The 254,773-nt window shown below is 40.1% G+C and overlaps 13 protein-coding genes across 32 annotated transcripts; 9 read left to right on the forward strand and 4 right to left on the reverse strand.

Moving 5' to 3' along the window:
* Positions 1-983: 983 nt before the first annotated feature.
* LOC109626275 (MOB kinase activator 1B) lies at positions 984-8,981 on the forward strand. Its single transcript, XM_020082052.2, has 6 exons — positions 984-1,272; positions 2,388-2,554; positions 4,024-4,117; positions 5,688-5,821; positions 6,625-6,788; positions 6,920-8,981. Exons 1-6 carry the CDS (start codon positions 1,259-1,261, stop codon positions 6,995-6,997), a joined length of 651 nt encoding a protein of 216 aa, XP_019937611.1. The 5' UTR covers positions 984-1,258; the 3' UTR covers positions 6,998-8,981.
* Positions 8,982-11,247: 2,266 nt separating this feature from the next.
* Positions 11,248-16,879, forward strand: dck (deoxycytidine kinase). Its single transcript, XM_069513763.1, has 7 exons — positions 11,248-11,447; positions 12,079-12,194; positions 14,188-14,381; positions 14,847-14,994; positions 15,152-15,267; positions 15,575-15,674; positions 16,603-16,879. Exons 1-7 carry the CDS (start codon positions 11,333-11,335, stop codon positions 16,627-16,629), a joined length of 816 nt encoding a protein of 271 aa, XP_069369864.1. The 5' UTR covers positions 11,248-11,332; the 3' UTR covers positions 16,630-16,879.
* Positions 16,880-18,292: 1,413 nt separating this feature from the next.
* LOC109626377 (electrogenic sodium bicarbonate cotransporter 1-like) lies at positions 18,293-50,990 on the forward strand. Of its 7 annotated transcripts, none has more exons than XM_069513760.1 (27): positions 18,335-18,671; positions 23,902-23,975; positions 25,369-25,545; positions 30,204-30,336; positions 32,129-32,289; positions 32,379-32,558; positions 32,769-32,864; positions 33,762-33,838; positions 34,610-34,767; positions 34,874-34,961; positions 36,413-36,567; positions 37,389-37,505; positions 37,726-37,900; positions 40,207-40,340; positions 41,576-41,838; positions 42,207-42,259; positions 42,372-42,557; positions 44,227-44,340; positions 44,901-45,062; positions 45,471-45,649; positions 46,529-46,601; positions 47,224-47,292; positions 47,507-47,680; positions 47,784-47,948; positions 48,111-48,204; positions 48,489-48,566; positions 48,689-50,990. In XM_069513760.1, exons 1-26 carry the CDS (start codon positions 18,652-18,654, stop codon positions 48,530-48,532), a joined length of 3,321 nt encoding a protein of 1,106 aa, XP_069369861.1. In that variant the 5' UTR covers positions 18,335-18,651; the 3' UTR covers positions 48,533-48,566; positions 48,689-50,990. The 7 variants fall into 7 exon arrangements, with proteins under 7 accessions (XP_019937824.1, XP_069369861.1, XP_069369859.1 ...); XM_069513758.1 differs by having other exon boundaries at positions 48,489-48,562; XM_020082265.2 differs by lacking the exon at positions 32,769-32,864 and having other exon boundaries at positions 18,293-18,671; positions 48,489-48,562.
* Positions 50,991-58,510: 7,520 nt separating this feature from the next.
* LOC109626047 (neuropeptide FF receptor 2-like) lies at positions 58,511-61,352 on the forward strand. The gene is made up of 3 exons (XM_020081706.2): positions 58,511-58,838; positions 58,937-59,036; positions 59,123-61,352. Exons 1-3 carry the CDS (start codon positions 58,511-58,513, stop codon positions 60,015-60,017), a joined length of 1,323 nt encoding a protein of 440 aa, XP_019937265.2. The 3' UTR covers positions 60,018-61,352.
* A 7,137-nt stretch (positions 61,353-68,489) lies between these two features.
* Positions 68,490-77,732, reverse strand: LOC109626164 (probable global transcription activator SNF2L2). Of its 3 annotated transcripts, none has more exons than XM_069514089.1 (6): positions 77,249-77,732; positions 75,324-75,604; positions 74,178-74,283; positions 70,862-70,963; positions 70,549-70,693; positions 68,490-69,571 (listed from the first exon to the last, which is right to left on the reverse strand). In XM_069514089.1, exons 2-6 carry the CDS (start codon positions 75,584-75,586, stop codon positions 69,438-69,440), a joined length of 750 nt encoding a protein of 249 aa, XP_069370190.1. In that variant the 5' UTR covers positions 75,587-75,604; positions 77,249-77,732; the 3' UTR covers positions 68,490-69,437. The 3 variants fall into 3 exon arrangements, with proteins under 3 accessions (XP_069370190.1, XP_019937429.1, XP_019937431.1); XM_020081870.2 differs by having other exon boundaries at positions 75,324-75,553; positions 77,249-77,717; XM_020081872.2 differs by lacking the exon at positions 77,249-77,732 and adding an exon at positions 76,636-77,197 and having other exon boundaries at positions 75,324-75,553.
* A 3,899-nt stretch (positions 77,733-81,631) lies between these two features.
* LOC109626048 (KN motif and ankyrin repeat domain-containing protein 1-like) lies at positions 81,632-89,972 on the reverse strand. The gene is made up of 10 exons (XM_069514145.1): positions 87,738-89,972; positions 87,168-87,320; positions 86,510-86,618; positions 86,241-86,417; positions 86,039-86,126; positions 84,988-85,207; positions 83,076-83,218; positions 82,632-82,832; positions 82,365-82,463; positions 81,632-82,273 (listed from the first exon to the last, which is right to left on the reverse strand). The coding sequence occupies exons 1-10, from the start codon at positions 89,839-89,841 to the stop codon at positions 82,211-82,213; spliced, it is 3,357 nt and encodes a 1,118-aa protein (XP_069370246.1). The 5' UTR covers positions 89,842-89,972; the 3' UTR covers positions 81,632-82,210.
* Positions 89,973-92,890: 2,918 nt separating this feature from the next.
* fbp1b (fructose-1,6-bisphosphatase 1b) lies at positions 92,891-100,743 on the forward strand. Of its 2 annotated transcripts, none has more exons than XM_020081985.2 (11): positions 92,891-92,998; positions 94,491-94,559; positions 95,260-95,344; positions 96,535-96,856; positions 97,594-97,756; positions 97,866-97,958; positions 99,509-99,649; positions 99,751-99,888; positions 100,030-100,149; positions 100,269-100,458; positions 100,555-100,743. In XM_020081985.2, the coding sequence occupies exons 4-10, from the start codon at positions 96,687-96,689 to the stop codon at positions 100,455-100,457; spliced, it is 1,014 nt and encodes a 337-aa protein (XP_019937544.1). In that variant the 5' UTR covers positions 92,891-92,998; positions 94,491-94,559; positions 95,260-95,344; positions 96,535-96,686; the 3' UTR covers position 100,458; positions 100,555-100,743. The 2 variants fall into 2 exon arrangements, with proteins under 2 accessions (XP_019937544.1, XP_019937543.1); XM_020081984.2 differs by having other exon boundaries at positions 92,894-92,998; positions 100,552-100,743.
* A 12,617-nt stretch (positions 100,744-113,360) lies between these two features.
* On the forward strand, positions 113,361-115,393 carry gas1b (growth arrest-specific 1b). The gene has a single exon (XM_020081986.2). It carries the CDS (start codon positions 113,779-113,781, stop codon positions 114,553-114,555), a length of 777 nt encoding a protein of 258 aa, XP_019937545.1. The 5' UTR covers positions 113,361-113,778; the 3' UTR covers positions 114,556-115,393.
* Positions 115,394-122,095: 6,702 nt separating this feature from the next.
* c9 (complement component 9) lies at positions 122,096-127,856 on the reverse strand. The gene is made up of 11 exons (XM_020081991.2): positions 127,722-127,856; positions 127,520-127,610; positions 126,437-126,587; positions 126,212-126,353; positions 125,468-125,606; positions 125,133-125,354; positions 124,762-125,002; positions 124,548-124,667; positions 123,875-124,050; positions 123,021-123,255; positions 122,096-122,915 (listed from the first exon to the last, which is right to left on the reverse strand). The coding sequence occupies exons 1-11, from the start codon at positions 127,793-127,795 to the stop codon at positions 122,758-122,760; spliced, it is 1,749 nt and encodes a 582-aa protein (XP_019937550.2). The 5' UTR covers positions 127,796-127,856; the 3' UTR covers positions 122,096-122,757.
* A 5,735-nt stretch (positions 127,857-133,591) lies between these two features.
* dab2 (DAB adaptor protein 2) lies at positions 133,592-142,998 on the forward strand. 8 transcript variants are annotated; one of them, XM_069513456.1, is made up of 15 exons: positions 133,592-133,621; positions 133,717-134,041; positions 136,470-136,747; positions 136,848-136,987; positions 137,341-137,439; positions 137,539-137,670; positions 138,343-138,426; positions 138,699-138,725; positions 138,811-138,861; positions 138,973-139,035; positions 141,251-141,380; positions 141,475-142,113; positions 142,219-142,406; positions 142,504-142,596; positions 142,680-142,998. In XM_069513456.1, the coding sequence occupies exons 3-14, from the start codon at positions 136,603-136,605 to the stop codon at positions 142,576-142,578; spliced, it is 1,773 nt and encodes a 590-aa protein (XP_069369557.1). In that variant the 5' UTR covers positions 133,592-133,621; positions 133,717-134,041; positions 136,470-136,602; the 3' UTR covers positions 142,579-142,596; positions 142,680-142,998. The 8 variants fall into 8 exon arrangements, with proteins under 8 accessions (XP_069369557.1, XP_019937546.2, XP_019937547.2 ...); XM_020081987.2 differs by lacking the exon at positions 133,592-133,621 and adding an exon at positions 140,112-140,717 and having other exon boundaries at positions 133,737-134,041; XM_020081988.2 differs by lacking the exon at positions 133,592-133,621 and adding an exon at positions 140,112-140,717 and having other exon boundaries at positions 133,737-134,041; positions 142,507-142,596.
* Positions 142,999-144,513: 1,515 nt separating this feature from the next.
* Positions 144,514-161,744, forward strand: LOC109626313 (transcription factor TFIIIB component B'' homolog). 3 transcript variants are annotated; one of them, XM_020082123.2, is made up of 29 exons: positions 144,514-144,666; positions 146,699-146,901; positions 146,974-147,613; positions 147,689-147,792; positions 147,933-147,998; positions 148,481-148,636; positions 148,829-148,962; positions 149,071-149,165; positions 149,296-149,350; positions 149,451-149,585; positions 149,698-149,937; positions 150,628-150,691; positions 150,781-150,982; positions 151,074-151,183; positions 151,341-151,731; positions 151,914-152,042; positions 152,443-152,479; positions 152,576-152,680; positions 152,769-156,681; positions 156,823-156,983; positions 157,093-157,280; positions 157,743-157,806; positions 157,912-158,065; positions 158,150-158,285; positions 158,365-158,398; positions 158,489-158,587; positions 158,670-158,943; positions 159,665-159,908; positions 160,010-161,744. In XM_020082123.2, exons 1-29 carry the CDS (start codon positions 144,583-144,585, stop codon positions 160,109-160,111), a joined length of 8,319 nt encoding a protein of 2,772 aa, XP_019937682.2. In that variant the 5' UTR covers positions 144,514-144,582; the 3' UTR covers positions 160,112-161,744. The 3 variants fall into 3 exon arrangements, with proteins under 3 accessions (XP_019937682.2, XP_019937683.2, XP_069369658.1); XM_020082124.2 differs by having other exon boundaries at positions 157,096-157,280; XM_069513557.1 differs by lacking the exon at positions 151,914-152,042.
* A 138-nt stretch (positions 161,745-161,882) lies between these two features.
* On the forward strand, positions 161,883-180,806 carry LOC109626049 (rhotekin-like). 2 transcript variants are annotated; one of them, XM_069513558.1, is made up of 13 exons: positions 161,883-162,486; positions 163,502-163,701; positions 164,015-164,061; positions 164,149-164,202; positions 165,464-165,581; positions 165,669-165,914; positions 166,021-166,115; positions 166,661-166,767; positions 166,846-166,974; positions 168,843-169,005; positions 173,329-173,427; positions 174,711-174,798; positions 180,144-180,806. In XM_069513558.1, exons 1-13 carry the CDS (start codon positions 162,469-162,471, stop codon positions 180,148-180,150), a joined length of 1,371 nt encoding a protein of 456 aa, XP_069369659.1. In that variant the 5' UTR covers positions 161,883-162,468; the 3' UTR covers positions 180,151-180,806. The 2 variants fall into 2 exon arrangements, with proteins under 2 accessions (XP_069369659.1, XP_069369660.1); XM_069513559.1 differs by lacking the exon at positions 180,144-180,806 and adding an exon at positions 175,989-179,679.
* Positions 180,807-182,633: 1,827 nt separating this feature from the next.
* Positions 182,634-186,742, reverse strand: arid6 (AT-rich interaction domain 6). Its single transcript, XM_069514148.1, has 6 exons — positions 186,561-186,742; positions 185,806-185,950; positions 185,148-185,200; positions 184,654-184,751; positions 184,404-184,560; positions 182,634-184,213 (listed from the first exon to the last, which is right to left on the reverse strand). The coding sequence occupies exons 1-6, from the start codon at positions 186,570-186,572 to the stop codon at positions 182,876-182,878; spliced, it is 1,803 nt and encodes a 600-aa protein (XP_069370249.1). The 5' UTR covers positions 186,573-186,742; the 3' UTR covers positions 182,634-182,875.
* Positions 186,743-254,773: the final 68,031 nt, after the last annotated feature.

Consider the following 254,773-nt stretch of genomic DNA (forward strand, 5'->3'; position numbering starts at 1 on the left):
AGATATTGTATCCACAAGAATGGGGCAGATGGACAACCCTGAAACATAATGCAGTGTTGAGTGTTTTCCTTGTTAAACCAGGTCACATCACATTTACCCAACTATGTCTCTGGAATCTGTAGTGTAAATCCACATATCTTGAAACTTTGGTGTTGATGTGTTATTATTTTTGTTCTATTTGTTTAGAGGAAATAGATGGATTTCATTCTTTCGTTTTTATTTATTTCGAACATGTAGTAAATTAGTATTTACAAATGGTAATGAGGGAAAAAAATGCTTGATGATTTACAGTAATCTACATATTTGATGAAGATAGATAGATAGATTCATAAATGGATAGATAGGTAGATAGTTAGATAGATAGACAGACAGACAGACAGACAGATAGATAGATAGATAGATAGATAGATAGATTCATAAATGGATAGATAGGTAGATAGGTAGATAGTTAGATAGTTAGATAGATAGACAGACAGACAGACAGACAGACAGACAGATAGACAGATAGATAGATAGATAGATAGATAGATAGATAGATAGATAGATAGATAGATAGATAGATAGATAGATAGACAGACGGATGGATGGACGGACAGATAGATAGATAAATAGATGGGTGGGTGGGTGGATGGATAGATAGATAGATAGATAGATAGATAGATAGATAGATAGATAGATAGATAGATGGATGGATGGATAGATAGATGGATAAATAGATAAATAAATAGATAGATAGATTTCATTCTTGTAGTAAATTATTATTTATGTTCAAACAGTGATGAGGAAATAAATAAAACGCTTAATGATTTAATCTACATATTCAGATATCCATTACAATTCATCAAATTGGTAGAATATTGAAATATAATCAATAGTTTAATCAATAACAAAATTAGTCGTTGGTTGCAACCATTGACTGTATTTGGAAAAATTACAGTTTCCATGTTATTCCACTAGATGGCAGCAAACGTCCGAGCAAGCGTTGTGTCGTGCCCGGGGCGTCACATGAAGAAGTGAGCACCAGCCTCAGTACGCTGCTGCCTCTCAGCGTACATACCAGCAGCCTGTCTGTCAAAGTCCCCAGCTTCTCATCAGCTGTCTGCAACACTCACGGTCATTTTGGATTTATTTCCACACGGACCGGTGAAGGAAGCCCGAGAAGAGCCGGGGACGTGAGAGACCGGAGAGTTTGCATCTGCCTCCTCTCTGCGCGTTAGCTGTTCGCCAGGAGAGTTTGTCTTCTGGGCTCCGAGCAAACATGAGCTTTCTATTGTGAGTAAAACAGAACGTGTGCTGAATGTCTGTGTTGTCCGCCCACCCGCCCGACTGTTTACAAAGTGCCACTGTTGCAACACACCTACCCAGCTAGCTAGCTACCGAGCGAGTTAGCTAGCCACAGCATAGTACGGGCTGCGACTACATCCTGGAGTCGCCTCGGGTGTCTGATGTGTTTCTCTTCAGCTTTCTGTCGATTGTTGAAGAACATCAACATCGGCTGACCTCTCAATGGAACTGGATACTTGATTCAGCCGAACCCATCCAGCGCCCCCGATCTTAAACACGTTCAGCACGTATGCGACAGCAAATTAAACAGAGTGAGGTTCACTGTGGGGCCTGGCTATCTGCTGGTGTCAACACTTTGTTATCACGGGCTAATCCAGCACCGATATGACACAAACCAGCGATCTGTGTGTGATCCAGTAATTAATCAAAGTTACTCCGCTGTGTTTTGAGGCAAATTGAGGTTGAAGAGCTGAGTTAAAAGCCCATAACCATAGAAACGCATTTGCCAATTTGATTACCTCGTTTTGCTTTATGCTACTTTTGTTATGGAACAGTCATTATTAATGAAATGATTCAAAGTTCCGTCACTTCCTTTACGTTGTGGCGTAAAAAACCAACATCAGATCCTCCTTGAAATATTTCTCATCGTTTCCATCAGACATATTTGATTTGCTGCTAAATGGTTTGAGGGGATCAGTGGCAGAATCCATATCATTTTCTATTTTACATCTTCTGTGTAGATTGGCATTAGCAGATTCATATCTCTTATCAAAGCAGCAGTGTTGGTATGTACCCTACCATGTTGTGATGACTCACGCGAATGCTTGTTTAATGGCCCAGTGAGAGAGATTGAATACAGTACCTCTTCAAATGACCTCATTAAGCGTCATACACAGAGAGCCACACTGTTCTGTTCTCCCCCCACTCTTTAATTCTGCCAAACCAACCAATTCAAATGGATCCCAACTCTTTTTTTCTTTGTCATCTTATTTAGAACATCTGAGTGTTTTTGTTGCAGGAGGCCCACACCTTGGCCCTCGCAAGCTCGCCCTCCATATTAATCGACCATTTGTGTTTTTCCTTTGAAATGTGACTCATCACAGTGGAAACCGTTCATCCAAGACGTTCAAGCCCAAGAAGAATATCCCGGAGGGTTCTCATCAGTACGAGCTGTTGAAACATGCTGAGGCTACACTGGGAAGTGGAAACCTGCGCATGGCAGTCATGTTGCCCGAGGGCGAAGACTTAAATGAATGGGTCGCAGTCAACAGTAAGTGCCAAGTTTACCTCACCCCTCCTCTGCCTTGATACACCCTTTTTTGGTTGAGATTCCAGGAAGATTGACACAACCCTCACACAATCTTTTTCTTCTTTTTTCTTTTTCATTTGTCAGTCTCCTCTTAGTCTTTATATTTGCTGTTAAAGTTCTCAGTCGTCCTGTTCCTGAAAGTTCAAATAGTCCACATCAAGAATCAGTGAAGTGAAGCACCAGGGTGTGAGATTTTGGCATTCCCTCTAAAGACCATGAGCGTTCATGCTGGAAAAACCACTGTGAATGTTAAATAGACTTTATTGTCTGTGCTGGGCCTTGTTTACTTTCCTCTGAATTGAGATAAATGGCCGGTCAGTGGAAGCTTCATTTCCTCTCACGGCATATTGCCTAACTCGCTGAAGTTTTTGTCTAAGCCGTTTACACTGTACTACTCTGCAACGCAAGTAATATCATTCAGATTTTAAGAAACAGCTGATTTTTTTTTTATCTTGCTAAAGGCTACATCCATACTACTAAGTTCTCATTTGAAAACACATTCATCTGGCTCCTACTTTCTTACGGAAGCAAACAACAACATTAGTCTCAGCTACCAGTGTAGAACACCACATGGATGAGCAATTACAAGCGGTGATGACCCTGTTGTTTTTGGTAACAGCTGTTATGCAGTTAAGTTCTGCAGTTTTCAATGATTCAATTTTTTACATGTGTAGGAAACAAGCTGTTATTTGAGCAATCTGCGAAACAATTCCAGTGTCCTTCGGGATGCACGTGGCTTCCTGTTTACATCTGCCCACTTACCCAGTGTACGTGATATGCTTTCAGCTGTCTTGATATGGACGGGGATTAAAACGGATTGTTTTCATATGAAAACACCATTTTAGTTTTAGTGGTTTGGCTGTAGCATGATATTACTTCTTGTTGGCTGTAATAAGTTCCACAACTTCAGAGATGTATACATTAGTGTTGGCTTTCAGCCCTTGAGCCATAACATGCCGATTAAGCTCAAATCTGCACGTGTCTAATACATTTTTTATGTCTTTTTAATCACCGTTAAACCTTCAACTAGCTATGAATACAAAAGTTAGGGACTAAAGTTTGTCCAGAGGGGACGGGGGAAACCCTAATAAACTACTGGAGTGAGCTGGCCAAACATATGCCACATCAGCTGCACAGTATTAATGTCTAAGATTAGCAAACAGAGCACCAGCACTAACACTGCCAACCCTTCAAATGGATCTCTCGAAGTGATGGAAAGCCAAAGTTGGCCATATGCCCCTGGGAATGGACAATAACAGAATTTGTGCCAGATAAGTGGAGTGTTCTCTGGTCTGCAGTCTGGTGCTGGGCAGTGAAGTGGGAAGGGTCAGCGGCTCCAGAGAAACGTGATGCCACTTGTTTTGCCAGTTTCCATGGTATTCACTCTCATGTGCGCTTGATTCAAATATGTTCTTTTTGTTCCTTTTCAGCTGTGGACTTCTTCAACCAGATCAACATGCTGTATGGCACCATCACAGACTTTTGCACAGAGGAAAGCTGCCCAGTCATGTCTGCTGGTCCTAAGTAAGTTTATCGTTTTAGGTCATGCATGTTAACTAAGGGTAATCCGATCAGGCTTTTTAGGTCCCATCATTGAAATAGTATCAGCCGTCACCGATCACGGGATCTAAGTAAGAGCTCTGGATAATATACGAATGAGCTGATATGAGAACACAGCAGGAGATCCTCCGCAGAATTCTCCACAAGCAAGTAGGTGTTGATGACGTTGAAGAAGTTTCAACAGTCTCAAAACCGGAAACAAAGAGAATAAACATATCTCTGGATGAAAAAGAGGTGCCATACAAGTAGAAGACACCAACAAAGATGTCAGCAGCCTTAGTGGATGTTACGTTACGTCCTGCCTCTGCTTACTGCACCACCCCCCATCTCAGTGTTCCGGACATTTCTGCGTTGATGGAGTTTTTTCTCTCCACAGTCGTCAGAGTGTTGCTCATTGTGGGAACTGTTGGGTTTCTCTATACATTTTAAGGTCTTGACCTTATTATGTTATGATTTGGCCCTTAACATTGAACTGAATTGACTGCCTTTTATTTTAGTTAATTCATTTATTGCCATGGATATTTGTGGAGCACTTTGTAACCTTGTTTGTGCTATACAAATAAAGCTGTTATTATTATTATTATATTGTTGTGAACGCATCTGAGCAGAGAATCTCCTGCAGCATTGTTCATGTGTGAAAAGCAAACTCCAGAAAACGTTTGGACCCAATTGTGCAGACTTTCTCCAGAGTTCGTGTCTTAAAACGGCTTATGTTTTATCTGCTAGTGTCCTGTACTAGCTCATTATATTTAGTTAGACTTCTGCAGGGTTGAAAGTGTTCATTTGCGAAGGTGCTGAAGATCAAAAATAATATTTTGTTGGTTTGGTTGTGACACAGCCCTTTGCTTGGTATCTCACCCGTTCTCTCTTATTATTTCAACTGTCCTGTCAATAAAGCTGAGATGCCCCCAGAAATAATAATAATATTTGAACATACAATAGGTAACTTCAACCGCTAACGGTCTTTCAGTCAAAATAATAAAGACCTAGTTAAATAATGTTGTGAAGCAGTGTGGAATCATGGGAGTTGTTATCTTCTCCACTGTTTTTGCCCCACAATCTTTTTGGATCGCTTGGTTCCCCTGTGCATTCACGCTTGACTGGGAGAACTTTGGCATCAGAATGTGGAGCAAATGGCAACGAGTAATCATCATCCATTATGAGTGACCTATACAAACAGTGGAAGGAAGGAAGAAACAGCTGACTGGCTAGCAGTGTGTTTTTCCGTCATCGTACGTTGTCTGCTCCTGAAGTTACAGCAGAGACAGACAAAGGTAGAAGTAAAGTGCATGTGACACAATTAGAATGCCACCAAAATGAAATGTTCTGTTCCCTTGAATCGAATTGGGGATTTCTCCGTGTTTGAATATTGTTGGAAACATTTAGGATGATTTAAATTCACAAGTCAACAAAACATATATAGTTTTTTGACATGTTAATGAAGAATTGTTATATGTTATATATTTTAATTCTATTCTCGTGTGAACCTAGATGGAATTATATTCAGAGTGTTTGTCATCTGTGTTTCCTGTAGGTACGAGTACCACTGGGCCGACGGAACCAACATCAAGAAGCCCATCAAATGCTCCGCTCCCAAGTATATTGATTACCTCATGACCTGGGTGCAAGACCAGCTTGATGATGAGACACTTTTCCCCTCAAAGATCGGTAGGTTTAGTTTCTGTTGTCTGTAGGTTTGATGTTTTACTGGTTTCTTCAAAGCCTCGTCGATCCACGATCAATAGATCTATTGCTGCTTTTCTGTATTATCATCGTAAAAATGTCCGAACTGCATATGAGCACTCAACACATTGTTACAACAAAGGTGGTTCCGTGTTGAAATCGTGAATGTTTGCACTTACCTCAAATCATGCTCTGGCCTGCCTGTAAAAATATTTCAATCCAGGAGAACATACTTCAGTGAGGCTGAGTCTGCCTCCATCAGTCAGAGCTTAGTGAGCAACAGAGAGAAAAAAAGATGTGATTGAACTTTGTTATATGCGTACTCTTTTTTTAATTTAAGCTACGCCTGAAGAAACCAAGCTCAGTCTGTAAAATATTCACAATATTCGGGCATTTAGAAAATCCAAATCCTAGGAATCCGTCAACCTTATCACTGATATGATCTTTATCTTTGGTTGTCATTTTATTGAAGTCATTTAATGGGAAGTCGTTCCTGCCCGCAGTCATCAGACAATTCCTCCCTGGGAGGGAGGAAGACAGTCTGAGTCAATACACCAGCCCTGTATATCACCCTTCCAGCACATTACACCTTAAATCATGAATAAGTTATCTTCTGGCGTATATACTGTAATTTAACATATTTTATATATTGTGTCATAATTCACATATTTTATTTATAAACTCGATTCTTGGCTGGAGTGACTGCAACAAAACCCAATTCCGTTCCGGGTTCAATCAACTATCGGAATAATCTGAACAGCTTCTCTTTCCTGCCCTCTCTTCCCAAGGTGTCCCCTTCAAGCGAAACTTCATGTCCGTGGCGAAGACCATTCTCAAGCGTCTGTTCAGAGTCTACGCCCACATCTACCACCAGCACTTTGATTCTGTCATGCAGCTGCAGGAGGAGGCCCACCTCAACACGTCGTTCAAACACTTCATCTTTTTTGTTCAGGTGAAGAGACTCTCACTTTTGAATTTAGGCTTTTTATTTATTTTAAGCTAGCTCAGTATATCAGCAATAAACTGTGTTTGTTGTTTTGTATCATGCGATAATGTTTGTTCCCTCTCCTTTGTCTTTTTCAGGAGTTCAACCTCATTGACAGGAAAGAGCTGGTCCCACTACAGGAGCTGATTGAAAAACTGACAACCAAGGACAGATAAACAGCGTTGTCATCCCTATTTTATTGGTCTTCTAGTTTTTGCACAGATACCCACCCCACCCTGGCTGTACGTATGCAGTATATACTATATTTCCATTTGGGGAAATGTTTTTAAAAAGGGCCAGGAAGAAGGAAGGGTCTTGATAGGTTTAAGGCACCAGGACTAATGCTATCAGGGATAATTGAACAAACCACAGATTAACATATTAGAGAAGAGGGTTTTAGCTGTATGAAAAAAAAAAAACAGTGTTCAGTCACGGCTTACATTTAGGATATTAAAGACATTAGTTTTCTATTATACTGCACAGTTTTTTATCACTTCGATTTCTGGCAACATGAGGCATTTCCATGCTCTTAGATTTCCAGCTCACCTGCAGGAGAGAACGCAGGGGAAGTAAAGTTGCTGTATTAAATAGGAGGTATTGTTGGTGTTATGGTATCTAAGCCAACCTTTTAGCTGGTTATTTTATTCATTAAGCTACGTCGAGGGAGCTCAGTCGTGATTCGCGACTGTTCACATCAGTCAATACAAAAGAATCCTAAGTGCCTAGCATGGCTCATAATTGCCCTATATCAACAGTGAGAACTGTAAGAAGATAAAGGCCATATATCACTGACACACTGGACACAGCGTTAAATCTCTCCCCTCCTTCCTTTTTCAGTTTCTGTGTCTCTAAACTCCTTAGACCCTTTTTCTATTTGTACTGTAACTGGGTTGAAAAAATATTTTTTTTCTGTAAAACCACCTCCTCACGAAACATCCTTATTTAGTTACGTCTTTTTGCCAACTGTGCTGTGCAGGTTATGATAAATGAATGTTTTCGAGGACGTATAGATGAGGCTAGAATATCGTCGCGTCGTAGCGGGGACTGAAAATGAACTAAACTTTTAGCGTTTCCTAGTAACATGTTCCTGTGAACTAGTTTCTCCCCCAAAACCTTTAAGTAGACACACGTTTTAGAAAAGGTCCGCAAGGAATCTAAAACCTTGAAGTGTGAATTAGGTCAGTAGAATAGTTACTTGTGTCGCAGCCTCCACTGTTGAGCAGAAACAGCATTTTGAATTGGAGTTTGAGGCACCCGTTGTTATCTCACTAGCCATAAAAGCACTTTGAACAATTTCCCTGACCTCTCTTGCCTGAATGTTTATTTTGCATAGACCGTGCTTTGTGAGAAGCTGTATCATGTGACTGATCATAGTTTGTCTCCTCTCATATTTTCCCCCAAATGAATGTTGAACTGCGTGAACCTCCCCGGAAAGTATCTATAAGGCACAAGTGAGATTTCTTCTGCTTTTATACGGTTTGACTCGTTTCGTTGCTGTGCTTCAAACAGCAGATGCATGACCCCCTCCTCAAATCTCAAAGTGTAGTTTACTATGCAATAATTGACACTAAAACACTAAAAAAGGATTATAGCGGTCGGCTCGTTTGTACTTTATATCTGATGTTCATTTTCCTTTAGAGCTTAAATTCTGGTGTACGCTAATAGATCCGTGCTTCTCATTGGGGTTTGGTTTGAGAAAAGGTGACTTGAACATTTTATATCGTGTAACACTTTATTGCACTCATGTTGAACACTGAGGGTGCGACCTGTCTTAAAAGTCATTTTCAAAGAGCATGGGGTGCTAGCTTTTGGTTCAAAGAACGCATAGATTCTTTTTAGACGCTGCTTCCCCGTCCCCCCATTTGGATATAAACTTTTAGTTTGTTTTAATTGTTCTGAACCTGTTACCACTTCCTTAGCTAAGTACTATGAATGTTACTGCTCATGATCAGATACATGAAAATGTAATAGAACCTGGGTCATCCAGAAAGCATCTCATCCTTATGAAATGCCCGTCACATAGCCTGTTGCCTACAGTTTTTCCTCCTCGACTGTAATAATTGATGAAATGTTTGTATATAATGGCTTGGTAGGGGTTTTCAATGCTACTGAATTGATTGATGCTGTTTACAAGGCAAATAAAGGTGGTCTTTGAATGAATTCTCTGTTGATTTATTTACCTGTGAGCTCACTGCGGCCCTTTTTCTAGAGTACTGTACTTTAATACAAATCCAAGAGTTTTCAATTCTGTGCTCCTTAATACTCACATTCATTTCAGAGGGTGTGGTTGTCTGTTTTTATGCATATGTACAACTGTTGCCTCACACAAAGGTTTGTTGGTTCAGATCCCGGTGAGGGTAAATGGATGTTTGTCTAAATGTTGGCCCTGATGCGGTGGCGACCCGTTCAGGGTGAACCTCTCCTCTCCCCCAATGTCAGCTGGGATTGACTCCAGCTGCCAACTGTAGCTTTACAGATAGTAACTGTTCACATGAAGATAATTAATGCAAATCAAAATTATTTTATAAGATAAAAATGCATTAATTTAGATGATACTAGCCTAAAGTACAAAATAATGCAGTTTCTACAATATTTGAATGATGCTCATATGTTTTTTTATATAATATATAAAGATTGTATGAAATTGACAGGAAGCAAGGAAGTACTTTTATTTTTGAGACTTGTTGCCAATTCTTAAGTATTTTTACCTAAATAACACTCAATAACTGGCTTTTACTTGCAATAGAGTAAAAGTGATACCTTTACTTTTTTTAGTTACCTTGATTTGGGAATTTATATTTTAAGTTACTTGCTACTTCTACTCCATAACAAGTAAGAGTGGGATTATTCACTTTTTATCTCAATTAACAGCAAATAAAAAGATTTTTAATAAACCTAACTTGATAAGTGTATAAACTTCAACTGCCCCAAAGACTGCAAAGATCCACTTCAACAAAACTTAACTGCTATTATCCATAAAAGGCACATTGAGGGCTTTTACTTTTATTAATTGATGTATATTTGTTTTCCAACACTTTATTAGTCTAAAATGAACATTTAAAGTGAAGGACCGTGCTGAAATGTAAAGCACGACAAATTAAGCTGTGACACTTTGCAAATGTTCAGACTTCATGACACTTATGTTGCAGCTGTATGTGTGTGTGTGATGATGACAGACAGGAAGACCCTCCACACGTGTTTGTGCTGCTGCAGCTGCAGATGAGGTCACATCTGGAGCGGCTCATCGTCGTTGGAAACCGATCAAGACAACACGAGAATAATGTTTAAAAAAACTCAACAATCTGATGAACAGATGAAATATTGATGAGTTCAGAATTTTGTATGTGTCATTTTTAAATGAGAGGAAGATGCTGCACGCTGCCCCTTCTTTGTTGGAGACAAATGGCAGAGACGAGGAAAATAAGAACTTTCAGAATCAAATGAAAAGATGACAACCGTCTTATTTTTCAGCTTCTCTGGCTCAAAAGGACAAATAACAGATAGGTGGACATAACAGTGACTAATGTCAGCTGTTAGTGACACAGAAGAAATGTTGACTAACAGCCTCCGCACCCAGAGGAACTGATCTCTGAATACGTTCTTATATCACACACATAGAACAAATGCAGACATCTGGAGCTGATCGTCCTCACAGGAAATGAGTAAAGACAACAGTTAGTAACCTCAACAAGCAGGTGAACAGATAAATATTCATATCAACCAAAACATAAAATATACAAAATTAAGGTTCTAAGTGAATGATTTCTAATTTCCCCGTGTTTCGGGAAATAAAAACATCAGGAGGGGATGAAATTATATTACTATATGCTATAACAGCATAAAAGTTGTAAAAACGTTTTAATATTACTACTATCTGTAACCGAAGTGAAGATGAAAAGATTACTCCCATACAAAATATATAACTATGAATGTGTAGCACTTTTTAAGGAAATAAAATTCTCAGAAGTGACTTAAAGACTCACTTAAGATAAAAACCTAAATTATACATTTTATTCGAATAACACAAGGATATCAAATACACTTTATAAAACATAAAAAATAGATGACTGAAAGACACACTAAAGACATGAATACTTACATAGATTTTATTTGCATCGCTAATAAACCTTTCACAGAATTAAGAGAAATGAAAATGAATGACTAAAAGACAATAAATATAAAACAGGTGTAAAAACAATATAGTATTTTTTTTTTATCTCGGGACTACAGCCTGGTTTATTTTTTATTTAAAAAGTATGTAACAGGTACTTTTACTTTCACCACAGTGTAACTACAACACAGCTGTGTGTGTGTGTGTGTGTGTGTGTGTGTGTGTGTGTGTGTGTGTGTGTGTGTGTGTGTGTGTGTGTGTGTGTGTGTGTGTGTGTGTGTGTGTCCTGCAGCTGCTTCCTGGGCGGGGACTCGCGCCGTTTCCTGACGTCTTTTGCCGCCAAACTTGAAACAACAAGGCGCCTTCTCCTCCAGCAGCTGGACGCGTTCATCCGCTCGAAATGTCTTTGACCCCGAAGAGACGCTGCCCGGACTCTCTGGACGATTCAATGAACGACTCGCTGAACGACTCGATGGAGAAAAGGATCAGGCGCATTTCAGTGGAGGGAAATATCGGTGAGAAGATAAAATACAACTTTAAACATGGAACATTTGGAGGAACATCGGACTGTGTCACTGTGCGTAACAGTCACTGATCACAGGCTGTCACTGCTCGTGTATCCATGTATTTCCTGGGTGGAAAGATTTGCCGCCAAGTGCTAAACTGCTTCCCTAAACCACCAGCTGCTAATCATCCATGATGTGTGTCTCTGACTGTGTGTCCTGTGTGTCTCTGTGTGTCTCTGACTGTGCGTCCTGTGTGTCTCTGACTGTTCGTCCTGTGTGTCTCTGACTGTGCGTCCTGTGTGTCTCTGACTGTGCGTCCTGTGTGTCTCTGACTGTGCGTCCTGTGTGTCTCTGACTGTTCGTCCTGTGTGTCTCTGTGTGTGTCTGACTGTGCGTCCTGTGTGTCTCTGACTGTGTGTGTCTGACTGTGTGTCTCTTACTGTGTGTCCTGTGTGTATCTGACTGTGCGTCCTGTGTGTGTCTGACTGTGTGTCCTGTGTGTATCTGACTGTGTGTCCTGTGTTTATCTGACTGTGTGTATCCAACTGTGCGTCCTGTGTGTATCCAACTGTGCGTCTTGGGTGTATCGAGCTGTGTTCTGTGTAATGTGGCTGAACGCTGCGCTTCGTGTGTGTTTCAGCGGCGGGTAAATCCACCTTTGTGCGCCTTTTGGAGCAGGAGAGCGCGGACTGGGAGGTAGTACCAGAGCCCATCGCCAGGTGGTGCAACGTCCAAACAGACAGCAGTGACTTCGAGGTATTTACAGCATCGTCGTTGTCATCATCACAACCAGTGCAGTTTCTATTCCTCGTCATTAGTGAGTCCTCCTCAAACACTTCTATATGCTCTCACTTCGTCATTGTTTGTGTGCAGAGCTTCATGTAAACAGTCTTTTACATGAAGTTGGACAATTTTGTCCTCATCTGTCAATGTTTTTCATAAAGTGAAGTCGGTTGGTTGTTTATTCAGATTGTTTATTGAACATGTCCTGTGTCCAAATTGCACCAAACTTGGCACTGCAATCCAACGGGCAGTTAACAATACGGATGCAAATGGATAACATGAACGGTTTCACAGAAAGACAGACGTTTGTGTAATTAGTAGATATCACATACAATTCATGTTACGTAACAATGCTCCTCCAGTTTTCAAAATCATTAAATAAATAAATGATGATCCACATCATAAAGGTCCAGTGTGTAAGATTTAGGTGAAAGGGAACTATTGGCAGAAATGTAATCCTCATGATGTTTTCACTAGTTCATTTCATCTACATTGTATGAATTGTAGTTTTCTTTACCCCAGAAAAGACTCTTTATATTTAAATACTTAATATTTACATCGAGGGGACCCTCTCTACAGAGGCTGCAATGTTTTTTACATTAGTCCAGACTGGACAAACTAAACACCTTTTGAGTTTTTATGACAACTGAAGCTACCACAGTTTCTTTTTCATGTTTGGAATGAGAGAGTGAGGTGAGGGGTGTTCAGCTGCAACATGCAATTTGAACTCTAGATATCACAAAATTCTACACACTGTACCTTTAAGTACTGCTGAATGAACACCCATTCACACTCCACAGATAAAGTTTTAGAGTATTTATAAGCTTGTTAAGTTTTAAACACTGCTTAACTGATGAGATCCTCCTCGGCACACACTCACACTGCACAGGTGAAGATAACAGGGAGAGTGTTCATCTGTATTTAGAGTGCAGCTGCCATCTGTACTGTATGTCTGCACCGTTATCACACACACACACACACACACACACACACACACACACACACACACACACACACACACACACACACACACACACACACACACACACACAGGGGAACAAATGGTCCCACTGTGGACAGATGTACATGCCATCATCATGGCAAACATCTCTAACTCCCACACAGCTGCAGCCTCACCCTCACTGACTTATTGCCACTGGTTCAACACACCCATATTTTCAGTATCACTAGTTGTAACAACCAGCAGGTCATCCGGGTTCTTGCTTTATATATTTGAGCTGATATGTTGAATCATGTCGTGTTATCTACTGTAAAATAATCCTTGATGCTTGATAACACTTGAATTTGTTACATGTTTGAAAAGTAATTAAAAGATATATACAGCATTATGTTGCAGTCTGTAAGAGATGACTGTTTTATGGACGTTTAGGAGTTTTCTTTCCTATAATTTTCATCAACTCGCAAAAAGTCAAGTTTATCAATGACTTTCAAAACGTACATGTATTATTATAGATTATTTTTTTAGTTCATCCAGTAGTCCATTTTTGCTGCGACTTAGCTGTGAAGTACTGACAGAAACACTTGTATACTTAATATTGGCGTCCCATCTGGCTTGCTGTCATTCTGACTTTTATGACCAGGATGTATTACATTATCTGTGGTATAAATATATTGCTCAGTTGAACTCTGTTGAACTCTGTGAACATGGTAATGTCAGGGAGAAATAATGGCGAGTACTTATTTAAAATGTCAGCTGAGATTGTGTTTGTTGTTCATACAGCTTAGTCTGTAGATATCAAGCAGCCACTGTAAATAACTGTAAAATGTCAAATTTCACAGATGCATTTATAATATAGTGAACTTATGACATGGAACATGAAGGTTGAAATGCATTGTTTAGCCTGCGTTTTAATGGTGATTTAAGCTGTGATTCATTTCTTCACCCTCCTCAGTCCACTTGGAGAAATGGAATTCAACTCGTGTTTTTTTTAATTTGATATACTAGGAGCTGAGCACATCGCAGAAGAGCGGCGGGAACGTACTGCAGTTGATGTATCAGAAACCAGAGAGGTGGGCCTACACGTTCCAGAGCTACGCCTGCATCAGCAGGGTGCGTGCCCAGATAAAGTCGGCCAATGGGAAGCTGCGGGAAGCTGAGAATCCCGTGCAATTCTTCGAACGCTCCATCTACAGTGACAGGTACCACTGATGGAAATGAGGAATATCAGAAGCTAATGATGTTAAAGGAAGCATTACATACGTCTTTCTGTTTCTCTTCTCCCCACCTGCCTATTTATATAGTCATAATGTATATGTGAATATTTATATATGTTCATTTATTAATTAATCAATTCATAATTAAACTGGTAATATTTGAATTTGTAGTTGCAGCACTGTTGTTGATACATTCATTGACTCAGAGATTGAATTGTAACCCTGTAATTCGACTGAAATTAAAATATGTACTTTCTGAATCTACTGTTTGTCACCTGAGACACTCAATGCACTCGCTATTTGTGTTTATTACATTTGTTGATGATCATCAGTCATGCAAAGTGTTAACAATTTCCACTTTGTGTCCTTAAAACTGCTCAGTCTCTGCTGTGTTTTAAAAAAAATCTGCATTCTTTCCTTTTCCTGTCTTGCTGATGTCTGTGATCTCAGGTACATATTTGCTGCCAACCTCTATGAGAGCGAGTGTCTGAATGAGACGGAGTGGTCTGTGTACCAGGACTGGCACGGCTGGCTGCACAACCAGTTTGGCAAGCACATCGAGCTGGATGGTATCATCTACCTGAGAGCTTCGGCTGAGGTACTCCCCTCTGCCAGCAGCTTTGTTATTTGAGCACCTCCAGTTATAAGGCTGTTGTGGACAATGGCTGTTTTTCTCTCCTGAGCTCACGAGGCCAGGAGAGAGGATTTAGGGAACTAATGTTAGATGCACTCAATTTCCTTTTCTGTGTGTGTAGAAATGTTTGGAGCGACTGCACCTGAGAGGCCGAGAAGAGGAGCAAGAAATCCCTCTGGAGTATCTGGAGAAGCTCCACTTCAAGCACGAGAGCTGGCTGCAGCACAAGACCATGAGGTGAGCAAACACATGGACTTTAAAGAGCACCAGAAAGTGAATGCACATCTGAAAACAACAGATGTGTTTGTGTTATGGAAGGTGTGAAGAATATTCCGTTACGCCACATTGGTTATCTGAAACTGTTTTGGTCCATGTGATCTGCGGCTGCTACATGAATTTGTTTAAGAAAAAGATGAGGCCATAAATAAGAAGTTTATTTGGTTCAGCGTGCACAAATGTTTGAAAGATGTTCAATAGAAAGTGTGGATGCTGTTCCCTGGATATGAATGAACACGATGTCCGTCTTCCTCTCTGGCCTCCACAGTATGGAGTTTGACTATCTCAGCGAAGTTCCGGTCTTAACCATAGATGTGAATGAAGACTTTAAGGGAAATAAAAACAAGAGCGCTGACATGATGGAGAAGGTGAGTGACGTTGAAATGTCATGTAATGCTTCAGTATTGCTCTCGGCAATACCACCCGTTTCCTCCAGAGGGAGAACAGGTCTTTTTACTGGACTTTAGGGATCTTTACAAAATGAACCTTTTGTTAGATTAAACTTCCAACTATGAATATTTGACTTTTTATTGATTACATCGCATTAGATGCTATTTTGAATATAACAAATAATACATGTATTGCTTTACATAAAACCAGCCATCTGTAAAGTGGTTAAAAAAAATTTAAACTGCTGAGACATCAACAGCATTTGCATATTTTTAAGTAATATTTGTTATTTAGATGATATTTTTGCCTGTTTTGAAATACACATTTTTCAAAAACTACAAACAGTGGCCTGTTCCTTTATGAAATACAAAGTTCTTGTTAAGATTTTTGCAGTGTCTTCTACCTCAATAATGAGTATGTTAACTTTTCATACTTTTTCACATTCTACTTAAATGTAGACTTAAGCTTGTAGCCAAATATTATTATAGTGTGGATCCTCTGGAAACATGTGTATATTCTGTTATGTTCTGTTTTAGGGATAAGTTCACATTAAAGTATTTATCATGTATTCCTGTGGAGATGCACTTCTGAGGGATCGTTCCGATTCCAAGACACAGACAAACACAGACACGCCCGCATGCACCAGGTTTCACTCGTGGTAATGAGGCCTGAAGAGCTGCTTATGTAGCAGTTTCATGTTAATGGTAAACACAGGTGCTTTTTAAGATTTCACTCTCATTCAAATGTCATTAGCAACAAAAGGAACCAGGCACATACACACAATGCTCTTCACAAGTGATATAAACAGACTTGTTCTGAGTGTCACCCAGGATGAACTGCGAAACTTCCCAAAGGAAAACTCGCTGATGTTTGTTAAACAGTTTTCCTGTTGTCCTTCTTTTTCAGGTGAAAGAGTTCCTGAGCACGTTGTAAATATGGAAATCACAGATTGTGGCTGTAGGAAGAAACTGCAATTATTTTTAAAGCAATGAAAAGCATCAACTCTTTTCTTTTGTTTCTATAGAATCATTAAAAATGATCTTGGCCATTTTAAAAAAATCATTAATGGCTTTTATTTTTTGTATATGTTGTGTATTTATCAATTTTAGGGAGTGTAAATGAGAATGTATGTGCGTTTCTGTTGTTCTTTGGTGTCATGACAATAAACCTGACTTATAACTCATTCTGAATGTTTTGGTTTGTTCTGGTGACGTGTAGCCCCTGTGAAAGGGAGAGTTCTCTCCGGCAGGTGGCGCTAGTCCCCACACCAGCTCCTCACAGTCAGCTATTCTTGTCTGCTGAGCTTTACCAGGTAGTTCAAATGGGATTCGCAGAAAGCTCCCTGAAATAGGTGCTTTAATTTTCACTTTTAATACCTTATAATTACTGAGATGAGACAGCACAACAGGCTCTTCGAGGCTCTTTGGTGCCCGGTGTGTGTTTGACAAATAACCACAGTGCATGTTCAAGCTCTGAGTGCACTCTCCATACACAAACCCAGGTGTCAGGTAAATATGATGCACAAACACAACTTGCTGTTGAAACTAGCTTTTAAGCATTAATGTTTTGTTTAATTGGCCTTTTTCAGATACAAAAACAGATTGGACTAATTGATGATTTGCACCCTCACTCTCTGAAACATTATTTACAAATGTGTATATAATCAAACAGGACAGATATGTGCTCATCACAAAAATAACCATCTTAAGTCACAGTACAGTTAAACAGTAATGTAGCTAAATGAATATTGATGAGAAAAAACTAAAAAAAGTACACACATGCACAATTTGTTAAAAGTATTAACATACATATGAAAGAAGAGAAAAGAAAAAGAGAGGGGGGCACTTTCTTATACCTAACTGAAAAGTTTATTATAAGTTGGAGGCTTCATCTACCCACTTATTCCACACACGTCTGTCTGTATGTGGAACTCATACCTCACGAACCGTTTATCTCATTGACCTCACACTTGGCATGTGTTTTGTAAATTACCCGAGAAAGTGCAGTGCCGAGTTTCGTGTTAAGTGGACACATGAAAAGTTCAATATTAATATAAAAGATTGAATGAAGTAAATGCAACCAGTGCTGTGTAGCGGAATCAACTGCAAATAAACCAGGTGGGATGGTGGAGCACAGTTTTCTAACTACACATTGCGCCATAGACTGTTTATAAAAACCTCTGCACACTGTCCAGCACACAAACGATAAAAATGTCCTCTTCGCTGCAGATAAACCAGGTAGGATGCACACAAAGTTCTCTAACTTCACTCTGCACACAAACAATAAAAAGTGACAGTATATTGTACAAGTGTTTTTGAGGAGGACTCAGGAACGAGGAGGAACAAATCTGAAGTAGCTCCAGAGCTTTAACACAAGACGAGAGAACAGCCCATTCCAAACAGGCAGGTTTAGAATTTAGACACTGCACAGATATTATTTCACATCCTGTGAAATTGTGGATATTGTCAGCCTGTCTGGATGTGTGGATGTGGAATGTACCATTCAAGAGTTCATAAAGACAATTCTCAACTATAAAGTTGTTGACATTCACCCTCAGACACCCTCCTCCTCCTCCCGGTGTCGTCACGCAGGAGGAGGGATGGCACTTTAAATATGGAGAGGGACACGCCGCGCTCTCAGAGTCTCCGCGCACGCTTCCACCGAGACACGAAACCTGGCGTTTCCTCCCCGAGATGTGACCGTAGCACAACCTGAGCGAGTCCAGCCCGACATGAGGAGTGCGCCTCACGCCTTTCACTCGATCCGTAGAGTCCCAGAAGTCGGTCCGACGAGAGGAAGATAAGAAAACTGCCACGACTCCTCTTTGTTAACTTTGACTCAGTTGCTTAGCGCCACAGCTCGAGTAGGTGAAGATCTCCAGACGCACGACTACAAGAGTTGACCCGAAGTGAGCAGGAGGACCGCTGGGGTCCAGCTGATCGTCGGTGCGTCACAATGAGCTCCGAGAAGAACAAGTAAGTTCACGACCTCTCCAACTCACCATGTTTAACGCAACAGGCAGGTCCACGAGGAAACTTTTCCTTGCGGGTTACAGTCCGAACCTGCCGCTTCCTGTCCAGGTGGAAGTGTGACGGCTCCAGGTGACTTTCATTCACCAATTAATTTGGAGTCTGACGCGATCACAAAGTTGCCATTTAGAGGAGATTGTGTGCGTAAATCTGTGGCGAATCTTTGTTTAGTGCTTCACTCGCACTTTATCTAAAACATCTACAGCCTATTTATTTAGCTCCTTATGACGTTAGAATATGTTTCATTCATGTGAGTTACACTCTTGGCTGGACGAGCCGCTGCTGGCTCCTCAGCTCGGTAATCTTTTTTCCACGAACTTGTCAGTATCGATTAGAGAGACGCAGGGCGCGCAGGCCAGGTGCTGGGGATCCAGTCTCTTACGTGTCTGGTGCTTTTATTGGTTAAGTTGTGTGTGTGTGTGGAAGCCTCACAGACCATGTGGTCATTGTGTTGACACCCCAAAATGCCACATCCAACTTGGGCCAGCGTGTGCGTCCACGCTGCGCAATAACTTCACGTGTACAACACGGAAATGTGTGTCTGGATCCATTTTCCTCTGATGAGCAGCAGAAACAAGCCAGTTTCTCTGTGAGTCTCGTCTACAGCCAGTGAATGAGTCAGTTTACAGTCTGCATCAAATGAAGAACATGCACTGGGAGGGGCGCAGTCACACTTCACTCCCTCCAACTCATTTATGAGGTCTAACCCACAGAAACCCACTGAGTGCTCTCTACTCAACGGCAACAGGCAGTGTAAAGACACAGGTTGATTCCTCATTGGTCTGCAGATTGTGCAATGAGAGTTGCAATGGGGAAATGCCGGTCTCTTCTTTTTGTGCAGGATATTTTGGCTTGGGTGACTCTTCCTCTCTGTGTTGACTGGAAACATTCAGTGCTCTTTGTGCACAGTGCTGAGTGATGCACCCTGCGATTACACATCTGTCATTTCCCTGTCACCTTTCAAAAGTAGTCAGATGGAGGAAATTCCAAAAGTCAAGGTGTACCTGACGTGTTGCATAAGCGAGGAATAATGCCAGGCATAGGCACGTGTCATTATTATTATTGATGTGTAAACCTATAAACTATGTAGTGTCATTGCTTTCTACTTAAAGCAAATAATACCAAATGTGTGTTGGCCGCAGCCTTTTCAGTGTGATGATTAGGTTCTTCATGCTCCTTCTTGGACCAGACAAGTCTTTGACAGATGTTACTTTTCATTCTCGGAATCTTTATCACCTTTTTCTTTAGTGTTGTAGAACAATGACTAACAATTTGACGATTAAAATAAAATAGAAGATTATTTATTCCTTTTAACTGAAACTATATAACTATATGTATGTAAAAAAATAACCAGTGCATTATACAAACAATCAATGGCAATAAGCACTTACAGGACTTACAGATAACATCAGTTACAAGGAAGCATCAATTAAAAATAATTCAACAAACAAGGATGCACACAACCAAAAGAAGAAATGATTAAGTTGGGACAGCAGCCGAAAACAAGTCTAATGATCTTTTAGAGTCTGACTCGATTGATTTGTTTTGGACATGTTTCAGACCAAAGCTGTGCCTCAGACTCCCCTTCTCCTCTAAAGAACGTAGAACTCAACAATTTACTCAGAGTCCTCCTTAATTAGCCAGTATTAGCCAAACCTTTTGGAATTCTCTTCTTTACCCTATATGTTATCTTTTATTATTTTATAAGTTACTGTTGGTTATAGCTCTAAAATGACAAATTACTCATCCATAAAAATATTTGTAATCCTTTCAGTCACTCATCTCCTGTGGACTTTAAAATATTGCACTGTTTCCATTAACATGAGAATTATTCAATAAGCATAGTTTGAGAGGTTTCAATACTTTGATTTTATCATCTCCACTGTTATTTTTCTTTATCGGTATTATTTTTCTCTGCTTGGTTTGTTTTTTCTCATCTCCTAGCTCTGTAAAGCAGCCTTGGGTAGCTTGACATGTGCTGAAACAAAGATGATATTATTCACATTTTGGTCCATTGTAGCTTTATGACTCCAAACTGCCCCCTGTCATCCGGGGTGGCTAAGAATGCTTTTGACTACTTTTCAAGCCCTCAGTATTTTTCATATTTGATACCTTGATGTGGGGTCTCGCTTTAATGTTCAGAAATCACACACAGTTCTGCTTGTGCCTCTGCCTGCGCTGGGGGCACCTACCCTCACTGTGAACCTGGCCTGGTGGGATTGGGTGCGTCAGTCTGTAAAGAGATGGTGATGATCCCTGATCCCCGGGCAGCTGATCCTGCAGGCTCCTCACGCACCGACAGGTTTATCCACTCTCATGAGGTCACCAAGAAGCAGTGAAGTTGTTCAAGATGGACGCAGCTGGTTGCTCTGATCCTCACCCAGCTTTTGATTTTCTTTTTTTTAATTAATCACACAGTTAGAAGTTGTAGCAGGAAATGAAGAAGATTTCCGGCATTTACAATGACGTGAACGCGGAGACATAAGATCTTATCTGCCTTATGCCTTCATACACAAGATATAGATGTATCCTCCGTTTTGCCTTCAGCTACCTGATTTTAAATGAAGTGTAAGGTCACTTGGACTTTGCAGGCGAATGCTGAAGATTAGATTAATGTTTCTTATCCTCTTTTCACCAAACTGCTTCTGTTGATCCACCCCGCCAACAGTTTCATGTATGGAGTGATTAAAGTGGTGCTATAGCTGTGGTAAACCTGCAACATGAGCTTCCTGTGCTCTTCAGTGTGGCTGGCAGTTTGCTGTAGACAACTATGTTACATGACACACACACACACACACACACACACACACACACACACACACACACTCACACACTTCACCTGTTGCAGAGGTTAACGCTACAAGACTGGGCTGCCTTCCTGGAAAGCTTCCCACATATCTAAGATCCTCCCAAAATACTAAATGCTAAATGTTTGTGTGAGAACGGATTAAAATAACTCCTATTTGTTTTCATACTTTTGGATGTTTCTCTTCTCCGTTCCCTGACCGCCGTCCCTGTGATACAAGCAGCTCCCTGAAATCGGTGGTTATTTTTCTGTACGCTCTGTCCTGGAGGAAAAGAAAGATAGTGTACAAGCAGAACACGCAGAAATCTGGAGTCGAGCGATAGCGCCGGCCCTCTCCGCACGGCGCCGTGTGGGAACTTGACCTCTCTTTTTCGTAAGCAACAATGGGCAACAAAAGGAGGCTACAGAGGCTAATCACAGTATTACTATTGCATGTAAATGTTGGCGCGAGGCCCAGCCACCAGTCATCACTCATTTGATCTCGGGGCCGGTGGCATCAACATTACATCTGCTATCAGCATGATAGGATAGGCTACCTCTATCTCTCTCAAGGCCAGATACCGTATCCACTGGGGATTTTCAGATGAGCTCTTACTGCAAGCAGAGGAACAAGTTGTATCCTTCCTGACTTTGTTTATTTAGTGGTTTGTGTACACTGCTCCCATCCCCTAATTTTTTGGGACTGTGTCGACCTCACTTGGGGATTGTTCAGTAGCAAATTGAAACTGTTCAGATGTTTATTAACAATTTAACATTCTTGATTCGCATCTGAAATCAAACATTTTTGTTTTGCCATTTAAAAACTATTCCCATAAAGTGGTCAGTCAAATTAGCTGCGACAGATGAGTTTCTAATTTGTTACTGAGAACTGTCTGAAGGAATGAACTCACTTATAGGTGCAGAATATCTTTAACTGGTTTCACAGTGATTCACTGACGGAACAACCCGCCGATTATTATTATCTAGCGCGGCAGGACTTCACCTCATTGGCCAAATATATTGACATGCAGAGCGTGTTCATGGAACACGGAACGCCATTTTTCGCATTTCAAGCTGTCAATTGTGATTCATATATCACAAATGTTGATGTTGCGATGACGACGGTTTTCTGATATTGTGCATCCCTTAGTATACATATACAAAAACATGTTTCCATATGTACAGTACATGCACATGCAAATTGTGTGTTCTACATTCGTACACATGACTGCAGGATTAACGTTTGAGAATTCACTGATATCATCGAGAACAAGACGTTTTTTCCTGGAACAGTAGTTTGCTAGCCTCAGGTTTCCAAGAACTAGGTGTGTTGTTTCCTTTGTATCTAATTTACGTGTGTGTGTGAGTTCAGATTGGAGTTTCCAGTATGTTGAGGCTTAAAAAAAACATTTCATTGCCTGGTTTAGTTCACCCTTTGCTGGACTAGAGGAGCCACTTTACCCTCCCTTCCGGGAAGATTTGGCCCCAATGATCAGAGGAAAATCCGGGTCATGTAGCCTGTGGCCTTGGGACATCGAAGTAAACAATGAGGTCTTGTGTGCGTGAACTAGAAGAACCAGTGTGACTGTCATTTAGTTATAGTTGATATTGAAGGATCATTTTACAGTTATTAAGTTCCTGTGTAATTTATGTGCTCACTGAAGGAATACTATCTTTTTCACATGCAGTCACATGTTCAGCAGTGTAGATGGGTGAGCGGGTGACACTTTGGTCGTATGTAGGCGGGGCCCCACTGTCAGAACTCCTAATGCACTTAAAAGCTTGTCGGGAAAACTGGTTTTGAAGCCTTGCTATGCAATATAACATGTTTTAAACCATTCTGCTTCAAATGTATTTGTACAAAATATTGGATTCAAACATGAAAACTAGAGTTTGATATTTGAATTCCAGAAAATGACTTGTATTGATATTGCTCTCACTGTAACATGTGTTTTGTCCTTGTTTTTAAACCTCAAGTAAATGTTGACTTGTCCAGAATAACAGAAATAGCTTGTTAGAATAAGTTTATGAATAGGGGTCATTTTCAGGAGTGTGTTTAATAATAATATAATGCTAATAACTATTATTGAATGTCATATCTAAATGATTAAAAAATGGACTCTTAAAGATTAATTTATCCTCGAGAAATGTCTTCAGTTTGATTTAAAAGTTTATTTATGTGTAGTAGAGGACAAGCTTTTTCATTGTAACAATCCTGCTTCCCACTATCTGATCCCATTTCACAGACTGTACACATGCTCAGAGAGAAGCCAAAATAATACTAATAAATAATAATATAATTAGTGGAAACAAATAGATTTCTTGGACTATTTGTAAACTTATTCCATGCTTCTCTTATTTAAATGTTTTTTCTCCTTTTTTTTCTTGCAGAATGGAGGATGAAGCAGTGTTGGACACAGGGGCTTCCTTTGTCAAACATGTCTGCGATGAAGAGGAAGTAGAAGGTAACATTATCCTTTAACTCATCCCTGTGCGTTAATATATTTTGCCCTTTGTCTGCCCCTTTGATGCTTATTCATCAACACTATATGTAATTATTTGAGATGCATAATGTCCAGTTTAGCTTAACAATTCTGTGCAGGAAGATGTGTTTTCAAGTGTTCTAATCCTGTCCAGTGCTAAAGCCGAAAAACAATTGATCTGGAGACGCCCACATGGATTTAGTGAGACGGCCACATATTTCACAAATGAACACTTAAGGTTGCACACAAAGAAAACCACGTCAGAGGTTTTTTGGCAGCGTGTGTGTGTGTGTGTGCGCGCGCGTTTGTGTTCTCAGTAGCAGTTGCAAAGAGCTTTGCTCTGCTGCATGGGAATGTGCATCGTCATTTGCACGCCGGCTGAATCTTAGTTTAGTAGAGGAAGCGAGGCTCACCACAGGGACGTGTGAGAGATGTCATAAATACCCACAAAGCAGTGTTGGAATACATGCAACAACAAAATGTGAGAAAATTAAATTATTAGATTAAATCTGAGTTTGTTTATTTATTTATTATTGGGACAGGGCTCATTAATCAACAGAGGAAGCACTGTAAATGGACTGAAATTAACTGTACAGGCTAATTTCCACTGTTTTCCCTATAGACAGTTTTAAAAGGCAACCTGATAAAAATGACTTATCTCATAGAATTACATCTTAATATAATTCATGTGCATTATTCATACCATCCAAACTAACTGTGCAGTAAACCTACTATTAAAACACTGCATCCAATTTTATAAACAGGCAAACAACCCATTTCTTAAATTTGTATTTAAATTAACATAGTTACAGTCTCAAAGTCAATATATTACATAAAGGGATTACTTTTTAAAGTCATCAGAATTCACCTTTTTAGTCACTTCACCCCTGACTAAGTGGTGCAGTGATCTGTCTCTGAGAGTCAGTGCCTTGAAGGGGTTTAACAATAGCAAATTAAATAAAACTTTATGGAATACCACCCCAAATAACATGTAATCTGTAGTGGAATGGATTTTAGAACGAAAGCCCCCCAAAACTGCCCAGAAGACGTGTGTGTGGAATGCATGGATAAATGGAAAAATCCAAGGTTGCCTCAACACCAGCGTGGTCGGTCAATCCCAGCAGGGAGAGGTTTCTGTGTCTCTAATTACTTCCTGGAAAATTTAAGTCATCATTTCCTGTATGAGCTGCACTGTAGGAAGTCGTTGGCATTTTGCAGTTTGACTGACAACAAACTATCTAAACATTTAATACTGAATCACAGCGGCTCAACCAGTCCCTCATTGTTTTTCTAGCGGCGATGCAGTTCAGGTTTGATTGAGATTTCCTTTTCACTATGAGTGTAATCTGACGTGTAATTCCCCGTGTTGTGGCAGGTCACCACACTGTGTACATCGGCGTGCATGTTCCCAAGAGCTACCACCGGAGAAGGCGACACAGACGCAAGTCGAGCCACAAGGAGAAGCGGGAACGAGTGGAGCAGAGCACGGAGGGCTACAAGTCGGATGGAGAGAACGCAGACGACCCCACCACCAACATCCTCAAACCTCTCAGTGAGTTAAATAAGCAAGCTCTTCCGTCGTGCAGAGTGCGATTTATGGAAGCCACATTATGAATAGATAAATCTCCTGAGATGCCGGTTGAGATCAAGTAGCACTCTACAAATCACAGCCTACAAGACGTCAGTGCTTGGGAGGTGGTGATTCAGAGCAGGGAGGCCAGGGAGGGGCGACAGCCAAGAAAGCTAGGGAAAAAGGAAATCGTCTGGCACAAACCTACACTCAATAGAATTAATGGAGCGATGTAATGGGAACATGTTGAGCACTAATCTGAAAATGACACTGGATTGGGTTTATAGTGTGTAAAGTAAATAGAAGAGGGGTATTATCCGGCACCTTGATGATTAACACTTCTTTGTGGGATTTGTGGGAAAGGCGCTAAAAACCAGGTAGATGGGAAGAGGGAGCAAAACAGCCATTCAAGATGTCGCACACAAATACATGAGGATGTTGCCGAACTGCAAGGAAACCTAATATAACAACCTCACTGCTGATGAAGCGTAATTCATTTTGTGGAATAATCCACTGAATTGGGTTCATTTGAGTGACAACGCAGGATCTGAATAAATGTCAGAGATGCAAAATGCACATTAAGATTGTTGTCAGTCCCTGTGGGTCTTCATCCTGCTGTTAGAGAAAACACACCAGATGTCTCTCCTTATACTGAAGCTTAGAAAAGAGGCGTGGAAGAACCTTTAATCCTGTGGTCATTTTCTAGAGAAGGAGAAAATATAATTCCGAGAGAGTCTTCAGATATAGGTCAGTTTAGCCCATATGTCTCCTGGATGTACACGAAAAGATGTTTTTAAAGTGTAAACAGGTGGGAAAGTGTTAAGAAACCAATCTGTGTATTTAATTGTGTGGGGCTCTCAATTCTGTAACCTTGATGATGGTCTTTAGCATCACACAATCCTCTTGGGTATTTTTTTTTTTTTTTAACATTTCAGTCTGGTTAAAAGCTATTTAGAAGACATACAATTAACAGAATAGTGGAATTCACCTTGAAAATGGCAGAGCCTGAAAATTGGCACAATGGGGGGTTATTTACACCCGAGCTCATCCTCGGTGGAGGTAACCATTATGGTATCAAAATGGAGTTGAAGATGGGAATGAGCGGAAGGCAGGATGGGGATTTACCTCCGGCTCCATCAGGGCGTGTGTGGACAATGACTGCCACAGCACGTACTTTACCAGGAGGCTGCTGTAGGATCACACTGAACTCATGCAAATGAATTGTAAGGTGTCACTGAACTCGTATTTCCAGTGATATTTGAAATGGTCCAATATGTAGAGATGCTGACATATTTGCATCCTAGCTTTCCCAGTAACATGACGCACATTAGAATATGGTGATGCACAACCTCATTAATTACACACTCAATAAATTGATTTATTTTTAAAAACAGAAAATTAAAGTCTGTGACCAAAACAAAATATATGATGATTTAGAGTTCTTCTTGTAGCAGGGGTGGATCCAGGGGGGCACTGGCCCCAGCTAATTGGCCCCTAAAGTACCCCTGTCCTGTCAGTCTTCCTTTAAAAAAAACACATTTGTTTGAATTTTCTGAGCTGCTTGAAGTACAAAATGTGCTTAAACGAGGAACTTTTTTCCTAATGAAACTAACAGTAAACAATGAATTACTTAAATCTGAACCTTACTGAATCAGGAGTTGTGTATGGATGTTGGCCCCCCGCTGTGTAAGTTGTGGCCCCTTTTATGGCCTCTGATTTAGAAAAAGATTTACTACTTCCCCTAAAGGCTGTGTCAGGGAGGCCTCCCCAGTAATTCGGACCATGTGGCTCAACATTATCAGTTTACGTTTTGGCTCTGTAATGCTCAAGAAATTATGACTCGGGTATTGAAAACGGAAATCAAATATGAAAATAATGTAAAATTGTCCCCAGTTTCAACTGCATTACCTTGTTTCTTTACCCATGTACGACTGCACCTGTCTTCATCACGTCGGCGTCACATCAAGCTGACGTGCACTTGACTAATCCCTTCACGCTGTACCTCTGACGCTGTAATCCCCCTTGTTACGTCTCATGCTCGGGTGTGGACCAGCCTGCGAGCTTAGTCATACAAAGGTACCATGATCTGATAAGAGTCTCGATCACATTAATCTCTATCTAGATGTCACAGGGCCAATCTGATGAGTCATGTAGAGTTTGGTTACAGTTTCCTTTTTTATTGAATATTCCTTGTGTAGTAGTTTCATATCTCTAATTTAGTAACCGATTGGTGGATATATCAGTCGTGATTAATTATGTATTTGATATTGTCTTCAGAACCATTTCCTGCATCAGCTGAGCATTAATAGCGATATAACTACTCAACACAGTGGTGGATTGCTTCATGAATTCAAAAGCCTTACTGGCTGTAGATTCCTGGCCTTACCTTAACCTGTAGCATTTTGTGTATGTATGGTCCAAACATGGTGACATTTGTGTGAATGTAAACAGAGATGATGGTTGTTCATCCATAGTTTTCATATCAGACTGTACATCAACAGCCGGTGGGACAGACGTGGAACCAAACTAAACAGAGGAGCAGGTTTTAAACTGACCTCTGGTACACACACACACACACACACACACACACACACACACACACACACACACACACACACACACACACACACACACACACACACACACGGCCTCCTCCTGCTGTATCTCCATAGAAGATCTGAACTGTAAACAGTGGTGTGAGGTTGAAAGAGAGGACAAACCCTGTTGTATTTTGAGGCCCGAGTTGCAACTGGTTATTTCCTCCTGTTGAGCACTAAAGTTTTCCACATTACCGTTTTGCCCTTTTATTTAATAAGAGGACACGTTGCATCTTGTGAACTCGTCTACTATCCACAGTGGAACCCCTTGCTTCCACGAAGGGAATAATCGAAGTGCATTATGGGATTCTGGAGCTGCATCTGTCCTTAGCTCTGAAGTTATGTTTAGTTCCCTACATGTATGGGCACGTTCAGAGGAGGTGGGGTTGTGTGGTGTAGCATTGCATACTGTAAAGATGCAGCACAAGGCGACGGCCAGAGAATCTGATGTGTGGGTTAGGCTGACATGTTCCAGACGTCAGAAACCCAGATTCTAAACACAGACACTGGCAGGCGGAGCGCACGGAGCACTCCACTCCGCTGTTTAGCACTCCATCTAAATGTTCATAATCCTGTTGATTCTGTCAAACCCCATGGAGCTGCCCACTTTAAAGTTTATGTGTAACTGCAACAAAGGCCAGGTTTTCATTGATGACACTAGTCATGGGGCTTAAGTGGCGAGGGGTGTTGTGTACACTGTGTGGCGTCAAGGAACGTTGCTTGAAAAGTCAGGTTCTGCTAGTCGGCCGGACAAAGGGCGCAAAAATGGGGCGGGGGGGGGGGGCGATCGAGGTTGACTGTTTCTGATGTTTGTGTGTAGCCACATCTCCCTCATCCTAAAGCTGTTTCCAGTGTTTTAAAGACATTGACCTTTGTGTAGCTTAGTTGTTAGATTTTCTCGCTACGTAGAACTGTTCCAACGGGACTATTTTAAAAACGAGCATTCTAAGTTAAGCTCTGTCGGGATTAAAAGGTTACAGACGCTGTTTAGGTATTGGCCTGTAGAATCCTGACTGGTAAAGTATATGAAGAGAACGCTGCATAAATAGCCTCTTGTCTCTTAGTGTTCCACTTTGTCATCACTGCACTGTTGCACAACTTTCCTAGACCTGTAAGTAGTTCTTCTCACAATGGAAACCCATTTCCATAGAAAACAAAACATCAGGGTTTTCCCTTTTGTTTTGTAACTGAAACTCATGGTGACCACTGGCACACCTCTATACGTCTATAGATTCTGAAAAGGAAGATGAATATTTATCAGTGATAAATACTCATGTCAGTCCACTGGCAAAGATCTTTGCAAGTCCTCACATGAGGAAGTGAAAAGGGAATATTCCGAGAAAAGCTTTTTCCTGCTGTTGTAAAATTCCTCCCCTCTCGGTTAAATACCAGCAGTCCTGCTGGGGTTCAAACTGGTTGACAAACGTCTGACATACTGAGTATAGAGGCTGTTATTACCTCCTTTGTAGATCACTATGGCCAAAACAAACATGTAAAGATGCCTGCATTGCCTTTATACATTTACATCACTGTTTGTCCAAAACACAGCGACACCTTTTTAATTTGCAGACGAATGTGACGGTTCGTGCAACATGTCCGCAGTTGGAAAGGCTGACGTGGACCTCTGTTTTGCTAGATGGTTAAATTACTGTTGCTGTCATCATCTCTTCAAAACCAACTGCCGAAATATTCACTGACTTCCAGGTAATGTCCTGCAGGGGAGTCGTCTGCTATATACAACAATACGCTTTAACCAGAAACACGTCATTCCAATGTTCAATCTATTTTGTGTATAATTTTGATAACAGAATAAATAATAGTGCATAAATAGTGAAGTTGTAAAGTTGAGACCTCCACCACTGTCCCAGGCTAATACCACCAACTGGATGTTTTCAACCAAACCTGTTATAAAGTTCTTAGGGGGGGGTTCAGACTGTGGTGTCAATGCAGTCTCCTGTGTGCCCCTGGTAACAAGAGCTGAGCTTATATGAAGTTCAACAGGATTGATTTGTTCCATCCTAACATGCCTCTTCCTCCTTGCAGTTTCTCCAGCTGAGAGGATAAGGTTTATCCTGGGGGAGGAGGACGATGGCCCCCCACCACCTCAGCTCTTCACTGAGCTGGACGAGCTGCTGTCCGTGGACGGGCAGGAGATGGAGTGGAAAGAGACGGCCAGGTGAGTCCCGTGTCCTTCAAACCAGACATGCAAGCCTATACCACCCCCTCTTTATTTTTAAAATGAACAGCCTTGGGCTGTGTAGTCGAAAAAAGGTCCCGCCTCACAATCCCTGTGCAGTCAACGGAACACAATCCCTTTATGAATAATCACGTTTTGTATGTGTAGGGAAATAGGCCGTGCTCCAGTGAACACTCAGTCTGTTCTTATCTGACTGAGATCTGTAGTACCTGCTCCGTGGGTCCAGGAAACTGCGGAAACTCCCACATGGCCAGAACAAGCCTCAATGTTACAGTTGGCTCTAGAGCACATTACATTTGGGCAGCAAATTATGGCTTCTGATTATGTGACACAACGTCAGAAGCTGTAAACAAATCGAGATATATTTAGGATTGCAACTGAGGAAGTTGAGCATTTTAATGATATCACATTGGTTTCTATTCCCTGTTAAATAAGTGCACTGTTTCTTTTGTTCAGATAATCTTATCTTAAAGGGCAATAACCAGTTTCATGCATCAAAGTCAGGTTACAGTTTTTTGGCTGCACTACTTTGTTTTGTATGTGAAGGGGGAAAAAATGTACAAAGCTCCAGACAGAGCAAATTCTGATGAATAGCCTTAAGTCATAGTACTTGAGTCAGTGTGGTTTATGTCTGAAGACTACCTGTCTGAAAATGACAAACCTGAGAGGGTGGAGGTAGTCTGCAGGCTTCTACTCCTCTCTGCTTGAGACCAGCGGAAGCCTTGAGGCTACGTCAGATGCTACCAGCATAAAACATCTGAATCTTCGACTGTGGGCGGTTGAGGTGCTTTGTGTAGGTGCCAGGTTCTGAAGAGAGATGTATGTAGTAAAAATGATGACGCCTCTGGTTCAGAGTCATACATTTTCAGTTTTTTAGGTGGTTTTCCATGGCAATGTTATGCTTTTAAATTGGTAGAGTCCTGTTGCTTGTGAAAGTCCAATACATATTCATAATAATGTAGTTGAAGAAGAAAGAGCTCTATATTTTCACACAGATGAAAGTAAACGTAATTTTTTCCAGATGTCAGCATTGTTATTCTTCATTTGGATAGTGAAAGAGTGAGTTACATAAAAAAAGGGAAGTAAATGAACTCCTTGAGGTCGACAGTTCCTCCATGACCAGGCTCCTCTCCCACTAAGATCGCTGATCACAGGCATGTCGACCATCGCCAATGGGATATTCTATCCTCAGAGGAAACCCCATCCCCAGGCCTCAGGAGAATGCCTCTTTGTACTGGTGGGATGTGAGGCATCATTATTAATAAAACGAGTCCTTGTCCTGAATCTTAACTTGGATATTAAGCTTTCCGTGTCCGTAAAAAGTGTCGTTGTTTCTCGATTGAACCTTGTGTGTGATCCACGGGCCATGTAATGCTATTTACGTTCCAGCATGATATGCATTTCCCGAAGTCTAGAGATTTATTTTTTATTTCTACTCTGTCCTGCATCCCCTATGCCCCATGAACTCCCATGAACTGTGTCCAATTCAAAACACAGTGGGGTTGTTTTGGTAAAGAAAAGTGAACCCGTCTAGTCTCCTTTTGTTCACAGCCCGTATTTGTTCATAAACTTATAAAAGCCACTATTATGTACACGTATTTATATTTTGCTGTGGCCTTTCAGGAACTTGCCCGAGAGAGGAGAGAACAAAAAAGATTTTAAAAACTCTCGTATATGGGCTTTTTGCTGAAATGCCACATTTATTGGCAAGGTCCAACAGTGGTTAAAAAAAAATGTCCAGCTCTCTAAATATCTTTCCTCCTCTGTCCAGATGGATCAAGTTTGAGGAGAAGGTGGAGAAGGGAGGCGAGCGCTGGAGTAAGCCTCACGTGGCCACGCTGTCCTTACACAGCTTGATGGAACTCAAAACGTGCATCGAGAAGGGCACGATCATGCTGGACCTGGAAGCCTCCACACTGCCACAGGTTGTCGGTAAGCGGCGTTGCATGTGCCCAAGAACACCCGAAACACCAGCAGACATTCCAAAGTTTTCATCTGGTTCCAATCTGTCGCCCTAACAGAGATGATCACCGACAGCCAGATTGAGAACGGTCAACTGAGGTCGGACCTGAGGGAGAAGGTCATGTACACACTGCTTCGGAAGCACCGCCACCAGACCAAGAAGTCCAACTTGCGCTCTCTTGCAGACATTGGAAAGAGTGTTTCCAGTGCAAGCAGACTGTTCTCCAACCAGGAGAATGGTAATAAAACTCAATCCTTTTCACTTGTTTTGTTTCTGTCTTCTCACTTGTTTGTACAAACTCTTATACTAACTTCTGTTTTTCTAATACAACCTCTTTTCCTTTTTTTCCACCCTCTCAACCTGGTGTTCCTTCTCCTTTTCTCTCCTTTCCTTCCTTCTCTCTGGGTCTGTACGCTGCCTCTCACTTCCTGCATCTGGGGCGTAATAGCACGCAACCCCCCTGAGCAACCTGTGCCTTGTTTAAACCCACAAGACTCAGAGGAACCATGTGAGGTCATGAGGAGCTCCAGCATGGGATACCTCTGTAAGTGAGGTGGCGCTGTATGAAAAGCAGTCTATTTGGAACACCCTCCAGGGCTGTATGCTAACTTCTTTTTTACATATAGCGCTGGTGCTACAGAGGTTGATAGTTTAGTCGCACAGGCCACAAAGATGTCGTATAAGTAAACATCTGTGAGCATCTCTGAAAACAATCAAGGGTGTAGTGCACATAAACTGGTATTAGACAAGCAAATTACTTGTTGCTCTCGAGGCACAAAAGTATCAAACCTTAACAAGTTGTTCTCAGATAATCTCTTGCTTTAACATTACAACTGTATAAAAATGTCGATATATTTGAATTAGCTGTTAGATTCATATCATAAATAGACATATATAGTTATATTGAATTAAGAATGTGTGTAAATGACTAGGAACAAACAGTTCTGTGTGTGCATCGCCAACCAGCCCTGTCAGTTGGTGGGGGGATTGATTTGTGATGTGAAAATACCTCTTAAAGTTAATTCATCAAGTTGTAATGTCATTTAATTAAACTCTCCTACAGGCTGTCATGTGTAAAAAGCTTGATGTGTGTTTCTCGGTGTAAACACATAGATGATGTATAGCCTCACTCAGAGTAAGGTTAAATATGCCAATAGTTGCCTAAGCATGTTTCTGCTGACTCGTACCTAAGAACACCATGTATCCCAGCTCTCCTCTCCCTGCAGTGCTTGAATGAATGACCATCTGGCATTAGTCCTAAAGCTTAAGCTCTGCCACATTTAGCTTGGTCCTGATGTTTCTGGCTCTCTTCGTGTACTTTCCCCGACGCCTTTCTTTTCTTGGCCTCATCTTCTCCCTTGGCCGCCGTGCGTCTCAGTTGAAGCTCTGCAGTCTTGCCTGCGGCCTCTTTGATCCCAACAGTGTCTTTATCTCTCTGCAGGTAGCCCAACGACCGCCCATCGCAACCTCACCTCCAACAGCCTGAGCGACTTCTCTGACAAACCAGAGAAGGATCAGGTAATGCGTTTGAGTGTGTCTCTCTAGAAATGATGTGCGACCTAGTGCCAGTTCCATTCACAAAGCAGCACTATGCAAGGTCATGTGTTGGGCTGTGTGTGTGTGTGGCCGAGCTTGTGAGCCTCACATACTGGCAGATAAGACCCCTGGCTCTCTCCCTGCACTGTGCAACAAAAGCTCACTGTCTCCTGTCTTTGTCATGCGAGTTTCTATCATCAGCACATACAGTTTCTCTCTGTGACTCATGGTTTGGTTAACTGGCTGTGTGGTCGAGAGACACACGGCACGCAGATGAAACATCGCTGAAGCAGTTAAATTGTAACAAGTGGCATTAACACTGCAGCAACTATGAAAGCACGAATTTGTCATCTTGCAAGTGAGGTATTTTTCTGTCATCTAGAGCTTATGTGTCTTTTATAGAATCTAAAATAAGCACAGTGTGGATTATACACGTGACTATAGATGCAGTTTCATACCCGACCAGTAAAAAATGTTTATCCGGTGGCATAAAGTCAAGCTGCTGTTCAGCAAATAATTGTAGGAAAGGGAGTGGACTCCCTGCCTGGGTACAGCAACATTTTAATTACTGCACTTATTTGATATGTCATCCATTAATCATACAGCATGTGACAGAGAGAGACATTTCAGTCTGTATGTCCTTCTCCTTTTTAAATCTGTATCTCATAACACATCACTGGCCCCGTCCTTTTTAGTAATTTGTCTGACCTTTTCATTCACCCCCTCTCTGTCCTCCTCTCCCTGTCGTGACAGTTGAAGAACAAATTCATGAAAAAGCTGCCCCGCGATGCAGAGGCATCAAACGTGCTCGTTGGAGAAGTTGATTTCCTGGAAACCCCCTTCGTGGCATTTGTTCGTCTGCAGCAGGCCGTCATGCTGGGGGCTCTTACCGAGGTCCCTGTACCTACAAGGTATGAATGTAACACTGTTACCATCACTGAGGTTGAAGTTACACATAAACGGTCACCGGCTTATTTTGATGTAATGTTCCCCAACATCTTATTTCCTCCTTGTTAGATTTCTCTTTGTGCTGCTGGGCCCCAAAGGTAAAGCAAAGTCTTATCATGAGATTGGAAGAGCCATCGCGACCCTGATGTCAGATGAGGTACGTCATGGTTATTGTAATTTTTCTCTTCACTTTCTCTCTTGTTTAAATTCACTCTTGAGCAGAGGGATTGGTCTGGTTTTAGTGGTATCTGTACTTGCATTAAGAAATTGTGAAATGTGGATATATAGAGGACCAAAGGAACACTTCTCTTTATCTCACTGTTGATGCGTCTTTAGGCTCTGATTGACTAATTAAGCCTGGATTAATGGGACACGGGATTAATGGGCATCCTGACATAGCTAATCTTTCAGACAATAAACCACTTCATTAACATTTCGAAGTTGCATGTATAGAAAGGACACTGATACTTTTCTTTCTACCCAGTGTAAATGATGCAAATTAACTCTGTTAGCGTGTACGCAACAATGTTTACGGTGGCCAGCTAGCCATTGTTGGCAATTAAAACCATCTCATATAAACGCATTACGCAGCACTTCACACATTCTAACACCGTAGTAACACGTCCACAATTTCAAAAGTTAACCTCATCAGTGGTACAGGTTCTGGAAAAACAGTCGAGGTAGTTAGATTGAATGATAGATTAAATCTCTAGGGAAACCAAATCACTGGGAATCCATCTAATAGTTGTTGAATTATGTCTGTGTGGATCAAAGTGTTGTTGACTGATGGCCATTATCAGCTGATAATCAATATATATTTTTTGCCATCGCCTCCACCTCATCAGAGCTGCTCTGGGCTGACCCGCCACACTTCCTACTTGTCCTCTTGCCAAATCTCAGCTCTGTGGATATTGCTGTGTTAATCATCACAGCAGTTAGCCTGGCCCAAAGCTTAACTGTTAAAGCTGCGGGTTGAACTTCAGGTTCACAAATGTGTTTTGGTGGTAGCAGCATAAAGACATTATGCCTAACAATGTTGGTGTTTATCATCTTTCTGTTATAGGCCTGTTATAGCTGCCAATGTTCTTCACTTCTTTGTAGTGACTAAATCTTGCTGTGTTGTCATGAGTGTCAACAGGCTGCTCATAATGTTCTTAATCCCTGTAGCACCTGGCTTGCCAACTTCCACAGGCTTCAGCTCCTTCCGAGTGTATCTCATATGTCAACACAGCAGGATAGGAAGTGGTTTCCAGGATTTCCTCAAGTTAAACTTTAGCCCCTCGGCTCTCTTGTGACAGTTGCGTCATGAGTGTATGAAATGTTTGTGTTTTTGAGCAATGCTGTCGGGGGTAGTACTGCACCCCTCTGTTCTTGTGGTCCCAGGACACACATGGAGGATGACACATAATTTAGGTTGATTGTGAAAGAGTGTAGAAAATGATGGACTGTGCTGCACTCTGTGTCCAGCCCTTGTGGGCACTAGTCTCCAGTGTAATTGTGCATTTTGTTTTTGTTTTTCTCTCCAAAGCCCTGGATGAATAATTAAGCACATGTTACATTATTGATTAGGCGATTGCTAATAGGGTGGTCATGTTTGTTTGTCGGCAGGTGTTCCATGACATCGCCTACAAAGCGAAGGACAGGCAGGACTTGCTGGCTGGTATCGAGGAGTTCCTGGATGAGGTCATCGTCCTGCCCCCCGGCGAGTGGGACCCTGACATCAGGATAGAGCCGCCCAAGTCTCTTCCCTCCTCAGACAAGAGGTCTGCCCTAATCCAAATGAATGAAGTCACTGCATACAAATCTATTCAGTGTGTTGCATGAAACATGCAGCATGAAAATCACATTGCATGGAAAGTCGCTCCACACCAGTGATGGTATCTTCTGTTGATGAGCAGCCACACATGACACTTACATTTAAATGCAAAAACAGTTTTCCTTCTAGTTAAGCAAACTCTAGAGTTTTAGTAAGAGCAGCAGGAGTTGAAATGAGACACAAATTAAACAGACTGGCTCACTTACAAACATTAAACATGAAATATTTACCTAAAAGTTGTCATCATAAGCAAACATGAGCTGCCATGGTGGTAAAACCAGACCAAAGTCCTTGAGTGCACACAAATTAGTGCCCTCTTTCATGTTTATGAATTCAAATTCATTTATGAGATGTTTCCTAAACACCTCACACATAAAATGAAGTTATAGTACATGTAAGACATTCTTAAGATTAGAGAGAAATTATATCAGGGGGACATAAACATGTAGATTGAGCATAGTTACACCATATATAACAGAAGGTGTAGTATGTGTCACTAAGAACAGGACAGTGCTCACATCACACTAAAATGTATCAGTTATGTAAAATAAGCATAATTGTAAATGGGCTTAGGTTTTCTTCTAAAACATAAAAACCATAGATGTGATGTCCTGTGTGACATGTCTCTGTAAAATCATAATGTTTATCAGTTGTATGATGGGGAAAAGTGATTTGACGACACATTTTTTTTAAAGGTGCCTGATAGACAAAACAATACTGGATGTATTTTCTCGACCTTATTGACAGTTTGTCTTTTTCTGTTCTAAGGAAGAACATGTACGCCGGATTAGAGCCACCTCAGATGAACGGTGACGCTCCCCATGATGCGGGACATGGAGGGGGAGGAGGTCACCAGGTCGGAGAGGAGCTTCAGCGAACTAGAAAGTAATTCAGTTTAAGATTGAAATCGTGATTATGACCTTACAGGGTGTGATTACTGGCAATGTCAAGTGTAAAGTAAAAATCATTGTCCGGGAGAATATTTTCGTCTCAGACTCTTTGACCTTTCAGTAAGTTTCTGATGAGGAAATGTTCGACACATGAACAAAGAAAGCTTTTTTCTTTCTTTGGAAACTCTCCAAGCTCTAATGATCCCGTCTTTCAGGTTCTGCGGAGGTCTTGTCCTGGACATCAAGCGGAAGCTGCCATTTTTTGCCAGTGACTTCTGTGATGCACTACACATCCAGTCTCTGTCTGCCATCCTGTTCATCTATCTGGGCACTGTTACCAATGCGATCACATTTGGAGGCTTACTTGGAGATGCTACAGACAGCATGCAGGTAACCCATCCTTTCACTCCTTATGGTAGCGTTTTATTATATCTACATCGAGTGAGGCTTTCCTGTTTGCAGTGAACGAGGGCTGCATTCAGCCTGGATAAAACATAGCAAAACATTTATTTAAACTGAGGTGTGTCGAACTCCCTGCTGCTATATATCGTGCAGCTGTGGCCATTCTTGGCATTCTTTTTGGAAAAAAAGTCAACTGCTGACAGAAAGAGGAGCATAATTATTAATATGAAGCTAATTATATAAACAACAAGGCTGACATTATAATGCTTGAAAAGATGAGTTTGTGGAAATTAAACCATAAAATAAGCAAATATTAAAAAACCTTTATCTTTTTGTATTAAATAACATAAAATACTTGAGACAAACATGTCGCTGCTGAACAGGCAACACCTTTGACGTGCCCACTAAAGGAGAGAAAATGTACCTCGAAGCACATTGCACCCATTTTGTTCAACCGGAATCTGAAAGAAAACGGTGCATAATGTGTTTGTACGTGCACCAGATTATCTTCCAGGTTGTGTTATACCACATGATAAAACTTGAACCCTTAAAGATGAACTCTCACCTAAATTTTGACCTGAATCCAGATGAAACCAGATGAATTCAGTTTGTGCTCAGGTGGCTCTGACTCTTTCGTGATAATTGTGCCTGGATAGATCTACTGATACTTCTAGATCTACTGGTTCTCTTGTGGCTCAAATTGGTCTCCAGAGTGTCCATATCAAGTCTCTATTGCACATAAGGTAACCTGAAATAGCTTGTACTAAAATAAACAGTGGTACTCAGCATTTTTTTAAGTAAAGTACAAATAAATAGACACAAATGTACTCAAGTAAAAGTGCCACCTTAACTTTTTTACTTGGGTAAAAATAAGTACTTTTTTCATTATTAAGTATTAAAAGTACTTGTTTAGTGCAGCCTGTTCTCTAATGCATTGGTCTATGACATCATTAGAGTCGGGCAGCAGTGGCTCTGCTGCTGCAGGAGTGATTTTCTCTCATTATAGGAGGCGGGGTCTAATGTTACGAACTCGCTCTGATTGGATCAGATTCATATTCATTGGATTCACACAAACATGAAACAGCACTGGAGTAGAAAACATATATTTACAGTTATATGTCATGTAGGAAAGGTGAAAAGTACAGTAATGAAGTAAATGTACTTTGTAACATCCCATCCCTGTGGTTTCTTTCTTTCCTTGCTGTGTCTAGATAAAGTAAATCACTTTCAGATGTGTGATTTATTTTCTCCTCCATCATAGCTCTGTGTTTTCGAGTCACTTCAGCTGATAAGCTGCTAATTTGCAGCTCAAAGGCTCATACTGCATCCATCTGCTGTACCTGCTGTTGACAGCACAGCATATGGAAGAGTCGTACAGTTGTGGTATGACGATGGCGTGCACTGCTTGCCTGTGCCCCTGATAGCTGTCACTTGTCCAGTGACTAAGGTGTGCTCCCGTCGGCCTCTCTGCCCCTGCCAAAGAGCTGCGTCCTGTCAGACCTGCGGAGCGCCAGCCCTCGGGGGATTTGCCCGGGCTGTAAATAACCACAGATCCAGATTACTTAGCCACTGCAGCCTCGTCATAGCTCTGCGTTTCCAGTGACTCCCCCTCCTCCCCCACCCGGAGTGGAAGAGGGGAGTGATGCAGGAGAACAACCGAGGGAATCCCTGCCCCAACCCCTCTCTCAACACGGGTCCTAGAAGCAGAGCCTGTAGTACTTCAATGACTCATTTATGGACTGTATCTATGCAACTTGTAAAATACACACATACACGTATGCAGAAAAGATAATGACTGGAAATCAAACAGACCTTTCCTGATGAGCCAGAAGAGCAGCTGCATGATGTGTGTGGACAAAACAAAAGGTTCCAGCTGAGCCAGCAAGAGTAATCATGTTTAAGTTTAAAAGGCTCAAGAAGGTGTGTTGGAAGACATATGCTCAAAACTGATGCAGGTTTTCTGTTTGCATCTCTGGTAGTTAATATTCAGCCTTTACTTTGGAGGTTGAGACCTCAGGTACACAGCAGGGAACAGGAAATCAACAAAACATCCAAAGATGCCAAGAAAACATAAATAAAAAAAGTAAAAGCCTTGAGAATAAATACAGTCAATTCATTTTAATTTAAAGCAAATTAGTAAACTGCAGGAGGTCAAATTAGGTGCGATCAAAAACTTATATTGCCTTAAGGGTAAACATGAGTTGAGCTTCAGCGTCGTGCTCACCCTATGAATGTGCTCTATCAAAGTCTAAGCATGTGTGTAAACTCTCCACTTTGTTTTGTGTGTGTTGCAGGGAGTGCTGGAAAGTTTCCTGGGCACGGCGCTGACGGGAGCGGTGTTCTGTCTTCTGGCCGGTCAGCCCCTGACCATCCTTAGCAGCACGGGCCCGGTGCTCGTCTTCGAGAGGCTTCTCTTCAACTTCAGCAAGTGAGTAGTTACTGATCAGACCCGGTCACTTTAAAAAGAAAAGTAGCCTGGGAGATATTTATAGGTGACAGAAATCCTGTCCTCCTGAATATGAAGCAGAAACACAATGACTATAAATGGATAATTCACAGTCACAACTGACAGCTTGAGCTTTAAGGGTTGTTTAAATAAAGAATATCCCTTCATAACTTTTTTAGCTTTGTATAAATCCCAGGCAGGAACATATTGTTCCAGGTAAAGTTGCTGATTGTGAATTTCTGTCTCCTGTCCACACAGATCCTATTTTATAACTAGATTTAAGTACATTCAATAAAATCATTACCGCCTGTAATAAAAGTAACAATGAAAAACTCTATCACTGCATATATTTGCACATATTTTGCTTTAGTTGTGCAGGTTAAACACATACAAGTTCTAAGTATCCGATTAGTATTAAAGGCTTTTAAACACTGACGTCTCCCTCCACTTTGTCTCCCAAAGAGAGTCTTAGGTTCCCTCATTCATAATTCACCCTCATTTCATTTTACACCGTGAGTGAAGAATGTCACGGTGTCCATGTCTCTGCAAATGTTTCCATGCTTCACGTCGGTGGCGGCTGCTGCTGAGTCAGTGGCAGCTGTGAGTCCGACTACAGCTGGCGGACATGTATACTCCACAGGTGGATGTGTTCCATGTGTGCCAAAAGCCTTTTTGTGACAGAGCGGCTCTGCTTTTGACTGCGAGTTGTGCACCCACACACACACGGAGCCAGTGCTTTTCCTCACCACTTCCTGTTCTCATTAAGCAGGCAATAAACATCGTCATTATCCACCCTCATGTTTGAGTAGCTCCGGTGTAATTCACACGCACATAAAACTTTACTTACCATTTTTTTTGTCTCCATTCTCTGTGCCCCGTCCTCACATCAAAGTGGCATTTGGCAAAAGCAGGGTGTAAAATCGTTTTCCTCTAATACAGGTTAATCTCATGCACCTTTGCAGACATGTGAACTACATACAACAACTCTGGCTGCAAGTCATAGCCTCAAAGGCAATACTGTTGTATTTTAAAGGCCCCAGGAGCCGTATGTAAGATTTACAAACCTTTTCAAAAAATGCACAAAGTGCCTAAACTTGACAGAATTCAGGTTGGTTATGAGGGACAGTGAATTCTTTGAGGGATTAGACATTTCTTGGAAATTATGCAAATTGGTGTAGGAATGCAATTGTTCTCAAATAGGAAATCTTTTTCCACAGAGATAACAGCTTTGACTACCTTGAGTTCCGGTTGTGGATTGGCCTTTGGTCGGCCCTATTCTGTCTGGTGCTGGTCGCCACGGACGCCAGCTTCCTGGTGCAGTACTTCACGCGTTTCACCGAGGAGGGCTTCTCCGCGCTCATCAGCTTCATCTTCATCTACGACGCGTTCAAAAAGATGATAAAGCTGGCCCACCACAACCCCATCAACTCTGAGTTCAACTCCAACTCCATCACGCTCTACGACTGCCGATGCGTGCCTGGTACGTAGCCTTCCACCGCTCTGCCACCTACACTCATGTTGACAACTACACCAGACATAAAGCTGAACAGTCGTATTTGGTTTTGTCCCGTTGGGCAGTGATATTACCAGTGCATGTCAAACAAAGCTTTCCACTTATTTTTTTCTGTGTTTACAGTGGAGATAACAAATGATACTCAAGTGTATCAGCCAGTAGATACCACTGTTTACTTTCTCAACAGCCCTATCAGTTTCTGTGTCGCAAATGACTCGGCAGAACTGTTTCAAGCTTGATGTCGACACGGATTAAAAAATGTCAAATGTGATATTGCAAGTAACGGAGGTTGTTGCGTTCATTTCGGTGATTAGATATTGTATCTCTTTAACCAGGCAACTCATCAGAAATCCTTGATGTCAGTGCCTGGACAAACAGTTCGGATCTGGTATGTAGTGTCCTTGTTTTTGTCACATTTCGTGGCAAGAATTCAAACAAAACTGTGGCGTTTTCTCCAGATATTGTTTCTTGTTGGTGAAAAGAACATTTTGTGTTTGCAGTCAGTGAATGCCACCTGGGCGTCTCTGACCAGGGAGCAGTGTGTGAAGTACAACGGGCAGTTGGTCGGAGAGGCCTGTGGCTACGTGCCTGACATCACCCTCATGTCCTTCATCTTGTTCTTCGGGACCTACACCTGCTCCATGGGCCTGAAGAAGTTCAAGACGAGCCGCTTCTTCCCCACCACAGTGAGCCACTTACTAATCACTGGATATGTTTTTTTCTAACTCTGGCCGCACAGTGAACCTCGCGGCCGATGACACAGTTACAGATGTTTGCGGTGTTCACCGTGCACATTTAACAAGCTGTTCTCAGTTTAGTCGCCAAGCTCAGGTGTCAATGTGGGAAGGTCAGATTTCACACTGTTAACTGTGTTTAAGGCAGGAAGCTCCACAGAGGCACATAAACTACAGTTGAACTCAAATGAGTAAACACACCTTTGGGTAAATCACCAAACAATAATAATAATGTTTACAGTGTTTATCATCTTAGTACAGCTGAGGCTGATGGGAATGTTTTAAACCAACCAAATTAGTTTGATATAAACTTGATATGGGGAAAGGTAAGAAAGTAAGATGAGATTACATTTTTGTAGGTTGCATTATTTTTTTTAGTTAGTTTTATGTTATCACAAAAGGCCCAACCTCTGTAACTCAATTTGTGCACCCATTGTTTGTCCGGGTTCCTTCAGCTTTGTCTGTGGTTCACGAGTATCCTGATACTTGGAACAAGACAGTTGTGGCGACAGTCCAGCCTCGTCCACTCGTTGTGACTCTCTCCCAAGTTATTGAATTGGCTTTGCTTGACAATCTTGTCAAGGCTGCAGCTTGAAATAAATAAATACATCAAATAATAAATATATTGAAATACATAAATAACTTTTTCATTACCAAAATGTATTTATCTTTCATTTATTTATGTATTTAAATATTTATTCCTGCATTTGTTTATTTATCTATTTCTACTTCTGTAAATTTTTGTCCCTCATATTCTTCAGTCTTGTTTAAAACCTGTTACAATTGGTTATTCACCAACTGCTGAACAACTGCTTCTCCTTTACCAGCTATATTTGCACTGACTGCACGTGCAGTGATAATGTGCACAGTCAGCGAGGTGAATCAGTGTTTACCTAAAAATACTGCAGTTTAGCTGTGTGTAGGACTTTTGTCAAACGCATGAAGAGCTACAGTGGAACTCAGCAGGGTTCATACCTCTGCCAAGGCCCAGCAGTCCCCTTAAATTCAATCAAGCTGCAACAAATGTCACCCACTCATAGATATCAGTTCCCGAAATATGAATTATTCACAAAGAAATCAGCTTCAGTGTTAAAGGTACAGTGTGTAGAATTTTGTGATATCTATTGTTGAAGTTTTATGTTGCAGCTGAACACCCCTCACCTCACCCTCCCCTTCTAAACAGTGGGAAACCTTCAGTTTTCATAAAAACTCAAAAGGTGTTTAGTTTGTCCAGTCTGGACTAATGTAAAAAACATGGCGGCCTCCGTAGAGAGGACCCCCTCGATATAAAGTATTTAAATATAAAGGGTCTTTTCTGGGGTAAAGAAAACTGCAATTCATACAATTTAGATGAAACGAACTTGGCCTTTAAAGAAAGTGATTTCAAAATTAAATCCTAGATCCACACACAAATTTGATGGGTTCTTTCCCGACCCAAACTACATTCTTCCACCGTGTTTCGTTGAAATCCATGAAGTAGTTTGTGCAGAATTTTGCTTACAAACCACCAGGGGTGAAAACATACCCTCCTTGGCAGAGGTGAACATTTCAATGCAGCCAGTTGTTCCTTCTACGACAATGTAAAAAATAAAACCTGCTGTAAATGTTTCTCTCCTTCCAGGTGAGGAAGCTCATCAGTGACTTTGCGATCATCTTGACCATTCTCCTCTTCTGCGGCGTGGACGCGTTTGTCGGTGTGGACACTCCGAAGCTCATAGTGCCAAGTGAATTCAAGGTACGTACCTCACATTGCATAAATGTGCGCTTGCAATAACCGTCATTATTGCGCTGTGTACTTGAAATCATTGCACTGTATGAGTTGAGATGTGAGTTTCCTATAATTCTGCACGTTCCTGCAAGAAAGCCCCCTTTAATTCTCTGAAACCTCAGGATAAAGCTTTCCCAGTGCATCGCCCAGTAAGTGATACATATTACCTGAAACTAAGACAAAGTCGTTCTCAGAGGTTGCTGAGCTCAAATGTTCCTCAGCTGGCGTTAAACCCACGCCCCCCCCACCCTGACAAAGAGAAAGGGAATGATGGGGTAGAGGAGCGGGCACCTGCATCAAATGGCAACCTGATTATTGTTGATGTGAGAACACAGACGGTGTTGTAGTACAAGCACAGAGCCAGCTTTGTTTGACCAGAGTCTTAGTTCACAGCTTTCTGTCGTGTAATGATGCACCAGTCGTCCCAGACTCTGTCCACATATCCAGTTTTCCACGTCTAAAAGTTCCGGACTGCGTTTGTGCAGAAATATTAAAGTGCACTCCTGTTTTTATTATTTGTCTTTCAGCCCACAAATCCACAGAGGGGCTGGTTTATTCCTCCTTTTGGAGGGAACCCCTGGTGGGTGTACCTGGCAGCCGCGCTCCCCGCTCTGCTGGTCACCATTCTGATATTCATGGATCAGCAGATCACTGCGGTGATCGTCAACAGGAAAGAGCACAAACTCAAGGTTGGTGCACCACCTCAAAGTTTCATTCTTGGATTAACCCGGCGACCCGGTGCAAGTCCATCTCCTTCTTCTTTTAAATGGCTGATTTGTAAAATAAAAGTTTGAATATAAAGTTTAAATCCACTCTTTGTGTCCTCCTGCACTCTAAAAATGCTTTCCCACGACACCTGGAATATTTTGCAGAGAATTCTTATTGGAAAAAAATCTAAATCTCTGCATTCCATGTGCCGTTTTGGCCTAAAATAGTCAAATCTTTCCTCTTAACAATATCCTACAGCATATTGTGTAAATAAATGTCCTGAAATACTGAGGACTCCTCAGACACCTCAGGGATTATGGTGTCTGTGGTTTAATTCTGATGAAGCACATTCTTCTTCTCTGCCGTCTTAACCTTGTGTCTCCTCTCAGAAAGGGGCAGGCTATCACTTGGACCTGTTCTGGGTGGCCATCCTGATGATCATCTGCTCTTTCATGGGTCTGCCGTGGTACGTGGCGGCCACGGTCATCTCCATCGCCCATATCGACTCTCTGAAAATGGAGACCCAGACGTCGGCCCCCGGGGAGCAGCCGAAATTCCTGGGTGTCAGGTGAGTTCACGCAGCTGCCAGGAAAATGGCTTCTTATTGAATATAATGGATCTTTACACTCCTTTTCTTTTCCCAGAGTTAACTGTGCCAGGTAGTTTATTGCATTCATTTTGGATTCCCAGGTTTAGATTGATAACTGATCCCTTGAGCAAGTGGCTGGGGGACAGACTGTGTGTGACTGCTGTATAAAATCTGCACAGAATGTTGATCTTTATGCAAAAGTAAAAAAAACAAAAAGGATTTATGATGATAATGAGAAGTATAATCATGACCTTATTATTATATTACTAATATTACTAATTAAACAAAATAAAAAAGAAAGTTAACACGAAATTAAATATAATAATTAATATTTATAAAACTGCACTGGAGAAGAAAGGAAGATATGAGCGGTCTTTATCGATCAGAAAAGAAACGGAGGAATGCCCAAAAATAGAGGAAAATGTTAGAAAAGAAGTCAAACTACAGATCTATGTAATGTCTCATGCAAATATACATGTATTTGTACATCGATTGTTTTAAGAATAGATTTACTGAATAGTAAAAACATTGAAATGTAAAATTTGACGTGTTGGTCAGGGAAAAATGTGTGGTTACATGACAATTGTCTGATAGATGAACTGAGATATGAATAATTATTGTCAATTACAAGTTAATATAAATATATAGTGTATATACATTTTTAAAGAAGGCCGTCACTCAGTGCACCAGGTTAGTGTACTGTGTGTTTTAGCTGTTGGTTCTATAGACTAAGCTGCCACTTTAGAAACATGCTCCATGTTATTCGACTGTTTTTCAGTCCAGATTCAGATCTATTGTCTGAAGTTTGTGAGTTATTGACTAATCTTGTTCTTTTCCTCTTTCCCTCCTTCAATCCAGGGAGCAAAGAGTCACGGGGATCTTCGTGTTCCTCCTCACAGGACTCTCCGTCTTCATGGCCCCCATCCTCAAGGTAACGCTCCGGCTTCTTAATTCTTCTCTGGAAATGCGGATTACTGTCCTCCTCTCTTAGGACAAACTGCTGTCCCCTCTCTTAAATTTACAATAATTTCAAATCTTCTATTCATCCGATTAGCGAGTCCCACAGTAGAAGTAATGCGATGTGAAATAAGCACGTTCATCAGCGACCTAAACTGTGATTGCAGCTGAGTGTGGTCTTCTTGAGTTTTCATTCCGTCACTGAGGCCAAATCAAAAATGTGAAGTCACAGTGGAGGTTGGTGGAGCTGGGGCTCCCCCTTGTGGGCATTTACAATATTGTGCTTTCAGTGCGAGTTTATTGCCAGTTTATCACATTGTCTTTGACAAAGATGCAACGTGACTATTGATTATGCATCAGTTTCTTTTCAAATTCAGAACTACCTCATATTCAGTTGCAGCCATTATCTAGATGAACGTTTCTACACTTTCTTCCCACCTGCTGTAACGTGGGACTGTGAAAGATCATTCTGCTGCTCGTGCTGGACTGTTTCTAATTCTGAAAGAGACAAACAATTGCCATGTTTTCCACTTCATTGTTGAGGTTATCCACATGACATTAACACACCTTTTTTAAAACTGTGCTCTGTCTTTCAGTTCATTCCCATGCCTGTGCTCTACGGTGTGTTCCTCTACATGGGTGTGGCGTCACTCAATGGTGTCCAGGTGAGTCTGACCTTCCAGTATCTGCTAACCAGTGTTGAGCAAGTTATTTAACAAATTATATTCAATTACAAACTTTACTAGTTGTAAAGTAATAACTGTACTTTCATCATTTCCACAACCAGGAACAAAAATGTTTTTTTATATAAACTACACAAATATTATTGGCCGTCCGTCTGCACTGTGTCCAAGCTCTGAACCCGTCTGTCTGTATCAGTTCATGGACCGTCTGCTGCTGGTCCTGATGCCAGCCAAGCACCAGCCGGACCTGATCTACCTGCGACACGTCCCCCAGAGACGCATCCACCTCTTCACCTTCATCCAGGGCCTGTGTCTGGCCCTCCTCTGGATACTCAAGTCTACCGTGGCCGCCATCATCTTCCCGGTCATGGTGAGTCACTGGTGGACGGACAAAAATACTTGTGGTGCTCAAAATCAGGACACGAAGGCTAATTGGAATATTCCCTGTTTTATCCATTAATTCATTTTTTTAGATCTTGGCGTTGGTTGCCGTGCGCAAGGCCATGGACTACGTGTTCTCCCAGCATGACCTCAGCTACCTTGACGACGTCATTCCAGAGAAGGACAAGAAAAAGAAGGAGGATGAGAAGAAGAAGAAAAACAAGAAGAAGGGAAGCATTGACAGTGAAGCTGACTTTGTAAGTAAACCTTGATATTTTAAATGTGTAGATTAAAATTAATACCAGTACATATGACCTTTTCATATGTCCAGTGCTGTCATGTGATCGTCTACATCCTCTGTAGATCCTCACCTTTTAAAATAAATCCAAATGTGTTCATGTTCCTCCCTCCTCCCACAGTCTGACTACCCCTACCATGAAAATGTCCCCAGTATAAAAATCTCTATGGATTTGATGGAAAAGGAGCCCATGTTGGGGGATAAATCTTTGGATAGTGAGTATTAGCCAGTTTTTGCGTTTCTTTAGCATCAAGCGCTGCTCGACCTCTAACAGTCTTTCCTGCATGCACTAAATGACTTTAACATCTTTTTAAATGAACTCAATGCTGCTCTAACCACCAAGCTTGAAATGCCAATAGGTTTATCAAAATTAAAAGCTTATAAGCAGCTTTGTTGGTGCTTGCCTTTTTTTTTTTCCTTTAAAATTTCAGTGTTTGTGATGTATGTTTCTGAAAATGTCATTTTTATTTTTCTCTCTCTCTCTCTTCCCCCCCCTCAGGAGATGAATCCCAGACTTTCCTTAACACGCAATCGCCATGCTGAGCATTACTTCGAGTCTCCCACAGTGGCTGAGTAAGTGAGTACCAGGCCACATCCTCGTATTTTCCCCCAACAGGGAAATAAAAAAATGAGTAATTCACACTTTGTGATTCCATGCATCACGTTTAATGCTCATCTCTCACTTTCTTTCCTTTCCAGTCTTGAAAGAGGGTCGTACACGAAAGGTTTGCCGCAGATTCAAATAGGCCGCGACTCTGAGGATAACGGCTTCTTCTGGAAGAGGGGCTCTGAAACTGATCTGTGAATGAATTTTGTCCAAAGAACCCAGCAGAACTGAACGTCCCCTTTAGAACCAAATACAAACGGAATGAAAGCGTGCTTCTTAAAACTGGTCCTGAATTTTAATGAGGGCCATTTGACTGTTCCTTGTACGCGTGAGTCCCCGAAAAACAAAAGGGCTAATCAAAGTCATGTGTATGCAGTTTTTATAGGACATGAATATCTTATTAATGTGTACGCTAATAATTTATTAAGCGTCTGGCTAAACATGTATAATCATCAAAGAGGTGCAGGATATTGTAGGTTAGATAGATTCATATCATACTCATGAATTTTTATATGATTGTGTACATTTCCAGAGGCACTGCAGTGCTCTTTTTCTTTAATCCATTTATTTCCAAAGAACGTGGAACATGACTGGCCTCCCTCCTAATAGTTCAGTTTTCTTTCCTCCAGGAGTTATTTCTAATACTTCTTGAAGGTTCTGACTCGTAACCGATGGAGTTTTGAGATTTAAACATATCGAAGTTGTCGACATGCACGTGAAATCCTCCCTTTTTATATTTGCAGTGAACAAGAGGGCTACGAGGGGTCATCTATGCACAGTCAGGCGCAGCCATTAATTTTGTATTTAAGGGCATATTATATACATATATTATTTATCCAGCTGCCATCTAAGGCTGCAGATTCGTAACAACAGCATACAATGTTTGTTTTAACCCCACAAAGACTGGAACTTCTACTTGTTTCCAAATCTTTCTTTTCTTTCCTTTCTCCTTGTTTTTTTTTACATATATTTATTTTATTTAAACTCTCTGATGTTTGAATCTTACTCATGGCTTCTACTTTTTACTTCCCCCCTTTGTGCTAAATGTTTTCTGTGGTCTATATCCACTCGGCGGTCATTTTCCTGTTGTAGGGAGATAATACTGTAGATGTATTATACCTGTATGTAGCTCTACCTCTTATTTTCTGTAGGTGCCAGGCATGATATATTGATATTAACATCTGTTGTGCAATCATTTGTGATCAAACACTGCTTATGTTTTTTTCCAACTGGCACTGCATAGGATCTTATTCTGACACTTAAGATATTATATTTTCTTCAGTTATTTTTTTGTCCAAATGACATATGTACGATTTTAGTGTCTTTAAAGGGTAATTCCTGCAAAACTCAGTTTTACGTTTTTCAACCTAAAAGACACAATTTAAAAATCTTCCACCTATAATCACATGGAAAAGAAAACAAACTGGCATTATCTGTTAATAAAATGTCATTCAATATTTTCATGTACTAACGGGGCAGAGGTGATGTCCTGTCCCTTTCTAACCTGCCTGAATGAATCAGTTTAATCTTCTCACACACTTGACCAAGAATTCAACCCTCAAAGTCTACTTAAGTTGAATTTTCCTTTGAAATGTGATTATATTTAAAATGTGATAAAATGGAAATCTTTCAGTAAATTTTTATTATATTTTTAATGTTTTTTCTGTGTTTTTTTTTTTATTTTTTAAACTGATAATCAACAATCACTGTGAGATAATGCAATGTTTTGCTCCTGGAAGAACGCTTGCTTTATAGTGTGCGGAGCAAAAAGTGATTCAGTATAAAACAGATTATTTTTCTGCGAAAATCGTAAATGCATCATCATCATCTAACTTCTCTGTAGTGACGGTCCGATGAGCAGAGTGACACACCAGTCTTTAATATTGCAATATCGTGTGAATGTCTTTGTCGTGCTCTTCTTTGCTGATTGAATTAAAACACTGTATTCGAATCAGTAAATTTAAGATACCATTATTGCACATTTGAATGTAATGCATCTCCATCATATTGAAATGTTTCTGTATTTCCTTGAAGACAATCACGTGCACAATCGGTGCGGCTGTAGTGCAAATATAAGGGCTTCTGATTCCTGCTTTTCCCAAATCACATCAGTAGATGTCGCTGTGACGTGCGAGACTGTTAAAGTTGCTTTGAACCCAAAGGTCAAAAAAACCACTTTGTCTTCCACTTTGTTCTGTGAACTGTATCATCTCGTTTTTAGACCTGCTGATTATATGAAATATATGTTTGCTCTTAATCTGAAAACCAATTTTATACAAGCATCTAATGTGCTAGGTTATTCAGAAGGAAGCAGAGGTCAGTGGGATTTTTTTTAATGAAGTGATGTTTTTGAATGAGATCAATAAAACAGTCCAGATGATTCTTAAAAGATCAGTTATGTGTGTTCTTATTTTTATTTATTTTTTACTATACAGTTTGAAAGTGAAATGAGTAAGCGCTTTTAAAATGTGTCCACTGTTGAATTTGGATCAAATACATTTATAAATGCTCTTTAACAGAAACCATCTGGTGTGCGGGATTCAGACACGTGGAGTGCATGTGTGTGTCTATAAGTGGATGTATCAGGTTGAGTCTAAGCTGCAGACACCGTCCTCACATCCTGCTGCAAGTGCTCAGTGTCACAGCTGAGAGAAAAAAGAAAAGCTGCATAGTTTCCACGATCAAAGGACTCCGTGTTGGCTGTAATGAAACTAATTGGCTCATGACAGGGAATCACTGTGTACTTGCCAACATGAAAATATCTGAAATAATTAGCTCCCCCGTGTTTTTTTTCAGGACGTCCACTGAGCTTAATGATGAATATTACAGTGGTTGTCTAAGTGACTGGAAATAAGTGTTGTGACCATGAGAGCACACGAAGGAAGGCGTAACATCATGTTCTGTTAAATACTGCCAATGAAAGGTATAAACTTTGCTTTTCAATTTTAAAATTAAATATAGTAGATACGATAAGGGCATATAGTGGCTGATCCTCCTGTTCAGTCCCAAACTACATCAAATGCAGTAGTGACTCTAAAAAAAAATAACTGATTCCAAACAAAAACCTATAGATAAAGACAATTTTTGCATATAACACAAGATTTGTGACGTTGCCTGACAGCAGAAAAACACTTGTGTGGTGTGATGCAATCCACTACAACAGCTCTGCCTCTTTGAAACCTAGTTAGTGTCAGAGAGATGTTGATTCAACTTTATTAAATGTTTTGAAGCCAGGTCTTTGAGGTGCTCTTGTCCTGACTTGCGTTTTACTGAAAGTTGTTTTTGATATTTTTGATTGTCCTTGATATTAGACAATCTAGAGATGCGGGGTTGCATTTATAATTCAGTTATCCATGGTGAACCACTCTTACAGAGCTAAAATGAGATGGTTAAACTTCTCCGTGGCCCAAAAAATGTAACTGAATTGAATACCTTTCATATATATATTTGTTTTTAATTTATAATGTATTCTTCTTCTAGCCATGGATTTTATTATTTTTCTTGCGAAACACTTTGTAACTTTGTTTAGATAAGTGCTTTACAAATACAGTTATTATTATTATTATTATGCACAGTTGCCTTCACTGAACTGACATTCTAAGTGCAGGAAAACCAAAGGGCAGCTGTATTTGAAAATAAAAGAATCTATTTGTCTTTTTACATCTGTATGTGGATTTGGAGGTTATGGTGCCATTTAACCTCACTAATGAGTCAGACTTTATTGTCTTAACTAATTCCATCGTGTGTTATTGCTCTATAGATCAGATATTAACTTTAAGAGCAACCGTTGGGTTGTGCAGTTTTGAAAGGTCCGACAACTGTTTGCAAATAAAGACAATATAAAAGTTGGTCACATAGCCATGTGGTCTGAAGCTGCAAATATACCTCTTACTACATTTATTAATGGATTACAAATATCAATATCTCTAAAACCTAAGTAAGTGACTTATTTACCATAAGTAAAGCCATTAGGTACAACTGATCAACCATTATAGCTGTGGTTTGAATGTTTTGTCCTTGCATGTATAACCACAGAAAAGAAAAGGTTCTAGCAATTCCGTCTGTCCTTGTCTGTTTCTATTTACTGTCATTTATACCATTTTTTAATTTTAAAATACAAAACATGAATTATCTGTCCGAGGGGAACGACTGCAGCAACACCAGCACTTTTTGTTATGTTGATAATTAGCTTTTAAGTCAAAGTAAAACATAGAACAGTCATTGTCTTATTTGTGAACCACGCTAGAAAACGACTAAACTAAAATTCATATACAGTGATACAGTGAAGAGCAGAATGATGTTGTGGCTGAGGATGCATTTAGAAACTGTTTGACCTAATTAACAGCACTGACACTGTCACTGTTGCTTCACAGCAGGAGAGTGATTAGTTAGAACCAGAGTCTCAGCTTGTTCTGTCTGTGTCTGCGGGGATCCAGACCTTATGTTCTCTTTGTCTATATCAATGTTTTCAGTCAAATACATTAACACTCTATTGTCATTTTGCTCCATTGTGCATGAGAGGGAGCTGTTTCACTGCTGCAATGACATAAGTTATGAAAGTTTTACTTTTTTAAAATGTGATTATATTTAAAAACCGTTAATGTAATAAGATTTCAATCATATTTTACTTTTTATTTCAGTTTTTGTTTTTTCAAAAATGAAAATAACTGAGCACCGTTGGGAAAATATAAAGTTGTGACTTTCAGTCGTGGAAGAATTCCTGCTTTATAGTGTGCAGGGTAAAAAAAACAGATTCAGCGTGGCCTGATTTAGTTTGATTATGATAAACATCACTGTGACTGACCATGATCCAGTGGGGAAAATCTGACAATCTTGTATTTCTCTTAATAAAAAAGGTTTTACGTTTCAGATTTTCACTTTAAGTTCTACGTAAAACCAGAAACAAATATAAGTATCAAAGATGGCCCTTGTCCAGAATATGTAATTTTGGAGTGCTTTCTTCACACATTATGAAATCCTAAATAATAAGATAATCATTCGTTTTTTCATGAAAACATTTATCTGTAACTGTAAGAAAAGTGGGCTATAATATAATTTTTTAAATGATAGCGTGGCCTGTAATGTTAGTGTTAGTTACAATCACTGTCAGGTTTATGCACCAAAATAACGACCTGACATTGTGGGAAAGAGGCTCAACGATGGAGGCAAAACACTACAACTAATAATCAAAATGTGGGTGAACAATATCACTTGCTGTTCTCGGAGTTTAAATAGAACTATAATAACAGGCTTCGGGAGTTGTAAGGAAAATTTGTTGCAGTGCGATTTTCTGCTCCGTTCAACTCATTATTAAATTGTCCAGAAAAAGTCTGAAGCTAATAAGACTCCTCGTCTTATTAGCTTCCACTGTGAGCGAACTGTGACACAATATTCTTACTGTATTCTCTCCTTTATTTAGACAGCAGATGCGTATGTAGATTTGGCAAAGCTAGTTTCTTCTTTTACGTATTTCAAGCATCATATAATTACACGGTAGTTAGGTTGTCATCATGAAGACAAGTCTCCGAGCTGAACCTGAGCTGTGGACCCACCTCCTGACACCTGCAAACATCTATCCTCCAACACTTTCCTTTTAGAGGTGTGTTGCATACACAAGAGTTAGTAGACCATCAGAGAGCAGACGCACGCCAATCAACTGAAATCATAACTATAAATCCAAGTTACTAACTGCAACACTGCTAAGAATCACATTGATAATGGCCTGAGGGACAATTTATGTGAGGGGGAAGAAAATAACAGACAGAGACCCAGAGGGAAAGCAGATTAGTGGCTCCTCTGTACTAAGAAATGACACAGTGAGTGTGGACAGATGAGCACAGGACATTGTTATATACCTCTGTGACCATGTCATGGGAGGGATTCACAGTGTGTGTCAGGAACCAGCGGGTTCACTGTTACTTTATTAACCGTTAAAGCTCTGGAAGGAAGAAGCTACAGAGCAGAACACATGCAGACTTCCAACCCTGGAATAAGAACATTGTATTTCCAGGCGTTAATTTCTCATATCTATATATATATATATGGTATCTATGTATACTGTCCGATACTGCATCTTGAATATTGACTGCAAGATTTTATATCTGTCCTGACAGAAAACCTTGATACCACTTCATAATTAGGCATTACAAATAATTCATATTTATAGATCAGCCACAACATAAAAACCAGTAAGTGGCTTTTCTCTTGTTGCTCTATGTGTGTGTGTGTGGGAATGCAACAATCTGTTGATGATAATAGCATTGAGCATTGGTCACGACTCCTGCAGATGTCAGGTGAATTCAATGATCATTTTCAAACAACACACGTCAGGAGCCTGAAATGTAGCCTGGAGGAAAGAGCTGTGGAAAAGTGAGCACTGAGAAATCAGATAAACCAGTATCCTTGGACAACAAGAGGAGGACAGGGATTATTTAATCCCATACTGATTAGTTTCAGTCAGTGAGTTATTACATTTTTTATTTGACTTGCTTCTGAATCATTTTACATCTGCCACTAAAAGAAATACCAATTAACAGTGAAAGAGAATGAAGATCTATTCCTGTCCTTAGATGTAATACAGGAATTAAGTGTAATCAACACATTCTCATTAACTAAATGTTAAATGTTTAGCTAATTTAAAATATATACTTTTCAGACCAATTTATAATCACAATCATGTGATGTTTTAACTTTATTAGACTTGAAATAATGAGTTAAATGAGCAATGTGCAGAGATTTCCTTCAATAAATGAAGTTTGGACAAAACGACTACCGAGCAGGCATTAAATTACTATTTAAAACAAAATAGACGTTACACAGATGATGTGATTTTGAGTCTGTGCAGTAGTGATGGTAACAGAAGTCATTCAGTTCATGTCCTGTCCTCTTGCACGCAGGAGGCAGGGTTTATGACATGTACTGCAGCCAGCCACCAAGGAGGAATTAAGACTATATTACTCTACTTTTGTGGAGATGTCATATCAGTCATCTTCATTTACAATCTACTCAGAGATGCTTACTCTGGTGATGTTTCTTATTTTACTTTATTTTTTTCGTTGCCACAGAGACTGTGCACCATTTAAACTTCACATTTTCACAGGTGAGAGAGGAGTGAGAAGAAAAAGGTGACACGTGATTTACACAGGACCTGATGAGAACATGGGTGAGCCCAGGGGAGGAGGACGGATGCTTGGCAACTGATTGGTTGGTCCAAGACGGGCGGCGATAACCCTTTAGTTACTGTTTTTAGAAGATGTGAGAGAGATGTCTTAACCTAATAATATCATTTGGAGACAGAGTCTGCAACAGCAGTCATTTGCTTGTTTTCTCATATTTTGCTTTATTGTATCTGTTACCACATCTTATATTGTTTTACAATGCCATACATTGCCATCGTGGTCGCGTCTCAGTGCAATAGAGCTTTCTGACAATGTTGAGCTAAGGTTGATGTAAACATGCTGACTGAGTGTGTATTAATTAATAGATCAATCTGTCCCATCTGTCCTGCAGTTTCCAGCTGTGTCCCTGTTATAATGTTGGTGGATAACGGTTGTTATTACAGTGACAAACAATATCAACTCAACTATTCTATATAGAAAAACCAAAAACTGTGTGAGAAAGAACATTTCTCAGGAGTCTAATCACTGATAATGAGCTGAAAATTTCAAAAGATGAGGCGACACTGAGTGAACGTTGTGATGAAACCTCCTGTGATTTGTGTCCCCTGTATCTTCATGTCCTTGACATAAAGAAAACATCTGAACCCGTTGCACTGCAATGCATTGAAAATATGATTAAAACTTCATGTGGCTGCCTTTACAAGGTTCAGTGCGAACTGGAAATTTTTAAAATTATAAACTTTATATAAACTCTAGCCGACACCCAGTTCCCTCCCTCTCACTTCCCTCTAAGGTAACTGTTTTGACAGCTTTAATGCTAAAGGCATTTTAATGTGCTAATTAAGCTTTTTGCATTTTACAGCGACCCGGCTTCGTCCCTTTTTACATTTCCCTTCAAGTAAAATGTCAACTATCCACGTAAGCATCAACCCTGCTCCTTAACCTGCTGCTGCCTACAGACGTCACCCTACACCATCAGTCCTCTTCCTCACCCCACACATTAAATCCTCACCCCTCAACCTCCATCTTCTGTTTGAACAATCTGAGACAATGATTATGTGAAAAATCCTGTGTAAAAAAAACCTCATTTAAACTTCATATTGTCTCCACTTTGGGGAGATGTGAGAGCGGGGTGAGAAGAGGAAGGCGAGAGGTTATTTACGCAGGACCTGATGAGAACAGGTGTGAGCACATGGGAGGAGGATGGATGCTTGGTAACTGATTGGATGATCCATGATGAGCTGAGACATCCCCTCAACACCTCAACAAGATTTTCCTGACTGCCAAAGAAAGCAGCTCAACCTTTGTCCCTCAGTGAGACAGAGTAATTAGACAGCAATATATATATATGTTCATTCATACAACACCTTAAGACACAACTTGCCCAGCACATCTCTGATGGGTGACTCTCCTCTCCTCTCTGTCATCTGTACCAGCTCCAGCAGTCTCTGCCTGACAGGCACTTTGCACAGATGCGCAGGGCGGATGCGAGCGTGCAGCTTTTTCCTCTGAGCAAGAAGAATTTCCATGTAAGAGATCAGTGAGAGAGGAAGAAGAGAAGAATCCAACCCAATCCATCTAATTCCAGTAAGGTAAGAAAACAATGGTGTCTGGTTTAACATTTTTAGGGAGATGTAAGAATATATATACCTCCTTCCCAACACCCGGACTAATAAATTATGCTCTGTGTAATTTACTCTTCTTAGTATAAGTATCATTGTTACAGTGTAAAGGCGGACACAGCTGGATATATAGTTTAAAAAAAAGAAAAATCTGAATTTCATCCAAAAGCATGCTGATTGAAAGACAAACTAAATCTGATCTAACTTAATGTCAGGTTTATTCTTTGATTTTTGTTGTTTGGTCATTGCTTGCTTGCTGAAGTATGATTATTTTATCTATTACCATAGAGAAAATATTATTTCCTCTTGAAGAATATCAAACTATCGTGGGTTATTGTTGTGTTATTATTGTTGTTATGTTATCATAGTATTATTACCACTATTTATGTATTTGTTTGTTTAAACCATTTTCAAATATGTCGAAACAATAAATGCAAATGTTAATTTGATTGATGATTACATTGGCAGTGATAGAATATTCATCACAGAGCAAACCTGGTATAGTTTGCTTTGTTTATTCCTTTGGAAACAAGATGATCTGACAGCTCATTGTTAATTATAGTGGTGTTAAGCTGCAAACAGTGGATGCCTGAAATAATCAAAAACTTGATAGAAATCATTCTGCAGAAAGCATAAGCCAAAAAATGTGTTTCCAACGATCCATCTAGATGAGTATTGTTGTGTTCCAATCACATAATTGCCAAAACGAGTTTGAAGTCAGCCCTTTATCCTTCCCAGAATGCCGGTGTCACTGTTTTGCCATAACCAATTGACAAACCATTTAGCACGCTCGCCCACTGCTCTCACAGCAAATAGCTCATTTTGGTCAGTGTGGTGTTTTTTATAGGGTATGAGGGAGCGTGCACTTCACTGAATCAACCGACTTACAATAATCAAGAGACACAAGAACTGAACTATTGATTCCTGAAGAGGTTCTATTGTTTTATGTAATTACCAATCGATTCTTCTTCTGGTCTGCAGGATAGCACTCCACTGAGGTGTGTGTGTGTGTGTGTGTGTGTGTAATGGTGCTCTGGTTAATAATTGGTTGATTTTGTTAAGGGAAGATTTGTATTCAGGAACACATGCAGACTACTGATGTGCTGAACAGATAACAGGTTATTTAAGTGATGTATTAATGCCTCTATCTCTCTGCCTCCCACCAGATATCATCATGACCCACAATCTGCCTCTCAATACGACCTGGGAGAGCGTGAACACATCCGATTCCTCAAGATTGCAGGAAAATGCTCTGACCCACCATAACGTCACCTACGTGGACTTCTACCTCCACAAGCCCTCTGTGGCTGCCGTCTTCACCATCTCCTACCTGCTGATCTTTGTGGCATGCATGGTCGGCAACGGGGTGGTGTGCTTCATTGTGTTGCGCAGTAAAAACATGCGCACGGTCACCAACCTGTTCATCCTCAACCTCGCCATCAGTGACCTGCTGGTTGGCATCTTCTGCATGCCAACCACTCTGGTGGACAACATCATAACAGGTCTGTGCATATGTTTTTTTTTTATGAAGGATTTATTTAAATCATCTCTGCAGGTTTTTTGTCGTTATGTTCTTACACTCTTTTTCTCTTTTCTGCAGGATGGCCATTTGGCAGGGTAGTGTGTAAACTGAGTGGTATGGTTCAAGGGATTTCTGTGTCAGCATCTGTGTTCACTCTCGTGGCGATAGCTGTTGACAGGTGAGGGCTGTAATTGCATTGTGCTGTTTGTTATCCCACAAGACTTCTTTTCCTTTATTTATTTCCTTCACTCTCCTTTGTGTCAGGTTCCGCTGCATTGTCTACCCTTTCAAGCAGAAGCTGACCATCACCACCTCCAAGCTAATTATTGTCATCATATGGGTCCTGGCTGTGTCCATCATGTGTCCCTCCGGGGTCATGCTCCAGGTCACAAAGGAGCAGAGGGTGCGGATAGTCCTCGGTCGCAACAATGATACTCGCCCCTTCTACTGGTGCCGGGAAAATTGGCCCAATCAGGAGATGCGGAAAATCTACACCACCGTCCTCTTCGCCAACATCTTCCTCGCCCCTCTCAGCCTTATTGTCATCATGTACGCCCGCATCGGCTTCACCCTCTTTAAGACCACAATACCTCAGATGAGGGTCGGCGGAATTGTGCCTGGTGAAGGGAGCGGCAACAACAAACTAAACATGGAAAGTCGTCACATAATTTCAAGGAAAAAGAAGAGGGCGATCATGATGCTGCTGGTTGTGGCTCTGCTCTTCGTAATTTCCTGGCTGCCCTTGTGGACGCTCATGATGCTGAGCGACTACGCCAGCCTCACAGAGCACCAGTATCGCGTCATCAACATCTACGTGTATCCCTTGGCTCACTGGCTGGCCTTCTTCAACAGCAGCATCAACCCCATCATCTACGGGTTCTTCAACGAGAACTTCCGCAGGGGCTTTCAGGCGGCTTTCAAGTTCCAGCTGTGCTCTGCTGAAATACAGCACCAGAGAACGTACTCCCATCGGATAAGAGGGAACGCTGTGCTCCCCGTCCAGGCTGCCATACTCAGCAGATCAGGCTCGAAAGTGGGATCGGTGTTGGTGGGGAATGGGAAGTGCTCATGTCAGGAAGAGGGGCGTTTGTCTGGTAGACATGATGTTAATGAACAGGACCTGATCATTGAAGATCTGGAAAAGGTGTCCCATATTTAGATGAAAAGAGAGTGCACAACACAGCACTTTCCGGTTATGAAAGTTTTTGGACGATAACTTCCTGCATTTCAAGGACAATGGAAACAGACTTCAGAAATATGTATATTTATTGGAAGTGAATGTTCTTTCAACCTGTGGTATCATTTTGTGAATGTTTATCATTGTATATATAAACAGAAAGAGCTCATACACTTGATTGGTTTGATTTGTCCATGAACAAGTTTGAGTCTGATTCAAATGTTGCTAAATCCTGATGGTGGCTGGGAAATATGACGTCATCTTTTATGGTAAATCCCATCCCAAACCAGACAAAAAGAGCACATACTCTACGTAGCACAAATCACTGATGACTCTTTCATGTGAAAGAACCGAATCATTTCTAACTGCAGCAGAAATCTGGATGTAGCGCCGCATCTCTCCTGCAGAAACACAAGCTGAGTGAGAAGTGAGTGAAGATATAATCTGAATGTTTACATTCTGTGAACCAAACCAAAGCCCCTTCCCCTCTGAGTAATACCCATCAACATCTGGCATGTGTATTCAGTAGGAAACAGTTATTTAATAGCTATGTCTCAAATCCTTCAGAGGCTGCATTCTATAAGACCAATTGCGTCACAGCAGCAGGACTAGGCTGTCCCATTTCGAAGGCTCCTTCAAATGTGGCCGACAAATGCCTCCTTCCATCCCCAAGAAATCAAAAGATCCAATGGGTGGATCCTTCCCGGCCCAAATATATATTCCAGGATTAATTTTGCTTCAGCAACAAAGCAATTTTCAGAACGGTAATGTTGTTGCAAGCAACTTGTTGTGCTTCAAATCATTCAAACGGTATACTTGTTAAAAACCCAAGGGGTATTAAAACTTTCTCGGCATCTCCAACTTCAGCTCTGTTGCTTGGAAACAGCAATAAGGTGCGGGGAGAGCTGTCAACGCTAATCACAGATATCCTCTGTAGACCAGACCATTTCATTTCGGTTTATGCGGCCCTAACACCGCCTCTATGGTGGACTACATAGACTATGTCTTCTGAAGGATGCAGCCCATGAATGGAGACACAGCTGTTGTCCTTAGCTCCCGGCAGTGATGGAAACATGACACCCGGTGGTTTTGCTTCTTTTAAGAGCATTTAATGAGGGCAACAAACATGCCTTTGCAATTCCAACCACAAATTCAATCCGTCTCCAGAGCTCAGACATTTTTCAGTATAAGTTTAGTTTGAAGAGGACAAAGCAAATTATACAAAATGTCATAGTTAGTGGCCTCTGGGACCGGAAAAAAAGACTGAGGCAAACTGATATTGGGAGAAAAGTTTATTGCCTTTTTGAGGGGTTTACCCATGTTTAGAAAAACTTGCACAACTTAAAATACCTGCTCCTTTTGGGGTTAAGAGGGGACAACTGTGTTGACTCTATTCCATATTCCCTTTGCAGGTGATGCAAAACCGCGAGTGGCGCAGTTAGATCTGACTTAAATTCAGAGGGGAACTGAACATTACTCTTACTGCTGCAAATTTTGAAGCTTTCGAGAGGGGGGGGGTGACACTTGAAGAATGGGACTTCTTTCATGAGTGAAGTGCGAGGCAGTGTGAAGAGAGTTGTGTCAGCTTCCTCCAGTCAAAGTGCATGTTGTAGTGCCTGAGGGCGATTGGTGCGGGGCTGATGGCTGCGACATGCAGTGGCAATTGGAAGAAGATCACAGGCTCATTTGGAAAGCATCTATGTGCCCTCTAGTTATCTGCTCTTTGTGCGGCGCTTGGAGATTTGAGCGCTGTCAAAGTGACGAAAGTTGTGTTATTAGACGTGGGTTGTGAGAATGATCTTGAGCTGAAAGCAGAGCAGATAAGAGGCTAGAGAGGCTTACCATGACAAGAGAATGAGGGCATGTGCATAAAGCGGTAATAGCCTGTATAGGGTATATATACTTATACATATATTTATATATACATATAGGGTATTGCCAGTATTAAACCATGGGAGAAAAATGACCATCAGTGGAAGACAAAGCTTATAAATATAAAACTCACAACTAACTACAAAAGGCACAGCATTTCTTTCAGAACCATTCGAACATGATTAGTCCTCAACTGTGTTTAAATCACTGTTGGACAACCTTCTGGTCTCAAGAATACACCTACACAACAAATGCCGAATGGTGTTTTCTGGAAACCATAGGTTCTGTGCCCTATTTCCACATGCACATAGAAACAGTTACCTCAATTGTGAAGTGTTATTTTAGCTTCTTTTGTATGAGTACTGTTTTGTTTCAGCGTTATTTTTGTATTATTTATTGTAACTTTGTTTAATTTTACAAATTAGTCATGCCAATTTCTGTATCACTATTTGACAAGTAAAAGAAAACAATGTGTTTTGTCAATGTCTTAAACCCATTTGCAGTTTTTGACCACGAGTAGCGCTATGGAGCATATTTTCTATCTAAAATTTGGTCCCAGTTTTATTTGGATCATGTAATAGGACACAGTTACACTCATGCTTTTGTTTTCATGCAATTTTGCTGGTTGATTATTGGTGAAATAGAATGAATGAACACAACAACTTCATATAAATGGATGTAAACAATTCATAGAATAAAATATTCTAAAAATACATTTTTTGTGCGTGTAGTGAAAGGAAGGAGTTGCATTCAACAAGTAGGCTGCTGGTTGTTTAGTATCATGTTCTGAAGTGTGTAATAATAATAATCGGTAGTCTCTATTTTGTGCTCTGCAGTGGTATTTGTGCATGCTTCCCTTGATTATGTTGGTGCTCCAGTGAAGATTGATGAGAGTATGAAATTATGAAGGTGTGGATGTGATTAAATAGTATCTTGTTTGTAGACAGATGTTTGTGATATGTAATATATTGTATATTACAGCTAATATGTTTTGCTTATTACATATTACTTATATTTGGAAAAAGAACATACTGCCAGTGTGGTTTTGCTGCTTGTTTGTGAATTGGGAGTACAGATTTTGAGTGTGCAAATGAAAAATAAAAATGAGCAGTTTCAAGAGAGAATTTTGAAGATGACTTAATAATATTTGTTCTTACATCGCAGTTAGACTACAGAGCAGTGAGAATCAAGTGGTTAAGGAGTTTATCTTATGGGCATATATGTCCAAAGCAGTTCGGTCCACGGTATAACTCCCGGCTAGTTGGACCATTTGCTGGATGTCACGCCCCTTCTCTCTACCGATGGTTCATTTGTCTCTCCACTATCACTGTCAAAAATAAAAGCAAAAGACCAAACAAAAAAGGCTGAGTAATGTTTCTCAAAGAAAAGGAATCAGATCAGGAGTTTCTACAGCAGCATGTTCTCTGGGACTGACTAAAAATACTGTTCCCACATTCATTGTGTTCAACTTGGTCATTGATGCATTTGTGGATCTCTACAAGCTGTAATCGGCTTTTGGTTTCATTGGCAATACCTGTTACTATAATCAGCTTAGGTTATAAGTCCAAAAAAGTAGCAGTTACCCAGCAGTACTATGTTAAATGCTTATAAATACTCAAGTGCCTGTAATGTTACTACTGTAATTTAAAAACTGAAAATAATAAAATCGTCCATCCTGAATTGTCCCTAGATTTAGGCACAAAAAACTGTGAAAAGTTCAAATATGTTGCAAATGCTTACAACACAACCAAATGCAGTAATGTACTGCAAGTAGAACATTATAGCCTATTAAGAGTATTTTAATTAAAACAAACCAATGAATACCATTTATATCTAGGTGGCAGTTAATAGCACAGTTGGTGTATGTATTTATACAACCTTTCATGTAATTAAGAAAATGAACTACTTTTTATTCAGTCCACCAGGGAAGAACTTGCAAAAGGGAAAAATAAAGGAAAATGTGACGAATGATGACAAATTCAAAACGACCCAACTTGTGAAATATAAAATAAAGTTTGATGTTGACATTAGCTATTGTTGATATCAGAGCAATCAGATAAAATGGGACCACCTGGATTAGTGGAGGCCACAATAAACATGGACGACACTATCTGTGTCCTGTGGGTAAAAAGAAAATGGATTGTCATCTCAACAGATTAAAGTAGGCTTCTGGAAACACTAATCTCCAAAAGCCATTAGAGTGTCTACTTCAGCAATATCTCTATCTGTGGTCTTCCATTAAGTTTACGTGACATTTAATGTGGGATTTTCATCAAGACCACACACGTGCCCCTGGGAGAGCCCTTGCCTTTTAGCTACCCCGCACTAAGGACTTTGTTAATCTTTACACATCTGTGAGTAGCTTTAACTTCTGAGACTCAGCACTTCATTAAACCTTAAGGACCATATCTCAATACTGTAAATTGATTAGGTTTGGTTTTCATGATCCTATTATACCTAGGGAACTGCAGAAAATTGACTTTGACTGAACAAAATGATGATGACAATTTATATTGAATTTGGATCACTTAGACATGTTGATGAGTGGTATTCTCATGAGCGTCCTGGTGATTGATATGGGATTTGAATTTAGATATACAGGGAACTAATGGGTTGCAATTCAGATACAAATGTTGCCACTGAAGAAAACAAAGACTGTTTGTGTTATCGTTGTTACTATAGCAACCACCACTCTTTCTGAGGTCTAAGGTAAAACTGAATTTAAAGACTGATTGTGTCATGGCAGCACGGCTTGGCTGTCCTATTTTCGAAGGCTCCTTCAAATGCTTCTTCCTGAGCAATGAATGCTCCAATTGATGAATCCTACTAAGGTCAACTTATGCCACGATTCATTGAGCTCCAGTGACGAAGCTAATGAGCTAGCTATAGGTTGCTGGGCTGCAGTATGTACAGTAGTTCAAAGCTGTTAATGATGCTGGGACAAGATCGTAAAGCAAATCTTCTGAAGACTGTCTATTTTCGGTTTCGGTAGACTTCCAAAGGAAACAACCCTGAAATGAGCCAATTATCATACATATCAAACATATTTGATGTTTACAATTTGACATTGGGGTGGCTCTATAACAAAAGATTATTTTGTAACCCCATTCTGAATTATTCATGTTTATAATCGGCACCGAGTGACCTTCATTCAGGAACACCCTGCAATTGTCGGAAGGAGCAAATCTGGTCTAAACTCGTGCCCACTTATGCAGCAGCCTTAAGGGGAGCATGACATTTTGTACTAAATTTCAGGGAAACTTATCCAACAGCTGAATGGTTGGTCTCGGAACAATAAACTTCAGAGAAAGTCAGGTTATCATCATCTATTTTACATGATTACTGATAATGTTCACTTCCTAGGGAGTTACTGAATTTCTTGGCAAGCTATCTGTTACCCATCTGATCCTGTGAGGACATTGCAAAGACTTTTTGAACTCCTTTGGTTTGACCCTGTAATTCATTTTTTGGGGTTTTCATATGTCTTTTGATATACTTCAGTTGGTTTTGTTGTATATGGGGTTTTTAGCTTGGTCCTCGTGTTTGTTTTCTTTCTTTACTTCCTGTCATTGTCTAGTTTCCCGCTTTTGGGATTATCTGCGCCACCCTAATGTGATTCACCTGAGCCCAATTACCTCCCTTGTGTATTTAGTCTCTGAGCTCCTCAGTCTTCGATGTCATTTCGTCTCAAGTTCTGTTTATTGCTGCCTATGTTTTGCTGGTCTACATTTTTAAATTCTGGAATATTTTCCCCATGCCTTTCAACCCACAAACAGATTCTAATAAAAAACAAAAATGCTAACGTCATGGTTAGGAAGAGTTAGCACATAACCAAAGTTATTTTGGCAGTCCACCCATTACTTGGTGAACAAAGTTGTTGTGAGCAGGCAAAACCTGACTAGTGGTAAACTCAAGGATTCTCTGACCTCCAGACTCCAGAGAGAGCTGTCCACACTGCAGCAATGATCAAAATGTCACCAGTGAATCTCAGCTGTCATTTCCTCCATGTTTATCAAATCTCTAGGCAGCAGACTAACACCTTTTGTGTTTATGTGGTGTTTATGTGGTGTCAGCTTTCCTGCGTCAGTGAACGTTAGAGTGACAGGATCATACTGTATATGGTGAATCTTCCACAACAGAAGGTACTTTTTTTATCTATAACAAAAAAATAAGGACACATATCAATTTTAAGTTTATAAATAATAGAAAAACATTAGGTTTTTATCTGTTTTTGGTGACATCACAGTGTTCACTTATAATATGTAGTCCCAACACTGCCCAAATCATTTTTGACGTATGCGCTGTTTAAATAAGTGTAAGGTCCTGATTTTTGTACTGCCATTGCCCTTTACTGTTATCATGACATTCAGATAAGCATATTGTTTATAGTTTAAGCTGTAAGCCTGGAAGTGAATCAAATAATGCTTAGATACTGTATGTATAGTTTCAATGAATTTCAATCATAAGAATTCACAAGAGATTGACTTTGAACTGTAATTCAAGCACACAACACTCACCCCTGCCCACAGATGCCCTCAGATTTGTGGGTCTCTGAGCAGTCTGAAGCTCCTGCATAAACATCATTGACGCAAATAACTCCTTGAAATGTGAAACATTGCACAATCTGCAAATTGAAAAGATAATTAACTTTTTTCTTTTCCAGCTCATATGGTTGAATCTAGACGGGCGATTCGCCAACATAAAACTGAGGGAAGTTACTCTCTTACATGCTCTGAAAACCTTGAGAAACAAATACATCTAAAACAGAAGGCAATAATGTTGTGAGAAGAAAGTCATGATACTGTTAGAGTCGTCCGAATAAGTAAAATCTTGAAGTCGACCATGACAAAACATTTCCTAATCCACAAAAGACACAATTTCTCCACGTGTGTGTGGTTCTCTCTTCAGAAAAGACTCAGTTTCTATCTCAATCTTGTCAAAGTTAACACACTTATATTAATCTGAGGCTGAAAAGTATTTTGTTATGTGGGAAACTTAACGTTAAGAAGATGCTCCACTTTCCTCATTTTAACGCCGGCGTCAGGGTCATAAAAGGATGACCTTATTCTTATGCTGCCCTTACCCAGGTTTTGAATACCCTAAATTGATTAGATCCAAGAGGATGGATATGTGTTTTTGTAGGTTTAAGGAGCAGCCTGAGGACAATGATGTCTGTTTTGAAACATTTTGTCCCCTAGTGGTCAATAATACTTACAGCTTTAAAGGAATAGTTCAACATTTTGGAAATATACACACTGGCTTTTTTCGGTGAGAATGAATAAATGAATGAATAACGAACGAATGAATGAATAACGGATACAATCCAATGGGACTGAGATCTTTGCATTTCTCAGTACAAACTCTTAACCTTGCCTGTTCTAATTCATCATTAATTACTTGCAGAAAATAAGCTCGCATGCTGATAAAACAGGGGAGGAGCCCTGGGATTTCATTTTGAACTCTTACCCAGTACCCCGCCAACGTGACTCTGGTTTCATTTTTCCTTGAAAGCTTTTGCACGTGAATCTGCAAAGGCATCTGTGTTTTCCATATGTCACACATTCAATCCGTCCTGATTGGATTGTTGCCATGCAGACTCTGACGCAAATTATAGCCGTCAGTATATAGCCAGGTGGGCACAAATTGGCTGTGACATTGCCACAGATGGGCCCTCGTGTCACATGATGTAAAAAGCAAATATATGGTGGAGGCTATGATTGACACTTATGGGAGAGATGATCATCAAAATGTATGCATATACGCATTGCGTGTATGAGGACACATTGTGAGGTATTCCTGTGTATAAATCCTTTCTGTATAAAACTGTTCTGCAAAAAGAACATGGTACACAATGGTCACATAAAGGTGGTGATATGAATTATAAATGAGGAATCCATGTATTGCCATTGTCAAAACACTCAATCATTTGTGGAAACAGTGCTTTGTGTCACAGCTCCCAATTACTATTCATCAAACTTTGGACTTTGGATGAAATAAAAATCTGCATAATACATATGCTTATTAGGTTAATAATCATAATCTACTGTTCCATTCAAGCCTCTTCTTTTTTCAAATAAAAACACATTGATCGCAGCAGTGTGAGTAGCCTTTTCATTTTGTTGATATTCATCAGAGGTGTGAAGAAACCTACAATCACTTTCTATTTATCTTCATTGTCTGCTGTCATTACCTATTATTTAATCTCTGTTTATCAATTAATATTATAAAGTGAGATTGATGAATTAGTTAAGTTCCATAATTACGTCATCATCACTTGAGAGTTGCTGTTAAAAGTTACTTTTGCACTTAGTTGTAAGTCACTTGATAAAAGTTTCTTATCCTTCACCTGCAGATAATTAAGATCAGTCGGTACTTTAACGCTTTTTTAAGTGCACTTCTTATTTGATTAATAATTATGGGCCAATGTTTTGGGTGTTATCTTTTATATATTCCTGTAAAATACTGCCACATTAAATAATTATAGACTCAAATGTACACAGCTCTCTTGCACCACCTATTGGCTCATTACGTTTACATGATATACAGGATCAACAAATGATATATTCAAACTGAACCTGCGAGAACAGAACACAAGATTTTATTTATCATCTGATAAACACATCCCCCCTTTTCTGGTTTATAAAATTGCTGCATCAACAGTGATTACAAACCAGAGGGACTTTTTGGTAAAATTTATTTCCCAAGTGTTTAAGTGATACATGTTTGCAGGGATTGTCTTAACAACAACGTCTTCTGTCCTCCCCAACTAGGAGAGTAAATGAAAAGCAATAGAGTTTCGACGTACTTTTCACAGACTGTACAATATGTGAATATACTGTAGCACAAGGGATACAAATGTTCAACTTGAGTTCCCTTGATTAGACCCAAACAGATTCCATCAAGCATCAGAAGCAGACAAAAGGCGTACCATCAAGTCTCTTTGTCTTCATACGTCCACTGTGTGTTTATTATTATTAATCAAAGATGTATCATCTCGAATCACATTCAGAGATTTTTAAACACACTCGCAGTGTTCGTTTGTTCTCATTGTCTTTAAAAAGACCTTCCCGGGCTTCGGTTCTCCCGCCCATCAACATCGTCTTCAGCGGGTGCTGCTCTGGAGGATCTCGGTTTCAGGAGAGATATACAAATCATGCTCCAAGACATATGAAGGCTTTTCATACAATCAAATATACCGATTAAAAACAGTCAGTGAAACTGGTGTTTTACATAATATCTGCAGAAGCAATCACAGGGACTAAGGCAGATAAAATGGAAATCATAATTACTGTAAAAATACTAGCTAAATTAAAGGAACAGCACCAAGTGCAGCAAGACTTGATTGAGTGGCGTGAGTCATCTGAATGAAAAAAGCAGTATTCCACAAGTGGCTCTCTTTGAGTGGCCCCTTCTGTTTTATTCTCAAAGACCTTTATTTTGCTTAAAAATGAGGAAACCAATGAAAGGGGATGTGGCAGTGAATAGACATGAAGAAGAATACAAAAAATTGACCATTTGAGGCCTTTCAGTTCACCCTTCATCCTTTGTGGTGTTATCCTCTAGATCCTCATCGCTGTCTAAATCACTGTGAAGCCTCTTGGCCAATGTATTTCTGCTTCTCTCCTCCTTAGTCCCCTTCTTTAGCTGGACTGGTAGTGGTTTCACTGGTGAGCAAAAGAGAAAATACAATTACTTTCAGGTAAAACCACTGTGTTTGTTGGTTTTGTAGAAAGATTTTACAAAAACGGCTGGACTGATAATCACAAAGTGGTCCGAGTTTGGGGAGGTGCCCAGGAGGATCAGGAGGGCGAGATAGTATTTTTTCATATTTTCACTGACTAGTGCAGTGGCTGATCCTGTTTGGAATGGTCTCTTTGTCTTGTGGTAATGCTGGTTACAGCTTTCTGTCTAAAACTCCTAAAGTGACCTGCAGTAATTAAACCATGTCAGATGAGGACCAGTGGCGAGACTCACAGAACCGTGCCGGCAAAGAGCTGTTCACCTGTTTATTCAAAGTTCGGTGAAGCTCGACTCTACTTCAGAATCCCTAAGTTGTCATCACAAATGCTATGTTGTCTTGATAAGCAAATTCATTTATGTCGACGAGTCCCAGCCACCACTGATCGTCTGTTTATTCAAACATTTAGTCAACGTTTTTTTGTCCCAATTGCACCAAATTTGACACGGCACTTCCCTGGGCCCTTAACAATACATGCATGAAGCCGATAAGATGAGATACAAGTTCCTCATGCAGGCAGAGGACGTTTTCAGATATGAAATGCCTTTCACACATGCACAACACAGCGGAAGGTTCACTGCAGTGACGCCTTCACAACAGCAACACATCCTCCACATTATTCAGGCCAGAGGTGGAGCAGCCGTGTGCAGCAGGCAGAGGCAGGAAGTGACGTATTAACTCCGCTGCAGAGATCACGTGATTTTCCTGACAAGACCCTGACGTCAGCAAATATCTTCGCCTGTGTGTATGACGCTGCTTTTCACGGAAAGATGTTTGTTTTATTTAGTTTTTTTATTTTTGAGTCTGTCATGCATCATCAAACCCCCCCAACTGGCTGTCTTTATACTAGTTTTTCCTCGTTGTCTTTTCACCCCCTCCTCATGTATGTGTTTCACGTCTCACCTGCTGATGGAACAAACTGGTCTTCAGCTCTGCCGCCATTATCACTGTGACTAGTGCTAACCGTCTCTTTCTGCTCCTCGTCTGTGACAATTCTCTGTCTCGCGCTCTCAAAAACGGACTTAATGACAATTGAATCTTCATAGATCTGCAGTGGCAAACACACACACACACACACACACACACACACACACACAGGTAATCAGAGTTGTATCGAGATTCAAACCATTACAAGATTACAACAATTGAGAAGAAACAAATAAATAAAAGAAAAGAAAACTGTTTCTTTCAAATGAAAGAATCCCTCTGCGTTCACCTGAGATCCTTCCAGGTTATAAGTCTGAGCATTGTGACACAGGAGGAAAATATCCTTCTCCAAATCCCCCACACTTCTGTACTTGTGATTGCGCACACGTTCCTGTGAAGCAGAGGGTCAGTATCAAATCTTAATGCGGTCATTGCAACAAAGCTGTGTTGACATGTCGTTTATTACAGTAAGGTATTAGAAGGTAAAATCAAATATAATTTACATCCCACAATACAAGCCTGAAAAGGTTGCACACAGGTTACTCGTATTAACTGAGCATCCCATCATCAAGTATATTTTAGGAATTTTTTTTTTCTTCCTTTCATTGTGAGTGAAAGAGTTCAGATGACAGTTATAATTTCTTTACACGTATAAGCTTAGCTTAGCATAAAGAATGGAAGCAGGGGTAACTGCTAGCCTTCCTCTGTCTGTGAGGAAAATAACCTCTTCTAGCAGCAACTCTAAAACTCAATAATTACAATGTGTGATCAGATTTCAAATCATTTGTCCTCTGCTGAAGGAGAACAGGTTAAAGGGGATCTATTATGCTAATATCCAGCTCTATGTTTTTATTCCGCCAGAGTGGCTTTGCAAGATTCACAGTTCAGAGAAACAAATTATTTATCTTAAACTGCCTGGTATGGATCCTCTCAGCTGAACGTCTGACTGAAATGAGGCCAAACATCCTTCATGTTCGAGCATAAATCCAATCAGACTATGAGAATGGGCAGCACGAACATCCACAGCAGCAAAGAATACAGCAGTTTGTCTATGTTCGGTAAATATTACAAACATTTCCTGCCTAGTGAGTAATATAACTGTGGATTTATTCTGTACTCTGGGTGTGGATACAGGACTTGAGTCGGACGGGGTTCGGACAAAACATTTTACAAGATGTTCAGGTTCGAGTTGGGTTCTGTTACATTGCCTGGGCTCACTACTTGATTATTTTTCGCTGCACATGCCTGTAATTGTGTAATTGGGGAAAATATTTGGCTCAGGTGGCGTTTGGACATTAAAAACTGAATGCCTGTCTGGTTATGGTTCGGATCATTTTTGTCTAGTGCACGGTCCGGATAGAATACTGAGGCCTGAGCTGTGCACTATTCTACAAGTGGGAGGAAGGCTGGAGTGGAAAATGTCTGTTTGGAGCTAACATCAGGAAATACAAAAACTAATGTTACTAATTATTCTGCTGTCGGCAAATGACTGCGTAACAAACCTACTGTTTTTTATTTGTATGTTTCAGTACAGGTAATTCCTATAAAACACTTCCTGTAGATGGTTTACGGAGCTGAGGACCATGTTGAGAAATCCATGATGAGCTGACATCAGCTTGTAGCAGGAGTACAAATAACTGTTGGGAAATGAGCACTCGAATACCTGATTAACAGGGATTTCATTATGTGAAACTTTGTGGGACATGTGACACTTAAACTGACAGAAAATAAGACATAACAGCCCCCTTTAAAGGTACAGTGTGTAGAATTTTGTGATATCTAGTGTTGAAGTTGCATGCTGCAACTGAACACCCCTCACCTCACCTTTCCTTCAAACATGAAAGAGAAACTGTGGAAGCCTTCAGTTATCATGGAAACTCAAGAGGTGTTTAGTTGGTCCAGTCTGGACTAATGTAAAAAAACAGGGCGGCCTCCATATAGAGGGTCCTGGATGTAAATATTAAGTATTTAAATATAAAGAGCCTTTTCTGGGGTAAAGAAAACTACAATTCATACAATTTAGATGAAACGAACTAGTGAAAACATTATTCTACATTAAATTTCTGCTAATTGATCCCTTTCACCTAAATCTTACACACTGGACCTTTTTATGAAACGTATTATTTACTTCAATTTTTGACAAGAAACCACCTCACCCACCTGTTACATATATTTCACTGGTTTCCAGTGAGATGACAGTGAATTGATGATTTAATCTATTTCTCAATCTTCTCAAGAGTTTTTCTCTAAACCCTCTGATGTTCGAGTCAATCCCACGTGTACATCTCAATTTTTCCGCAGCCTGTTACATGAAGCCTCGCTCGTTTACGTAACTTTGATTTGACAGATAACGTTATGCCACTTACCACAAATGGGCTCAACTCAAAACCTGATTTGACGCTACCAAGTACAGAGGAACACATTAGCTTTATTTTTGTATGTGTCATTCAAATGTGTTGGCTTGGAAACTGTTGTTGTCTGTGTGTGTCATACTTTATTTTTATTCATTCTGTCAGTAAGTGGAGCCACAGTCTTCTTTTCAGCCTTAGTAACAGCTCGGTTCTGGAAGCAATGTTGGTCTGAAAAAATATATTCTCAAGAATATTGTGAAAACATTCCTGAGGATGAAGTTGACCATCTGTTTCCAGAGGACTTTTGTGATCCCTCAACTGTTTTTTTTCCCTCTTCCATGAGGTTGATGTAATATTACCAAAAAGGCCACTTCTATCAAATGTCATGTCCCTTCATCAACAAAAAATTACTGTCTATGTAAAAGTAATTCTTTTTAAATTTTGGATGCATCTTATAACTTGAACTTTTCACTTATGGCACATTTTTCACAAATAGCTGTGTAATCTTGTTTTAAATGTTACAATGTAACATTTTCATGTTTATGTTCAAACTGTAAATCTCAGACAACGTTAACATAAATATGAAAAAAAATGAAGGTGTCAGTGCTAACAATACTTTCAAGGTGTTTCAAACTGATACACATATCACGTATATTATACATTTGGCTGGACCAATCAGCAGGTTCATGTTTATTTGCTCTTGCAAATGTGTCTTCCCATTCAGACCAGTCAATCACAAGCATATATCTTAAATAATGCACATTTGAAAAGTTTGTTCACAAGGAAATTGGCTGGCCCTGATGTGAATCTGCTATCGCGACAGCATTAAACAAACTGGTATATCAGATAAGAGTCTATTTACATGTCTCTGGCGCTCTGTCCTTCATAGTTCAAAGTTGAAATTCTTACTGTGTGCCTCATCACATGTCTCATTGCTGTGATTGGATGTAGTTCGCTTCTCACGCTCTTGATAATACTACTTGGAAATTGAAAATGAACAGAGAGATTCCAAAGTCATTCAGTGATGTGAATTGTTTTTGACCATGGTACTATTTGACATCGCACTGTATCTAAGCACTATTTGGATCTATTTGGATCAACTACTCTTTACTGTAAGACGCACTGGGATGTCTGATACAGACATGTTTCATTTATCTGTTGGAGTTTCATCTCAACGATATTTGGATTTATCTCAGCAGATAAGATAACACTGACATCTGTAAGTGAGTTCTGAGGATATTCACCAACACGTACCCTGATCCTTCTGAAGTCCACAGGCTTCCGGATCAGCTCGTAGTACTCAGGCGCCTCCTTCCGGGAGGGAAGCTGCACAAAGCCTTTACTGATCTGCCGACCCAACCTGGAAGCACAATGTGATAGATCACTCAATCTTGTTTTATCAAGAGACCATTTTAAGGATTATGCCACTATATATATATTCTTATCCCTAGATAACTACATAGTGCTCAAAATCTTTCAAACAACCTTTAAATTGTGATTATTGGCACAACAAGAAATGTAAAGTAACTCAATCCTGAGCTCATTGTTGCAGCACTTGGAGTGAGATGATGTTTGAACAGCCACTGCAACAGCTCGAAAATGAAATAGATGAAATGCCTGCTCTGTTTTGAAGGTTATTTACTATAATCCCAACAAGCTAATATACATTCACCCATAGGAGGAGGAACAGGTAATATATGTGTATGTGTTCAGACAGGAGATGAGGTGAGATTCAGAGACGTGAGCACACAAGCTAAATAGGTTTCAACTTCAAGTTGAACAAAAAATCTGTGTGCCGCCACCAGCTTTATGAATGTTACATTACTTCATTGATGTTCAGAGGAAGATAACAGAAAATAATCAAACTTTTGTGTAGGTTCTCAAATCAGCAGAACTAAGCAGACACAGACACACACACACAGTCGATGTGAACGGCTCACAGCAAACATCTGTACAAATTTGTGTGAATGACTTAAGTCAAAATTGGATTTATTTAATGGATACATTTAATTTTCTTCAGTGTTTTATGGCCATAAAATAATCTTATAATAATCCAAATTATATATGTATATTTGTGTGTGGGTGTATTAGTCACATTCACACAAACATTCATACAGCTCGTCCATATGCATCACTTTTTCTTGGGGGTTCAGTGTCTTGCCACAGCCGCCCAATGAATTCATGTTTATAAGAAATAGTCTGATGTCTCCCCGTGAGATCATTATTGACTTTGTTTGGAAACTATGACAAACAAGGACTGAAGAATCTTTCTGTGATTACGACTTTGTAAAGATTTCTGTAAAAGCAAAGCAGGTTCTTCCCTCAGCTACAGTCAGACTGACAGTGTTCACAGTTGGGTCAAAGTGCCATGAAACACCCCACAGATTATCAAGCGCTCACCCGTCCTTGTAGTTGATCACCATATCGACCAGCGTGTTCAGTGTTCTGGTGAGCTCAGGTGGATTCGGAGGCAGCTTCTCTGCTGGTGGGCGCCCTCGCTTCCTTTTCACCTTCTCGCCGGTTTCCTGCGCCCCCTGCAGCACTCTCTCCCCATGGTGATCACCTTTACGCTTCTTTAGGCTGATGTCCTCTTCCATGTTCTCCAGCGAACCGTTCTCTCCTGCCTCAGGCTGCAGGAAGAGGGAGCGATGGGTGGGGGACATCTAATAAACTCAAAGAAACTTATGAGGGCAGAGTAAGGTGTGTGAAACGTAGTATGGGAAATAGAGAAAACATGCATGTGCAGACAAAAGCCTGTAATGTTGTCCCTCTGTAGTTCAGGTCATACTTCAGTTTGACGAATAGGAGAAAAGAAGAACTGTTACTAAATTCTATCAACATTTATATTTCTATTCATTAATTAACTTTTTATGTTCCAGACACAGTGTCTGTTTTCAAAGACAGAAACCTGAAGCATCTTACATATCAAGCTAAAGAATCCAAATTAAAAACCTTGCAGCACTTACAATCTGGATTATCATCATTCGGAATTATTAAAGTGGTTCTGTATTCAAATGAAAGATGGTTTATTTATTCATTACAATTCTGCGCTGTGTCTGCAAATTTAGGACAGATTATTTTATCTGGAGGCTTTGATGTCAGATGATTATCAAGGGGAGGAACATTGTTGTTGCTTTTTAAAATGCACAATAGATGTGAATACATTTGAAGAAGCCATGTTCTGAGTTTAAAAGTGCTCATAATGCAATATGTATTAATCCATCCACATTTTCCGAGTGTGCAGTTGCGTTCGTGCACTAATATGAGAGTGGAAACATGATTTTAGCAGCGTGGATTTCAGCGAGGGTGCCTGCTGCATCCTGTGATATCTCCGACCATTTCATCATCGCTCCTTTTCTAAAAAAAAAAAAACAATCTGCAGCAACCACAGTGTTTTCCACAAAGGCAATTAGAGGCCGGAAATATGAGTATGCATGCAGCGAGAACAGCATCTGAGGAAAAGGGGAAGCAGATAGCAGAGGCATGCTGTCCAATCCAAACAGAATATTGATGCATCGCACACACACACACACACACAGCAGCAGCAGCAGCTTTCTCACCCTAACAGTGCATGCACTTATGAACATGCATGTCTCAAGGACAAGAGATGAAAGCATCCTGAAATGTGAGATTCTGCACACACTGAAGAAAACACTATAAAAGCCAATGTCATCCCTCCAGAAACATGCATGCCTGTACACTTCCCACCAACCAGAAAGAAGACATGGCAGAGAGCAGAGTTAGAGGACACAACACAACAACACTGGAGAGGCAACAATGGAAATCCTGCTCATCATCGCTCGGCTCAAATGGAGGCTTTGAGTGCCCCGCTGCTCCCTCGCTAGAGGGGCTGCAGAGGAATACTGGAGGGATAGAGGGTAATCCTCAAAGATGTATAACACAGCTGAGAGCTGCCTGATTGACTGTGATGTGTGTGTGTGTGTGTGCGCGTGTGTGTGTGAGAAAGGAAGGGTGTCACTTGTGTGTGTGTGTGTGTGTGTGTGCATGTGATGCTCCATGCCTGTGCTATATCTCCTACAACAAGCCTGCCTCTTCCCTGACTAATCTGGCAAAGATTCCCTCTCATCTGTTACAACACACACCTACACACTCCCTCTCTCGACCCCCCCCTGCTCGCACACACACACACACACACACACACACACACACACACTAGACAACCCACTCTCTTCCCCTGCACACGCGCTCACACGCACACGCTTCATCCGTCTCTTCCCATGCGATGTAGCCTGGCTGAACGCGGAGCCCGGGCAGGAGACAGGCGGGCGGACATGGATGGAGGAGGTGCGGATGAGGCTTTTTACCTGAGCGCAGTCTGCGGGCGGGCTCCCAGGATCGGCTGCGGCGGCGGGGGAGAGAATTAGCAAACCAGCATAGCGGCGAGCTGCGAGTCTCTTCATCAGCTGATCACTCAGGAGCGAGAGCCCAGACGGGGGGAGAATAAAAGCGCTATGTTTTCATATACAAATCAATGGGCTGGGGGGAAACACGAGCGCCGTGCCCATCTCCTGTCTGCAGCTCCCCGACGTCTTTTTCCTGACTCTGGAAGGCCCCGAGCTGCTCTCCCTCTGCATGTTTTTAATATCGACTGTTGCCAGACGGGCTTTTTCTCCCCTCCTCTTCCTACCCCTGCTGTTAAAGTTATCGGGTCCATTTTTTTTTTAAGTAGTCTATCCCATCATGATTTTTATTTCATTTCTGCATTGCATTTTAAAAGACCCCACCTCACCACTGCCCTGCATGTCAACCCATGCAGGAGGGATGTTGGAAACATGACTCCAGCCTGCAGCAGCAGCAGCAGCAGCACTCATGGCTCCTCTGTGGAGGGAGCACGTTTGCATGTGCAGCCCCTCCACCCTCCCACCCACCCAGAATTCCAGCATGGTGATTAATGCATAAATATTCACTCAGATTTCACTTGATGCTGCCAAGAGGAAACAAAAAAAAAATTATCTGTGCAACACTGAGCTGTAACAGTTGCTGTTAAAACAGTGGACTTTTCTTTCCTTTTTTTTTTTCATTTGGACTCATATTCAGACACATCTGGTTTCTGTAAATCAGTTTTTTTTCCCTAGCATGTGGTGCAAAATGCTTCTGGGGGGGAAAAGCAAGCAATGTTAGAACTCTCACAACAGTTAAGTGTTGGCCTACACAAGAAAACAGGGTGGAAGTAAAACTTGTTCTTCAAATGTAAGGTCAAACTCTTATTGACGTAGACAACTGTGTAATGCACAAACTTCTATAAAACTGAGGGACCTGAGCTGCACGGACTTGAATTCAACTACAATGTCACAAACAAATAACTTCACTATTGCCCAATAGTCTCCTTAACAAAAAACATCCATCCCCTAAACATCCATCCATCCGTCATCTATACCCCTTTGAGGGTCTCAGGGGCAGTTGGAACAGATCCCAGCTGATATTGGGCAATTAGGTATACTCTCTTACAGATCAGTGAAAGTGCTTCTCTTACAAAGGGATAAAACAATTCCTGGATCCACACCAAAATGTAGTGTGTTTTGTTTGTTGCTTACAAACTGACTGGGGTGAAAACACATTCTCCTTGGTGGAGGTAATCATGATACACATGGTTGTAACAGTCAATCCACAGCAGTGCCATGCAGTTAAGACAATCCTCTAGCTGCAGGTCAGGGCCATGAATGGATTTGTCACTCTTACAGCTTTACTGTTGCTCAACTCAGCTGCTTGCAACAAACACTTTAAATACACTAGTGACTAGTGAAACGTTGTTTCAAGTATTTCTCCGTCCTTTCCAATATTATTATGATATTGTGGCGACCCTGTCCAGTCAGCCTAATTGTTGGATTCTGCCCGAGTGGTGTTGTCTTACTGCTGAGATCTTATGTAGAGCGTTAAACTAACAGCCAGTCTACTACTATATCTTATGTACTACAAGTATTAGCAGTACCTCTGTCATTGCGATCGTCATTGCTGGTCCCTCTCTGTCAGACATTTTCTTTTGTATAAATACTGTTTTTTCTCATGATAGTTGTAAATAGTTAGGGTTAGTGTTTCTGCTGTCCGTCCTGGGAGAGCGATCCCTCACTTTTGACTCTCTCTGAGGTTTCTACATACTTTTCCATTAAAAGTTTTTTGGTAGTTTTTTCTTACTGTAGTTGAGGGCGGACATAGCTCCCCTTGTTAACCCCTATGAGACAAATGATTTGTGAATAAAGGCTATGTAAACAGCAACTATAATTTTTGATATTAACACAATTGCCGAGATGTATGCTGTAATGAATAAATTCACTTCTGATATTGGTTGTCCACTGTAACACTAATTACATTAAACTTTAAACTGCAGGGACACTCACATACAAACAAGACTGGGCCACAAATAAATGAAATCATATATATTATCATTAGCAGGCGGATATCATGCAACATTAACACTGAAACCTGCGTGAGATCATCATTTCTCCTTTATCAAACCCTCACAGCCACATTCTTTATTTTTTCAAAATGTTGCGTGTGAAAGTCAATTCTGAGAAGTTGTGACACGCAGAGGAGTTCCGGCTTCGACAACAGACCGAAGTGAAGTGACTGGATTAAAGCAGATTAAAGAAGCACTCGTTCAAAACCGCTGCCCGTTGCCATGGCAACAGCAAAAATTTTGATGATGGACCTTGTATATCATTGCATTTTATTGCTGGGAAATGACTCATAGAGTGCTCTCAGTCGCACAAGCATAGGCTTGCAGTAATGGGACACCTTGTCACATGTGCTGTGAGTGAGTGTGCGAATTCGTCCACCCTGTCATTTCATGGGTGATTTCTTTCTTCCTTTCTGCACCCAGACATCAGTTTTTAAATCTTTGCAGATACAAATCACGTGAGCATGAATCAATGTCTTTTTCACCAATTTAAAAACATATTTCCAATACTGTTATTTTTGCAAAAACTTGATGTGAGATGACAAACTGAAAAATGAACATGCTTCAAAAACATAGGCCATGTCCTATTCTGGGATTTCTTATAATTTATAGCTTATCACATATTTATTCAACCATCAATGTTCTTATATATAAAATTAAGCAATGGCAACTCTTGTAGTTGCAGGGCTGATGCAGAATTCCATTGATGTCCCACATTTATTGCAAACAAACTCTGAGCCCAAACTACCAGGGCACAAGTCACTCTGATGTGACTGATTATCCAAAGATTTAATTCGCACTGGTCCAAAAATGAAAGGAGATGATTGTGATTTTCAATGTTGGGTCATTTAAGGCAGTCTTCTGAAAATGTGATAACATTTTTAAAGGAACCTAAAGACAAAATTTCAATAGTCAAACAAAGTGGGGAACAGGATGAGCATAGAGAACAAAATCTGATGAGGTGGAGGAGATAGCGAGGTGAGCAGTTTCTGCTTCAGAAGAGAACAGAGAGCTGGGTGTCAGGGGATGAATCAAACTACTGTCTGCCAGACTGGAAAATGGGGTGAAGAAGAGTTGATTACCCAGAAAGGTTCGTCAATCATTCAGTGGTATACGGAATCATAATTTAGAAATATTCTTACCATCATTATGACAGTATCCAACCATACCATTTGACATCAATCCCCCCAATGTTCAACCCTAAATCACGCCTTTGTTGAGTCATGTGTAAAATGTGTATTACCTTAATAGATACAAACTGTGAATGTGTAACTCATGAACAACTGCACAGAATTTCACATTTGCAAATAAAAATTTAATTCAAATGCAAAGAAAAGTTTTACAGTCAGGTGACAAACGCGTCATTCACAAACGAGAATTTTTTTTTATTATGCTAGGACACTGCATGCCCACCAGTAACCTTCACCCATTTTATGTTATTAGCTGTCAATCACACACTATCCGTATCTTAATGCTGAGCTTTATCATCTGTTTGACTCTAAATGTGACCATAATTTATAAAAAGAACGTCATGCTGTCAGACTTGAAACTAACTTTTGTGATTATGAACTCGACGTAGACTGATGTTATAAATCAAGTAAGAATTAGGATCATAGACTTCTATATACAAACAGTCTTCTTTGAAAATCAGTGGAACGCCCTCTGCTGGTAGTTTGAGATAATACAGAAGTCAGGGAGTTCTGCATTGGCTTCACTTTCTGGACCAGGAGTCTACGTCTATTTTTATATGTTTCAAAACTTTCTATAGCTCACTTATTATTCCATCTGGTTTGTGTGTCACGAATCTGCTCCAGTTAAGGACTCTATTTTGTTCTCAGTCACTGTTTTTTGTTATTTCTGTTGTTTTTGAAAGACTCTTCTCATCGACTCTTGTGTTAATGGGATTGGATTTGTTTTTCGTAATCTTTATCTCATATTACTTGTGCATCTGCTACTTTTTGTTATCCCTCATGTCTTATTTCCTGTTTTATTTTGAAGCCACTTTCCTTGTGTCTCTTACTTACTCTCCGTCTTTTCCTTGTGATTGTGTGCCCCTGTCCGAATGTTTCACCTGTGTACAATGACCCCTGAAATTTCTCCCATCTCTGGCCTCCCAGTCAACTGTAACAGGTCCTCTGTTCAGTTTGGTTTGGTTTGGTCCACTTCCTGTGTCTCCTGATCTGTTTTTACTTGGTGTTGAGCTTCTCATTTATTTCGATTTACCAAAGTGCTGAAATATTCCTTTGCACATAATCAGCAGTGTTTTGCATTAATTTCAGCAAAGGTCCCTGCTGAAGTCTCAAGTACTTACATATAGTTTTATGATTGGAAAAATGTCAAAGTTTAACATGATTAAAATATTCGTTGTGCATCATGATTCTTCTAGTAAAAAAGTACAGAAATAGGCATCAGTTCATAAATACAAATAAATCTATTCCATTGCAATAAAAAGTCTTTACTTACTATGTAGATATTTTGTCAAATAAACATTTTGTATCTTATGTCATAAAATATTGGAAATATAAATATTATTTGCAAAAAAAATTGTGAATTACAAAGAATAAAGAATATTTTTGAAATAATGAATGTAGCAATTAACTGCAGGTTCCAACATTTTATGTTATATTTTATTAATACAAACTAATATACTCTGCCATGCATATATTAGCTGCTGCTGAGTACTATTATAATAACACTAAGCCACACTTTGACTAGTATCCTCTGAACTGGTGAATTATGATGTTAAAGAATCCGTCTGACAGAGGTTAAAAGTGACACTGTTAAAATCCTCACGTTTGATATAAAAGCTTTGATACTGAATCGCCTCATGAAAACGACTCTCATGAATCCATTCAGTCTTTAAGCAATTGCATTATTCAAAATTGTTTCTGCCACCAAAGGAGGAGAGAGACTTTCCACTGTGATGAGTGGTGGCCTGTAAAGACACAAACACACAATAAAAAGTGTAAAACAACAACCTGAATATATAGCCCACTTAGTTTAAGTGCTGTAAAAATGCCACGTACCCCTGTCTGTCCTTTGGAGAAGTTGGCATGAGCGTAAAGCAGCACTGCAATGTCATGGTGTCCGGCCTCCAGTGCGATGGACAGGGCTGAGCTTTCATCCTGAAAACATAAAATCATATTGTACATTTGCAGGGGGCAAGAGCATATCTTTATATTTAATTACATAGAAGATTCTGTTTTCTTGACATAATTTAAATTCTTTATCGAAATGTTTACTGTCTCTGTTTGTAATTCAGAGCCTGTGAGTTGTGGCAGTGAGTCACATACACCGTCGGTCACGGTGGCGTCGCAGTCTGCCTGTGCCAACAGGAGTTTCACAATGTCAGCGTGGCCATGCTCGCTCGCACACATCAGCGCGGTGGAGCCCTCGTCATCCTGGAGATTGACCTCCGCCCCTTGCGACAGGAGGGCCTGCACCACGCCCATTCTGCCGTGGCTCACCGCCAGCATGAGAGCTGTCTGACCGGCCTGCACGAAAGCAGCAGGGGTCAAACAGAACACAGGGTTAATGATGCTGAGTCGACCCAGCTCCAACATTTCAAATCCTAATTAATTGTCTGTATGACCTCAGATCTCTTTGTCAGTGGATCAGGCAAAGCTGTCAAGTTTCTACAACTTTCCACTAATAAATTATTAATGACTGAATGATATACTGGGCATAATAGGTGAGACACATCAAGACGGACACCACCTGAGAACAGATTGTCTCACCTGGCTGGCCTTGGCGTTGACATCTCCCTTCGTGAAGAGCTGCTCCACAACTCTCATGTCCTCTGCAGTCTCCACAGCTGCGAGTGCCGCCAGCATGATGGGGGTGTAGCCTGCTTTGTTCTGCTGATTCACGTTACACACCTCTGTGGTGGTGGTGGCCAGTTGGTCCCAGCAGACAACACAAGAGAGGGAAGGAGAGGATGCAAAGAAGTGTTATCATTTGTGTGGCTCATATCCAAGGGACACTGACAGTACTGAGTTTTACCACGGTGAAAACCCCAGGTGAGAACATTTACTTTCTAAATTGTCAAATAGAATAGGTCTACATTAAAGGTCACATATAAAAGAGGCAGAAGATGGAAGCACTCTCAATGCTTTAAAGCAGCACCATGCTAGTTTTGCTGAGCAACAGCAGCCCAACATGATCAGCTGTTAGGGGCCCCCTCTCAGCTTGGGGGCCCAAGGCAAATGCTCGCTTTACCTACACTGTTGCGACACACCTGCTTGAAAAAAAACACGCCAAATGGTGTATATTACCCATCATCCCTGGTGTCCATAGCTGCTGTCCATTTAACAAACAGCAAACTCTGACATTAGAATTCTTGAAATTGAATTATTTAAAATTTGAATTGTTTCCCCGCTGATTATCGGGAATGAACACAGTTTAAAATACAAACTAAAACTCAGCTAGGCCCTGCCTGTGGGAGGTAACCAGAGTTACATATAGAACAATAACATACATTTGAGGCACACAGTGGAAAAACAAAACAGGCACCATCCTTCACCATGATTCTGAACCTTCTGCTCAGTAGAAAACACTTTCTCACCTCGCTCAAAGTGTCCTTAAATAACTGAGCTTTCATTCCCACTGTGCAATTAAAAGTTCTCCAAAGAATGTATTTCAAGAGTGCTTGAGTTTCACATAATTGCTAACACACACACTCAGTGCATAATCTAAAGCATCACACTTCAAACCAACAGGGTTCTTTTCTTTTCTTGTCCTCAGACATGGACAGTTAGACAAATAGTTACTTAAATTAAAAAATACATTCTTGATACAATTCAGTGTTTGAATATGTTTATTGTTTTTCTGGATTTCATGTTTTTATTTCACCTGTCCACAGAGAGAAAACTCCCCTCAAGCAGTAACAAGGCTTTAAGACAATGGCAGAGAGGATATATTTCCTCAGTTCTTCCTATTCAACTTTTGTCCCCTTATAAGCTGATGCTCAGCTGGAGAATATGTTGAAGCACTCCACAATGATTCATCCAATGTGATCAGTGCGCAAACATGTGCTGCCGCAGCTGTCGGGGACGTATGAGGATCAATAAAAAATTTTAAAAGCTGCTTCATGAGCAAGACCAAAAACATGTGTTTCCTTTTAAACAGTTTTGATAGAAAAAGAAAACATCTCACTTGGTTGGTTTTGTAAACGACAATAAACTTTTTCTATTCACCCTGTAGGAGGCCAGGGTTTCATTTGAGCAACATTATTCATTTACTGTTGTGTATAGTGTATTGTATTCTACTGCTTGCATATTGTCCTCGGAAGTATTCACTCATTAGTCTTACAAATTTGACCACATGATCCACAACTCATTGTTGGCCTATTTTCCTACTGAGAAGCATAGTAATGCTGAATTGAACCAGGATGCTTATATCTATACATTTGTGTGTCCTTGCTTCTTTCTCTGCTATGTAATCATCATATTTAATTCAAAAGCACAGGACTTGTTTGAATTTCTAAAACTTATACTAGCAGGATGAGTTTCTCTTAACCTTTCTTTGGTTATGCTGAAAGCAAACTGTGGAGAAATAGAAGAAATTCTCAAAGCAAGGAGAACAGAAAACAACAAAAAGTAAAAATAAGGAACTTAGTTAAAATACATGATGACCTGAGTTGCACCGTACCTGCATCCAGCAGTTTCTTGACAATGCCAAAGTTGGAGTGAGACACGCTGTAGTGCAGGGCTGTGTTTCCATTGCCGTCAACCATATTAGCAATGTGCTGCAATACCGCAGGCGAAATGACCCGGAACGCTGACAAGTAGTCTGCCACAGCATCGGGAGCAGCCGACTTGTGGCTGGACACAGAGAACCACTCTTGCTGGAGTGTTTGTAGGCAGTTATGCTGCAGAGGGACAGAATAAAAAACTCAAATATGTGTATAGTTTTTCATGCATCCTCATAAACGCCTTGCAAGATGCAGCCATATGTCACAGTGTGTAGAGCAATTTCGACTTTAAATTGATAGGAATATCTTTTACAGGGATGAGAGCGACAGAACTCAGACGAAGAGCATCGTAAAGAAACAACTCACAATAAAAATCTACAAAACAACATCATAAAGGAAGAGGCTTGAGAATCTGTTTTCATTTCACTGGAAACATTTTTGTAGAATGTTGAGTGTTTTCCATTTTTTTAAGTGTCATCATAGGATTTATCTTGACTTTTTTGTTGTACTATTGAACTTCCTGCCTCTCCAAATGAATATAAGAGTGAGGCGTCTCTTTCACTGTGAAATGTATTTGTTTCTATGTTCAAGAAAAATGCCACGGGCCAAAATTACAGAGTCGACACATTCCTGCGCTATTTGTTTCGAATGCCGAACTCCTTTCTTTCTGAATGACAGAACTTGAACACACCCTGTCCCATCATCTCCCCACGCACACTCAATCTGTGACATACCATTAAATGTGGTAAAAACACACACAGAATAGTTTGTACTTCTATCTTAGTGACATAATACATTCCTTTGCCCCTTACCCCAGCCTTAACCGCCCAAACTAAATGCCTAACCCTAAACATTTCCCTAACCTAATTATAACCCTAAAACCAAATCTGAAAAAAAGTGAATACAGGTCAAAATGTCCTCACTTTGCAAAAACACGCACACACCCAATCAAACACAAACACATATATATAAATACCTCTCACACTGAATATTAAGAACAAAACATACCAGTTCCCTGCTGGGTAAAGCTGTGTCATCATTCAGGTGCATCTTTAAGGCTTGACAAGCAGAAAAAATCTTTTCACTTAACTTACACCTAAGAAAAATAAAATGCCACAGAGAACAGTGTCAGTTCCCACGAGAGAAGGCAACGCAAAAGTTACAGTCACACAGTAAAATATTAAAAGCAACTTAAATACTCTGACATTACCTCTGCTGTGTGTGCGACTTTGACGCTTTCACCCCCTTGTTGGAGCCTCCTTTGCCCTTTCTTGCTTGTGTTCCACCTTGAGAGGGTTCCCTTAACTTTTTGTTTCCTCTCTTTTCCACTTCCTCAGAGTTACCCTTCTCACTGACCGGGAGCTGGTAAGACAACATTGGGTCCAGTCTAAGGGCAGAGTTAATTCACGGAAAAAATATCTATCGTATCGCATCCAAGTGTTGAGCAGCAAAATCTTAGTTTAGACATCAGATACTTACCCTGCTGTCACCCTCATGAACTTCATGCTCCGCCTGTTACTGCTGCAGCCTTGTTCTCCATTCTGTTTCTTTATCACAGGCCGCTGCACGCCAGAATTAGCTGACCTGTCTAGAAATAAAGATTAAACCAATGCATCTGAATCTTAACATAGACAACTCCTAACAACTCTATTTCATTAAATGCAACACACATACACATATACATATAAATATAAAACAGATACAAATACTGTAGGTTAATCTTGACAGGACTTAGTGAGGATATATTGTTGATTCTTTCTTACAAATCTGAAGGCCTCGTTTTTAAGGAGAAAGCTTCCTGACACCAGTTCCTCCTACAAACCCATTCAATTTTAGACTCCCAGCCACAAACTGCTATGTGGAATGAACTGCCTTCCAAAACCAGATATCATTCCAAACATTGCAAGTGTATCCCTCAGAAAGTTAAACCCGCCAAGCCAAAGACAGCCACTTCCTTTAAACCTAACACAAGTATAAACTGGGCCTCAGGAGTGGTCTGGAAAATGAATATTTTTAACATAAACTAAACTTCTGCAGAGAGTTTTTGTATCCTCTGAATGTTGGCTGTATTTCTAATGAAGATTATATTGAAACATAATTGTTTGGAATTACATCACATTGCCACACACACGTTTACCTTGAAGGGCCGAGGATGCCTGTTGCTCTAACAGCTGTATCATTCTTTTCACCTCAGATTCATTACCGCTCTGTTGGCAGGTTCCTGGGTTTGTTTTTTCACATTTAGAAGAGTGGACTGAAAGATGAGATGGAGACTGGAACTCTCTGCTGACTGTGGAAGAAAGAGGACATTGGTAACATTATTGAACAGTACCGACATGACATTACAGTATCTTACATGAGAACAACCATTAAAGATACCTAGTGGAGTTATGGAACTTTATTTAATAAGTGGGTTTCTATTGTGTTTGCAAGCACAAGGATTTTCTAATTTTGGTTAGAGTTAAGCAAGGTCACTGATGTACATTGGTTTCATGCTATTTCACTTTAAGTGGATTCATGAGAATCAGATACCAAAAAAATTAGCAGTGGACCAGCAAACAATGTTTGTGAACATGGTTTATGAAGGAAGACATTTGTAAGGTTATCCACAATGATCTTTGGTGAGATACACTAAATGAAAGTATGAGTGTTTGTTCATAATAAAACTCCACAGGGTATCTTTAGAACCAAATCCCTGCAGGGTTACCTGGTGCATGAGAATCTAAATGATGGACTTCTGTTTCTCCTCGTGCTGCAGCTTTGTTGATGCTGGACCACTTGGAGCTGTCATTCCCTTGACTGTACTGCTTTGAACAGTCCTCTGTGAGCAGGTTCCCATGCTCCCCGAGGAGCTTCTGCATCTTTTCTATGTAATGGTTAAGCTCAGGGTCCCACTGGGACTGTGAAGATTGCTGGAAACTCTGGGCAGGTGCACTGCGTGAAACTGAAAAATCCTGTATCCTCCCCTCTCCTACACCGATACTTCTTGTCTTGGTAGGGTCAGGTAGATGAGATGGTCCAGAGGCCATATTTCGGGTTTTTAGTCCAACCAGGAAATTCTCATTGATGTTTGTGAACCCAACGCCAGTGTCTCTGGTCTGTTTGAGACCTTTACCTACCAGATCTGCAGTTCCGACACCAATTGTACGGGTCTCTGGGGTGCATTTGATGTCTGTGACCCGGTTCCCTACAGACACAGCCCTGGTAAAAGTCTGAGCGGTGTTGGTGTGCTTGTCTTGGGTACTGAGGAGAGTATTAGTGCTGGAGTCTGTGCTGAAGGTATGTCTGGTGTTGGTAAAGCGAGACACTGAGCTGGATACAGTGTTGGTATGCTGTGAAGCTGTCAGTGGTGATGCCATGATTCCCAGTTCAGCTCTTCTGATTGGATCTGTGGCCATACCTTCAGAAACCAGGTCCTTTGGTTCACAGATGATCACATCAACAGAACAGTCCCCGCAAGCCACTGAACGATACAGAGTCTTTCCTTTCTTTAACCCCAAAATCTCCATTGGTATCTCTGTGTTGGTTTCTGCGTCACACATCTGTATCTCAGTCAAAACTCCCTGTGTGTTTGTTAAAACCTGAGTCCCCACACCCTTTTCTTTGGACTCAACTCGCTCTCTGACCTCCCAGTGGCTCATGGGTACATCTGGTCCTGTGCAAACATTCTTCACCTCAGGTCCACTACATGTTACTCCCACACTCTTTACCTCTGTTGCCTCCCCTGTGCTGGTATCCCGGACCTCTGTGTGATTACCCACTCCCTGGCTTGTGGTGTGAGGCCTCGCTTCAATGCCTGTGCTCACAGTGGATGGCTTAGCAAGACATGCTTTATCAGCTCTGCTCCTAGCTCCTGCAACCTGAAGCTCCAGCTTCAGCCGACTCATCTCTGTCTGGAGGGCGGATTCCTTCAACTCTGCTTCCAAGTATGAAATTCTCTCCTTCAGGGCACCAATTAATAGTTGCTGGGCATCAAGCTCTGCTTCTCTTTCACTGTAAATTCCAAGATGAACTTCAGACACCTCTGTTGCAATGGATCTGGTCTCTACCTGATTTGTGTACACACATTTGTTTTCTTTTAAAGTTATAGGTTTTATGTCTTCATCAATTCCAACTAGGACTTCCTTTTCATGAGGAGATGTATGGCCTTGTCCTAGCCTGGCTTGCAAATCTCCACCCTTGAGGGTTCTTTCCAGTGCCTGCATCTCTTTGGTCAGTTTCCTGAATTCACTTAGGTTGTTTGGGTCACTCTGCACTGTGTGTCCCTCTTCTGTATGGACCTTGTTCTCAATATCAGACCTTTCCATGCTATCAGCTCTCCTCCAAACCACATCATTCATGTCCTCATTGTCACTCTGGTTCTTGAGCTGAGAGACGAGTTGCCTCTTTTCCTCCTGGAGAACTGATATTTTTACCTGGAGGATAGGGATGATTTTCACCTGCTCTTCCAATTCCTTCAGCCTCTGCAGAGCTACCACCATCTGGTCACGGACATGCTGCAGGTGCATGGAGCCGAGACTTGGAACCGGAGTTGTCCTACCAGAGCTCTGTGGGCTAAATTTCAGGCTCCCTGTGCTGCCTCTGGTGCCAAGGGATGAGCTAAGGTGAACATTCACATCACTCCCTTTGCCAGTAGAATTGTTTCCACAGTTATTCTGATTATATGCCACTAGGCCAGTGAAGGGGGAGAGTGACCCAGGGGAGCTCACCCCTCCAAAGCTGGCCAGTCGTCGCCGAGGTTGGGGCTGAGGTGGAAGCTGAGGTGGAGGCTGGCTGGTCACCTCCTGCTCCAAGTGCTTGTGGGTCTCCATAATAGGACTTTGTCTTTTTAGAGATCTTACTGTAGGTTGAGGCTTTGACTCAGTAAGTATTTGAGACTTTTCTAGTCCCTCATTCCTTATCAGCTTATTATCCAAGGAGGAACCATGAGGAGGAGGAAGTGGTGGTCGACCTCTTGTTGTGGCAGACAAACCCAATTGTCTTGTAGCATCTGTGCTTGATGATGAAAAGGATTCTTCAGAACACCACTGGCTGGTTGAACCACCACTCTGCGTTTTTTCTGCATTATTGACAGCCACTCTGGGCCGCCTCTTAAGGCTTAGCCGCTTAATGATGGTGCAGTAATGGAAACTGTCCACACACTTGAGGTTTTCCACGTCCGACTGATGACTGTAGTCAATCCCCAATTAGTTAGGAACACACTCTTCAGTGTCTTGACCTATTAGAATAGTGAAAGTTTATTTAAAAAATAGTCCAAACACAGGGCTAGAGAGAATGATGCATGTAATAAAAATACAAGTTCAAATTACCTTAATTATATTAAACTATAAAAACACAATTTATTTTGAGCATTTAAAGCATTATTTGCTCTTCATACATATATATATATATATATATGAAAAAAAACTGCAACATGCCATGCTATATATTTCCCACCCTTACAGTTTTTCTTCCTTACCTCAGTGTTAAACGCTCATCAGGAACCATCTATTTGAGCCTAAAGTCTTTCGTCTGTCACCTCGAAATGTTTTCTGACTAAACTCTGTTTCTCTACACACAAGAAGAGGAGGGACGGAGGAGGATTTTCCAATCGTGTAGACAGTCTGTTTTCAGCAGTCACTTCTCTGCAAATGGTATGTCTCTCTACATAGACTGAACCCACTCTATAATTACTTTGCAACTCTCCCTCTAAATGCCCAGCCATACTCTTGGCAGGTTTTCTCAACCACAGACCATCTTCCAAGTATTTCCGCCAGTGAATAAACAAAAAGTAACAGAGATCTCACACATTTATGAAACACTTGACACAATAAATATTTTAATTCATAAAACAGGTATAACTGCACTCGTATGTTTACAGTCAAACACTATAAGTTGATGGAGGAACTCTCTGTTCATCTAATGTTCTACTTTTAATTGACATTATAATCACTGAATAAAGAGACTGGATACATTTTGTGAATCACACAACACAAAATTTAGAATTTATATTAAAATTATTAAAAATTTCAGAAAGGTTATTAGCATAGTAGACATAGTATTTACCTGACACAGTGCTCAAGATGTAACTGCCTTGATCCATGAATATGTTTCAAAAGGAGCCAATAAAGGAGCAACCCCTGTACATCCAGTTAACTGAATAGATATGGAAATAAAACAAAAAGTAAATGCTGCTTGATTAGCTTTTCTATGTACAGTACCATCTATCTCTCTCTCTCTCTCTCCCTCTCGGCCCAGGTTCAGCAGTCTACGGTATATACTAACCTTGCAGTGCTTACATAAAGGAAATGCTATACTAGGCCATTAGAACTTATAGTTAATTCTGCAAAAGCACAAGTGGGCAAAAGCCCATAAGCCTCAGTGCACAACAGTGACTGGCCGCATTGCATTGCCATATCACTTTCTCATCAGTAAGCACCTTCTGTTTTCAGCATGCAGAGGTTTTGTGGAGACTGTCTCGCTAATAATGCTCAAAGGTTCCAGTTCTATTCAGCAGTTGTGAACAAGCCCTTTACAAAGACTCACGTACAAAATGTTATCTTATGTTGTGATGTTATTTTTTGTTGTGTTTTGTTATGTATGCAATGCCATGTTATGGCCTATTATGTTATGTTATGTTATATTATGTTATGCTTTGCTATGCTATGCCATACAATGTTATGCTATGCTATGTCATGCTTTGCTATGTTTTGTTTTGTTTTTCAATTATATGCTATGTTATGCTATGCTATGCTATGCTTTGCTATCTTATGCTATGTTATGTGCTATAGGTAAAAATGATTTCATAATCTCAACCATCAGTATTCAACCACTATGTGGTCTCAGACATTTGGACCCCACTCTATGTATCGATGTGAAATAAACATAGAGCTGTAACAGCAATTACAAAATTAGGAATAGCAGAATTATGTCAAATAAATCATTGGTAATACCAATTTGATTTGTGCCCATGACATCAGAGCCTCTGGCAATAATTCCAATAAGCCAAACAAACTGTCTTTAGAGTCAGCCTCAGTGACCCTCATATATTTCTGCTGCAGTCAGATTAATGCTACTGAGACATTTAAACATTTAACCGAAATGAGAAATGCACCATAAACAAGATGTGGAACAAACAGCAAATATTTCAATGTGTTAGAAGGACGAGCATAAGAAATAAAAAAAAACTTCAAAAAGCAACTCACATATCCTCATTCAATCATTCTGTCACCAGCTTGCAAACAGTGGCAGCAGACTGACTCCTGGGGGCCATTGCATGTGTTCCATCTAATGCCCATGTTAGAATAGCACAAACCCAAATACAGTTTGCATCTGTTATTTCTCTGCATCTACCATCAGCCTGGGATAAGATAGGATTCACATGAACTTGGTTATCATCTATATTAGTTTGTTAAGTAATGTTACATATTTTTTTTAACTAATTGCATGTAAAGAAAAATATCACCCTTGATCAGGGGGGCAAAGAAACATTGTTGGGGAGCTGCATTTGGCCCAGAGGCTGTTTTCACTGAGCAATGAAGATTTTGGTAAATACTCTTTATGTTGGCCAGCTCAACTTCTGCTAAATACGTCGGAAAATAAGTCTTCATCATTAAGAGAATCAAACTGAGATGCAGGTCTGGGGCTGTTGTTCTTAATTAAGATAAAATGATTCGTACAGATGAGTGACAAGATTTTGGTTTTTTTTCAAGTCAAAATTTTAGTAAAAGAGTAAAACAAAAACCTGGAAATAACTGATAAACAAATGCAACTGTAACAGAGGGTCACATGTTTCTGTTTTGTGTATTTGTATTTATATCTTTGTTTGCATTTCGAGTTAATTATTTGCTCTTTTACTTTGAAGCTCCTTTCCTTTACTTCCTATCTTTGTCTGGTTTCCCTCCTTCGTGATTGTCTGCACCTGAATCGATGTGTCACACCTGAGTTCTGCCTCCTTTGCTCCTGGATCCTTGCACTTCAGTTTTGCTGGTTTGTCTCATTTTTTCCATTGTGTTTCAGTTTTTACTCCCTGTGTTACTGGGTTGTTTCCTTTTACTTCTTTGTTTTTTAATTAAATTACAAACATTATAGGCTTCCTGTCTTAGGTGTGAACAAAAACGCTAGACTTTATATAACCTGGCAATGCTAACATTTTTAGATGGAAAAATGCAATTTCACAATGCATTTAAAATAATTACCACAACTCGAAACACAACTCGAAACACAAATTAGTCCCACATGTTCCATATTTTACTCTTAAATATACAGTATGATATCCCATCACCTAAAAGTTTAGGCTTAGATTTGTATTTATGTAGTTTTCTAAGAATGCTTGACTATTTTACTTTGCAGCTGTTTATGAATATGTTTCTTACAAACATTTATAAGAAGCATTATATATATATATATATGTGTGTGTGTCATTATAGATTCTGGCCAATCTCTAGGCTGAAATTCCTGCTTTCTATGTGTGTTTTAATATCATGCTTTTATCTGGTTTCTGCTGTACATTTGACAGTGTGATATAATAATGACATGCTCAGCCCATAGGCTCACAGTTTTGTCCAACTCTTCTCTGATTAGTCCTGACTAAGAGAAGGCTGACTGTCGACCTGCTTTGACATAGTGATTGGATATTGCTTTCAACTGCAAACATTTTAAGACAAAAAGGATAAATAAGAATAAATGAACAGTTTGTTTTAGGTTTTACTAAATTTGAGCTACCAGAGCTTCCACAGCTTATGTTAATACTCATTTGACGTGATGTATTTTCCATGATGAACCGTGTACAGGAATTGATTGACAGGTCGTTCCCACATGACAAACATTTGTTAAGCAGTTCTGTGTTGATCTAACAGGCTGAGGATTTAAAATTCATTTTGAGAGAATATGATTATATCATCTGTGATATTCATCTGCTTTAAAAGAGTTTAAGTTTATTAGACTTCAGTTCCACAAAATGTGGTGTTGCAGTTGCCTGGCGATTAGACACGATGGTTTGAATGCTTCTCTTCAAATGTGGCCAGGTAACACGTATTAAAATATTATTTTTTCATAATAAATAAATCACAAGGACTAAATACTCAACACTCTTTAGTCACCCCTTGATTAGCTCACCATTCTCTCACTTCCTGATGGAAATAGGGAAAACAAGATAACTATAGATGCAGTTTACACACTGTGTAATTGATTATAGAGGCTGAACTTAATTCCTGGCCTCTCGAGGACCCTCACACTAACACAGCCCCTGACCCTCACGTGAGCCTTGAGTCAAGATGGTTTGACAGATCAATAAAAAGTCACAAAGCACCCAGGCCTCATGTAGCAGGAGACGGTGAACAATTACAACATGTTCACGTGACATAGACGTCAAAAAACGTTTCACAGTAGATTGTTTTAGTTGGGAAACGTCCAACAGTAATTTATGGAAGTTAAAATGATTCCAAGTTTATCTTTCTTACTTTTCAAACCTTTTGTTTAGGAACGTGAAACAACGCTCCTAAGAAGTCCAGGAGCTGTCAACATGATGTATGGAAGCTGCTCCAGTCAGGTGATGAATAATCCACAACAAAATACTGATGATGTTAAAACTGTCACACATCATAAAGACTGTATGATTTTTATATATTGTCTCAAAAGCCTTCAGTCATCTTACAAAAGACCATAGAACCTGTTAACTGGCATGCTGCCTTAAACAATTATATGATTATATGACATATTTTACTTTGTGAATGAAATGTTTTCAGCAAACGTCCTTCTACGGCATTTTTATACAAAAAAAAAGCTCATCAAACATCACTGACCATTTTCTTATGTTATTAAAAGTCCTTGGATCCAGGATTAAAACAAAAGGGATCATGCCTTTATGGTTTTAGCTCTGACACTGTGAAACAAAATCCCCCTCGACATCAGATCAGCAGAGTCGCTAGTATATCTAGCTCAGTATAAAAAGCGTTTCCAAAACGAATCTGTATATATTACAGTTTTTATTTTTATAGTTTAGTGTTTAATGTTATTTCATTCTTCTTTCATCTGTTTTGTTTTAATGCACACTGTAACTCTGGTTTTGAAAAGTGCTAGAGAAATAAAGTATATTATTATTTTCTAACATAAATATAAATTCCCCCCATAGTGACATTTAAGAGTACAGCTTCTTAAAGCTGAATAATACGACATTGTTTTTTATCATTATCCTGTTGGTAGTTGCGGGATGTTACTGGACCTAACCTGCTCTAATGCTGTGGTTACAGTTACAAGAAGCAGACTCAGCAGCAGGAAGTGCCACGGTCCGTGGAATTGAGTCTTTTCCTGCACCTCCTTTATATCCAGCAGCTTGTAAGTTGCACAGTGACATCATGTGGACACAGTGGAGCAATGCATTTTACACATTTGTCACACCAGAGTATGATTATCAAAATAATCATTCACAGTTTCAAGCAACAGTTGGAGATACATTTTAACTGCACTTATACCATTTACCATAAACACACATGACAAGATGAGCAAGTGTGTAGGCATCACACATGACCTTACAGTAGTGGCTGTTTTTTTTATTCCTGGTGTCTTGCTCAAAGTTCAAAGTTCATCCTCAGCCTCATGTTGTGGAATGGGTCATGCAGGTTCTAAGTCCAGTCCCTTCACAAGCCATGTCAGGTCTTTTTCCCTTATCATGTTTGTGTCCCACTCAGAGCCACACGGAGTAAACAGATTACATGCACACACTGCAGAGACACAGCGGCACAGGGGCGACACTCGGCACCGCTCCGCCTGAATGTTTATCACCTCACAAACAATGATTTATCAGCTCATGTGAAATTAAAGGGATTATATAAAACCAGGGTAGAGAAGGACAATGAGCCCCATTACTTGGACTCTGCACTTCTCAGATCACGCAGGGGAGGCATGTTTTTAACAGCTTACAGTGCTGAGTGTTAAATCATTCATGTCCAGTACAAGCTGTGCACACAGGCAGTCATTGTTACTAAACCAGTTAAGTAAATCTCAGAATTGTTTGTCTTCTGGTCTTTCTCATGAGTTCAAAAATAATACGATTCCAGCCGCTGCTTGAAAAACAGAGTATTTGAGGGTGGTTATCCGTCTACTTATTCCACAAACATCTCTGTCTGTATGTGGGATGTGCAACATGTTCATTTTATTGACCTCCCACTTTCAATGTGCCCAGGGAAGTGCACTGTCAAATTTGGAATGATCCAGGAATATTTTTTTCACTTTCTTTAACATTACGAGATGGAGCCTCTTTCAAATATTTCACTGTTTGGTGCAGCTTGATAGAATTTAAGGAGAATGTTGGGCCTTGGCAGAAGCATGCACCCTACTGAGTACCATTCGAATGATTCATAGTGAATTTCAAATTCAAAACTTTGCTGTCGACTTATTTAGCATATGTTTAAAGTGCACACTGAAACTATCTCAATCAGATTCAGTCAGACAGGTTAACAAAAGAAATGTCCACTATCTTTGAACTTTGGTCTTGTAGTAACAGAAGTGATCAAACCATTCCCTAGACTGGGAGAACAGATGCCTGTGATTGGTTGGAAGAGCTGCACACCCCTGCCCCTGCCCCTATCTCTGTTCCACGGTCTACTTTTTAACTTGGGGGCAATGCTCACCTATTTCACTTGAGACATTTGGTCCCGGTCCCACGCCTGACAGCAAAATGTCTGACAAGGGAGTCTTCGACACCAACGTGTTGACCCTCACCAGGTTTGTTCTGGAGGAGGGAAGGAAGGCACAGGGAACAGGGGAGTTCACCAACCTGCTCAACTCCATCTGCACAGCCGTCAAAGCCATTTCCACCGCTGTCAGGAAGGCTGGGATCGCTAACCTGTGAGTAATGTTTCATTTCAAATGTGGGAAGGAAAACAAAACAATCTCACTACGAAGCTGAGTGAAATTAATGAGGGAAAACTATGCACTGATGTCCCTTGCCTGTGACACTTTGACACTATAACTTCCTGTGGCAAATAACAGAATAATTGTACTTTGGACATTCCAGTCTCTAGTGTTTATCGTATTGCACAATCTCTCCCCTGGTGCTTATTTGTCAAATCTAATTTTGTTTCCTATTTCTTAAATTCATACTTGCACAAATACACCATGGCAAATTCCTTGCATGTGTAAACCTTGCTTGGCAATAAAACCCCATTCTGATGATGTGCATCATAATAAACGTATACAAATTGATTTTTCTTAATGATTTTCATTTCAACATTTTAACATTTCTATTCCATGTCAAGACATTTATTTTTCTTTCATTTAAATGTGGGTAAAGTAGGAAATGTAGCATGCAGTCTGGAGTAGTAAATGAGAATCAGTTTTGACTTAGCCCATAGCCAAAGGTTAACTCTGCACATGTTGTGCATTATCCCCCAGGGCAGAGGTCGCCAAGATAAAGGGCTTCCTCACAGTTTGGAAAAAAATCAATTAACACACGTAAGAGGACAGTTTGTATATAGATTTTTCATCACACTACTCTAGCTTTGTTTTAGATTTGCTTAGACACTGATAGTTTTAACAATAACGCTTCAAAATCTTTAATCTTGGTATCTTTCCTTCCCTGGAAGCTATGGGATCGCTGGAAGCACCAACGTGACCGGGGACCAGGTGAAGAAGCTGGACATCCTGTCCAATGACCTGGTCATCAACATGATCAAGTCCTCCTTCTCCTCCTGTGTGCTCGTGTCGGAGGAAGATGAGAAGGCCATCATCGTGGACCCAGACAGCAGAGTATGTGCATCTGCACAGTAAACATACGCATGGCGGTACTCTTTCTTTGTGGACAGTTTTATTTTGGCTGTATTATGACACTAATCTTATTATTTTTCTCAACCGACAGGGAAAATACATTGTGTGTTTCGATCCACTGGATGGTTCCTCAAACATTGACTGTCTTGTTTCTATTGGAACCATTTTTGCTATCTACAAAAAGGTTAGTAATGATCCTGCATGTTGAACCCATAAAGTTATTCAATCAGCCTATTTTTACCAAGGAGGTAAATGCTTCACTCATATCTTTATCTCTTCATGTGTCAGCAAATTTAAACGAAAGCTACTGAATGTTTGTGTGGCTCGCAGGCACTGGGATGGATCCAGAATTGTATTTATTTATTTTATTTTCCATTTCTCTGGAAATAATTTGATGCAAATCATGAGATCACTTCCTGTTTCCTTTTATTTTTGTCTGACAACAAATGGACAGATGTGTCGGATTGTTAGTGGCCATTCTAGTTCAATATTGCATTCAGTTATTGATGTCTCCTGAATATTTTATACATGTTAGCTGTATCATGGCTCCAGGAAATGGTAATTCCACCACTTTGGTCCAAACTTAATATCTTAACAGCTCCTAAAAAAGATTGTCATAAAGATGAAGAGATTCAACAGCCATGAGGTTGACTTTGCTGTAAATGGTATTAATATAGTTTTTCTAGTCTTGATGACCACTCAAAGCGCTTTAGTTTTGCACAGTAACACACATTGACTCATACAGTGTGTTGATGTGCAACACTTTCTCTGTCACACATCACTCACACACTGCTGGAAAAGCCATCAGGGGCAATTTGGGGATTCAGTATCTTGCCCAAGGACACTTTGGCAAACAATATGGGGGAAACTGGGTTTGTGCATCCAACCCTCTGGTTGTTGGACAACACAATTTCACTTTTAGTGAAATATCTTGCCAACTGTTGGATGGATTGTCAAGAAATATTGATACACCTAATATTAATACACATATTTATGCCCCCTACAGGATGAATTCCAATAACTTTGATTGCTTTACTTTTCTTTCGTGCTATTCTCAAGTCTAAATTTGTCCAAATGACCACGCACTTGCAATATAACTCATATTCCCCACTGCAATTTGTTTGGTGCTATTTTACTGTTTGCATGCCCACACATTAAACTAAGACTGTGTTCAACATTTAGGACCTTTGTTATACTTGTGCATGTAACAGCATTGTCACAGTGAGCATGTACAGACCTTTTTCACAGCAGACATTTTTGACCTGTGACAGTAGGAAAGACCAAGGTGTCTATTCAGGAGTTCTTACAGAGAAGACCTGTGCATTTCCCACTGTGACATGTCAAACTGTCTGCCATGAGAATGGCCTATTGGCATTTAACTGAAAGCACTGCTGTGCCTATACAGCCTCACAGCACTGTGCCTCTGTACGCTGTAATTTCCCTTCTGGGATAAAGAAAGTTCATATGTGTCTACCTGCTAGCAGGGGGCTAATTTATTGCAAATGGGCATTTGGAAAATGACAGGAGGGTCCTCCTTCGCACATACCAGGGGAATTTATTCTCCTTTTCTAAATTCTATATATATATTTCAGTATTTCACATTGATGAACACATTGAACAAATACTTGCTCTTTTATTTTTGTCAAAGAAGATAGCATTATTACTGTATAACCCCTTCAACACTGTTGTTTCCTAAAATGTCTTTCCCTATTTTCCTCATCATTTTTTCCATAGAGCACAAACGATGAGCCTTGTGAGAATGATGCTTTGCAACCTGGAAGAAACATTGTTGCTGCTGGTTATGCTCTGTATGGCAGCGCCACCATGATGGTCTTATCCACTGGTCAGGGAGTCAACTGCTTCATGCTCGACCCCGTAAGATGGCGTCCAAAACATTACCATCACCTGATTATATACAGTAAACATAGACTCTTTGTTGCTGTGGTCACTTTTGATGATGAGACCTTTCTCTGCAGGCAATCGGTGAGTTCATCTTGGTGGATCGAGATGTGAAGATTAAGAAAAAGGGAAAAATCTACAGCTTGAATGAAGGATATGCGCAGCACTTTTATCCAGATGTGACAGAGTACCTGCAAAAGAAGAAATACCCAGAGGTAATGGCAATAAATGAACTGATAGACTCTCTGACTTTACAAAGAAGACATACTGGGTTCCAGTAGCCATCTTTATAATTGTATTGGGTAAATGTTGAACATCATGAAATTGACTTCTCCACAACCTGTTTGTGTTTCCAGGATGGTTCTGCTCCATATGGCAGCCGGTATGTTGGGTCAATGGTAGCTGATGTTCATCGTACTCTGGTTTACGGAGGAATCTTTTTATATCCTGCTAATGTCAAGAGTCCAAAGGGCAAGGTGAGGAGATAGAACTTCTAAAAAAGTCAATCACATGATCTGTGTTAAGTTGTAAATTGCACTCATAAGTTATTTGATATATACATTCATATCAAATCTGTCCGCTCCTTGTTTTTCAGCTGAGACTGCTGTACGAATGCAACCCCATGGCCTTCATCATGGAGCAGGCAGGGGGCATGGCCACCACAGGATCAATGAACGTTCTAGACATCCAGCCTGCCAATATCCACCAGCGAGTCCCCGTGGTCCTTGGATCCCCTGATGATGTGCAAGAATATATTTCCATTTACAAGAAGCATAACAAATGAGGTACTCAGATCTGCTACGTATAAAACTAACACACAAGACAAAAAATATCAGTGTAAATTGGCAAACTGTTATTAAGTTATGTTTTGAACCCAGCAGGCAGAGCTGAACTCTTACAATCAGGACATCTCTTTCTACTCATTCTCTCGGCTGCACTGATGAAGAAACCTGGAGCCTCGAAGGACCCATGAACACCTCACACTGTCGCCATTTCACACACTTATTGTGGTGTGTGTTATTTGAAGGGACTCACACTGTATTTTTTAAATAAAGACAAATACAACCAAATGTTCTTCACTGAGTTGCCAAAGTTGAATAGTTGTGTGTATTGAGGATTATTTCTTTAGGATAATTTAATTCTTACATACCACAAGCACTGTTGTTGGCATAACATTCACTAATTAGTAAGTGACTGTTAGTGTGCAGGATCCTGTTATATCCTCTCTTAGTGAAGTGCGCCCCCTGCTGCCACTAAGACTTTCATGGTGTGCAGGGTCGTCATGACAGATTGGACAGAAATAAAAACCTTAATTTGAAACCTATGATACAACATACTACATGACAGCTCCCCAAAAAGTCAAAACGTCTCGGTTGCCACTTGGGGGCCAGTTGGGAATATGAGAACATAGCAGGATGTCCTTGGCAGAATTCAATGTGAGTGAGTGTGTTGATGTTTCTAACATAAGACAGATGCAAAAAATGAAACAAAAAACAACAAAAAGAATGCAAATATCTCAGGATGAAAAAGTGGTGCCAGACACCAATAAAGCTTTTGGTGACAAGAGCCGACATATCCCCAAATCACTCAAGTCCAAAAGAGTTCCACCACAAAAAAGGTTTTTATGGTTTTTGGATGGATTAAACAAGCAAGAAATACAATAATGTGTTTTATCATGAGTGTTTAAACTGTACAATAATATAGGAGTAACCAAAAAGTGAGCTGTCAGAATTTGGACAGATCCCGGTTAACTCTGGTTTCCAGCCTTCATCCTAAACTAGCTAACCTGGTTCTGGCTCCAGCTTCATATTTAATGGACATATATATATATATATATATATATATATAAGAGGTATTGAGCTTTTCATTTAACTGTCTGCAAGAGAGATGTTTATATTCCTCAGGATATCGAAACCGTTCATCTGTCTTTGTTGTAACTTTTTGTCCATTTGCAGCTTTAATTTCTCTCAGACTCTGTGCTGACAGATTCTGAGGGTTTCTAGTAAACCCTGACAGGCCTCAGCAGCGGCAGAAGAGTTTGTTCTCTGCCTCTGCACTAATGAGCCAAAGTCAGAAAAAACAAAAAGGTTCAGCAGTGAGCTCGCACACTAGCCTCATTCAATCAATCAAGGTTATTTAGGAAAGCAGTCATTATGGTGCGAAGAACAACAACGTCTGCAAGGACCAGTGTGCATCTCTCCCAATATGGTCCTGTAGCCTCCAGCAAAGGAAAACAATAGACTGGAAGTCTGATTTGAAGCTCGATCTGATTTTAATAATGTTAAAACACAATAATAACAATACAGCTGTGTTACTCACTGGCTGTGTCACTTGGAAACTTGGCAGCGTGGAGCCAAGTGGAATTTTTATTGCTTTTTTACTCACATCTTGGCAATTTAAAGCCTCTTAATGTCAGAATATTGTAAGTCATATGAAAGTTAAATCATGTGAACTGAAAGCAGATGTTTGATCAGACATGGTCAACTTTCAAAGGAGTCCTTTGTTTATATAGCGAACGCAAAATAACTTATGTTGCTCCAGTGTGCTGGATCGAATCCATACTGTCTGGTGTTCACTAAAAACTGAACCACTTCCCTTTTTTATGTGTGTTTGTCAGTGTCAGCACTCAAGGGTCCCGGTGCCCATGAGACTCACAAACACTTACACATTACAGGCGCACATGTTTATTTCGACTCTGTTCAGACTGTGTATGATTATAGGTTACTGAGTCAATATTTAGATTGTGCAGGAAAAGCAAAACCCAGCCTGTTTATTTTCCCCTGCTACTGTGTGTGGTGAGCGTGTTTGTGCTGCGTGTACATGCGTGTATAAAGGATGAAAGAAAAAAAAAGATGAGATGACGTATCAGTTTGAATTAGTCTTACTGTAGGAATCAGAAGTGGAGTGGCACTCAGTAATGCACATACCTCTGCCAAGGCTCAACAGTTACTAAGGAAGCCACAGTTAAATGTTGTAACACATCAGATCTTGCAATGTTCCTTGTCCGCCCCCAGATTCATCTTCATCTTCTATTGGTCATGTCCCGGCCTTCCACAAAATTCAATGGAAATTATCTGAGTAGTTTTTGCAGAATTCTGCTACTGAGGTAATACGAAGGAAACTTTAAGGACCATTGTTGAGTGTGTCATACTTTTCGAGATCGGATTTTTTTTGTTTTGTTTTCTATCTGCGTCACTGTCTGATTAAATTTTCCTATGTACAACCGAGGCTTGAGACAATGGCAGTATAATTCAGCCAACTACTGTATAGTTGTGAATGTGAATTCATCATATGATAGACAATATCAGATCCTTGTGTCTCTGTTATTTAATTTTGTTTATGCAACCGTGTCTTGTTCTTTTTTCCTTCTAACAATGACTGGTCAGTACCTGTTGTTTCCTGCTGTAGCCCTTCGCTGTGTGTCTGATATCCACTGCGTGTCCAGACAGGCTCTGTTTACTTTACACTCTAGTGAAGAGTGTTATTGCAGTGTGTCTTTGCTGTTGACAGCTTACTGAGTCAACTGCCCATCTCAGTATTTCAGACGCTAGACTGAAAAGAAGATCCCTAAAGGCAACAGTTCTTAATCCTCTTCATATTCATCCAGAAACTCAGGAAACAAATTAAAACATTCTGAAACAAAAGTACAGGATGGCTAAATCAGTTGGCCCATTATTTTGGTCCAAACTGAAATGTTCTGAAACATCTCAAAGTCCAACCCCCGATAAAGAGAATGGCCCACAAAGCCCCACGTCCTACTTCCACTGGCTCACAGCAAGTTTCCACCCGTTCCTCCAGCACTCAGCTACAAGGTCAGCGGATACACAATTTAAAACACATTTTGATGGATTTTTTATGAAATCTGGATCAGACACTCGTGGTCCCCAGAGGATCACTTATACTGACTTTAAAATGGGCAACTTTTACTTCAGCACTACAATAAGGTTGATATTTTTGGTTTCAAACTATTTGGTTAAAAAAATTGTTTTAACCAGTCATTCCTTCTTTATCCACTTTTCCTCTGGCGCCACCATTAGGTTAAAAAATGTAATGTATGCACTTTGTATTGTTTGGTACTTTGGTTTATGACCAAAGTACCAAGTGTTTAATTCTGATTGTGCTGATTCTAGCATTTAAGACGGAGCAGCTAAATGGTGTAAACATTTTTTTTTGGATTCACTTTCTTTATTAGACAACAGACAGTAGAGAGTTGACAGGAAATGGGATGTTGCAGTTCATCTTAACCCGAGGGCCACCAGGGCACAGATAAACATCTTATTCTCTGGTGGTCGATCTCCATCTTGTACCGAGTGAAGGAAGATATATGCACGGCTGGACCTGGAGGAGCTGGCACACCATATTTGGTTAGATTTATATGAGCCGTTTCTGTTGTGGCCTCTGAAACGACAGTGATCTCATCCTCTGTCAAGACTGTTACATGATTTAGTAGTTGGGGTGTTCTTGAATTGAAACAGAAGAAAGGAATAAATTAATTGTAATGAGCTCAAGTCTGTAAAACATCTCATTGTGACTGTGGTATTATGCAGTTCATAAGCAAAAGGTGGACAACATTTACTTCCACAAAAAATAAGATTCTCTGTCTGGAAACCTCAATAATCTCTTTCACCAGCCCTCATTTGTGAACTGCACATCTTTTGTTTAACTGATAAGTTCCTCTCAGTGCAGTGACAGTACGCAGACCCAGAGAGCCTCTGTTTAAATTAAACATAAACTCTGTATTCCAGACCACCCTGATGCACCCAGGAGCTCACTCCAAACTCTGTCTTAACCTCTTTCCAGGATGGAAGATTTCCCTTGGTGGTTTCACACAGTTTTCACACTGACATCTGATTGACTGTTGCATGTGAAAACCCTTTTGTCTAAGACAGGGGGGGATTTTAGTAAAGTCTGATGAAATCAACTTGGAATAAAAAAAAACATGACTGAAGTTTACATAACGAAGAAGTGAATTATGTTTAAGTTACGAGGCAATATTAATGTTTGCGGTGCGCTGAGCTGGTCCTGGAACTTCTTTCAACTTCACTTTTAATAGCAGATTTTAAATGTCTCTGGGTTCATGTATGTGTGTGCGCTCTCATTATGTGTCCTTAGCAGTGACGGATCTAAAGTCTTTCTAAATCAAGGGCGATAAAGGGGTCAAAGTGTTCACAGTGGGGCCAATTATATGTCCAACATCCATTAATAATTCCTGATTCAGTAAGGTGAAGTTAAGTCATTCCTCGTTTAGTGTTAGCTTGATAAAATTTAGCAAAACCACACATCATTGGATATGTTTTTGTTCAAGTGAATTGTGTATTTCAAAAAAGTTTAGAAAATAGAAAAATATTAACAAACTGTTAGTATCATTTGTAAGTGACTATTTTCTTTCAGAATATTGACAGGACAGGGGCTCTGTAGGGGCCAATCAGATTTCAGTTGGAGCCAGTGCCCCCCTGGCCCCACCCCACCTTTCTGCCCCTGGTACTTAGCAAGTTTATCTTCTCTCTCTCTTTATTTGTTGTGGTTACAATTCAGTTGTTTTGTGGTATGTATGCATAGAAATGGGAGAAAGTCCCCTCAGATGATCTTGATTTATTCTATGGTGTCATGGATGGGGAAAGTTGGACCAGACCACCGCTGCTGCCGCGCCTTACAGAGGGTGGTGTGTTTGGATTAAAAGCATGCATGTGGTTACTGTCACTGAAGACACTCTCATCCCAGCTCCAACCACCAGAAGAGAGTCACTATGTATTTTGCTTGTAGCATATGTGTATAGTAAAGTTTAGTAACAATGACTTTAACCACTAGCAACCAAAACTCAAGGCCTTTTCAGCCACCATAACACAAATACAATACAGGATTCTTTTGAGTGTATGTCTCCATTTGTATTTTTTTGCACAAGGGATTTGTCACCCATTCCATGTTCCCATCTTCCCTAACCCACAGTTCTGCAGTCGTTGGTAACTTGGGCCCTTATTCAAGAGTCGGTCATACAGACAGATTCATTTTTAAGTGGCACGTATGAGTAATTTAAGTAAATTTAGGGAAATTTCTGTTTTGTATTTCTCAGAAATCCATCTTAGCCTGTTATGGATTAAAGTTGTTCATGGCCCCTAGGCTACTCTTTTTGTGGGGCCCCCTTACTCGTTATGCTTTACCAGAAAAAAACAGCAATGTAGTAGCAGTGCTAACAGACAGATTTTACACAGCCCAAAAGCACTGAGGTGTCACTGACATACACACGCAAATTGTTGAAGCCGTTGCACACCGTGTTACTGAGGCAAAAACACCACGTTCTTAAAAAAACACAAATAAGAGAAGTCCTTTATGAGGCTGCGCAGAATATCCCTTTCAGTGGACATGAGTGACAGTCTGTTTTGACCCATTGTGGATCTCAGTCTATTTTTTACTAGTCTCAGTTTAGAAAAAGAGCGCTCCCCGCTGGCTTTGGTCACAGGCTAAGTCATAAATAGACAAAGTGCTATATCAACATTTGGAAAGACTGATTGTAGTTTCCTTCCTCTTAGAAGTTGCAGCTAGGACCTTGCTGAGGTGTCCTCGTTTTCTTTAATAAATTCCCAGAATTTTCCAATTTCATCTGCAAAATCCTCCTCCAGATCACATGCATATTTCTTATGTGCCGCTCCTGTGGGAAGATCTTGTATGGAGATGAATGGTATGTTGCTCGAGAATCCGAACGTCTGCTGAATCTCTTTGTAGGAGTGATACAGTGCAATACAGGTCTTGTTGCAGTATGTTGTTCCACATGTTACATAGAACGGCATTCTCTAGTTTGTCCATCTTGGTGTTAGTGTCCTGGCTTCATCCCTTGACTTGGTTTGAATCATCACTTAACTTTAGCAGTGACTGACCATCTAGTGTCCCAAAGAGTTTTCAAAGTCTCTATCCTGTGGTTGTCATTGGGCTCTGAGCTCTCTTTTACCGCCTGCCAAAGGAATGTGGATTTGGAGGAAAAATGTAAGTGTCTGTACAAAATTTTGAAATTCCTCCATCTCAAGGCGGCAGTAATACTGGACATGTTGGTTGCATTATCCTAACACTGGCTTCTGCAGTTAGTGATATCAAGGCCCATATCTTGTGAAACACCAATTAAAGACTGGCAAAGCAACTCTCCCGAATGACTCTGAATAGGAAGAAACTTGACTAAGTGATCTGTGATGGAGCCATCAGGTGAAACATATGGCGTGATGAATGTTGGCTGGTCAGTCAGTGTAACATCTGGAGTTGAATCGACACTGATGGAGAAGAACGTTGCCACTTTTATCTGGCTCATTGCCATATTTCCTATATGCGCTTTCAAGAAAATGTCAAACCAGCTGATAATGTCCAGCACTCCCATGAAGTTCCCATTATCAGATTGGCCAAAAATTCCACCATGTCCCCTGAAAGGCAGTCCTCACACATTTATCACCTTTATCAACTGTGCATCAGCAACAGTAAAATGGCATGAATCAGTCCACATGATTCACACATCTTGTCTGACTATCCATAAAAACGTTGCATGAAAACTACGACTCAGAGGCCATCTTCAACTCTGCTCAACGTTGTGATTACTTTGGTAAATGTCAGGGAAGCATTGGGTCATGTCTCATTTTCTGTCTCCTGTAACAACAGCTATACTTTAAAGACTGAGCTCATGTGTCCCACATTGGCTGGACGCCAGAGGGGCTGAATTACAGGATGTGCAGTTGAAATGTGAAAACTTTGCAGCCTCATATCCTGCTTCTGCAACTTATACTGTGGGATTGTATGTGCATGCAGAGTATTATTCCCACAGTATTAAGCAGCCAGTTAGCCTTGCTTAGCTTAGCACAAAGACTAGAAACAGAAGAAACAGGTTGTCCGGCTCTGTTGGAAGGTAAAGAACAGTCTATCTATTAAGCACAGCCCAAGGCCCATAACTAACCCCTTTGCCTACCACTTGCCGCTACCACTGTTTTTCTTGTAGCGTTGTCCCATTTCTTTATGTGAATTAGGAGTAGAGGCCATTTAGCCATTTAAATACCCCTTCAACTATATTCGGGACCCCCTAAAAATGAAGGGATGGACAGAAATACCTGAATTCTTTACAAACGGATGAAGCAAATCAACATGGCGACCATAGCCAGCCAGCAAAATTTCTTATTTTAATCCAGTAGCAAATGAAAATGTAATTGATTTGCGGTGACATTTGTTTGAGGAAAATTTTAATTCACACTGTCAAAAGAGAGTGAGAGAAGACGTAAACTTTCTCGCTCATGTTATAACATTTTCATTGTGGGACAGAAGTTTGCATGGACAGGACTGACATTACACATTAAAATAACCAATGTAAACATGCTGACTGAGTGTGATTGATTGTCCCGTCTGTCCTGCAGTTGTCACTGTAATAATGTTGCTGCTGATAATGTAGTGAATGGTGTCCCAACTCCTGAAGGGGGATTTTCTAGCCCTCTCCCTCGTGGCTCACTCCCAGCGAAGGGCACTTCATATCTAGGGGTAGGGCCACGATAGAGGATATTGGACAGGACCTCAGTCAAATTTCTAATTAACACTATATCTCATCTGATTAGTCTGAACGAAACTGAAGTGTAAAATGTTCCATTTTTAAATTCTCTTCCTCTTTGTTGTCTTCTAAAGCCTGATCTCTTAAACAATGACATCTCTTTGCTGAGGTCGTGGTGGCATTTGTGTTCCTGAGCAGCTATTTCCTCTTGGAGAGATACGTGATCACTGTTTGAAGAGGAGAGGTCACATTTCAAACAAAAACTAAACCTCCTGTCTTACCCAGAGTTGTGTTTTCTTCTGTAGCGGTGCACGCTTCCTTCTTTAGACACAGATACCCTCAGTGGTATCACCTCAGGGGGCGTTTGTGTCGCTTCATTGTCCTCCCCTGCTTTGTACTGAAGGGAAATGACTCTATTATCTTATCCTTACCTGGCCAGTGTCATAGAGTACCTCTGTCCTGAAGGCCTTTGCAACCCTGGGAGGTCTTCATTGTTCCTTATAACTAGATTTTACTGCTGTGTCATTAATCTGCGATAGCGCCCAATATCAGTTACCCTCATCTGTGATTGCAAAACCAGCATCTGCCTCTCTGTCTGGACTTCAGCCCCCTCTTCCAATCCTTTTAACAGCCCCATCTGCTTTCCTATGAAACCTCATGTGAAATGATGCATCTATTTGTGACGTTATCCAGCTTTACTCCCGTTAGTGTTAATCTGTTCCATGAAATAAACCAAAGGAATCTGAAAGTCTTGTTAATGTAACAACTGTGTTTCGGCTCAGCCTCTCATCGTACCGTGTTCTAAACTTTTCGCTTTGACGATTAAAAACTTTGAGGACTTTCAGCTAATTTACAGCCAGAGTGACCCATGTTTGAACCTGTGGCTCTCTAATCCTCTCTGAGAGCAAAGTCAAATCCTTTTCCTGCTGTGGTGTGCGGCTTCCCCCAGAGGGATGCACATAGTCTTAGAACATGTGGTACCATCCCAAAACATCTCTGGTGTGACAAAGTTATGGACAGTTGCTTGCTTTGATGACTGATTGTGTCACAGGCCCTGTTCGGCCATGGTATTAACATCCTTACAGGGAGATCCAATCACAAGTGGACAGCGCTAGGTTTCTCTATTAACATTTAACATTAAAATGCGTCTCCTGTAACTTCTTGTGATTGGATCTCAATTCGACTGCTCTTTATGCAAATAAACAAGACTATAGTTTGTAATCACAAAGACATTTAGTCTGAGTTGACAGATGTGTCTGAAGTCAAAGTTTTTGTGTCTGTTTGCAAGAGAGAGATAGATAGTAGATTCATGACTGAATGCGCATAGCTAGAAATAAACATTTTAGAAAAGTCATTATGTGGTGCTCGGTGTTGATATTGTAGCTACAAATAAATGAAAATATGGACACTGAGAAGAGTAAAGTTTTTTTTACACTACAGCAGGTTTAAGACATCATTTGAGTAGTTGGTCCTTTGCATGTGGTCCAGGCTGAAATGTGTGTGAAAAGAATGTAGCTGCTTCACCTCCCAATGTGTATGTTTGAGTGATCTAGGATCTAGGATCCTTCAGTCAAGCTATGGAAACACTAATGTAGGCCTCATGATGGCAAAGGGAGGAAAAGTCAGGGAAGTCATCATAAGTCAGGATTCATGGTCTGGGAACCAAGAAAGTTAGAATGAAACTTAGTGCCAATTCTTCTAGTCAATCTTGAAATATTTAATCACATACATGAAAACTTTGACCTGCAGGAAATACTAGATGAAAGGTCAGGAGATGAACAACGTCATCAGGATCATGCATTAGAACCAAATTTCACTTAAAGAGAAACACCTCAACTTCATGGAACTAAAAGAAAAAAACAGGACATCATAGAAATTAAGCTTCAGACCTTTATCTGTACTGTTTGATATTTCAGGTGCATGCCAGAAAACCAAATGAATGTAGTGTTGCTGACTGGAAAAATAATAATGGCACGTTAAAGTTAAATCCTTGTTTTCACTAAAGGATTCTTCTCTTGTGTGAAGAGAATGGAGAAACAAATGAACATACTGTATCTATGACAGACATCGGAGAAGTTTCCATTGGCCACAAAGAAATACAAAACATAGGCAGAAAACATTTGGCAACTTTTTAATATTGACTACTAACCCCTCCTCTGTGTCTGTGTGTTTCTGGGCTTGGAAGCACTTGAATACAAAGTTCAGTGAATTGTTCTGGCAGTGCAGCTCGTGTGTAATGACTTCTGACAGCAGTGGAGACAAACTGAAGAGCATGTCTGTCTCTGAAGGAGTATTTACAAATACACTCTTGGGAACTACATTCCATTTCTGGAAACCCTATTACATTTGTTAAAGTTGCAATAAACTGCTGCAGCAAAAGGATGCATATCTGAATGTATCCTCTTGAAACTAATGGACAACAAGACGGTAAAGAAAACTGTAAAGGGCTTAAATTTGCCCCTACAGGCTGAGACGTTTGGTATAAAAGAGAAAAAATGTAAGTGATGTATTAGAGTAATTTAAGAGGTCCAGTAAGGGGGGAGAGCAGCTGCCTGCTCCATCATACAGAGCCGCTGGCTCCACTGAATCTGGCCGTTGTTTTTATCTGGCTGGCGTCCAGCACTGATGGGATTTTGGTTCTGCTATGCATTACGAAAAACCAAAAGTAAGTGTGGCCAGGGTTTGTGCTTTAGTTTGTTTTCACTTGTTGAAAAGAGAGCTTTGTACAGACTTGTGTTTCACTGTAGCTCTAAAGAGAAAAACCCAAACTCTAAGCAAAAAGTACAAAATATGTAGAATGTCCCCAGCAGTGACACAGCAGCCTTATTTATACATATCTCTCTGCTGAGTACTGTCTTCGGGTTCGGCTGACGTCGGTTCTTTGTAGTTAATGGGGACCCTTGACCAGTTCCCCATTTGGGCTTTCTCTATCCACCCCTTTGATGTTGCCCTTAATTGAATCTGCAGTCACCCTGTTGCTCTGGTATGCCAGCTGTATGAGAGGGAGTGAGGTGGGTGTTCGATTTGTTTGGCTAAGGGACTCTTCGGCACTTGTCCCGACTCTTCTCTAATCTCTCTAATTGGAATCGGGGGCGTCTGAGGGTCTCCCCCGGAAAGCTGCCAGATCTTTGTGGGTCACAGCGCGGTGATGTGACGGGGTCAGGACAACGAAGTGGTTTTCTTTCTTGGTTCTGTTGGCCTCAAATGATCCATTCTGTATCCTTCCCTGCTGGCCTCATGCTCACTGTTTGTTTACACGCCTTGCCTGTGATTGCAGTTGCTATTCACACTTCTTTTTCTCGTTAAGTGTTACTGTTAGGAAATAGGAAATACCCTTCACCAAAAGGTAAAGCACCTGGTCATTTCCACACCACAGCTTGCTCACACTTGTAAAAAATGAGCAGTAAAAAAAATACCAAATGTGTTAGTGTGAAGGCCTCTGGTATTTTTCCAGCTCCCCATGTGGAGACGATGGCTCTTTCAGCTGGCATGCCTTTAATGGTGTGTGTTAATGTGTCTGTGCGCTGTTGATATGTATGTTGTGCCAGAGTTAGAAGACTTGTTATGTTTCATGGGGGAAAGTGTAAAACAGGAGCTCTGCGTGTGTTGTAACAGCTGCTGCTGCTCCCTGCAGACAGGAAGACCACAAAATCCAAGGGTTTTGTAAATAGTTAATACAATTACTACAACACTTTTTTTATAGAATCACACCACAGTACTTACAAAATTTAAAATACAGAGAATATAACTCTATTTCAACACACAAAACAAACTGAGTCTCCAGTCCAGAACAGCTTTAGGATCATTTGGATTAGGGCTGGAAGATATGGCCAAAAATGAGTCAGTCCATATCCACAATAAATGTCACAGATTTTTCCTCCTGAGTGAAGGTTTTTCTGGGCAGAGAATTGGAGATAGCAAAATATGACACCCCCTCGCTGTGCTCAGACAATTCATAAGCATTATATATCGAATGGCCTATAAATTGGACTTTTTATAGCTATTTATTAAAACTATATTGTGATCATTATTCATTTTTATATATTGTTTGCATAGGGTAATATGTTAGTTCATTTTATTTTATTTTCTATTTTATTCTGTATTATTCTTTTACATGTTCTCTTGTCTGCCTCATTCTGATGATCTGCTGCTGTAAGCAGTGATTCTCCCCAGCGTTGGATCAATAAAGTTTATCTCTTATCTTACTGTTTTATTGCACTGTCCTACTTTAGGCCTCATAAATTATTTGGGCTGTTTTTCAAGTCTGGGCCTACTAATAAATATCTGAATGTTCAAATGTGTTGTCCCATAAAACACAAAGAAGCCAATAAACCACAGTGACATTTCAAGTCGTTTTTTATTAAGTAAATAAAAAAGTAAGGTAGCAGAAATCTCCTTGTTTTTCTAACTTTATACAAATGTGTATGAAGAATGATGTTGCAGATATAAATAAACAGTCATGCAGATGAATAAATAAAACCGTACATACAATAAACCAAATGATTATATTTAATATAATACAAAGGAGATAAAAGAAAAGTATAAGGGGAGACAGTTTCTTATTGCTCATTGAAAAGTTCACTGCACATTTGAACAGATTTGTTACTTTTTTAGTGTCTATAAGTTGTAAAGTCTTGATATTTTCTTTAAATTTACTTAGAAATCCTGTAAATTTGTTTACCATCTACATTTATGGATGTGAAATTAACCCTACAGAATCGTTTATAATGAAGTCAGTGTTATAATTCTCATCTTTGAAATGTGTAATAATTATTTGAACAGTCACATTTCGCAGTAAGATTCAAACAATATACAATCTTTTAATCCAGTCCATAAAGTAAATGAATCGATACAATAGTCAAATAATGCATCAATTATTCTGTATCATCGTTGAAAATCTTACATTTGTTTTCAATATCAATAAAATTGGAGAGAAATGGATTAGTTGGATATTTATTGTGTTTAATTCTTCTCTCATATAAAATACATGCTTATTGTTGCATTTAGTGTTTAGAACATCAGCTCCACACATGATCAGGAGCCACTCTATTCTCTACTTAATGGAATAAACCATCAGGAGGAAATCTCTCTGTTATACCTCGGTTTAAAAACAGAAGCTTGCGTCACTGGTCTCGTGTGACGAGAGAATCACAACAGTGTGACGGACCAATGGGACGTGGTTGTGGCAGTAATCATCCCATCACTACACAGCCCTCATCACAAAGCGGCGGAGCTCAGAGTGGAGGAGGAGGAGGAGGAGGTCTGCAGCAGAGAGCGGATGAGTGACTTCGGGACACTTCTGGAGGACTTTGGGGAAGTCTTTGCGTCTTTTAGCGGACATGTTGAAGTCTGGACAACTTTGCTCGTCTTTCTGGTTTCTTAACGACACATAGAAATCTGAAGCGAGCGGATCCGAACATGACTGGCTCCGTGCGGCCACCCTCGATGAGCCGCTGCTTACTTTGTGGCGCCTCAGTCACTCCAAGTCACCAACTGAGACATGATAACAATCAAGGAGTAACGCGCTTTTTACGCAGCGTCGTGGACTTACAGAAGTCCATATGAAGTTGGACAGTTTTAATATTCATTCTTCCTGGAAATGGCAGGTCGTGCCATTTTGATGGAGCGGGCAGCGGTGTTGATCTGCAGCGTGTTCATCCTAACCATCGGTCTCTGTGTCGGATCTCCCAACCACAGCCGCCGGCTGGTCTGCTGGAAAGCCATCCTCAAATGCCATGGAGAGCCGGAGTGCCATTACGCGTATGATCAGTACCTCTACGCCTGCGCTTCTGTCCTCAACGGGGAGCGCAAGAAGTGCCCCAGCCACTGTATATCATCCCTGATCCAGCTCAACCTCACCCACAGCGGTCCGGCTCTGGAGGACTGCGACTGCGCCCTGGACCCGGTGTGCAGGGGCACCAAGCAAGCCATCGAGCCGTGCCTGCCGCGGACCAGCACCCTGGGCTGCACCGAGGCCCGGCGGCAGTGCGAGACGGACCCGGCCTGCAGCTCCGCCATGAGGGATTATTTATTTCACTGTCGGAAACTTTTCGGAGGGGAGAGGTGCTCTGACGGCTGCCGCAGGGTGATCGCCAACATGCGCTCCATACCCAAAGCGCAGCAGCTGGACACATGCGTGTGCGACGGCGCGGAGAGGAACATCTGCGAGTACATAAAGGTCAGCATGAAAACTTTCTGCTACGACCCCGGCGACAGGTTCGCGGGAAGCGGCTTCTCGGACACTGAGGACGATACAGAGGATGACTACATGGACCAGGTGGATTATCAATATGTGGAAAACTCCAGTGACTCCACACTTTGTCAGAGTGTGCTGCAAGTCCTGACCACCATCTTGGTTTTAACCATATTATTGTGAAAAGCTGCTGCCATCCAGGGCAACTACAGTCAGTGTTGTTCATTGTGAAGTCGACTCGCTTCTCTAGGATCTGCTTTGTTGTAACCAGACACTTTTGTCAATACACTTAAAATTAGGTTGTTAAATTCCACATATCTGCACAAATTTATATAAGTCAAGGCATTTGCTGTTTAATTGCTCATGTCAGAATCATGCAAATGACAGTTTATAGAACATGGAGTCTCTTTGTTATGTTATCAGTTGCAATTTCAAAAATGTGTCATTTGGTAAAGTTGGAGGAGCCTATTTTTGTATGTAGTCAATATAAGGATATATTGTACAGTATATTGTGTAAAATAATTGTTTTGTCAAAATGTTTGTATATGTGATTTAAGATTTGCACTGTAGGTGAAGAGCCGAGTCCCATGTCTTACTGCATTATAACCAGAGGAAGGAAGCATCATATGTGTAAAAGTGCCTAAAAGCATAATGTTGTTCTTTTTATTCACCATTAAGTGACGGGCTGTGAAAGCAGCTCTCTCCACAATCCAGTCATTAAAAACCCAAAAGTGACACACAGCTAGTAAAACCCTGTGGATGTCTAACATCTGGACAAAAGAAGCTCTTCAGAGTGAATGTCTTGACCTTGTGAACATGGATGTTTGCAGAAGGTTTAATCTGTTTGTTCCTGGAAACTGTTCAAAGGTGAGAGAAAGGTATAAACTCCTCCTCTCTGGGATTTGCAGCACAAATGGAGCTGAGAATCTTTTGGTCACCTTCACCCTGTATATCTCATTATAAAGACACTCCTCTGAATGTACGTGCACATTAAATAAATACGTTTTAAAATAATTTAAAACTTTTATTCTGTCTTGATTCCTTTTTGAAAATCCAGACTTCACAGTTTCAGTTTATGCTAGTTCATTTACACACACGTTTGTATTGAATGTGTCAACTTAAAATAAGTATTTACCTTGTGTCATTGAAACTCCAGCAATGTCAGAGCCTTACAGAGATGTTCAACATATTTGCATGCAGCAGCCTTATTTATTTATCTGAACCATGTGTCCCATTGTGAATGTAAAACATCTGGCAAGAGTCCTTACCCACAATGACTCTTTGGCTGCATCCATCAAATATGTTTTCATTTTAAAACAGCAATTTAAATCTAAAATGTTCTCATCCACATGAGCTTCTAGCTCTGCATAGAACCCTGTCCATATTAACAAACCTATATCATGTGATCAAATATGTAGGCTAGTATGTGGGTAAACAGGAAGCAGATTGCCTACTCTGGAGTTGGTTGCTTGGTTACAGAAAATATTGCGAATGAGAAAAAACAGAGTGGGGACACTAGGTGTTTAAAACATTTTTTATTCACTCTAATAAGAACTAATCAGAAAGTGAATGTGGGTGACTGCATCATCGTTTTCAAATATCTTTGTTTTAGATGTTCACAAAATGCAGAGTATTGTGCACGGCTGGTTTAAACGTGGCAGCAGTAATGTGTCTTAACACTAAAATGTACTAGCGTGGATGTAGCCTTTGAGTCACAGTTCCTCTGATATTCTTGGTAGGCAGATTTACCTACATTACCTAAGTGCACGTACTACACAGAACAGGTTGTATTCCTCGGAGCAACTCAAAATCCAATGTTACCCACTTGAAATATTATAATTCACCAGATTAAGGGTTTAGTAGTTTCACCATGACTGTTATAATAAGTTTGGTTACTCCAACTAGCAATACAGGCCTTGATTTGTGGTGACAGTGTGTGGTTGACAAGAAAAATGAACTACATTTGTATAATTTGTAATAATATACTGTAGGGAACATTCATTTGTTATGAGTTGGTCGTCTCTAACAAAAAAAACGGTGTCCACTCCTTCATTTGTGATAATGGGTCTTGAAAGCATTGATGGCAGCCATATTGCTTTTCAAGGCAAAGCGATTGGCCCTCCAGCCCATTGATTGGAAGAGAAGTCGAGTGGCACCTCTATTATGGAGATGCAAAACACACAATGGTGCTGCGGCACAATGTGAGGGCACTTCATTCACACTGTTCCTCTGTCCCCCTCTTCAGGGAGTGGGGGAGTGCGGGAGGAGGCGGCTGTGCCAGAGGAGGACGGAGTTATGTGAGAAAGTTCAGGGTTATTGCTTCGTCTAATATTCTCTCCACAACTTTCATTTGTGCAACAAGTATTTATTTTATATCTGTATGTTTAGTTGTTTTATCGTCTCTCTGAGGCTGTCAGGATATCTCCCTTTATCGTAGTTTGGCTTTCGGTTTCGTCACAACATGACTTGACTCTGAAAAACAAACAAGCTTAAAAAGAACTATACCCTAAATAATAAATCCTTCGATGACAGTGAGTGTTAGAAAAAAAGACAAACGAAGTGATGTGATGAAGCCATTTCTGGGCCTTTTGTTGTGAGAAGCAAAAGGCCTGACACTGTCCCTTTAAGAGAGCAGGCCCCTGCTCCAGCCATTAATAATTGTAATGCCTTTTTATTATTGTTAGGGATAATGAAGGGATGAGAGTCATATGGGGGCCCCAGACCATACTTTGCCCTGAATTTTTTTCAATTAACTTTTGGCACCAGAGAAAAATGGGAATGTTGTGTGTTTTTTTTCATGCGGAAATAGAAAAAAGTCAACTGGGGCCTTTGGTGCCGGGACTAGAAGCTCATTAAAATTGCCTCATCATAACTCAAACTGTTGCCCGGCCTACGTCCCCTCTGCTGCACCTGAATCCTCTGTCCTCTAGGTTACACTGAGGAAAAGCAAACAAGCCATAACATAAACTTTAGACAATATTAACTCAGAACAGTGATGTGACCACGTTACTTTTATAAATTGACTTCTGGTGTAAAGTAACAAACTGAATAACCAACTTAATCTCAACATAAATGTTTGGGGGGTCAAATTATCTCGTCAGACATTGTCCCTTAGTTCCGTTGGCATCACAGGCAGCAAATTAACTCCCTTCCTCAAAGTCCGAGTGGAACGTTGCAAGACATTTTTAAAACAGCTCGGCCACCAGACCGACTTATTCTTGGTGAGGACATTTGGAAACTCCCGCTCCTGGAATAAAGAGAACTGCTTCTAATTCAGTTCTGCTCATGTAAACCCAAAGAGACTTGCAGGGTGAACAGAGAAGACAAAGTTAGATTTACATGATGAGAGCAAAACCATTTTCTCCGCAACCTGATATAAATATATACTTACATGCAGCTGAGAGAAACATGTAACTCCGTCAGAAGGCCACTTTCATCCAAACAGCAAAATAATAATGTCTTGACTTTTGCGGATGCTGTGATGTGTGATCTTAGCTTTTGATTTCTTGAGCTGAACTCATTCCAAAAGCTAAAAGAATCAGCTGATTTATCTTTTAGTCCATCATTGATGTTTGTTTGAGTTATTGTCAAGGAAATATCAAATCTTTGCTGATCCTGATTTCTAGGGCTACATCCACAGAACTTTCTTTCGAATACGCATGAACTCTGTTCCGGATACGAGTCGACACAACTCCGGGATTTTAGAGTTGCTAAAACAGGAACGTTTGGAAACCCTGCTAGTTCTGTTTTTAGTTGGAAAACTCTGCCGCTATCTTTTAATATGAACAGGCAGAAACTGAGATTTTTGGAAATGACGATGTAGACACTCACAGCCACTTGCTGATTGAATCTTTTCGGTCACATTACCTTCCCTGATTAGTAAGACTCCAATCACATCACCCCCTTCAGGAAGAAAACCAGCGGCACTCACCTCGGCTTCCAGTGTAGAACATGGATCATCAATCACAAGCATGGCTGCTGACTTTGCTAACAGCTGTTGTGCAGTTAAATTTCTACATTTTATAATGTTGCAACTGAATTGGAGCTGTTAGTCAAGCAATCTCTGACAATTCTGCTTCTAACAATATCAATAGCTTCTGTCAAATATCTTTCAGGTGTTAGACTTTTAGTTGGAAGTGTTAATAAGTGTCCATAAATCAAAAACAAACGTAGAAAACACTTGACAATAATAAAATAAAGTTTGTTGCAGCTCTACTATATTTAAATTGATAAAATCCCCCTGCTGGCAGCTGTAAAGGATTTATCTATAGGTATAAACTAATATTAACTATCCAAACATCCAAGTGTACGTTTCAGTAAGGGTTTTTTTTGTTGCTCATACATATTTCTTTTCTTTCCTGAAGGGAGGATTGTGTTACTACTGTTTTCAAAAGCTACATTGTTCTTATCATGTCACTAGATTGGGCGTACACAGTTCAGCTTTGACTATAAGTAAACAAACTTGAGCAAGAGCAAAGTGCAATGTGTGAACCCCAGAGACTCACAATAATTGGAGGTTGGGGGGTGGATTTGAAGTGGGTATTTGTGTCCCCAGCTTTAGAGAGGTGGGAAAGGTGGAGGAGGGGCTGATTTATGATTGGGGCTTAATGGGGGAAGGGTCTGGTTTGGGAGAAGGGCTGCGCTGGGCCTGAATGTCAGGGATTTCAAGGCTGTCTGATTAATGATGCAAAGAGGAGAATACTTAATCGGCCAATCAGAGCAGGTTCTCTCTACCCGCAAAGGCAGGACAGCGATTGTCCTTCAGTGGCCTCCCCTGTTTCCCCCCTGCAGGCCAACCAAAGAGCAGTGGTGCAAAGTTTTCATGGAGTGAGAGAAGAGGAGGAGGAGGAGGAGGACACAAAACATAGCTGACGAGGGGCATAACTTCATTTCCACGGTGCTGGGACAGCTGTGTGGAGTAATCTGCCGTAGCAGCCCTCTGAAACTTCAATGCCTTTAGTGACCCGGGGAAGTGGGGAGGGGGCAGCTCCTACTGTGAGCAGGCATTTAGTAGTGCGAGGGGGCTCCTTTCACACCCTTCTAAGGGCTTTTGTTAACAAAAATATCCCTTACCTCTTCCTCGCTGAAAGCAGGGACTATATGTTTATGAGATGAGATGACAATGGGCCGCACTTTGAAAGCAAGCTCAGTTTCCTACAGACTGTGAGAAACAAGTCTCAAAGTAAGGAGTTCTGGGAGTTAAGTTATAACTCAGTGGAATGATCTGCATTTTCTCAATTTATTTTTCTCCAAACATGCTTCATTAAAGTGTGAAGAGCACATCTTTGAATGTTTGTAAGGCAGAAACAAATCAACATGAAGTAATGTGAAGTCTAGGTGGTTCTACTAAGCACATAGAAGGTACAATATTTATTTGGTATTGAAGATTTTCAAATTGAATTTGTCTGAATTGGAAAATGTGCTCTCATGAAAATAGAACTTGTTATATGCCAGCGTCTTGAGTTTCTTGGATATTTAGGCCTCAAATCTCCCCTTGGTCCTCAGTTTTTAGTGTGAGCTAATATTAGTAAAAAGACAATCAGGCAGTCAATCGATGAAGAGGGGTTCATTATTTCACGCTAACTGTTCCGTTGAAGGCTGGAGGAAGAACAAAACATTTTAGGCTAAGATAATGGCCTGAGCCTGGGTTTCTGTCTGCAGTGAATGGGGTCTCCCAAGAGCTCAATAAGGTTCCAAAGTTTTACTCCATTATGCTGACATCCCAAAGGCCAGGGGCCACCACCCCCAGTGGTTACTTCTCAAGCATGCATTTATCACCCCCCACAACACACACACATAGGACTTTAGGACTTTAACTCCACGCTATTTAAGAGTTGTTATTCCCAGAAAACTTGCTGAAAGAGGAATAAGTGATAAATGAATCAGGATGACCTAAACTGATGAGGTCTTTTTTAACTATTGTTTATTGAAAATAGATAATTTAACAAAGCCCTACTCGATGATACACACTATACAAACACCCTGCATTCAGTCGTGGTGCGCTATATGTTACTATCCTCTCAGAAGTCTTTCTTTTATTAAAATCTGTTGAAGATTTTTAAAATCCATCCACTCATCCATACTGCTTATCCTACAGAGTTGGGGGTGGGGGCAAATCCAGTTGACGTGGGTGAGGGGGGCAGGGGGGATTAGATTTTTTATTAAAGATCACAAATAATTCAGAGTCTCATTTAACATAGGTAGAAATTACACACTTTTTTTATCATGGCAAATTCCTCTTTAAAGGTCTCCGTCCCAAATACTGTGCCAGGCTGTAGTAGTAGCAGTAAACTGGCTGCTGGGTCACTTAACCTAAATGTTATGTTAAATGTTATTTACTAGGTTAATGTTAAATGTTATGTTAAATGTGTTATGTTAAATGTGTTATGTTAAATGTGTTATGTTAAATGTGTTATGTTAAATGTTATATGTTACTATGTTATATGTCATATGTTATTATATATATTTTCTTTTTATTTTTTTATTTTGTATTTTTATTTTTATCTTGTATTTCCCGTCTACTGCGTAGATGTTGCCTGCCATGTCACAAGAATTTCACTGCTCTGATGACGCTAAGTTATTTGGTGCATGTGACAATAAACTTTGATTTGATTTGATTTGACTTACTGCTGTTTACTTTACGGGGCCTCCTCTGGCACAAGGATCTGCAGTCATGCCTGCAGTGTTGGTGCTAAATGACTGAGTCTAAGTCTGAGAGCAAACACACAATCAAAGGCTATTAAGCTGAGCCAATATGCAAGGCAGCCTTTTTGCCCATTGTGAGGGCAAATCAGTCAGTGTTAATTATTCTTATCAGTAATGATTAGAAGAGGTTAAACACACTTCTACAAAAAGAGAAGAAATCAATATAACAATAAAAAAACATCAAGTGGGTTGTAGGGTTGTAGAGTGAGGATGAACAGTCATGTGGAGACTCGTCTTTAAAGCTGCTTAGTCCAGACATTTTCCTGAAACTTTCCAGAGTGGTTGTAAGTGACAATGCAAATGTGAATCAGTGGCTGCAGACATTTTTTGGAGCTTGTCTTGCCAGCCCCCTGGTAAAATGTCCACAGAATGTCCGAGTGAGCCCATGTAAGAATAGCACATGATTAACGCAAAAGTCAACCTTAAAAGAAACCAAATAATTCCGAATGACAAATGACCATGTTAGATCCATGTTGTGTTCATACCCATCTACGTATGTGGTTGGTACCATGCATACAAGTTCATGTCTGAAAATGAAAAGTGTTGTAATGTCACCATGACAGTGAGCAGACATGCAAATGAATATGTAACATTATTTATTATTGATCAGGAATAATTAACTTTGGCAATTTTTCCTACTTCCAAAAGCTTTTGAATTATTTAAAATTTATGCTGCCATGTTACATGGCCAATTTGCCAGTAGAGGGTGCACAAAGTTCTACAAAAAGCAATAATCTGCAAAGCAAATTCACCACAGAAGAAGAGCATTAACAATTAGCGTTAAGATTTATTTTGGACCAAAATAACTTGAATCATTTGCCTTGTCATGTGTTAAATCCTTGCAATTTGCATTTGAACAAATATACTAATGTACTAATGTATTTCTGTTCCCATAATTCATCATATACACCATATATTTCAACTGTCATAGCATTTATGAGTACCATGTGTTTTTTCACACGTACATGTGTGAAGGAGTTTTCAGCAACAAAGGGAAACAGAACACACATAGACTGTCTTCATATAATATGATCTTTATGTTCAGTTTACGTCTAACACCTTAATCTCTGATCTCTGTCCTCCAGTTATCCACTTCTCCCTTCACCCATTCGGCGTCTGCTCATCTGGTTCTTGTTTGCACGGCACAGCCAGCTGGAATGCGTCTGTGCTTTTAAAGATGAGTTATTAGCCCATTAATACACACTGCAGCCTGCACCATGTTCAGTGAACTACAGCTGAAAGACACACAGTTTGGTTTTGGTGTGAAAAAGCCAAAGTTCTTTTGGATCTATGTCTTAATCTGCATTATCTATTAACAACCTCAAGGTGGTACTGTTCTCCATATTCTCTATAGAGAGTGTGTGTGTGTGTGTGTGTGTGTGTGTGTGTGTGTGTGTGTGTGTGTGTGTGTGTGTGTTTTCATGTACTTATATATTTGTAAGGACCATTTTAAGCATAGACCCAACACTGAGTGAGGATATTTTGACTGGTCCTCCCTTTTTCAAAGGCTTATTGAGGGTTAAGATCTGGTTTTAGGGTTAGGTTTAGATTATGGTTAGGGTAAGGGGCAAGGGAATGTATTATGTCAGTGAGTGTCCTCACTAAGATAGAAGTGCGAACATGTGTGTGTGTGTGTGTGTGTCTGTGTCAGAGAGAGTGAGAAGCTGGCCATCTTCCTGTTCAGCAGAATTCATCACTGTTGGTGTCGCCCCTGCAGTTAGCGTCCGGGAGTCCATCTGTGTTGCAGTTGCGTGCCCTGGTGCGTTTCCCTCCGCTACAGCTGGACCACGCCGACCAGCACGACCAGTTACCTTCATGATTAACAGTTGGTCTCGTACCTGCAAAAACATCATGTCCAAATCAACTCAGAAAAATAAAAAGCAATATAAGTGGCGTTGGTTGTATGTTGGCATCCTGCATGCTTTGACTTATCCTCTTCCTACCTGCGTGTTGAGCTTTATCGCCCTTGAAATTCTGGCAGCCCATGCCCTCAAACAGGAAAGAGCACAGACACATGCACTTTCCATCGAGCATGGCCAGGGTACCTCCATTATGGCAGGGCTTACACTTGCACACGTTATACTCTGCTACATAGTCTGCTGTAGCTCGTTTCAGGTTGGCTATCCTGGAGTTAGCGCCAGGCATTTCTAATGGGATCAACATGTAGATGGGCTCTGGCTGCCAAAAACAACAGAATATGGGCATTAGTTCACTCGCCATTACACTGTGACGGAAAAAAACATATTACATCATCACACAATTGTATGATTTTAATAAGACTAAAGTCATGTTTTCAGCCATGAGCTCTAAAGAATTGGTTCACTAGAAGCTCTGTGAGGCTGTACTAAGAACAGGTTTGAGCAAAATGCTTATAACATGCAGTTGGCCCATAATTTTGACCATTTACTCCTTAGAATAATAACATTTGATAATTAGCAGTTAGCAATCATTACAACTGAATCTGATCAGAATCATGAACCAAAATATTGGATGAAGAAAGGTTTTTACCCCAATCATGAAAAGTGAGAGTGACCCAGAGTTTTACAAATCCTCTTTGAACAGGACATGAATGTCTGAATTGAAATGTATGGAAATCTATCCTATAGTTGTTGGAAAAATTCATTAAAAACATCAAATGTCAGCTTCCCCAGAAGTCATTAGGATCCATCCTATGGAAAACAAGAATACTGATACAACATTTCCTATACAGCTCATCAGTTGTTGAAATGTTTCCCACTGGCGGACTGACACAACATTGTTATCATTACGTGACACTTTGCCGATCAACAGGTCTTACCTCACTGTATAGCAGCGCTGGGGCATTAGTGATGGTCCGTGCCCAGTTCTGATACGTAGGGAGGTCCATCACCCCATCCCGGTTTAATTTAGCTCTCATAGTGACGGCACTTTCTAGAGTGCCTCCTTTGACTGATGTCATCACCTTGTCCACCACAGCCTTTCCATGAATACTTCCTGTACGCCAGCAGCATAGCAACCTTTAGTGACTTAGAACTATTGGAACATTTGTGTAATTTTGTACATAAACTCATCACAGTGTCTGTCTTCTAAGGAAAGTAGATTGTTTTTAAAGTCTATCTTTTTACGAGCGTCCCAAGGTTATAAAATTGGGATACAGCAAATGCTTTGCAGAGATAAGGATAAAACTACAGTACCAAATCCTACACAAAGATATCTGCATTATGCCCATTACATTTTTCCAACTCAGACACTATTGATGCCTCATATTCAACTTTAGTACAGGGGCTGTGGATTTCATAGGGTTATTATGCTACAAAGGCATCGTTTCATAGAAAAATGTGGCCAGGAGGAATGATTATGAGATTTTTTTTTACAGTATATATATATATATATATATATATATATGTATATAGTGTGCAAGTATTGTACTTAGATAGGCTTGACAAATCCTATAATTCAGAGTGTAATCTTGAGAAACAGGGAAAGCAGACCTTCTTCTTTCGTTGTCACGTCATCACAATCCTTTTTGCCAACGTTTCCTTTTGCGAGTTCGTCAAAATCTGCTGTGATGCCAATTTTGATGCACTCTTGAATCTTTCTCTCCGTCAGATCTGCAAGAATCAAAAAGTAAAGATGAGTACATGTTTATCACTTTATCAAGTTTAACAACATAAAAATGAGCTGAGCATTTGAAAACACACATACTTTTTGCCTTGATGGTGTCCTGGTTAAGGACATAGATCAACTCATATTCACCGCCAGACTTTCCGTTTTTTGTGTAGTGAGTTCCATAGTCTTCCAGGAAGGCGAAGTAAATACCCTTCTCATACTCCAAGGGTAAAGTGTTGATGTGCGCAAGGAATTCATCAGCCACTTTGAGGTCACGAGACCTCATCCTGTAGGTGCTCAGTTGTACTCTGCCTTTCACCCGCATGAAGCTTTTGTTCTGAGAGTGTAGGACAGAGTTATTCACGAAGCGTTCTTGCATTAAGCAATTTGTCTTTCTCTAGTTTGCTTAATGGGGCTGAACTGTTATAATCTGCTCTGTCAATGAATTGTCCCTGGCTGACATTTACCTTAATGGTGCTGTACTCTGTGACCTCCTTGATCATAGTTTTCTTCTCATACTCGACATTTAAATCCAACTTTGCAGACGATTTGGACATGGACTCTTCACTCAGTTTGAATTTGAAGGAAAGTCCGGCATCAACTTTCACCGTCATCTCTTTCAGTATTTCCCTCAGAAGGCTGTGTGTGTCTTCGTAGATTTCTCTAGAAACAGTCTCCTCCGCCAGAGTCTGGAAAAGCCAGTTTTAGAAACATCACTGACATTATATTCATCACCGTTTAAATCACATACATGTAATAAATCCATTCTCAGATGGAAAGGAAAAACATGGTTGCAGCTAACCTCATAGTTCAGCACACCAACATTCCAGGGAAGCCTGTCGCGCGTCGCACTGTTTGGATTATTCACTATTTGGCATCTTCCGTTGAAGTAGTCATTATTGAAGGGGTTCATACGAGGATCTGATCCCAAGATGTTGATTCTGGATTATGGACACAACAGCCAGTTAATACAGGAGTACACATTATTTTATTTGTACTCAAAGCATTAGTTGGAATTATTCCCTTTGCCAAGGAGGTTATGTTTTCACCCCTGTCTGCTTGTTCTTAAGCAAGATTATACAAAAACTATTTGTTAGATTACCATTCAAATGTGTTGATGTTGTATACGTCAGGAAAGAGATCCAGATCAAGGGGGGATCCTTAATTAATTGGTTTTCACTTTCTTTAACATTGTAAGGTCATAATTCTTGGATCTCAATGAAAAAATCTGGCAGGTTAGAGGACTAATATTTATCATTATGTACAATTTGGTGCAGATACAAATAAATAATAAATCTGAATCTGAATGTGGCCTCATTATGGGACTTTTGGACCTTGGCAGAGATATGAACTCCACTGAGTGGAATTCTAGTTGAGAAAGGAATATATCTTCTTTTATTAGTTTATTATCTTTGACCATAAAAAATAAATCCCACATTTTTTAAGAGCAACTCAAATACAATGAGGTATCAACTGTGGCTGCTTTTCTGCTTACAGTCATGACTTGACCCAGTACATTATACTGATTCTGATAACTCACTCTTACCCGTATCCTGCAGTTCTGCCTTGCTCATTGTTTTCCAGGACCGCCGACTTACATGGTTTGTTAGTAGGATCACAGTCCTCATCTGATCCATCTTCACAGTCATAGTCTCCATTGCACATTAGTCTCTTTTTAATGCAAGAACCTGTTCAGATGACATCAGATGGAGGTTAAATTGATGGAGTCTAATACATCAAAGGGAGATCTACTGTGGGAGAGTGTAAGTACCTGATTCACACTGGAACTCTGAGTCCAAGCACTGAGGGGGCGGTGGTCGAGCACATTCTGTATCTGCTGTACAGTGCTCCCTGTCCCCGAGTGATCCCTGGCACGACTCACCTCCGAACTGGCCAAACACTTCCACGGTTCGAGAACGTCTCTGTGGCATTGAGAGGAGAATGGTTTGAAATATGAAGGGCATTGACAAACTGTATAATAGATTTTGTAAAAGTTGATTTTCTTCATTTTTTATTTGTGATCATTGATACAAATTTTGCACAAGAGGCACAGAGAAAACACTATGTGTTGTTTTTTCTTTGGCTTTCTTGTCCAGATAAGGAAATCTTACTGGCAGACGGACTGAAGTATTTTCTGAGGACGGATAACATCTTAAGCAAAGTATTTATTCTCAATACCAGTTGTATCAGGGAGACTAGGCCGATGAGGTGGACAGAAAGTTAACAAGTTCATGGTTGTATACCATGACCAAATCTGACCTTGACACAAATATAGTTAAGTTTATTAAAATGGATCTCAATCAAGATTTAAATGTAATTTAACCACATCAAATAACACAATTACCTATTGTGTTACTTTTCTCTAGATTTAGCTTCTGCCTTACTTATGAGGCATAACATACAGAAATACTAAGCTGCTAAAACATTAACATTTATTTATTTGTATAACTAAACTTGACCAGGTTTCCCTTGTCAAAGAGATGTTTCTATTCCCTCTGCACTACCCTGGTTAAATAAAGGCAATTAAATAAATACATATGAATATTTTTCAAATACAGGAAAAACAAAAAACGTAATTTACTTTGCCCACTTTTGCTCATTACTTAATTCTTCATATCAATAGTTTTTTAGCTAAAGTTTCATCATAAGGGCCTAATTAGTCTACATGGTAAATATCTGTATTGTAAGAAAGTCCGATTCTGGTCATAACTCAGTTTTGACTAAATATGCCATAACTGTATTTTACCTTTATAAGGCAGTTGGTTACATACTCACTGGTGGACTTCTCTGATTAGACTAAGTTAAAATTTGAGTTTTGCAGTCTTGGCATTCAAAACTGTTCCAATGATCTCACCCTGGTGTTTGTGCACGGATCACATAAACTCCACTGTGACCAGAGGCCCCATCTACAGTTCACTCCTGGTGGATCAGGAAGCTCCACTGCCCTGAAATACACACATTAGATAAAAAGAACTAAGATCCAGAGTTTGATTAAAAAACAACATCCTTATATGTCTCATATGTTAAGGCTTGATTGAAGCAGGACATATACATACATTCCTTCCCCAAGAAGTGCCAGAGTCAGACACAGGCCACAGAAGCCCAGCTGGAGAACGACCTCAGTCCTCATGATGAACCTTTGAAAAGATAAATGGTGTTGAGTGTCTGTTCTCTTTTAAGCTGCGGCTCTGTCAATGATTATCCAACTGTGGAAAGTCAATAGTTTGGATTTCAGGTGCAGTGACATTGATTCAGTGTTTGGAAATTCCTTAACATGAGTACTGTGTTTGTTTGGAGTGAAACGTTTTACTCATCCAGTCTGTATGTTTTGTTTTTCACAGCAAAGCCTCTTCAAGAACATTAGATTATGTAAAAGTGATGATTCATCTGTTATCATTGACCCTGCAAGTTTTAAAATTGCATTTGTCTGCAGGGAAAAGTTGGACAAAATTAAAGAAATGGCTTCAATTAATAACACACAAGTGAATTCAGTTTGTTCAACTGAAAGTTATATTAACACGGTTGCTAACTTTAATTTGGAAAAACTCAAAACGCTCATGTATTGTTTTTAGTTCGAGAACACTTGTCTTGATTGCAGACAATTTGTTCATTTCTGTGTTCCCCAGATGGTGCAATCATTTTGGCTAGTTTACCGCACAGCAGAGCAAATATTTGCAGGAAAAGGTTTTTGACTGTTGTAATACTTTGACAAGATATATCCATGGTGTATTTAGGTCATCATCAGAAGTTGGGGAAGTGAATGGTAGGACGTTCAAAACTCAACCTGGTTGATCTATTTGCCCACATTCATGATATTTAAGAAATTGTAACATGAATGGGGTTTTCTTGACTCTGATTAGAAGTGTATGTACTGACCTGCTATGCTTTGTCCACAAGATGGCAACATTGAACAGACCATTAGTATTGGTGTCTTGTGTCCACGTCTTATAGTCTCACACTGTTTATGTATCTTGAGTGAAGCAAAACACAGACACAGAGACTATAATTATAACATGTAGTCGAGTGCATGTTTTCACTAATGTGGCTCTGTACCAGGTCAAAAACACTTTTCTTATGTAAATATATCAAAACAAGCCTTGAGTCATTTACAGGAAGTTTTAAACTGTTGCACCTAATGATCTGTCATGTGATCTCGGAGGCTGTTGCTGAGTCTGCACTAGTTTGTTCTTCAAAAGGAAGCAGTGCAGTGTGTGTAAATGACAAAAAAAAAGGGAAACTTCTCCGAATAGGCATTACTGGATTTAAATGTAGACAGGATTTTTTTACGGTTATGATCAAACTAGCTAATTGTTCATGATCAGGTGAGTCTTGATTCATGGATACAGGAAAACAGCAGTGTGGACAAGCCGACAAATATCCACTTTTATCCATCTGAGAGAGTGTGAAGCTGAGAATACTCAGCATGTTGACGTATATTTTCTGCTGACTTAAATAAACACAGTCAGACTATTCCCTGATGTCTCCAAAGTCAATGTGGGGCCTGCCCTGTCCTCGTTTTTTCGCTCTATCTCTGAGCAGAGCTGGGGTAGACTGGGGGCTATGTGGTCATGGCCTGCTGGAGGGGCACAAATATGTGCTGAAGTCACCACTTTTAAGAGGTTCGGCAGTTTCCTCCCAGCTTTTTCAGGAAACCAGAGGGTAGGTAAGGTGCTTGGCCAATATTTCTCCTGACTAGAAAGACTTCCTGTTTTTGGGGGGGAGGGGGTGTTGGCTGGAACTGTGTGGAAACACTCAAAGAGTCTTGTTTTACTGTAATTTACACACTATATCCCTTCGAATCTTGTCATCATGTACAACCGAATATGATGACGTTGCTTCCTGCGCCGCCACTTGTGCTCCAGCTATCTGTATTTTTAGACTGAAATGGACAGGAGCCATGATGGCAGCTGAGAGTTAAAAAAACAGAGAGGATAAAAATCTAAGACTACCTCAATTATGGACTGGAGATAAGTGGCTATCTTAGGTTCTGGCTGTGGTGGCAGCTGGTTCCAGGAATCACGCCCAAAATGCTTTATGTTTGGATTGTGGCCTTCCTGTCATAAACGAGGGAAAGGACACTTCCCATTAGATTGTCTCAGTCAGCATTCTGTCATAATAATAAGTCCTCTCATGTGCCATCTGTAATCTGACTCTTGATGAAGGGTGCCCCAAACTTCTCCCCGTCCTCCCAGAATCCCTGCTGGAATGAAACGAAAATCCACATGAGTAAGTAGAACATGACCTGACCTCCTGTATCCACATGTGTGGTTTTGCTGGATGTTGCGCTGATCTAAACTGACGATGAATCACATGCCGAAGAACAAGGAACCAAGAAACCTTAACGTCATTAGACAGTCATGCAATGGTATGATACACATCACTGAAAGGATGATTTGAACATTCTCCAAATCTGAGTAACAGAAAAGTATATGCTGATCACTACTCTAACTGAATGATCAATAAAAACATGTGGAACAACTGAAATTCCAAAGAACACCATAAAAGGTTGTGAAAAAGATAGTTCCCTTGCTTGGTGACTGTAGGGGAAAACAGACTCTCTCATCTCGTGAATTATCTGGTTTCTGTGGGGCTCATCTCCAACAAAACCAGCCTCAGTCAGCAGAACACAGGATACAAAGCCAGGAAGAGCGTCCTTCCTCTGTCCCAATCCCTCTCGTTTCTTAACTCTCATCCCACAGCACACTGTTCATCTCTTTAACATCACACACTAAGGGTTTTTGTTTGCTCAAAGAAAATCATCAGTTTGCTGTGTCTGAGGTGCCAGAACTATGCAAATATGATGAGGCTCTGGGTTGAAGATGTGATTGTCACGTCTGGCTGCTGTCACGTCGTGGTTTGCGTCTGACACGGCTTCAGTTTTACGGCATCAACAGGTTGACGTATGGTGGCAGAGATGTCGTCTGCGAAATAAAACAGCATTCGTGTTCATTTCTCATCATTTTGGGTTGAAGACTAAGAGGTAGAGAGCTTGTGAAATGAGATTGAAGAAATACGGCTCAGTAGCTTCCTTTGAATCAAAGCTCAAAACATACATTTATCCTACTGCCTCCCCTGATTTGACCTAATTATGGTTTTATCATTGTGTTGGGTGGCTTAAATATCTGTCTCACGTCTAGTGTTTTTATTGACAGTTTTTTTTATGTTGTGTGTTTTTATTTGTGACGCACTGTGTAACTTTATTTTGAGAAATGCTTGACAATTCAAAATATAATTATTATTACTGTACTGTATTATTGTTTTTCTTTTTATTATAGATACAAATAAATCTTTGTGTATAACAATAAATAAAATCATAAATCTGTGTATATGAGAAGTAGCCTAGTAAGCCCATTAAGGGTTACATTAGGGTCATTAAGGATTCTGTTGCTCCTCATGATGTCAGTAATAATATACACATATTTCATTAATGAACAAAACACACCACAGCATCAGCCGTTATCTTGGGATTACAGCTTATGCAGAATATATGTATACATATATACTCATTTTAAAGTCCTCTGTAATTCACTGTGATGCGGCGGCTCACCATAATAATAAAAACAAGCACATTTAGTGAAGTGAAACCAGTTCACAGGAAGAAGCCACATTGACATCATTACTCATGTCGGTGCACATCTCAGTGTTTATGTTTACTCTAGCTATTACATACGGGTCTTGTGTGTGTTGTTTTGCATTTTCTGTCCATAAAGTGTGACTTTTTTTGTCCTTCTAATCGTGCCAACCCCCGTTCACACAAACCAAACAGTTCCTCTCATCATTATCCAGAATAAACATCCATTGGTGCTTCAGCAAACGCGACACAAAACACATCCTGGGTGACCTGAGGATTTTCCCTATGGGAAAGTCATTATTAAACGGCACCTGGTGTTTAGAACAGCAAATAGAAAAACTGTCATTACAAGCCCCATTCATTTCGTGGCCCATTCATTTCATGGCGTGGTAAATGGCGAAATGGACGTTTATATTGAGGAAGCTGATGACCCATTTTCAGTCATCAGTTGAGTGTAACAGGACGAGTTTACGGCAGAGGAAATGTAGAGCCTGCTCTTTCAAAAAGAGATGTGTCAGCAGCAGTGGAGCTTTCCTCGCTCACTTCGGTTCTTCCTACCCCTCACCCCTACAATTCATTTTAAGATACTTATTGAACTCCATGTTTAGCTGTTACCCTGGTTTTAGTTTAACAATTTGAATGTCACCCAGTGTTGTGGAAGAGGAAGGTGGGATATCCTCATAGATTTCCTTCTAGAAAATCCTGCCACACGAGTTGAGCAACAATGGCTCTGTGCTCCCTCTCAGTCAAGCCTTTGCCATTTTCTACCCTCTGCTGCTTTCACAGAAGACAACCATGTGTTTCAAATTAAGTCTCGTATTTCATTTTAAATAAAAGTTATACTGAAAGATATGTTGTTTCAAAAAACAATAACAATGAAAGCTGACGACGTTCACCTCATACTCTTGTTTGGGCTGTGAGAAGGAAATTGATTGGAAATTCACTGTATCGGAAAATTACAGCTTTGGTTGCTAGAAAGTTCCAGATGATGTAACGTTTTTTAACATTTTTTATTGTGTGTCTGACCACCTATCAAATAAATGATTAATATCTGCTCTCCTTTTAACTCTGTTTTAGGCCTCCACCAATATGAGGGACATATCTGGCTGGCTAACTGTTTTCTTACTAATCTTCATATTGCCAAAAATCTATTATTCTTTTCAGTCCCAGCCCAAGTACAGTCTACTGGAACAATAAAACAATAAAGCAGCCAAACTCAAATTGATCACATTGCAGAAACATATAACTGAAAGGGATTGGTCCCACACTGTCACACTGTCACACTGTCTCCCGGTCCAAATACCACATGGAATGATGGCACTTGGAGCGGTCCGCTCCTGTTTGCCAGATCTGGGCCACAAGTAAGCTATAGCAATACCACATGTCAACCAAAGGTGCCAGAGGTGGCCCAGACTTGTTTTGTGCTATTTGGGCCATTCGCCATTTACCACATGGCCAAAATTCCATCCCTGGCCTTAATTAAATCAAGAATACTTCATTAAGTGACATGAGTCTCAGGTTGCTTATCACCGATACAACCGAAAGAAAACCTTTTACTTATATACTTTTACTTATGTAAAGAGGTTGAGTTAGTACTTATACTTGGGTCATTTAACACAAGTGTCTTTACTTCAGCTTTAGAAAAGAATGTGTGTACTGTTATCACTTCTGCAAAAAAGTCTCCAAATTTGTTTGGGGAAAACTGGGCCACAAATGTTATTTAACAAGTGTGTCACTTAAAGGAATAGTTCACCCCAAAAATGAAAATTCACTGATTATCTACTCCCCACTATGCCGATGGAGGGGTGGGTGAAGTGTTTGAGTCCACAGAACACTTTTGAAGTTTCAGGGGTAAACAGGGTTGCAGCCAAATCCAATACAATTGAAGTAACTGTTGAGCACTTCTTCAAACGAGAAAAAACAACAGATAAAAATGTAATTGCCTCCATACTGCTCCTGTGGTGTCATCCAAGTGTCTGCAAGTCCCGGCATTCAAATTCGACTTGAGATGGTGTCATTTACGTCATGTTTTTGGCCCAAATGTCCAGTGTGATCCACACACGAACGTGGCTCCAGAGGATATTGAGTTCTATTGTATTGGATTTGGCTGCAACACTGTTAACCACTGAAAATCCTGAGTCAAACACTTCAGCCCTCCATCGGCATAGTGGGGAGCAGATAATAAGTGAATTTTCATTTTTGGTTGAACTATCCCTTTAAGGCTAACATTAATTTTGTCCAGGACACAAGAAGACCACATCATTGTCTGTGGCCCACATTTAGAAACAAGTCAAAAATTACTGACATGCAAATCTTACATCATCAAATGGATTCATCCAAACCAAGGGAACAACTCCTGGCCACCAAAAGAAAAGCCAGTCTGTGGTGTGTATGATGTAGAGGATAGAAACAGACCACTATTGTTAAGAGTGTGCTGTATGTTTTTTTTGAATTGTTCATGACCCACTTAAATTCAGCAGGACTGGTGAAGTTTTCTTCCACGTGAAGAGACCGCCCCTCTCCCAGTGGAAATGTGCGGACTGTGAGTTGGCTGTGTGCGTCAGGGAGTGAAGGGTTAACCCGGGCAGCTCTCAGCAGCAGTCTCTGCTTTCTGTCCGCTGCATTTAGCGGAAAACATCTGACTCCTGCCTCGTTTTCCGAAGCTGGGTTTGATTCTTTTTGCTCATTTCGCACCGGGGGCCGCGGAGGCATCACGGGAACGACAGCAAAAGTAAACCCACAGCAGCGTGTCCCACAGACGGACAGCAGGATTTCACCATCCCTCCTCTGCGCGCATTCACACAGGTACCGTGTTGTATTGTGTTTTCCATCCGTGCGTAAATGAAGATTCTTTCGCGTTGCGCATGTAAAATCCAGTTTGAGAAAGTTGAGCTTCAGCCTCAGACAAACTTCACCACTGCGCATCATCCAAACTTTATTGGCTGTTTTTGTCTCATTTGTGACTCATTTCTTGGGTCTTTTCCTGCCTCCACTTAAGAAATAACAAACCATTTTCAGCGAGTCTCCCTTTCAAATCTCTGCTTCCACCAAATAACAACGTTTCCCCCTTTTAATTCTTGTTACACTTGTGATTTCAAGGGAGTTTTGAGTGTGCATCTGCAGATATTCCAGTTGTGTTCAGTGTGAAAGTGTTGGCATGCTCTCTGTTCACAGTGGGCCTGTGGTATTTCACCATCTCATTCACTTGCAGACTGAGTCATTCCCTGATTTCCTCCAGATGTGCACTAGTTTACGTTTCCTGACGGCCCAGGATTGTGACATTTCTGCCTCTTGCTCTGCAGCCATTCTGCTGACAAATATGAATTCACACTTGTGTTTCTGTGTCCTAGAGTTTCTTTCCTTTTTTGGACACTGGCTGGATGATGCAAAACAAACAAACAAACAGATTCCCCTCAACTTTCTTGTGGGAGCTCTGACTGCCTCTTGTTAAAATGTAACCCTTTAACTGAGATCTGCAATGAATCGCTGACGCTTTTTATTAGCCTTTCTCCTTCAGTGAGTGGGACTCTGACACAAGTGCAGTCATGTGTCCTGATTGTGTCAATGGAGCATCAACAAGTGTTTAGGGTCTTGTTTTTCCACGCTTGCTTGCACAGCAGCAAAAACAGCATCAGAGCCTGGCAGGGATTTAAATGTCACCGTGGGGATCTTGCCCTGAGTTTACACCGCTTTTCTCCTTCGCTTCAAAACCGGAAGATAGAAATGAGGCTTTAATTGTTTTACAACTCTGCTGTACAGTAGCTCTTGTAATGCAATCCTTGTAAAGACAGCAATTAAAAAGGCGATTTCTCGAATAAGAAACACAATTCAAGTCACATTAACGCTTCTCCCTTGGTTTTTTTGAATTTACAGTCCCTGTATACTTGTACACTCCAGTCAATATGATCATGAGGGATCGATAAAGAAGTAACTGGGAAGCACTCGGTGACCTGATAGTTCACGCGTGTTATCTCATCCTGTTCAGCTCTCATTTCCTTTATGAATCAAACTGATTGCCTCCGGGATTAATTCTATCAAGAACAACAACCGCTTATTTTGATAGTTGATCTGTCTTGAGATAAAAACAATCCAGAAATTGCACGATCACACAGGTGCATCTGGACTTTCTCATGATTCCACTCCTCCATTGTATCCAGTATAATGAGAGCTTTTATAGGCAGCTTGATAATGACAACATTATGAGTAAATGATCATTCCCAAGGCTCCAATTTCTGTTTATAGTTAGCTGGGCATCACGGGATCTCTTGCTTTGTTAGCGTAACATTAACTTCAGGTAATTGCTCAACCTTTGCCCACTGACAACCTTTGGTCTCATCCTACAGTACTGACAACCTCTTTTCATCTGTAGTTGAGCCAGTGTAGCCGGTGGATGTGGTGCTAAAGGTATGTGCGTCCCATAAAGTGCACTAGTTGTGCGGAGCAGGACTTGTTTGTGGCTTGTGATTGTCGGTCTGAATTTGTGTGATTGTCAGCATTTTATTTTGATTGTTTAATTTATTAATTGAGCAACTGGTGATAGTGATGTATCAATATTGTTGGTTTGATAGCTGGGAAGAAGTAGGTGAATCTGTGACCTGCAAATTTTTTTGTGACTGTCACTTAAATTGATGATATTATTGTGGATGTGCAGATACATATGATTAGCATGTTGCTGGTCTGAGCCACAGCTTGCACAGCTCACTGGATTTTTTTACAGGGTAATGCATCACATGATGTGGCAGTGTGCTTGCAAAATGTGTTTTTCTTTGTCGATCCCTTGCATTTATAGTGAAACTAACTTTTTCCATCTTAGATAAATATACCGTTCTGTGATGGGATTCATGCACATTTATGAAGAGGTCACTGTGAGCACTGAGGTTTTTTAATTTCAGATAGTTTACTTCTTTACGAGGCTGAACAACTTACATGGCTTGTATAAAGCTGTGCAAGGGTTATCTGTGCTTGTGTCCGCGTGAGGCCATGATGTTTTATTAGTCATATGTCTTGCTATGCTTCTCCCTCTGAAGGATGTTTCTTTAGTTGTAAATGTTTAATGTGGATTGTTAAAGGAATATGATTGTGTAGCTGCACATCACAAACAAAGTGTTTTAGTCATTTACAGTCAAACACTATATTGGTGGTTTCACCAGGAATAATTAGGTATTAACCACACGCATTCTCCTTTTTCTTCTCATTTAACACACTGTCCCCACTTCACTTTTCTCTCCTCTAGACTAAAAAAGAGAAGCATGTGTGGGTGTTGAGAGTCATCTGCTCCCTTCGACTTCGCTGCCCCTGAACGCGGAGCCGCCGTCTGCTCTACCCCCTCTGACCGTCCACTTGTCTAGTGAGGCTCAGTCCCCGCCATGTCAGCAGAGGTGGCGAACAGCGTGCCCCTCCCTGCCGATGCCAGCGCCACCACCCCCTCCGCAGGCTCGACCTCCAGCACTCCACCGGCCTCCCCTGCAACGGCCACATCCAAGGTCCCGTTCAAGAGAGAGAAGAAGAAAGGTGAATGGTGAAAGAAAACACCCTCATTATCTTACTGTCTTCTATTTTTAAACTGAGATCCGACACAGATCCTACTTTTCTTGATTTTTCTTTTCTACAGTTCCAGAGAAGACAGATGAGTACCTGCTGGCCAGGTTTCAAGGGGATGGCGTGAGGTACAAGGCCAAACTGATCGGCATCGATGACGTCCCAGAGGCCCGGGGAGACAAGATGTGCCAGGACTCCATGATGAAACTTAAGGTGCAGCCTGAGACCTGAGACATGGCTCTACTAGCTTTAAGCCTCTTGAAAGAGTATGACAATGGATATTTAAAGGTGGTGTCTGTGATGTTTTCAGTTAATCATGACATCTGTTTGGAGGAAGTCATAGTCAATCAGAAAAACATGCACATGTATTACTGTTACCTGCAATTGAAAAATGTGTCATGGCTTCTTAGGCACAATTCTTTTAAAGTTTTGGCTGATTCAGTTCAACTCCTGCTTTCCACATTGACACCATGTTTGCTGATGATGTGTGCTTACTACAGGAACTGTGCAGGAACTTACAGCGCTTGAAATCTTCTCATAAGTACTAAAAAACCTTTTTATTCCAGGGCATGGCAGTAGCTGCACGGTCCCAGGGGAAACACAAACAGAGGATCTGGGTCAACATTTCCATGTCGGGAATAAAGATCATTGACGAGAAGTCAGGGGTGAGTGTGGCTGTTCCCCTCCACGACTCTCAGATCAAACACAGGAGTTCATGAGATTTTATTTGCAGTGCTAATGAATACTATTACCTCATCCCGCAGGTGATTGAACAAGAGCACGTGGTGAACAAGATCTCCTTCATCGCCAGAGATGTGACGGACAACAGGGCGTTTGGATATGTGTGTGGTGCGGAGGGACAGCATCAGTTCTTCGCCATCAAGACTGCACAACAGGTAACACTCAGTGACAAACAAACAACTGACAAACTCCTCAAACAACACCTACGCCTGTGCACACACTCATATCCATAAATTCTACAAAACAAAATTCCTTCTCTTACTCACACAAGTGTAATGCTCTCCTCCCTTCACAGGCCAGAGCCCTGTAGTAGTCAGTGGGGGTGGGACAGTGACTGGGCAACTGGGTCAAACTGATTTTTTTAACTTCACCATATTGGACACAGACGGACTGACTTGCAACAGGCAACAACAATCATGAATCACTTCCTGGCGGTTTGTCTTCAAAGTAAAAGCACAGTGTTTATTCTGTTACGGAGATTTTGTTTTGAAAAGTTGTGGACTTGGGTCTAAAGTTGTTTAACAGACCTCTGAAATAGTCGACAAGTAATGCATGAAAAAAACAACAGCTGTTAAGTCAATGATTCAAACTTATTATAAAATCTTCATTGTAGATAAATCAGGTAGGATGAACACAAGGTTTTCTAACTTCACTCTGTGCTATAGACTGTTTAAAAAAAGCTCTGCACACAAAGAACAAAAAGTGACAGTATATTGTTGAACAATTTGAGAAGGAGTCACCATAGTTTCACTGAATAAAAAGAAATGTATTCACACTCTGACACAGGCGTTTCACTCTGTGCTGTCTGTTATTTCCAACCTTCACAGGCAGAGCCACTGGTGATCGATCTGAAAGATCTCTTCCAGGTCATCTTCAACATCAGGAAGACGGAAGCAGAGGCCTCACAGAAGGTGAGCGGCTCAGGAGTTTTTCACTTCAAACTGGAAAATAAATAGCTTTTTTTCCCCCTTTTTCAATAGTTGGACAGTGAGAACATTTTCTTTCTGAAAAGCTTTTATGTGTTCATGTGGAAGGACTGACAGGAAACACTGTATACACCTCAACACTGCCTCTCTGTGCTCTCTCAGGGAATCACACCTTCCCATGAGATGACATGAATGACACACGGCTCAGGAAATTTAGAAAATAAGTACAATCATTAACAGTCTACTTGTGTTTACAGGGTGAAAATGGCACTGCGGTAGTTGAGGTAAGCACTTGGAAGCGCTTGGTTTTCTTCAAATAGTTTCTGTCTCCCTTAATCCAACCTTAGTTTTGTCTCTGTTTTGTTTTAGAATGGAAACGATGCCTTGTTAAATATGGACCGTGAAGTAAAAACTACCCAAGTAAGAGTTCCTGCTCTGTTTTAAAGCCCAGCATTGAATAAAATATCACTGTTATGGTGGTTTTAGTAGCTGGATAAATACAGTATGTTTCTGTTTCTTTTTGACATCCAGCCAGTGGAGCAGCTTGACCTTTTTGGAGCCATGTCAACCCCCCCAGACATCCAGACTCCAAATGTAAGTGTGGTGCCACAGTGTCAAATGTCCCCTTTATCCACCGCGTAGTGGAATTATACTTAGTCAGTGTTGTGTGGCTGTGCATTTACAGTCGTATAGTTACTGTGTGTAACACATCAGAATCATTACCATAGGCTTTTTATCAAGTGTTTTCTCTATAGCAAGGCTTTCTGGCAAGCAGAAAATAAGTAATAATATTGATACAGTAAGTAGTATAATCTGTTTTGCTACATGCTCCAATGAATAACCTCAGCAGATCATTCTTTTGTGTGTCTGTGTGTGTAAACTCAATTCTTAAAAGATCAAAGTTTCGTTGTGAATATTATTTTTATATGTAAATTATCAAATTTAGGATTAGTGCAAAAAACGCTTTTAAGAATTGACTTTATTCTTCATGTTTACCAATCTCATTGTTGTTCATCAAACCTTTAAAGCTGCTACAAGTTGAATCGAAAGCTGTTCTCAGACATTAACTCTGGAGAAGGTCAGCGAAAAGGGGTCCAGACTTCCTCCGGAGTTCAGTGCATGTCTGAAAGCACCCTTTCAGGTCAATAAATGTTGTGATAGTGTTCTAGCTTGGGTTTTAAAGGGATAGTTCACCCAAAAATGATCTATTCACCATTACGCCGCAGAAGGGATGGGGGAAGTGTTTGAGTCTGCTCAAACGCTGTATACCCCTGAAACTCCAAATGTGTTTTGTGGACTCAAACCCTTCACCCACCCCTCCTTGGTGTGGTGAGTAGTTAATGATTGACTTTCCATTTTTGGGTGAACGATCTCTTTAAGGTCAAGTTGCTAGTGCTGACTGCAGTAGAGTCATACTACCTTGCTGTTGTTCAAAGCAAGACGCTATTGTGTCACAACTTCATTTTCCACGTTGAAAGATAGTAAATTCCATTCCATCAATTTCCCTAAAAAATATAATTGAAATATTCACGTAGCAGTTTTAAATCTCCAGATCCTCTCACACCATGTGATTCACTTTTCATTGTGTTAACACATGTTTACCTACCTTTTGCAGACATGATTTACAAATCTTTTTTTTTCTCTCCCACTGTCCCTCACATGTTAACCAGGACTCAAATGATATTCTCTTGCTGGACTTTTCCGCTGAAGTTGACAGCAATCAGAATTGCATAAAGGGAAGCTCCTTTGTAACGTCCTTTGCTCCTGACCACGGGCTGTCTGCCGAGACAGAGAATCCCTTTTCCTCCACATTTGGTTATTTCCCGACCCCAGACAGTGACCCTTTCAGAGACGACCCCCTCTCTAAATCTCCGGATAATCCCCAGATATTCCTCTCCAGCGTTCATCTAAACGGCACTGCTGGCGGCACTAGTCAGACAATTATTAATGGTCCTTCGAATGGAAACTCTGAACACCTTAGTCAGCAGATGAATGGGTTAACAAGCAAGAATATGATCCTTGCTCTCAGTAACGGACAGTGGCCACTAGGGGGCAAAATAACTCAAGGCAGCACTACTACCATGATGGACGGAAATGACTCTGGACAAGTCCTCTCGACCAAAAACCCATTTTTTGATTCATCCTTGAACACTTTCCCAGACACTAAAGACATAACTCCTCACCCACAACCCCGTGTGACTCATAGCAAGGACTCAGTTGTTATAAGCCCGCCTCCACAGAGCTCTAAGGCCGGACGAGGTCGAAGGAGTGGAAAGGTGAAATTTCACTGCCAGATTTAATATAGCTGCATGTGCAATGCCTGAAAATGGAGTGTCTGTATGGTTTTTTTTCTCCAGAGAATAATAATAATAGTTGCTAACATCTCTCACTTAGCATTTGGGTGATGCACTGCTGTCATACAGGACATTTTATGCTGGAGAATGCATTGGGTTTGGAGATGCAAGGCCTGTAATTTCAACCTGCGGTTCAGGGACTCCTTGTTTGGATCCGTTCTGTCTTCATGCATGCTCTGGTGGTCACATGCTTCTCTGACTGGCTCTGGTGAATGACACTTTCACGTGAATCAACTGCTCTGTTTCCTCTGCTCATAATCACTTTTCTAACATTCATGCTACAGTGAAAAAAAGCACTGGTGAGTGAAAAAGCATGCATTTGTATCAGTTTTCAGGTAGTTAGTAACTATATCTTACAAATGTATTTATAGTAAAGTACTTTTTACTCTAGTTTGTGAGTAACCATGTATATTTGCCACGTTGCCTAATATTTGTGTCATATTTTATGTGAATAGTCTCCATCCAGTGACCTGTTTGGAGCAGATCTGTTTGCTGCTCCTGCTCCATCTGAGAGTGCATCTGCTCCAAGTGACTTTTTCAGCAGCGCACCTGCCAACTCTGCTCCCTCCTCCTTAGCTGCTCTGGGTAACACACAAGAGGGCATCTTATGCACATTTGTTTCCCAGGCTGTATTTTTCATTCCCTCTAAATTTCTATATTTTGTTCTTTCCTCATTCAGGAAATCTTCATCTAGGTCCCCCAGCTTCCACAAGCATCCCTGCTGCAGGCATGTGGGGAGCCCCCCCTACCGCGCCCTCCATGTTCTCCATGCCAGGAGTGACAGCTCCAGGCCCTCTGCCCAACTTCCCGCAGCCTTCGGCCTTTGGTGGTCTACCCATACCACCCACAGCCTGGGGCCAGCAGGTGCCCTCCCAGTTTGGTGTCCCGTCCCAAGCCTGGGGCCAGCCTCCACCACCTGGCCAAATCGGCGCTCCAGGTTGGGGTCAGCCTCCAATGACCAATCCTTTCCACGCGGGCCCCTTCTCGGCGATGGGCGAGCAGCAAGGTCCATCACGCCCCCCTCCCAGGCCGCCAGCTAAAGAGGCACCTCCGAAGGTAGAAAACAGCGCCTTCACAGCTTTGGACCCTCTTGGTGTTAGAGAGAAGAAGTCTGGAAAGGACATGTTCAAGGACTTCCAGATTGCCAAGCCTCCAGCCATCCCAGCGAGGAAAGGGGAGCTTGGGACCAACTCTGCTCCGGCCCCCATCACCAGTGAGCCAGGGTCTTTCGATCAATACTTTTCCAATAAAGTGGGCCTGGCTCAGGATGTTGCAGATCATGATGACTTTGATATCAATCAAATGTCAGCAGTTAACGGTAAACCAGCTGCATAATACATTGAGATAAACATTGTGAGTTGGCGTTTGAATGACCCTGAGATTTGTCTGTAATTTTGTCCTCTATTGTAATGTGTTTGCTCAGATGTCCCCAAACCTGCTCCTGCTGCAGCTCCAAGCTTTAACCCTGGCCTCCTTGATGCCGCTTTCTCCTCTGCTTCCATCTCAAATAACTCAGCACCAGCCCAGGGACAAGGCCTCAATCAGGACATGTTTGATGAAGCATTTGGGTCTCCAAACTCGAGTCTGTTCGGGGGGCCACCTGTAACTATGGTAAAGAGACATACACGTGAAAACATATTTACACCATAACCGGCAGCTTGCAGTAATAATGTGATCATGGGTCATTTTGGTCTTTTACTTCTCACAGCAGACTACCGCTGTTGGTCAGACGTCTGGTTCAACAGCTGCTTTTGGGGATCCCTTTGGAAACCCCTTTGCTTGACCACAACTTTATTCCCAGGTAAGTGTTTTCTTTACTTCGTATCTCACTGCATCTGCTCAAGTTGTGGACAATTTTCACAGTCATCTCCCTTTTTCTTACAGAGGATTAAATGGAGAATGGAGATCTTCACGTCCCACCTTTGGGACAATCAGCCCGAGACAATGCCCGAGACAATCCAAAAACTCTTCTAACTCTTGTCCCTGATGTGCCGTTCTTTTACACCTGTGATGGGTTTATTCTGTCCAATCAGTAGTGCCCTTATTTTTGAAGACCACTGATCTGAGAAGTAAATGTTGTGTCATTATCTGCTGAAGATAGAAACGAAGTGTGTATGTGTGAGAGAGAGAGAGAGAATATATGTCCAAAGAGGCTCACTGCTGATGCTGTGTGTATTAAAGAAATAAAATAATTCAACCATGATGCTGCAAAGTGTTGACAAGTTAATTGTCTTCCTCAGAACGAGAAAGTGACTCAGGAGCTTGCCGTCCACTTGGGCTTCAGCTATCAGGAAGATATACTGTTTAATTCAAAAAATGCAAAGGTCTGAGATCAGGCTGCATGGCCAAAGATGTGATATTATTTTTACACCCAGGCTGCATGGTAGCAGCATATGAAATGTAAGTAACAGTGTAAACCAATTTTTGTTAAACTTGGGCAAAAATGTGCCAAAAACATTTACATTCATGTACAATTGAAATGGGGACCTGGAATTAACTTAATACATGAAACTTGGCATGATTACTGGAAATGCTGTGTTAGGTTGTGTTAGATCAATTGGTCAGATGGTGGCGCCATAAGTAAGGATAAAGGCCATGAAAAGGCCATGCCCCTCTCCTTGTGTCTGATTACCCAAAATTTGACACATAAATCCAGCTCAATGTGCTATACAAAAAAGCTTCATGGGCAAAAGGAGTCCTATATTGAATTATTTTTCTGTTAATTTACACAATGGTAGAAACAATAAAATGTCTCCCTTGGGATCTTGATTTTATAGACACATAATTCGGAAAGTAGCCTTGGGAAGTTGGGATACACATTTATTCTAAAACATAAGCAAGATCGGTCAAAAACATGACCACCATTAATCAAGATATAATCGAAAAGGCAAGGCTTGACAATTATTGGCCATGACTCTAAATTCAAATTCTGGTATCTGCAGGCTGTATACACTGTATATATATATCAGTAACTGAGGATAAACATTTTACATACAAAGATCCTATGTGATCTCATTAAATGTGATGGATCAGCAGCAAAATGCCCAATCCAAATTAAGTTCACTTGACTCTATGAAATCACCTTTTTTTATTATTATTTCCATAAGAAATACAGCAACCTCAACCAAAGCAGATATGGTAAAGTGTAAATATTAAAATATAAGTAAAATAAAGAGTGTCCATATAACGAAAGTACAATAGTACTCCAAAAACATAACAAGCAAAACTGAAACAAATACAAATATACAAATAAAAAAGAAAGAATAAAATACAAAATGGAACTGAATTAATTAAATTATTGCAAAATAACATTCAGGAAACAGTATTTTGCCATAACTCACACCACTTTAACCCGAACACATAGTATCTATCACTCATCAAGACTCATCAAGCTAAACAATGATCACAGAAATGAAACGTTGACAGAAGGTTGTTTAACTATTCTTGATCATTTAGAGTTTCACTTTTCTTCCAGTGGCCTGCTAAACAGAGGTTATGGCAATTGTTAGCCCCTTCAGATATTTACGATGCATGCATGGTTGATTTATTATTATATCATTTGATTCATATTTTCCAGCTGATGTAATGTTATTGTAATTTAATAACACATCTAAACATTTCTCTAATGTGTTGCTCCTGGAGACAGAGAGGACCAGTCTTGCTCATTAACTGAGAACTCTTGCCTCATGTGGCTCGTCGCAGCAAACCTGACTACATTTCCCATAACCCCTTTCACCCAGGAGCGTAGCGGGTCATAAAAAAAAAAACATGGCGCGCGGATGTGTGCATGGAATCCGCTGTTTGCCTCTCCTCGATCAATGAAAGCGTATTTCTCCCGGCGGAGGACATATTGTTGAACTGGCCCGTCATCGTAAGTAACACCACACACGTAGACGTGTTAGAATGGTGAATGTGGTCGTTCTGTCTGCGCTAACATGAGCTCAGTGTGACTGTGGACTCGCAGCAGCAGCAGCAGCAGGTCGGGTGGTGCTGGTGTTTGTACTTGTCTAGTTCACAATGAGTCGCTTTACCACGTCCCGACCTCGTTAGAACCTCGTTAGAACAAACTGTGTCTCTGTGTGGAACTCATGTTTCCTGCTGAGTGTGTTCTGTGCAGCCGGAGGTGACGGCTGTCAGCGTCTCTGGTCCTGTCAGAGGTTTGCATTACGCAACGTAAATAGCGTAGCGTGGCTGCGGGGCCACGCGTGTATCGTTTGTGTGTAGTAGAAACTAATGTCACGATCACAGCGTGAACACTTCTTTTGTATGTAGCGTGCGTGCGTCTGTGCGCGCGTCTGTGCGTGCAGGCTAGTTAGTTATGAGGTCGATTTTTGAGGACGTGTTAGCTGGTCCTCACAAATTCAAAGGGTTGTTGTGTGAGGACAATAGAACATGGTTCTAGGGTTAGAATGAGGGTAGGTTAGGGTTATTCATTTAGTTGTGATGGTTAAAGGGATAGATGTTCACCCCCAAATAAAAATGCACTCATTATCAACTCACCACTGTGCCGATGGAGGGGTGGGCGAGGTGTTTGAGTCCACAGAACACTTGTTGCAGCCAAGTGCAATACAACTGAAGTAAATGGTGACCACTCAAAGTGCCTCCATACTGCTCCTGTGGTGTCATCCAAGTGTCCATAAGCCCTGACATTCATATTCGACTTGAAGCAGTGTCATTTACACCATGTTTTTATCCTGCATGTCCTCTGTTATCCTGGAGCCACATTCACGTGTGGAACACAGATGTTTGAAGAAGTGGGCGCCATTTACGTCAATTGTATTGGATTTGGCTGCAACACTGTTTCCCCCCTGAAACTCCAAAAGTGTTCTGTGGACTCAAACACTTCACCCATCCCTCCATCGGCATAGTGGGGAATAGACGATAAGTGCATTTTTCATTTTCATCATTGATTACAAGGCCGAACCATTTGATGATGCTGAGGTGCACAACTGAAGTTATATCACAATGGTGGCCCACCAAGTTTTTTCATCAAGAGTCACACCCAATACTATGGGAAATCAATAAAAATGTAAATCTCACAATGTTAAAGAAGGTAAAAACTAATCCTGGGTCTGCCCTCTGATCCGGATCCACACCAACATTTATTGGGCTCTTCCCTGACCCATACCACATCGTTCCATCATGCATAATGTTAATCCCTCTACTTGTCTGTCCCCCACAGAGCCCATGATCTCAACATTATGTCTCTGTTGTTTATACATGAAGCCAGCGAGGGCCTTAATCCACAGAGCAACTATGGCAATGTCTCTAAGAGGCTTTAAACAACTTGTCTGATGATTACCTAGAAAAACTGCGCCAGTGTAACTATAGGAGAATTGTTTGCTTTTAAGCAACAGTGAAGTTACAACACCGCGCTGCGTCGTAATCTGCAGGAAGAACTTCTCTCCTGTCTGGGTGTGTGTCTCCTCGTCCCTGACGCGCTTCACACAAACTGATGCTGACATTTATTTAGTTGTTAATTGACGAAGTCAGATCATAAATCCGGATCGGTCCGGTCACTGTTACCCTGATGTCCTGGCTGTGCGTGTCTCATTACGTCTAGTGTTGTGTGTGAGGGTTGGGGTACGTGTCTGCTAAACTGTAGAGCGAATCAAACAAACACAAAGTAAACTTCAGTCCTGTAGCCTACCTGTCCTAATAACTTCGGATTAGTGTTATTGTAAAGTGAGCACAGGTCAGCAGGGGGGTGAGGAGGAAGGACATGGGCAGGGTGATACGGCACGACTCAGTGACGAGAATGCTAGTGAGCAGTGATACTGGTGCTGATATGATTTATGAAAAGGCAGCATTTTTAGTTTTCTACTGCACCTCAGGTTCTTTCTTGTTCCACAGTCTGTCACATTTTAACTTTTGGAATATTAAAGCACGTATTTTATTTTTAGGCCAAAATGTTTCGTCGATCAAGGTTTAGTATTCGGCCCAATGTCGGTACGGCAGGCAGAACAGCAGCAACACCTCAGGAGGCACCTTCATCTAACCAGGAGTCCAGTGAGACCCCCAGAGACATCAGTGAGAGCAGCACTCCCACTGCTGTGACAGATACCACATCTGACGTGACTCCATCTGAAAAAGCGACCACCCCAGGGTGAGTAACAGATATTAAAGGATATCTAAATGACTGCTCATGTTATGTATAACTAAACTCGCTACTGTTTAGGGATGGCAATGACCAAAATGCGGAAGGGGCCAGCTCCTCGGCTGCAGTCCAGAGAAGGAAGCGGTTTACTGTCAAACCCAAAGTGGTTCCTGGCCGCCCCTCCACCCTCTCTAGGACATCCAAGTCCCCCGCCAAGGCAGTCGCTGAAGCTCCCATCGAAACCCCCGTGTCCGACCTTGATAAGCCATCATCATCTATCCAAAGTGGGACAACGGCTGCCCCTCAAGGACTCCAGTCCCCGAGGCGAAGAAGGGGTTCGGAGGAGAGCAGGCAGCCCAAAGTGCAGCCAAAACCAACCCCTGACTCCTCTGAGCCTTCAGCTGTCCCTCCCCCTGAGGAATCACTAGAACAAACCGATCAGCCCACAGACAGTGGCAAACAATTAGAAAGCAAGTCAGGCAGCCAAGTTAAAGAAGTTCCTCCCAGACCACCAGATAAAGAACCCGTCTCTCTACCAGACAGAGAAGCAGATGAAATATCTGAGAGGGCCAAGACTCTAGTGTCATCTAAGAGTGGACTTTCATTGTCACCTTCAGCGCTGTCTTTGAGCAGACTCCTGAATGACCCATCGGATTTACAGAGGCTAGCCAAGGCCCAGAAACTTAGAGAGTTACTCAGACAGGAGAGGCACAAAGAAAAGGTAAGGTCACATTATTCTTAACTTATCCTCACTAAGTTTAACAAAAATATATTAAATATATACTGTTTGTTGCAGAAACTCAAAAAAGTGAAGCCGTATTTAAAGGAATATACTTTAGATCCCACCAAAATGACCATGAGGGACCTTATCCATTATCTACCACTGTCCAACCCCATGACGTAAGTATCCTCAGTGTCTCTATAGTGTTTCTATAAGTTTGAGTAACATTTTATTCTTACCTCCAGTTAAAATATATTCTATTGAATATTATTATTTTTGGTTCCTTGTCTTATTTGAATGTCATTTGCAATTTTTCCAGATCTAGTTCGGAAGACATAGCTCAGGAGAATGAGACTGTGCTCCCACCTTCACCACAAAGAGAACAGTAAGGATATCTCATCTTCATATAAATACCTTTCATTCGATCTTTTTCCTGTTTATATCCTGTGCTTTAGACGAATATATCAGAAAGATGGCTGAACACAGTTATTGTCAGTGGTATTTAGGATGAATGTTCCAGGTTCCCAACCCAAATAAAGTATAGTATCTGTTACAATGATTGCAAAAGCAGCACTAGTTTTCAAAAAACAAATGTTTTGGTGGAATATTTAACCATTGGAAAAGAATCTTTAAAGAAATAATAAAACAGTAAAAAAAAATATGTCAGCTGTGTGATTCCATGATTCAAATTGTTATCAAAACTAGCGTTGAGAATGCTAGTGTGATGATTGTTGTTTCCTGTACTGAAGTAGAAAAAAAAGAAAGGATTGTGGAAGGAGAGCAGAATGCCATCTGAGACCTAAGGCCAATGGTCTTGTACAAGAAACCCCTTCCTTCTCCCTGATGTTTACAATGTGTCGCCTGCAGGTCTCCAGACACAGTGCAGGAACCTGAAGCTCCCCCTGAACTGCCGAGCACAAGGGAGGATGAAGAGGAGATGGCAGAGGAAGAGGATGATGACGCATTCATGGTTCCTCAGGTCAAAGTAGCAGAGGATGGCTCTCTTATCATTGATGAAGAGAGGTCAGTTGATTTTTATAAGCCACAAAATGCATTCTGTCATATTTATCACACATTCCCTTTTATTTGTTTTTGTTGGTGAAAGGTTGGACTCACTTGCATCCAAACTGTCTTCTGTATATAAACATTACTGTGATATTAGAGATGATGGAACCAGTTGTCTGTTTGATAATATCCTCTCTACTTGCATCTCAGCTTGACGGTGGAAGTCCAGCGAGCAAAAGGGCCAAACCCAGCACAGGATCGAGATCCCATCTTTGAGCGTGGCTCCACGACAACTTACTCAAGCTTCAGGAAAAGCAGCTATACAAAACCCTGGTCCAGTGAAGGTTGACATAAATAATATTATAGATCCAGAATTACAACACCTTTTATAACATAGACTTTTCTCTGATGCTCATTTGTTTTTAATTATTCGAATATTTTGTTTTCCTCAGAGACAGACATGTTCTACCTGGCAGTCAGTATGGTGGGGACAGACTTTTCCATGATTTGTCAACTGTTTCCTCACAGAGCTCGATCAGAGATAAAGGTCAGTGATGTTTACTGTGACCCGGCTTTGACTACATACATACCTTTATTTGTATATTAGGAGAAAGAAGAATATACTCACTGCTTCAGTAAATACATTAAAACTATTAAAACTCTATTTAAACTTCCAGAATAAATTCAAAAAAGAGGAGCGAGCGAATTCCTGGAGGGTTGACAAAGCGTTTAGTAAGTATTTAATAGCACTTTATTTACCTGGTTAAATATGACATTAAATTATCGCCCCTGTGTGTATTTGATGCAATATTTACTACCAATTGTTTTGTAGGAGAGAGACGCAAGCTGGACATTGAGTATTTTTCTAAGCTTCTCGAGAAAATTTTGGAGGTTCAGGAAAACAGGAAGAAACTCAAGTCACTTGCTAAGAAGAACTCCCCCAAGAAGTCAAAGAGAAAGGCTAAGGGTAATTATTTTGTCATTTCTTCACCATGTTTAATGCTCAGGGTTGTGGATTACATTCTGGAGTACAGTATGTCCTAATTTGCCAATCTTGTACCTTTTCATTCCCTCTACAGGCAAAAAAGCTGCAAGAACGCTGAGTGATGTGGAGGAAGAAAATGAGGAGGATGCCAATGAAGTTCCCAGTTTGGAGGATGAGGAGGAAGGAGAGAAAGAGAACGAGAATCTCTGTAATGAAGGAGGAACCCCTGTTTCCAAGCCTAAGAGACCAAGCAAAAGAAAGGCTAAACAGGCAGCTGTGAATGAGGAACCAAATGATAAGAAGAAGAAAACTGGTGAAAAGAGCAGTGAACAAGGTACAGAAGCGTTAAGTCATTTCAGGAAAAGGTTCACAATTGTTAGACAACCTGGTAGAATTACATAGTAAAATATAAGAAATATTTAAACTTCAAGATTTTTTTCAACGGGGTAACCTGAAACCAATGCCCATTAAGAATGGGTCTGGAAAGGTTCAGTTCATTTATCAGGCTCAGTTCTTTTTTGATTTCTCAGGTACGTTATCAATGTTAGATCAAGGTAACGTGTTAGTTACAGAAGAATGTAAAAAGACTACAGCATGAGTTTGTCTTTTTGTTATTTACTGAGAGCTCTCTCACGTCACTGTCTTGGCACATTCACCTGGGTTTCTCATTTCCACCACTGTCAATCAGAGCAGATAAAAACCTCTGTTTAGTGCAGAGTCATTTGACCCTTGAGTGAATGCCAATTTAAATTATTCCAATTGCAGACAAAAGCCAGACTAATGCAAGTTTTTTGACCTGGCGAAAAAAAATAAAAAAGCTCCATCTAGGCTCCACTTGAGCGCTTCTCTGTCAGTCATTGTATCATATTTGCCTCAACCAGTTTCAGGATAGATGGAAATCAACATGAACTTGCCGATTGATCTGGCTTCCAGGCTATAGAAAGGAGCCATGCTGCCCAAAGTAATTGTGACCACGTTATATTCGTTTTCTTGCAACTTAATTTTGATCTGCTTCAATGCTCAGGGGAGGCCTGCATACCTGAAGACCCTGAGGCAGCTCTTCCCGAAGTCCAAACTACTTCAGACATGTAAGTAAATTGTAAAAATGTGCCTTTAATAATCATGTTTATGTATTTTAAGTTTGAAATTAAATACTTTGTTTTGTCCAAATAATAAGGTCTGAAAAGACTGAGGACTTGAATGCATCCAAGGACACAGCAATCAAGCCAGCTAAACTTTCCCGGGGCAGAGCACCAAAGCCGCTACTGCCTTTGGGGCGAAAGTGGAGTAAAAAGCGTCCACCAGACTCAAAAAAGGCCAAAGATACTGCCTCAGATAAAGAAGACGAGAGCTTGACTGATGGAGCCTCTAAGGAGCAGGTTATTATCTCAGTTTCAGTTAAGAGTCATCGTATCTTTCTACACATTTTTTCTTAACTGTATCTCACTAAAAGATATGATAAACCTTTAGGTAAATCAAGATTCATCACCTTTAAGAGAGGACAATGAGAGGATGTCAGACGAGGCTCACGTTTCCTCTGAAGAGGAGGATGTCACCGCTCAGCCTCCGAGACCTACCAGGTACAAAATACTTCATGTCCTCAAAAAAATTCTCATTCAAAACTGCAACAAGAAACACTATTCCCAACCCTTAAAAGAAACTGCTATCTAATAAAAATATAGAGTATTATAGAGGATATATTATAGAGGTTTATAATTATGTGACTGTGTTTTATAGATATGGAAGAGTGCCCAAACCCACCAAGCCTCTGAATTACCCTGCCAAAGAAGATGCACACACCTCTGCGTCCGATGCTACCCCTGCCTCACCAGGGAGGTCTGCTGCTTCTGCTGCCAAGCCTAAACCCAAATGCACGGCCAAGAGGGGGAGACCCTCAAAGCAACAATCAGCCCAGCAGTCCAAAAAGCCCAAACTAGTCACGCTCAGGAGCTCTCGGTCAGAATTCAGCGATGACGAGGAGGAAAAACAGCAGGATCAGGAAGAGGTAGAGGAGGAGGAATACCCTGTGTGTAGCCCCGGTGAGGACAGCGCTGCCCCTGTGTTTGTGCCTGCCAGCCTGCGCTCCCCACCTCCTGTGATTTCGGAGGTGGAAGAGACTATGGAGGAGGTAGGTGAAACTGTTTCACTTGAACAGACATCCTGGACAGCTACCATTCATTTTATTTAATTTTACATTATTCATAGAATGTGCATTATTGTATTGTTTATTTGCATTCGTGTTTCTTTATGCATGGTTTTGCATTCCATAATTCACACCTTCCACTCTGACTCCCCCCATCCCACCCATAGCTTGATATTTTGGCCAATATGCCTGATGTGTTGGGCCTCTCCCAACTGTGCCCTGATTCCTCATTCGAGCTGGTGCAAAATGAGACAGGCACAGCTGAACCATGTGAACATCAGTTGGACCTGCTGGTTGTAAGTGTCTCATGTCTAAAATGTCTTACCGCTGATTAACTCATTAACCTCTCTTACAATTCATATAACTTAAAATTTTTGTTTTATCTATATTGATAAAATCTAAGAATCTAAAAATATTGTATTTTACAATGTTTCCCTTTTATAGTTTTAATGCATGTATTTGTTTGCAGTTGGATAACTAGCATATTATGACTTATGGCATTTAATAAAGAAACTGATTCTTCCAACTTTGATATTTTATTATTTGCTGAGCTGGATGAACTCATATCACATTTTGTTTGTCTTGATGTAATCACCTTTTAAAGAAATGTATGCGGGGCTATGTAAGCTATGTATGTGGGGCTCATATAACGATCAATGATCATTAATAATCACACTGTATTTGTTTCCTTTGCAGGACGTTATAGATTTCCTCTCTTCAGAACACACAGAAGGTATGTTAAAGAGGAACTCTGACTAGTTGATGGATTACTCATCTTTAAGATTCATTTCATTCCTGTATACATTTTTGCGGTGTCTTTTTCTTTCAGTAAATGAAGACGAGAGCTACAATGAAGCTGCTCAAACTCTGTTGACCATTGGCAACCTAACTCAACTCTCAGCACAGAATCAAATAGTCACACAAGATAACACAGGTTAGAGACAAATTTCTACTATTGGAATTGTTTTTAAGTTATTATTTATTAAATTACATTTAATATTTGGCAATATGTTAAATTGCAGGGACAACATCAGTCGGTGCAGAACAAACCGAACCATACCTGGGAGGTGCTGACCAAGAGGAAAACTATGACATTCATATCATGTTTGGTCATGGAGACGCAGAAACATCAGAAATTATTGCTACTGTGGAGCCACAACAAGGCACAAGAGACAGTGGTGATGCTCCAGTGGTTGAAAGCAGTGATCAACCATGTGGTGGCCAGAACACTGTGTCTTTTACAGATTGTAGCCCTCAGTTTGAGTCAAGTCCAGAGATTGCAAAGAAACATTCTCCTCAGACCAGAAAAGGACACTGGTCCAAGGTGAAACCTAACCTAGGCGGAGGCTCCAGGACTGAACAGCCCAAATCCCAACCAGATACATCAACAGAACAGGAAACTGAAGAGAGCAACACAGAAGCTTCCAACATTCAAGTCACTGAATCACCATCAGCTCCTGAAGGAACAACCCCGAAGATACTAGAATATTCTTCAACATCATCAATAGATGACAAGTCCTCTACTAAAGTTGAACACACAGAAGAGCCGTGTGTCACTCAGGACAGTTCAGGTACAGCAGCATTCGACCAAAGTGCCTCAGAACACCAGAGTCACTGCTCTTCTGATGCCCAGTTTGAACCCAGTGGAGAAGCTACCAGAGACATGACATTTGAGTCGTCAGATCAGAGTTTCTCTAATAATTTAGCAGCATCTGAAACATCAGATTCTGTTCCAGTTCACAAAGGGAGTCCACATTGTGCGGCTTTCATCACACCTGTAGACGATGTACCTGTCAGTCAGAAAGAAGAGGCTGAAGTTGCATCTACTTGCCAGATCAGGAGAGGGCGATCTCAAAAAGTAAAACCCAAACCAGTCCTAGCACAGACAAAAAGAACAGCTCGATCCAAACCTCATACTACAGTAGAGAAAGACCCCAGCCCAGCTCCAGTCCCACAAATCCATGAAAAAACAATAGTGGAAGTAGAACAAGAAGCAACCTGTGGCATGACTCCTGAGAAAGTTATTCACAGCACCAGTCCTACTGCCGCTATGATACCACTGTTTGATTCAGGCTCTCCTTTTACACCCACAAAAGAACTGTCTACAACTGAGGAGAAAAGTACAGGAGCTGGATTGGATCAGAGTGTCTCACAAAACCAGATCCTCACTCAACCCAGTGACAGAGACACTGGGTCAACATCAGGATCCACAGATGAAAAAATGGCAACTTGTGATCAAGCAACTGAAAGTAGTGATAAACTAGCTACATCTTTCATAGAATCACAAGTTGGGCAAGACTCGGCCCCAGTCCAAGAGAGCAGTGACCATACTCCTCCATCTGTTACACTTGTAGACGATGTACCTGTCAGTCAAAAAGAAGAGAGTGAAGTTGCATCTACTTGCCAGATCAGAAGAGGACGATCTCAAAAAGCAAAACCCAAACCAAACCTAGCACAAACAAGAGCTGTTCGATCTAAACCTGAAACTACAAAAGCCACAGTAGAGAAAGACCCCAGCCCAGCTCCAGTCCCCCAGATCAATGAAAAAACAATAGTGGAAGTAGTGCCAGAGGCAACCGGCAGCGCCTCTCCTGAAAAACCAAATCATAGCACTGGTCCTGCTGCAGCTTTGATACCATCATTTGATTCAGGCTCTGCTCTTACACTCACAAAAGAACTGTCTACAACTGAGGAGAAAAGGACAGAAGGTGGATTGGATCAGAGTGTCTCACAAAACCAGATCCTCACTGAACCCAGTATTAGAGACACTGGGTCAACATCTGGATCCACAGATGAAAAAATGGCAACTTGTGATGAAACAACTGAGAGTAGTGATAACCTGGTAACATCTGACTCAGCTGTCACGAAATTACAAGTTGGGCAAAACTCAGCTCCAGTCCAAGAGAGCAGTGGCCATCCTGCTCCATCTGTTACACTTGTAGACGATGTACCTGTCAGTCAGAAAGAAGAGAGTGAGGTTGCATCCTCTTGCCAGATCAGGAGAGGACAATCTCAAAAACTAAAACCCAAACCAAACCTAGCACAGACAAGAACTGCTCGATCTAAACCTCAAACTACAAAAGCCACCGTAGAGAAAGACCCCAGCCCAACTCCAGTCCCCCAAACTAGTCCTGCTGCAGCTATGAGACCATCGTTTGATTCAGGCTCTGCTCTTGCACCCACAAAAGAACTGTCTACAACTGAGGAAAAAAGCACAGAAGGTGGATTGGAGCAGATGGCAACTTGTGATGAAGCAACTGAAAGTGGTGATAAACTAGCTACATCTGTCACAGAATCACATGTTTGGCAAGACTCAGCTCTAGTCCAAGAGAGCAGTGGCCATCATTCTCCAGCTGTTACACTTGTAGACGATGTACCTGTCAGTCAGAAAGAAGAGAGTGAAGTTGCATCTACTTGTCAGATCATTAGAGGACGATCTCAAAAAGCAAAACCCAAACCAAACCTAGCACAGACAAGAACTGCTCGATCTAAACCTCAAGCTGCAAAAGCCACAGTAGAGACAGACCCCAGCCCAGCTCCAGTCCCCCAAATCCATGAAAAAACAATAAAAGTTGAACCAAAAGCAACCAGGAGCACCTCTCCTGCTTCAGTCTTGATACCACTGTTTGATTTAGGCTCTACTCTTACACCCACACAGGAACTCTCTACAACTGAGGATAAAAGGACAGCTGATGCACTTGCTGGTCAAGTGTATGCACAAAACCAGAACATTTCTGAAACCAGTAACATAGACACAGGGTCAACATCTGGATCCACAGATGAAAAAATGGCAACTGGTGATGCAGTTTCAGTCCAAGAGAGCTGTGCCCTCCCTGCTTCATGTGTTAAACCTGAAGATTTACCAGTCAGTCAGAAAGAAGAGAGGGAAGTGGCATCGACCTGTCAGATCAGGAGAGGGAGAGCTCCAAAAGTCAAACCCAAACCAAACCTAGCACAGACAACAAGAACCCCTCGGTCTAAACCTCAAACCACAAAAGAACCTGTCATGCATGTGCAGCTTGTGGAGACACCCTCCAGCCCAACTTTAAAGCCTCAATCCACTGAGAAGACAACAGCAGATACAGAAGCTCCGCCAATTTGCAGCATCTCGCTTCCAATTCAAAGTGTCGACACTTCTTTGGTGTCTGTACAATCACTGGAATTATGCTCTACTCATAAACCAACAGAGGAATCATCTACACCTATGGAACAAAAAACAGAAGTTGGACCAAACGCAATCTCAGAGATTTCAGAACCAAATGTACGTCAAAGAAGACAACAGTTTCCCAAAGTCAAACCCAACTTAGCCTCATCCACCACAACTGCACGGACAAAACTGCAGCCGAAGAAAATCAGCGAACTCTCAGATATGGACACCTCTTCAAATGTAACATCAGAACCACCACCTGTGGACAGTTCACTAACAGAAGTGAAACTGGTAGAGGAGGACTTCAAGCTCTTGACATCAACACAGTGTCCGTTAAATACAGAACCCAGTTCAACAAAATCTGCACCTGCAGAGTCGGACAAGACGGAGGGTACATCCTCTGATAGTATTGTCGTGGCAACATCATCGGTTGCTGAGAATCAGTATTTGTTGACAAACACAATCACTGAAAGCGAAACCAGTGAAATGTCCACGGGGGACAAAATGTCAAATAATGACAGCGTGAAGACTGAGCCTGCTTCACAAGTGTCTGATTCAATTACAGCTTCAGATCCTCAGTCTCCAGAGGGTGGCTCCACAGAGTCAAAAATATCATCGGGTTTGGCCTCGAATGTCTACTCCATAACAACCATCCATCCAACAGAGAGCGGCCCACAGTCATGTCCAGAAGGTGACTCAGAAGTAAAAAGTCAAGAAGCAGTCCAGCAATGTTCAGAAACAAGAGCAACTCATCAAACATCTAGTGACAAATCTCAATCTGCCTCAAGGTAAGATGTGAGAATGAGATATATGTTACTGATTCTATGGAAACGTTTTGTCCTTGAATCCGAATCCTACTTTTAGACTTGGAAAGTAATGTTAAAGGAATTTTAATGAGAAATGTATCTTTTAACTGTTCCCACTTACAGCACTGATCGTTCTCAGTTAGAACTCACCGACTCTTCCAAGTCTTCAAAAAAAGGCCCTCAAAGTCGAAGAGGAAGGCTTATTAATCCCAAACCCAACCTCGGACGCTGCAGTCGGCCTCAACAACCCCAACAAGTCCAGAACACAGCACAGGCAGAAGCAGGTTTGAAACCCTAAAAGAAAAGTTGTTTTCTTCAATAATGCTGAGCAGATTTTTCGGATTACTGCCACTTATGGTTCTTCTGTCTTCACACATTCTGGTGCTCAATCAGAAGGTGTTGAGGCTTCGGTTTCCCTCAACCCTGTGTCTGAACTCCGACCTGACATTCAAGATCCAGTAGAGGGAGCTGTTGAATCAAATAGTAACCAAGAGTCCTGCCCAAAGCAGAGTGACTCCCATTCACTTTATGCTGTGTCCTCTCTGGGCTGTGTGACACAAACAGTGGACAATTCTTCTCAGGTAAGATATAAATCAATAAGGGTACTTAAGTTAATTTGTGTTTGAATACTTCCACTAGAGGGCAGCGCAAAGTCGCGAGTGTGTGACAACAACCAACATGGCAATGGTGGAGGAGGTTGTATTAATGTGTTACCTAAGAAAGAGGCAAAATCCTCTGTTGGTCCATGTGTCTGGGCAAAGGAGCATCATGTAGATTCCTGTAGTTTCTTACCAACTTGCAAAGTCTCTCCACAATTGTTGAAATGTTTTCCTTGTGTCTCATTCTCTTCTTGCTTAATCAAAGGCCTCACTATGTCTCAGGATTTCCAGTGGTACTGCTCCATTTGGTCTCAACCTCAGAGTCAAATTAACACAGAGTACCTCTAGAGGGCTACATCCATTTCTGTTTACATGTCTAACAATGAGTCTTATAGACTTGAGGGTTTATCCAGAAATATTTTTCTCTGATTCCTTAAATCCTAGAACACGTCCACATTTGGCACAGAGGGGACCCAAAGTCATCCATGTCTCCAATTATTCCCAGACTGTAAGTCATACATAGATCACATCCCACTCACATCAAATGATTTGTATTGTGTAGTGTGTACTCAGTATGGTGTTTGTGAAAACCTCTCTCCCCCCGTCTCCTCAGTGACGTCAGAGCAGATGCCTTCAGATCCAGATGAACCGTTTTTCATCCTCTCACTGAGTGAAATCCCAGTCTGCTCATCTGGGGAGGTGATGGACAGTGCAGCGGAGCCCTTACCCTATCTTCCTGATGGATATGCACCAATGCAGCCACAGAGGTTTTATCAGCTTGCTAACCAGTCAGACATGGAGCCTGTTTTTTTAAAGTGTCTGGTTCTTTAACTGCCTTCACTTCTCTGCAGTGTTCCTGGAGAGAGTCTGGCACCACAGGAAGACACGTCTCTCTCTAATGTCCCTGTGTCCATGTCAGTGGAGGAGAGTAGTGAAATGGGCTTCCTCAGTGGAAGAGATGAAGGGCGGGACTCGGCTGTACATAAAGTAAGTGAGGCTGAAAGGGACCACTTGTGTAAAATGTCCAATGTTTGTCTCATATTTTCTTTTTTTTAACCCTCACCAGGATTCGGTCATGGAGAATCGAGAGGATCCACAGGGTAGAGTGATTTCATCTTTCTTTTTTAACTAGAGGTTCATCTCATATTACTGATAGTTAATGTTGATTTTGTGTGTTTTTTTTGGAACAGAGACAGTCCAGCCCCCAACGTTACCAGAAACTGTAGAGAAGACTGCTAAGACTGAAACCAACCTTACGAAGAAGAGGATATCAGGAACTGGAAGAAGAGGTATGCAGGGGAAACACAAATTCATCATAAACTCTAACTGGACATTTGTATTTCATCATGTGCTTGTCTCTCTTTAAACCAGCCAAAGTGCAGGTGAAGCCCAATACTTCAAAGAAGACACAAGCCAGCAAAACTGTTGCTGTAAACACCAACCAGGACTCAGGCCTTCCTGGTCCTTCCACGCAGGCTGAGGCTTCTGATGCAAAAACAACTGCAGGCAAGGTCGAGGCCACTGAGCCACAGAAGAGAAGTGGTGACCATGTAGACATAGGACTGGAGACTCCGTCGGTTGGGAAGAGCCCAGAGGACAGAAGTCCAAGAGCACAAACTGGGACAATAAAGACCAGTGGAACTAGGTGAGGAAAAGAAATACTTAAAATAAAACTAAGGAATCTGCAGCATATGATCAGCTAAGGCTGTAATTAAATGTTAACATTTGCATGACAACATGCTCTTTTTGTCAATTGTTATATTGATGTTTAACAGGTTATGTTTCAGGGGTGTAAATCAACAGTTTTCATCACAACATGATAAGATATCCATTCTTTGGACAATGATGTGATACTTGCTGATATCACAAAATCTGCCACAATACAATTCCATATGATTTAGTGGCCTGTGGTTGCTTTCACACGATTAGTTACATTTATATCAACTCACAAAATCAACTGAAACATGATTTGATTTGGATCTGAGTTTGGATTTGACATTTTAATTCAAATGTTGCATTTTATCGATACTGTGTCAAGGGCCTTTCTGTCTTCTATTCTCTCCCTCAAAATCTCCTCTCTGTCTGTAGCTATCCATTTCAGAGGGCGCCTCGTCTGAAATGATTAGTACAGAGAAACAGGTACCTCAAGCACGAGAGAGGCAGTACAGATTTCAAAATAAGAGCACATCGACAATACGAAAGTGTGAATCGATGTTAATTGATGTTTGATTGTCTCCAGGAACTAGGTCATATATCATAGTATTGGCCAAAATGAGAGGATGATGCTGGACAAAGAACAGCCAAATCGTGATAATTTGACATGACTGATGATGATAATATATATTTTTTTTTTCTAATTCTAACAGAAAATCCGGTGATTTCCCTTCTTTCCTCTCGGACAAGAACAGCAGCGACCTTCCTTGTGGCGAAGCAGCTTCCAAGGACCGTAAGGTCAAAACTGCACACACCAGAAAACACTCCACCTCGACTTCTGCAGCTTCAACATCACCCGCTGTGACTCCCACACCTGCTCACACACAGCAGCCAGAGGAACCCAGCCATTCAGCCTCTTCTTCCACTTCAGCAGCACTAACTCAGTGTGCAGCTAAGGTAAGGAGGGTTACCGGCTACAGAGGTGGATGAAGAGTAATCTTCCTTCAGTGGAATTGTTTCATTGATTACAGCTGATCCATTGTTCTTCTTTGTTGTAGGTTTCAGCTCCGCAGCAAAGTGTGGAGAGCAGTGCTACAGAGGTGGAGCCCACCAGTGTGTCTCAGTACTTCTTAAGTGATATTTTTACTGAAGTGGAGTAGGGATGAAAGCCAGAGTGAGGTGGAGTGAGAGGAAGAACCTGCCACTGGCTCAGCTTTTTCTTCATTATGTTTGTGTAGAGTTTTCTCTGTCAAGATTTATTTATAACAGGCTTTCCTTTTTGCTGTTGTGAAGCTGAATTTACTATATTTACAAAAACTTTTCCACTTTCACAAGCATTTTGAATGTATAAACATTATACAATTGTATGTTTACAACATAGACTGTATATAAAGATGCATCCTCACATCCTCCCACTTCAGAAACAGAGATAAAACTACCTGGATATGAACGCTACTATTTTATGGCAACAGAAAAATGAGCACTTGGACATGCATTAGTGTGATAAGGACCTAAAATTACAGAAACCATAATTTATGAAAATTGATTGATGAGTACTGAAGCTGTGTTCAATCCTGTGTTGCATCCTTTTGGGGACATACGTAGCACATAAAGATCACCTCCATGGTGGGCCGCGCAGACCATGGAGGCCAATCCGAAATAACCCGGTCTGTTCTACAGTGGATTTCCATGTTCTGCATCACCAGCTTGTCCTGCCCTTATTGCTGTTGCCTAGCAACAGGGCTGCAATTGGACATGAAAGTGTCAATGTCCCTCGGTGTTTAAACTCATTTGCTGTTGGCTGTTTGTTGAGTTGAAGCATGGTACTCAAGCATTGGATGTCTCTATGCCATTACCTTTTTGAAAAATGTTGTGTCACTGAAAGCCCAATGAATCCTGGGATAGTTTGGGCCGGGAAAGATGCACGTATTGCAGCCTTTGTTTCTCTAGTGAGGGACGCATTTGTTAGCAGCATTTTAAGGAGCCTTAGAAGTGGGACAGTTTAGCTGCGCCGCTGTGACACAATCAGTCTTCAAATGCAGCCTTCTGTTTGACTTTTATTTTGGTCCACGACCCATCCATTAATGAGGAGAAGGTGGGGTTTATGACCAGTTCTGCAGCCAGCCACCAGGTGGTGATCTAGACGCTTTTGCGTCACTTTTGGGTAAATAACCAGTTTGACTGAAGGAGGCGGCAGCTTTTTCTCAACAGTTCATTGTGTTTTGAGCCTCAAATATCTCAATTTGTTTATCAACAGTTATGTTCATGTAAATATTGTAGAATAACAGAGTTCTTTAAATGTTTGCCCATATTGCTTTCCAGACCACAACATGGGTGACACAACTAGATTAGTTGATATTTTGTATAGTTGTACATTAAAATGCGCTATGTTTTTAATCTTAATGCGCATGTCTTTTTCTGTGTTCATTTTTAATAATTTATTTTAATCTGAACCAACTTTGTTTGTATTTGATAAAAAAAAAAAAAGGGATAGCTTAAAACTGGCCTTTCATTTAGAAAACTGCAGACATCAGATACAGAATGCAATTGCATAAATATATTCTGCAGATTCACCCCATTGCGAGCAGAGGTAGTCGAATTTCATTAGTAATGGATAAGTAACTTTGTAATATTTTCTATATAGTGTACATCAGTACAACACTCCGCACACAGCATTCAAATTGTGTTTCATACATCAAACAAAACACACCGTGTCCTTAAATGTTTCATTAAGTAATTGAAAGTTATGGATGGATTTTTATAGCATCTGAATAAAACATTCTTACACCACCACTGGATTCAGTATTTACTGTGATGTTAGAGCATTAGAGCAAAAAATACTGCTCGTATATAATACTATTGTAGGCAGTATTGTGTATTGTATTGCTTATACTATGATGATCACGTCCAGCTGTTAAGAACATTGTGCTGGTTTGAGCTGTTTTCATAGGAGTCATGGGACTAGCATGCCTTAATGAATGGTATAATGAACCTGTTTGAATGTTTACGTCACTGACGCATTGAGGTCCTGTGTTTTGCATCACACGAGGGATTTACACTCTTGAGAGTTCAAGCTATTGCACCATTCAATAATGTAATCCAATTCACACCATCACACCTCATGACCTCAGAAATCTGTGTCGGCACCTCTCTGATCTGCTCACTATGTATGGACCATCGCTGTATATAATGTAATCAAATGTAAATTCATTTTTTATATTTAAACTCTGAATCATTTTATGTTGAACATTCACTGGTGCCAGACAGTAATGGAGCTGTGGGACTGAAACACATTAAGGTTTGAGACTCCTCTAATCCCTCCTGCTGCAACCTCTTGTAGTGAGGCTTAAGACCGTTTTTGATCTGTGTGTTGAGTAACTAGCGGCTCTGGCTCTGTCTGCAGGTCCACTCTTAATGCTTGTAGTCAGCCGTAGGATTAGTCAGTCCGCTCACCGCACTGCCTGCCGACTGTGTTTAGGGACTGGAGCCGACCTCTGAGGCGCAGCGGAGAAGGAACATGAATGAAAACACTCAGGTCAGTGAACACAGATTCACTTTCCCTTGTTTTGTATTGGAGTATTGTGGTCCAGTATAGAAATGTATGGTTAATTTGTTTTGATGTCTGGAATAAAACTTAGAATCTAGACTAATTCTAACTACCAGGTACATGTCAGAAAAAAGATCATTGCACATGTGACTATGAATCCAATTCAATGCATCCTCTGTTTCTGTGGGGAAAACTAATAACAAATCGCTAATTAAACTGCATGACTGTTCATTTCTACAATAAGGTGAAACAATAAATATAGAAATTAACTCAAGTTATTTTGTTATTTGGGAACTTCATTACAAAATCACAACACAGTACTTGACTGAATTATTAACTTTGTATAAATTCAAATTGTTATTCATATTAAACTTTTAGAGTCATCATCACACTTAAAGTGAAATGTTTTAGAAGCTTTAAACAGCTTGTTGACAAGAAACGTTTCAGTCATTAGGAAACATGCAACTAGACGGATTATCAACAAAGACATTCCACACTCACATGGATTTTGAAATTGTGTTTCCATCACTCTGTATTCAGTATTGTTCACTGTAAAAAATATTGCTGGCAAGAAAAAGGTAGCACCATCTTATTTATCTCTAACCAGCTCTCCTGCTCTGACAGCTGGATTGTATCCAAGGACTTAATGTGTTGCACTTATTTAACTGAGTGTAGTGAACACTAATGTAACCTCCACCAGTTCTGACTTCTTGTTATGTAACCCCTCTGGCTCAGAATGTTCAAACCTACGTGCCAAACCATTCAGGAGCTGTAGACTTATTTCCGTCTGGACCAAAGTACTGGATCAACTGATGGTCACTGGCATCCCTGAAGGGCTATAGTGCTATAGCTTGGGCTGAAAATAAAGTGTATTCATGCTCAGACTCCTTTACTCTGTGGGTCCTAAGGGCCGGATAATCCTCACTACCATCCTCAGAACACTGTTTGTCTTCCTTCCGGTTTCGTGACAAGAATATGATTTAAAAAATTAATCTTTTTCCAGGACAAAGAGTTGCTGAAGCACATTGAGAGGGAGGTGCGGATGCGGGAGGGGGCCAGTAAGCTGCTGGCCGCCTGTTCCCAAAGAGAGCAGGCCCTGGAGGCCTCAAAGAGCCTGCTCACCTGTAATGCTCGAATCCTCGCCCTGCTCAGCCAACTGCAGGAGATGAGGAAAGCTCAAATCCTACGGAGAGAAGGACGCAGGTCAGATGGTGTACAAAACTGTATGTATGGGTAAATACTGTGGATAATAGAACAGTGTGGGTGGAAAGGGATGTTATACAGCTATACAAGTAAGTGAAGTAATTGTGGGTATTGTTATGTCTGCTATCAGCCACTAGAAGGCAGACCTTTGTTAAGATTGTAGATGTGAGGGTTTACCTAACCTATAATTTATATGTAACATTGCACGTGTGCATGCCGAATCATCACATGTGCATGTGTGAGATGAAACTAACTCCATGTTATTTCCCCTGACTGTTTGTGTGGATGGTTGATAAATGATCTTTACCCGCAGGTCATCTGAAGACTCGGTGCCATGTACCGGAAAAGTCGCCCTGTCAGGTGAGTGGGAGCCAATGCATCTTCCCACAAATGCAAAGAATAACTAAAACTGATGTTCTTCTCCTAACTACAATTTTCCCTCTGCAGACCTTCGGGTCCCGCTCATGTGGAAAGACTCAGAGTACTTCAAAAACAAAGGAGGTGAGTCAGGAACTCAATAATGTGAATTTCTAAAATCAATTAAAATACTAGAATAGCACTCAGAGTGGATACCTCACCACCCCAGGCCCAACAATCCCCTCATTAAAGCACATTTAAATCCACTATTTCCAGATTTTACCAAAATGAAAACATTATAATGATAATAATAATGTCTGTTCCGAAACATGTCAGATTTCTTTCATCAAGATTCATTAACACTGAGAAATCAACAAAAAATAAAATAAAAATATCTCACAGTGTTGAAAGTTAAACAAATTCCTGCATCTCCTTCAAAATATCATTGGTTCTTCCCTGAGCCATACTAGTGTTATTACGTTGTAGAACAATTCGATTATTTTTAACGGCTCTTTGGTGTGAATGAAGGAACCGAGTCATACTTTAGAGCCGTTCTTTTAATCAGTTTCCCCAAAATTCATCCACTGCCTACGTGAACAGAGAGACTCTCACCGTAGCATCACAGAATATTCTCCGACAAATCATCTCCCAGAGGAGAGATTGCATTCAGCCCTGAGGGAACTTACTGTCCTGAATGTAAATTCGCCACAGATGAGGGCATAAAGCTGTTTGAGTAGTAGTGTAACAAGCCTCAGATTGCTTAGTTTACACAAAGACAGAATAAATAGTGGGTGATGGATAAATACCTGGTATCTGTACTAGCTGTTGCATAAATAATACATGTAGGGTATTTGACTTGCTAGTAAAGCATTAAGGTGATATATGGTTGAAAGGTGAATACACTTTATACTTTACAAGTTATACTTTTTCTGTGAGGAAAAAGAGATAGAGGGACATGGTATCACCTTCTGTAATTTTTGCAATACAGATTGACATTAGGTCTGGCAGTAGCAGTAATTTAGTGCTGCTGAACCACACATGCAAGAAGAAATTACATTGGCAGATAAACCTAGTAACCCCATCCCCTTAATAAAAAGAGAACGATGAAAAGACAGAGTCATAAAATCCAGCTTCCTTCAGAGTGCAGTAATTTTCATCGTTTACCTGCACACTGTCCAGTAGTTTTTGTGTAATGTTGCCGACGGACAAACATAAGTTCCTTGGTGGAGGTAATAAATAGACTGGTCCCTTCATTATATAATTATATTGCAAAGTCTGTTTTGCTGGACATCATGAAAGCATTTTTAAATCTTTATCCACACCATGACCTGACTTCTATTATTATTATTACAGAAAAGATCTTTTAGATCATTTCTCAACTTGTCCTCTTTATCTTTGTTTGCAGAGCTGCATCGTTGTGCCGTGTTCTGCCTGCTTCAGTGTGGCACTGAGATCTATGACACCGGCCTGGTGATGGTGGACAGGACTTTGACTGACATCTGTTTTGATGACACTATCTTATTGTATGTCACATTCACTGCGAGCTTCTTAGAGCTTGTCTGACATTTTACATGTGATGCTGAAATGTCTCTCTGTGTTTGTGTGAGCAGCACTGAGGTGGATCCAGGCTTCCATCTCCGCGTTGAGCTCTACAGCAGTTGTGTGGTGGAGGATTTCTCCCCCGGGGCTCTAGGACCCAGGAGAGTGACCCGTCTGGGGGGCTCTCTGGGATGCTCCTCTGGGAAAAAGATCCGTGCTGCGTTTGAGTCTGCAGCTGTTTGTGGGTCTGTTTCCAGTGGAGGAGACGTACGCCAGGGGTATTTGTCCCCACTTTTATCCACTCATCCGTCTAAACTGTGAGGTTTGACTTTTTCCCCTCAGACACACACTAAAGAGGAATGTTTGATGGATGACTTTTACTCAGACAAGAAATTGAATTTTTCCTCTGCTTTCTACCTGAAGGGCCCTGAAGTACAACCTGCTGGCTCACACAACATTGAGAATCGAACATGTGCTGGAGGGTTTCAAGACTCATGATTTGTCCTTAGCAGCAGCAGGTGAGTTATAAATCCTCTCCTCTTCTCCTCCTCTCTACTTACCCTCCTTTTTCTCTTACTTTCTTGTCTCCCCTCACCTTCTCGTCTCCTCTTTTTTTTTGTTTCATCTGCACTTAAATTCTTTTGTTTACTCCTACGCTGTTTCCACTCCTTTATCTCCTCTCATTTCTACTCTCCTCTTGTCTCTCCTCTCCTCCCCTCTCCTTTTTTCTTGTCTCCTCTCACCCACTCATCTCCTCCATAATTTGTCTCCTCTGTTCTTACCCTCTTTTATTTTCTCTTCTCCTTTAGTTGGTTTCTTACACTCTCATCCTCTTTTGTTTTCTCCTTCATTGTTTCCAATCCTCTCCTTTCTCTCTTCTCTTCTCTCCTCATGTCTCTCTTTTCCTTTTTTCTTATTTTCTTGTCTCCTCTTGTCCTCTCATTTTCTCTTGAATTTATCTACTATGCTCAACCTTGTATTATGTTTTCTCCTACGTTGTTTCGATCCAGTATCTCCTCTCCTCTCTTCTGAAAGTTAAGGTTAAATCTCTGTTCTTTTCCAGAGGATAGTCCGTACTGGTTGCCTCTCTATGGAAATATGTGCTGCCGCTTGGTTGCTCAGCCTCTGTGCATGATTCAACCAGTCATAAGTGGTCAACTCGATGTTAAGGTGACTAGATTTTCTCAATATTTTCCCACCTGATGATGTTCTTCTCACAGTGTTTCTTTTCTCCCCGCTCTCATTCAGCTTGGAGAGGACCTCGATTGCTGGGAAAACGTCTATGGTGTCCTCAGGGGGCAAAGTCTCCTCTGCTATCAGAGTGAAGAAGACCTGGAGTCCGAGGAGAAGCCATTACTCACGATCCCCATCAAAAAGGTTGGTTCTGAATGAGCAGCACCTCATGAATAAAGAGATGCATTTATGCTTTGGACATGCTGATGACAATAACATGCTGAGGACACCAGAGTGCACTTGTGAATTAATGAAGGAATTTCCCAGGAGAGAAAGCCCATTGAAGTGGTGAGCATCTGAAGATTGGAATATTGTTCATGCACTTTGAACCAGAATTATTTCTCTTTCTGTTACACAAGTCTAAAATGATCATATGGTGCTCTTTGACCGTCCAACCATTCATTCATACTCTTTAAGGGTCTCAGGGAAACTGGAGACACACACAGACAAACAACCTATATGTCTTTGGACTGTGGACGGAAGCCGAAGAAAACCACACAGATGTAGGATGATAGGACAGAGTTCAAGCATGAGAGGGGAGAGGCGTGAGGCAAAGGGTTGGAACGTAGAGGACTCGAGCATCCTTGCAAAATGTTTGACCATAAAATGAAAATAATGACTATACTTCTACTTTAAAGTAACAATTCAACGCTTTACCTCATCTGTGAACATGATAGATTTCAGATAGATTTTCATGGGAAATGGTTGGCAAGACAACAACTCCTATGATCCCATGCTGCTGCACAACAGCATCAAACTAGATGTTTTGATTGGGAGACCCCTAGTGGCGTATTGTTCATTTAATTCACAACAAAACAATGGTAGATATACGGTACTTTTACCTTTTATATTTATCTGACAGGAAGAGTAACCAGTAACTTCATATGAAGGTTTTGCATGTCAAGCATTTAGCTTCCGTGTTCCGTGTGGTTGAAGCACTGAATGTTAAAGGGATTTCCCCCATGCAATCTCATCTGCTTGTGTATGATGGGAAAAACTGTAAATATTTTTGTTCTGTTGTGTGATTATATGTTCTGTTTTTCTTTATGTGACACAATTGATATCTAGGGATGCAAGACACATTTCAGAAGAGATTCTATAATGATAAAGTCTAATCTAATCTGATCCACTTTACAAAAGACGTGTGTGCCTCACATGTAGCACGTCTGAGTGTGCCAAGTTTTAGTTCCAAGGTTCTGAAGTGATTGCAGCTGTAAGGAACACATGTTGAACATGTTGTACTGTCAATCTTTTATGGTTGTGTGACCTGACATTCATTTGAAACCACATCAGAGAGATAATGAAAACATGTTTGTTTTGTTAGGTCTATACACGAATAGTATACAACACAACTTCCCTCCGTCAATTAAGTAGGATCACCTTCATTTATATTACTATTTATGAATCACTAATGAATGAATTACTGCTATGTTTTCGGGGAGTCCATACCTACCCTTCTTTCAACACGATATCTCAACAATGACTCGAGAGAATGTATTCAGATTTGCTACAACCATTGGAGTCAACAGTTAGAAATTGGTGCTCAAACTCAAGGACACTGTGACCCCTTTTTTTCGCCTTGTGAACGCATTATTTTGGACTTTCTTTTGGACTAATTAACTGATTCCTTTTGATGGTCAAAGTTCAGGGTCACAGTGACCTCAGAAAAAAAACCCTTATTGTCCCTATTGAACATGATGTTGCAATTTCTTCAACTATTGACCAGTTCTCACTGGACTCAAAGATGAACTGATTAGATTGTACGTATAATATTGCTTAATTATTTTTTTGTTTTTGTTTATTGTAAAAGTGTTTTTGTCAGTTGCAGACTGACTATGAGCTCCTGTTAAACTCCATTCAAAGCTGTTGGATTATTCGGTCTATAAACAAGCTGCTGATATCTGAGTGGGCTGACCGTAGCACTGTGGCTACACGTAATGTCTTAGCTATGCGGAAGAAACTACAACAACACTGAGTCACCTTCCATGTTTGTGTTTTTTCATTTCTGTCAGGATACACTTGTCTGTTCGTTGGAGAGAGATGCTGTTCATACCCAGAGAATATACGTGACCCCACAGTGTCAAGGAGAAGATGTATCCTACACGCTTACCCCGCACATACCTGAAGACACGCAGCGCTGGAATGAGGCCCTGTGGCAACACATCTATAACATAAGTGAGAGCTGGATGAACACAAATGTTTACTTTAACTCCGAACAGCACTGACACAGTCATGTTTCCACACGTACTGAAAACCTGCTCACACGAGGTCTTTCATCGGGCAGGCTTGAATTGTCCAAGTGACATGAGATTGCTGTTTGCTCTAATTTTCTTTGTATAGAATTAGGTGTGAATTTAGGCTTCGGGCCAAGGGATAATCTTATGACATCTTTAGTTTGACAAGCACGCAAAAAAAACCTCCCCTTCATAGTTCTGGAGAACTCTCATACCAAGGTTACACAACTGGGCGTTGAGAGGCAATAGCTTGGCATTGAACTTTATCTGTGGTAAAATACATATGTACAGTTCAGTAGTTCATGCCTTCACAGTTATCCACCTTAATCCACATCTGCACCCAAAGCACACAACACTTCATACTGCTGACGCTTGTTCTGTTGCTGATTCATGACCTGAGTTTGCTCCAGTTTTCACTCAAAAATGTGGGCAGGTTTCTGAGATTACCAGATAATTAACAAAAAGACATACATAAGAAAAACAGGACTGAAACCATATCCTCTTAACCTCTTATAAGTAAACAGGACTTTTGTTATACTGACTTCATATCTGATAGTCAGGGATATTACTTCAACACGATGGTTATTTTTCTATAAGAGAATAGAGCAGATTTGAGGAAATGCTTTGCCTTGCTTTACTTTCTTGACAAATGTTAGATGAGACCTTTGCACATCCATATCAGTAGAAAACAGAACACTGTTGACATAGGGGAAATGGTAGCATGGAGTAAAATGATTGTCAGGACATATAAAGCTCACTTTATGTCATGTTTGTTTAATTTTTGCAGTTTTATAATGAGTGAAAAAATAAGTGAAACTTTATAAGTTATGTGTTTTTGTTATTTTGTATCCCATGTGGCTTTTTTTGACTAACCACAGTGACATCCTGGATGCTTGTCAACCAGTGGAAATCAATGGGCGGTATTGGAAAGAATCAATTTCCAGTTTTTTATCCTAAGCTAGGCATGTTGTAATTACTCCGCAGACAAGAAAGTGGTATCGGTCTTCACATCTAGCTCAAGACAAGCGTGCAAGAGCCAGATACAAACACACAATTAAAGACATTCCTGCATCCATTTACTTTGACACTTAAATTATTATAACAATCTTATTGTACGTTTCGAGATGCACTGTGCAACGAGAACCAAACAATCACACAAGACCTCAGATAACCCCAGGAGAAGTTGCATGTGAACTTCTCGTCTTTTAATTTAAAAGGGGTGTTTATCACGCTATGCGCATGTCTGCAGTTACTTGCATGACAACATTATTTCATGTTGTGTGTGTGGTACAGTGTGGAATGTCACAAACAAAATATTTATCTTCCGTCTTCCCGAAATCATTTTTAGTAGTTTGGACTTCCTCATCTGTTGTACATGAAAACAGATTTTAATTATGTCTCTCTCTCTCTCTCTCTCTCTCTCTCTCTCTCTCTCTCTCTCTCTCTCTCTCTCTCGCTTGCTCTCTTGCTTGCTCTCTTGCTTGCTCTCTCTCTCTCTATGTGTCCGTCTATCCAGTCTGTCTCAGTGCTGGTAAAAAGTATACAGACGCATGTCACATAGTGTGGAATTGCAGTATTATTATATTTAATAATTACAGTATTCATAACCTGGTGCAAGGGATGAGCTTACACACAATTTAAGATGTGTCACTTCTTGTCATGTGGAAGCGTAAAACCAACTCTACATAAAGGAAGCTAAAGAGGAGTGAGTGGCTTTTTTAAAAAAATATATAATTTTTACATTTCTAGAAATGATTTTTTTGTGTGATTTCTTGTACACAGACATATCTACAACATTAAGTAACAGTTAGGGCCTGATCTACTAAAGGTTTGCGCATGTAAAAACATGTGCAAACTTGATTTCACCCACAGGAAAACATGCAAGCTGATCTACTTATGATGCGAACTGACGATTGCGTGCAGAAATAACACACGCTGTCTATTTTAGTATCTGTCCATTTTGCGCATTCGGGTGTGTCTTACCCGAGCGCACAAAATATTGGGAGGAGTAGATGCAAATATTTTATTTGAGCACATGCATTGTGACTTACAAAGCCTGCAAATAATTGTGGTGATTGAGGCGTTTATACCTGGAGTTTTTCTTTTTGGCTTGTGTCTAGTGTGTTTATTTCCTCTCCTCCCTCTACATCCCCAGCTGCTCTGTTGTGGGACCGCTTGTATTGATAGTCCTCACAAGTGCCTGTACCCCATATTCGATCCCTCTTGCCAGGGCACTGATGGCTATCGTCATACCAGATACAGCACTGACCAGCTGCCTGGTGTGCCTGAGTGCTCGTGCCAAAGAAAGTGAACTGCACCTGCTGCTCTATTTTGATCAGAGGCATCTTTTCCACCTGTTTTATTTTTTGTTTTAACAAACTTTGACACTGGAAACACTTTGTCTATATGATTGTATGTGCAGCAGCCATGTTGAGAGTATTTGTAGTGTGTTTGTTCTTAAGTTGCAGCATGTTGAGGTCTCTTGACTTGTCCACTGAATTCTTTTAATACGTGGATTGTGGGATATTCAAAAAAATACACTGATGAAGACATGAACTATGACGCACAATTTTCACCATCACTATCATAATTTATTAGGATCTGAACAGTACTGACATTTACTTTGTATTGGTTTGATTCACTCTAGAGTTTATGAGATATGTATTAAAACACATTGAAAAAAAGTAGAACATTTTGCATGCACATAGTTTGCATACCACACATGACACCAGACAGTAATATGACGCACATAGCCAGGACATGAGGGTTAAAGTGACCAGAACGATCTAGATTGATGATATCTGCACACACACACACACTCTCACTCCTGCAGACACAGGTTATAACGCAACACGGTATTTGTCACAGGGAATTTCACACACTGCGTACAATCAATCATTCATCTGGAAGCCATTGCTGAATAGAAAAAAAAAAGAATCTCTGTGTATTGATACATTTCTCATCGGATCTATTTATGAAAATCAGATCAGAGCAACTATAACTGTAGTCTATATACAGGCCACTATACAGCGTGTTACTGCATTTGGTTGTGTTGTTTTGTATTTGTCCATTTGTCTGCGGTTGTGTTTTGTGTATTTTTGCTTGCAGTGCCTTGATCTCTGAGGCTCTATAGGTCTGTGTAGTGATTTTTTTCCCGCTTTGCATCATGATCGGGGAAACTATTTGTTTGACATCAGTTACTGATGCTTTTCTGTTGTTAAGCTAACTGCATGGTTAATTAGGTTTGACTGCACGCACCCAAAACAATAATAAACCATGGGCTGTTTTACAGATGCCAAATATTTGTTTCAGGTTTTTGAGAGGATAATTTTTTTTTTTTTTCTCTTATGAAAGAAACAGACTTAGAGACACACCCTTGGCGGGTGTGTCTCCAAAGAACAAGTCTGTTAATGCTAAATTAATTAAATACTTTGCACCTTGGGGCTATTATTGTCACATGTTTATACCTCAGTGAATTAAGATAGATCTCTGATTAGGGAGTATTTTTAGGTTACATTTTTTATAGTGCAATCATTTCTCTCGTAAAAATGGATTTAGAAAGTGTTTCCAAAAATTATTTCATATTGTCTCTTGGCATGCATTCGAGGGCTGGATTGTTTCTTATGACACCAGTATCGTGAACAAGTGCTTGTCTACACACTTATCATTTGAGGAAAATGATGAAGTGAACTGATATTAGTATAGGAACAAAGCCCAGGCCTTCACAGATGCTACGTTTAACCCTTAGTTATCTGTATACATCTCTTATCCTGCATGACAGTAAGTACATTCCTTAGAACATTTTCAATACATTTTTAAGTAAAAAAGTTATTTGTGGTGGGTATGGGAGCTTTATTTTGATTTGTTATCACCCCTTACATTGTTTTTATCATGTGTTGAAATGTGCAGCTGTCTGTGTGCACCATTTTTTCAGGGATCATAGTTCATCCTGTGACGTCAAAGAAGCTACTCAGTCAGGTTTTAAGGCTGCAGGGCTGCACATTTACACAGATACCAGCCCAGGGAAACTAATAACAAGCACAGCAAAAGGTACATTTCAGTATGTGGAAAGGTATGTAGTGATATGATGATATAGCCTCTATAGGTAATGTCACCGAATAGAGATTCTGCCAGCTCACAAATCATTGAAACAGTATGTGACAGTTTAATTGAAGTCAGACGGAGGCAGGTTGTAAATCAGTTGTTGACAAAAGGTTTCTATGTTGATCTGCTTTGAAATCATTGCTCATACTGTTTGTTGCAGGCCAGTGGAAGCAGTGTTGTCATCACCTCATGAAGATTGAAATGCCGAGCCCCAGGAAATCCATCGCAGTGAGGCAGGGATCGCTATACCATGAAATAGGTAGTGTAACACAAGCAGAGTGACGCTTGACATATTCTAACACTGGCCTAGAGATGTCATTAGAATGAAGTCTTAAAGGACTTTACTAGCAGTTCTGCTGGTCAACTTTCTAATGTATCAAAGTTTCACATTCGCGTGAATCTGCAATTAAACTGCATAAATAATCAATTCAGCCTGCAGTTACATATTTGTGATATCTTGGCCTCAGACGTAACAAGCTATAAACGCATCATGTTGAACAACAACATAGGTTGTTGTTGATTCGTCTCGTAAGAGTGTCTCAGTGGTAGGCATTCCAGACCTCTGTCATCACGGTTAGAATAATAAAAACGCAGCTAACTTTGTGCCAACACTCACTATTTGTCTCGGGCAACTTTGCAAGATTTAAAAAATATTTGGCATTAATAAAGGTCACATAACAGTAGGTAGTAGCAGGTATCTGCATGCACAGGTAATTTATAGGCTTTTATTGTTTGAGTCCTTCGTACACAGGTAAAAGTCAGAGAACTGCAAAATGCTTGCCAGTGAATATTTCTCTTATTCATACTGACTGTAACGTCCATGTGTGATACATGCAAAATCCCCAAATCACTGTGACTACACAACAAAGATTCATGAGTCTGCTAACTGATTTTCATATCCTGTGGAAATAAAAGAAAACTAAAGGCTGCCTTGAACAACATTAACGTTTTGGAGTCTTGGAGCTCAAACTTTTCCATCAAAATGTCATTAAGTTACATTTGAACAACTCTTCACTATGCCAGTCGGAAATTCTAAATAAAACATAAAATGCAATGCCGCATTTGTGCAGGCTTTGTCTGGCAGGAGTGATGGCTGACATGAAAGTCGACGGACAGGTTTGAGCAAATCAAAGGATCTAAAAGAGATAGATGGCACCGCTCAACAATGCCTGAGACAATAGGGCTAATGCTGCTGACGTTACTACATGTTGGCAAAAACAAGTCAGCCCTTCTCATCACAGAAAGAAAGAAGTCAGACAGATATTCACTATACTCAATTACTACAACCTGTAAACATCCTAATTATGGGTGTGGTCTTTGATAAACCTTTTATCTTAGAGAGCGTTCCAAGATAGCTTGAGAAACAAAAACTCTCCGAGACGACAATCTATACAATACATGAAGTGATGTTTTTCAGAATTCCCTCTTTTCAATAGACATATTTGAAGTATTCGATGTAGAGTCTGATATGATTTTTTTTTATTTTTTATGAATGATTAAAATCCTCTTCCCATTTGTCTTTTTTCTTCCTTTTGTTTTTAGTGACACCGTCGTCTCCTTGTGAGGGTCTCGTGGCTCCGGATTTATCTGTAGAGATCCGCACTTTGCTCTCTTCCTACTACAAGGAAAGGTAGGCTTTCTGTCACAGAGCACTTCTCTTTCAGCATTCATACTTTAGCATCTGCATGAAGTTGGCAGTATGATTTACATGACATCCTCGTAATAAACCATGGGCTGTTTTACAGATGCCAAATATTTGAGGCGTTACCCTAAAAATAACTATTGCAGAGAAATAATTAGCAAAGCAATAGGTAATGCTAAAAAATTTGAGGGCAGATAAAGAAAAGGGGAGGTCATAAACTAAGAATGCAAAAGGGATGTGGAAATCAGTGGAAACCTTTCAAGAGACCAGTCGGATTTGCTTGATTGAAAGGCCCTATTGTTTTTCTGTGAGTAAAGTAAACTCTAGTCCATTGGAGGCTGCGGCCAAACTCCCAGAGGGTTTTGCCAACAACAAACCAAATGGCAAATGATCACAAAGGTGGAAGGTTTGGTTGTATCACGGAGCTATGCATACTGGCAGTATTGAAGATAATATACATATAAAACAATAGACTTTCCACGTGATGAACAGCACCTTTTAGCTGCATCCAATGCAGTTTTTATTTTAGAACCAAACATGCTAAACAACTAGCTGCTTCCTTGTAGAGAAGGTTAAATCATTGTTGAATAAAGGTGGTGTTGTGGCTCTGTTTTTGATCTCAGGAAGGCTTTTGATACTGTAAACCATGCTGTCATTCTATCAAGTTTATCTACTTTTTTTTTACCTTTAGATGCCAGCAGTCTTCTTGACTAAATAGCCAACAATCCACTTCTCTCACTCTTATTCACTGGCATCCCACAAGGATCCACATTGGGTCCACCTTCTATTTAGTCTATACATGAATGATATGATATAGATTAGAGGTTGCTGTTTACGACAAATGCTTTCAAAAACCCTTTCAGTTTTCACCACTGAAACACTCTGATCAAAAATCCAAATACATGTCTAATCTATAAAATTGTTAATTACATGGCTACTCCCCCACTCACTTTGTTAGGCACTGACAATACAAACCAGTATAAATTACAAATCAATTCTGGACAGTTAAGTAATTGGCTTTCAAATGCCTGTCGATATACAATTTAGACGCAAATAATTTGCCCTGTCTGTTTCTGGCATGTCTGGTTTTGCATCTTTGCTCATATCTATGTCTGTTTTTGAGAAGCTATTCTGTAAATTGAACTGTTACTTGTTTATTATTTCAACCTTGTTTCTAGATTCTAGGCTGAGGACTTTTCACAAGGCCAGGGACGATATAGAAAAAAAACAGAAATTTAACTAAAAGCAGTACAACACAAATCGGGACACACGTCTGGTTCTGAGGACTAAAATGGAATTTCACTCTCCAGCACTCACAAAGAGTTAAACCGTGGGAGGGAAGAAGAACTTCCCTTAGAATACCATGGATATTTTCCATTGCATGTTTTCCTGTCAGTATTCCACAGGACAAAAGGTCTCATCAAAGATGTCAGCTTAAAAAGATAAAAGATCAGACAATTAGCTTTACCGGATTTCATAATTATTATGAATTAATTTTCCATCTCTTAATAAGTGGTTGTATTAACTTTTAATTACTCAGTTAAAGTGCAACACAATTACAAAGAGATTACTGTGGGTTGGTTTTCTACTCATGATGAGTCAAGCTTTGTTAAGAAGTTGTAATTATATATTTGGGTAGAATTTCTTGCTTGATCAGTTTATGGAAGGAGCAGCATAAGTCACACACTGTTCTTTCTTGTACCCTCTGAGGTTAACAGGGACAACTGAGCAGGTTACCTCAGAGCTAAGCAAGATAAATACTGCTCTGACTCAAAACACATAATGGTCCTGTTATACAATGTGAGCTATGTCATCAAGCATCAACTGATAACTTGACTTCTTAGAATGGCAAACACACAAGGTTACAAGTTTAAGTTGGTACATAAAGCACCTGGGTGTTAAAATGCTACACATATTGTTCAGGAGAGTGGTTGTTTGTGTACAGAGCAAGGCCAGAGTTCGGTCAAAAGATGTCCTAGAGAACAGGTTGTGCTGGTGACTTGATTTATATTAAGAAACACGTGAGGAAGTTGTCCGAGTCCAGCTTTTACAATGGTGGCTTTGTGTAACCTTGTCTGTGTGTGTGTGTGCATGCGTCTTTCCATGTATTCTAGCAAGAGGTTGGACATTTACAAAATAAAACCTACCAAATCTTGAAATCAAATCTTGCTTACAAATTAATAGCCAATGTGAGGGTGTAAGATGTTCTCTTTTTTGAGTTTTAGTGTAGTCTAGCAGCTGCATTTTGTACTAGTGTGAGCCTTTTCAATGATCTCTGATTAACCATCTGTTAAATGATCTCGGGTTATTATGGCCAAGACCATATATATATATATATAAATACTTCACCTCTCTACTTCTTTGTTGTATAAAATTAAGCTAAAATATCCCTGATACAGGTTACCTGTTATCTTTTGACATCATTGGGAGCCAGGGTCCGTGCAGAAGTGCTGGACCCATGCTATCAAGGTCACGCCATTACACATGCTTCAACAGTCGTGGGTTAGTCTCAATCAAGATGTTACAATCCATTTTAGAGCATCAAATACAAATTATTTATTTGACATGTACTTTTAGACTCTCTAGTTTGGTTCATGTCCCATCCACGATCATGGAGGAGGTGGAGTTTATGACAAACTGCAAGCCCAATGAACTGGTTTCATTGGGCTTGGTTGGGAGATCATATGGGTATTATGCGCAATGAAAACCAATAGTGCACTTATGTGTTATATGACCGAAGGGAGGGCATACAGTGAAAATAAAAGAGAGCTTCAAATTGAACTCTGGAGCACTCCACAAGTTATCGGTGCCAAAGATGATACACTGACACCTAGGATAGGGTACTGAAATATGTTGCCAGTCAGGCACCAGTTCTTACCCTGTGGTATCCGGCAGACCAGATCACGACATCGCAACTTTTGGGTGCCTGAGTTATGCACTGAAATAGTTCTCTGCTTACAGGTGTGGTGTCTGAAATGCCATGTATTGTGTTCTATTTCAAGGAAGCTGATCTCTGGGTCTGAGGCCCATAGGCCCTGAGAAAATCGGAGGAAGTTTACGTTGTCGGAGATAAACTGAATGTATACATTAGGGCATTAGAGTACGGCTCTAACTGTCACCCTAAAATTTGAGCTGGTGCCTTTCCCTTCCTGTTACCGGACAGGCTGGATGAAAGCCAGATGTGTTTTCTTAAGTTTCACGAAAACAACTCTCCTATATTAATGGGGAGTTAAAGCTGTTAGGGAGAAGAGATTCACATTGGCCCTGAATCTCTCTCCAGGCAGACTGCAGTGCTTGTATTGATGCTGAACCTTTTGTAATAAACCTTTTATACAAGCAAGACAGTGTCATCGGAGATTCCTTCATCATCTTCACATCATCGTTACCCCAATATACAACACAGGCAACATAAAATCACCACACATGTCTAGTTAACATTACACTTAACTCTGGTGGCAACACACTCTACATGGCTCCGGCAGCACATAAAATTAGCCTTCAGTCAGCTAGTAGCTACCTCAAACTAGAGTCGAAAATTCAACAAAATGCCTGAAGTTAAACCTTTGAAAGTGAGGCTGTATTTCACATAACATGACGAGGGAACTGATAAAAGTATGAATTTAGCACCAGTATGGGGAAAAATACAAATGATACCCAACACTACTGACAGCAGCTGTAATAAAAAAGTTTAAGATCTAACAAGTATGCTGTAGAAGACACCGTACAGCTGTTTCAGGTATACCAACCCTCATGCTTAAGTCTAGTTAAATGTAAAATGAGAGTGTTGCAGTCTCCGTCATTCGGGATATTTTTGAATCTGAGAAGAGTCGTTTCTCTGTCAGAATGTAAATTATTTGTATTAATGTTGTCTGACAAAGCAGGAGTGGAAAAGTTTCAACTTAAATTGTCATTTTAGTTCAATCAGAAAGTAAAAAAAAAACTTATCTCTAGATGAGGTAGAACCATAAAAATCAAAACATTTGAAAATGATCAAACTTGTTAGCGATAGCTGAGAGGCAGAAAAATATTTCACTCCTAATTTCAGAACTCATAGTGTGATGGCAACAGTCTCTTCATCTAGTGGACACTATGTCGACTGTTTTTCCAGCAGCACTCCACCCTTCTCCATTGTCTCATGGCTGCACAGTACATCTGATGAGTCACTACCAACATTCTAATAGTCAGTGGTCCACAACAAAAGTTTGACATGATCTCAGATGTCAACCTAATGACGCTTGAAATGTACTCTGTAGAGGCGGTATAAGTAAAAATGTTTAATTACAATAAGCCCAGTAAAGCACCATGACTGGTTGATCAATGTAAATGCAACTAAAATACTGGAGTATGATCGTGTAAATCACAAATCTTATCAAAGTGCTTTTCTGTTTTAATTTGTGAAAAACATTTCCTGCTGCAGCAGGGGAACGACACCAGCCCCAAGATGGTTTCACATCCTCGTTGCAGCGATGGGGAAAATACAGCTCAAGTTTGTGTGTCTTCTGGTTAATAAAGGGACAATATCCTCATACCAGTCAATGTTGTGATAAGAAATTGGCAAACCTCACTACGTGACCTGTTGGTTCAAATGCCAGGGAGGCGTGATGTTGTTTCCAACAGGAATTTGAAGTGTGTGTGTGTGTGTGTGTGTGTGTGTGTGTGTGTGTGTGTGTGTGTGTGTGTGTGTGTGTGTGTGTGTTACAAAGACAAGCGATGGCATTGGCAATATATCTACCATGCAATTAATTTTAGACAACCTATTCCTGGCAGCTGACTCAGCAGTTCTACATCTAACGTCATTGGAGGGCACTCCTTTGCTCAATATGCAAATACTCACATCCCTCAAGTTATCCAATCACAAGCTGAAAGATAATACCAAATCAATATGTAAGCGGAACTCACTTCAAATCTCGTTATGCAAATACAAGCATATGATGCGTTTATCAGTCTGACTGTAATAGGTTTGAAACAACAAAAGTTTGAAGTTTGAGTTTGAAATTTGATTGAAATAGAAAAGAAAAAAAAAAAAGTTAGACCACGGTTATAGTGTCCAAAATTATCACGGCTATTATTATTATCACAATATTGTTCAAAAGTACTCATAAACAAATTGAAGTAGGTGATCGTGACAAATCAAGACTTATGTGATGGGATAGTTGAAATTCACTCATTATCTACCCACCACTATGCGGATGGAGGGATGGGGGAACTGTTTTTAGTATGTCAAAACACTTTTGGAGTCTCAGGGGTAAACAGTGTTGCAGCTGAATCCCGCCTTTAAAGGACACCAATTTTTGTACTTGTACTACAGCTTTCTCTGGTTTTATTCTTCACAGTTATTGATGACCCTACCACTGGAGGAGTGAGAACCCGTTCTATGTGGTTACCATGCCTGATCAAGGAAACGTGCGTGGACTTGATAAATGGTGCCATCTCTGAATCTGCAGAGGACGAATCAGAACTTAGTGTAACATCAGATATTTTTCATTGCTCTTCCATGAATCTTAACTGTTTACCCAACCCACGAAATAAGTAGAAAAAGGAATGAAGAGCGTGAGTCTGAAATTGGAAAAGAAAACAATAGATGGATCATTTATTTGTTTAATACATATTTATTTAATGCTAAACAACATTTGAATCCAAGCATGTAATGTTTTCTCATGGTGTCATATTTTTCAAATGAATGATGTAGTAACACATGTACAGTATATTTTCAGTCAACATAAATCCATCTATTACCTCACTTGACAGCTACTCGTTAATAATTTCATGCTAAAATCACAGAAGCAGTTTTCCCCACTTTCATCTTTCTCATATTTGAACAATATCAAAATGTTCACTGTAGTCATTTTTATTGTGTCTAATTCTTTAAAAGTACTGACACATACAGTACTGTATATTTGTAAACAACTACCTGATTGTTCCAATTATTCTTAAGTTTGTGTTGTTATATTTGAACATTTATTAAAGTCTTTCTGTTTCAAGAGCAGAGCAAGAAATAATAATTTATTTGGGATTAATTGGCTTAGTTGCTATTTGTCCATGGTTGAGTCCTATTCATGCGACATGTAATTCTAATTAAAGTTTGTCAAACGACCTTTACGTTGTTGTTGCCAAATTTGCGAACAATAGTCACATGTGTACTTATGGAGATGGTGTGTGTACTATTTCACATTTATGTCACACCCTACAAATTCCACACATCCTGCTTTGAATCAAAGGACATACTAATTATAGCAATTACCAAAACATAAGAGATGTCTGCGTATTTTAATCTTCAAGCACGCAAGTAAGAAACACTGGAGCACAATAACTATATGCTCATTTGACTGGGTACACACACAGTAAAACACTCCCCATGACGTGTTGTGTTGTTTAAGGTGAGAAGCAGCAACTATAAGATTTGAATATAGAAGTTCAGACGCAAACTGTCTCCATGATTATTAATAAAATGCGTAATCATGAAATGTGCCACTCCTAAAGCAAACAAAATAACAGATGATTAATTGCACACGCCAAGCAATGAATGTTTACTGGTGAAGTGAAAGATGTTCCATGAGCAACTTAAGTGACGTGGTTGTATACTGTCTATAAAAAAATATGAATGAGATTGTGGAATTAATAAAAAAGCCTAAATTCTGAACTAGCCTAAACTCATTGTAAAGTGCAAAAATGCAGTAATGGCTGTTATCCTTGATTCACCCTCTCGCATGGTGACTTTGAGTTTCGAGCAAACCTTTAAAGAATGAACCAAGGTAACTCAGACATACTTGTTTGAGAGCTGTTTGCTTTCTCTGGTTGGAGTGTATGGGTGTGTGAAATTGTGGTCAGTGTGTTGCAGGGGAATTCCATTCAACATGCAGTGAATTTGGAATGCGCGCCACTGTTTTCATCAAAGAAACAACCAGCTGTACTCTGGCCTTGTCTGCACTACTGCACGTATTTGTTTTTGAAAGGAAATTTTCCCCTCCATTTTTGATCCAGAGGAGAGCATATAAGCAGCTACAGTTACTACACACTACGTGAAACGCTTTACATACATACAAGGCATAAACTGCAATATATTGCACACTAAATGTAAAACGTTAAGGTTAAATTAAAAAAACAAGCAAATTACTGGAAAAAAATCATTAGCAATGGTGAATGGGATGTGCAGTTTCTTTACTTTTAAAATAATAATGTACACAGTCTTGGGCCTTTGCCTGAATTTTCCATTTTCCAATACTTATATTTTTGCTCTTAATGGAGATTCACCTCGTCGCAGAGATTTTTATGAAATGTCAATGAAGAAAATGAAATGAAATTTTACAACCAATACTAGAGCCATTCTTAAAGTGAGTTTTCACTGTTTTGCTCAATGGTCAAGGCAGACAACTGTGAATGCTGGAAAAGTGGTGCTGTGATGCTACATTTCATTGAAAAAGTGTAATTAGACATAGCCCTACTAGTCAAATGAAGAGAAAGTAGTATATTGACAATTTTACTGTTTTTGCACAAAGCAACAGTGGGCATGCATGAAGTAATCTGCGGACCGTCATTGTTTCCCAAACGCTCTGTTTTACCTGTGCAAACATGGTTTGCATGTGGACAAGAGGCCCAAACCCAAAGAAAACGTTTGTTTTGCAAGATATCTGCATTAGTGTGGACAGGTTGTCAAACTGAGCCATAAGATCTGACTTGCTTCAAAAAAAAAAAACACAAAGAAGAGGGATTGCTAACGATAAACTTGACTCAACAATCGTTGGACTGGATTTATCTAAAACAGCCCATAATAGAGTGAAGTGACAGTAGGATCAACAAATGAGTCATGAAACATTTAATATATTTATATATCTTATTTTATTTAGATTTACATTGTTATTTGGATATAATGTATTATAGGCCAACAAGTAAGACATGTCTGTACAAAATTAATACTATTTATAAAAATAAAAAATAAACTGCATATTGTATTGAAAATAAAAAAGTTTTGTCATTTTGAAACAGATAATGTGATAAATGGAAAAGCAAAATATGAGTCAGCTTTAATGTGATGTTGGCGAATCAGTGGAATAATCTGAACTGATCTTCATGATGAGCTTGAGATGATTTTCTTCAGCTTCATCACTTCTTCAGTGGTGAGGTGCAACAGAGAGCTGGAATTCACCATTAGCAATGCTGAGGGCGCCACCTCTGACCTTTCTCTTCCTCCCCTGGGTGCGTCTTGGTACAAGGACTTAGCAGTAAAGTCTTGCTGAACTGTGATGGGACTGGATTCGGCTTTCCCTCGGATGTGGGCGGCGCGGGTCTCTTTGTCATAGCTGTCCCAGCATTGTGAGACTTTGGAACCGTACGGCTGAATAATATCCTGCTGGTCGACTGGGTAGACATCTCGGCTGGATGCGTTCTTCATACTGCCACCGGAGGGCAAACGCTTGTAGGTGGTGAAATGGTTTTGGCTTGTGCTATTGGTCTGGATGGTCGGCATAGGGCTTGGCGCTGTCCTCTGCCTCAGATCCTCAGCAGCTGGGCTCCAGTGGTGGGGATCTGAGTGAAGGGAGAGATTGGTGGGGAGGATTTCTGGATCAGAGCAGTTACTCTGTTCCGAGTGTGCTTCCAGTGTAGGGAGAGCCTGTAGCTGCTTAGCTTCATGAATCAAAGCTGAGGACCCACAAAGCCTGAGCCAGCTATGGAACATAGACAGCGGGATCTGAATTTCCATCTTGCCATCCTTGTCTTGAGGGTGGCTGGGCAGACCATAGCTGAGATTAAGCCCCCCTACTTCTGGACTGCCTACGCTCTTTTTTTGTTTTGGCCAAATTGTATAGTCTGTTTCCGGAGAGCTGCGTTTTTGTGCCATAGTTGTGATACCTTCATCTGTCATCAGAGTAGGTTCACTTTTGGGGCTGCAGTCTGTTACATCTTCAACATCAATGACATACGCCTCCGCTTCTTTAACAGGATATGAATACGGTGTGATATCTGCATCGCCATCTTGAGCCTCGCAGCCATCGTTTCTCACCACCGGAGGGCGATGTGTGTACAGAGGTGAGGGTTTGTTCAAAAACTTTGGGTTCTTGCTGGATGATGGTGGAGCGAAGGATGAGGTAGGGTTTCTGTTGGCCTCCTGGCTTTGGGCTTTGACACTCAGGTTCAGGGGCTCAGTGAGCCCGGACGAGGTCTTATACTGTTCTGCCAGGTTGCGCAAGTGCTCCAGTGGCTCCTTGACCCTGTCTGTTGGATTTGGACAAGGTGGACAGAAAGGGAACTGGGGCTCGGGGGAAGGGGGACTCTGCGATGTCAACATGGAGGAGGACATTGGGACATACGGGGGTAGAACTGCATGGCTTGGGTGATAGTACTGAGAGTAGTGGAGCTGCAGAGGGAAGATGTTCCCATGTGTATCTGACTGGAGCTGAGGAACGCTCTGTGGAAAAGACAAGTGTTCCATCAGCTACCGTAGGAATCGTTTGACATTTTATACAGTTATTTGCTTCCTTGCCCAGCTTGACTACAGTAATTACCACACAGACAGGAGAGTGATATATTCTTGGCACTGGAGCAAAGTTTCTGGAAAAGTGCTGGGCAACTTAGCCGTAGTGTAAAAGTAGACCAACCTGTTGCAGCGGCACTGATAACAGTTTGCGTTTGGCTGGTCTCTGGCCATCCTCGTCGTCTTTGTTGAAGTTGACATCATGCAAGAGTTTTGGCTGATGCTGAGGCAAGGCACTCATCACTATGCCTTTCTTGTGACATTCATATGGCAGAAGAAGTCTGTGCATGGATCAGATGAAACTGTTTAAAAAACTGACCACCGACACGCTCCCTGACAATGTACAATGTTTGTACATGTTTTGTTGCTCTCACTTCTCGTAGTGTCTGCGAGTGCATGTGGCTGCACTCGTGCTTCGTGGATTTCCTCCAAGCCTGTTGTAAACTTGTTTCCACAGCTGCTGCGCAGTTACCTGAAGTAGTGCAGGGTATTATTAATTTAGAGTTGGATAATTACTAATTATAAACTTGACATTATTGTGTTTTTTGTGTTGGGTATAATTAAATGGAATTAACAAATGCCCCACCCCACAGCAGTTAAAACCAAAGCATTGCATCATCTCCTTGTATTTCCTTAGTAAGGTCAATATTCAAGGACATTATCAATGTAAGATTATTTAAACATATAAATACTAAATATATCTATTAAGTTAGCTTACAGTCTGTCACATAACCTCCACATAGCATTGACTTTTACTACTCTTGAGAACATTATAAGATGCATTACTGTTAATATTAGTTTTTGAAAAACTTCTCTGCACTATCAAGTGTAAATTGCTAATTCCAGTAAATCAGAAATATTTAATTACCTGGTGGTATCCGCCCAAGTCTCTGACCGTCTCGAACATCACAAACAAGTCAACTGAAAATTAAAAAAATATACAAAATCAAAGTCTGGTAGAATTTGGATAGTTTTTTCAGGTGATCACTTAATTCTCTCTTTTGTAAATGTCATAAAATATAAATGTAAAAATACCTATCATGATCACACAGAGACCATTTTTCAGGTGATTTATACACTAACGAAAAATATAATTATGGATATTATCTTCAATTTCTGCCATCAATTCTCAAAAATTACTTAAATGATGAGTTGTGGATTCATTTTCTGTCTGTGAACTTTGGACTTAATTATTTAAATATTTTAATTTATTAATTCGTCATATACATTAGTGAAGAATCACTGATCCTCAGTCTTTCTTTGTATCCTGTATGCTGCTTTGCTCATTGACCTTCTGCACATGTTGTGTGAAGCACACTTGATAGATTTTTCAATAAAGGTTTTCAACAGGCAGAAACATAATATTCTGCACTATTAATACATTATTAAATTGCATTGTATGAAATGCTAAATTTTTTTGGGCACATAACATGAATTAAATACCTTAAAAACAGCTGTCTTTAAAATGTACCAAACTAATACTTCTTATTATAGATATTTATTATAGATTCAATATTTTTAAGTACTTTGTTTGAAGCCCAGATGTGGGATCCTCTCTACTGGCGTGTCTCTCTTCCTCATAAAATTGTAGAGGTCTTTGAGGAACTGTTCCTCTGTGATCTCGTCCACCAGCTCTCTGGTTCTTTCCATTTGTGCTATTTCCTTGTGTGCCTGAAAACATGTGAGCAGAAAGAGGAAAAATGTAAAAAAAAAACAAATGTTTAAGGTATTTCAAAACTGATGCAATCATTCTTTTAACCAAACTGAGATGGCATGATCAGCGTGAACGGATACACTGATAGTCTGGTGACAATGCCTCAGTGTTTTCAGGTCCCATCATTTTTGACTGATGATTTTCAAACATGAAACATATATCAAACTCAACACACGTTTGCACTGGGTTCACTGGTATATATATATATATATATATATATATATATGCTTACTTATATTGAATCATATCTTATTAGAAATGTCTTACTACAAATTTTCAGTACTTCGACATTACTTTCATTGAGTTATCATGAATTTCATTGTTTACCATCATGTGACATCACATTTACACTTTTTCAACACATGAATACAGTGCTGCAAATATATAAATAGAGCAGAAACTTCACTTACATGATTTTTATGTTTTGCGAGAGATATAACGAGTAAAAGCAGCACATTCAATAAACAGCAAAAGTGGCCAGAGAAATAACTGCATCATGAATCCTACTCAAAGAAGTATCATCATAGAGCGACTCTGATATATGATATATGAAATATTTATCCTCACCTGTGTTTCCATTGCAAGAATATGGATATATCATATTATCTCTTAGCGCCAGTGATCAGAGAGCAAGTTACTGCATTGTACAGCTTGTATGTTCCCACGAGTGAAGTTTTTAAAAAGTAGACGAAAAATCACTGCTGCCAGGTACTAATGCTGTGTCAGTCCCACACCTGTCGTCAGTGTCTGTGTGACAATGAGGCTCACTGGAGAGAGGGGGGGTGTTTACTCTAACGTCTTCCTGCCGAGATTCCGGTCGTTAGACCGGTTCAACTTGCTCTTGAGCATGTGTCCCAAAAAAAAAAATAAAAAAAGATGGACTGGAACTGTCCACATAAATTGGCACAATAAAAAGGAAACTGATAGAAATTTGTGTCATGTTTTTTTAACAGGGAGGAAGCTATTTTCTCAGGTTTGGTCTTTTGTTCTATTGTATTGAGACTTAAGGGCGCATTCCACAAAGGTGAGTGGCCTGTTTCTAGGTCCGCTGTTCAATCAAATGACACAGATTCTTTTTAATAGTGGTTGTGTGTAATTGTATCGGAGGAATAAAAATGGTTCAGCAGTTGTAATGAACTGAAATGTCTTTTGGTTTTCAGTGCCAGTTTGTCGAGGGAACTTATAACAGCTGGTTAATCTCGATCACTCACACTGGAGGAGAGGAGAATCTCAGAAATGTGAGATCTAAGTGCTTTTAATGGATTTGATTGGTCCAAATGACTGGGACACAGTGTATTGAACAATAAGGGTGAAACTCTTTGGAGTTATCACAAAGTTTAACAACAGAAAATATTTCTTAAAGGTTTTTTTAACACTGCATATTGTATTCAATGCTGAATTTGCCCCAAATAATTCAAACACAGCTTCAAATCTCTGTTGTGAGCAGTAGTATATAACTAAAGTAATGTGAATGTTTTAGCTGAGACTTTCATTCTGGAGTGTTTGGGCCCTGATTGCAAATGCAGTTTCACCAAGTTTTCATTGAAGAGTCATGAAGTGACAGCAGACCCTTACCTGAAGAAGCTGTGCAGAGCTAAATAGGGAATAAAATGTTCAAATCAATCTTAAATCAAACTGGGAACCAACAAATATAAAAAAGGTGTGACGTGATCATATCTCTCAGTTCTCCTAGCTGATGTAATACCAGTGTCAGGGCACAGCTCACTTCATAAGTGCGTGGACATTGCACCATGTTTCTAAACCAATGTTCAACACAGTGTTTATTTCTGATTGAATTTCGTGAATTCCCAAGATGCAGGGGCCGAATCCAAGGGGGCCTAATTTCAATTGGTCCATGAAAAATAATTATAATAAGGACAACAAAAGTACTAATACCATACAGCAGGAAGAGATAGTGAATTATTGGTGAATTTTGATTGCACTTTTCCCTCTTAGAATGAATCACCGTTTGCAGGAGTGTTTTTGTTGGCATAGAACATCTGTCTGTGATAGATTCTGAAGCCCATCAACTGACAGTCTGCATTGTTCAAGCTTCATGTTGAAGGAGTGCATTAGGTGTGGCACTGCCCTTTTAAAACACAACATGGTGTAAACTGTGTTCACTGTTACAGAGGAGAAATGAGGCAGAGAAATCAAAACACAATCCCCCTCTGCTGACTGGAAATCTATGTTGTGAAATCCTTGTAGTGGTGAAGGATATACTATCAGATCTGTCATATATTATTCCAGCTAATCACCAGCAATATAGAAGCTGAAACTGCACCTCCATAGATCTTTGGAATTTAATACTAATGCCTGTAGTTTATATATACTTTTGCCGGGAAGAAAGTGTTTCTTGTGTGACTGCTATCAAGTTCAGCCAAACAAAGAGAGAGAAAAAACTTTAGCCTACAAAAACTTGATTAGGTTGGAAAAAGAGGTCATGGTCAACCATTCAAGAATAAGGCAAGGCAGTTTTATTTATACAGCACATTTCAGTGTTCAATAGATTCAATGTGCTGCACAGGGACATGAAAAGCAACACACAGAGACATTATTTTGAATAAAAACGTTTTTAATTTGGATTTAAAAGCTGCAATGGATGGACCTGGAGGTTAAAACTTGTGGGATATAATTAGAGAATTGTGGATTTTGTCCCCCATCACTGACGTATAGTTTTGATGTAGAAATGGGTCTCTAGATGGCCTGTATGATCAGTAGCAACGGTTACAGTGAGTAAAACCAGTTCTAATCTCTACATAGAAACCTGACCTCCATGTTCTGTTGAGCATTGTTTCAGGGTTCAGCCCTGGCAGAGGTGGGTGGGGCCAGATCAGGTAATATGTCAAGGTCATATATACTATGAAAACAATAAGAATTATAGATTTTTGTTGTTTCTTATGTTTGAAGAAGGTCACCATTCACTATAATTGTATTGGATTTGGCTGAAATATCAAGATAAATATTAATATCAAGATTTTAAATAGCAACATAGTCTCAGTAAGAAATGAGCAGACATTTGACGTACAACATAATCCCTCATTTGATTTGATTTTCAGCCTGACATGTGTTGACTTAAAACCATGAAGGTAATGTTAAAAATATGCATGGGGTGCAGTAGAAAACAATGATAGTTTATAATAGCTTGACAACCACACCCAAATATAACAAAACAATTTTGAAATACAAAAACCTCAACACAGGGAATATATTAGTATAAATGAAAATATTGGACATGTATTAGCATTACACAAAGGAGAATATATAATATGTAAACAATAAGAATTATAGAATTACATGTTGTTTCTTATGTTTGAAGAAGGTCACCATTCACTATATTGGATTTGGTTGAAAGGGTGTTTACCCCTAAAACCCCAAAAGTGTTTTGTGGACTCAATCACTTCACCCAGCCCCCCATCAGCATAGTGGTGAGTGAATTTTCATTTTTGGATGAACTATCCCTTTAAGAGAGATTTAAAGAATGATAAGGGTGTTTGGAATTTTTTGTTTTAGAACCGCAAGTCAGGCCGATACCCTGATCTAGAAATGTACTAAGAACGAGCCTTAAAAGTCAACAATTTAATATTAATATAAATCCTAAAATGTACCTGAATAGAAGCTAAAATCACAGTTATACGCTCTCTTTGAGCTGATTTAGTGAGAAGTCTGGCAGCTCAGTTGTGGACGAGCTTTAACTTTATGAAAACTCTGTTGGCTCAGGCTACGGCTGGATTTGCTTTCTTTAGAATGCCCCTGCTCTGTCCCAGCACCAAACCTGACTCATCTATAACCCGAGGGCCCTCTGTGCCTGTCACCCCAGCCTTGCAAAAACAATCAATTAAAATCGCCGGCCGTCACAGAAGACCTCATGTGACATGGTACAGAGTGTGATTCACTTACTCCTGGCAATGTTGAGTTACCTGTTTGTCAGCGAGGAGGAGGATCTGAGCACTTATGAGGTGAATCCCTAAATAAAACTGACATAAGCGGCGATGCTCTTTGTTCATACCATATCTACAAGTCTAATCAAAGTCTGATTATTATTTTATCTCTTAAAAAACATTGATTGATATGATTAATATTAGGCCCACACACAAAGAGACGTCATTTTGATATTTCACCAGCAGCAGTTACAGCAGTCGCAGATCAACAACTGCTTTTTGCAATATTAGAATTCTAGATCACTTTATCCATAATGTAATATTGACATGTAGCATTTCTGGTTAAGATATATAGGCTACATCTTCTTATGATGAGTCACTTTATTTATACCTAATGCTTCTATCAAGAATTCAATTCTTACCAGTTCAAATGTCCTGAGGAGATATTTCAATAGTTCTTAAAATATATATATATAGAATTCAAGATCTCAGGAATAAAACAGAATTATTATCAAACGTGGTATATAATGGATCTTCTAATTAATTTGGGCAGTTTATGCAACAATCATTTCCAAAATTAGATATGTATCCAAAATGATTTGTTGAAAATGTCAGAGTGACATTGTGATGTGTCATTTCTAATAAGGCCAAAAAAGTATATGTTGGACAAAAAATGAAATGAAATGGGAAATTACCGCTCCACTTCATGATTTTTTCCACAAATAGAGATTCAAATGTAGATGTTTGTAAACATTTGAGTGAAAAGGGAATTATTGATATCATTTATTAATGAATAAATTTAATTAATTAATTTGTAAAAAAACATTTTGACTAATACATAAACATACAATTACATTATACACAATAGTTTCATGGCCCATGCACAGTTTATGTGCATCTCATTTTTCTATCTTATGGACCAACCGGTTCACACTCAGAGGAACAGGAATTAGAAACATACAATGCACGTGATTTCTTTTTGAAATTTTGCCAATTGCCATATGACAACTATCTGGTTTGTCTCAAAGATTCAGGAGATAAAAATGTACGAATTGTTTCTGTCTGCATGATAAATTTAGAAAGAATTTAAGGCCGGCTGACAACACAACACAGACACAGACACCACTGTTCTCTGATCCTGGCAAGTTTCAGCCTTCAAACCATCATGTGTCATGTTTACGTATCACAATACACACTTGAACTATGGGACAAGTTTATGAAAACAGTTCCTTAACTTGTCTTATTATTTAATTTAATGCAATTCACTTCTATCTATCCAATCCACAACAATTTTTTTTTATAACAGAAAGTTTTATCTTAAACATTTTTTCACATACACAGATCACTCCAGTTAGACAATGTGCGTGGTTATAGAGAATCATTTCTGGTTGTAAAAAGAAGAGTTATCAACACAACATAGGAATCAAGAAAGTTTAAAAAAAATCATAGGGACAAAATACCTGATAAATTGACATTTGCAAGTGGAGAGCAAGTAGACAGAGAGGGAAAATAAATATTTAACACAGAAATCTGTACCTGCTGTAAATTTTGTTTGCAAATTAGATATAAACTAGTATGGAACTCAGAGGAGTTCATACCTCCACCAGGGCCCAACAGTCCTCTTAAACTCAATCAAGCTGCACCAAACTGTGAAAAGGCCGGATTTTTTTCATCCATGAATTATTCTTTTGGAAAATCAGTGAAAATGACCAAAAAACACCCTTTCTTGCAACATTAAAGAAAGTGACAAACAAATTGTTCGATCTGCCCCTTTCACTGGATCTGTGGCAAAAACTAAATGGGTTCTTTCTTTACCCATGTCCCATCCTTCAAGTTCAAAATCAAAACAAAATCAGTTCAGTATTTTTTTTTTTATAATCCTGCTGACAAATGAAGCAATGACACCCTAATCTTTTTGATGGATGTGATGAGACACACGTGAGATGTGTTTCAAATCAAAAGATTTTCTTTTTTCTGCTCACCAACCCTGTATTCATGCCATTTTTCTAGACACAGTGACATTGCTAACATATGCTGTATGTTCTAACACTCCCACAACAGGCACATGGCATGCGATCACCTGTTAATTAGAATAATGTCTGCGTCACATTGTTGCCCTGCTGACGAGTTTCTCAAAGCCAACCGCTGAAGATCCTTTAATTGATCACTCAAGGAAACATTTTGGCTCACTGCAGCAAGAGAAGAACAGCTATGATTAATGACTTTGACTGTGATCTCCTCAGGCACACCAAAATGTAATGCATCCCTTATGTATCCACTAATTATTATAGTAGTTACACCACCAACTGGAGTCACTGAGTTTCACCTGCCCTTTTTGACACAGCTGTGAAAAGTGTCTGCAGGAAAACTGGGCGCTTCCATTGCCTCTTCGTTCATTTACAATGGTAAATTTGAACTATCTCTGTTCGTCACTGTCACTGGCAACACCTTAAAACCAGCTTGTTGGATCAGCAGATATATTACAGAGATTTATTTAATTGTGCATCAAACACTAGAGTTTATACTTTATTATAGACTATAAATACATGTAATTAAAATAAGATGCTTGGTTGGTCTGTGTTCTTGTATCACTGTCATGGTTTAAACTTCATTTTATCTTTCTTTGCACACTATTAAAGTTGGCCATGATGAAAAAATAAATCTGTAAAATACACATCTCGTGCTAAAAGCTGTATAATCACATTAGTCATAAAGTGAAGTGAAGATGAAGGAGCAGGTCAGTGGTTCTCAGCACATAGTCATTGTGTTCCAGACAGACGTGACAATATCCCTGAGAGGAATGCAGGCCTGCAGCTTATAACGCAGACTGAGATGATCAACAGATTACGTAATGACTGGAATGCATGACATGTCATTTACCACAAGTCATTGCTGATACTCAGATATCACAGTCATACAGACATAAACAGGTTGTTGCATGCACACCCCGCCTTCGTACGTTGGGGCACATTGCGATCTACTCTGAGGGGGTGTGAACGTTCACACTGGTACAGCAGACATTTAGAGTGCATGGTGCACAAATTCAATCCTTTCAGTGATGGATAAATGTGGGAAGATAAGAGGGTTCTGAGACACAGTTGACAGTTAGCCAGTTAGTTGATTTACTGACAGTGTCACTTACAAGTCTGCAGTCCATGGGTGAACAACATAACATGCCTCTAAGACTGATTTCAGGAAGATAGCCTTCTGATGGCTCCCTTCCGAAAACACAACTCAAGTTTTTCTAGATAATTATCTCTCAATGTTAATGAAGCGATCAACCAACCGACAAATCAAAACAAATAAATCAACCACCCAACAAACCAACGAACAAAAACAAATAGATAGATTGTCGTGTCAAGCGTTTGAAAGCAACAGCAACGTGTTAAAAGTATTTTGTGAATAGTTTTGTTTCAATGGACTAGTACGGGAACACGGATGTTACCTGAATCATCTGATCGTCTCCTATCCTACATACCTGTCCGAGGCGTGGCCCTTCAACATCTTCTCCTCCAACCCCACTGATGTGTTTTTATTGTGTCCTCATCTTTTCACAGTGTAATAAAAATGACATTCATCACAGACAACACGGTAGCGATTTTGACATGCATGCTTGCATCTGTCGTATTCATGCTCAAGCATAGTGACAACAGATAGTGCGCCACAAAAAGAACAGGAATTGCACAACATTATTTGATGTGTTATGTTGATAGTGGTATTCACCAGAGGGATTTATAAAGATAGATGCAACAATAAGTCCCTCATTGTAAGGAAACAATGAGCGACTGATCCTGAGAAAAGAAAGATGTGATCGTGTGGTGCAGATATGCAACAAGGATTTCTATGGAGAGAAATTAGTGTCAATACTGCAGTCAAATTAATGTTTCAAGCTCCACATTAAAAAGAAACTCAAAAAATAAAAACTGTGTATTAAATTTGTTTGAAAAATGTATTGTGTTCATAAAGATATTTTTATTTTTATAAAAAAACAACTTGTTTGAAACAAATATGCACAATGTGTCTCCACTTCCTCCTGTTGTACAGATATGAAGTCAAAATATTGTGGATCATGCTATGGTATCAGGGTCCTACAGATATAAGCTCTCTATCAATTACAAGTCTGTCTCTGCTGTCATTACGTATCACCCTGTTTTTATGGCATCAAATAAATAATGAAAACCAAAGTTAGCAGAAGAATTAACACTTAAACATGCAGCAGTGTGATAAGAACTACCTAAAATGACTGAAATCATCTTTTAGAAAAACATCAAAATTGAGTATATATATATATATAAACATATATATTATAACTTCATTAAACATTTGGTTTTGAAAAGCTTTATTCTGTGTATAAATGATAGAAACAGATTTGCTCATTGTGCAATACCATAGTGACTCTAAATCACTATTGTTTGAAAATTGTTGGACAAATATCTGACCTGCACACATGCCTGTTCTCTTTGAGTGTGACAAACTTTAAGTGCATTTCTACAAAATTGTCTTTTCTCTGAATGAACTCTAATACGACTTCACACCCTTCCTGCAATGGCCCTGCACACGCATGCATCATCCATGCATGCTAGCTTGTATGTCCACAAGTGAACGATGAGAACCAAGTCGTGAAAAACTCAACAGTAATTGTCTCTGCAACTTCTCTTCCTGGGCTCCATGTTATAGCACTGACAATGAAATTACATCCAAATAATATAAATGCAAAACATGAAACTGATCGTAACTTTTTCAATCTTTTAATGTGTAAAACAAAATAGCAAAAACAATAGAGTACATCCAAACCATATACCAATCATTGCTGCAAAATAAAAACAACAATTTAAATCAAAGCCAAATTTTGTATTTCCTCATTGTTGGTTTTTTCCATAGCTTTGACAGTGTGGCTATTTTACATTTTTAGAAAGGGCGACAGTGAATGTGGGTGTGACAAATCCAGCTCATCATCTGAGTGTGGCACACAGAAAGGAAACCAGGTGATAACCTGGAGTACATGCCAGGAGTATTACATTACAGGATCTTACTTTAGTAGAAGAGAATGGAAATAGGTTTACTGTTGCTCTCTGTGTAACTTGATAGCCAATCAGTGAATGAGGATATGAAGACAATGAGCCCTTCTTCTCATTTTTTTTATATCACTGTCATTAAACCTGTGGATCCACTTTTGCCGACAGTTGCTGGAATAACCTGTTGCCGGGGATTCTAATATGGTTTGTTCCAAGGTAAGTAGTTAGCGTTTATCCCTCAGCAGTGATAACTTTACGAGTTTCAAATAATTCAAATAAAACCATCTGGCTTCAACCGGCACAGATTTGAACACAGAAACAACTGCAGTTCCTGATTTATTCTGTTTATTTAAAACACACTTCAATGACTGTCTTTTTCTGAGATATTTGACGATGCAAAAACACACACAAACACATTATGTCTCAAAGTGATGAAGAAGAAAAAACAGGTATATACATTTGCTATTTCTTATCTGCATGAGTATGGACAGGAACTAAGAATCCAGATCTGTGATTGCAAACCCTCCACTGCTCACATGATCCTCCGCAACTTCCAATTATTATTACTAAAATTATTATCACTATACGTCTCTATGTGGATCTTGCCTTGTATCGATTCTGCTCAAGTCTGTTAAACAGCAGGGTTTTTTTGCCACCATCGCCAAGTACTTCTGTTGGGTCTTTCTAATATAAAACAACATACAGTATATAACAGACAAACATATATATTATATTACATGAATAGTATATTACATGTGCTATGATTTGGCACTATATAGATACTCACTTCACTTGCACTGAAGGGCAGATGTTTGATAGGACAACTATTTATTTTACATTAATCATAACTTAGGATCAATTAAACTGGATGGATGGAGGCAGAGGAACCCCTGTTTAAATTGTCGGTAGTTCAGGACTTCACCACACAGTGGAGCTGTGGCTCAAGCTTTCACATCACTTTGCCTGCACTGACTCTCCTGTAAGGCATGGCATTCAGATTAGGGATGAATATATATTCAGTATGTCTAATATTAAATCTATGTGAGTGTGTTTTTAATATTTCATAGTGAACCCGGCATGTGTTGGTATTGATCTGGAGCTGGAAACAAACAGATGTCGACCAAGCAAAGCATTCTTATTACTCTTGCAGCTTGTGGTGCTGATTGTATTTTTCTGGTCATAGATAACATTTTGCATTTTCTGTCAAGGTTTTCTGCCCCAGCATCTAAGGAAGACTGAGTCAGTGCACAGGGAGTGATGAACATATTACTCTGTAGTTCTGCTGTTTCACATCTACAGACCTATTTTTAATGCGACTGCTCAGATGATGGAGCCTCGCCTTTGTTTTACCGTGACATCTTAAAAAAGCAACGTGAAGACGCTGCTTCTCCTCGCTCTGCTTCAACAGGGACGTACATTTTAATTTCAGAGGCAAACAGTTAGATTGACACGAGATGTGTTTGGTGAACTGCTGCAAAGGTCACGCCAAAGAGACTCCAAATGTCAGTCGTCTCTGAAGTTTAAGCCTTTGTAAGATCCGATGGATTGATATTCATTTCCAGACTTGAAAAAGGTCACTACTGATATTCAAATTCAGAAAATACTTTTGCTTCTCCAATAATTGATCAACGATGGGCATCTGTGGAAGACACTGGTTCAGTGATATACACTTCTGATCTGCACATGTGTATTTGTAACGATACTGGAAGTCTGATTTTGAGCAAATACTTCTGAACTTCTTACCCTCTTAGTGCCCTTTCAAACCAAGATCGAATTTCTAACAGCGATAACCACCTGAGGCACTATAAACCAAAAGGGGCATATTAACAGTTTGGACGGTATTTGCAATGTAGCAAATGTCACTATTTGCATTCCAGCGAATCTCTAAGGCAAGCTACTGCTCAAGACCAAAACTAAAGAATGTATTCTTGAGGTTTTCCACCTGAAAACACACCAACCCTCTCAGTGTTTAGCTCTATTGTCTCTTAGGGCATACTTAATTGAGGTGCTGCTACATTCAAATCACTAAAAACAACATAAATAAGTGCTGAGAATTTTATCTAAACCTTAAATTCACTTTTATTATGTACAATTCTTACTGTATATAAAGTCCATACATAGCAGGTGAGCACTTGCAGGTGAAGGGAATGCAATATGTGCACAAGTGGCTATCTGGGAAACAAAACAACATGGTTTGGAAAAGGTTTGCACCATTGAAGCTTTAAATTAAAGCAACCTTTCTGGTTAAATGTTTTCAAATGGCCGGAGCTATATACGAATAGTGCAGACGTTTGCTTTATAAAGTGGGAAAAACTAAGTGTTGATTTATATTAATTTAACGTAACTGTGTAGAAAAGTTTCTGTATGTGGAAAAAGTAGAAACAGATCATTCTTTGTTTGTTCTTTAATCAGGGGATGAAGTAGAGAGGTCACATAACTGCCTGGAGACATTTATCAGTGTGATAAGAACGACCTGAAATGACAGAAAGCAACTTTGCAAAACATAATTGACATATATTTTTTTAGCTTGGTCCATGTCTCATCCACTAACATAAAGAAGGTGGGTTTGGGGCCTTTTAACCCCAGCCACTAGGGGGCAATCAAGATGCTTGGCTTCACTTTTAGGGAGCAGTCATATCGTAATACGGTATATATGTTTATATGCAGTATGTTTTCTACTCACCTTGACTTCCAGAAGAGAATGAAAAGCCCCATAAACGGTGCCTATGATATAATGTGTTTACATGTTGACCCTGAACCTTCCGATGTTCTGGAACCATCTCATCCATTCATCCGTGCAGGTGATTGCATGGTTTAAACTTCTCTCTGCAATGCAGAAATCCCCTTGTTAACAATAATTTTGTATGTAAATAAGTTTTTCCTGCATATTTTTACCATTTAGTGCTTAATGTTGACATAATATATAAAAACTCGAATTAAAAAACTGTTGGAAGAAAAGCTCACGATTAAAGCTCAGTGGACAGGACCACGCTTCTATTTGCTTTTAATTAACAATGTTAATGTAAGTAAACATCTTGTGACAAGAAGACGAGCTGTAACACTTTCAGAAATGTGGCACAAATATCTGCTTTTGTAACATTGTCACATTTTTAACAATGCTTTCATTGATTTATAGCAAGTCTGTGTCCGGGTGTGTGTAAGATGAAAATGTGCAGCTCAGGAACTCTGCCAAAGAGGCTTACACAGAGTTCACAAATATAGAAGAAATCAGAGTAGGAAAAGGAGTGTATGTGTGTGTGTGTGTGTGTGACTGCTTTTTGATATGATGCTGATTTGAGAGTTTCTTTCACCTTGGACAGAAATAAACAAGGCACCTTTCAAAAACCTCTTCAACTTAAATTGTATTTTGTTTAACTTCCCCCCCCCCCCGAGCTGATATATTTCTTTGTCAGACACGCAGAGTGAAGAAAATAGTTTTGGGCTTGAAGCAGAAATGAAAAACTGAACAGGAGTTAAATGGAAATGAATCGAAGTTTCTGCCTTTGAGATGCTTCATGATCATTGATGTGATGCGATGTTGGTTAAAGCGATGTGTGAGATGAACGGTTATAAAAGTGGAAAGTTTGAGCATTTCCTCCTCCTCTTCTTTCTGCTTCTCCTCCCACTTGTCCAATCTGCTACCTCAGCACCCCCACACTACCAAAAAGGGGCCACAGATGGGCACAAAGAATTCGTTTTTGCACTGTAAGAGAAATATAGAACATTTTGAAAATATCACTCCACCAAGGAAGTCATGTTTTCATCTGCATCTCCTTGTCTCACTGTTATATATATATATATTCAAAAACTACTGATTATTAGTAAAACTTAAAAGGATGCAGTGTGTCAGTCAGTTTTCGTGCAGATCCAGAAACTTCTTTTTCACTTTCTTCAACATTGCGAGTTCGGACATTTTTCCACATTTTTGTTGATTTCTCAGAGAATAATTCATAGATATAAAAAAAACAGGCATGTTTAGTGGACTGATATTTATGAGATCAGTACCTACTTAATTTAAATGTGGTTTCATAAGGAGATTGCCTATATGCGCTGTCTGCCTTCCAGGTTCAGATTATGTAATGCGTTCATGCATGTGCTTGGACTTCCTGTCGTCCAGCTTCAGCTCTTCTACTCGGCTCGAGCTGCTTCTGTGCACATGTGAATCTTCTGCTCTCAGATTCCTCCTTTGCTCTTGGAATTTTTCGTCTGTCCATTATTTTGTCTGTCAATATTCCCCAACCAATGGAAGTGAAATTGTCCCGCCCTAGTTGTGAGGTGCTATTTTGTGACTTTAAGAGTCCTGTACACAAAAGGGGCCTTAAATGTTAACTTTATTTATTTCAATTGTATTAAAGTTCCACAGATTTTATTGCCTTGGTTCAATGTAATGGGTAATACATAGAGAAAAAAATATTTTCAGGCGGTAACTTTTACAGAGTTCATGCACTCACGCCATCCACATCCTACACCGGCTTCCCATCGGTGTACTTAAAGTAAAATGACAACATCTTCATGGAGCAGGAGTCCCACAGATCCCCGGTCAACATGGAAAGACAAAATTAAGGATCTCAAGTTTTTTATTGATATGGGATCGCTATTGCCAGCAACCATAAAAACAACATCCTGTTTCTTTCCTTCTGTATTACACTATACCTGGCATTCATGTTTTGTGGATCAACTATAGCCAGGTGCAATAAAAAAGTTCACAAAGCTAAAATACAGAACATCTAATAACATTAACATTATCTTTGTTGACATTCATTTGGTGTGTCCTTTCTCTCTTTTCATCACAGAGACAAAATTGTCAAAAGTGTCTTTAAACCTCAGTATTTCTATTTCAATATTTCTTCTTGGAGATGTTTGAAATTTTTACACAAACCTCCATTATGCAAACACATTTGTTTTGTGATTCCTGTGAGGGACGATGTCTAACCACCTTGAAGAAGTCGTGATATCCAGAGTGGAGTTGTTCTGAAGAGGTCGACAGACTCTCGACAGACAAGCAGCCGTCTCAGCCAGCAGGGGCAGCACTTCTGAATGATTAAACAGGACTGCAGAGCCTCAAGGTTGAGCCACAGCACAGAAGAAGAGTTGAACATTTTGACAATCAGTCAGCAAAGAAATTGAATATTACACCATTTTCTGATGATTTTCAATCATCACGAGGGTGGCACACATGCAGGGGTTAGCACTGTCACCTCACAGCACACATGTCCTGATTCTTTCCCCTCTGGGACATTCTGAGAGACTGATTGTGTCTGAAATCAAAATGTATGCTATGACCTGTGAATTCCGTTGTGTTGGGACATTTTGTATACATTTGGCTTTGTCTTTGTTTGCACTTTGAGCTCTCTTTTCTTTGAATTGTCTTCCCATATGTGTCCCTCTTGTTTTACTTCCTGTCTTTGTCTTGTTTCCCGCCCTCGTGATCATCTGCACCTGTCCCAATGTGTTTCACCTGTGCCTCCCATCTGTAAATCTGTCTGTTTCCCTTTGGCTGGACATCTGCTAAGTTCAGTTCTGTTCAACCACCGCTTTCCCTTATTTTCTCATGTTCTGTCAGTTACTAGAGTTTTACTTTTTGACTTTGTTTGCCTGCCTCCTGAGAGTAACGCAGACGGCTTCAAACCGTAGAATCCTGGCATTTAGTTGAGTACATAGGCCTAGTTACATACGAGGAAACGCAGTAGTCGTACCAGAAACCTCACGTAGCAGCCGCTCACCGTGTGATCAAAAGACGCACACAAGATGCAGCAGATCAGCAACGCCCAGAAGTAAGCCAGCAAATCACAGGTTTGCCTGATAATTTTGCTATTTGATGTTTTTCCCTTGACTTCCTGTGACAGCAAAGGTTTGGGGCTCAAACCCTGATTTGCCCTTTTGCCTTTCTGTGTGGAGTTTGCATGTGTTGCTCACTGCAGGTGTTTAAATGTGTGAACGAGTGTAACATGTGAGAAATTGGTTAAAAGGGTTACACATAAGTGAGGCTACTGTTGAATCTGTATTAGCGGGACTGTACGTGTTAATATATGAGTGACTGCACGAATCAATGTAAATTGAATGTGTTGCTCTGGTTATTTTGGCACATAATGGTATTTTCAATGAAGCCAATTTTTGTGTTGAGATGAGAGATTATTTATTATAAGTTGTTTTGGTTTGATGCAACAAAGTACATTTACTTCATTACTGTACTTAGGCACGTTTTTAATATGTCTGTGCTTCATTTATGATAAGATACTAAATTGTTCCTTTCTTTCCTAAATCCTGTTTTCTTACATGTGAATCTCTTGCTTCCAGTCCACATTTCCCCTTTGACCGGTAACAATATCCTACATGCTAAAAGCACCCTACAGTATGTGTTGACTGTGGCCCAGACACCTCACACCAGCACACGATGGGAAGAAAATAATGCAAAAGCCACAACACAGTTGAGGAAATCATTTGTGTGGGTATTCTGCAATCAGGGGATTGAGATTGCTTTTAATATTTCTGTTTACTTCTGGTGTTGCTCTGATGATGTTATTGTGAGCTATAAGCTCAATATGCTTGTTTTTCACTGAGACCTCTGACTGTGAAATCAGGAGCTCAAACAGTCATGTGAGGATTGGTATGTTGTGGATCATGTCAGGTGAATAATACAGCTTTTTTTAAATGCCACAATGAATTGTGGGATGGCATTTTCTCTTCTTCTTTCGTAAAGGATGGTCCAGTGTTAACGGCTTAAGGCTGCTGCACACTAGAGGACAATCCGGCCGATTTTAGACTCGATTTGCCCCTTCCGACATTCGCGGGGCGTTCCCCGACTGGAGGTCACCAGGTGCCAAATATCTGCCCAAATAATCCTGTCATCATGCCATGACTACATAGTTTCTCCTCCATGTCTTTGGCTTCACTTTCCATACACAGATTCGATGTCCATTTATAATAGAGTTTCTGGTCTGGAAGGACAATGAGAACATCCTCCAAAGTAGAGACAGTATGAAGGTCACTAACAGGGTTCAGATGGCCACTAGATGAGCAAAATATAAAAAATCTTCGTGATTCACAAAGAAAAAAACCAAACACACGGAGGCTGCGTTTTCTCTACTGCTTACAGTACAGTCCTTTTTGCTCAGGTAGACAGGGGAGAGTTCTGAGGATATACCATATATTCAGTAATTGCGATCTCAGTAAAGTCCTGTTAGGATGGAAGGTCTCTGTGACACAAATTAAATTGGAAGGATGAAAAGATTCAGAAAAGTATTTTTTTTTCTTAACCTTGAAGGGGGGGGGGGGTCTGATGGCACACTCACGCGGGTGCCTCTCTTGTATTCATACCTTAATCGTGTTGGAGGGAGATATCTAATTAAAAGAGCTTCTTTTCTCGGCTGCAATGTGTATTAGAGGAGGACAGCCTCATTATAAAGGCATTGAAGAAGTGAGCATGAGTGAACTGCAGACGCCTTTGTAGTGTTGCCGCTTTTGACAGAAGGTTCGGGGATTGAGCACTGACTCGCTCGCTTTCCTTTCAATTACAGACCACGTCGTTTTCAAGTTAAGGGCTAAGTGTCCCCTCCTTCTGTGTGTGTGTGTGTGTGTGTGTGTGTGTCTCTTTTAAACTTTCCTGCTCGGCTTCCCCTGCTGCCTCCAGCTGTCAGTCGCCAGGAAAACACGTCGCTGCGGTAAATACTGCACTTTCGATCACCGCCACTTTAGTTGGTATTTACTATATGTTTTGCTGATGGAAGTTGTTCGACAGGTACCTGATGAGATGACAGTGATTCAAATGACTGTAGCGCCATTTGGTGAGATTTTCTAGACGATGATACATTTTCTTGTCGTCAACCCTTGACATCAGGACTCACCGATGCACAAATAGATCCATTATCTTATTATCTAAAGCGCTTTGAGGGTCGCAGGCGTGATGGATATATGAAAATGTTTGAAACTCATACAATAGAAATCCAATAGATTTCCTGTATATGGAGGTTTGTGGTTGAGCTGAGTAAAAAGTGCTGTCAGCTTCAAAACATGTTTCACAAGTAGATTCTCTGTGATTCTCTTCTCTTAAACATGTCATGAGTTTGAAATTGTTTTTTTTCCGTTGCAATTCCTATAAAATTAGACAAAGCCATGAAGTATTCAAGTGATGGAGGTCCATGCATGAACATGCACATTTACTTTGAGGTTGAGCTGTTTCTGTTTCTTGATTTCCTTGTTCATTGCACTAGTTAGATAAAGGAACGCGTTAACTCTGAGTTGCGCTGAATTCAATTGTACGTCTTCAATCGATGCGACAACAACACAGACAAATGTTAACAGCATTTAGATAACACTGGCTGTCAGACGATTATATCACACCCATCAACATTCATTTACATCTCGACACGAAGGACGATGACAGTAGGAAATGTCCTCCTAAGGTGATATTTAACAACTGCAGATGATTTATACTTCATGCACAGTTCAATAAAATGTTGTTGTTGAAGAGCACGTCACAGGGTTAAGAAGATTAAGGACACTGTGAAGCTAGAAAATACAGTGGTTGATCCATTACATTACATATCATTTGGCTGAAGGTTCCCAAGGATGCCCAATGTCCTATCCATAATACACACTGCTTATCCTTTGAGGGTCAACAGGAGGGCTGGAGTCAACTCAGCTGACAGTGAGCGAGGGGAGGGGTACATTATAGATGGGTCAGCAGCAAATCACAGGACTGACAGAAACAAATAAGCATTGACACTGACCCCAACGTTCAAGCTAGAGTCTGGGAATTAACCCAATCTGCCCAAGTACTCAGAAAAAACCCATGCAGACACAGGGAAAGCAAACTCCACACAGAAAGACACTGGCTTAACCGGCATTCAAACCGGGAACATTCTTGCTGCTAGGCGACGGTGTTAGCCACTTCACCACCATGCCGCCCTCCCAAATGCAGCAAATCCAAAACAAAAGTTAAGCCTGGCAAATATGCCGTGGGAGGACACAAACTCTATGTATCTTTTCATGTCTGATTCCCAAATGTTATTCTTTTTAGAGATCCCAACACATATAAATGTTGTTACGCATAAAAAAAATAAAAAAAACAGTGTTGAAAATATTCTTTTTGAGGACAGAAATACTCGAAAGAGAATAATAAAGTCCCTCAGATGTCCAGCTGAGTCTTGCTTGTTGTTTTACCCAGGGAGTGTCTGTGTGTGACCTCAGAGGTCATGTGTGTGTTCGGAGTGGGCTCTGTGTGGGTCTATTGACGCTGACAACAATCTGACTCCACCTGCAGAGCCATCCGCAGAGGAAGGGCCCGCTCTGTAAACGCTGCCGGTCACAGCTGGGGAGCGGAATAACAAAACGGCCTGACGCTTCACCGCTGGTGCCTTCTCCTGATATTTTCACTGTCTGTGGGATTCCGTGGAAAATCAGTGATTTTTGTTTTGCTCTAAATATAAAATGGATTGTTTTGTTGAAAGAATTGTGCTGAAATAAGGTTTCAGTGGCGACTGCCGGCGCTCTGTGAGGTTTCCTGTCATTAGCAAAGAACATGGATACAAAACACTTTTTTTTCTGTGTGTGATTTAAAAAGAGGAAATAAATAGAGGAGACAATTCATTGTGGAGCCAGGATTCGATTATACAGTTAAAATGATTCTGTTTCTTTGGGTGTTTCTAAGGTTGCAGGAATTTAAAGGGAAGAGAGCAGCAGTTTGTATTTTACCTCAACCTTTTACATCTGCCTTTCAGCTCCACTGTAAAAGCAGCCTTTGAGCGTCAACTGAGTGGAGACCCAGCCAGCCCTACTATAGAAAGAGTTACTCACAATTAAGTCGTCAAACAACGCAAGTTTGGCTCGACACGATCACACCCTCACCTCTTTTTCTACACAAACATGCTGGACAAGGAGGATGCTGAATCCCCTGAGGCAGTTTCAAAAGATCTTTTTCTCTTGAAAAGCAGGTGGAAGGCTGAGGGAGAAGTTCTCAGTGAGAAATTGAACACACAGGCTGGTCTTTCATCATGATGTGCTCATCTGTGTTATATATGGATAAACTGGAGACAGAGACATTTTTCTCGTCTAGCATCTGTACTTGTTGGTTGGATTTATTGAGCTTAAGGTACATTGTTTTAATTAATAAGTGTTGTCCTGTTGTAAACCTGTTGTTGAATGTTCTTTTCTCTTGTCCACTGTTTTTGCTCTGGAGCTTCTTCAGAATTATTCCTTGTCAACAGTGAGTCCTCCTCAAACAGTTGTACAATATATGTCACTTTTTATTGTTTGTGGACCCCACGTTGTGTGCAGAGCTTTTTATAAACAGTCTATGATGCAGAGTGAAGTTAGAAAACATGTGTTCATCCTACCTTGTTGATCTGCAATGAAGATTTTAACGTCTTACGTGTTTTTCATCAATTTAAACTGAATTTGCTTTATTACTGTTCATAAATAAGTAAATACATTTGAATGAATTACTGAACCGCTGTATTCAGACCCAAGTTCACAACTTTTCAAAGTAAAAGCTCTGTAATTCAGCAGATAAAAGGCGTTTCAACAACAAAACACTGAGCTTTTACCTCGAAGAGACGATCAAACGCTGCGGTATTTGAGGACATAGAAGAAGACATGTTCAACCCGTTCCACAGTCTTACTGTTAAGCCCCACCTTTACTGACTGCTACAATCAGCTCATTGTGTTGTTCCTGTCAAACCTTGAATCTGATAATTTTACGTGGCAAGTTTCATTTTCTCCTTTTCCTGAATAATATAATGACGCAGTGTACATTCTTGTTAACTTTCATTTCAGCAGATAATAATCCTCTCACTACTTTACACTGAACACAGTAACATTCAGTGATTCAGCCTTTGTCTATTTTACATGAACAAGCTGATCCTCTCAGCAGCCCCCTGCAGGATTAATGCAGCGGTACTCGCCAGAGTGTCTGTTCCCAGACAGGCGTTCTGCCAGGGCCTGGCACTGGAGTGCATGTCGGATCTGAAAGGTCCCTGCCAGTGTCTTCAAAATGTCTTTTTGTTTTTCACATGATGCAGGTATTATAGGAGTATTTCAAGGAAGGCTCTTTGTGTGAGTGTGTGTGTGTGTGTGTGTGTTTGAGGGGCTGTGCATCATCTTAAGGGTCCCCTGTGGATCCCTCCCTCCTTCACAGTGCCTGCCACTCTTAAACACATCTGACAGTTGTGCAGCTGCTAACCTCCTGATCTGACTTACTCTCAGCCTTTAGCTCTCTGCCCCACTGCCGAATATGAAAGTAAAGCTATACAATTTGCTCTCAAAGCTAACTTGTGTTTAGCTTAATTACCCTACTTTTAAAATACACCCATCTCCAGTTAAAATGCAGGTCTTTCTGGGTATAATGGTGCAGGTTTATCAAGCAAAGCTATTTATCCTGAGGGACACAAGAGGACAAAGGCGCTTTTCCCAAATTGATCTCTCTTCAATAGCACTTCACCCTCACAGCTGTGGAGGGCTCTTCACATTAAGCGGCCATGTATTAATAAACAGGTAAACTGTGGGACGCACACAACACTCTCCACCGCAAGTAGGAGGAATCAGTCGCCATGGATACTGATAGATACCATACTCATCCAACCGTTACGTCTATTGTGTGGAGTTTAAATATTGAATATGATTACATGGACAATAATATTCTGATAATAACCTGATTACGCTGCCATGTTAACAATATTTTCAAAATAATGTAACACGTACAAGGTCACACGCAGAATGAGCAATAGTTGTATTAGTATGTGAAGTATTCTGATTTAAGTCACATTATGTGAACGGGAATATAATTGGAATGTTCTATTAGCAACTACAGTGAAAACTGTAATCACAATAATCTCCCTTTCTAAATTAGGTCAATAGACCGAATATTGGTGTCCATGTTTGCATCTTGTTCTTATTATTTAAAATTTAGTTTTAATGGATCATCTCCGAAAGATGTGTGTCTTTGTGTATCCTTCAGGTTTTGGACAACACAAGCCTTGTTTTGATTGCACTTTGCAGTTTGTTATTTCCTGTTTGTTTTTGACCCATGATTCAGAGCACTTATCTGACTTCCCGCCCTTCTTGATAATCTGCCCTGCCTTGTTTAGTTACCTCTGCCAAGTATCTGTTAGCACCGAAGATTAAGCAAAAACCAGAGGGAGGATTCTCACAAAACTTGGTGGAAGGAAACGGTATGGGTCACGGAAAAAACCCCATTAACTTTTGGTCTTATCAGGATCAGCAGATGTTTAACATTGTGATATTTTTTTATGATAATGGATCTTGATGAAAAAATTCTGAAATATTTAGAGGGCCGATATTTGTGTGCAATTGGTGCAGAAAATAAAATTCCAGATCAAGTGTATTTAAACGTGGTTTCATTAGGGGACTGTGGGGCCATTTGAATTTCACCTGTGTTTTCTTTTGTCCTGCTCCAGTTCGTCTCGTCCGTGTTCTGTTTATGTAACAACATTTCTCCTGGTGTTCATTCCTCCTGTTTGTATCACCAAGTTAAGTTTTTTGACATTTTCCTTTGCTTCTGTGTTTATGGATACCTCTGCCCGATTTAATTGTCTACTTGTGCACCAAACCAATGCACTCTCTGTCCTTATCTTGTTATCTGCTCTGACACAAACCTTATATGATCAGGGCTAGTGGAGTAGTGTCAGAAGCAGAGGGTTTAGTCGGCCCCTCACACTGTCCAGTAGCTGCTTTGGATCATCTTTGATTCAGTTAAGCATCCACAAAGCTTGTAAATTGCGGCAGAATCAATCGAGTGAGGTCATAGCGGCTAAAGTCATAGTGTTGCACTGTGAGTAAAGCTATTCTGTTTCTGCCAGATATGATTACTGGGCACCATTAGTGATAATTAGAGAAACACTGATGTAGGTGCCAGGGTTTTACAAGGAAGAATGCGCGGAATAAAAATGACAATATCTCTGCCGCTGCATATATTTTGATACATTTTTTCAAACTGTCCATTGGGAGTCTGTTATTGTGATAGAAGTGCAATGCTTAATCAGATGAATCCTCTTTTTAATTATTCTAGTTAACAGTGCATTGAGCTGGCACATATTTCTTAAGATGTGCTTAATCAAATTTTCCACAATTGAGCTAATCCAGCCCTTTGCTGGATATCACGATTATGTGCGGAGGGAATCAGGGCCGGTGGTGACGGTTTGGCTTGACCTTGCAACAAGCGTGTTTAAATTTAACTTGAGACAAAGAAGTGTTTAACCTTCAGTTACTTAAGTAGCTTGTCAGTATTAATCTTCGCAGAAAGAAGGGGGGAAAAATCAGGAAGCGGTGTTTACGCAAAGAGGTGTTTTCACCTTGCTGTAACATTCAACCATTCTCGAGTGAGTGTGTGTGTTATCATCCTCTCAGAACGCACCATAATTAAGACGTTCACATCTCCTGTGTCGTTCAGCATATCAGTGCAATGGGAATGGACAGCGGAGACAAACTGATGGTTTATCTTGGATGTTTGTTAAAAACCGACTGACTTGCTGTTTTGACACAATGCAGAAAACACCCCCATGATAACCCCAATTAACAAAGGTTTCAAAATGCAGCTTTATCCACTAATCTTAGTATTTATCTAAGATTCTTTATTTTCCGCCTGACATTGCCTCATGAGGCTTCTGTCTTTATATTTGCGTCTTGTGTAGTTAGTGTTTGTAGACTCACCTTGCTGAGGAGGAGGGATAGAAGGGTGCGAGTTCCAAAGCACAGTTATATCCCCCTGGTAGAATTTCAGTGAGCCAAAACACACATAAAAAATCCCTGCAGTATATGTTTGGGAAGATGGTCTTTTGATTATACCGAGATTTAAATGTTTGCTCGTGATGAAAATAAACATTAAAATGGATTAGGAACATTTATATCCCTACATCAAATATGAGCAATGCCTCATGCGTGCAAGTTAAATAGATTTTTCAAATATAAATCACAGTGGTGGTCACTTTGTTTACCCCAGTGAGGTTTTCTTCACACTGATTATGACTGCTCGTCTCTCTGATATTGACCTACAACAACAGACCAGAGTGAGGCCAGGGCTAATCTTGTGTTTGCACTTTAAAAATTAAACAAGCACGCTCACAGTTTATATTTTATATCCCTGAGCTGGATTCATAATGCATCGTGCTGTGTTCCGTGTGCAAAATCAAAGGTCATATATTGTTCTTCATAAAACAACTTGTGATGTGTTTCAGAGGGACCGCTGCATGTTTATGCGGCTGAGTGAAGGGAGACAAAGGTAAGAGACAGAGATCAATAGTATAAGCTTATTATTTACACAGCCTTGATTATGCCTGGACGTCCTCCACGGCTTCCTCTGAATAGAGCGAGTTTCCATTATTGTTGGATTGTATGAAAATTCACGACTAATGCTGGTAGGTGCTCGGTGTGCGTGGACGCTGCCAGGAGAGTGGCACTGCATTAGCATAACATCAATGTCAAGCTCACATGCCTGGATCCAGCTAATCAGTATTCATACTGTCATATTAGTGTGGTACTCAGAATCTCAAACATACAGGTATCTGGTAATATCACCAGTCAGCCATGTCTATGTACAGTAGACCGTGCTGCAGTCACGCAAAAAATATAAAAAGGCCACTTTGCTACCCACAGAGGCAAATCATAAACACGCAAAGAGTGGAAGAGGTGATGTTCTGTAATGAGAGTGCATATTAGCTCCACGGTTGTGGTGGACGATGGTGTGTGAGGCAAGCAGAGGTGCGGGGATGGTTCAATGTGGGTTTTGTACATTTAATAAATATGGAACATCATGGTGGTGAGATTGCGAGGTGGAGCAGTGCATTGTGAGATTTTGATGTTACTGACGGGGGTCTCTCATACTCGTGTCTGTGAAGTGCAAAATGAGTCATTTCATCCTGTGGCAGTGGTGAGAAGATGAGTGAATTACACTGAAGTTCGGTTGGATACCTCCACAAAGACCCAATAGTCCACTTATAATAGGATGGCTGTGGCTCAGGGGGCAGAGCGGATCGTCCTGTAACCAGAAAAAATCGTTGGTTCGATCCTAGTCTTCCCCTTCCTTCCTTGTGCAAGATACTGAACCTCAAAATGTCTCTGACCACTGTAACATTCTCATAGAGAAAGTTCCCCACATGCAATGCACTGTATGATTATGTTTGTGTGAATGGCAAAAAACTATAGAATATATATACTATATAAAACTGTAAAACGTCTTTAAACTAGAGAAGTTCTATATAAAAACAGACCATACTGACTGTGCATAATAATGTGAATGGTGAGCACAGAATGGTGGAAGATGAGTCAGGTTGATGCAATGGCAGGAAGTCAAGCTACAGATAACAGCCTACTGCTGCCACAAGAGGGCAGTGAATTTCAAAATGAATGCAGACAGGCAATATTAGATATGGTAGAAAACTATTCTCAGCTCACATGTAAGGAGAAATATCACTTTCACAAAAGTGCCATTACATTGATGCTTATTTTGAACTGTGACAGCAGTACAGGTATATGGTATATAAGTTTGTAGGTGGTTGTTTTCACATGACTTTTTGACCCCTAAACTGATCCAAGGGGCCATCTGGCTTCTTTGGTTTTGATATGGAGAAACGATCCCTTGCAAATGACAGAAATAAAACAAAACAAATAAATGACATGATTTCACTTAATGTAGTCGCTCTCCAGTGAACGCCAAGAATTTGCCATATAAACTGAGATATTACGAGTTCCTTTATGGGTTGAGAAAATTCTCTCGCTTATTAAATAAAGTTGAAAACTTACTTCTCATAGCTCATGAAAGGTTACTTTAACCTCCCCTCCTAATTCTGTTCTCAGAAACATACAGGCTAAGATGTAAACCATGTATATACAGAACAGAGTTTTCATCATCGCCTGATAAAACCACTAGAGAGCCGTCTCTATACTCTCTGTGAAGAGAAATCATATCACGCTCAGCTTTACCTCAGTGCAGTTTGTGATGAACACTTTCCTGGCCTCCCCTGAATGTTCATAATAAAGCTCTAAATTGTCAAACAGTAATATTTCATTTTACGGGTTTATGCAGAGGTAAAATAAATATGCAGCACATTCACACATTCCTCAATCCCCATAGCTGCTTGTCAGATATAATGAATAGGTACCTTTTTATTTAACTAATAGGAACAATGGTAGAAACATTCAGAGGTAATGATGTTTGGAATTGAACATGAGAGTTTATGTTGCTGTTGAATCACAGAGCATGTACAGCTAAACTGCCCAGAGGCAGTTTATACATGTGCTATGGTGAGTGACCAGCTTGTTTGCCCTGAGCTGCACATTATGCATGAAACATACAGAAAATCCTGTGCAATGGATTCTTATGTTGAATGCAAAGCAAACACATTTACTCTGAGGCATGCTTATGCCATACAAATATAAAAATCATGTTTGGCATGTTAGACTCACATGGGAGGAGATACATTATGGTCCATGCGATAAAAAGCAAAGCATTTGAAATACTCTATAGGGCAACATGCAGAAATGCAAAGCCGTGCACACAGATTAGCAGCATACCAGTGGAAACCATATTAAAACACATTTTAGCAACTATCACCACCAATATTCAATTCCACAGATAACTTAATAACTATCGTCTTCACATTGTTTTTTCTGCAGTGTCAGCAGTGAATCCTCAAAATCAAAATGCACAAACCCACCAGTATAACAAACTAGTAGTGAATAAGCAGCCTGAGGGCACATTCACACCCTGTTCTGACAGTTTAGTCTGAACCAAAATAACAGCTGTGAAAGGTGTGTCACACCGTGGTCCAGACCAACTGACCAAAATGTAACAGAGGTGGTCTGATCAAACTGAACCATGGTTTAATTCGTTTGCAGTGTGAAAACACTTTTCTAGATGGTTTGGACTTTCAAACCAACTGCAGGAAGTTGAGACCGCATTGAACAAGAGAAGAAGAAGCAGAAGCGGCTCAAGTTGCAGGATTGCTTGTGGTCTTTGCCCACAATGATATAATGTTGGTAGTAATAACATAATGGTCAGTGGCAATGCAATTATCAAATTGAATCGATTACTTCATTGTCATTAGTGAAACAGAGAGGCTACTTTTTTTGTATGCAGGCTATTCATAAAAGTCAGTGCATACAATTGTCAGACGACAGACACATGCAACAAACAAATGCATGTCTGCTAAATGCAGCCCACTTAGGTGATGACAACAGGACGTATGTATGCCATTAAAAAATCACGTGAAACCAAAACTAAACAGATCAAATCTAAATAATTGACCAGATATGAATCTTGGGTCTGACCATGGTCCAGACTTTCAGGTGTTAACTAAGTCAGTTATTATGTCACTCACTATGGAAGCCACACAGAGATCAGTGTAATCAGGGCTCTAGCCAGGGAACTGAAGAACCCAAGTTCACTGAAGTGAAGAGGAGTTACGAGTTCCTTTATGTGTCTCGCTTATTAAATAAAGGTAAGAGCGTACTTCTTGTGGCTAATGAAATGATGATGTTGTAGAGATTCACGATCTTTAAAAGACAAACATCTGCTCCTAATTGTGTTTGTTAATAACTAATTTTAATATGTTATGCACCGAAGGCGATTTGTTTTCCCCCTCTCAATCTCCCTCACCCTTTCTTTTGTGTATCATTCTCCTCCTCTCCACCTGCTCCTCCTATTCTCCTGTCTGTGCACAGTGGTGCAGTGGTCAGCATTGTTACCACACAGGGTTTTCTCCGGGTACTGGAGTCCTTCCACAGTCTAAAGACATGCACATCAGGTTAATTCATGACTCTAACTTGCCTGTAAGTGTGAATGGAGAGGTGTCCGGGGTGTGTCCTGTCCCTCGCCACTGTCGGCTAGGATTGGCTCCAGCCACCCCGTGGTCCAGCTTGCGAAAGCATGGATGTATTTCCTTAACCATTTCTAAAAACTCCTTATGCTGTTTCAATAAACGCAAACAAATCCATACACAGGAAACAGGAGATAGTAATGCAATCAAACTCTTACTTCAAGATACCACTAATCCTACACACTGAACCTTTAAGGCATTTTGAACCATCCCTGTAAATTCAGTATTAGTTTCCTCATGTGAGCAAAAATAATAACCGAGAACAGTTTATATAATAGTTGGTTGATATAGCAACACGTTGGACTACATTGCATGATGATAATTTAGATATCACACAAAAAGAACACCGGTTAATAGACAACACAATGTTACCACTGGTGGGCTTTCATTGTTTCCTTAAACGATCATGTGACAGAAACACGGTCGCTTATCACACTGGTCATTCACACACATACATAATGCAGAGCGTCAGACTGAGAAGGGGAAGAATGACAGAGGTGCAGACCTTGGGGACCTCATATCAGGCTGGTCCGGGAACTGGACCACTTGTGAAGGGCTTCAGGAATACCAGATAATGGTCACAATATGCTGCAAAGCATGCTGGGGCAGTGCAGTGGTCAACAAAATGACACGTCAAGCCACTTTGCTGCCTAAAAGGATCGAGAGCCACTTGTCTGACTGTCAATTGCGCGGCAGCTTTGCCCCGTGGCAGGCAATGCTTATTGCTTAGCATTCTTTCAGCTGTCTAGAAGCTACTGTGTATAATATTGTTTGGCTGTTTGCAAGGCTCATTGTCGTCGGAGTGCTTAGCGATGTCCTGCCATATTGTTTCGCTGCTTGGCAGGCATCTCGAATTATCTGCAGAATTTGTTCCAGTCTGCCTCGAAGCTTTGTATTATTATTTTCTCTGTGGGAGATTTTGTGATTTTGCTGCCGAGCAGACTGTTGTGCACACATTGTCAGGTCTTTAGATTCAGTGGAAACTGCCCCCAATAGGACACCATCAGAGAAACATAAACAATACATATTATGTTCACTGGAAAAACCGGAAAATGACTTGGATTAGAACTACAATGATTTTAAATAGAGTGAAAAGAGAATATTTCATGGATCCGCAAACTTTGCTTTAATAAACTTAATAATTTTTAATTGGAAATAATGTCCCCAAAACACAAAATTATACATTTTGACTGGTGCTGAGGCCAGACGAGTTAAAAATGGGGCCTACAGAGCAATTCTGCAGGGGGTGTCCACATGCTGAGCCACCTCTCATCTCTCTTCAAGACAAACCTCCTCCAGTCCTTGGACAAGACACTGAACCCCATATTGCCCCTGGCCCCAGTGCCAGCAGTGTATGAATGATGTGTGATAGAGAAAGTGCTGCATATAGTGGCGCCGCATGAATGTGTGTGTGAATGGGTGAATGTGACTTGTGCTGTAAAGCACTGTAATGGCTCCTGACGCCACCCCTCTCTCCCTTCAGTGTTGAACTTGCCATTTTGCGTGAGTTATGTGTGGATGTGTGATGCCTCACACTGGATTGGACAACGCTGCCCTGAGGTGCGGTTGAATCTTTTCAATGTCAGATTTGATTGGATCAACCAGTCTAGCTTTCCAATCAAGACGGAGGCGTTAAAAGCCGGATCATCTCAACATTCTGGGCAGCTGAAGCTTTGCATAGTTGAATAATTGTAACCCTGTTAATAAATGACTTAGAGTTTTACCAAACACCCGAGGTTTCATGTTGCCTCCTTTCTTGCACGATTTGTAACAAGCACTTTGCAAGACTAGAAACGTGATATTAAATGTTAATTTGATTAACATATGTGATACTGAGAGTACATATAGAATATAGAATACATAGAATATGCTGGACACTGTTGAGCAGTGACAATAGAATTTATAGCATTTAGAACTGTTGTTGTAATTCAAGTTAAATGATCAGAACAAAAGATAATTAGCTGGTACAACTGTAGGTGATTTTGTTTTAAACTTCAAAATTAGGCTAGATTTCCCGCCCTTCAGTTCTATGCCTCAGACTACATTCAATTTTCTTAAGACCTTAAAGCTTTGACCACTGAAATCGGTTTATGTTTGAGTCCAAGTGACATAAGGGCAAACTTGAGATATCATAGAGAACAAAAACATGGTTTGTGAGACCATTCATCAGTTGATCTTTGAGTGTGTACCAAATTTTAATACATTTCCTCAAGCTATTCCTGAGTTTCTGCACTCACAAGAACAGACAAACATATACAAACATATGGACAACCCGAAAAAATAACTTTGCTGGCTGTCTTTGGCACAGAGGCATAAAATACTGGTGCTGTGAAACCTCACACTGGCTTGAGTTGTCCTATCCTTCTAATTTTGTCAGTGTATATATGTATGCATATAGGCTGTGGTGGTATCAATCATCTCATCTTACTCACTGTGAGAAAGCAAATAACTTATTTCCCCCAAATGTCAAACTATTCCTTTACCACACTGGTGGAAATCACTGTGATATTTTGTGCTGATGGTGTGATCTTTATCATGTGGATCACACTGACCTCGTTAAAATGATGTCTGTGTGAGAACAGCATTAAAAAAAAAAAATCCATTCCAAAATATTTATATTTTCATAAGCTGTTTCTTGTTTATTGCGTATACACTGCATCCGCACATTGAGCAAGTAGCACACTCTGTCTTCCCCAAATGGCTTCATCATTAAAAACGTCCATCTTCATGCTAAACTTCAAATCTGAAATAAAATATTGATTGTTTTTCTGATTAAAAGAAAGTTCAGGAAAGTTCAACTAACACTGGATACAAACCCTGGCCGAGCATGGGGTATTATTTTTTAATAACTGCACAGCTTGTAATGGATAAAATTCTTATAACTTCCTATCTGCAGACAACCCTGTGGGCCCTTTCACACACTGCTCCATTCTACATTTTATGCTGCAAGAACATCCATGCTTTTTGCATAAGGGAAGTTTCAGAGGTAAATTGAGCGTATGATTCTCCCTGAATGTCTAACCACAGCTGGATGACTGTCAGCCAATGGTATGGGGCCTGAGAAGGACCTCTCACTGACCCCTACCCAAATAATTTCCCCGCACCGTGTCAGAGCTCCGTCTGCCTTCTAATGATCAAACACGATCCGAACATGTGCGTGCACTAAATGAAGTCAATTAGAGGTTGGATTCTTTCTAACCTGTGGAATCAACGGAGGCAGAAAGGCAGAACACTCTGGATGGATGCACTTCAGCAACAGAAAGAGACGATCTGACAGCCAGTGTTTAATCTCTCTATGACGATCCATCAATGTCAGACATCACTGTCACAGGCTTACACACAAGGCGCATGATGGAAGATGGAAACAAAATATGTGTTGAGGGCGGCTGACACAGATTTAGCTCTGGTCGGAATCACAATGTACATCAGGCACCATTTTTTATGAGTTACATTCATAATATTTGGAGTTTATTGAACTGCCCTACATCATATCTGCAAAGTCTGAAAGAATCAACTTTGTGAAATATTTCTTTGGGGTTTTTGAAGAATGTTTTTTTTGTATTTATTAATTGATCAGCAGATCTGGAAATCAAAGAGGCCAAAGGCTAAGAATAAATTACTGACTAAAGAATTAAAATTGAAAGATTAAAAATGAATCTTGGAAAGTTAAATTACCACTGACTTAGAAAGGTTGAGAAAATGTGAACATTTCAAAAAAAGGAAGCCAATCATTTCAAAGGAGCAAAATGCTAAATTACAAAATTAAACTAAATTGCAAAATATTTCAACAACACAAGAAAATAATAAACCAAGAAAATAAAAAGCGAAATCTTAAATATCGTAATAGCAGCGTACTTGTGCATAGCAACAATTTTTAATTAAACTTGGGTGGCCTGTGTTAAAATGGAGAACATCTATGAACAGCCATTTATAGCGTTAGACAGTGTTTGAAATAAAGACCATGACCCAAAGTCAGTGACTGTGCATCAAAAAACTATTCACCAAGGTTCCAGTTCTGTGCAGCTGCAGAAGCTATTACTGTGACCAAACAGAGAGGGGTGCAAATGAAAATCTCTCTGTTGTGTGAAACCGACCTCAGCAAATATGAGGATACATTATAAGCTTTCGCCTGGTGAGAAATTAGGCTGCGGTATGAGGCCCAGCAGGATGTGATAGAGCTCTCAGATCTGACAGTTTGTCTGAAGGGAGTGTCTGTGAGCGAGCGTGGTGAGATGAGTCACTTTTTACCTGAGGCGTCTTTGGAACAAGGTGGAGACGTTATATTGTCTCCTGTGTCGGTTTTTAAGTCCCTATGATTTAAAATGATCCATCACGGTGAATTGAGTGATAAAAGTCGAGTGGCAACAGTGTTTAACTTTACAACTATTGTTCAGCTAACAGCCACAACATCGTCAACAATAAACATTGTCCTGGGGTGACAGAACACAAGATGAAATGTGATTGTGTTCTTTCGTTCCAAGGTGATTGCAGCGAAGGAACTATCTTAAGGCCTTGTCTTAAAAGATTCCTTTACATCACAAGGGAGTGATATTTACAAGACTGCCTCGATGACTCTGCTGAAGTTTAAGTCAGGTGAAGCTATGCGTGGAATAACCAGACACAGTGTACTGATCAGAATGATAACTCGCTCCACCCAAAACTCACTGGTAAGACAAACAGTTCAGACAGAGTGAGAATGTTCAGAGAGGGAGTGACAGACTGTTATGTATCATAAAACATGAAAGACCCAATCATGTGTGATGGATCTATAGTATAATTCAAATCTTATGCCAGTATACAGCAGATAACCTGTTACCACATACAGATGGAGATTTCTGAAGTGAGTACAAAGATATCCAGCTTCTCAGTTGACCTGCACAAGTCAATCATATCATTTTATTCCACCATAAAATAACCAACATTAGGCATATGTGAAAACTCATATAATATATATTACATCTTTGCTCAAATCAAACAATACAGAGAAAATGAGTCCTCAACTTCATCATGAAATAAATATTCTGGACTTATTTCTCCTCTAATAAATTCTGAGGGTGACAACATCATGTATTTTCTGACACACTCACACTCAAAATGAACACGGAAGCATCAGTCGCCTGTGTGAACCTTCGCTGTGGACTTCCTGTTTTATTTTGAAACCACTGTTCCCATTTGTATGTTGTGTGTTTGACTTCTTGTCTTTGTGTGTTTTCCCTCCAGTTTCCTGTCCTACCTGTGTCTCATTAGTAATTAGTTCTCAGTGTATTTAAACCCACCTTGTGTTTCCTCTCTTCATCTGCTGCAGTGATGTTCACTGCATGTTTCTGCTCCTCCCTGTGTTTACCTGTTTGGACTGCTCCCAAATTGGTTTTGACTTTTGGATGTTTGCTTTGGACTTTGGATTCCTGCTCATTCCATTTTGGATTTTGTTTTGTTGCCTGTTGGACTGCTCTCCCTGGTTGAGACCGCTGCCAGCCTTGAGCTATAGTAAGCCTTGTCATTTTGTTGTTTAATACAACCACTGAACTGTTCATCTCTGCCTCAACGCCTGCTTTTGCGTCCCACTGTGGTGGTCCTGTGGATAAACAACCCAGCATTTTTTGAAAATACTACTTACTTTTCAGAAAACACTACAAACTTTTTGAGAAGAAACTACATTTTCATGAAAACGACAACATTTGGAGTAAAAACAACAGCATTTACTGAAAGCTCTGCTGGTTATTATGTGAACAGGTTATTATCATAGAGTTTATTTGAAGGACTTTAAGTAAGTAGAGGAACTTTTTGGAAAGTATTGACCATACATGTATATTGACATACACTACATGAAACACTATTTAAAAACATTCAAGACACTATTTATTTCAAAACCTTATAAACAACGTCAAATTCAAGAGAAAGCGCCCTGGAGGTCTTGTACCTTTGCCTATTTATTTCCCAATATTTTTTGGGTGGTCACCGTCACCCTCTCTTAGATGAAAACGTTTAGATGAGCTGGAACATCAGATCACTATTTACTATGCAAGTTCCAGCCATACTATGTTTTCACCGTGACCTTTTCCCCCAAAATTAAACTGTCACCTACAAAGGGCTGGTGGTGTTTTTGTATGTTGGTTATATTTGACACATCTAGCTTGTCTCCAAAAGTACACAGCTAAATAAACGTGGAAATGATTTGGCTTTTGTAACCTATCGCTCGCTGAAGACATTAGTGGCATCTGCTTGCAGAACATAAAATGAAAATGAGACACATTGCTAATTAGTTTTTCTTTCTTTCTCATTTCTTGAGTGCCGTAAAGTGATGATCTAATTGCAGGTCTGTCCTTCCTTGCTTATGTCTTTTCTAGTTTACTGTAATGGAGCCCTCATTCATTAGTCTGCTGCAAATCATAGTGTTGTTTACCATTAAAAAAAAAATGACATACAAACCATCAGAGCTGTTTAAGTTGTGGAAGACTGCCAAATGGTTCATTTAAAAGAAAAAGAAAACAATAAAACTCACATATGCATTATATTATTGACATTTCGGCATCCTGTTGAAATATAGCACCAAAAGCCTCCAGGGAATTATGACTGTACGATGATGGGGGGGGGGGATTAGTATGAAAAATGTTTGTACACAACAGTGTTGAGAGGATAATTGTCAGTTTAAGAAAAAAACCAAACAGCAGATGTTTCATTCCTGAGATGGAAGGCCTCATGGCTATGATAATGAACATAAAACTAGGGGAAGAATGGAAAAAAGCTATTTTGAAGATGGTAAGCTTCTTCTAGTTTCTGTGGAGGGGTTGTAGAAGCCAGTTGGGTTTTGCTAAATTACCATCACAATAAGGTCGAGGGCCATCAGATGACAGGTGTTTCCAGGAGGGCTTTCAGCCTCCAAACATGACATCAGCTATCACAGTCATGTGTGCGTCTGCCGCCTGCGTAACCATGATTACTGAAGCTTTTGAAGAAAGGTAGTGTGTTAGGTTCATTATCATTGTAAGCCACAAGTGCCATGTATGAGGACTGTGCTTAAGTAGTCAGAGCCCTGTGATGAAGGACAGCCTGAGGGTGTTATTTCAAGACCAAGGCCTAACAGACCATTTAATGTCAAGCAAACTGCACACACTCATTGATATAAGTTCTCTACACATGCCAGGTTTCTTTTTTTCATCAAGATCCATTCATCATTTTCAGTGAAATCAAGGAAAATGTCGCATAATGTTGTGAAAGAAAGTTTCCTGGAATTTGCAGCAAAATGGAATGGCAATGTCCTCCGACCCATACTGCATTCTTCCACCTATTTGTCCTGTAGTTTTTGTTTAATGTTGCTGAGTAACAGACAGAGAAATAAGATGATCACATACGATAACACCTCCTTGGTGGAGGTCATGATGGAAACTGTCATTTAGGACTAAATCCTAAAGCTTGCATGTAACATTCTTCACTCTGCCCTGCCTCTCGTTTGTCACACAATGAGCGATCTGATTGGTATGGTACTTCATTTTTCTTGCAATGCGTGTCCTTGTTGAAGCTCAGCATGGTCAAGTGCATATTTAGAATTTCTAAATATACAGCACAGAATTCTTGGTTTTCTTTTGATTTGCTCTAAACCTTCCAGTTTCCTAGTAACACCCATGCTATCAGGAACACCACATACGAGAACAATAAATCAGCATATGTATTTTTTACCCTCATGGTGAAATTGAAAAGAAGTTATGCGGGAGGGCACGAGATGTTGTCTCTTTTTGTTCGGTGCATACACAACCCTGAAGCCTGCATTACTCAAAACACAACTCAACCTCTTACAGCTCAGTCAAAGACTCGAGTGTGTTAAACTAAAAGCAGCTAATGTCGCCTCACTTGAAGCAATCATTAGATTTTGCTCAGCTCGCTTTGAAGCCACAAAAGGCTTAAACTGTTTTCACACATGCAGCGGTACACCCCATGACTTGCAAATCCACTTTGATGTGAAAGTGGTGGAGTTCCCCTTTGTCTGATGCCACTGCCGGAGTTAAAGAGTAAAACTGTTGCACTGTGAAACAAAGTTCATCTTTGATGGAAGCTGCACATTTATGGATTACGACTACAAATTGCTTTTCAGATGTTTCAAATTCCAACTTGCATTTGCCCATCTAATTTTGTTTTTTTTGTATATTCATTGTTTAGGTCGGCTTTGCTGCAACATTTGGAATATGAGTCACACGAGAAGATGGAAGCTGAAGTGAAATCTACAAGGTACGTGACAGAGACGATGTATAGTGGACAGTGTATGTGCACAGCAGAGATCGTATTCATTTCAGCATGAATTCAACCTACAACTTCTATTCATAAATTAAATGGTGAGGTTCAAACAGCCAAATCATCCTCTGACCTTCATCTGCTATTCTATTTAGTGTTTAACGCAAAGGATTGGGGGGGGGGCAACCTGATGAGCAGGGTAGAGAATGGTGCACAGTGTAGGCAAAAGTGAGCGGACAGAATGTGTGAAATGAAAAGTAATTGATGTTGAATAAGAGAAGCTGCAGAAGAAAAGACCAGCACACGCTTTTCCCATCCAGCCTGGCGCTAATGGGAATATGATTGCATTCTGTCTTTTTCTCCTCATGAGGGTTCTTTGTCTAATTCAATCAATACTTGAGGCCGTTCAATGCGCTCTGAGTGGATTCTCTGAATGAGGGCCATCAAAGCAAAGTGATTCCGACAGCAAATGTAGGCAGTTTGACCTGTGGTCTAATATAGTTAAGAGCCGGTAAGTGCCGAAATGTTGTCAGAAATTGTGACAATCAGGTCATGAACCAAAAAAACATTTTGGGGGGGGAGGAGTGGCAATGGCATTTCTAGAAAAGTGTCCAGAAACATCTAGTCTACACGAGGAGAACTGTAACCTTCCCTAGGTACGGTCACAAATTGGAGATATATGAAGTTGTAACAGAGGTTGACATTTTCTTTGTGGAAATGAATTTAATTGGTCCTTTCCGAGAAACCTGAGGAACATGATCCGCCATTGCCAGCTGCTAAAGCGCTTTTGAGCAACCTTTTGAAACCCGTCTTGACACCAATTAACTTGCCAAGTCATGTAATGCAAAATGTTGACAGGGATGAATGACAACCGGCCAAAGGTCCAAACGGAGACCATTTAAGAGACTACGTCTTTAATAAACTGTGTGTCTGTGTGTGTAACAAAATATTGGTGAGTATTTGATTCCATCCAACAGTAGTGTATAATTGAGCAGTATCTTATGTAACAGATGTACATTAAATCCTAGACATGATTGAATGAGTTATTGTTGTTTACTTTGTGTATTGTGTTGCTGAGGTCGTAACACATTTGCACCTCTGCTGCTTTGTATGCATTGGATCTGACACCTCAAGTGCTGTAGCAGCGATTTATTTTCATCATTTGAGCAATTTTTACCGAACCCACCTCCAATGCCAGTGATCCTTAGTGTGCAAAATGCCAAGTGACATGCGCACTTTCATGTAACCAGCCTGACATGCAGTGAGTCAAATTGAATAATGGATCGAGGACCATTTAGCATGATAGCGCCACCGAAGTGGAATCGACAATACTGACAGACAATACAACACTGTATTGGTGTGAAATGGCTGCGGTTCACAGTCCTTTGCCGTGAAAGGGGTCAATATATTTTTTTTTCTGCGAGGTGGGACCGCGACCTCAGTCGATACAGAGTGGCCAAACATCCTCACTCATGCACATCACTCAGCTGTTCTTCAGCCCTCCACCCTCGGTAATTGTGTTTTTCTTTGCACCTCAACTATAAAATTGCTTCTGTTGCCTCTCCCCTCCTTTTTCCTCTTTCATTTGCTCCAGATGTTTTATCAATGTCAAGTGATCTCTAGGTTCAGGGTGCTTGTACTATGTTTTTTCTAACCTTGGTTTAGATGAAACCACGCCCACTTTGGTATTAGTTAGGATTAGGTATCAGCCGCTCTGTCGAGGTGGGTGAGGTTTCGTCTAAGTCACCAGGAAAACAATGAAAATGATGGTTTTACAAGCTGCGGCAGGACTTTTTACAATGCACTCAGAAAGGATGCACTAAAAGAGAATAACATTGGAAATAACCTGTGTTGCTGCTGCAGGCGTGGCTTTCTCATTATCGCTTCAAGGCCATCATCAGATGCCATTTAATGCTTTGCTCAGCAGAGGTGTTGTAAATGTCTGATAAATGTTAGTTATAACGCCTTTTAAAAGAAGCCAGTAACGGACAGTGGATTTATGTAGACAACTTGAGTTATGTCAATATACAAATACTCTGCACTTACCATGTCACACAGCCTATAATACAGTGGGAGCCGTAAATCACTCTCACAACCACTGTTGCTGCTTTACAAACCAAATTACAGCCACATCTTTTACATCGACCTCTGCTGAGCACCATTCTCTCAGCCTGCAGGCTCTGAGATATATTTCCAAAGGGGCGGCAATGCATTGACAAAATTGAGAGAAGCTCCAAGTTTGGCAATTGCAGATTATTTTGGTCAATATTTAGTATCATCAAATGTATCATATGATTTTGGCAAATTCTTCAATATTATTTTCTGGAACTATATAATTTGCATGTCAATTTTCATAATAGATGAACTCCACGAGGTGTATTCTACCAAATCATTCTCTCATAGGTATGCTCTTTATTTTATGTTGTGCACTTAATATCCCGCAACCTTAGTAGTAGTAAAAACTAGTCTACGGCTATGTTAGCAGCTCTTGGTTTAAATTACAGCGGAGCTTTGAGCTAAACGATACCATTAGCATGTTACATGTTCACCTTCCTCGTTTCATGTGTGATCACTTTAACATTTGCAACATGACTGAGGAGGCCGTTCAGAAGTTTTTGAAGGGATTAAAACCCTGGGGTACAGGGGTATTCATGGTACAAAATGTCATTGCAAGCTGAGACTTTTCAAGTATTCACACTGCCATCCTTAGAGCCCTGTCAGTAGTTTGATTAAAACTACAGACCATGACACCTGTTTACAGATAACACGTTTCCTGTATCTTGCAGGGTGATAAATGCTGCTGTCAGATGGACAGGGAGATGAAGATAGACACACGGGGAGAAATGTCCTCCTGCCAAAGATCTCAATATCCCTGTCTCAGCTGGTAGAAATGCGTATTGAGTACTCACGGGTCACAAAGTCAACGTGTAGATCGTAAGATGCTCTATGTATTGTCTTACCGATCTTGTCTTGGAATGGATGCGAATGACTATAACTGGAATACAGTTAATGGGTGAATGGCAAAACTGTACTGTATAGTGCTTTGAGTGGTCATCAAGACTAGAAAAGCTGCTATATATAAATACAGACCATTTACACACTCAAAACAATATCTACATCATGACCCCTGAAATCGCCCCATGATGCATGTGCATGTATTCAAATTCACATGTGCATATCGGGTGCTGAAACAGCTGACTGATTAAGCAGATGTAAATAGTGATGCTTCAACTCAGCAAGGAACAAGAACGCCTGGTGACACTCATCAGGAGGGAGTTTGTCCAGTTGGGTGGTAAAACCGGGAAAGAATGCAGGTCACACACACACAGGCAGGCTCGCACACTGACACACACACGAAGAAAAAAAAAAAACAACCTTTCTCTGAATAAGAACCTCCATTGAAATTCCTGACCACAGTCTGAGCTCTAAATAAGCACAGAGGTATAAGGAGAGAATCACCATCTCCATTTAAAGGGAGCGAAAACTTCACACCTCCAAACATCATTATGCTTATCCAAGCCCTTATCACAGCTCAGGCATTACTCAGTCTGGCTGCAGTCAGATCACAGGAGGGCCCCAGATATAACCTTCCAAGAAAGGAATAAAATAAAAATAAGGTGGAATAAAATGCTCACTGCTACTTTACAGCCGCACTATCGGTGCTAAGCTGCCGCTTTCAGTCGGCATGCTGAGGGTGTTCTGTGCTGATAAATTTACCTTGTGTACATCTGTGCGCTGCAGAGGGAAGGAGTTCAGTGCCAGCCCTAGAGATTTGGAGACCCTAAAGAGGATTACAAACCACCACCACCTCTACTGTACTTGTCAGGGCCACAGGCCTTCATTAACAGCAATGAATGAGTGACACAATGAATTAGAAAAGCAATAACAATAATTTTAATGCCTCTTCTAAAAATAAGAACTTAATCAGTTATCCCTATATTATCCCTTGACCGCTAATCCCTCAATGATTATTACACAAAATATTGGGTTGCATTGTGGTAGTTATCACTCTGTGGGTGAAGGGGAGCTCTTGCTTATATAAACCTGAGACCTTGCTAAGAAGCAACTGCACTATCAATTAATAATACCACAAAATATAATAATAGTATTCTAAAAACAAAATTGAGATATTAACTGAAGACAACTGAGAAGTCACAGTGTAGATTGATTCCGCCCATGCTCAAAGACCTTGGCTGCCAGGTAGGAGCTGAGAGGTGCAGAATACTAATATGGAAAAATGCTTTTGAGCTTCAGGGGTCACAACCTGAGACATTTTAGCCAAGGCTCCAATCAATTCTAATTTGTCACTGCAACATCCCGGTGTCACATTTGCGAGCATAAAATGGGAGGAAATTGTTGCATTTGAGAGGGACAAAGAGAATGTTCCAGGTCAACCCTGACACATTTACATCCCATCAGTTATGCAGCACAGCATTCTGGGTATTAGTCATAATTCTGTTTTTGCTATGTTGAACTTTTCCGAAGCACTTCAGCACTGCAGCGATTAATACAACGTGGCGTGGATGTTTTAAAAAAAAATCCACTTTGGTTATGAATGTTTGTCTGTGATAACTTTGCTGTTGCTGAGATTTTTTAACCTTGGCTTTGAGCTCAATGTATTTTTATACATCAGTTCATTATTTAGGTGAGTGCCTTAGTGAGAATTACACTCAGACCATCACCTTCCATTTTCCAACTGCCATATCTGCAAAGTTACAATCTTTTACTGGGTCCAAAGTCATGGCTCCACCAAAGAAGAATTGTATAGACTGAAAAGAAAACGCATGTGAATACCTCCTCATTGACAAACCCATACATGTAAGCACATCACACAATAAAAAACATTGACAGGCCAAACATTGGAGGCGCAGAACACTTTTCCTACACAAACAAACAAACCTACACGCAGCAGCACAGCATTGTGCGGATTAAGGGTCCGCTGTGGTTGTTTGCCTTTTTAATGTTGTCCTAATTATCATTTAACCCTAATTAACCTGCATGGATAGGAGCCGCGCCTGATTATCCTGCACATTGTTGGTCCACTGTGGTGTGGAATCAACATCCTCATTCCCTCTTTAATCAGCTTTCTGCCAAAGCATTGCACAATTGATGTGTTTCGGTGCGGGCATGTGCGCTCACACAAATCCTTTCAGCTGCTTCTTTGTTGGCGCAAGCATCGCTCCACAAGGACAAGCAGGGTGTTACAAGGCTATATAGTTTTTGTTCCAAAGTTTTCTTACCTTCGTCACGTGGTTACGTTTTGAAAAGTCCTTCTCCTTGCTTTACTTCAGTGGAAAAAAATGTATTCACTTTTATCAGCTTTTCGAATATTTTTTTTTTTGATGTTATGCAAGCGTCCATGTTGTGATATTGCTTTTCCCACGTTTCCCTGTTGCGTTTTATATTTGAATTTGATGCTTTCGTGAACCAGTGGCGCACCTCACATGTATTGGACTCTGCAGAATTGTTTTTGTATCCGTTTCTGGATATGGAATATTGGGTGCATTTCATTTCCCTCTAGCTGAGGGAAGGAAAACAAATAAATAGATCTAGAATCGGCCCAAAAACAAAATAACGTCTGCACTGATGTGCCCCTGTGAGACACAGAGCTCCCTACAGTGCTGCTGGGAAAGTCCGACATGAGTTTGGACAGAAAGAATAGTGATGCATGCAATATATCAAATATAATAACAATATTACAGTGGTATACCTCCATCATACGTTTTGACATCGGAGTATGTTTGGGTAAATAAGTCACTAGCATTAATGAAGTAGTGAGTAATACGACAGATAACAACTCCTTGTTTTTATATCTTATAGTGCACGTAAAAAATAATTGTTTTAGATCTTACTATGCACCAAATCTCTAACAATAACGGGGCATTATGGGACTTAACAGCGTTGGATTTTGGAATTTTTGTCTGGGATTTTAAAAAACGATGTCAGGCAACCAAATTGTGTGCAAATTTAAAGCCATTGAATTTACTATATGTTTGAATGTGAATCAGTTCAACCACTATTTTATTGCCAACGTGTGTGGAGATTGTAACGTCACTTCAAAATGTAACAATTCCCTGAGGTTCTCAATGTGAGCTGATTTCTAAGTAAAGAACACATTCAGTTGTTAAGTTCTTGTTCCCAAACGAGTCAGCCATGTTTTCTTCATTCCAAAATAAAAGCTTAATAGCGTTCGTTAATTCCAATAAAACACCCAATGGCTCTCTGGCACTCAGCTACGCACCATCAACCTTTCATTTTTATGTGGTTAAACTACTCACCTTTATATATCTTTATATGGCAGTTCTCCACTATCTGTAAATATTTGAAGTTATAGCATCACTTACGCTGTAGTACTCACTTTCCTGTAAATATCTGTAAATAATACTGGCCTTGCACTTTGGTTGGATACAAACTGCATTTCTCTGGTGTTGCACTTGTACTCTGCATAAAATGAATCTAATCTAATTAGTGACAGTTCACCCAATGTGAATCACAGTGCAGCTAGAAACTGAGAATCTAGCCTTTGAAATCAATGTCTCAATGTTTCGGTTAATTCATGTCAGTGTGAAGATCAGTGTTTTTGTTGATTAGAAATCAGGTAAATTATAGTGAATGTATTAATATTCTTAGTATTAGTTGTTAGTAAGTGTAATTTAAGGAAATATATTTCTGTTATTTTATTATCAAACAATTTTAGGGGCTTGAATACATTTTTGGAAAATCAACAGATTTGGTTCTATTTTCTTTTTTGTATTGACTGAGGCCTAGATGTGAGTTGTCAATGACTGTCATTATTTAGATTTTAATTAGAATCTCTTGACAATACACAGGAACTAACACAGTGGTTAAACAGTTGTTGTGCATATATATAATTTTGCATGTTTTATTTTTTACTTTTTCTTAACTTTGACCCACAAATTCCTGACTGGCACCTGATACTGCATTCTTAGCCTGTCACTTTTTTTCAGTTTGTACTAAGCTTATGAAATGCTCCCTGTTTTGATGATAATGATCCAAAACTGCAAAATACGTGGAGAAATAATTTGAGTTGGAACAATTGCATCGCTGGCAAAAAAAAAAAAAAAAAAAAAGGTTTCTGAGGCTTTTGCATTATTCCCATGAGACTTCACATTAACTTGCTATCATACAGAACAGAGGCAACAGGTGATATTTCAGGGAAAAACTGAAATTCATTACCAAGCAATTATTTTCCAATCACGGGCTGACATTATCTCTACATTGTGTCCTATACCTGTGAAGGCAATATTCTGACAATGACACTATCTTCTCCCATATACCTTTTCCTTTGCTTATCTCTCTTTCATTGGTTCAGCCAATGTTGTGCACTGTTTGCCCAAATGCAGCGGTTATGATACATTGTGCTCCACTGCCTTATGACTGATAAGCTAACCCAGAAAGCTGGCTGACATTACTTATTTTATATGTAAGAGATATTTTTTTCATCCATCCTTCTATCCATTCATTTCACGCCACTTATCTGGGCCTGTGTCGCGGTGACTGCAAGCTAAACAGAGAAAACCCAGACGTCCTTCTCTCTGGTCACGTTCTCCTGCTCCTCCAAGTATATCCCCAGGTGTTCCCAGCCCTGATGGGATATGTATTCCCTCCAGTGCGCCCCGGCCCTGCCCTGAGGTTGCCTTCGTGTTGGACATGTCCAGAATGACCTCGCGAGAAGCTGTTCAGGACGCATTTTGATCAGATGCCAGAATGACCTAGAGTGACTCCTTTTCACACAAAAGAGCTGCTTTTATCCTCTGGAATCCTCACAGTTATAAAATCTTCTCCATACCCACATCGCACTTCAGTTTTTATTAACATTTTCCAAAACTTTTTATGTCTTGTGGGCCATATAAAAACGTTGCACCATCCTGTTACAGAGATCTTTTCCAATTCAAACTTTGGTTGACTTTTAAAATTTTGGTCAAATAGTTATGAGTGCTTCCTTCTCCACACCTGCCTCTGCTGCTCCCTCTACATCTCCTTCTCTCTGACATGCTCCTATCTGCAGGCTCTCCAGTGCTCACCTCCACTTCCCCCTCCTTACTTTTCACAATATTTCCTACAACTATTAACAATTTTATACTTTTTTTTTTTCTACACAGAGCCTCAAATCCCAAAACACAGCTTCAATTATCTGTTTTTATTTTGGCTCGAGTGAAATGTTTTAAATGAGATGCACCAAAAATTGTTGATCCTTATGGAAGACTAGTGCTGATGTTGATTGAGGCTCTGATCTATCATTAATGCCTTAAGTGGAACATGTCTGTCCCTGCTGCCTACATTTTTTAATTCTATACAACTAAACTGCACCAGTAAGAGTATGTACATATGATTGAATAACTTTTTCCCCCATATCCACTCGAAGTGACTACAGCTTTATTAAACTATGTTATGATTACGTTTGGACCATAGACTGCATAGCCGATTTCAGACGTGACCTGTGGATACAGAAGTAGAATTGGGGCCGGACTTTATGTGCAGTCCCAACACAGTGGGATGTTTTCTGCACAGACGCGTACACAACAGCAACAAATCGTCCACATTATTCAGTCTCGAGGTGAAGCAGCCATGTGCAGCAGACAGAGGCAGGAAGTGACGTCTTCATTCCTCTGCAGAGATCACATGAGAACACATAGACATCAGTGTTGGCTTTTATCACACAAACTCTCTTGATGTCTTCGTCTGTCCTCTACGTGTGTGTCACCGCTTTTTCACCAGGAGATATTTGATTTCTTTTAGTTTATTTATCATTTGACCGCCTACGTCATCAACGCCGCCTTTACTGGCTTACTTTACAGACTCTGGGATATTTTGGCTTAATTTTTCATCAGTAGGATAAAGTGGAGACGTGTCATCCATCTTTATAAGCAGTTTATGGTTTAGACAGTCACCTCTAATTTATTTTTGGGGTTTTTTCTATCCCATATTCGTATTGGGGTCTACGGCTTCCTGTCGGTCTGTCAAGGTTTTGATCATATTGATTGTGGCCGTTTTCTTTAAACTGGTTTTGAATGGTTGAAACATCACAACCAACGTCCTGTAAGTCATCTGCCATTTATAAGAGTTCAACATCATCCATTCAACAATTATTAAAAGAACATTACCAAGTATTCACTTTTGCAGTGAAGTTGAAATCAAATGTCTTCGTAAAACAACGGAACCCTCTGAGAGATAAAGCCATTTTCTAACCCTGACCTAAATTTTAAATGTCAATTCTCTAAGCAAACATTCCTTTACACTTTTTGATATTTACCCTCATGCAAACAGGCTGTTGAACTCGGCCTCAAATCCACTAAACAAATCTACTGAACAAACAGTACGCAAACATCCAATAGTTTAATAATGGATCATGGGACAGATGGTAAATCTACCCCTTTACTTACATCATATGTATGATAGTTATATAGTATATACAATATTTCATAATCCTATACATTCTGTGTGTGTACTGTGAGTATTTCTATCAGTATAATAGGTCTTTGACAAATAAAAAATGAAAACAGTGTTGGTTCATGCTGCTTACTTGCTGAGAATTTAAGGTGAACCAATGCTGTTTTAATAGGTGGAGTGGATGCTGGGAAATCACTTTGCCTGTCGTCAAACTGAATCGTGACACTGCTGCATCCTGGACCCCCTGTGTGTTGCATGTGCTGAAAAATATTCAGTCAATGGGGCAGAAAGAGCAAACTCTGGTGTATCTCAGTAGGAGGGTATTCCACAAACTGGGACTGGCAAATAAGCTGGAGCTGATAACAGTTAAATTTAATGTTCAGCTCGCCACATGCCAAGAAAAATCCACATTTGAAACTGTGCAGGAATTGCAATCAGTTTGCCCAGATTCATATTTTTGTAAAATAGCATTCTCCAGCAATTGTGACTTCTATTGCCCATTAACAATTCCTCCTAAATTGATTGCAAAACTTAATCAGCTGCTCTCTGTCCATCTCTGGAAACCTGACGTTTTTCCAGACGTCAGTTAGAACGGTATAAATAATTCAAAGATTTCCGCACATTTTATTTATTATTTTTCTTGCTCATTAATCAGCGAGGCTCATTACAGAGGAATTCGACTGAATCGCAGTTTATCCAGTTTTAATCAAGGTGAGGGATTTACACACCGAGCAAAATTAGCAGCTTGTAAATTCATATTTCTCTGCTTGTCCTATTTCTCCCACATATCCAGGCAAAATTGGGGAAATCATATTATTACCACATTTCACATTATAATGCAACTCAATACTCTCATCCCCTGTCAAGATTATCATTGTGCGGATGAGAGCAAAATGTGCACAGTTCAGCCTCTGTTCATTCACCAAAATTGAGTGTGTGGTTGTGTAATCATGAAATCTAGATGTGAGGTGTCTAATGCAATCAAATCAAAATTGAAGATTAAGTCTAAGTCTGATTAATTAAAATGTTCTTCCAGGTGCCCTCCTGAGTAAATCAACCAACTTGACAATGACCTCTAAATACTCCAACTTGTCCACCAGTGTCAACATTAGACTCATTATTGTCACTGTAATATATCTTTCACCCCCAACACTAACCTTTCCTTTGCCCTCTCCATCTTTCCCTTCCCTTCCGTGCTTTTCATTCTTGCTCCGTCTTTTCTGCCTCTCTCTACAGGCAATTTTCCCCCATTCACTTTTCCTCTCCTCCTCATGACTCAAGTCACGAGTCATTAGAAAAGCCTGACCTTCTGGGAAAGGTCTTGGGTAAGCAGTGATAAAGTAGGGTTGGCCCACTGAAGAAAGCTATGGTGTAGCACTATAATAGGTGTAGCTATAGTCCAGGGAGCGGACTAATGGTCCTTAACCTCCATGTGCCATTAGCCTGAAATAAAGACCGGAGGGAAGGATGCAGACGAGAGGGAGGACAAAAAAGTAGTCTCCATCTCTTCCAGTCTGTCTGACATGGAGAAGTGGATGATGTGACCATTAAACACACTTTATGTGCCTCTGTTTTGACATTTCTTTTCATAGTCACCCCGTCCGCAGAGGACATATTGGTGATTACCAGCTTGAATGACAGTGGAATAGTGGAGCAGAAAGACAAAACTGATTATGATTTCCCTTAAATGTCAGAATGTTGGTCAGTTTCCTGAGAAGATAGAAAAGGACATTTCTGTTAATCTCGTAGATGGAGTTTTCCAAAGCTGATTACAGACATGAACTCCAGAGACTGTCCACACAATGGGGTCTGGACTTTCTCTGGAGTTTGTGTTACACACATCAACATCACAGCAGGAGATTATCTGGTCACAGCAATGCAGAAGTCTCCGGATGGTTCAAGTGAGGGGTGAGCCTGATGGAATAGGAAGGAGAAGCTGTAAAAATGCTGAAAAAAAACTCCACTACACAAAAACATAACTTTCTTTATAACAGAATATACAAAACATAAGGTACTCTGTGCTGTAGGCTGTGCACCGAGAGTTATATTAAAAGTTTCCTGTTTAAAACAGATTGACAGGTCCTGAAAAAAGATTCTCACTTACTCACAGGAAATAAAAAAAATGATTTAATTGAAAATTAAAATTAAAAAAATGGGACTGAACTGTTGAAATGTGAGGAATATACATGGGAACAATTTTTGCCCATTCTACAATTTACATGACTTTCATATTTGTATTTTAAACTATAAGCTCATTATGTTTATTGTGACTCCTGAATGGACAGATGTGACTGAAAAGAAACCAGACGATTATGTGAGGAATCAGTTCTGGATCGTGTCAGGAGAATGAAACAGCTGTTCTGTTTTTTATATTTACGTGAGTGTGTCCAGGTGCAACCTGAGGGTTGTGTTGCTTTAAATGTTGCTGCCGCAAAGAATTATGGGGCGGCAGTTTCTCCATTCTGTTCATAAAGGATGTTTCTTATGCTAAAGGAGATAAATTAGGAAGCATTGAAGCTCCTTTCCTTATCATTTAGAGAATTCGAACAGCTCCTATTGTGGCGGCTGCTGAAATACTTCAGGGTCATTTCACTCCATTAGGAAGGTTCCTAAGCAAAATTGACTATTTGAACGCACCCAGACACTGGCATTCTCCCTCTGGATACTTTGAGGAGATTATCCAGTGTTCAGTGCATGTGTGAAAGCAGCAATACTGAGAAAGTACTTCACCAACCTTCATACATGTATCACCATGTGAACATGGAAAACCAAAGAGATGCATTATCTTTACTGTAATTATTAGCATAGGTCAGGCTCCAAATACACTCAATCTGACATTTTCCATTATGTAACTCAATGGTGTTTATGAGGAGGTTCTTTTTTCCCTGATAACTTCCTACGTCAAACTCTGTCCTGAGTTGATAACGCAGGCTTTGTGTAAATTCTCAGAAAAAATTGCAGTGTTCTTTTAATACAGCATTAACTTTGAAGAGTAAACAGTTCTTAATGTCTAAACCCAGTGAAGTGCATCTTAAAATTTGCATTAAAAATTCAGTTTTTATCCACACATGGATGATGTGATGAGATTTTTCACAAAGTTATTATTCATTACAGCTCGGAGCATGCAGCTATTCAAATGTGCATCGCACAACAAACTGCATTTGGGAACCCCGAAATTAAAAGTGCTTCATTGTTCAAAATGTGCAAAAATATAATGACTCATAATTTTAAAGAATTATTTATGTAGACATTATTTCAGTTCCTCAAGTCTCAGTAGTGTTATATGTGCCACAGGTTTTTTAGTCCTGAAACGATCCACTTGCCCAGCAGCTGGAAATTGGGCCATGCGGTGAGCTGTGGATGAGCGGTTTAGGTGATCTCATGACACATCTCCTCTCCTGACGCCAGTATTTGGACTCTGATTGCATTTTTTATTATTTATTTTTTATACCACCAGTAATTTAACCCAGGGTTTCTAAATGTTGCTAAATTCAGCCACTGACCAATTACTTTCCGCTATTGTGTTTCAGTGAGTCAGCATGTGCGTATGATCAGCCATGATGAATCACACCACTGCATGCTGTGTCATCAAAAGTGCATCAAATCTAAGCTCATGAATAAGCCCCTGTATAGGTTAAAGCATTGCTTTTATGTTCTTGGGAAAGTGTGAGTGAAATTGCAGCTGTGCCCCACAGACATAAGCAAAAGTGCTGGTAGATCTTTATGCATTCATGGATCCGATTGAAAAGATGAATTTCATCCCAAAGTTGCCTGGAACTAATTCATCTTGGTATCACAATCTGCCCATCCACACGAGGTCAAACGTGAGGAAAGTGCAAATAGACGACAAGCAAACGGCAGATGTGCTGCTGTACAAGACCATGCATTAAGTGCACAAGTGATCACATGACTTTGTTATTCATTTGAAGGCAGAGGTAGCTCAGTGAGTAGTGAGGAAGATGGCAGAAGCAACTTCTGACTTGAGGCCAGATTAAATTGTAGTGATTAACGCTCTAAACATTGCAACCAGGGAAAGTTTGAATTTAAAAAAAAATTAATACCAGCTTTAGGTTGGACTTCATTCCATGTGAGTAGCTGGATGTGAGTAAGCGATTTACATATTGACTTTGCAGAACTTATACATTTATAAAAAACCTATAATCTGAAAAAGCAATTTATGTCCATCTCATGCCATCACAGTTTATAGACACCACTATACTACTCTTTATATTACTGACCAGAACCAAGACCACTACAGGTCATCAGGAAGGTTTTCCGCAGGCGTTACTTTTGAAAACATAGTCAATAAAATCTCATAGAAACATGCATTTAAAAACATGCAGTAAATACTGTTTAATCCCAAGATAGTATATAGAAAATCAAATAGACAGTCAGATTTTTAACATTCTATTATTGATTGTAAACTGTCAAGTAAATCTTGGCTTTGAAAACAAAAAGCAAAATGCATTGAAATTATGCACCAAAACTTTCTTTTCTGTCCTATCAAACAGATGTAAGATGGATATATAATATAATATAAAAAACAGATGCTTTGTTCTCAGTATGTATTTTACAGATTGTTCATTTCTGTCCAGTATTTTGAGGTTGACATAACACATTCAATTGGTTGAAATGCACCAATTATAAGGTGATTTCAAAAGAATTACTGTTGCAAAGCCTCCACTGATGCAGAGATATGTGCACTTGAATTCGGAATCCTCCAAATGAATCACCCCCCCACATCCCTCTCTTTCCAACTGTCAGGCAGCCTGTTTAGTATGTTACGACCAATCAATTAACTGCTGTGTTGATTAATTGAAGACTAAGTCAAACCTAGCAGACCAGAAGTGGGTGTTAGAGGCCTGCTCCCGTGACTCTATTGATCGTATGAGGATCAGCCAACATCCTGCGGCAGCATAATATGTCACGGTACCGCTCACAATGAGCGAGAGCACCTCCTGATGCGGGCCTCCGTGCTCTTATTTTGAGGTGGATTATCGAGTAGCTGTCCATCATAACAGTACTGGAGTAGACAGATCCTGTGCAGAGCGCTGGCACAGGGAGGGAGCAGATGGTGCCATTTCTTATTAATGACTAACATCAACATTATGCTGTGTACACATCAAAAGAGGATGCAAATACCACATATCGCACTAGTGGGTGGACACATGGAGTTTATCCCCCAAGCATAAACTATACATACATCACCTTATGTTTGTAATACATAGTAACTGAGATACATGCTGGAAGTCCAACTGTTTGTAATTTCTTGTGTAAAACATTGAGTCTGGTAAAGTTACAGTAAGATTTTTAATCAAACCGTGTGTGTGTTTGCTTTCATATCCAACAGTTGTTGCAAACTCCCAATGACAGGGCAAGAGGCAGTGTGGAGACACAACCCAGGGCCAACCCCTCAGGATGCTTTCTGTTGGTGGAGACAACCCTCAGCTGCAGGATTAGTTTTGATGCTCAGGTATCGACAACTGCTGCCGTACAGTCACAAACAAACCCCTTTCCCAAATCTTCACTCTGAGTGCTTCTGGGTTTTGGATATCAAAATTCAAGGAGCCTCCTATGGATCAAACTCAACCTCTTCCAACATCTTCCAAGTAGCCAGTCTGCTACCCAGACCTAGAGCTCCTCACGTAAGGTGCAGACCCTTCTTTCTTCCAAGGGAATTCACAATAATAACAATTATGGAAGAATCCCTCACAAGCTAATGCTCAGGTAGAGCTTGAAAAGCTGCATGACATCATCAATAAACAGCTGACGGCTCAGAGAGTGCAGATCTCAACCTGGTCAAATGCCCAAACTTAATTAGAATTTTTTAATTTTGTAAATGGTCAAGTTTTTTGGCAATATTACATTATTACTCTTAAATACAATATAGTGCTTAAGGAGTACATTTTTAAAAAATATTTCTTAAAGCAACATTTTTAAATATAAAAACTGCATACTTATCTTATCCATCTTTTCTTAAGGCTAAGGGGCTGGCAAATGCATTTTGCATTTTAACTTTCTCAAAAGGGTAGAAGTACAAGAATGTGTATGGGTAGTGTAACAAGCAAGTATTTTTGAGTTTCTCAATTTCTCCTGTGATATTTCCTCCACTGCACCAAAACAATATGCAGTCCGGTCATCTCACATTCTCTTTCAGCAGTCACTTGGCAGATCCCATCAAATATTTGGTGGAACAGGCTTCATTGGCTATAAGATGAGACGATCTATTAATAAACATGGTCACTGGGGCTTGGCTTTTGAAGGTTTGTTACTGATAGGATCGGTAAATAGAGAGACACAGAAAAACTAACAGTAAATCTCCATTGCATTAAATTTATTTTTATTATTTATCATAGACATGTTTCATGCGATAAATAATTTATGCCACACATGAAACTAAAAGGAAAGAATTGAGCTCCTTGCCTCAATAGTCCAGCCTATGTAAAGAAAGTGTTTGAACTAATTGTACAGGTTAAACAATAATTACTTAAAACATGTAAAATGACTGGAGTATAAGTTCTGGAGTTTGTGGTTAGACTTTTTTTGTGAAGGCCAGAAATCATGGTTTGATGACACATCCGGAGCCATACTTAGCATAACCTCCCCTCACACTACGTTTAAAAGTGCTTTAGCATACGGTTCTTTTGCTTAAGTGCAAGCTTCTGTTCCTAGTACAACTCACCCTTTCATCCCACAAATGCATCATCCCTGGATGTCAGAATTTGCAGAATAACTTTTATTTGAATTTCACGACAGCCATTGGAGGGTCAATACATACACATGACATGTACTTTGACTTTTTAGTTTGGTCCATTTTTCCTCCGCTAACATGGAAGAGGCAGGGTTTATGAAATGCAAATGCATCTTTTTTCACGGACCATAGTTTATAATGTTGAATATGCTGTGACAAAAAATCGTTAAACATTTTATGCAAAATGAGGCAGCAAAAGCAGGCTAATAGCAGAGAGGGTGGCCTTGGCCCTGCTCTCTAAAACACAGGCTGTCAATATTTGTCATACAAAGACTCAGTGAGTGTTGGTGAAAATTACTGATCAAAGACTGGAGGTAGGTTAATTAGAGACTTCAAAGACTGAATTCTTTGGAGAACAGCTTCACATAACTATGCAGTTGACACGTGCTTCTCCGAGCTTGAAACCCTAAGATGCACACCGACGTCCTGCAGAGCAAAAGAATTTCATAAAAACATTCATGTTTATCACAGTGGAAAACCAATATATCACACTGTGCTCGTTCTCTCTCGGCCTGATTTGATAGAACTGCAAGAATGTCACCAGCAGCTCAGACATTACAGGCAGGCGGGGAATAATGTTTGCCCTCATGAAACACAATGTAGTGCTTTTATAAACAAAAATACTGCCGGTGCTTTCCGCATCATTGATCAATCTAATGAAAACAAGGTACCGCTTCTTCCCACATGGTTGCCACATGACTTTATGTAAACTCCATTAAAACAGCGGCAAAAATGTAATTAGTGTTAGGCATCGCTAAGCATCAGCTCAGCAGTGATTCACTCCTTTTTTCGTTCTTTCTTGCCCTCCCTACAATCAGAAAAGGGAGGGATGAAATTTCCAGAGGATCCCGGCAAAGCATACGGTGGGCTACACCGGAAGCATGCTGCTACTGGCATGAAGTGCGGCTTAGGTTTCTATACAGTATGCATATATTACTCCCTGGTGTTTTGAAGACCAGAATTATAGAAATAATACATGCACCCCCTAATGCAGTGGTCATTTATAATACTGTAGCTCTCTTGGTGCTTATGAACAATTTCATTAATGTATCTAATATTCCGCCGGCAATCATCGATATAAAAAGCATGAATTAATCTTACTGTGTTGCTCACGCTGACCGATTGCCTTTTCTTCTATACACTAAGTGAATTAATTATGTAGTCTCATGTCAGCTTAAGCACCTGAGTGGAGAAAGGGAATTAAGAAAACGGATAAAGATGCGTTGTGCAGTCCATTAGAGACAAATCAGTTCCCATGATTTAAATTCCATGATTAATATGCATGCGGATGAACACAGGGATATTAAGGAATATGAGATTCAATTTTAGGACCAGTGGTGTGTGCCGCATGAATATCAAGTAATGACGATGAAATGTTCAGTTGGCAGGTCCAAGGTGGTGAAGGTTTTCACCATGTGCATACACGCATCCTTGCACTCTTTGAAATTCATGACAGTGTTAAGGCCCCTGGATTTAATTAAACCAATTCAGGCGCGGTGGCAAAGTGGATTGGTTAATGCAGCGCTGTGGAACAAGAAGAAGCAAACTGGGGGGGGTCGCAGCAGCAGCAGCAGGGAAACCTTTGCTGCTGAGGCTCTGATAATAACACAGTTGATGAAGCTGCGGCTCATGGAGAAGATGAGAGCAAGTGACACTGAATGTAGCCATGGAAGCTAAATTGCTTAGGAACAATCTTTGCATATGGAAGTTTGTCAGTAGAGGATTTGGTGAATATATGACTCTCATTACTGGGTTTGGACCCATAACAGAAAGAATCACTTTGTGTATGTGTGTCTCTCTCCATGTTGCTGAAACATTTAAACCAAAGGCCTGGCCCCAGTACTCGCACTTCATCAGGAGCCAGCTTGTGTGATGTATTTCCACCAATGGACAGCATGCTCAAGTAGTCATTAACACAGCAAGTGGGATTTTAAGACAACACAGAGACACATTTGCTTAATGAGGTCACCTTGGCAAACACACAAATGCATTGCTGTCCAATCATGTCTCATAGAAATGATGTTTGGTAATGTTTAAGACGTACACTGTCATTAGTCTGGAGTTATAGAACAGTACTCCAATACATGCATGTAGGTACTGGGAAACAAGATGTGCAGTTTTGTCTATAACAAAAAACTTATAGTGCAGTTATTTTTCAACTACTGAGTAGATATTCAATTATTACAGTATGTATGACCTACTGTGCAATAATCTTCAAGCTTGAGAGGAATTTATACTCATTATCTTACTACTGGATACCAGTTATACTATATTAACACTTTAGGTTACAGCCCACATACCCTTCTGTTACCCTGTAACTTGCTGGAATGTCACAATGTGGAACGAGTGCTTTAGATTACAACTGCCTGTGTTTACCCTATAACTGGATTGTAAAAAAAGGGGAATCAACACCACAAACAAATCTAATTTCTATGTCTAAAAAGATGAGAACATCCATCCATTCATTATCTTCTCTGCGTGTCATTCGGGGGTCGCAGGGCGCACTGGAGCCTGTCCCAGCTGACACTGGGCGAGAGGCAGGGTTCATCCTGGACACGTCACCAGTCCATCACAGAGCCAACATACAACAGTTCATGCTCACATTCACAGCTATGGTAAGCTTAGAGTCTCCACATGTTTTTGGACTGTGGGTAGAGGCTGGGGTACCATTGGGAGAACATGCACACTCCACACAGGGGGACGTCTGGCCAAGCTGGGATTCTATTTGGGGAAACAACTCACTTACCACTATTCAACCACCAAGCTGCTCGAAAGGATTAGAGTTTGTTTCAATTATACAAAAAAGTGTGTGTCTTTTTGGTATTGAAAAACTGACATTCACAGAGATTGGCACAATGCTTCAGTATTCTTTTTTCTCAGCAGATATTTTGACTTGTCATAGAAGGAAAAGCAAAGGTAAAGCACCTTTCCTTTACAAGGACAAGTTCCATTAAATGTTCAAGTAGGCCATGAATGACCCAGCATGCTCCAACCGCAGCACCCAGGAAATAGCTCACCTAATTGCAATTCAGTCCTTTTGTTCACAAGTAAAAATGTCTGCTTTTAAAACTGTGCTGAGAAATCCAAAGGTTGTGTTATGGTTGCTAAGATGATTTGACAATCGCTGTGCAGGGTGAGAGTCTTAGAAGCCAATTATAGGCAATAAAAACCTTGATGTTATTAACACTTTAGAATCATGCAGAGGTGTTGGAAAAGCTTCACTTGGATCATCTTTTTTAATTATAACAACGGGGTTACTATTATAGTTATCTATATCTTTTATCACCTCTGTAGAAGTACCTCTTCTGCCTGAAAGTATGTAGCATTACCCATCAGCACCGAAGCATGCCATGCCAGTGTTTACTGCCTTGCTGCCATTAACAGCCGTAGGTCTTACAGGCACTGTGGCAGTGAGGCAATTCATATTAAACATTGCACAGTAGAACACTGATGCAATTTGCAGTAATTGCGAGCGACATAATCTGACAAAGCAAAGCTCCAAACCATCTCAACAGATGTTTCACTGGAGCACCCTTCGGTCTTTTGCTACCTTCCCAATGAAACGTTCCGGGTTTGTCTGATTACTGAAGGTGATGGCAGGGAGTAAAGGTGGCGATTAGAGCCAGTGCAGACAGTGCACCAAGGAGTGTTTTCAGTTTACAATTAAAGTCTTAAAAACCTGTAATTGTCCCCTAAGGCATGCAGCTTTACTGTTGCAGGACTGCAAAACAACTGTGAAGCACAGATCTCTTTCCTGCCCAGAAAGTTAAAACGAATCCATAGTAAAATTTCAGAAATAACTTGGCTATTTGTAAGGCAATCTAGTTTAGGAATACATAGACCTGAAGATTGCTAATGGCTGCTTAAACCTCTGGTAGTCCTTGGCTGCCCAAACAACAGCTTATTTTATCATATAAAGAAGGGAAGCTTCCATGTTTCTCCAGCTACAAATGATGTCTCATACATTCCCATGACTCAGTAAATCCTCCATTAAACTCAGCCCCCATTTTGTGTCTGCACAGGAGCCTTTGTTGCATATCTGTCTCCATCCTTTCCTGGCTTCTCTCTTTGGTTGTCGGCAATAAAGGCACAAAAGTGGCTTGATGAGCATTACTGTACATTGTCAGTGGAATGGTCAAGTGTCCGCTTCATGAATGAAAAGCACTGGGGTTTTTTCAGCTCCTATAACAGTATATCCTAATGTCCTTAAAGGGTGAAAGCCTTTTCAAATTCAAGTGGATATATAGATAAAGCCTCCAGCCTTAAGGATATTGCAATAACCTGATGTTGCAGGTGAGATCATAGATTGGATATAAAGATGGATGACACATCTTCTCTTCATCCCACTCTCCAGAAATGAAGCTAAAATATCCTAGCAACTTTCCAGAAAATCAGTGCTTGGACAAATATCAATTTGATTTAACTACATGACAGAAACCATCCTTGTCACAAAGATATTTGAAATTAATTTGGACTTTTTAGTCCATGTCTCATCCACTAAGATGGGGGAGATGGGATTTATGACCTATACTGCAGTCTGCCACCAGGGGGTAATCAAGATGCGTTGGGCTTCACTATAGGGGAGCAGTATTGTTGTCTATTAGAATCTACCGGTGAGATAGAACGTCTTCTTGATAACAAGTTGACAAATAGTTCGATTCAATCTTGTGATTCATGTGGCATGGCACTGCCTCATGTCCGTGTGTAATTTATTAATAACATATAATGTAAAACAAAGTCAGTGACCTCCCAGCTGTGATGAAGTGACAGCTTTTTTGTTTGAGTATAGAAACTCTTGGAGAGGGAAGAGGAAACCAATACATGAGATACTCTGTCATCCTCCCACAGTCATGCTCAGGTTAGGTTAACTGGTGACTCTAAATTGCCAGTAGGTGTGACTGTGTGTGAATGGTTGTTTATCTACGTCTGCCCCTGTGGCAGGCTGGTGATCTGTCCAGGGCGTATCCCGCCTCTCACCCAATGTCAGCTGGGATTGGCTATAGCCTCCCCTACGACCTTCAAAGGATAAGCAGTATAGATACTAGATGGATGGATGGAGAACAGGTTTTAGAAGCAGATTGTAAATAATGCAGGCATGGGGTAATCGGTGATCGTTGAAGCACCAATTATACATTTTTTTTGCCAAAGTCTTGTTTGCTGACAAAGTTTTAAATCCAACTAAAACAATTACAGACAAAGGTCAGCCGTACCAACTAATATCTTATCCAAGATATCTTGTCTGCTCCAGGAACAGCAGAGATGTTGCACAAACTGGTTGTATCCACCGTAACTACACCTCTCCTATACAGGCCTGCAGGAAAATATAAATTCACGTATAACTGCAAATATTTACATACGCTATCCTTCATGTCACTAACCCTGCATTCTACTGTATTGTGTGCAATATTTATAGTCAATACCCTCAGTTTATTAGGTACAGCTAGCTTAAACTATTACAGTCCTACAGTAAATCCAACCTACATCAGACAGCTATAATGTTCAGTTTGTGTTGAAACTGTTTGAAAGGTGTTTCAAATCCTCTCTTTAATATAAAACACTTCAACAGCAGCAAAAAACATTCTTTAAAATGACCGTACAGCCGAATCAATATCTATCTAAAACAGTTTCAATGAAAACTGGAGGACTGTTGTGTAAGACTAAATGTTTCAGCCATGTGCCTCTTATCACCAACCAGCTGAGTGTATGTCTCAGCTGCCAATACTGAAAGTGAAAAACACAAAGTGAGTAAACTCTTAATCTAATCTGCTGCACGTGCAGATATACTGTCATTGTAATAGTAAAACGCTGTAAATATATTATTATCTCTCAACTTGCTGCTTATAATGCTGTCAAAACTCTAATGTGAACTAGAATTGATCTTTTGGGGCCGGTACTGATATTGAAGGTTAAAGAAAATTTGATACCAACATATTAGCCAATAAAGAAAACATTTGGCAACGATTCCAAAGGTGTCGTTATCAAATATCAAATAAATAAAATAAATGCTTGATATTTTACAGTTTAACAAAAACATAAATGAGAAGGAACACAAAGACAACCAAATATATACATTGAAAATTAGAAAATAAAAAAAGGTATTTTTAATAGTTATGTAAAATATAGACGTGCATCTTTTCTCCATTGTTTATTCGCTGAAATAGTCGCTTTAACTGCACAAGTTCTTCTACTGCCTGAGTTTCTGTTCAACCATCAACTCCCAATAATACCTGTGTGTCTGTGTTAAGTGCCTTACTGCCAGTGACAGTCCTAAGTATTACACATACTGTGTCAGTTCATATCATCACAGTTTACAATATTTGCTGAGTGACATGATCTGACTTAAAGTCAAACCATCTCAACAGATCTTTCACTAAAGTACCTTGTTTATTTCTGAACTGATTTGATAAATACATCAACCAGGTCTATAAGATAATACACGATACAGTACGTCTACAGTTATACAGTGTAAATGAATAGGTCTCCAGTTTTATGTACATGTGAGAGATATATAGATTTTTCTACAGTCTCAGAGACGATGTGAGACATCCAACCTTTCACTAAACAGTTCCACAGAGTAACATTACACAGTTGCAGCCTTTCCCATAAGAGATGAGAGGCATTACTCAGTGTACAATGTGCATCCTCAGAATTACATTCTTCTGGCACACGGGGGGGGGGGAGCTGGACTTTCCTTCATACCGTGAAGGTGTGCAACACTGTGGTGGCTGCTGCATTTTTCAAAACCCCACCATTAGTCACAGGATGCCTCTATGACTAATGCTCACAGGCTCGATCTGATTCAACCAGTTTGTTCGTAGGAAGTCGGATTAAAAGACATTTTACTGGAGGTTATTTTCACATTTTAAATGAACATTTTCTTTTTTTAGTTGATCCATGTTTATTGTCTGATTTGGTTCATTTTTATAAACAGTCATGCGTTTAATTTAGTAAAAAATATATTACTAATCCGTTTGGTCGTGATTTTGTTTGTGCCACCTTATTTTTCAGCAGCAGCAAAATAAATGCTTACTTCAGGTTTAGGTTAGAAGTCTTGTTTTGGGTGCTGAGAGCAACGGTGGCCCTGAAGGGCAAACGACAGATGGGGAGTTACAGCGGCAAATCACAAAACGCAACAACCCAAAGCAAAACATAACTGCAAATGGGGAATCACAACAGCAATAGCAAAACACGATGACAAATGACATTTGTCCCTTCAAGGCCCCCATGGTAATTGTGAAATGCATTGCAATGAATAAATACTTTGTTTTTCATTTGCCAGTAATTTTGTTGAAACTATTTATTCATTGTTGTAAGGGTGGGGGTGTTATGGCTCTATGTGTCCCTGCTCTTTGTCCTTTTTCTTCTCTTGTCTCTCCTGTAGCTCCACGCTGATTCAACCGATCGGTCATCAATGGCCAGACCTGCTGGCAGTGCCATTCCTCAGCCTGGGATTTAAACATTGGGTTTATTATATCTTTTAATGTTAATTAATCCCATGGTTTGGGTTGTTTTAAGTAGAAATCAACAACAGAATGGTTGATTTCTGTCGGTGGTGTTCGTCCATTTTATATATTTTTTGTTGTATCAAATAGAATTAAATAATAATCACGAAATAATCTAGGATCCAGAGGGAGTGTAACTCTGGCAAGTGCAGGTTCTCCTTTATGCTTTTTCAAAAAAAATTAAAAAGACCCCTATTTTTGTAATATTGTTACTGTTTTCTTGTTAAATTATAACTTTATTCTCATTATATAAAGACTTTACTGTTACAATATTATGACACAGTCTGAGTTACTGATGAATCAATGTAACATTAGAATATATAAACCTCAATATTTGTTTTATGTTCATTTGGTTAAAGACAGAACTGAGAATCATGACTCATGTAAATCAGACCCTCTCTGAGCCTTGTCTGGTGGCTGCAGGAGTTTCCAAATATCAATTGGGAGTGAGCGAGTCAATCTTTCCTCTGCAGCTGCTGCTATGCAAAGACTGATGAGAGTTAGATATGCAGTGGCAAAAGGTGGCAGCCTCATTGCCAACTGATCCTTATCCTTCCTTCAAAGCCCGGGCTCGACTTCTCTGGCTCAGCTTACACCTCCTACCGGTAACAGCTGTTTTATCACAGGGTCTGAGATTCCGCTACTTTTCTTATAGTCACACAGCAAACAGCGAGAAGGTCACATACTTTAGCAGTGAGAAACAAATCTATGAAAAGAGATTGAAATGAAAAGTATTGAGCACCAGTGAAAATAGGCCTGAATTTAATTTCATTACTCGCCTTTTCTTGCACCTTTGATTAATAATGTGAATAGCCATGTTTGATCTTTCGATGCAAGGGTGAAGTAGACGTTTCTGAAAGGTGAAGCTTTATAGTTAGAAGCTATAATATCTGATTAGCATCAGACGCGAGCACTAACAGACGCTCACATCTATAGCAAACGCTTACCTTCCTACCCCATCTCTTCCTTACAGCATGTTCACACATCCTTGATGAGACAAGGTCATCTTTCTCCAGTATATACTGTAACTATATGCAGCTCATCACCATCACGGGCAATTTTCTGCAATGTAAAGCTGCTGCAGCCACCACAGTCGTTGTCTGCACTGCAGCAAAAATACTTGATTCATTGCCAGACTTTTGTGATTCATCTAGTCCGGCGTTGTCCCTTGATAATTAGTAAAATGGTCGTTCAATTTCACAATCCTGTCAAGCACTGAGCTTACCTGCAGAGTAGTTTTACTTTATTACCTTGATAGAGCCTGTGCTGCTGCGGACCCTCCTTCTGAACCTGAAAAACCCCTTTCAGTGAACAAATGCATCTCATAATGCAATGATGGGAAAAATTAAACTAACGGTTTAATGACTTGTTTTGTATTTTTTGATGTTAATGTTTTGATGTGCTGGTACAGTGGCTTCTTATTTCCTCTTTCCCCTTATTGCACTTTTAGTAATTGGGATTCCAAGATGGTACAAAGCACAACAAATTTAAAAGCGGTCAGTCGAGTTCCCCCCTGAGTTCTGCTATTTTAGATTTCTTTACCCTTTATGCATAATTAGAGCTGAGCCACGCACCACTGACACTGGCTAAGTAAGCAACTGTAACTGTCACATTAAATTCACTTGTCGCACCTTTTACTAGCAGAACTCATATTGATTTGAATAGACTACTTCATTTGTGTGGTGCATCGAGCTACAGCCAACTATAGGCCTGTCATGAGATGGATAAGTTGGACTATCATACTGTATTTCTACTGAGAAAGGACGGCCATGAATCACAAAACCTACACAAGTGGAAACCATAGACTTTAGAGACAGGTCTCCCAGTATCCTTGGCCAATCGTGAGTCAGCTGTCAATCACGATGTTTCATCCCATTTTCATAGCATGGAATAGTGAATTGAAACTTACCAGTAAAAGGGACATACATCAGTGTGATAAGAACTACCTACAATGACAGAAACTATCTCTTGAAAAAATTATTTGATCTGTGTTTTGTCTTTTCAGTTTGGTCCGTGTCTCATCAACTAACATGGAGGAAGGAAGATTTATGACCTGTACTGTAGTTAACCACCAGGGGGTGAGTTAGATGGTCTGGTTTCATCTTTAGGAGCTGTCTCATCGTCCATCTTTATATACAGTCTGGGAACACTGCAGACTTCAGCTTTATGTACTAACATTTATCTGTGTAGGACTACAAATACAGAATGTAATGATGTGGATCTTCTGGATAAGTGTGGCGAAAATGCTCAAAACACTCACAGTGGTTTTTATAGAGAACTTCCTCTAACAATGTAGGTTTCCTACTGGGCTCACAGACAAGGAAACACTGTCAAACTGAAAGTCCGACATTAGTTACATACAGCTGTGAAACACACTTCACCAGTTTATCCTTAGCTACAGTATGTTGATTTTTACAACTGCACCAATATTTGATTGGTACAATTCTCTGTATGGTATTTAATTTCTTTCTTGATTGGTTGCTTTGGATACGACTCGGTAATTAAAATGTATACTATATTTTATAATCCATCTTCTTTTTCTCAAACATGGATTTTAATAATTGAGCCATTCATAGAGATTCTTTGGCAGCTTTATATATATTCACAAAAAAGGCTGCTGCTAATGAGGAATATCATGGTTAAATTCCTCATCTGGAATATTTAACCTTTCATTAGTACTGTCATTAAATTTGTGTGATGCCGACATCAGCTTATAACTACTGCATATTTATGACTTGACAACAAGATGAAAGCAAAAAAAAAAGCTGTAATATTTTCTTGAGTGTAAGTCCCACCACATAAGGTGTTACCCACATTTGAATTCTCCTCAGATGTTTAATAACCTTGACACATTATACGCCACATAATACAGTACGTCAATACATTCCATAGCAACTGAATACATCACAACAACAACTCTGTAAATATTAATGTATTTAAATATTCAAGTATCTGATTCAGTTTAAGTGAATCCATCTTAGAAACAGATTGAGTCTTTTTAACCTCATTCACAGATCACATTATCATTTTGATGCGACCTGACAAATGTATTACTCACTTGAAGCAAAAAAAAAACACCTAACAGGTTCTGTCAGTGTTCACATCCTCACTGTCACCATGATGAATGATTGGGGCTCTGCTCTCTGCTCTGCTTTCACTGCTCTCAGATAAACTGCATCATTCTTTAAAAACATATTCAGACTTTTATTCTAGTGTCATGTAATGCCAGGGTTAATGACGTGGACAACCAGCTGAAGAAAAAAGAAAACACTTATTCAAACAATTAAAACAAAATATGCTCTTTTTTTTTTTCTTTCTTTCACCTATTGCTCTCTGTCTCTCTCTCACACACACACATATTTACACACTGTACACTCCAGAGCCAATGCAAGACGCCGGAGCGAGCTCCAGCTTTTGAGAAGGAACCAGTCGATGTGAACAGATCCATCAGTTTTTGTCTCCCACTGAGATACTGAGATGATGGATGGATCTAATGGATTGATTTAAGCCGCAGCCCCCTTTAGTGACTGACTGAATAACGGAGTGAATGTCAGAGCAAATAGCCTGGGCCGGTGGAAAATGCATTTATACCACGCACTTCCTCCACAGTCGAGTTCATCCATCACTCCGGCTGATTGTCATGTTAGGCTCTAGTAAGGTTATTGTGCGTGCCTCATTATTTCTTAATAAGGGAGAGATATGACACCAGTGTAGCAGTCTAGCTTTGTTTGTGTTTGCTTCGATGTTGAATTTATTTATTTTTTTTATGGTTCTTGTTATGCTGAAAGATTATGTAGCCGTACACAAAGGATGTTTTATTTTACAGGGGAAGATCATTTGTATTTAAAGTTATGGTGGTGCAAGGGATGGATGCACCAATGGCCAAGTAACCCATACTTCGATGTACCTAGTACAAAAGTATCCCACATATTAAACCTGATGGCAGGCAGGAGTATTGCAATAACTAGGGCAGTTTAAATCCAATTTGGAATAAAATTGTCAAACTGGTTGGAGGTATGTTCAGGACCTGTGCTGTTTTTTTCTTTCATAGGTCAAGAACACAGTATAGAATTCAAAGTTTTAGTCTAATGCAAACAGTAAAATTAATAGAATGTGTTGGTCACATATACATAACAATTAATCTGAAATTGTTTGTACATGTTTAAGTACTTGGCAAAAACATGTAAATTATGTGCAGTGATTGTTGATTCCATGTGCCGGGTTTCAGAAAATCACAAAATATGGTAACTTTACTTTAGGAGAATCAGCGTTATGCTGTTAGATTTCTTATTCAGTAGTTAGTATTCTAATATGCTTTGTTTATTAATATATAAACACTCCTTTGGCAGAGAGGAATGGTGTCAGACTTAATTATGAGTTTTTATCTGAAGTCATTTTCTGTTCTGTCTCCAATCACCTGTCTTTTCTTTATTTCTTTCTAATAAAGGCAAAATAACACAGTGAAATAAGAAACAATGTGTCACCTGCGTCATTCAGCTGCTAATTTCTGGCTCTGACACTTTGAGACTTTGATAAAGCTTTCATATGTGGAGACAGCCCTTTGTTTCGCATGTTTCCAGTCTGCTGAGAAAATGTGGCGCCGCTGTCTTTGTATAACCAGTCGAAAAATAAAAGACTTTGGAGTGATCCACCAGACTCCATGAATTAAACATACAGGTGCTCAGCTGGAAGCAGGTGGATCAAACCAAATGTGGCTGTGTGCAGAAATTTATGTTGATGACATTAGCGGGATGAAACGGGATGATTCAGGGAAAATAAAATAACTCTGAGTTATCACAGCAGCTGATGTCAGTCAAAGAAGAGAGGAAGCATTTTAATTCATCTTATTCCATTTTTAAACAAGGATACGAAGAAGACCCCTGTGTTGCTTTTTATCATTGCCGAAAATTGTCCACACTGACAAATACGGCAGCATGAAGCACACAATAAGTACCTGCATGGTGCACTCAAAACAGTCCAAAGGTTGCAGGTGAAAAGCCTTTTTAAATTTCAGAAAATGTCATGGGAAGGAAGCTGTTTTGCAGCATCATTGGACGTGTAATTCCCATGTCACGCAGCGGGCACCAACAAGGTAGTATTAGTAGCATTGTTAAGTTAAGTGAGGAAAGCAGCCAGTGGACATTTGGGCGGATGATAGCTGTCATCAGATTTTCCAATGTACCATGGTTGTGTTTGATTTGGAACGATTGTGTACTATATATACAGTGTACTGCTACATGCATCTGTATCTGATATAGCATACTGTATGTGATTCTGTGGCATTTGTAGATCCGTCCCTCCACATGGCCACTTGGTGTCAGATAGACTAAATATGACTGCATGTATAAAGATGGATGGTGTGTCTCCACTTCCTCCCACCAACCAGAAATAAAACCAAAACATACAAGACATGAACGCTGCCATCTACCGCCGCACTCAGCTGTAAGTTGATTTAAAACAAAAAGCAAAGATAGTTGTTGATATTATCAAAAGTACATTTTTTAATTGATGTTTTCTTTTAAAGAAAAACAGCAGGATTCAGTTTAGTCTGGTATACATTAGTATTGTGACAATATGCAGCGATCATTCAAACAGCTAATATCAGCATGTGCCGTGGGTCCTAGCCCTCTGACTGAGAAATAATGTTTTGTGGATTTACACATTGGACGAACACATGGGGCCCGGCCAGTTGATAGACAGATAATCAAGGAGCTCATGTCGAGTTGGGTGACGTCAGAGCCGACCTGCTACAGTGCTGATACTCTTGCCCAATCTACATCTCTGCATAAGCAAAGACTCTCTCATATTTATCCCTCCCTGCCACTGATGGCCAACACGACCATGCATTTCATGGCGTGTGTTCAGGAACAAATGTCTTTACATTTATCTCTCCAGGGATGAATTGTACAACAAGGGCAGATGCTTCCTTTTAACCTCCAGAGTTTTTGGCAAGATCAGCTTCCCTTTTTGCTTTACCCTGACACCTGTGTTTTACACCTTTATGTTTTCCCTCGGTTCTTTGCCCTTGCTTTAAGAGAGAAGGGCTGACTGATTGCGGAGGACAGGTGACTGTTCAGGTTTGGGGGGAAGCCAGTCCCAATCCCAACTCTGGTTTTTCTACCGCTCAAGGTCGATGGCGGAAGGAGGGTTAAGGGTGTCATTCCGTCTCCCAGAGGTACTATTCACGGCGGCAGACAAGCAAAACACCCGAGCTGTCGAGCGCTGATTTAAGACCTTGCATTGTACTTTCCCTACTTTTTCCACCACTTTTGTTCCAAAGTATTTGCAGAGTCACTCAGAGGAGGGTAACAAGTCAAATGTTTCAGGCCTCCCAAAAACTATGGCAAAAGGGGATTTGATATTGACACATTTTGCAATGACAACACATTAAAGTTCCCATAAAGACAAACAGTTAACTGCAGCTGCCTTGTAAACCTTTTAATGCTGCTTTCAGACATGCACTGAACACAGGACCGTCTTCTGATATTTTCAGGAGGGGCTGTATGTCCCTGTCTTTCGAGTTAGTTGCTCTGGACATTCTTTGGAGGTTTATCTGCAGGCGCCCTTGGAAAGTGTCCGCAAAATGTCTGATGTGCGAACACAGCAGGGTAATGATTAGAGAATTCACAGTGTGCAAATCATTTTGTTTCTTAAAATCATATACTTTCTTAAGTTTAATTATTACATATTTCATACATATATAAATTGCATGATTAAAATTAAGCGGAAATCAAGTTTTACTGATGTTAGCATGAACTTTGATGATAAAAGGCCTTAGAAAAGTCTCAGCATGTCCAGTCCAGGATTCTGTAGACAGTGAACTGGCCTTAGGATCTCAACCCTTCTTGACACCACATTGACTTTTTAAATCGCAGCAGATGCCAAACTGAAAAAAGAACCCCAATGAATAAAAATATCTCAGGAAAAAGAGATGCCATACATGTAGAAGTTGCAGGCGAAGATGTGAACTTCAAGATACAACGAGATTCAAGAGCTTTTGGAGATCAGAACCGACCCCAGTGTTGATGTGCTGTAAACAAAAACATGTGAGGCCTATTCTATCCTGCCTCCTCACACATACTCTACCCAGGCACCTGTTTATTTGGTAGAAGACTCAACTTGATGCCTTTACTGCAAAAAATATACCCATAACATGTCTACTTCTTACTCACCACTATTTATGTAGCTATTGTTGATGTGCAGGCCTTTTGTACAGCAGGGATCTTACAGAATGATCATTAAGACAGGATAACTGACGATGCAGCTTTTTTGTTTGGCATCAAAATCAAAAGAGCAGGGAGAAGATGTATGCATGTCTCATCCATGTTTACATCAATAACGTTAGTCATTCTCTTTGCACCTTTTCTCAGCGTAACTGTTTGTTGCAGTATATGACACATAACGTAGGTCATACAAAATTCAACTCCATGAAGGAGATCGATATTTCTTTGATCATACGTAATTAAATGTTTGACTGACAAGTACAAATTATTTAATAGCAAGTGTGTTTTTTTGTATATTTTCTTCAAATAAACCTTTTTTTTCCAAAATGATTAAGGCCGTTGAGAGCTGCGTGCAGAGTGGAAATAACATAATTGGTCTCAGAGGATGTGATACATGATCTGAAATATGTTGAGAGAAAGCTTTATGATGTTTGAAGACACACACTGCCAGTGGTCGAGCTGGAAATGAGCCCAGTTTGATAACACGCTTGTTACTTTTATAGCACTTAAACAAATTCTAAATGTTGTACATCAACACTGACGTACATGATCAGTTTAGCAGATAGATGTAGTTCTAATCGATCTTTGGAGAAATGATGTGGCACAAGCACGTTATTCTTCTCTTTTCTCTACCACATGTGCATGTTTTTATTCATGAGCTTAATTCTTCATATTATGCATTCTGAAAAGATTCACACCATTTCATTTGTATTATTTATTTGAGTTCAGGTTGTACTGACTTTAATTGCCACAAGTGAGCCAACACATGTCCCGTGACATTTTCTCAAGGCAGTTTATATCTGTCAGTTTTAGTAATCTATCCTTGACCTGCATCATTAATCACACATCTGTGGGCATGTTCTGTACCATTTCCATTTGCACTGATTCACAGTGAATATATGAATACACTAAGACTTTCATACTAACACTGATATACACATGTTTTTTCCTATTCTGAATTTCGACTATGCTTCCTGATGCACTTGACAGAGAAAATCTGGATCAGAATCCTATCTGTGTTGCAGGATCGCTGATTGGCAGGCGCTCTAACCCAGGGGCCGATATTGCACCAATCACACAAGACAGTTTGTTCTCACCTTTGCATGAATGTCAGATGCTTCAGGGCAAGATTACTGTTGAAGCTTTGAGGGAATCCAGTTAGTCAATTTTGACATTTGATTTCCATAAAACACAAGACGTGCAGTATCTTTGCAGATGGACTTGAGTGGAAATGTTTTCGATCAGATTCTGGCGTGAGCAGCATTAGCAGAGTAGATGTGGTGGGTTTTTACCATTGCGGTGATTCTGTGTTTTCACAGATGGATGAAAATCAGGAGGATTTGTACACTTTAGCTGCAGTTCAGTTTTCTTTTTCTGTCTGTCAGTAAAAAATAATGATGCAGACAGTTACGATATAAACAGATTAATTATTTCAACACTCTTATTTACGGGTGAGCAATATGATGATGCTATAAGAGGACATGTTTGTCAACAGAGATTTTATAACTACATGTATAATTTAATACCAGTCTGTATTGAACTACAATGAGCAGTGGATTAATTCAGTGGATCAACACAGACTCAACATTGGGATGGTAGTTCTTTTGTCACTGATATATTAGAAGTGTTTTAGGGTTAGTTTGTTTTTAATTAGTTATTTTACTCTATATAAAATGGGATACATTTTCATGATCGACATTTTAGACTGACTCACCATTGGTTGAGTGCATGTGCAGTGGGATGTCAATACCATAGCATACCGTCCACTGCACAGACTCTACCTGCTAGATGGCAGCGTTATACTCAGGATGTTTTTGCCTAACTGCTGGATAGTTGAAGGAAGTGGAGATACATCATCCATCTTATATATGGCCTATGGGAATAACCAACACATGGATACATGAGGTGATCAGCATTAAGAACAAATTACTCGAATTTCCTTTTGCTCAAATATCAAGTCTCCAAACATGAAATGAATGAATTCAAAGTATCCTACTTACAATGACAATTAAAAAAAAGCAATATTCGTGTCATTTATGACATAACCCATTGGCTAATTATATTACAGAAGATGATACAAGAAAACACACATTGTCTCTCTGTGAGGTTTTAGTTCACATATTGTAAAACCAGCCCTGAATCATTGCCAATACTTCTGTAATGGAAAAACAATATCAAAGTATAACATTGCTGTAATTATAGGAACAAATATGGTATAAATATCCCATTTTATTGTTGCTTTCATTTCTCCAAGTGCTCTATTTGAAAACCAGAAATCCATTTACCTTAAATCACTTATAAAACGTAAGGCCGCAATCCCATAGCGGTTAAATAGTGCTTTATATTACCATATATATTATTATGATGCGCTACTTTAGTGCTTGCACTCAAATAGAGTCGATGAGCAGGGGAGAGAGAGACCTTCACACAGACAAGTGTCCTTTTGCTTCAAAAGCCTCAAAGCAACAGCAACTGTTGCCTGAGAGTGTCTCTAAGCTTCTTTGGTTTTGAATAGTGATGTTGTTAGGTCTTCTAAAGGACCAGTACTGTGTTCAACAATGTAATTTTAAGCTTTTATTCTATTAGAGAGGTATTTTCCTTTAATTACAATATAGTGCTGCGGAATCTGAAAGGGATAGTTCACCGAAAAAATTAAAATGTAATCATTATCCACTCACCAATATGCCGATGGAGGGGTGGGTGAAGTATTTGAGTCCACAAATAGTTTTAGGAGTCTCAGGGGTAAATAGTGTTTCAGCCAAGGTAACCCCCTCTTCAGACGTAATTAAAAAACAACAAAAAAACATAACATGCCTCCATACTGCTTCTGTGGCGTCATCCAAGTGTCGGAAAGCCCCGGCATTGATATTCAACTTGAAACTGAATCATTTACAGCGTGTTGGACACTTTGTGGACTCAAACACTTTTCGCCCACCCCTCCAT

The sequence above is a fragment of the Paralichthys olivaceus genome, chromosome 18 (genome assembly GCF_024713975.1).
Source record: "Paralichthys olivaceus isolate ysfri-2021 chromosome 18, ASM2471397v2, whole genome shotgun sequence".
NCBI classification, from domain to species: domain Eukaryota; kingdom Metazoa; phylum Chordata; class Actinopteri; order Pleuronectiformes; family Paralichthyidae; genus Paralichthys; species Paralichthys olivaceus.

Bases quoted from the DNA above. Each gene is read 5' to 3' on its own strand.
- dab2 (XM_020081987.2), top strand. From the start codon at position 136,603: ATGTCAGCAGAGGTGGCGAACAGCGTGCCCCTCCCTGCCGATGCCAGC. The intron at 137,671-138,342 runs GTAACACTCAGT...CAACCTTCACAG, and splicing joins CCATCAAGACTGCACAACAG to GCAGAGCCACTGGTGATCGA. The intron at 142,114-142,218 runs GTAAACCAGCTG...GTGTTTGCTCAG, and splicing joins TCAAATGTCAGCAGTTAACG to ATGTCCCCAAACCTGCTCCT.
- LOC109626164 (XM_020081870.2), bottom strand. From the start codon at position 77,344: ATGAAGAGACTCGCAGCTCGCCGCTATGCTGGTTTGCTAATTCTCTCC. The intron at 75,554-77,248 runs GTAAAAAGCCTC...CTCTTCCTGCAG, and splicing joins CGCCCGCAGACTGCGCTCAG to CCTGAGGCAGGAGAGAACGG. The intron at 70,964-74,177 runs GTACGTGTTGGT...TCTGCTTCACAG, and splicing joins TGGACTTCAGAAGGATCAGG to GAACGTGTGCGCAATCACAA.
- dck (XM_069513763.1), top strand. From the start codon at position 11,333: ATGTCTTTGACCCCGAAGAGACGCTGCCCGGACTCTCTGGACGATTCA. The intron at 14,995-15,151 runs GTACTCCCCTCT...CTGTGTGTGTAG, and splicing joins ACCTGAGAGCTTCGGCTGAG to AAATGTTTGGAGCGACTGCA. The intron at 15,268-15,574 runs GTGAGCAAACAC...TGGCCTCCACAG, and splicing joins CTGCAGCACAAGACCATGAG to TATGGAGTTTGACTATCTCA.
- LOC109626049 (XM_069513558.1), top strand. The intron at 165,915-166,020 runs GTGAGGTTTGAC...TTCTACCTGAAG, and splicing joins TCCACTCATCCGTCTAAACT to GGCCCTGAAGTACAACCTGC. The intron at 166,768-166,845 runs GTGACTAGATTT...GCTCTCATTCAG, and splicing joins GTGGTCAACTCGATGTTAAG to CTTGGAGAGGACCTCGATTG.
- LOC109626048 (XM_069514145.1), bottom strand. From the start codon at position 89,841: ATGGAGACCCACAAGCACTTGGAGCAGGAGGTGACCAGCCAGCCTCCA. The intron at 86,418-86,509 runs GTAAGTATCTGA...CTCTGCCCTTAG, and splicing joins TTCATGAGGGTGACAGCAGG to ACTGGACCCAATGTTGTCTT. The intron at 85,208-86,038 runs GTATGTTTTGTT...GTCCCTCTGCAG, and splicing joins CTTTACCCAGCAGGGAACTG to CATAACTGCCTACAAACACT.
- arid6 (XM_069514148.1), bottom strand. The intron at 184,561-184,653 runs GTGAGAGCAACA...ATCCATGCACAG, and splicing joins ACTCGCAGACACTACGAGAA to ACTTCTTCTGCCATATGAAT. The intron at 184,214-184,403 runs GTTGGTCTACTT...TCTTTTCCACAG, and splicing joins TATCAGTGCCGCTGCAACAG to AGCGTTCCTCAGCTCCAGTC.
- c9 (XM_020081991.2), bottom strand. From the start codon at position 127,795: ATGAGGACTGAGGTCGTTCTCCAGCTGGGCTTCTGTGGCCTGTGTCTG. The intron at 126,354-126,436 runs GTACTTACACTC...TCATCTGAACAG, and splicing joins AGAGTTCCAGTGTGAATCAG to GTTCTTGCATTAAAAAGAGA. The intron at 124,668-124,761 runs GTATGTGTGTTT...TGATTCTTGCAG, and splicing joins GGACACCATCAAGGCAAAAA to ATCTGACGGAGAGAAAGATT.
- LOC109626313 (XM_020082123.2), top strand. From the start codon at position 144,583: ATGGAATCCGCTGTTTGCCTCTCCTCGATCAATGAAAGCGTATTTCTC. The intron at 148,637-148,828 runs GTCAGTTGATTT...CTTGCATCTCAG, and splicing joins CTTATCATTGATGAAGAGAG to CTTGACGGTGGAAGTCCAGC. The intron at 156,682-156,822 runs GTAAGATGTGAG...TCCCACTTACAG, and splicing joins AAATCTCAATCTGCCTCAAG to CACTGATCGTTCTCAGTTAG.
- fbp1b (XM_020081985.2), top strand. From the start codon at position 96,687: ATGTCTGACAAGGGAGTCTTCGACACCAACGTGTTGACCCTCACCAGG. The intron at 96,857-97,593 runs GTGAGTAATGTT...CTTCCCTGGAAG, and splicing joins AAGGCTGGGATCGCTAACCT to CTATGGGATCGCTGGAAGCA. The intron at 100,150-100,268 runs GTGAGGAGATAG...CTTGTTTTTCAG, and splicing joins TCAAGAGTCCAAAGGGCAAG to CTGAGACTGCTGTACGAATG.
- LOC109626275 (XM_020082052.2), top strand. The intron at 2,555-4,023 runs GTAAGTGCCAAG...GTTCCTTTTCAG, and splicing joins TGAATGGGTCGCAGTCAACA to CTGTGGACTTCTTCAACCAG. The intron at 4,118-5,687 runs GTAAGTTTATCG...TGTTTCCTGTAG, and splicing joins GTCATGTCTGCTGGTCCTAA to GTACGAGTACCACTGGGCCG.
- LOC109626047 (XM_020081706.2), top strand. From the start codon at position 58,511: ATGACCCACAATCTGCCTCTCAATACGACCTGGGAGAGCGTGAACACA. The intron at 58,839-58,936 runs GTCTGTGCATAT...TCTTTTCTGCAG, and splicing joins GGTGGACAACATCATAACAG to GATGGCCATTTGGCAGGGTA. The intron at 59,037-59,122 runs GTGAGGGCTGTA...CCTTTGTGTCAG, and splicing joins GTGGCGATAGCTGTTGACAG to GTTCCGCTGCATTGTCTACC.
- gas1b (XM_020081986.2), top strand. From the start codon at position 113,779: ATGGCAGGTCGTGCCATTTTGATGGAGCGGGCAGCGGTGTTGATCTGC.
- LOC109626377 (XM_069513757.1), top strand. From the start codon at position 18,652: ATGAGCTCCGAGAAGAACAA. The intron at 37,506-37,725 runs GTAATTCAGTTT...CCCGTCTTTCAG, and splicing joins GAGCTTCAGCGAACTAGAAA to GTTCTGCGGAGGTCTTGTCC. The intron at 44,341-44,900 runs GTACGTACCTCA...TTTGTCTTTCAG, and splicing joins TAGTGCCAAGTGAATTCAAG to CCCACAAATCCACAGAGGGG.